The sequence below is a fragment of the Podarcis liolepis genome (assembly GCF_965112155.1).
Source record: "Podarcis liolepis genome assembly, chromosome: 7".
NCBI lineage: Eukaryota > Metazoa > Chordata > Lepidosauria > Squamata > Lacertidae > Podarcis > Podarcis liolepis.
In genome coordinates, this window is record NC_139561.1 from 73,756,718 (window position 1) to 73,998,757 (window position 242,040).

General features: G+C 46.0%; 7 protein-coding genes across 9 annotated transcripts; 3 read left to right on the top strand and 4 right to left on the bottom strand.

Annotated features, from left to right (window-relative positions):
* Positions 1–13,987: 13,987 nt before the first annotated feature.
* Positions 13,988–75,013, top strand: NPHS1 (NPHS1 adhesion molecule, nephrin). Its single transcript, XM_083512287.1, has 30 exons — positions 13,988–14,524; positions 16,661–16,775; positions 18,126–18,329; positions 19,734–19,856; positions 20,911–21,042; positions 23,703–23,784; positions 24,776–24,879; positions 25,968–26,089; positions 27,857–28,028; positions 29,737–29,894; positions 31,358–31,499; positions 31,623–31,747; positions 32,341–32,512; positions 34,161–34,290; positions 35,226–35,398; positions 36,115–36,255; positions 38,749–38,889; positions 40,261–40,382; positions 45,442–45,613; positions 46,542–46,698; positions 52,330–52,481; positions 52,607–52,718; positions 54,448–54,629; positions 56,001–56,057; positions 69,529–69,651; positions 70,447–70,471; positions 71,177–71,267; positions 72,563–72,665; positions 73,101–73,222; positions 74,663–75,013. The coding sequence occupies exons 2-30, from the start codon at positions 16,715–16,717 to the stop codon at positions 74,789–74,791; spliced, it is 3,729 nt and encodes a 1,242-aa protein (XP_083368413.1). The 5' UTR covers positions 13,988–14,524; positions 16,661–16,714; the 3' UTR covers positions 74,792–75,013.
* A 1,070-nt stretch (positions 75,014–76,083) lies between these two features.
* On the bottom strand, positions 76,084–109,092 carry NFKBID (NFKB inhibitor delta; the record flags this gene model as incomplete). The annotated part of the gene is made up of 14 exons (XM_083512613.1): positions 76,084–78,967; positions 79,535–79,699; positions 81,278–81,394; positions 82,234–82,379; positions 82,494–82,545; positions 84,302–84,448; positions 86,767–86,872; positions 87,663–87,874; positions 88,799–89,097; positions 89,395–89,428; positions 91,413–91,516; positions 104,868–104,987; positions 105,982–105,991; positions 109,075–109,092. 14 exons carry the CDS (start codon positions 109,090–109,092, stop codon positions 78,902–78,904), a joined length of 1,596 nt encoding a protein of 531 aa, XP_083368739.1. The 3' UTR covers positions 76,084–78,901.
* A 6,037-nt stretch (positions 109,093–115,129) lies between these two features.
* On the top strand, positions 115,130–133,331 carry HCST (hematopoietic cell signal transducer). 3 transcript variants are annotated; one of them, XR_014528316.1, is made up of 5 exons: positions 115,130–115,366; positions 123,640–123,663; positions 126,330–126,467; positions 129,861–132,884; positions 132,925–133,331. XR_014528316.1 is itself a non-coding variant. In XM_083512424.1 (4 exons), the coding sequence occupies exons 1-4, from the start codon at positions 115,327–115,329 to the stop codon at positions 129,902–129,904; spliced, it is 243 nt and encodes an 80-aa protein (XP_083368550.1). In that variant the 5' UTR covers positions 115,136–115,326; the 3' UTR covers positions 129,905–130,459. The 3 variants fall into 3 exon arrangements, 2 of the variants coding, with proteins under 2 accessions (XP_083368550.1, XP_083368549.1); XM_083512424.1 differs by lacking the exon at positions 132,925–133,331 and having other exon boundaries at positions 115,136–115,366; positions 129,864–130,459; XM_083512423.1 differs by lacking the exon at positions 132,925–133,331 and having other exon boundaries at positions 115,156–115,366; positions 129,861–131,693.
* Positions 133,332–137,475: 4,144 nt separating this feature from the next.
* Positions 137,476–151,527, bottom strand: TYROBP (transmembrane immune signaling adaptor TYROBP). Its single transcript, XM_083512421.1, has 5 exons — positions 151,300–151,527; positions 143,993–144,013; positions 143,390–143,521; positions 139,939–139,976; positions 137,476–138,802 (listed from the first exon to the last, which is right to left on the bottom strand). The coding sequence occupies exons 1-5, from the start codon at positions 151,358–151,360 to the stop codon at positions 138,734–138,736; spliced, it is 321 nt and encodes a 106-aa protein (XP_083368547.1). The 5' UTR covers positions 151,361–151,527; the 3' UTR covers positions 137,476–138,733.
* A 12,337-nt stretch (positions 151,528–163,864) lies between these two features.
* Positions 163,865–187,086, top strand: LOC310710941 (IgGFc-binding protein-like). The gene is made up of 13 exons (XM_083512280.1): positions 163,865–163,928; positions 166,845–168,080; positions 169,904–170,244; positions 175,568–176,141; positions 176,500–177,104; positions 177,513–178,080; positions 178,943–179,529; positions 180,183–180,756; positions 181,169–181,368; positions 181,828–181,969; positions 182,564–182,802; positions 184,678–184,961; positions 186,729–187,086. Exons 1-13 carry the CDS (start codon positions 163,871–163,873, stop codon positions 186,736–186,738), a joined length of 5,418 nt encoding a protein of 1,805 aa, XP_083368406.1. The 5' UTR covers positions 163,865–163,870; the 3' UTR covers positions 186,739–187,086.
* Positions 187,087–189,024: 1,938 nt separating this feature from the next.
* LOC310710945 (IgGFc-binding protein-like) lies at positions 189,025–201,895 on the bottom strand. Its single transcript, XM_083512286.1, has 9 exons — positions 201,238–201,895; positions 199,585–200,174; positions 198,156–198,723; positions 196,842–197,446; positions 195,168–195,741; positions 194,181–194,380; positions 193,064–193,444; positions 191,615–191,903; positions 189,025–190,413 (listed from the first exon to the last, which is right to left on the bottom strand). Exons 1-9 carry the CDS (start codon positions 201,776–201,778, stop codon positions 190,388–190,390), a joined length of 3,774 nt encoding a protein of 1,257 aa, XP_083368412.1. The 5' UTR covers positions 201,779–201,895; the 3' UTR covers positions 189,025–190,387.
* Positions 201,896–202,604: 709 nt separating this feature from the next.
* On the bottom strand, positions 202,605–212,000 carry LOC310711146 (uncharacterized protein; the record flags this gene model as incomplete). The annotated part of the gene is made up of 4 exons (XM_083512614.1): positions 202,605–202,643; positions 203,302–203,541; positions 206,764–208,448; positions 210,818–212,000. 4 exons carry the CDS (start codon positions 211,998–212,000, stop codon positions 202,605–202,607), a joined length of 3,147 nt encoding a protein of 1,048 aa, XP_083368740.1.
* Positions 212,001–242,040: the final 30,040 nt, after the last annotated feature.

Sequence of the window (242,040 nt, forward strand, 5' to 3'; positions counted from 1 at the left end):
TACTTCAGGGTTTGGGAGCCGATTTGTTCGGCAACTAAGCCGTTCGATAACCAAGGTACGACTGTAATCCCCCTTTACTAGACCCTGGTGACAGGAGATAGGTGAGGGGGTCTAGAATCTCCTGAGACAGAAGCTTTCCCTTCTGATCCATGATGTGTGGAGATGAGTCAGTGACGAGGGAAATGAACTCAACACATGCCCAGAGGCTCTCTTGTCTTTGTTACTTTGTAGCTTGATAGTAAAATACACACTTTCCGTGCAAAAGGTCCCAAGTTCCACTTTCTGATTCCTCTAGGCAAGGCTGGAATAGACTCCTGTCTGAAATCTGGGAGAATACCTTCCGTTCAGTGCAGAGTTCTGAGTTAAATGGGAAAGTGGTCTAACGTGGTATAAGGTAGGGATGGGCAAAATTTCAGTTTCAGATTCTTTCAGTTTCTCCTTTTTCCACTCTGAAATGCAGCTCACTACATTTCCGCATCAGTTCCTGATATATATATATATGTATTAAATCCCACATGAAAATTCACCAGCATTTTAGTGCTAATATGAACATTCTTTGCAAAACACTTTCCCCTGATATCATGCATTATTGTACATTATTTTGAAGATGACAATGGTAATAGTGATTTTCACTAATATATGCATTTCTATGCACACTATACCCCAACATATGCATTTTTGCACTCATTACTTGGCTAGAGAACAGCACTGAAAATTTCAGGTAAGTGGACATTTTGCAAGAAGGCTGTGTTTCAATTTGTATAATGTTTCATAAAGTGCAAATTAAGTAGGTTCACCTCTAAATGCAAACTGAATCTAATTACTCCTCCAAGGCAGCTCCTTGTGTTCCCATTCCTTACACACCAGAGCTGAGAAGCTCCCAGAGCTGAATTTTCAAGCTGCAGAGAACGGGCCTTTGTTGAACCCGGGTTCAAATTAAGCCCCGGCTTACTTTGAGAGCAGCTGTTGCCTACTCTGAGCCCAGGCTCTTCTGCTGTCGAGTGCAATCCCTTTGCCCAGCATTACATAATGTTATCTCCAAATGCACCTGAATAGTCTGAATTTCAATGTGTCTGTGGGTGGCTGCGACTGGGGAAACAGTCAGCGGATAAGGAAATTCAACCAAGTTCAAAACCCGCTCATGGATGCGTTCAAAAATCATATTCACTGCCTCTCCCCCATCCTTCAAAAAGAGAGAATACATTAGAAGAGCATTTTGTGAGATTATTTTCTTTTCTTCCTTGTATTTAGGAACCTAGGAAGCTGCCTTATACCAATATATATTGCTCCATCTAACTCAATATTGTCTACACTGAGTGGCAACTGCTCTGCAGGGCAGAGGACTCTCCCAGCCCACCTGGAGATGTCAAGGATTTCACAATGATAGAGTTATTGGCTGAAGAGTTGTCCTTCCATGTGTAATAAAAGGACCTGAGCGTTTCAGAGGCATGCCTTGTGCTGAGGCCCATCTGGGTACGGTACCCAAGCCTTTGGGGGCCAGACGTCAGGCAGGCTCTGGGCTCTGATTCTTGCCATTGACTCTCTGGCTCCCCCTACTGTTGGGCTCCCTGCCTTCCACCCAACCAGTTTCAATGGGCAGCAGGAACCGCTCAACCGCTGGGTTGCTGCTGTGCCACCTGTGGAGCTGAGAGCATTAGCGGCAAACGCACCGTTTCCTCCACGGTGGGGCCAGTCTGGAGGACGGGGACAGCAGGGGAGCTCTCAAAGCTGCAGCAGCCATTCACTGGCTGTGCCCTGGATCCAGGAAGTGTTTAATGCAGATGTTCAGGGAACGCTAATCCCCTGGAATTGACTGAGGATAAAAGGCAACTCACTTTATTGTCCATTACACAAGCCGGGCTCTTTTATCTGAGGAACTATGCAGATGATAGGAGATGCCTTTTAAATTCTTCTGGAGGAGCCAGAGAGAGTTTTGCAGGCTCAAGTAACATCGCCGCATGCAGCACCTGCCCGGAATCCTTCCCAGGAGGATGTGTGGGAGAAGCTGGAGAGCTGTTGCAATTTTAAGATCCCCTCCGGGCTCATATCTTATCTAGGGCTTCAGTGTGGGGAGGCTGGGATGCAGGCTTTGTTTGACTAGAGGGAGAAGCCTCACTTTTATCCAGACATTGATCCCAGCCTGAAGGGAAAATGGTTTGACATATTGTCATTTGCATTAAAATACATATTTTTTAAAAAATGTTTTGTGCAATCAAGGAAATGCAATTGTGAAGCTCAGCAAAGCAAATGCAAATTTACATAAAGTGTGTAACGTATGTGGTCAAAACTCTACCCCTTCATTAATTTCAGTGCAAAGGAAACACCATGCAAATGTGTGTGTGTAGGGTATGTAATCAGTTACATATTATTTTGCGGGCTGAAATCAACAGCAGCAAATATTGATCGTATTTGCTGGATTGATTTCCGTTCTGGGCACGGGGCAAATAAGTGGAAACCTGCGATTGCTGCTCCTGCTTCTGTGTTCATCGGAATTGTCTGAAATCCTTAATTGCAAATGGGCCGTTCAGGTCTGGTTTTTCTGGTGCACACATTTGTCATGTTAGTTTCCTCACAATCCTGCCTCGTATTCTTTGGCCTAGTTCACATGTCATGGTGAGCCGAACTCTCGTTTTCTGGGACCGCGGGTTCATGCTCCTCCACTTTTCTTTACACCCTCACTATGCTGAGCTAGGGACGCGGGTGGCGCTGTGGGTTAAACCACAGAGCCTAGGGCTTGCCATTCAGAAGGTTGGCGGTTTGAATCTCCACAACGGGGTGAGCTCCCATTGCTCTGTCCCAGCTCCTGCCAACCTAGCAGTTCGAAAGCACGTCAAAGTGCAAGTAGATAAATAGGTACCGCTCTGGTGGGAAGGTAAACGGTGTTTCCGTGTGCTGCTCTGGTTCGCCAGAAGCAGCTTAGTCATGCTGGCCACATGACCTGGAAGCTGTACACCGGCTCCCTCGGTCACTAAAGCGAGATGAGCACCGCAACCCCAGAGTCGGTCACAACTAGACCTAATGGTCAGGGGTCCCTTTACCTTTACCTTTATGCAGAGCTAAGCCAAGATGTGAGCTTTGCATGGTGACATCTAAACCCGACTTATGCTTAAGATCTCTCTTCTCCAACCGTGAGCTGCAGCAAAGATTTGTAGCGCTAGCGTTGCAAGCTCTCCAGCATTTTATCGATGAAAATAAGGATGCACGTGGGATTAAGGAGGATGCTGTGGAAGCCCTTTTCCTAGGAATGGATGAAATCTGTCAATTTCAGTTTCACCCAGTTTCTCGTTTTCCCCCATCTTAAGCTCAGTTTGCCCCGTTTCTTTATTATTCTACTATTGCAACTACAGCAGAAAGAAAACAGCTGCATGTACACAGCACATGGGCTTTCCCAAATAATTCTGAGAATGGTAGTTTTTACCCAAAGAACTACAATTCCCTGCACCCTTCACAAGCTACAGTTCCCGGGATTCTGTCGGCATGGGGGAATGTGCTTTGAATGTATAGCGTGTTTGCAGCCAATGGCAGTTCACCTTACCCATAAATCCTAATTTGAACATATATATCGGCAGTCTTTATGACCTAATAGCTTTCCAAATGAGATTAACAGTTATAAGATATATGTTCAGCCACAGAAAGGGCAGTAAGATGCTCAAGCCATTGAGTAACAGAGGAGTTTGTCCCATTCCTGCATATGTTTGGATAGTTGTGGTGTATGAGGGAGATGCTGTTGTTGTGCTGTGCTCCCAGCTGCGGGGTGCTGCTGCTTGCCAGGGCTGGGATGGGGCAGGGGAATGCCCCATACCCTGCCCTCAACTCTGCCCTGTCCCACCCCATCCTTAGGAGTGGCAGTGCCCCTATGCACCCCACTTCGCATGCCCTGGCCGCATTTGCAATTTTCTTTCCAAAGCCTGCATGGAATTCTGTGTGCATTTTCACGTGAATGCCAACAAATCTATAAGAAGAAGAAGAAGAGTTTGGATTTGATATCCCGCCTTTCGCTCCCTTGTAAGGAGTCTCAAAACGGCTAACATTCTCCTTTCCCTTCCTCCCCCACAACAAACACTCTGTGAGGTGAGTGGGGCTGAAAGACTTCAGAGAAGTGTGACTGGCCCAAGGTCACCCAGCAGCTGCATGTGGAGGAGCGGAGATGCGAACCCGGTTCCCCAGATAACGAGACTACCGCTCTTAACCACTACACCATACTGGCTATACACATTTCTACACGATGTTGCTTAGTATTGTAAAAAAATTTATTTGTTGCTGCATTTATAACGCACCATTTCCCGACAGGAGCTCAAGGAAACATACGTGGTTCTCCTTCTTCCACGACAACCCTGCAAGGTAGGTTGGGCTGAGAGGCAGTGACTAGTCCAGGCACAGGCAAACTCGGCCCGCCAGATGTTTTCGGACTACAACTCCCATCATCTCTGACCACTGGCCCTGTTAGCTAGGGATGATGGGAGTTGTAGTCCCAAAACATATGGAGGGCCGAGTTTGCCTGTGCCTGGACTACCCTGAGGTCAACCAGTGAGCTTCATGGCCAAGTGGGGAATTGAACCCTGACCTCCCAGGTCCTATTCTGACCCTCTAACCACTCAGCAATGTAACTTCAAGAGAGGTGGAGATTATGACAACTATAGCAAGGCCTCTGGCTGGTGGGAAGAGACAGCTTGGTGGCAGAGCACTACTACATGTGCAAAGGGTTCAGTCACCAGAATCTCTAGAAAGACCTCTGTCTGAACCCCTGGAGAGATGCTGCCAGCCAGTGTCGACAATATGGAGCTAGATGGAGCAATAGCTTGACTGTCAGCTTCCTATGTTCCTTATTCTTCAACCAACCCCTTCTCCTTTGTATCAGATTCCAGCTAAGGGCCTCCAAACAAGCAGTTCATTATCAACCCTGCTAATTTTGGGGCAATGGGATTGTGTCTGCTTGGGGATGCCATGGTATTTGCCCAGAGCTCAGCTCCTTTCCATAGTCTCATCTTGGCCAAGAGCCCAACCAAAGTCTTGGGTGGGGGGAACCAAGAATGGGCCAGACCAATACCTCCCCCCCCGCTCTGCTTCTTCCATCTAATCTTGGCAGGTGTTCGCCGAACCTTTGCCAAGGAGGTGGGGGTGGGCGAGTGGGTGGATGGTGTCCCCCTAGCTAATCCTGTTATCTCATTAACAAGAGCTCTTTAATTGCCAAATAGCTCCTGAGTTAATTAGAAAAGGAGAAGGGAGGAGGGACTGGGCAGTGTGTGTGTGTAGAAAGAGAGAAGAGAGGCAATGTTGGGTCAACACAGACTCTGGTATTGTTAGTATGAGGAAAACTGTGGAGAGGGAGAGTATATATGGGGCAAGGGGAAGAGAAAGGAGCCAGGCTAATGCAGGGCAAAAAAGAAGGGAAAAACCCAAAACAGTTGGTGAGCAGGCTTCAGAGTTTGGGTACAGGGGTGTGGCCTGTGCAGGAGTGAATCTACTATGAAACAAATGACGTTTAAGCTTTGGGGCCCCTAATCCTGGAAGAGCCCCACATTGCTTTAGTCCACGTTGCTTAAAAATGGGCCTAGTAGACCCCCCAAAATTGGGTCTGGTAGACCTCCCCAAAATTGGGTCTAGTAGACCCAATTTGAGCCGCATGACTCAAGTTGATTAATTTTGGGCTGTATATATTTCAACAACCCCAAAGTCTGAGAATCTGTAGCACAGATGTTGTAAAGATAAAAGTGTCACGGTAAGTTGGCTGCTCTGCTAAAGAGAACGCCAATTCTTTATGTGTTTTGTCTCTGGAAAACGGCATCGCGAGGAAGCTCTCGTAGGATGAAACTGCATATGAATATGTTGCTAGAGAAACCGGAATAAAGTCTATTTTGTTAAATGTGCTTCATGTAATAGGAGATAATCCAGTGCAGGAATTGTAATCAAAATCTGAGATGTAGTAGTTACATTTAAAAAAATAATAATAATGCAGTGATCTGTCGTGGAACAACCCCACTGAAGAAGATAACAGTGGTTGCCCAGATCTTCTTGCTGGTTGTGAAAGGACCCCCATTACAGTTGAAGCTTCAGGGCCCCCATATATAGGTCCACCACTGGGAGTGTGTTTGAAATTCACTGAAAGAGATGAACGCCCCACTTTTGGAGAAGGAGTTAGGATTGATATTGAAGCAGGCACCTATTTCTCCTCAAGTACGGGGAGATGTTTTGCAATGTGGTCCTGGATCCATCCCTAGAACAAACCCCACTTTGAAGTCTTGAAAGAAACAGGCATCAGTGTCTGAGGCTGCGCACACGCCATCCCTTTGAAGCACAGCCAAAGCCCATTTCACCCCTCAAAGAATTCTGGGCCCTGGAGTCCGCCAAGGGCTGCCTGGAATTGTAACTCTGCGATGCTTGAACTACAGAGCCCAGAATTCTTTGAGGGAAAGGATTTGCTCTGACTGTGCTTGGAAGGGGTTGTTTGTAGGCAGCCCTGCTCCGCAGGTAGAAGCAACAACCAACCTGAGCAGAGCTTCTCCGGCTGCAGATGCAGAATGGCACATGCCGCCCCATGATCTCCCGTTCCCCATCTGTGAGCGAGGTGGGATTTTCACACGGTTGGGAGGTTTAAACCGGCAAGGCTTTAAACCCTTCTCTGCCGGCGGATTAGACCCTCAGCTGCTTGCAAGGGCATATGTTGCTCCATTATGCTCATCCGTGCGTGCACGCCGCAGCCGGGGCATGGAGGGCCTGTTGCTACCCTCTGCCGGGTAGAGCTTGGCACAGCGCAACGTGCATGCAAATCTGTCCGGGCGCCCAGTTTCGTGTGTGCGAGGGGAGGGTCCCTCCCTGCGGCTGAGGTTGCTGGAGGAGCAAAGTGTGGCCTGCCGCTCTATCCCCAGTGCGCACCCCCTCCTCCCTGGCAACCGTATGGAAAATGCACTAACTCATCAGATCTGCGCACAGAGCCCATCAAAAGTAGGACATGGATAAACAGCCAGGCTGAGGTCTTTGCGCAAGGGAGGAGGAGGGTTCCCTCAAAGGTTGCTACGTCAAGAGGTTTCAGCCAGCCCAGTCTACTAGGCCATTTCCACGCCATACGCATAATGTGCTATGATACCACTTTAAACAGTTATGGCTTGCTCCGGGAGAATCCTGGGAGCTGTAGTTTGTTACGTTCGTTAGCAGAGCTATAGTTCTCAGGGTTCCCTGTGAAGGAGGACTGGTTGTTTAAACGACTGTGGGAACTGTAGCACTGGGAGGAGAATAGGGGTTTTCCTAACAACTCCCAGCACCCTTAACAAAGTTCCAGTTACAGGTAGGTAGCCGTGTTGGTCTGCCATAGTCAAAATAAAAAAATTCCTTCCAGTAGCACCTTGGTATGAGCTCATACCAAGAACTAACTAAGTTGGTCTTTAAGGTGCTACTGGAAGGAATTTTTTTATTTTCACCCTTAACAAACTACAGCTCCCAGGATTCTTTGAGGGAAACCGAGTCTCTAAAGTGGGATATTAAAAAAGTGGGATATGATGAAAGAAAGAAAGAAAGAAAGAAAGAAAGAAAGAAAGAAAGAAAGAAAGAGGTATCGCCAAAAAAGAAGCCAATATTTATTCGCATCAGATATCCGTATGTTAATTGATATGGATAGAGGCATGTTTAGAAAGTAGTATTATCACTGAAAGGGTGCAGCAAGACTATTGAAAGCATTGGGCAGGGCTGCAGAACCTCAGGCAGTGAGAACGGATGTGGCCCCCCAATGCTTACTTCCTGGCCCTCCAAACTCTCCAGGCCCCTTCTCCTGCCAACCTTGCTTGGTATCCTGAGTATTTTGCTTGGTGGAATGTATCCTTGACCTCTGATAAGGCCTCTTGTTTGGTTTAGGTGAAGGATAGATAAGGAGGGTGAGAATGTGTGGAGAAACTAGCCGCTTGTCCAAAGGTGAAAATTGTATGTGTTGCTCCACTCACTTTTTCATTGGGCTCCACCCACCACTACCATGTGGCCCCCAGAAAGTTGCTCAGAAGGGAAAGTGGCTCCTGGGGTCATCAAGGTTTCCCACCCCTACCTCCCTGCAGCTTATATCTATGGGGGCTTTCTTGGACTACCTTAAGTGACAAAACGGATGTGTGCCTATTTTACAAAGTAAAAACGGACATCCACTTTTGCCCCTGGGCTCACCTGCCACTGGCATCGGTCGTACGAGGGGTGGGTTCGGGTGCCGGCTGGACGATGCTTCGGACAGCAGAAATGTCCTGTGCCAGTCCTGATTCTGTCAATCAAGTCTGACTGGCCATGCGACTCCACTGGTGAGTATGCCAAGATGGACTGTGCTAGGTTTACACAAGGGATTGTCCGAACCAAATCTCAGCCCAGTTCCATGCAGCACGTAAGTGTTGCGGTGCTGGGAAAAATCCTCACCCTCTCACTGGGTTGTTTTGAGGATGAAATGAGATACAAAGAGCTCTGAATCCCATGAAGTGCTGCAGAAATTAATAATCACCCATTAATCCTATAAAGAAACACCTGCTGGGGTATTAGTTCTGTTTCATTACTTATTTGCTGGGAGAGGGCGGGGGCAGGGAGGAAGAGAGAGATGATTTGGATTTTTTTCGGTATAAATTTTCTTTCCTAGTGACAAGAAAGAGCAGTTCCTCCACAGTTCCTGGGTAATGCCTTGCCAAGCTAACTTGTGACCTTTCAAGCACCGTGCAACTCACACCGCAATAAGCCCTCCAGGAGCCCAATAAACTGCTGGTTTTGGATGCCTGCCCAAGGCTGCGAAAACCATGGCAGCGGGAGTCTGCGAGCGCCTGGCAAGGCTACGTTGCGTGGTTCGTGGTCCGTCCTTTACTATGGTGGGGCCAGAAGTTGGGCAGAGCTGCCCAACCATGAGGAAACAGAGGCAGCGTGGCCTAGTGGTCGGAGTGTCCAATGAGGATTGGAGAGACCAACGTTCAGTTTATCCCATGAAGCTCATTGGTTGCAACCATGGACTGGTCACGACCTCTCAGCCGTTGGGCCCTACCTTACAGGGATGTTGTGAGGATAAATGGGGTGAGGGGAGAACCATTAACACGACCTTGAGCTCCTTTGAGAAAAGGTGGGCTGTCACAGAATTGTTAAGAATTGGAAGAGACCGTGAAGGCTGTCTAGATCAACTGGGGACTCAGCTACATTCATCAAAAGGCAGCGTTTTGAATGCGTTATAAACATGCAACACCAGATGGCACTGGAGAGCAAACAAAATTTATTTGCGATTTTCCATAGCGATTTTCGATTTAATTTCTGACTTATTTATAGCATTCTACCCCTGCCCCCATGTGTAGATCCACCCCCTGTTAAATGCAGGGTCTGCAGTGCAAGATGCAACTGAAGCATCCCTGAGATATCGTATCTCCAGAGAAAGCCCGTCACCTCCCGAGACAGTCTGTTCCACAGTTCTTTTTCTTAGGTTCCAACTCTACAATTTTATGAAATGTATAGTGCAGATGGAACCTTTAGCTGAAATCTGCTTCCTTGCATTTTCCACTCATTGGTTCTACATATAGCCCTGGGAGGAACAGAGAACAAGGACATTGGAGGTGGGGCAAAATCATGACCCTACTTCTTGTTCTATGCCAGGAGAGTAGGGAACTTCTTCTTTTTTCCAGACCAAGGGCCATGTTACTCTGGCAACTTTTGTGGGGGCCACATGCCAGTGGTGGTGGTGGTGGTGGGCAGAAGCAAAAGTGAGTGGTGCAACTCATGCAATTTTTACCTTTATCTAGCAGGCTATTTTCTATACACCTCTCTCTGTATTCTCCACCCAGGTAGGAAAAGAGCATTCTGAAACACATTCCAGCCAGGCAAAAACACTCAAGGAGGTCGGGAACCAGGTATGGTCAATGGTGTGGCCTGAGGAGAGTGCGTGGCTGAGGAATTGTTGTAGGCTGGGGAGAGTTCCAGTAACCAAATAGGATGGCTGTGTTTGGCTCCTGGGCCGCAGGCTTCCCACCCCACACTTTATGCCAGAGTTTTTCAACCAGTGTGCCGTGGCCACCCTGGGGTGCCTAGAATGACGGTCTGGGGTGCCGCCGGCAACACTTACCTCTCCCTCTGTTCTTCCCTCCCTCCTCTGATGCCCTCTCGCATCTCTGCCTCCCAAAGGCTTGCACAACTGTCTGTTGCAGCAGCCCCTGCTACAAGCTCCCTAGGTGAACGGTGTCTCTGGTGCTGGCCAGGGGGTGCTTCTCAGGCCCCTGTGGGGCAGCGTGAGGAGGCACCTCTCTCTGGGGCAGGGAGGCAGCTCAGAGACCAGGTGCTCAGAGGACTCCCAAGGAGAGAGGAGAGGAGAGGCGGCTGAGGGAACACTCCACAAGGGAAGGTTCAAAAAGGGGTGAGGGGCTGCCAGCTCTGCAGGAAAGGGGTGACATAACTGGGCTCCTGAGCCCCACAGAAAGAACATAGTTGATCAAGGGAGCCATGGATCCCAAAAGGTTGAAAACCTCTGCTTTATGCCCTAGAGATGACTAATGTGTGGCAAGAGTGTAAGCTTCTGCTCTGTTCTGTGTTGGTCAGGCCATCTCTGCAATACAGTGTCCATTTCTGGGCACCAATTTAAGCAGTGTGCAACTTGGGCTTGCAGTCTGGTACTCTGTGATTCCAAGTAGGCAGCCTATGATTGCATTAGGTTTTTAAGCAGCTGCATCACACAGCTGGCTCATGCTTTTTTCATGAATCAACAAGCTCAAGGTGCAAACCGATGGAGGTGTTTAGCAAGGCAGATAGCAACAAGATCAGTTCTCATTGCTGAGGCCTCCTCCTTAAGTACTGTAATACGAATGGCAACAGACTGGGCTCTTGGTCTAATGGCAAGACCTGTCCTCCTCACCCCCACCCCCAGGAAATTGTGGTCATTGGGGGTGGGGAGCTGGTTTAGCTCTTATCCTTCAAAGGTTCCAGAGCGCAGCTTTTCACTGTCTGCTGTTAATGGATGCTATTCAGTCTTATTTGGGGTGGGAGAAAAATTAAAGCACGTTACTGGAGTCCCTAAGCTGGTGCAGTGGGTCAGTGCACCTGGTTAGTAACCAAAAGGTTGGTGGTTCGAGCCCATCCAGGGATGGCTGGGGGCAGGATTCCAGCATTGCAGGGATTGGACTAGATGACCCTCAGGGTCCCTTCCAACTGTAGAATTCTATGATGTGCCTGTGCAGGAGGAACATAACCTTCTTCCTGTTAGAATTCCTGCTCCATGATTGCAGTCATAGGATTGTCTATCACATGAAGGTATATGTTTTGACTCTACAGAGTGGGAAGTGACGGAGACAGGATGTTTGTGTTACTGTGTTCCGTGAAGTGGGAAATTGTCCTTTGTTCATTCTCTTTGCTGTCTGATGCTAGAGAGAGAGGGAGCCATGTTGCAGTGCTCCATGTGTGTTTATATGTAAATAAAGTAGATCAGTCAAAATGCTGAGTTGCTGAGGTCTGTCATGCATGATGTGCAAGCTCTGCAGATCCCTAAGTGTGCTGGTGTCGGTTGGCATCGGTCGCTGTGATGTTTGGGCTGAAGAAAGCTTTTGAAGGTCCCGAACGAACAGCCAGGAGGGAGAGAACATGCCAGTCGGGAATGTGTCTCTGCCAGGGTCCTATTCGAGTGTAGGCCTCCCTACACACTAGGAAGCCACCAGGGTCATTGCAACAGACCATCCCCTTTCCACTCCTCTTCCCATGATGGACAATTCACTATTCAAGACTGCAGAGCAAGGAATGGCAATAGGGCAGAGATGGGTCTACCATTTGTGCTGATTTTTGCACCCGCCTTGAGTCTTTTTGCCTGGATGGAAGGTGTGTTCTTGAGCTCTGACAATGTATCCTGCATTAAATGCGTGTGTGTGTGTGTGTGTGTGTGTGTGTGTGTGTGTGTCAAAGAGCAATGGTCGCTCTCCCCAAGCCCTGTATCCATGCCCTCTGTTGGAGGACAGGGCTCTTTCTGTTTGCCATTCAGCCTGCCCTGTGCCCCCTAAGCTAGCCTGCTGCCCTCCTGTGTGGTTGAGGATGCTCTTCCGTCTCCACAGTTGAAATAAGAATCACAGAATTGTAGCAAGGGAGGGACCACTAGGGCCATCTCGTCCAACCTCCTGCTATGCAGGAATCTTTTGCCCCACATGGTGCTCAAACCCACAACCCTGAGATTAAGAGTCTCATGTCCTAACGACTGAGCTATCCCAGTAGGATCCAGTAGAATCAGCTGTGAGCCTGATTGACTTCTGTACCTGGAGTTTGGAGGGGAGGAAGACACCATTTTTGCTCTTCTCCTCGGGCAGCAAAATGTACTGAGGCATCCCTGAAGACTTCTATGGAGCTGGATGGCTGGTGTGCTCTGCTAAAGGGTTTTGGAAACAGGGCATATTCCCTTCTGTATGAACCCTTTTTAATGATCAGCAGGCCTAGAGAGAAGAGCGTTTTCAGCTTTTGAAGGAGGATGTCCACATAAAAGCATGCGGCTGCACAACCCCCCTGAAAAGGGCAGCCCCCCCTGATGGTGCATACAAAGCCTCCATGCGGGTCCATAGTCTGTGTGCATTGGCTTTTCCATAAGTTATGCTGAAGCAGGAGCAAGGACAGCCTAGAAAACCCCTGTCTCTGTCCAACTCATGTGCAGAGTTCTCTGACGCCATCAAACTGGCAGAATCCATGCAGCTGGAGGACAAACCAGCTCGCATTCTGCTGAAGACATGCAGAGGAGGGCTGTGGCTCTGCGGTAGTGCATCCACTTCACATGAAGAAGGTCCCAGGTTCAATACCAGGTAGGGATGGGAATGTCCTGTCTTAAAATCCCGGAGGGCTGCTGCCAGTTAGGGTAGACAAAACTGGGCTAGATGGTGTCTGTACAAGGCAGCTCCCTATATTCCCCACCTCTGCTTAGCCAGGCAGGACCAACCCTATCATTGGGCAGAGCGAGGCAATTGCTTCAGGTGGCAGATGCTCGGAGGCAGCAGTATGGCTATTCCTCCAGAGCCACTCTCTTCTTTGGCTGGCCGCTCTTTTGATCTGACTCTGTGTAAGGCAGCTTCCTGTGTGCCTGTGCTGTGACTGAAGGCCACTGAAGGCAGGTGCCAAGAGACCTCTATAAAATATACGTCCCTTCCGCCGAGTGCCAAATCTGCTGTCTCTGAGGACATTTGGCTGAGGGAGCCTGGGATGACAAGCCAAAGGCCAGCGCCTTTACAAGTGGCTCTTGTAGGTCCAATGCGAACGAGAGCGGCAGCAAGGCGCATGCCCCGACATACTAATGTGTTGCGCTGCAGGATGACCTGGTGCCATTGCTCTTCCTGCAATCCGCTCCGATCGCTATTATACCTGAGATTATGCCTGTGCTGCAATGCAGATCGCATACATTGGTCGTGAACTGGCACACACACTGCCTGATAGCACGGAGTGGGGCGTGCAGGCAATCCTTGCCAAGGCGCGCCCAATGCAAATGGGCATTTGTGCGCGCACAGTCTCTGGTCAGTGCAGGTGCTGCCAAGGAAAACAGGACCCTTTGTCCCTGGCAAGGTGTCTGTTGCTAGTGGTGATTTATCAGGGTGAAACGTTTCTGGATGGCAGTCCCCAAATCAGGGTGTCCCTTTTACCTTTGCTTCGGTAACTTTCACAGATGCCGGTGGCTTCCTCTGTCCTTTTGACTTTGACCATGTTTGCAGAACTTGCCTCGTCCCTAAACAGGCTTGCTGTTTCCAGGGGGCTGAGCGCCCTCCTTGTCGCAGAGTGTGTGTGATGCTGCTGCCCTCTGCTGGTAAGAGCTGGCCTGACTTTGGGCGGATTCGAATGTGCCCAGGTATTCACACAGCAAACCCTTGAACTTTTAAAGACCTGTGATCATCACACCTATTCATGTGAAAGTGAGAGAGCATTGCTTTTAGCCACTGCAAGCAGAAGGATAATAACATCCTGGTAAAGGAGCCGAAGATGCTGTTTGGGTAATGCAAGATCTTCATGTGATCAGAAATCACTGCCCCTTTAGTACAGCCCCGACCAACTAGGAAAAATGGCTAATTTAGACTGCAGAGAGGTAATGTATTATCTCCTCCTAAAAGTTCAAAAGACGGGTCACTGTTTGTGGTGTGTATATTCAGCCACTGTTGCCTCTGGAAAATAGGTTAGAAAGAGATTCCCAGCCCCCAATATCAGGGCCCACTGGTATGTAGTGCCATCATTTCCATTTTGTGTTATCGTTTCCCATTTTGCACAAAGTATTCAAGAAGACCAGGAAATTCATTTCACATGCCCTGCTGATTCCCGTTTAAGGCCTCCCCTCCCAGTCAGGATTCTGTGGAGCCCACCCAAATCGTGGAGTCAGCACTGCCACCTCCCAGGCCTCCTCCATGGAGAATGGGGTGGATTCCTTGCCTCTGCTTGTTTTCCTTAGGTGCTTGTAAGCGATGAAGTGGGCAGGTTCCTTAGCAGGCGGCTGTGGAGGAGGGACCGGTGCTGGCATCTCAGCCATCTCACTGACTCGGCAGTCCTACTTCAGGAGAGGCTCAGAAGAGTCAATCTCTGGACACTGGGCACTTAGAGCAAGGTAAGATCATGGTGTGTGTGTGTTTTTTCTGTGTGTGTGTGTGTGTGTGTGTGTGTGAGTGTGAGAGAGAGATCAATGCTTTCATTAATGTCCAGTCTGCAAAAAGTAATAGTTCTGCTCTCTTCTTTGCTGGCCAGGCTGAACCTAGAGTACTGCACCCAGTTCACATTTTAAAAGCATTGAAGTGCTTTAGAGTTTCCAGGGAGGGGAATCAGGATAGTTGCTGGGTATGGAAACCAAATCCTATGACTTGAGGAAGGACCTGGGCATGTTGACTTGCTTAACAGCCGGGGACCAGTTTACTTGCCTTACCCCATATAAACCCACCTGGCTGCTTCAATATAGCAAACTGGACAAGGTTACAGGCATCACTTGACACTCGCTCTGCAGCTGTAAGAAATTTTAGTGTGGCAGTATCTATACTTTGGAAGTCCCTGTCTGTTGACACCAGGCAGGTGCATTCACTCTACTAGTTCATGCTGAAAAACATTTTCGTTTAGGCAAGCCTGTCTAGACATGCAGATGTTGATATGTCTTAATCTTTTATGCTGTTGAGTTTAATTGTTTTTCAAGGTTTCTATTGATAATTTTAATATTTATTGTAACCTCTTAGAGGGTTTCCTACAATCAAGCAGTATATAAATCTTGTTCAGTAAGATAAATAATTGTTTAGCTCGGGGAAGAGAAGATTAAAGGGAGACATGATAGCTGTCTTCTGACTGTTGGATGGGCAGAAGTTGGAACAGATGTTTGCTGATGCTCTGGAGAGGGCAGAAGGAGATCTGACAGCTGGGCATTGCAAAGAAGAAAAAGAAAAGCTTTAATGGTTGTTCAACATTTATATACCACTTTTTTGTAAAAAGGAACCACAGCACCTCTAAAGCTATGAACTAAAATGTCAAAATTCTCAATAAAACCAGTTATTGATACTTTCCCGACAGTGAAAACTAAACGTTTGAGATTTTTAAGTTTGGGGAAAAAGACAACTGATGGGAATAATTTAAAAAAAACCAGGGTCACCAATGGCTGTTGTGGCCCCATCGAGTCCCGTTGCTGAGCAAGCTGGGGCTAGGAGTCTCTAAGGAACACTTGCCTGAGAGCAGAATCCACATATGAAGTCAAACAGCCCTGAGGTCAGGGAATCCAGGTGATCACAGAGTCAAGGGTCCAGATGTAGAGGAAGAAGCAGCAAGGTAGGGCCTGGAACCACATACATTGTTTCCAGCATCTGAGTGCTGCTGAGAGCTCTGTTTAAGAAGGCTGAAGCCAGCTGTTTCTCATCAGTACCCTTCTTCTCCATGTCCTTGAAGGCTGATCAGTTGCAGGTGGAGCCATTCCAGCTTCTCCCCTTCAGGCTGCTGTTCAGCAGGTGAAGCTGACCCCTGGCCCATTGTGTGATGTGGAGAAATGGACGGAGAGAAGTTTCCTCCCCTCTGTCATAATACTAGGATCCAGGGCCATGCACTGAAGCTGAATGCTGGAAGCACTTCTTTACACAATGCACATTTGAGCCATGGAGTCCGCTAACCTCTGATGTAGCTCATTGACTTCAATTAGATAAATTCATGGAGGATGAGGCTGCTAGTCGCGAGGGCTGTATATTACCTCCATTATCATAGGCATTATGCCTCTGGGTACCAGTTGATGGATGGGCATTCCAGAGGCACCTGGGCAGCCACTATGGGAAACAGGGTGCCAAACTAGGTGATCTTTGTTTTGATCCAGCCGGGATCTCTCTATATTTTTAGGACTAGATGCAGTGGTGCTGTTAGGGAAGGACTTTGGGCGCAGAAGACCAGGGCTTTGCTCTGCAGAATGAGCAGGAGGGCACCCAAATGCAGCAAACCCACATTCTGAAGCAAATAAAGCAAGAGTATACATCACTCTCTAAAGAGCCCACCTCTGCTGCTAGACCATTAAGTCCAGAGCCTAAAATTACCTACGTGCATCACTGACTGGATGATCCAGCACAATGATGATCTCCCAGATCCTTATGTTCTTAAAAAGTCTTTTTCTCCTTCATATTTAAGTCTAACGTCATCCACATCCACTCACATGAGGGTAAGGGTGCCAATGGCCGCATCACCATCTCTTACCTTCATCTCTCACAACCATCTCTGTGATGATCACTTGTAGGTTTACAAGACCCCAAGACCCTGATTCTTACTTCCAGAGTGACAGCAGGTAGGAATGGTGTCCTGGGGCCTGGGCATCCTGCTCATCCGTCTCCTCCTCAACCTGATCAACCAAGGTGAGACATACAGAACTTAAGAGGAGCACTGCTGGTCCAGACCAATGATCTGTCTGGTCTGCTGGTCTGTTTTGCCCAGTGGCCAGTCGCATGACTCCAGGAAGGGTCTAAGCAGGCGAGGTGGCATAGGCTGTAACCTGCCTTGTGAGAGGAAATGGAAGAACACCAACCCCTCCTTCCTTTTCACCTCACCATTGCTGCCAAGTGGATATCTTGATTATTCTCTGGCTATCTCCACTAAATAGCCTGCTGGACTTAACTGGTTCAGGCTGTGCCAAACCATTCCTCCTGTACTTTTGACCTTCCTGTGAACTTTTGACCCTCATGTGCAAGTAAGCCTTTAAAGCAAAAAGCAAGCATTTTACAACTTGAGTTTTACAACCTAAAACGCAATATAAAATACCCCAAAGCCCTAATCCTTCACAGTAGGACATGACAGCTTAGAGCTCCTGACAAGCTGGGTCATATAAGGAAGGATGGGGTGCAGTTCCAAAGGGGTATCAATGCTTCTGTTACCCAGATCTTGTGTCCAGATCTTGGGAAGTAATAATTGCACCCGATTGTGAGCTGGACAGGCTGCATCTAGAGTACTGCATCCAGTTCTGGTCACCACATTTTAATAAGGGCATTGAGGAACTTAAGAGAGTCCAGAGGAGGGTGGTTGGGATGGTGATGGGTTTGGAAACCAAGTTCTGTGAAGAATGGTTGAAGGAGCTGGAGATGTTTCACCTGGAGAAAAGAAGATTAGGGCAGGAACAAAGGATGCTGCTTTATACTGAGTTAGACAACTGGTCCAGTGAGTCCAGCATTGTCTACACTGACTGGCAGGGGATTTTCACACAGGGGATGTTTTCAGCCCTTCTTGGAGATGCCAGGGATTGAATGTGGGACCTTCTGTATGTATAGCAGATGCTATACATATATGCTATACATATACCATGACCTGCCACCCTTCCCCAGGAGAAGCATGACAAGTGTATTTAAATATCTGAAGGGCTGTCATGCAGAAGTTCAAGCAGCCTTGGCTAGAACCAATGGATGGAAATTTCAAGGAAATAGATTTCAGCTAAAGATGAGGGGGAATTTCCCAACAGCAAGAGCTGTTTGAGAGTGGAACAGAGGCTGCTGTAGGAGGTGGTGGGCTCTCTTTTGCTTGGAGGTGTTGAGGCACCGACTGGACAGCCACCTGTTTGGAAAGGTGTAGTTGCATTTGAGCTGTTCTCTGATAGCCTCCCTTTTCTTTGCTGAGTTTCAGGGAAGTGGACATTTGCATGTAGTTGGATTGGAGGAAATAGGCAGACTTTGAATGAGCATAGCTGTTGGCCATCATTCATATTGTGGATCTCCTAGGTTGCTGTGCTGAGAACCTTCAACAGGCCTTCCGTGTGGAGCCGGATAACGTCACCGTCCATGAAGGGAAAACAGCTCTGCTAAGGTGTGAGGTGGACAACCTATCTGGCATTGTGCAGTGGGTGAAGGATGGGCTTTTGTTGGGACCCAACCAGGACATCCCTAGGTTTCCACGCTACAGCATGGTGAGAGATCCTAGCCAAGGTGAGAAGTCTCCAGGTTTTTTGTGTGGGGGTCATTGGAACTAGCTTCCACCAAGCTGCCACTTCCAACTAGCTGCCTCTATCAATTAGGGCAGGGCTGGGAAATCTGTGGCCTTCCAGAAGTTGCTAGACTACAACACCCATCATTCCTGGCCATGCTGGCTGGGGCTGATGGGAGCTGGAGTACAACAACAACTAGAGCAGGGGTGCACAACCTGTGGCCTTCCAGATGTTGTTGGACTACACCTCCCATCATCCCTGATCACTGGCTATGTTGGCTGGGGCTGATGGGAGCTGTAGTCCAGAAACTACTGGAGGGTTGCAGGTTGTGCACCCCTGATTTAGAGGGCCACAGATTCCCTGTCCTCCGATGTCTGGTTCTGCTTTGCAACACTGCTTCAGCTCTATTTTTGTGAATAAGGTTTTCAAATAATTTCAAGAAAATTGCCAAGGAAGGAAGGGAAGGGAAAAAGCATGGAGACATCTCCAGTCTCATGATTTGCCAGCAATCATGAGAGCTAGGAACATATTTGTGATTTATATTAGGGAACACAGACCCACGATAGGAGTGATGGGGACATTTGTCAGGTTCTGGGGGAAAGACTGGAACTGACTAAGATGTATGTTGGGAGGAATTGTTGTGAAACCGAAAAAAAAACAACTTCTCACATTAGGTTTGTATGAACGTGCTGATGCTGTATATTCCATTGCTGCTAAGATATATTGCTTCACCCACTGCCATCCTACTGTTTTAATTTTTTTTTTGGGTTGTTGTTTTTTTGGAGAGGATTTAAATGGTTATGATATTGACTTAAGTGTTCTTCCTGGGGAATCCTGTATGATTTTTTTTAGAGGGGAAGCAGTGGCAATTTCTTTATTTAAATAAAACAAAACTGAAATGAAGTCGAAACTTGGTGCTTCTGAAATAACTGATAAATGGCATTTTTAGGACACCAAATCCTGCATTAGGAAGAACAGCATCAGCGTATTAATAGTTATGGAGAAGGTGACACAGTATAGTCATACCTTGGGTTACAGATACTTCAGGTTGCGTTTTTTTCAGGTTACGGACTGCCAAAACTCGGAAGTACTGGAACGGGTTACTTCCGGGTTTCAGCAGTTGCGCATGCGCAGAAGCGCTGAATCTCAACCTGCGCAGGTTGCGAATGCTGCGGGTTGCGAACGTGCATCCCGCACGGATCACATTCACAACCCAAGTGTCCACTGTATAGTGAAATAGCTGGGAGAGGATTGGAGAACCCTCTTGGATGGGTAACAGTGACAGTGCCATGTGTCTGATAACTAGCAAGCCCAAAGCAGGATTGGAGAATGTGTCCCAGAATGAGAATAATTTGAACCAAACATGGGGGAAAATATCATTTCGACTTGCCTTTTGATACTTCAGGCAAGTTTAACCTGCAAATAACAAGGAGCCAACTGGAAGACGATGCCGTGTACGAGTGCCAGGTGGGCCCTTCGGAGAAAAGCAGAGGCATCATCTCTCGCAGTGTGCTGCTCTCTGTGCTGAGTAAGTGCCAGAAGGAATCTGGGAGCTCACGGTCGGCTCCTCTCCTAATCAATTCATTTGCGTTCCCTCTTCCAGAATTGGTTGAGAAACAGCCATGTGACTCTCTGCGGACCACACCCTTTCCCAGAGGCCACACCCTCTTTGGGTTCTTTTGCCTGGCTGGAATGTGCCCTTGTGCTGTGACAATGCCTCTTTCTTCCTTGGGAGAAGGAGGGAGAGATGTGTGGTGCCTGGGCCTGTGTGTGTGTGTGTGTGCCCATAGAAACCTTTGTGTTTCACATGGCTGGAATGAAGCCTATTGGACAAGAGAAGCATCACATCCAATGCTCTGCCCACTTCTGCATCTGAACTGCTATGCAGACCCTGGAAGGTTGATCCCAAGAGAATTTGGCCCCTGAGCTGAAAAGGGTTGCCTGATCTGACTGAATCTGCTTTAACCCTTTGCACACAATGGTTTTAGCTATGAAAGTGCTGTGTGGTGTCAGGGACCGTGTTGAGGAGGGATGCACTGAGGAGGAATGGTGGGAACCCCCCTTCGCCCTGCTCCTGCTCCTGAATCTTCCTAGGAGCAGGAGGATAGTCTAGATCTGGAACAGCGGTTAGCAGAAGGGCATAGTTCAGAAGGCAGAAGTTGGGAAATACTGGATGGGGAACAGCTAGGAGAAGAAACACTGGAAGAGAGAGGGTTAACAGATTCACAGCCTCTGGACAGCCCAAGTTTGAGAAGAGCTCAGAAAGACTCAGAACAGAAAGCACAGAGGGTACAAGCTCAGATTACAACACGTAAGAGTGACATAGATTAATAGGGACGGAGGGAGTGTAAGCCTTAATTGGGAGCACCACCATTCTGGGTTGACGCTTTCTTTTGTCCTTCGCTGTGTTTATTAAAGAAACTAACTGGTAAGAATTCCTTTCGTTTGATCTGCTCATTTAGGGCCACGGGGGCCAATTCCCCGAAGCCTGACATGTGGGGAGGATGCTTCTGGTGGTGGAAGTAGAGTGGAGAAAAGCAACCACATCTCACCCTTCTTCACTTTACTTCTTTTCCTTATAGTTCCCCCCAAGAGGCCGCTCATTAGGGAGTACCCAGCCAACAGCACAGTGACCTGGGTGGCTGGTATGGAATATACGGTGCACTGCCAGGTGGAAGATGCCCGGCCTGCAGCCGAGATCACCTTCCGCAGGGGTGAGGAGGTTGCATGGATCCTAGTTCCTTCCACAAGTTGCGGGATTGTTCTTTGGGAGGGGAGGGGCAGGGGCTGATTTTGTGTCATACACCTTGCCAGTGGTTGCTGGTGCTCTTTGTGACTTGTAGGGCGGGGAGGCTAACCAGTAGGTGTAACCCATGGCAGGCAGAGGCAACTAATTCTAGTATTTGCTCCATCCTTCTCTCCACTGAGTTCTACAAGGGCAACACAAAGATGGAGGCGGTGGCAGTGCCACCCCCTGGACTGAGCAGAAAGAGGAAGGCAGGCAGGTGGGGCTTGGGTGAAGGCAGACAGGTTGGTGGGGTAGTGCCCATTTGCCCTAATGGATCATCCTCCAGTTTCTCTCATTTTCACTGAGCAAAGAGATGTTTCTGGGACAATGGTTCCACTGGCTGGTTCACAGGCCCTCTCTGAGGTCCAGAGAGACCTGTGCCACTTCCACATTTTGTGTCCCCCCCGGCCATAATAACAATAATAAAAATAACACATGAAAACAAAATACGGCACCCACCCAGAAAACATTGATATATAATCTGAATGTTTTATTTATTTAGGAAATGCTTTTCTAGTGTCTCTCTGTGCAAATGCATTCATCATTGATTGAGGAGGAAATCTAGCTTTTGCACAGTTATAATGAGGAATTCTCATGCATGAATAATTCCTTAGTCAACTAGAGATAAAACTATAGAGAAACTTAAATGTAACATTTCTCCGCCTTTCAACATACATTTCATCCAGCACCAGACACCAGCAGCGGTTTGTTTATACAATCAGCTGATCTGAGAAGATACATTCACCATGGTCTAATCTTGTGCTATCGGAACCATAAATATTAATATTGGCGAACATTTTAAAGTCTCTAAAATAACACAATCAGATTTGTCGGGGTGCCATTAAAAGTAGCAGAGCAAATGGCAAGGCGAGTTTTGGCCCATGGAAGTTTGGGTGCAACTCAATTCGTAAAAAGAGAGCTTTGCATTGGATTAAGACAAATAGACTGAGGGACAGTCACATTCCCATACTATCCATGTACCTTTAGCCTATCAGCTTAGTTCTCTATCTACTTGTTGTTTAGACTGATATGTCTTCAGTTGCATCCTGTTTACAGCTTCTTCCTTTTCCCACTGATTCTTGGACCTCAAGAGGAGAGGTCATCTTTTACTATACTCTGAGAGAGTAGATGAGCAAGCATGGATGCCTTGTTTTCTAGACTAGTTAGGTTGTTGTTGTTGCTTGTTTAAGGGGAACATACTAGACATCATAAAATAGAAGGAAATTTCTCTGGATGCTTAGATCCAGTGTTTGGGGCAAGTAATCTTTGGTGAGAGAGCCCCAGCAGAGATTTAAAATCACAAACATGCAGCAAAGTAAAGCGTGGAAATATTGGCTGTTAGACCTTTAAAATACCCCCTTCTAAGTTTCTTCCAAAGCTCCGCTCTTCCCTTAGCATAGAAAGAGACCACACGATTGGTAAGTTAAAAATAGTTTACTTACTCTTCAAAGGTCAGATTCATGTATTTTTTCCATACAGCAGCAAGAAAAGACACGCAGTACAACTTAGTTTCAAAAAGTGGGAAATGCTTCTAAGTTATTTGTATAGAAGCACAAAGATGGCTTGGAACATTCAGCTTAGATATCCTTATTAGAAGGGTTCACATGGTGGAAGAAAAAGAACAAAGTGTTTGGTAACCCTACCTCCCAAAGTGAGGGTGTGTAACCTAGCTAAGCCTGGCAGGACAGCTTACTCTGTGGTCTTAACCCCTTCATGCATCCATTAGAGTTAAGTATGTTGGCTAAATGAGGCTGGTATATACCACATTCTAGAACTAGAAACTTTTCTATCTGAGTTATGTATTTCCTACAATAAACAACTCCCCCTTTCCCTACACGCATCTCTCTCTGTGTAATTGCAACAGGTAAAGTCTACTCTCTAATCAAGACTCACTAGTTAAACGCTGCTCACACTGCATACGAAAGGATTTCATTAGGTAATTGGACCCTCTTATCCCAACAGAAATTCTGTTGCACAAGCTGTCGTTGAAATGTCCTGGAACTGTGCCAGAGCATGGAAGATGGTGATCTGTGCTTAGAACTTAGGAAGCTGCCTTATTCTGATTCAGACCTTTGGTACACGTGGCTCAGTACTGGCCACACTGTCTGGCTGTGGCGTTCTAGGGTTCCCGGCAAGGAGACATTCCCTGTGCAATCTGGAAATAACAGTGATTGAGGCTGGGACCATCTGCCTGCACAGCAGATGCTCTTCAACTGAGCTCTGGCCCCTGTCTCATAATCAGAGCCCTGCTAGATCAGATCTAAGTCCTGCATTGTGTTCTCACAGTTGCCTCTGGGAAGCCCTCAAGCAGTTCCTGAGCAGAATAGCGGCCTTCTCCTGCTAACTGGTTTTCAGAGGTGTGTTTATTAGTGGGGAAGGGAGGTACCATTCTAGGGTCTCACCTTGGGCACCCAGCTAGTTTAGGCCAGTTTTTTCCCTTCCTAGCATGGGGTCCCTTGCTTCATACTGTGCTAGTCTTGGCGGGGTGGGGTGGGGGTATTTTTGAGGGCTACCATGGGGGTATGTGGAAGGTTGACTAGGCCACGGAATTAGCATCCCCCTTACCAATCTTCCCTTTCTCCCCAGGTGACAAGGAAGTGACAGATGTGTCATCCAGCATCCAACCTGGCTCCAACGACAAGCTCTTCAGCACAGAGGCCATGCTGAGGTGCGAAGAGCATGGAAGGAGCTCTATAGCGCTAGCCCCCAGTCGCCTGTATGCAGGGCTGCTCTGGGATGTGGGTGGCGCTCTGGTCTAAACCACTGAGCCTCTTGGGCTTGCCAGTCAGAAGGTCGGCAGTTCGAATCCGCAATGGGGAGAGCTCCCGTTGCTCTGTCCCAGCTCCTGCCAACCTAGCAGTTCAAAAGCACACCAGTGCAAGTAGATAAATAGGTACCACTGTGGCGTCAAAGTAAATAGTGCATCCGTGTGCTCTGGTTTCTGTCACGGTGTTCTGTTGCATCAGAAGCGGTTTAGTCATGCTGGCCACATGACCCAGAAAACTGTCTGTGGACAAGCGCCAGCTCCCTTGGCCTGAAAGCAAGATGAGCGCTGCAACGCTATAGTCACCTTTGACTGGAGTTAACCGTCCAGGGGTCCTTTATCTTTTTTTTAAAGGCTGCTCTACAGTGGAAGTCAAAAGCTGAAGGAATGTGGAGAGGGGTACATGCAGAGTAGGGGCCAAATGAGAGGATAGCTAGGGAAGAATAAATCCTTCCATTGTGGTTTGTCTCAGCTTCTCATTTTTCCAATCTTAAATTCGGTTTGCCACCTTTCCTCATCAGTTTGCAGTTCAAAAAAAATTCTCCTCAGATACACATTTTTGCATGCAAATGTTCTCTAATCAACACATTTTTTGCAAAGCAATTTCCCCTCCAAAAGGGATGCATTTTTTCACGCTGTTTTCACTAACTTATGCATTTTGATGCACACATTTTCCCCTGCTAGGACCATTTTTTAACCCATTCTTTAGCTGGACAACTGTATTGCCAAATTAGGAGAAGTGAGAATTTCGAAGGCAGCTGCAGTTTGGTTTAGTGTATTCCTTTGGAAAGTGCAAATGATGTAGGTTTGTGTGAACCAAACCAGACCACCCCCCACCAAAAACAATTACTAGCTTTGAATCGCTCCTGTGGTCTCCTCCTCTGCTTTCTTCCAGGATCACTCCCCAGAGCTCAGACAACAGGCAACGGCTGACGTGCGCAGCTTCTAACCCAGTTGCCTTAATCCCAGTTGTTGTCAGCTTCACCATGAATATCCTGTGTAAGTCACTCGGAATGCTTCGTCAGACCTTTCCCTTTTCCAGGGCTAAAGGTAACCGTCAGCATAATCGCCACTAAGTGCCCAAGGAAACTGTTATTTCTTTCCTAATAAAAAACAAACAAACACAAAAGGATAAGGAATGAGGAGGTGGAGGAGGAAGCGAGAGATCACCCAGGGCAGTCGCAATAAAAGGCAGAAGAAACAAGAGACGATAACAGAGCAAATGGACAAGGGAAAGTATGAGATAATTAAAGGGTGGGTTGGGTTTTCTTTTTTTAAGGTTCTTTTGAAAACAAGACAAGGTCAGCATGTGATGGAAAAAGCCCATATCCGCTGAGGTCCAATCCACACCACACTTTTAAAGCACACGTCTTCCCCCAAAGAATCCTGGCAACTGTAGTTTACCGTTCACAGAGCTACAATTCTCAGCACCCTTGACAAACTACAATTCCCAGGATTTATTTGTAGGAATACATGTGCTTTAAATGCATTTTAAGATAATGGTGTGGATGTCACCAAAATCTTTAAGGTCTGGTCAACCCAGCCAGGCAAACGCCATCCTCCTAAGTCCTTGTAAACAGCCTGTTTGATTTAGGTGTGTTTAGTTTCCTCTGTGGATCAGCGCTTGTCATTCAAAACAGACCTGCGTCCCAGCTTTTGCCCTATCATTTTGACGATGATAACTCAGTAGCCTTTGACTGATTTAGAGCAAAGGTGCAGAATCTGTGGCCTCTAGATGTTGCTGGACTCCAGCTCCCATCAGTCCCAGCCAGTCTGGCCAGCGGTCAAGCATAATGGTCAATGGGTATGACATCTTTGACCATTCCTGAACAAGGAGAGCTTGGCTACCGTAGTTGATCCACTGGTGACTTCAAGAATGGATTACCGCAATGCATTCTATGCAAGACTTCCCTTGCGCCTGCCCTGGAAACTGCAGTTAGGCCCTAGTCTGACACTCTAACCACTGCACCACACTGCCTCTCCACCCCTATGGAAAGGGAAGGTTGCTGTAGGTAAACAGGAACTGGTGGCCTTAGGGACCTCCTCTCCTTTGAGTTCCAGCCATATCGTTCTTCTCTCTTTGACAGTCCCACCACAGCCACCTGTCATCAAGGGATACGATGGCCCCACAGTAAAAGCCAAGGACAAGATAGAGCTGACCTGTATTTCTTTGAGTGGGAACCCACTGGCTACCCTGCAATGGCTAAAGGTGAGTGGGGGAACTTTGAGGCGCTAGTCTTTTTGTACTGACTTGTTTGATGAGTTGAGTTCCCCTCCCCCCCCCTTGTGCTCTGGGGAGAGGAGAGCTGTTTTCGTGTGTGCACAATTCTTTTCTTTTTTTGTGAGCAGGATGACAAATCATTTGCTATTGGAGAAAGCCCAGATCCTCCCCCCAGGTGTCTGGAGCTTGGGATACTGTACAGCAGACCATGACTCCTGCTCTCCTTAACATTTGGGTGGACATTTCTGTGACTTCCAGGCTGTAAATGCAAAAACGTTCCAGTGAGTGCCACCTGGTGGTAATTATTCTGTTAGCAGCCAGTGAGGGACCTGTAGCCAGATTTTCTGACAGGCTATATGTTATGACCCCACAATTCCCCTTCTGCTACATCAGCAACAGTACAGCCCTTCCTGTCCCATTATCTGGTGTGGAGTTTTAGCTCAGCTTTCTGTTCTCTTTGATCTCTCCCTACATTCCTCAATGCACTCTGTCTGTCTTTTAGCCCTTGGCCTCTTCCACCTTCTCCTTGACTTGCTGCAGCCTCCACCCCCCCCCCAGTCATCTGGCCTTCTTCCATGCCTCTGCCATCCTTGTTCCTGATGGGTCTTTTCTTTCAGCACCCCCGTCTCCCCTCTGTGTTTCTGTTCCCTTTCTCCCTTCTTTATAGCAGTAGCTCAGCATTCTGTGATTTGCCCATCTCTCTCATCAGTTGGAATGTTCATGTATATTCATTGATGACAAAGCAGCTAAGGATTGCTCAATGTATTACAGTTCTCACATGGTTTGAAACAGCCCGCATACAGCAGTTGCTCCACCTGGTGGCTGTTCTACTGGGGAAGAGCCACAGAGCACACGGCGTTCACACAGAAGACCCAAGATTCAATGCTAGCCTTCTACAGGAAAGACCCCTGCCTGAAACTCTGGACTGGCTGCTCCAAGGGGTATAGCTAGATAGACCAGGAGTCTTACAAGCACTAGAAATCAGCTTCCAACATCCCTGAGGTTTTCTAGTGATGGTGCATAGGGGTTTTATGAATGGACATGTTGTCCAATTTGTATAGGGTGTTACAAGGTTTGCTGGGCCCTAGGCTCTATCCTCCTTCTCCTGGCCTCTAAGAGAAGGAAGGAAAGAAGTCTGGGAGCCCAAAACATGTTATTTCCCTGTTGGCTTGATAAAGTTTGCTATTTGTTCAGCCCCTGTGCTCATTGAGCTCCAAAGTCATGGTGCCTTAGGGCCAGCGGATTGTTACTGATTGCCTAACTGCATCTGTCCTCCGCTCCTATCCTGGCATACTACTACTACTAATTTATTTATACCCCACTCATCTGTCTGGGTTTCCCCAGCCACTCTGGGCAGCTCCCAGCAGAATATTCAAAACACGCTAAATAATCAGACATTAAAAACTTCCCTAAACAGGGTTGCCTTCAGATGTCTTCTAAAAGTCAGATAGTTGTCTATTTCCTTGACATCTGATGGGAGAGCATTCCACAGGGCGGGTGCCACTACCGAGAAGGCCCTCTGCCTGGTTCCCTGTAACCTCACTTCTCGCAGTGAGGGAACCGCCAGAAGACCCTCGGAGCTGGACCTCAATGTTTGGACTGAACGATGGGGGTGGAGATGCTCCTTCAGGTATACTGGGCACTGCCAGGCCCCTCCCCTATCTTGTCAACACCGCCCCTTGGTTGGTCAGGTCCCCATCCTTGAGCTTCCAGGCTCTTTCCCCTGGATCTCAGATATGGGCTTGTGCCTTACAGAATGATGAAGTGATTTCCACGAACTGGGAGACAGACGACGCCAGCCAATTGTCCCGGAGCTCCCTCAGCCTCAGCATCACAGCAGAAGACAACATGGCTACAATCAGCTGCCAGGCCTTGAACCAAGTCTTGCCCCTTCCCCTGCAAGCCAGCATCACTCTGCACGTGGTCTGTGAGTGTTGGGATTGTCCCTTCCCAAAACATGCCTGGGTAGTTTGTCATGAAGGTGACTTGTTTTAACCAAGACTTGACTGAATATCCCCCCTTCCTTTCCTGGGACCACTCATCCCCACAGAAGTGTGTGTGTAGGGGGGAAATATTTGGTGACTTGGGGAGGGGACAAGCAAATGCTAATTTGTGGGTGCTGTAGCCATGCTTTCAAGTATGAGGTGTGTTCTTTTTTGCAATACAGTATAATACAATTACAATACAATTGTATAATACAATTGTGTGTTCTTTTTGCAATACCGTAAGTCTTTCCATTACTTCAAGTGACAGTAGATCACTGGTATTCCTGGAATTAAATGCCCCAATGGGAAAAATGCTCCCTCTTGATAGTGTTATTCCCAGAGGAACTTTTTGGAGGGGAAGATTGGTCAAGGAGCAATGTTTCTTTAACTTTTATTTAAAAAAGAAGTAGAAGGAAGACAATATCCTCAGCTAACATATCTTTCAAGGTAATATCACCCCTTGAACGTTCTTAGGAATTCACCCTCTGAAAATTAATCTTGTCTTCAGAAGCATATTTTCTCCTCCCCACCTTTGTGAAACTTGCAAAATTAAATGGGCTCAAATACTTTGACTCAGCACTGGTTCCAAGAAACCATAGTTAAGATTAAGCGCATTTTAGGGTTCAGATGGAAAGGTAAACTGTGGTTGTTTTAAGACAGAAGCGAAACCTCCAATCTCCTCCTTTCCACCAGAAGAGAGGGATGGGGAGTACATGCGCACAAATCTCTCTGTGTCTCCTTCCTGTAACTAGAGCTTTTTGCTATGTTTGAATGCAGACACTATCCTGCACAGGGCTGTCTTAAGCATATGTGGTGCCGGGGTGCAAAGATTTGCCTGGCGCCCACCTCCCAGTTGCCCAGTCCCAGGCGCGTAGGAGGGTGGAGCTGGCCAGCCACCTCAGTGTCTCGCTGGCTCAGTCGCCCCCGAACTTGCGGCACAGCAGAAGAGCCGCTGCAGTGCTCCGACCAATGGGCGGGCTCTTCCCCAGACTCAACTCTCGGGCCCCAGACTCTAGGCCTGGAGCCCCTGAGAGCTGGGTGCCCCGCACCCCTATTGCCTATGGGTAAGATGGCCCTGATTCTGCATACCCACTAAACCAGCAGTTCTCAACCTGTGTGTCCCCAGATGTTGTTGAACTACAACTCCCATCATCCCTAGCTAGCAAGGCCAGAGCTCAGGGATGATGGGAGTTGTAGTCCACCAACATCTGGGGACCCACAGGCTAAGAGAACCGCTGCACTAAACCTTTAAGGCACATTTACCCCTCAAATAATACCGGGCACTGTGGCTTACACTTCACAGAGTTACAATTCCCAGCAAGCCTTGACAAACTACAACACCCAGAATTCTTTGAGATGAAAAATGTGCTTGGGGTGTATATGCAGCCTCAGCTACTAGGTCCATTTTGTAAATAACAACAACAACAACAACCTTGCTTCCCTTCGCAAAAGTCAAGCATGTTGTACTTTCCCAGAGGCACTTGGAACGACAAACAAAACCGCAACCAACTTTCTTCTCCTGGTGAAAGGGAAAGAAGGACACACTGATTTGAAAACAAAAATGGGCACATCTAAGTCTTGCACTGGGTGACTAATATCCTTCTCTCTCTCACCCCCCCCCGCCCCTGGGCTCTACTTTTTGGATGACAGTTCTCCCCGACCAGGTGAATATCATAGGCTCAAGCAGCACCGAGGAAAACAAGGAGGTCTCGCTGTCTTGTTCCACCTCTGCCAGCAACCCACCTGTCTTGCTGCGCTGGTGGCTGGGCTGGAAGGAGCTCAACGCCACAGAGGTCACTGTGTCAGAGGTAGGCAATAGCAGGGACCCATCCTGCTAGGAGGCTGAGTGAGATGGGTCCTATGTGGACGGTAATTAGAGGGCGTCAGTGGGCATTTCACCCTCTCTTGTTCCTGAGCCAAGGATGGGGCAGGAATTTGAAGGCAAACTTGTTTAATCTGCACTTTCTGAAATGATAGATGAACCAAAACACAGCTGCCCTTTGAAATTCGCACTTCTATGAATGTTGCAGTGCACATAATGTGTACAAAAATGTGTACCCTGGAGTCAAACGTGCATCAGAAGGCATGCGTAAGTAAAATAGGAGACAAAAATGCATTCTGTGAGGTGGAAGTGCATTGTAAGAATGTGTGTATTGGGCAAAATTGTATAAAAATACAGTGGTACCTCTGGTTATGTACTTAATTCGTTCCGGAGGTCCGTTCTTAACCTGAAACTGTTCTTAACCTGAAGCACCACTTTAGCTAATGGGACCTCCTGCTGCTGCCGCGCCGCCGGAGCACAATTTCTGTTCTCATCCTGAAGCAAAGTTCTTAACCCGAGGTAATATTTCTGGGTTAGCGGAGTCTGTAACCTGAAGCGTATGTAACCTGAAGCGTATGTAACCCGAGGTACCACTGTATATGCATATTGAGAGAGATTTGCACTAAAATGCTGCTGAGTTTCCATGAGGACTTGTCTTTATTTGTTTTTTGTTTGTTTGTTTTTGGTGCAAAGTGGTATGTGGAAAGGTGAAGAACTGAACTTGAGATTGGGAAAATGAGAATGGAGAAAAACCAAAACTGACAGATTCTCCCTTCCCTACTTTTAGATGTCACCTGCCAACTTTTCCAGACAAACAGGAGATTTTTGAATCCAGGGGGTTATTTGGGGGCACAAAATGGAGGCGAGGCGGTACATTATGGCAGCAGTCCTTTGGGACACTCTCTCTAAGGGTGTCCCAATTTGGAGAGTACTCTCTTTCCAGGGCCTCTTAGCCAATGGGTTCCTGGTGGACAGGCTCCAGCCCATCAGAGCCTGGGTTGGGGTCCACCACTTCCACCGCTGGTCTTCCGAAACCAGTGGATTCCATTGCCTCCATGTCAAGACTTATCTGCTGGTTCGGATCATGACAGGGAGGGCCTGAAGCATGAGTTTAGGGGCCATGAGTGTGGGAAAGTAAGGGCCTCTGAGAAGATTGTACTGTCCCAGATTGTGGGGGAAGTAAGAACATTGTATGATCATTGAGGAAGGTTGTAGATCAGTGGTAGAGCATCTGCCTTTCCTGCAGAAAGTCCCAGGTTCAATCTTTGGTTGGGTTTGGAGTTTCCTCTTCTCTGAAGCCCTGCTGCCAGTCAGTGTAGACAATACCAAGTTAGAGGGACCTGTGGACTTTCAGAGTGCTGGGAAATCAGGGAAACAGCCATTTTGAAACCAGTTGTTTAGATCTGCCTCTTCTCCCTTCTCAAAATGAGAATTGCTATCTTCCTACAGGCAGCTCATGGCGGGATGATCACGGTGTCTAACATCACATACACAGCACGCCGTGAGGACAACGGATTGTCTCTGATCTGTGAGGCCTTCAATGAAGCCATCCTCTACGCCAAGAGTGCTACCGTGACCCTCCGAGTACAGTGTGAGCAGGAGGGATGATTGTGTGTGTGTCATGGCAACGGTTATCATGTGTGACGTGCTTTGAACCCCCCCTTCTAATATCTGTTTCCTCCTTCTCTTCCCCATTCTTGTTTTTGTCCTTCAGATCCACCTCAGAAGATCTGGATTGATGTGCCACCCCCAGAAACATGCTTTCGAGCTGGCACTGTAGTCAAGCTTACCTGCTTTGCCAGCGGCGGACACCCTCTGCCTCGCCTCGAGTGGTACAAGGTGGTCCAGCATTACTGCCTCCAGGGCCAGCCCTACTATTAGGCCGGGGTGGGAAACTTTTTCAGCCTGAGAGCTGCTCCACAAGTCAATGGTGGTGGCTGAGGAGGAGAGGCAAAACTTGGCAGAACAACGAATGCAAATTTTATCTTTGTACCATATGCTTGTTGCTAGACACTCACCCTCATATGCTGTCCTCCTTCTTGGCAACCAAGGGACATGATCAGTGTTCAAGGGCACATCACAGCCAGGCAAAAAAGTTGCGAAGCCAGGACAGTGAGGGGCATGGTCTGGGGTGAGAGGGTGTGGTTGGGGAGGGGCTGTCACCCAGAGAGAGTCTCAAGGACACAGGTAGGAAGGTCTGAAGGCCAAATTTGGCCCCTGGGTCTGAGTTTCCCCTCCATTGCATTAGACAAAGTGAGGTAGATGACAAATGGTAGCTGCTTGGGGCAGTAGAAGTGACCCCATGGCTCTTCCTCCTAAGGACCGTTGGCCAGTCCTGTTAGAGGACAGAGCGATGTGTGCCCAATTGGCCAACCCCCCCAGAGTGGCTGCCTCTCCGCTTACCCCCACTGCAATCTGGATTCTTCCTACAGGGGAGCAAAGTAGTGAGGGACGGGACAACTCCGGGGTCATCGGGGAACATTGTGTCCAAGGAGCTGCTCCTCACCACGACTGCCAGCGACAACATGGCTGCTTACTACTGCAAGGCATTTGGAAGTTCCAGAACCCCAGCGCTCACTGCAGAGACTCGTCTGCATGTCCAGTGTAAGCTTCAACACGCATGTGCACCCTTCCGGCCTTGATCTGAATGGAGGGCATGTTTGCGGGGGGACATGTGACTGAGAAATAAGAGCAAGATGCTCAAGAGAAATGTAACTGTCTGCAGAATCACAGAACTGTAAAATTTTAATGGACCTCAAGGGAGAATTAGTCGAACCCCCTGCAATGTCTGTCAATGTCCACGTGGTTCCCCATCTATCTTCTCCACCCTGGGGCTGGGGCAAGGCAGCGTAGAGGCAAGTCTGGGGCTGTTTGAGTCCACTGGCGGAGCCAATCTGACCACTTCACTAGTGCGGCTGCACAGCCCCAGCCTCGCGGTCACCTGCCCCAGCTGCATCCAGGCAGGCTGCAGTGATGCCAATGTCAGAAAAGTGGCTCCATCCCAGTGGGTGGGACAATACCAGGCCCACCAGGCAGCAGGAGAGACCTGATGGATACGTCCGAGCCCCTTTAAACCCAACCAGTTTCCTTGGAGGGGATGGAGCTTGAGACTGCCACCCAATGATGGAGAGGCTGCTTAAGCTCATTGTTTGCTCCAGACTAAACCATTGATGGGACAATGTTCCAAGCTGGCTGCTCTTAGGTGCCTTGTGTCCATCCTGCCTCTGTATACAGAACCACAGTGAGCTGTCCGTGGTCCTGCCCTCCTCTGAAGCAACCTGGGTGCCTGCTGAACTTCACCAGTATATTGAGCAGGGTGCAAGGGCAATATGCCAAGTTATAGCATCTAGCTTACTATTGTCGACAGTGACGGTCAGCGGTTTCCCAAGGTTTCAGGCATAATAAGTCTGTTTCCAGCCCTATCTAGAGAAACCAAGGGTTAAACCTGGGACCTGTTGCATGCAAAGCCCCTCTCTCACTGAGTGGCAGCTTTCATACAGAGTCTAGTAGAGGGTGCCTGGGAAGCCACCCTGGGCTCCTTTGGGAGGAAGGGTGGGATATAAATAAAATTAAATTGATGACTCAAGCAAGTAAGCATCCTGGGAAGAAGACTGGGCTTTAGAACTCCTGACCTGCTAGCTTTCCAAATGCAAATGATTTACGATATGGGTGAAACCCATAAATATGGGATTTCCCTCTTCTATTATTTTAAAGTGATAGCATCCATAAGCAAGAAATATTCTTTTTGGCTTGTTTGTTTCTGGTGTATTGATAAGCTCGGCCCCAAGAGTTGTGGCACCACAAGTGGAAAGATGGGACCTGAACATAGGAAGCTGCCTTTTACCAAATCACGCCACTGATCCATCCAGCTCAGTATTGTCAACACTGGATTGCTGTGGCTCTCTGGGATTTCCAGAAAAGAGGCTCTCTGAGCCCTATCAGGAGATGCCAGGGATTGAACCCGGGGCCTTCTGCATGTGAGCCAGAGGCTCTGCCACTGAGCCATATCTCCTATCTGTACTTCAATGCAGAATGCCTGAATACAGACTTTATATGGCCTTCCCCAATCCACACCCCCTGCCAATTTCTTCTGAATGACAACTCCCATCATGGTCACTGTGGCCAGGGCTGATGGGAGTTGTAGTTTAAGGCATCTGGAGGGCAGCTGGTTGGGGAAGATTGGCATGGAGGGTAGAGCTAGGAGGTGGCGCCGAGGCCTGAGTCTTGACAGCCAGCCACTTTCTTTCCACAGTCCCACCCCTAAGCGCAAAAATTACAGTGACAGCCAAGGAGGTCAGGCCTGGCCAGTCGGTGACACTTCACTGCAAATCGGGCAGTAGCAACCCTCCCGCCAGCCTAACCTGGCTCAAAGATGGGAAAAGGTAAGAGGATGTCTGACTTCCCCAATGCCCATCCTACTTCAGCTTCACCTGCAGGTCTCTCTATATCTTCAAAGGCCCTTGTCCATTTCTGCCAGGGCTAGTCCAATACATTTTGGAACCTTGGGTAGGATTGTGTCCTTTGACCTCTCACTCTTTGCTGCTCCAGTTTGCTGGAACATCTTAGGGCTCAGCCATGGACAAAGGTGATGTGGACACCCAAGTCTCTCCAGCTTGTTTTCCTGTGTGCATTATTATTATTTCCACTTATACAGAAGTTATTATCCAAAGTTCTCCAAGTGGTTTACAGTAGGTCAGCGTTCTTCAGCCTTGGATCTCTAGATACTGTTGGGTGACAGCTCCCTTCATCCTTAGCCTTTGGCTAAGTTGGCTGTGGATGATGGGAGCTGCAGTCCAACAGCACCAGGGGACCCGGAGTTGAAAAACACTGCAGTAGGTTACATATGAATATAAGCATTGTAAGTAAGGCAGAGGGCCTTCTCGGTAGTGGTGCCTGCCCTGTGGAACACCCCCCCATCAGCTGTCAAGGAAATAAACAACTATCTGATTTTTAGAAGACATCTGAAGGCAGCCCTGTTTAGGGAACTTTTTAATGTCTGATGTTTTATTGTATTTTAAATATTTGTTGGAAGCCGCCCAGAGTGGCTGGGAAAATCCAGCCAGATGGGCGGGGTATAAATAATAAATTATTATAGTATTATTATTATATAAGTACCACAAAAACCATGCTTGGGAGTCACAAGTGGGCAGAGTTGCTGTTGTCCTCAGGTCCTTCTTGGAGGCTTTCCGTAGGCATATTTTTGGCTACTGGGAGAACAAAATTCTGGACTAGATGTGCCAATGGCCTGATCCAGCACAGCTTTTTCTTGTTCCTATAAGTTCTTGATAAGTTATTGTTAGTAGTGTTTCTTCTTCAGGTTGAAGGCAACTAACCCAGAGCAGAAGAAAGCAGTATTTGGAGGGTTTTCCACTTCAGGAAATTTGACTCTAGTGGTGTCATCTGCAGATCATGGGATGAGAGTAGAATGCCATGCATACAGCTCTGTCCTCTCTGAAGGTGTGAATACCTTCTACCAGCTCACTGTCCTATGTAAGTATGAAGTAGGGAGGGGAGGGAGGTTCAGTTCAGTTTTACATTTGAAGGTGAACCTACCTAAAATTAATGCAAAGCTACCTAAGCCACACTTTCCCAAACAATGTGTGAACCGAAAAGCATCCGCCCTTCAAAATGCATGGTTCTCTGAATTTTGCACTGCAGTTCCCCAACCATTTTTGTAATGTGCATAGGCTAGAGTAAAATGTGCATAGAAATGCATGAAAATAACAAAGAAAGATGTATTGTATTAGGGAAAACAGCTTGCAAATAACCTAGCATATTAGGCAAAACTGCAGAAAATATGTATATGGAGAAATGTAAAATAAAATGCTGTTGGATTTTCACAAGGATTTCAAAAACCATTTTGCAAACTGACGGAGAAATGAGGAAAGCAAACTGGAAGGAACAACTAGGAGGAGGGGGCTGTCACTCATGTGTGTCTTCCATGACCACATTGCAGTTCATTGGGCTGAAATCATGGTTGATTTGTTTACAGTCTTAGCATGTGTTGTCCCCAGGGCGGATGTAAGGCAACGTTTACCCAGAGGGTTTCTGTGGAAGCTCTTTGAAATGTAAGCCTGGCTCTTTGAAATGTACCAGCAACAACCTGCCATATGCTCATATTAGACACCTTTGGGCTTCAAGAAGCAGGAGGGAAAGTCACTGGGAAAGTCATCTGAGAATCTCTTCTTCCTCTGCTTTTTGCACAGTTCCCCCAGAGTTCTCCTCTGAGCAACCTCTAGTAGTGCAGACTGTGGAGCACGGAGCTGTCCAGCTGCCCTTGCTGGTGTCGGCCAGCCCTCCAGACATCACCTATCGCTGGACCTTCCTTGGTGAGGTACTCTTGACAGGTGGGTCCAGCATCATTCTTGGAGTGAAGTCCCAAGCTGTTGCTGTTATTTCGTCACCAGTGTGCCCGTCTTTTTGCAGACAAATGAGACTGGTCCTAGCTGCAAGGAGCTTCCAATCAAACGGCCAAATTAGATGGGGCGCTGAACATCTTTGCATTTAATTTGCACTTTTAAAAAAATGCAAATAGCATCCACACAGTGAGTTATGATAATCACCTGGCTTGCAGCAAGTCAGGAGGAATTTCACCATTTCTTCCCTGGCTGCTGTTCTAAGGAAAATTCTCCTTTTGAAGCTATTTGCACCGGAAGGAAAAGACATTTTTTGACTAATACAGGGGTAGGGAACCTGTAGCTCACACATTGTTGCTGCACCACACTTTGCATTATCCCTGGCTATGGGCCATGCTAGCTGGGAGGGAAGGAAGTTGGAGTTGAACAAATATCTGGATGGCTACAGGTTCTCCATTCTGAGTTAATATGCCTCCTAGAATCCTTAGCGGGCTTCATCCTTCTGGTGAAAAAAATGCCTTGCAGTGGAAGGGTAAATTGTGCAATGACAGCTGGGTGGGCCAGTGCCAAGAGCAATAAATCACACAGCATCAGTGAACTTAACTCTTTATTCAAGGAAACAAGGTCTGCCTAGTGAGCACAGCAAGTCATCCCAGTAGGTCTTGCCCCTATGAGACAGTTGTGGAGATTGAAGGTCCCCATCTTCTCACAGTTGCCTAAGTCTCCTCCTCCTCTGAGTCCTTTCTAAGTAATCTGAGATTCTGTCGCTGTGCCTGTCTTCGCTCCTCCCTCTTCATAACTCTTTTGGTTCTGGGAGACCAGGAGGGAGGGGAGCTGGTCACAGCAGCAGGAGGAGACACCCTGGCTTCCTCACCAACCTGACTCATCTCTGCCTCTTGGCCTCCTCTCTTGCCTCTGATTCTGGACTGCTATCTTCCCCAGACTCTCCCTGCTCACTAAACCCTGTTAGCTCTTCAATTTCCAATCATTCCTCCTCCCAGGCTTTGCCCTCTAACCACTCATCATCGTCCCATCACCAACCCCTGGCTCTGAGTCTTCTTCCCTTGGGGGTCCCCCAGTTTCCCTCTCAAAAAAAATGAGAGGCACAAATACAAGATGGGTGACACCTGGCTTGAGAGCAGTACATGTGAAAAGGATCTAGGAGTCTTGGTTGACCACAAACTTGACATGAGCCAACAGTGTGACGCGGCAGCTAAAAAAGCCAATGCAATTCTGGGCTGCATCAATAGGAGCATAGCATCTAGATCAAGGGAAGTAATAGTGCCACTGTATTCTGCTCTGGTCAGACCTCACCTGGAGTACTGTGTCCAGTTCTGGGCACCACAATTCAAGAAGGACACTGACAAACTGGAACGTGTCCAGAGGAGGGCAACCAAAATGGTCAAAGGCCTGGAAACGATGCCTTATGAGGAACGGCTAAGGGAGCTGGGCATGTTTAGCCTGGAGAAGAGGAGGTTAAGGGGTGATATGATAGCCATGTTCAAATATATAAAAGGATGTCACATAGAGGAGGGAGAAAGGTTGTTTTCTGCTGCTCCAGAGAAGCGGACACGGAGCAATGGATGCAAACTACAAGAAAGAAGATTCCACGTAAACATTAGGAAGAACTTCCTGACAGTAAGAGCTGTTCGACAGTGGAATTTGCTGCCAAGGAGTGTGGTGGAGTCTCCTACTTTGGAGGTCTTTAAGCAGAGGCTTGACAACCATATGTCAGGAGTGCTCTGATTGTGTTTCCTGCTTGGCAGGGGGTTGGACTCGATGACCCTTGTGGTCTCTTCCAACTCTATGATTCTATGATTCCTGCCACTCCTCTGCATTCAGCCAGTCCATGACAGCCAGCCTGCTCTCTTTCTCTCTCTGGTCTGTTGCTCGCCTGTTCCTAACCCAGTGAAGACTGGTCCATTAGGCCCAGTTGGGCATTGCCCCACCAAGCTCAGCTGTCCTCGGCTAGCCCCCACTTGCTTACCTCCTTAATTGCAAGGGCTATCAGCTTCCTCTTCCTGAGTCTCAGGGTTGCCTTTGTAGAGCTCAGCTGGGTGGAAGACAGGGACAAAAAAAAAACAGAATTAGTTCACTTTCCCTGTCATTGGTTCTGGCTCCCTGACCTCTGTCCCACCAGGTCCAATAGCCAACAGCCACCACTGTCCTTGGCCCTTGCTGAGAGCCAGTGTGGTGTAGTGGTTAAGAGCGGTAGACTCGTAATCTGGTGAACCAGGTTCGCTTCCCCACTCCTCCATATGCAGTTGCTGGGTGACCTTGGGCTAGTCACACTTCTTTGAAGTCTCTCAGCCCCACTCACCTCACAGAGTGTTTGTTGTGGAGGAGGAAGGGAAAGGAGAATGTTAGCCACTTTGAGACTCCTTCAGGTAGTGATAAAGCAATATATCAAATCCAAACTCTTCTTCTTCTTCTTCTTGTCTGCAATGATTTCCTTAAGATTGGTCGCCTCTCTGTCTTCCTTAGAGGGTTCCCCACGGTATCACCTGCGGGATGGTGGCTCTCTAGAGATCTGGAACCTGACCAGGGCGGATGCTGGCAAGTACACGATCTACTGCGAGAACCCAGAAGGCCACAATGAAACGGCCCTCTTGTTGGATGTGCAGTGTGAGTATCAGGTGGAGAGGGCATACCATGTATTCCGTCACTTGAAGGACGAGGGGCCTCATCTGTGCTTTTCTGTCCTTTGTGATTATAGCTCTGGCATGCTCTCCTCTGCCTTCCTTCTCTTGGTGTCTCAGCACACATCCTCTCGCAGCTGGCCTGGGTTTAGCTTCATGCCTGCTCTTGGGAACCAATGCTACATCACACGCTCTCTTTGTGCGGTGGTGTAACATAGGAATGGGCAAATCCTTCGGTTTCAGTTTCCATCATTTCCCCAATCTGAAGTGCTATTTGTCACATTTCCCGTTACACACACACACACACACACACACACACACACACACACACACGTGTGCATCCCTAAGGCGGTCGGATGGTGCCTTGCTCACCTCCTTCTGGCAACTCCTGAAGCCCAACCAGTGCCAGACATATTGCTCTGCTTTCCTTTGGACCACATCAGCAAAGCTGAGAGGGGTTCTCAACATTTGGGTAGCCCAAGACCTCCATACACCCTGGCCAGGCTTTTGCCCCAGAGAGGTGGTTTGAGTTCACTCCCAGAGGTGTGCTCCATTCTCTCTCTGAACAGCTGGATGCCAACAACGTATACTCTCTCTCTCTCTCTCTCTCTCTCTCTCTCTCCCCCCCCTCTCTCTCCTCTTTATGACATTTGTCAGCATTTTGGAGTTCACTTCTTTTAATATACACATATTTGAATGCCATCTTACCTAATGAACACACCTTTCCCAGCAATTTCCCTTAATATACACTAGTGGCCAAAATTGTGGAAACCTTTTGGAAGAAGTGTATTTCTGAGGTTTGATGGCTCATAACACCACTTTTTTTAAAAAAAGTAATACCATAAAATTGCATATCAATGGAAAGATAATTTAATGAATAATGTAATGCAACAAAGTTTGTTCAGTTATCTGTATTCTATAAAAAGGTATAGCTGAATAACCAGAAAAAGGAAGCACATCTTGCTTAGGCTGATATGCAGTAGGTTTCCTTCATCTGAGTCTAGCCAATGAGTGTGAGTGTTTAGAGAGCCAGTCAGGTGTTTTGAGCAATCAAACTTGGGAAATACACTTTCCCCAAAAGGTTTCCACCAGTTTGGCCACTAATGTAATTCACTTTCGTATGCAATGTTTATGAATTCTCTTTATTTATTATTGTGCATACTTTCCCCTGTTAGACGCTTCCTTGGTTGGGAAACTGCATTGCTAAGTGTGCATTTTGCAGGATAGCTGCTTTGGGGGGAGTAACTATTGTTTCAGGACGTGTGAATTCGGTAGGTTTGCATGAAGATGTGGACCAAATTGAAATTCTTGCCTGTTGATAGCATGCCACATGCCTCCCCCCCCCCCCCGTGAACAGATTCGCCATCCATCCGTAGCATTGGAGACCCAACCTATGTGGACCTGGGGGGCACAGCTGAGATTGAGTGCCAGGTGGATGCCAACCCCACACCTTCAAACATGTTCCAGTGGAGATGGCTGGTAAGTGGCTAGTCTAGACCAGAAGCTGAGGTTAAGGGTGGAAAAAGACTTTCTGTTTGCTTCAAGCTTTTACCCTGTGGCCCTGCTGATGATGCTGGACTACAAATCCCATTATTGCCAACCGTTGGGCATGCTGGCTGGGGCTCATGGGAGTTGGAGTCCAACTATATCTGGAAGGCTGCAGTTTCCTGACCTTTCCAGTCCAAGGGCTGCACTTCCCTTGTGGGTAACCTTATAGGGGCCACACGACAGTCCTAGGTGCACCCAAAGCCAAAACTGGGCGGAGAAATGGATGTGACTCTAATCGACATTCCAGCTATTCAAACAGCTACATCTCTCCATCCTTGATGCAGAGGAGCAAGAGACATGAGTTCAACTGTGTCAACAGTTTGATGACACAGTCCAGACAGGCAAGAGCACTGAAGGCAGGTATGGAGCAGGGCTGGTAAAGGGTGTGGTTTTGTGGCCTAGAGAAAATTCTGAGGACCAGGTGAAGAGGTTCTGGACAGGACTGGCCTACCCATGAGGTGGACTGAAGCAGCTGCCACGGGCGGCAGAGTTCCTCAGGGTGGTGCCTCTGTGGATAATTCCCCTGCCACTGCCAGAGTCACATAGTTAAAGCGGCTTGTGGAGTTTGTGTTGGAGCTCACTAGAAGTCCCTGCCATGCAACCTTGGTAAGTAGAGGGGGATGTGGTGGGGATTGGAGGCGGCACCTTCCTGTTTCGCTTCAGGCGGCAAAACAGGCTGGGCTGTCTCTAAGTCCTCCACCCCTGCTTGTCCTCACTGCCATCCAAAATGCCACAACAGAGGCTGTTACTTGTGAGTAAGAGAGAGAACTCTATTCAGGCTAGGAATGGTACAAACTCATCAGCACACTCAGGGTCCATAAGACATGAATTCAAAGTACACCAGCAACAAAACCTTAAGCTGCTTTATTCTGTCAGCCAATAGCCTCACCAGACTATTTATTTCTGCACTTGGCTGCAATATATACCGAACGCCGATGCAATGTAGAGCATCTTTTACTCTCGATGCCAATAGGTTTGCGGGTTTGTTTGCTCTCCATTTCATTAATGCTTTTAGAAATTGTTTATCGCACTTGCATTCATATTGATTGTATTGCGCAGTTTTTATTATTAGGTTATTTGCTGCTCTGGGTACTTTTAGCAGAAGAGAGGGATATAAATAAACAAATAAATATTGACAGCTCCGTTGCGGCGGTAAAAAAATATGAAACCCACTGCACCATGGTTAGTTTGCTTTTGCAGAGAACCAGACAGTTCTTACCCTGTTAAGCTGATGTGGCTTTGCTCAGCGAGGTGAGCTTTTATAATAATAATAATAATAATAATAATAATAATAATAATTTTTTATTTATACCTCGCCCATCTGGCTGGGTTTCCCCAGCCACTCTGGGCGGCTTCCAAAAGAATATTAAAATACTGTGATACATCAAACATTAAAAGCTTCCCTAAACAGGGCTGCCTTCAGATGTCTTCTAAAAGTCTGGTAGTTGTTGTTCTCTTTGACATCTGGTGGGAGGGCGTTCCACAGGGTGGGTGCCACTACTGAGAAGGCCCTCTGCCTGGTTCCCTGTAGCTTTGCTTCTCGCAATGAGGGAACCGTCAGAAGGCCCTCGGTGCTGGACCTCAGTGTCCGGGTAGAACGATGGAGGTGGAGACGCTCCTTCAGGTATACTTTTCCTCCAAGCTGTTGCCTAACTTAATAGCAAGTAAACCTGGTCTTCTTTCTTCTTTTGCAGATTAGTGAGGAGTGTCTGGCACTGCCAAGGAATATTTAGGAACCCCAAAATACTGTGATTTTAAAATGACTAGTGTAATTTGTAAGCTTAGACCCATCATAGCAAAAAATAATGGGTGAAGTCATGCCAAAGTCACATTTCAGTCCACCATCTTGAATCAGAACGGTGCTAGGCACTCCAAAGTTGGCAAAGACTGCCATCCCCCACCCCAGGAAGCCTCATGTCAAGTTTTGCTACAATAACTTGGAGGTGGGGCAAACCCATGCAACAAAACGGACAAAGTCACACCAGAGTCATGTTTTGTTTTGCCATCTTGATTCAAATGGCTCCCAGAACCCAACTTTCAACATAGACCACTCCCCGCCATCTTGGGAACGCTTGTGCTGAGTTTGATGATGGTATCTTGAAAGGCAGCTGAACATATAGAGAACCAATGGACAACCCCTTTTCCAAAATATATAGTAGATCTATTTATTTATAAACCACTTCACAGCCAAAAGCTCAGTATAATAAGTGGTGTATAATAAGATCAAATGAGATAAAACAAAAGATTGCAGGCTCTATGGACTAAAATAAAATAAATAAAATAAAATAAAATAGTTTCTACAGTATATTTCTACGATTGTGCATGCTTCTTTCCTGGGTGCTGACAGCTGGAAGATGCTTACTTTAATGGAATTATTTTTTTTTTGCCTGCAGCTCCTAGCCTGTTGACACAACCCCATTTCTTAAGTGAGGGGCAAGGATTATTGCCAGTGAAAGTGACAAGTCAGTTTTTGTAGCTAACAGGCAGGAAAGGCTCCAAGGATATGGTGTCGTTTTGTGTGACCTGATATTCTTTTAGAGCAGGGGTAGGTAACCTTTGGCCTTCCAGAAGTTGCTGAATCACAACTCTTATCATACCTGGCCATCGGCCATGTTTGGTGGGCCTGATGGGAATCATAGTCCAGCAACATCTGGAGGGCCAGAGGTTACCCACATTTGCTTTGTAGGACCTTCCTCAACCTGGTGCCCCCCAGATGCTTTGGAGTACAATTAAAATAGTGATAGGGACTGTTGATTTGGTGACCCAGTCAAAGCCAGTGGGTGCCATGCCAAACCCTGTCCAATACACTAGCCCTCATTGGGTCCCCCCCAGTCAAGGTTTGAATTTGCTCAGTGGCGACCCAGAGGAGCAAGGAGTAAAGCTTAACCAGCAAAACCCACAGGTTCAAGATTAGGACTGGAACTAATAGCTCGGTTTATTATTGTACAAAGCTGAACTGTTTTATGAAATGCTCTTCTGAAAGTTTATAGGTCTTACAGAAAATAAAACAAAAGATATAAAATAGAACGTCCAAAAATAAAGCAATTTACATTTGATGAAATGTAAAGCAATTTGATGTCACTTGCATAAATTAATTAACGGTTTAGTACCAGCGTGAGCTAATAAATAGCACCGAGAAAGCAACTGATCTGAGCAAGTTACACAGTCTCCTCCTAATCCCCTCTCCACCTAGTTCTAAAACTATTCCGTAGTATAGTAGATCAATAAATTTCTTAGCTACCAGTCCAAGACAATAGGTCAGACTTCAGCTGGGTGATACACACAAAGGTGCATAGGCGGGAGACAGAAAGAAAGAGGAAGAAATATAAATCATACAACCAACCTTCCCACAATGCCCTCAAAGAACTAACTAATCCCTCCCCCCACATATAGACATTTTTGCATCAATCAGTAATTGGAAATGGGGCTGGACTTTTCCATCAATTTTGCACAATTTCACTACTTGTGTAGGCAGATCGTCATAAGATGTGGAACATGAATGGCCATAATCTACTTGGGAAGGGGGAGAAAAAAGAGTGTAATTGAGATACCTGCTGTATCACTTGTGCTCCATGCAGGGCACATGGGCATATGACAGCTGTCATGGGCTGACTGGGAACCCCCAAGGAAACCCCCAGGGGAAGAAGGTTCAGAGCCAGGGAATTGATGGTGGAATGATGATGAGTGGTCAGAGGGAAAAGAGGAAGCAGACTGGGAGGAGAAGGAGGTGTCAGAAGCTGAAGAGGCAACAGGGTTTAGTGAGTGGGAAGAGGCTGTGGCAGAGAGCAGTCCAGAATGAGGGGCAGAAGTAGAGGGTGGGGAGGGGGGGGGCAAGAGGCAGAGATGAGTCAGGCTAGTGAAGAAGCTGGGGTGTGTGTGTTTCTCCTCCTGCTGTTATCAGCTCCCCTCCCCTTCCCCGTCTCAGGGCGGTTCACAGTATAAAATTGCAATATAAGATGAAGGTGTGCTGGAGAAGGAACCAGGGAAGGAGTCTTAGAGAGTGAGGGGAAGATGGAGACCTTTGGTCCTCGCAACTGCTTCTTTGGGGCAAGACCTACTGGGAAGAGCTGTTGTGACCACTATGCCTGAGCTGTTTTGATGTCTTTGAATAAAGAAATAAGTAAGTCAGAAATTAAATAGTTATAACAAAAGGGGGAAAAAACTGCTATGGAAAACCTCTTAGAATTTTTCTTTGCTCTCTATCACCATCTGGTGTTGCATGTTAATAACACATTCAAATCACTGGGTTTTTGTTTTGTTTTTTTACTAATGTAGCTGAGTCCCAGGTGTTTTATTGTTGACCTGCTCCTGACTCTGGCTCCTGATACCAGCCCTGGCTTGCCAAAAAGCTGCCTTTCATTTTTGCTTTGGCTTCATGGCCATTTGCTGCGACTCTCCACTCAAAGTACCTAAAGCAGCAAAGGTTTGTGCAAAGGTCCAGGCAGCTTACACAAAAATGACGCAGACGGGTGATGGCGTTGTCCACCTTCATCCATTATGGCTGCACCATGGTGTGCATTAACATTTCTATAACGGCTGAGAATACAAGCCTAGATGGGCCCAGATTAACAGGGAGCCTCCCCATTTGTCCCATGAGGCTATTTCAATGAAGGTACATTGACCTGTCCTATACCTAATGTGTATGACATCAGATGGGCAGGTAAAGATGCAGCTGGGCCACAAAGGGTTTGCAGGCCAGCTGTGGGCTGGCCTTTGCAAGCTCTGACAAGAAGCTGATCATTGGGGCTTGCAAAGTGCTGTGCACGGGGCTTTGCAAGCACAGTGTTGGGGCTTGCAAAGCACCTTGCCTTAAAAATATTAAAATTCTTATGAGTATTAAATATTAAAATTCTTATGAGTGATATTGAAGGATAGCAACTAACTAATGTCCAGAATGCAGTCCGGATTTCTGTGGAGAGAGGCTTCAGTTCTCAAGTGTGCTCCAGTCAGCACCAAGAACTGATCCCTCTTATCTTGATATTGTACCCAGAACAATTTGGAGCAGAGCCTGGAAGAGCTGGGGATTGAACTGCTGTCGGACGGGCTGATAGGGCGACTTCGAGTCCAGGAGGCAAAGCGAGCCCATGCCGGACTCTACGAGTGTCAGGCGGACAATGGGATCTCCCCAGCAGCAAGGAGTAGCGCCCGCTTGATTGTTCGATGTAAGTTTCCTACTTAGTATTTCTGCAACCCCAACCTCTGTATTTTGCCCTGCCCCACCTTCCCTGTGTCCGATGTCCACCACTTATTTCATTCCAATTATATAAAGAGTAAGATATAAAGATATTGAGTTGTAGCCAATGCTGGTCTTACTCAGAGTAAACCCACTGAAATTCCTGGACATGACTAACTTGGTTCCGTTCATTTCAATGGGCCTACCCTGAGTAGCTGACTAGAACCCATCAAGATCTATAATACTAGGAGGCTTGCAAACAGTAACAGAGCAACCCAGTGCTCAAAATTATGCAGGCCGGCTGGGCTTTTTACTTATTGAACAAAATGTATAGATTGCTTAATCAAAAAAAAAGCAAAAGCCCCCAAGCAGTTGTCATAAAATGGCGTGAAATATTTATCAAAAATTACAGCTAAAATTAACATTCCTTTTTGTTTTAAAATGAACGTGTGTTATGAAATGACCAAAGATACAGATAAAAGCAACAAAATTTAAATCTGAGCCCATGTAATAAAACTCCACAATACATAGCACTGTGTTCAACTCAGTTCTGCTCACTGAAATGAATGGTTATTTGTGCCCATTACTTTTACAGGGTCTACTCAGACTAACTTGGGATCCAGCCCCTTGAGCTCGCAGAGTAGGTCCACTGGAAATGCCCATTAGTTTCAGTGGGTCTGTGTAGGACTCTCATCGGACACAACTCATAATTCATAATACCCACTGATTTACATGAACTTAGGCAGTAAAATTGAAACAAGAATTAAATACTGTGGTTTTATTGCTTTTGAAGATAGAGCTGAAACTCTGGTGGCCGTTGCAAATATGCTCAGTCTCCTCACAGACCATTCCTTTACGAATGCTGCAAATACTCTCATGATTTCTTCCTTGTTCTACTCCCCTCACTTGTACCCCAGACCCACCAGAGATCATCAAGAGCCCTGGACTGAGGAAAGTGGCGGCTTCAGGAGATGGGAGAAGCCAGGCAGCGCTCCAGTGCCGAGCTCAAGGTGTTCCCACTGTGCACTTTAGCTGGGCCAAGAATGGTGTGTCCCTTGACCTTCAGAGCCCCAGGTGAGAGTTCTCAGGTGAACAGGTAGGTACATGAGCAGGGAACCTGATAACAGGCATGAGAAGGGATAGACAAATCCGTCAATTCTGGTTCTTTCATTTTCTCATTTTTCCAGTCTTAAACTTGGTTCTCCACTTTTCTGTAGCAATTTGCTCCTCCGCCCCTGCTTAAAAAAGGAAAAACAGTGCATGGAAATTCTTTAGCCTTACGGTGCAAATTTCACTTAATAAGTACATTTTTGTATGCAGTATTGACTGTTGTAGACATTTTTGCAAGCAATTTGCAGAGTGGCTGGGGCAGCCCAGCCAGGTACAACAACAACAACAACAGCAGCAGCAGCAGCAGCAACAAAATTCCCCCATATATAATGCCCATTTGCATATCCATACACTTCCCCCAAATATATGCATTTTTGTAAAAACTGTTTGGAGAACTGCGCTGCAAAATCCAGATAAGTGCAAATTTCAAAGCCTGCCTGTGTTTTGGTTCTTGTAGTGTTTCGGAAGGAGCAAATCTGGCTTTAAATGCGAACTGAATTAAATTTCTCCTCCCATCTTTAGCCAGGAGCGGCTCACCCTGTGAGATAGAGCCACAACAATAACCTCCTGAAGAGTTTGGATTTGATATCCCGCCTTTCACTCCCCTTCAGGAGTCTCAAAGCGGCTAACATTCTCCTTTCCCTTCCTCCCCCACAACAAACACTCTGTGAGGTGAGTGGGGCTGAGAGACTTCACAGAGGTGTGACTGGCCCAAGGTCACCCAGCAGCTGCATGTGGAGGAGCGGAGACACGAACCCGGTTTCCCAGATTACGTGACTACCGCTCTTAACCACTACACCACACTACACCACACTGGCTCTCCTGGCGAAAGCGCTGCTGCTGTATGCCAAGAAGGGGCTGTGGTGAGGGCAGCGGCGAGAACACGGCTGCACAGATGCCCCGGTGGGCACATTAGATCGGCTCTGCTGGTGCATCTGCGTGGCCCCAACCTTTCTGCCAATTCCCCCCTCTCCTTCCTGGTACACACCAGCAACGCTGCTGATGGGAGGTTCGTGTGCTGGGTCTGCCCCCACTGGGTGGGCCACTGCTGATATGTGAGGATGCTGTTGCGGTTCATGTCCTGCTCACAGGTTGTTCTGTCATCTGATTGGCCACTGCGAGAACAGGATGCTGGAATAGATGGATCTTTGGCTTGCTGCATCATGTCCTTCCCAATGTCCTTAGTTTGTCTTATAGTGTAAAGGCTATAGCATCATCCCACACTCTCATCCCCTGGTGCCCTCCTAGTTAAGTGCCCCAATAACCCTGGCATCTGCAGGAGCCTAATGTGCAAGTCTTTTGAGATGCATCTGAAATGTCAAATATTGTTTGATTTGAAGGTGTTGCAGGGGCAAGCATCCAGGGACAAGCATCCTTCCGCCAATCCTGGGGAACACTGCCTTGCTTGCAGGGCTGGGTTCACCTTCATCCTGCAGGCCTCTGTTGTCTTCCCCTTCCACTTACTCCAAAGTAAGCTCCTCTGTCCTGACACAGCAGAAGGAATAATAATAATAATAATAATAATAATAATAATAATAATAATAATTTATTTATACCCTGCCCTCCCTGGGCAGGGCCGGGCTCAGGGTGGCTAACGCAAAATATAAATTACAATAAAACGTAATAGAAAAAAACAAAAACAATTAAAATACGGCTTAAAATACAGCTTAAAATGCAGCCTCATTTTAGTGTAGCCCACAAATCAAGACCATAAAGGGAGGAAACATCAGATATTCACCTGAGCCAGCTATCTATGCTGGTCCTATTTGGGCCAGCAAAAAAACCAAGGGAAAATTTATATGCTGTTGATGGCAGGTGTTCTCGAGGTTTTTTGAGCATGTGTATAGGACCCTCACATTGTTTTCAGGGGAGGGTGTGGGATGCTCATGCGACCCGAGTTGTTTTCATCTCAGAAGGGGGGAGGGCAAGGAAAACCTGTGGTCTGCAGGTGTTGTTGGACTCCAACTCCCATCAGCCCCATGCAGTATGGCCAATGGTCAGGAATGATGGGAGCTGCAGTCCAGAGACATCCAAAGGGCTGCACCCCTGCTGTAGGGAAACAGAAGGAGAATAATGGGAGCCGTGGTACTAAAAATGTTCAGTTCAGTTCTGGCTCAGATTCAGTTCTGGCCTGAAGTTTGTTCTGACATGGATGCTGGCCAGTCGAAGCAAATGAAGACCTGGCAAGAGGTCTGGTAGTCACCTGGAACCGGCCCAGTTCTCATTGAATTGGGAAAAGTTTAAAATACCACTAATGTTCCTGTGCTGATTTGCATAGCAGAATGGGGGTGGAGCAGCTTAACGCGTCTAATTTGTTCCAGCTAAATGTCAGCCATAACCCATAAATAGTATGAAGCATGTCTGAAATTAAAAATAACCAGAACACTTATCTGTAAGTTCATGCTTTATATATAAATTGAAAATGAGGTTTTATTTTATTTATTTATTTTTTGAAAAAAAACATTTCAGGCAAATTCCACTCCTAAACCTTGAAGCAATTTTTATCCTGTTTCCTGCTTTAGGCATTTTAAGGGCAAGAGCTATTGTTGGCTACTAACCCAGATGTCTTTGCTCTACCTACACTGCTGGAGGCTGTGTGCTTCCAAATGCCATTTGCTGGATACCTCAGAGTGAGAGAAGGAGGCTGCTATTCTCAGGTCCTACTTTTGGCTTCTCCTGGGCATCTGGCTGGCAACTGTAAAAACAGGAGGCTGGATGAGATGGGGCACTGGCCTGATCCAGAAGGCTATTATTATTATTATTATTATTATTATTATTATTATTATTATTATTTATAAACTGCCCTTTGTCAAAAAAACTACAGGGCAGTTTACAACATAGGTAAAGGGACCCCTGACCATTAGGTCCAGTCGTGACCGATTCTGGGGTTGCGGCGCTCATCTCGCTTTATTGGCCGAAGGAGCTGGCGTACAGCTTCCAGGTTATGTGGCCAGCATGACTAAGCCGCTTCTGGCGAAACCAGAGCAGCGCACGGAAATGCTGTTTACCTTCCCGCCGGAAGCTATTTATCTATTTGCACTTTGACGTGCTTTCGAACTTCTAGGTGGGCAGGAGCAGGGACCGAGCAACGGGCGCTCACCCCATTGCAGGGATTCAAACTGCCGACCTTCTGATTGGCAAGTCCTAGGCTCTGTGGTTTAACCCACAGCGCCACCTGCGTCCCCTAGTTCACAACATAGAACATAACAAATATATATATGTGCAAACATAACATTATACAGTGGACGCTCGGGTTGCGAACGTGATCTGTGCGGGATGCATGTTCGCAACCTGCAGCGTTCGCAACCCACAGTGGCGCGTCTGCACACGCATGGGTTGAGTTTCGGCACTTCTGCACATGCACGAAGTGTGATTTAGCGCTTCTGCGCATGTGTGGCCACCGAAACTCGGAAGTAACCCGTACCGATACTTCCGGGTTTCGGCGGTCCACAATCCGAAAAAGCGCAACCTGAAGCATCCGTAACACGAGGTATGACTGTATCTAAAAAAGGTAAAGGTATAGGACCCCTGGCAGTTAAGTCCAGTCGCACACAACTCTGGGGGTGTGGTGCTCATCTCGCTTTACAGGCCAAGGGAGCCGGTGTTTGTCCGCAGACAGTTTTTCCGGGTCATGTGGCTAGCATGACTGAGCTGCTTCTGGCACAATGGAACACCGAAACCAGATCAGCGCATGGAAACGTTGTTTACCTTCCTGCTGCAGCAGTAGCTATTTATCTGCTTGCACTTTGACGTGCTTTTGAACTGCTAGGTTGGCAGGAGCCGGGACTGAGCAACGGGAGCTCACCCTGTCGTGGCGATTCGAACCGCTGACCTTCCGACTGGCAAGCCCAAGGCTCAGTGGTTTAGACCACAGTGCCACCCGCGTCCCATTAACATTATATCTATAGGATACCAAAAATATCCTCAAACCAGTTATATAAATCGGCTCCACCTCTTTGTGGGGATGCGTTGCGGGTGTGCCACCAAGCCTCCCCCTCAGTGTGGTGGCAGGACAGTGTCCTTCCTTACACTAGGGAGGCCCAGCCATGCCAGGTAGCCAAGGGGCCAATAAGGCGGCTTGGGGGGGCGTGGCTGGGGCCAATTTAAACCACGGCGTGATGCTGAATCGCCCCTTCAGCCTCGCGCCCATTAACATGAACCTGAAATTCTGTGCCCTTGTGTTGTTATTCTCATGGGGGTGGCTTGGGGGCTCTGACATGCAAATGCAATTACAGCGGTACCTCTGGTTGTGAACGGGATCCGTTCCGGAGTCCTGTTTGCAACATGAAAGGAATGCAATCCGCAGTGGCGCGTCTGTGCACACGTGGGCTGCGATTCGCCGCTTCTGCGCATGTGTGTGATGTCATTTTGCGCCTCTGCGGATGCGCAAGTGGCGAAACCCTTTCCGGTACTTCCAGGTCGCCGCGGGACGTAAACTGAAGGAACATAACATGAAGCGGACATAACATGAAGTATGACTGTATAAGTATAAGGAATGGATGCTAAAATACAGATTCTCCTAAGCTAAGTTATTACCTACTCATCTCAGGTACAACTAAATCAGCGCTGTTTTTCTAGAAAAAGAGGTGCCAGAACTCCACCACAAACCCTTCCCTTGTTATAATGACAATGGCGCCCACATGAGAGGTGTCGGAACTGAGCTCCAACTTGGAAAAAAAAGCCCTGACTTTAATACACATCTAACAGTGAAGTCTTAAGAAATAAGGGGGGGGGGGTGGAATCAGCAGTACAGAAGCAGCGCAGAAGGACACACTCTTCTCTCTTTGCAAAAGTAGCTCTTGATCTCCATCCCCGCAGAAAATGAAGTCCTTGTGTTCTTATTGACAGAGTGCTTCATTACATTGCAACTTGCCTTCAGCTTCTGTTTTCAATGGGCGAGATATCATTTGTGTTTTGAACTTGAAGTACAAATCTGAGAAGAGCCCTTGTTGCATCAGCCAACGGCCAACCCCCACCTAGCATCCTGTTCTCACAGTGGCCAAACTGGTGCCTACAGGAAGCCTGCAAGCAGGAACTTAGAGCAACGGCAATGGCCCGCACTTGTGACCCCCAGCAATTGGCACTGAGGGAGCAATGACTATGGAGGGAGAACATAGCCATCGTGGCTGGTAGCCATTGATACCGCTATCCTCTACGAAAGATCTGGAAAGATTGTCAGTCGGTAGGAGACTGCCTAGCTAGCTCAGTTGGTAGAGCATGGGACTCAGGGTTGTGGGTTTGAGCCCCACGCTAGTCTACCTAAACCACTCCAACTCTATGATTTCTTAAAGGGGTAGCTGAGGAATAGTAAAGGGAGCAGTGACCGAAAGCTGGGTGGGTGGGGAACTTCTCCTGGTCACCTGCAAGACTCACAGAAAACTTGGTGGATGAACAGCAGGTTTGGCAACTCCTGGCATTCCAGCTGGCAGAGTGGATGTCTTGTAAGTAGATATCCCTGGAGAGCCTGGGCACTCACTCGTTGTCAAATTCATGCCTGGAGGACTAGATGATCCTTGTGGTCCCTTCTAAGTCTACTATTCTAGGATTCTATTATTCTTTTCTACCTGATCTCTTGCCGTCATTACCTTCTTCCAGGTATACTGCGGCTGCAGAACATGAAGGCTCCCTGCACACCGGCACCTTAACCATTGCCAATGTGAGCGCCATTCTTGACTATGCCACCTTTACCTGCACAGCCAGCAATGAACTGGGCACAGATACCCTTGACATCCAGCTACTTAGTACCAGTAAGGACATATGGGCTGCTAAGATCTAAGCTGTAGGCTTGGCTTGTGTATCAACTGAATATGAGGGGCAAAGACTCACTATCCCTTTTTACAAGTTCTTAAACAGTTCATTTCTTTCTCACCAGGCCGCCCTGACCCACCATCAGGCCTAAAGGTTGTAGGTGTTGCCCACAACTGGCTGGCTTTGGAGTGGAGCCCTGGCTTCGACGGAGGGCTTCAGCAAAGCTTTCGTGTCAGGTAGGAGTCATTTGGCAAAAGCCACAAACATTACTCAAATGGGAATCTTTAAAAATGAAACAGGTCAGTTGTTTAAAACAGGGAGCTATGGGAATCGGTTTGGTGAGGAGATCCCCTGGCTCCCTAACAGTTCCAAAGACTCCCTTGTGGATAAGCTTTGGTAAAAAAAAAATATTAAGCCAAAATGACAGTGTACACCCTTGCACTATTAGATCAAAAGTAAATATATCTTTGTCTGGCTTCAGAAAGATGACAAAGTCGATTCCAGAGCAGCTTCCTTGGGGAAAGCATTCCACAGTAGTGGGGATGCTGCAGAAAATACTCAGTATTGATCCAGAGTAGATTCCAATGTATCGTTAGCAGAGTAACAACTTAAACACGTTGCAGGATTCCCCCAAAATAGACCAGAGGCAATTGTATTTCATCTAGCAGAGCTTTACTGCTACTGAAGGCAAAAGAGCATAATGGTCACAAATCCAATACATTCAGGATTGGCACAGTCCATAAGAAATCCAGTTGCAGTAGACTTAACTTAAACTTACAATAACTTATATAAGACTAAACCCTAACACTATATACAGAACACCACACCAGAAGGAAGAGAGATAGAAAGAGAAAGTGAAGACCCAGGCTCCTTCTGGCCTATTATTGCAGTCAGCATGACCTTGACTGAAAGAGATAACAGAACCAGTGTAAACCAGCTGTACTCAGCTTCCCTGAAGGAATAACCCAAACATCACGAACCTTCTGCTTGTTTCTTTCACACAGAGAAGCTTGAATGAAGTAGAATAGGAAAGACCTCTACACATCAGATCAATACTTTCTGCACCAAGAAATGCAAACTGAGAATTCTCTCATCGCCACCTGTAGTGGTTGGGAGTTACTCGTGCGCAATCCTGCTCCGTTTGAGCATTAGTTTGCCTGGTTAAACCCTCCGGACTGCACAGCCCATCTCAGCGTGGCTGCCCTTAGTCACTCGTAGAATCTGTCTGTGGGCGTTTCTTAAAGCGCTGCCAACATAAGAGTTGTTTGACGCCCAATCGTCTCCGCCTCTCACTGCGCGGGAGTCTCCTGCGCAGGGTGGGCGTGGGCAGCGGGGTGCTTGGGCTCTCCTCACTAACATCCAACGAAGAGTCCTGGAGCCCCTGCACCTCCCTGTCCCGTTGCTCTCCTGGATCCCTGGTGTTTCACTTATTCCCTTCCCCTTCTTCCCAGCTGAGTCTCCCCCTAGCGCTGGGACCTTCTCCTGCAGAATCAGAGACCCTCTCCTTCTCCCGTGCCTCTGATGTCAGTTCCCTGACACCACCCTCCAAACATCTTTTGGAGGGAGCACATAGAGAAGGGCCTTAAATCTCAACCTCAGGATTAGGTAGTTCATATGGTGAAAAAGTGGTCCTTGAGGTCCCAAGCCATGCAAGGCTTCAGAGGTCAAAAACAACCCTTTGAGTTGGGTTTGAGACTGATTGGTAGCCAGGACAAGCAAGCCAGAACTGCACTTGTGTGTTCCTCTATCTGTCTGAAAAGCAAAATAACTTACCTGAGCATGTTTCTTGAACCAAGTACCACATCAGTTTTACGATGGGAAGGAGGGAGGAGGCAGTGACGGCCACCAACTCGGATGGCTTTAAAAGAGGCCTCATCCAGCAGGCTGATTGTATGTTCTTATGGAGATGTTGGACATTAAATGACACTTTCCACTTGTGTCTCTTTTTCGCCCACTTCCATCCAGGTACCACTGGCCAGCAGCTCCCAGCTTTAGGTATGTGGATGTCTTCCCGCCGCAGTCTCCTGCATTTACCTTGATGGGCCTGCGCCCAAACACCATCTACAATGTCTCCGTCAATGCCCGCAATGCCCTTGGTGAAAGTGACTTTGCTGATGGTGGGGCAGGACTGAGTGTCACCACTACAGGTAAGAAGCACCTTGCTGCTTAGCAAGGATGGAGCCAGCGCAAGGGTGTGGCTATTAAAGGTCACATTCAACCACACTTTCACTGCGTGAGTATACTTGTGTGTAGGCACCTCGTTAGAAGCTTTCAACCATTTAGCAGAGTTTCTGGAAGCAGTGGTCAGCAACTGAAGCTACACCTTGAGAAAAAACACTCAGAGACGCCGTAAAACTCAGTCAAGTGATTTATTGCTTGATTGGTCATAAACGCATCACGGTAGCACTGTTTACAATCATTATAGCAACAGCTGTAATGTTTCAGTCCCTCTTTCTCTTTAGCAACGATGTAGGCAGACACAGTCTATCAGCAGCCATGACGCAGCAGCTTGCAGACAGCACTTGTTAGTCAGTCGTCTGCAAAAAGTGAAAATGGAAGTGCTCCTTTTATCGGCACTTCCAGCTGAAGCTGCCCATGCTCTGAACGCCACTCCCACTTTCTCCCTAACAGTGGCCTGCATTTCAAGAAGCAATAGTGTAGTAGTAGACTGTGTAGTAGACTGAGCATTGCATTTGAACCGGATAGATCCAGGTTCAAATCTCTGTCCAGTGATCAATTTCTGACCTTGCGCCAGTTGCTCTCTCAATCTTGCCTGCCTCTTGTGGTTGCGGTGAGGATAATAAAATGGGAAGGGGTGGAGAGGGAGTCAGGTAAACTACTCTGAGTTCCTAAAGGAAAGTAAGGTAAAGGGACTTAGGGCCAGTTGCGATGACTCTGGGGTTACGGTGCTCATCTCGCTTTATTGGCCAAGGGAGCAGGCGTACAGCTTCCGGGTCATGTGGCCAGCATGACTAAGCCGCTTCTGGCAAACCAGAGCAGCGCACGGAAACACCGTTTACCTTCCTGCCGGAGCGGTACCTATTTATCTACTTGCACTTTGACCTGCTTTCGAACTGCTAGGTTGGCAGGAGCAGGGACCGAACAACGGGAGCTCACCCCATCGTGGGGATTCGAACCGCCAACCTTCTGATTAGCAAGTCCTAGGCTCTGTGGTTTAACCCACAGCGCCACCCGCATCCCTAAAGGAAAGTATAAGCATGTAATAAGTGAGAAACAGAGTGGCAAAACGATCCTGGATTAACTGTTATGCTAAGCATGCTGTAGAGCTGGGTCACAACAGAAGAGCGGGTTAGCAGTGATTCAAGTACTGGAAAGTGGCAGATTTCTGTGATTTCGATTCTTTTTTCCTGAAGGTATGGGATTTTGCTTACCCTTCCTGACCCAGCCTATATCATCACATTGATATGACCATCCTTGTATTAGGCAAATTGTGCTGTTCTGATGCTATCAGAATCTGGACACTATGTTCCATCGTGGTTTAATGTGTTCTCTTCTAGGGAGTGAGGAAGAACCAATTGACAGAGAACCCAAAACACCATCTCTACCTGAACCAGGTACAAAAATGTTAACAACTAGTAGAGTTGAAGTCCATGTTGTTGATACAGCCATTTCCTGCTGTGGCCCTCTCTGCCTTGATGCTCTGTTGCAGTCAGGGCTGAATGTATGGATAGATCAGTTGGTTAGAGTTTGCTGCTGGTAATGCCAAGGTTGCAGGTTCAGTCCCCATAAGGGACGGCTGCATCTTCCTGCATTGCAGGGGGTTGGATTGGATGATCCTCAGAGTACCTTCCACCTGTAGTTATCTATTAACAATTGCTGAATTTCTCAAGTCAAAATGTCGGTGTGTGATACAGCAGTCAGTATCCCAACAACCACTGTGTTCCTTAAAACAGCAACAGATGCAAACCTATGTTTCTAGTCTACAGAGATAGGTTTGCCGTACAATGGTAATACAGTGGTACCTCTGGTTACGTACTTAATTCGTTCCGGAGGTCTGTTCTTAACCTGAAACTGTTCTTAACCTGAAGCACCACTTTAGCTAATAGGGCCTCCTGCTGCCACCACGCCGCTGGAGCACAATTTCTGTTCTCATCCTGAAGCAAAGTTCTTAACCCGAGGTACTATTTCTGGGTTAGCAGAGTCTGTAACCTGAAGCGTATGTAACCCGAGGTAGCACTGTACACAGGAATATTTTGGAATGCAGAGGGAGCCTGAGTGAGAGAAGAGCTTAGCAGCTGAAGCCTGAGGCCTGTGATGTCCCCAGTGTTTAGTATAGAAGCAGAACAATAGAAAATTTGCAAAGACACAATGCTGATATTTTTCCAGGTCTTCTCTCTCCCTCTCTCTGCAATTTGGATTTTGCTTTCGGTTTCATTTTGGCACCGAGTACAAACAGCTTTGATTGTCGATTGCATACGGCTTCTGGCACATTTAGTTTATTGCACAATGAATGTGTAAAAGTTTCCATTTGATGTGCACGCTCCGTCAATACGCTCGAGGCGGTGAGCCTGTTGCAGGGATATTGCATTTTCCAGGCACTCTTCAATCTTTTTTACTGGTTGCTTTTGCCAGATAATGGATCAATGGTTGATCAGAGTCTACTGTGCGGGATGTGGAAATGCAAGTATGTTGGCTAGGTTTGCCAGCGTTTTCAGCAGCACCTGCTCCTCTCCCCCCAGGCAGTTTTGGGAACTGTAGACATTAGCAAGTGACAATGCTCCATACTGTGTAAAATGTCCCGTGGCGATTTCTGTAGGTCACACACAGATTAAAAGCACAGAAGCAGGCCACACCAGACTGTATGGTCAGTTGGCAAACCTCCTCGCTGGCACCAGCAGGAAACTTTTTTTAAATAATAAACCAGTCATTAGTCTAGGAATGGATGAATCTGTCAATTTTGGTTTCTCTCAGTTTCTCATTTTTCTGACCCTAAATGTACTTCTCCACCTTTCTGCAGCCATTCGAGATTTTTCTAAAAAATACTGAATTCCACGTGAAAACGTGTAAGGGTTTCAGTGCAGATTTCTCATAGGGTTGCCATATATCCTCTTTTTCCAGGACATGTCCTCTTTTTCCCGGGTGTGTAAATTGAGAGTCATCATAGCAACCCATAGTTAAAAGCAGAAGTCGGCAAATGAGTCCTCTTTTCGGCTCTCCGAAAAACGGCAACCCTAGCAAGCATATTTTTGCATGCGGTTTTAACCAGCCTACACATCTTTGCAAGTGATTTCCCCCAGCACAATGCATTTTGTATGTGCTTTCATGAATATATGCATTTATATGCACACTTTCCTATAATATATCGTTTTGGTATGTAGGCAGTTTCTCACTGAAATGCAAATGAAATCAAAATTCTCTCTCTTCTCCACTTGTATCACTTAGCGCATTATCATACCACTTTGCAAACCAGTGTAGTTTTAATTTCCCTTAAGGAAAAAAAAAGCTTTTCTTTCAAACCTGTGCCCTCTCCCTCTCCTCAGCTGGAGTATATGAGACACTCAGGTTTGGGGGGAAGAGGGGCAGACAGCAGGAAGGCTGCAGTAAAACTATTCCTAGGGCCAGCACATGACAATGGGACAGCTCTGCTTTCTCCCATCCTGCTCTGTTCCTCGGGATACGCTGCCCGAGTAATGTCTCATGGTACAGCCAGCCCTAACAGTTCTGTCCAAATCTGCTGTGCACAGCAAAGGCTATTTGCTGACAGGTAGTGTGGTGTAGTGGTTAAGAGCGGTAGACTCGTAATCTGGTGAACTGGGTTCGCTTCCCCGCTCCTCCACAGGCAGCTGCTGGGTGACCTTGGGCTAGTCACACTTCTTTGAAGTCTCTCAGCCACACTCACCTCACAGAGTGTTTGTTGTGGGGAAGGAAGGGAAAGGAGAATGCTAGCCGCTTTGAGACTGCTAAGGGTAGTGATAAAGCGGGATATCAAATCCAAACTCTTCTTCTATTGTGGGATTAATTTTGACTTTTAAGAATCTGGAAGGAGATTCTAACTCATGGGTGAGGGAGTTTCAAGATTTTGGGGTCCTTTCTCCTGGTAATAATAATAATAATAATAATAATTGTAGCACCCTGCTTGTGGTTAACGCTTAGCTGGAATGAAATATTCAACGCAGCAATAGAGAAATTAAAATAATTATTTATTTGTCAGACAAATAAATGAGAGGCACAGTGGTATATGGTTACCAAGCTCTGGCCTGGCCTCCTGCCATTATGGCCAGCACTTATATTCCCTTAATCCAGCCCCCTTTGCTCCTCCTTGGGCTGCCTCTGTCCAATCAGCCTGGTTGGATTTCCTATTGGCTGATTGCTAGAACCAATCACAAAAAGATACACCCATATCCTCCTGTCCTTATATGGAGGACAAAGAGCTATATATAAATGACAAATAAGTAATAATATATCTTACATGGAATCTTAATTACCAGCTCACCTCTTGCCCTCCTTGCCCTATTGCCTTCTAAAACAAATGGTTAATCTTAAATTTTTATCTTAAACATATGTCAAGGATCTTGAGTTTCACATCAACATTGAAAGATCTACTTCATTTGAAGGTTTCTAAACAAATGTCTGACAGCTATATATCAAAGACTGCTTGGATGGCGTCTTCTTGTCTGGCAAGAGGGCTGGGCTGGTGGCTGACTTAATTTCAAGATAAATACAACTCTTCTAGCATTTGTTAAATCCTTTGCATAATTACATTTAAGCCAATATATTTAAGCTAATATATTTCATACATTATCATAGGTAACCTTTTAAAAGAATAAAGCTTCTCAAAGTAGAAAGGAAGGAACTCAGTAAAAAAACAGTTTTTAAAGAAGGCTCTTTAGTTTACACCTCCCCCTTTCACCCTCCTTTCCAGCCTCAAAATAAAATAGGAAGAAGCTTCTTTTTCCCCAGCCAAGCCAGTTGCCTTTTCTCTCAGTTTAAGAAAGAAACAGTTTTTAGAAGATTTCCTAAAAATGCTCTCTTTTTCTGTCAGCTAGATGCTTCTCCCCATTTGCCTCTGGCCTTAGAAAATACAGCTCAAGGTTTAAGAGAGGCCCATGGTATCATTTTACTATTTGCCCATTCCTAATTATATTTATCTCTGCCTTTGTTATCTTCTGTAACATGTAGGGTCAATGTCCTGCTCTTAGTCTGTATTTTCAGCTTTTACGACTTTGAGAATTGTTTTCTGCTATCAATCAAGGGGGGGGCCCTTGTCTTAGGAGAATGGCCAAGGTTTTCTCTGCCTGGCATGAAACATTTGAAAATCTAAGCCCTCTCTTTAATATACAAGCCCTGATCAAACATTAATAAAATGCAGGCTTATGCCTGATGCCTCATTCCCCCCTTTCAAGCTCAAGGACCTTCGTCCCAAGTGTCCTTGATAGCTTGACCTTCATCATATTCCTGAGGTAAAGCTCTGTATAGGGCCATGATATGAGGTAGAGTTTCATTTGAAACCATCTTGCTAATTGTACTTCTAAAACATGAAATGATACATGGCATCATACATAAAACCATTACCACTACTGTCAAGAAAAACAAGCAAGACAATAATATCCCTTTGAGTCCTGTGACATTAGGTAACCAATTGGTGAGCCATCCCATATCCCATCCTTCCCATGTTTGTACTGGGACATGTGCTATATTCTCCATCTTTGTGGCCAACACACGGATTGCCTCACCATTATCTGAAATGTTAAAGCAACAGGCATTCCCTGTCATGTTCAAGACTCCACATAGGCCTCCCTGCTTGGCAAGTACATAATCCATTCCCATTTTCAGCTGCAAAATGGCGGCTCTACTTTCATCCAACTGTTGTGCAATAAGTCTCAAACTCTGGGCCGTTGCATTGGTTACAAGTTCCACTACTGCTTGCAATCGAATTATTCTGTTTAGATTATAAATAGGATCCCGTGCCCCTTGTATGAGCTCACCAGGATTCCAGGAGGCAGGATCATAATAGGCTATAATGCGCTCTGGTGGCCAATCATCAGTACCGCTCCAACTTTGGGTACTTCCTCCTGCTATATGAGAAATATCAGCGTTTCTTCGTGTACGCTTGGCCAAATTAGTAGGCATAATCCACATTGGTGGTAATACCCATCCCAGGAAACAAGTCCCACTCCATTTGGAGGGGAGTTTCTTGTATGCCCATTCTCCACATATCCACCACAACCATCGGGTCTGAGGTTTTTGGTACGTGGAGTACAGAAGGCGAAATATCAGAAGAGGTAGAGAGTTCACAGTGCAGTATGTTAGATTGCCTTTTTCTGTCACAGTTATGTTCCATACCACTTTCCATGCATGAATAAAAGGAGGTGCACAGGGCAAGGCATTCCGAGTTCGATAGGTAGTATCGTGTGCCCAGGTATTCTTAATATTATCCCAAGTATAGTGACAATGAGAAGAGCCTATCATGGTAGAATCAGCTGCATCTGATGATTTATGTACACAGAATTCCCCTTGTACAGGTATAACTCGTAATGGTTTAGTTGAGTTCCATCCGTTGAAATTCTGTAATTCTGTTTGGTGTGGTATTTCGCTTACCATACCAATGGCATCTAATGGTATCGGTAATAAGGGCATACCTCCCTCTGAATCATCTGGCCCAAGAGAGCAAACAAGGCAATTGGTCCTATTTGCAACATTGGCTACCATTTCAGCTAAACCTACCCACATATTGTGGTCATGGCGGAATCCATATTTAGTCAATTTGGCCAGATTCAAGGACCCTTCCCCTTCCCAAGGGATCAGGATTAATAATAGAATCATGTTGATGTCTAGCATATGCATTCCTTCCACAAAAGATTACCTTATTGTGATAGCAAATAAATATTAGTCCCAATATAATTCCCCCAGTGACAGGAATGGGGAACCACCAAGACCAAAACATATATCCCGAGGATCCCCAATGAGTAATATCTCTGATAATTGTTCCACAAAGGGGGGGGGCAGTCAATTAATTGTATAAGAGAATCTTTCCTTTCACAATCGCTGGTTCAGATGCTCCTCAAGCTTCAGGCGTGCGCAGGTCAGCCAGCTTCCAGGTTGTGGCTGCAGCAGGCCGGTCGTCTAATGTTGCCCGTGACCTAGCCCGTTCCCGGTAGGGCTAGATACAGGGGTTTTTGGAGAGAGTCAGTTTAAGAGGATTAGAGGGGTCACCTTTGCACGTCCAACTGCCTTCGGACTTCTTCAAACGAGAGTGATGAATCCAGGGGGTCACCTCAGCTACCTTCACCGCTGTTGGAGTAGAGAGCAAGACGGTGTAAGGTCCACGCCACTTAGGTGCAAGTGGATCACGTTTCCACTCTTTCACCCATACGCTATCGCCAGCCTGGAACTGATGAATCGGCTCGGCAATGCTGCACGGCGTGCGCTCGAGGACCCACCTGTTAAGAGAAACAAAAACACGGGAGAGAGATTGCACTTGTCCCTGTGTCACATGGTCTCCTATTTGTTTAAGATCAGCTGGAATATCCTGAACAAAGGAGGGCGGTCTCCCATACAGGAGCTCAAAAGGTGACAACTTAAGTCTTTTTGTGGGTGCACACCGAACACGAAACAGTGTTATGGGTAACACATCTACCCATCCCAATCCCGTTTCCTGGGTTAATTTTGCCAATTGGGTTTTCAGAGTCCGATTCATTCTTTCAGTTTTCCCTGAACTCTGAGGCCTATAGGCTGCATGCAGTCTCCATTTCACTTGTAGGACTCGACATACTTCTTGTACTACTTGATCAATGAACGCTGGCCCATTATCACTTCCAATGCATCTAGGTAATCCAAACCTCGGGATCAATTCAGTGAGGAGTCTCTTAGTTACCTCTCGTGCCTTTTCAGTTCGGGTGGGAAAAGCTTCAACCCATCCGGTAAGAGTATCTACAAACACAAGGAGATACTTGAATCCCTTAGAAGGGACCAGCTCTGTGAAGTCCACAATTAGGCTTTCCATGGGGACATATCCCACATGTTGGATTCCAGGAGGTTGTACCGGTCCCTGCCTGGGATTGTTTTTAGCACAAAGAACACATTTCTGTGAAATGCAAGTTGCTAATTGTGATAGGTTAATAATATACAACTTCCGACTGAGACTCTCTCTGGTTGCAGTACCGCCAAGGTGAGTAGATTCATGATAATTTCTTACAATTGTGCCTGCTAGATGATGAGGTACATAAATCCTATTGTCCGGCAGGATCATCCAACCGTCCTTCACAACTGCTCCTTCCTGTTCAGCCCACTTCCTCTCTTCTGGGGTATAGTGAGGTTTAACTTCTTCTGGAACTACCTCTGGTATGAGGGCTGCTATAAATCCTCCCACAGGCTTTTGGGCTGCCTCTCGGGCTGCTTTGTCAGCAGCATGATTTCCTCTGGTTATTGGATCCCTTCCTCGTCCATGACCTTTGCAGTGCATTACAGCAATCTGTTCTGGAGCCCATACTGCTTCTAACAGGATTTCTACTTCAGGTCCATATTTCAAGGCCTTCCCGTGGGCTCCTATTAGACCTCTTTCTTTCCATAGAGCACCATGTGCATGCAGGGTTAAGAAGGCATATTTAGAATCAGTATAGATGTTTGCCTTACATCCGGCTGCCAATTGCAGAGCTCTAGTTAAACCTATAAGTTCAGCTTTTTGTGCTGAGGTGCCAGCAGGCAAAGCTTCAGCTTCCACAACTTCCTCATTGGTGACCACAGCATATCCTGCTCGTCTGGCACCTTCATGCAGGTAACTGCTACCATCAGTATAATATACAACATCTGGATTTTTCAATGGTTCATCTTTCAGATCGGGTCTACTGGAATAAACTTCATCCATTATTTGGAGACAATCATGTGATTCTTCATCATCTACCTCTGGTAGGGGCAGCAAAGTCGCTGGATTGAGCATATTCACTACTCGTAGATGAATCCTGGGATTTTCACACAATAGGCCTTGGTACCTAGCCATCCTTGGGTTCGTTAGCCAATAACTACCCTTATATTCCATGAGTGTCAAAACAGCATGAGGTACATTCACATACATCGTCTGGCCGAAGGTAAATTTATCAGCTTCTTTGACAAGGCTTGCAGTGGCCGCTACTGCCCTTAGGCATGGAGGCCATCCTTTTGCTACTGAGTCCAATTGTTTTGACAAATAAGCTACTGGACGGTTCCAACTTCCTAATCTCTGGGTCAGGACTGCCGCTGCAATCCCATTCTGTTCATGTACATACAGCTGAAAGGGTTTTTCCGAATTAGGCAGTCCAAGGGCTGGGGCCTCCATAAGTCGTTGTTTGATAACTAAAAAGGCTTGTTGCTGCTCAGGTCCCCATACGAATGGGTCCTTTTCTGCACCTCGAGTGCTCTTATGTAAGGGCTTGGCCAGACTGCTGAAATCAGGTATCCATAGTCTACAAAACCCTGCTGTTCCCAGGAATCCTCTGAGTTGTTTCCTTGTGGTAGGTTCCTTGATAAGGCAAATAGCTTCTTTCCTCTCTGGCCTCAATGCTCGTTGTTGGTGTGAGATGTCAAAGCCCAAATATTTGACCTTTTCTAAACATAACTGTGCCTTTTTCTGGGAAACTCGGTAGCCAGCTTCCCAGAGCAAGTGGAGCAGTTCCTCTGTACCTTCTTTACAGGTCTCAAAATCCTTTGCTGCTAGTATAAGGTCATCTACATATTGCAGAACCACCTTTTCTCCAGGTATTGAGGGGTAACTTGTTAGATCCTTCGCCAAGGCAGTGCCAAATAAAGTTGGGGAATTTTTGAATCCCTGGGGCAATCTTGTCCAGGTTAGCTGGCCTTTTGTTCCTGTCAAAGGGTCTTCCCACTGGAAGGCAAATATAGGTTGGCTCTGTGGTGCCAGCCGGCAACAGAAGAATGCATCTTTCAAGTCCAATACAGTAAAAAATGTTGCTTCTGGTGGGATCAAACTCAGCAGGGTGTATGGGTTTGGTACATTTGGGTGCAAGGTCTCGATAGCCTGGTTTACGAGCCTCAAGTCCTGCACTGGCCTGTATTCATCTGTCCCAGGTTTTCGAACAGGCAAAAGGGGTGTGTTCCATTCTGATTGGCAGGGCTTAAGCAGACCATATTTTAATAGGCGGTCCAAATGTTTCTGGATGCCCTCTGCTGCTCGCCGGGGTAAAGGATATTGCTTTACAGATACAGGGGTAGCCATAGGTTTTAAGGTTACTACAATTGGAGCTATATTCTTGGCCATTCCTGGTGGGCTATTTTCGGCCCATACTCCTGGTGGCACCTGTAGAGTTCGGAGGAGCTTGTTTAACTCTGTATCCAATGTGGGTTGGACTTGCAGGGCTGACATTAGGCGCCATGATTGTTCCTTAGGTACTGAGAGGGAAATTATTCCTGCTGCCTTTGATGGCAGTTTCATTTCTGGACCTCGAGGAGTGAAGGTGATTTGGGCCTGCAATTTGGACAGCATATCTCTACCTAAGAGAGGTATTGGACACTCAGGTATATACAAAAACTGATGGGTTAAACGATGTCCCCCAATCTGGCATTCCAAAGGTTGGAGGAAAGACCTCTTAGCTGACTGACCAGTGGCACTTTTAATGACTACACTTTTGGATGCCTTTTTCTGCAATAGTTCTGGGAGTACTGAGTATTCAGCCCCAGTATCAATCATAAAGTCTATTAAATGGCTTCCTAATTGAATCGTGACCGTGGGCTCCTGGAAGCCTAACTTTATGGAGTCCGGTCTTTCCTAGTCTTGGGTAAAATCCTCCTCTGCCAGTCCAATGAAATTGTCTCTACTCTGTCCTTGTCCAGGTCTCTGATATCTTCCATCTCGGATCATTCCCCGTCCCCGTCCCTGGTTTCTTGGGCCGGAGCCTGGGCCTGGGCCTGGGCGTACTTCTTCCAACCTCAGGGGTTCAGGACACTCCCGCTTCCAATGACCCTCCTTCTTGCAATTCGCACATTGATTCCTTCCCAGTGGTGGATTCCTTCCCCGCCCTCTTCCTCCATTTAAGGGGCGGTAGTCTTGCTTCACTGCTGTGGCCAGCATTACCATCTTTTCCTTCTGCCACTTCTTCTTCTCTTGTTTCTCAGCCTCATCCCTATTCCGATAAACTCGGCGTGCAATGGCCATAATTTGGCTCATCAGCATCCCTTCCCATCCTTCTGATTTCTGAATTTTCTTACGAATGTCAGAAGCGCACTGGGCCACAAATGTAGCAGTAATCATTCTGCTGTTTTCAGGGGCTTCAGGGTCAAAAGGAGTCCATATACGATAGGCTTCTTGCAGCCTCTCTAAAAAGTCTCCTGGACTCTCATTTGGTTTCTGTTCTACTTCTGAGACTTTAGACATATTAGTGGGCTTCTGGCATGCCCTGCGGATACCTTGCACAAGCGTCTGGCGATAGGTGGTAAGCCTGGCCAGGTGAATTGCATTGTTTGGATCCCAATTAGGATCTTCCAAGGGAAAGTTGTCTTGGAGATGATGGTCAACATTAAAAATATTTCCCACTCTGGCCTGCTCACGCAAATATATCTGTGCCTTTTCAATTATGTCTCTCCTTTCCTCAGTGGTGAACAGAGTATTCAGGAGCTGGCGGCAATCTGTCCAAGTAGGACTATGAGTATTTATTATTGAAGTCACCAAGTCCATCATAGCCTGAGGTTTTTCTGCGAAAGATGGGGTGTGTGTTTACCAATTCATCAGATCCGTAGTTGTGAATGGAATGTACTGGAGGGTTGAAGTTCGAGGTGGCCGTGGTCCGAGTTGCCCGTTAACCAGCACAGGCTCCTCAAGGGCATCAAATACTCTTCTGAGAGGGGCTACTACGTGATCTTTCTCTTCGCTTTGCTCTAGGGGCCTCAAATCATAGGGGATGGTATTTGTCCCAAGGCGTTCTTTTAGCAGCCTTATACGCCTGGCTGTATTGCTTGCTGACCGATTAAGGTCTCCCTGTAACTTCTGTAATAATTCTCTAGGATTTGGATGTACAGGAGTTTGGGGTAGGCAATCAGTTGTTTCACTAAAAGAGACTGTAGATGGAGTTCTACTGGGACTCACAGATGGAATAACCACTTCTGCTTGGGCTTTATTATAGGACTCCAATGCCTCCTGAAGATATTTATCATAATCTATCAAGGAATCAAGTTCTGTGACTCCAGCCCCATTATTCATTCCACTTTCTTGCCTTGGGGTTACAACTGGTGGAGTGTTTGGATTAGGCTCCCTTCGATGTGGAGCATAGGGTGGAGGTGGAAGCAGCTCTTCCTCTGGTCCCTCAAAAATGGGTTTGAGTTTATTTGGCAAGATTCCTTTCCTAGCTTCGGCTTTTACAGCCAATAATTTGCATCGTTGGACTTTGCATTCCCTTATCCATGGAGGATTTTTATTTAATGTGCTCAGCCAGGAATCTATATATGAAAATTGTTCTGGGCACCCTCCAGTTTCTTTGGCGATGTTAGACCAAAGTTTGCTTACTAAATTTATATCAAAGGTTCCTTGAGATGGCCATTCAGTATTTTGCTTCGGCCACTCTAATTCACATAACGTTCTCAGGCGCTCTGGCGTCATTTTGACTCCATACGCCCCTGAGAAGGCTTTCTTAAAATTATTTAACATACATTCAAGAGGTGTATTTTCCCCTTTTGAACCCCCAACTCCCATTGTATGGCCCTGTGAAGTATCCACTCAGTCACTCACACACACGCTTCGTGGGTTTCCTTGCCCAGATGGAGTCGCCTCACTGGGAACCGAAGTACTACCCACTCCACACTCAGGTCAGCTACAGATTGCTCTGTACTTTCTCACACATACAATGCGCTAGATACTTCACCACACACTACCTCCCAACTTTCCCTTTTCCCCCACCAGACCACCATCTGATGTATCCAACCACCTAGCGTACTCAGTTCCCACTTACTGAGACGCAGAAGTTTGATCAAGACTTCTCTTCCTCCCAATTAATTGGAGGGCCAAAAATCCCTTTGTGCACTTACCCTTGGTTGGTTCCGTTTCCCCCCGGTCCGTCGCCGCCAGTGAGCAGGGTATCAGACAGACGAGACTTCTGCGTTCCCCCTGGAAAAATTTTTCCCAGTGCGCGCTGGGTAAGCAGTTTAGAGATCCTCTCTCTTGTACCCTGCCCAATAGGGCGAAGGGGCTGCGTTCCAGCAGACCACTTATCCGAGTCACAGGCGCACCATAAAATGTAGCACCCTGCTTGTGGTTAACGCTTAGCTGGAATGAAATATTCAACGCAGCAATAGAGAAATTAAAATAATTATTTATTTGTCAGACAAATAAATGAGAGGCACAGTGGTATATGGTTACCAAGCTCTGGCCTGGCCTCCTGCCATTATGGCCAGCACTTATATTCCCTTAATCCAGCCCCCTTTGCTCCTCCTTGGGCTGCCTCTGTCCAATCAGCCTGGTTGGATTTCCTATTGGCTGATTGCTAGAACCAATCACAAAAAGATACACCCATATCCTCCTGTCCTTATATGGAGGACAAAGAGCTATATATAAATGACAAATAAGTAATAATATATCTTACATGGAATCTTAATTACCAGCTCACCTCTTGCCCTCCTTGCCCTATTGCCTTCTAAAACAAATGGTTAATCTTAAATTTTTATCTTAAACATATGTCAAGGATCTTGAGTTTCACATCAACATTGAAAGATCTACTTCATTTGAAGGTTTCTAAACAAATGTCTGACAGCTATATATCAAAGACTGCTTGGATGGCGTCTTCTTGTCTGGCAAGAGGGCTGGGCTGGTGGCTGACTTAATTTCAAGATAAATACAACTCTTCTAGCATTTGTTAAATCCTTTGCATAATTACATTTAAGCCAATATATTTAAGCTAATATATTTCATACATTATCATAGGTAACCTTTTAAAAGAATAAAGCTTCTCAAAGTAGAAAGGAAGGAACTCAGTAAAAAAACAGTTTTTAAAGAAGGCTCTTTAGTTTACACCTCCCCCTTTCACCCTCCTTTCCAGCCTCAAAATAAAATAGGAAGAAGCTTCTTTTTCCCCAGCCAAGCCAGTTGCCTTTTCTCTCAGTTTAAGAAAGAAACAGTTTTTAGAAGATTTCCTAAAAATGCTCTCTTTTTCTGTCAGCTAGATGCTTCTCCCCATTTGCCTCTGGCCTTAGAAAATACAGCGCAAGGTTTAAGAGAGGCCCATGGTATCATTTTACTATTTGCCCATTCCTAATTATATTTATCTCTGCCTTTGTTATCTTCTGTAACATGTAGGGTCAATGTCCTGCTCTTAGTCTGTATTTTCAGCTTTTACGACTTTGAGAATTGTTTTCTGCTATCAATCAAGGGGGGGCCCCTTGTCTTAGGAGAATGGCCAAGGTTTTCTCTGCCTGGCATGAAACATTTGAAAATCTAAGCCCTCTCTTTAATATACAAGCCCTGATCAAACATTAATAAAATGCAGGCTTATGCCTGATGCCTCATAATAATAATAATAATAATAATAATAATTTATTTATACCCCGCCCATCTGGCTGGGTTTCCCCAGCCACTCTGGGCGGCTTCCAACAAAACACTAAAATACAATAGCCTAGTAAACATTAAAAGCTTCCATAAACAGGGCTGCCTTTAGATGTTCTTTAAAAGTTTGGTAGTTATTTTCCTCTTTGACATCCGGTGGGAGGGCGTTCCACAGGGCGGGTGCCACTACCGAGAAGGCCCTCGGCCTGGTTCCCTGTAACTTGGCTTCTTGCAGCGAGGGAACCGCCAGAAGGCCCTCAGCACTGGACCTCAGTGTCCTGGCAGAACGATGGAGGTGGAGTAAAACGATGGAGGTGGTTGCAGTAAAAGGAGGACTGCATGTTTAGGGAAGCTTTTAATGTTTAATAGGTTATTGTATTTTGGTGTTCTGTTGGAAGCCGCCCAGAGTGGCTGGGGAAACCCAGCCAGATGGGCAGGGTATAAATAATACATTATTATTATCATCATCATCATCATCATCATCATCATCATCATCATCATCATGGTGGTGGCGAGGGAGCTGCTTTCCTCTGTGCCCTCACCTTTTAAACTTTTTCCTTCTTCCCCAGTGAGCCCTTTGCTGCCTCTTCCTCTTGTTGGGCTCCTCAGCACCTTAGGGGTTCTTCTGATAGTTTCCAACTTGTCCTTCCTGGGCTGTTTACTCTGCCGGCGACAGGTCCGAACTCTCAAAGGTAAGCAAACCCATAGCTCACTACTAAGGAATGGGGCATGGGGAGATTCACACTGTCTGCTCTGCATAAGAGCCCTGGAAACACTGGGCACTGAAGGTAAATTCAGAATCATTGGATGGCTCTCCAGTTCTAATAACATGAAAAAGGTTTTTGCTCCCTATCCACATTTTTCATGCCATTGCATAATTTTATAGACCTCTATCATGTCCCACCAGCAAGGAGTGAATCTGTCCACTTCAGGTTCTCCCCATTTCTCATTTTCCCAGTCTTCTGTTCAGCTTTCCCTATTTTCACATCAGCTTGTGATGTCACTTTAAAGCCCAAATGATAATTCGTCAGCATTTTCGTGTGAATTTATATTAATAGACACCTGTGTTTACGGACCTTGTTCCTGAGATATACATTTTTTGCAAAGGAATTTCCCTTAAAATAATCTATTATTTTCATGGATATATGCATTGTGCACACACTTTGCATCAGTACATGCATTTTTGTACCCATGTCCTGCGTGGTGTATTGCAAAATCCAGTGAATGGTGAATGTCAAAGAATGACTGCATTTTGCTTTGGGATTATTTCAGAAAGTGTGACTTACTTGGGATGCACATTGAATCCAGTTTCCCTCATCCATTTCCCTTATGTGCATTTTCTCTAAACTCACCCCCTTCCCCTTAATGTTGTAACTTTTTCGGACTGGGGAGCTGCTCCTTCCACAGTGTTGGACTCCATTGACTCCCCCCACCCACCCACCGCTGTCTTTGTATGACCCTTCTTTTGTTTCTCTCTCTCCTTGCAGTTGATGGAACCCAAGAAGAAGTCAAGTAAGTATTAACAGGGCAGGAGGGAAGGAGGCCATGGGGGGGGGGAGTGCCCACCACTTCCCCCAGAATTATCTTTTGCACATGTAGCAACAGTGAGACTAGGAGACGCTGCTTAGAACCATCAAGTTGGAAGGGGATGTGGAAGTCATCTAGCCTAACCCCATTAAATTCAGGCTCTGCAATGCAGGATGCAACCAGAGCATCCCTGACTGGTGGCGGTCAACCCTCTGCTTTAAATGCCTCCACCACCTTTAGAGTCAGTCTCCACCATCGAACAGCTCTTCAGGTGAAACCTTTCACAGCAGCATGTCTGGAGGGACAATGCACTGACCAATTTTCTTTCCTGGTTATGTGGCTGTTAAAGGCCCAGGAGATCTCCCTCCCCCCCAAAAAAAAAACTTTTAGGGGAAATCAACTGCTTTGACCACTAGACACCAGTGCCATAGCCTGAAAAGGCTTATAGGGCACTGAGTGGTAGCTAGCGGCTCAATAGGACTCGGAGGATTGAAGGCGGTGAAACCACTGGTAGGTGGATCCAGAGCCAATGAGAGTTGGAGGTGGAGCTAATAAGAGGAAGAGCCACCCTCTGATTGGTTGTAAGTAAGACGGGCAGGCAGGGGCTGACTGAAGGCAGACTGAGATTACTGGGGCATTCCCCATTCACCCTAGTTGACCACCCTCCCCAGAATGTTGTTGCTATTTCAGGGGAAAGGTGAGATTTGGGAACAACTACGCAGTGAGCAAGTGGCTGAAACTCGGCACACGGCCAGCCCAGCTGGAGGAGCACAGCTCTGAGGTAAGCACATCTCTCTGGGGCCTGGGAATTGTGGGTACAACATCCAGGTAGCATGTAGGACCAGAAAAGAACCCAGCCAGGTCTAGACTTGTGCCTTCAGCAATATCTTCCTTGGCTGAGATTAGTAGGTGATATTTTTCATGATACAGAGAATATAGACTGCCTGTTGTGGTCTGCAGATGGTCTGGAGATGCATGGGTGCAGAAGCTGGTACAAAAGGCAGCAACCATGGCAACAAGAGTCCAGGAATACAACAACCACAAAGAAAAATAAATCCATTGGGGTGGGGGTGGGGAACAGCTCTATCCTTTGTTCCCAGAGCTTCTTTTTAAGTTTGCTGTTTTTCCCCCCAAGGGAGGCAAACATGACATTGAAACAAAGGCAACCGGTTCTGCTCACTGGTAACACCCATTCAACATCAAGGCTTCAGCCCCCGAAAAAGTAAACATTGCAGTGTTGCGCAACAAGGTTGTGTTCGATGTTAGTCCTACTCGGAGGACACCCATTGAAATTAATGGACATGAGTAATGTAGGCCCATTCATTTCAATGGTTCCACCCTTAGTTGGGTACAATTCACAGTCAGTTTTACAGGGACTTCAGAATTCTGCATCAGTCAATTCAATTTCTGTAATAGTGATAATTTACACCAGACAGTGAAGTTTAGCGCAAATTGTGGGAGGCAATTAAATGTATGAATCTTTGTTACCCACTTGTGTGGGTAAATTTAAAATATTTTACTTACAGATTCAAAGGTCTGTTACCATGTTCCATGCAGCGGCAAGGAGGACACAGGCAAAATACTGTAGGGTAGAAAATGCAGCAAGATAGTTTCATACTAAAGAGAGTCATCTCCCAATAGACCAGCCTTCGCCAACCAGGTGCCCTCCAGATGTTTTAGACTACAACTCCCATCAACCCAAGCCAGCATGGCAGTGCTGGCTGGGGCTGATGGGAGTTGCAGTCCCAAAACATCTAGAGAGTATCAGGTTGGCCAAGGCTGTTGTAGACCACGGTTTCCAGGCTCTCCACCATCAGGGTCAACCTTCATAGGAGTGCGAGAAATTTGATGTTGCTTTTTAAAAAAATATCACAGTAGACCTTCTTAGGATTTTGAGCTGCTCTGATAGATTCCTAGTGAAAAACTGCCTAGTACCTGATAAGTCCCCTGTGTGAAAGTTAGATGGCTGGAAGCCACCAAAGTAGGGACAATGGATGGGGTCAATGGACCTGATATAGGCAGTAGATATAGTCCTTTTTCCTGGGAATAGAGCTGGTTGGTTTGCTATCTCTGCAGGGCAGCTCTCCCAAGACAACATCGACCGGCTCTGAGGCTACTGCAAGGGGCTGGTCCCAGCCAGGCCGCCACACTGACAGTGAGATGGATGCTAGTGTCACAGGTGGGTGGGTGCTGACATGTTATTTCTCCTCTGCCCACTTTTTCCTCTAGGCCATAGTACCATAATCTGAATTCACAGCAAATCCCAAATATCAGTGCTCTGTTTCAGCACTAGGGTGACATTCCCATCTGGGCAACTTTCCGTGGGTCATGTGTCAGTGGTGGGAGAAGCAGCACATTTAGTTTCTGCCTTTGTACATTAGGCTACACTCTCTCTCGCTGTCTTCATCCAAACAAGCAAGAGGAACCATCAGAGTTCAAGGATACATTCCAACCAGGCAAAATGCTCAGGGGGAGAAGCTGGACCCCTGAGAGGTGGGGCCTGGGGAGAATTCCAAGGGCAGAGAGTGGCCCCATCCTTGCTCTTGAGGAACAATCTCAGGTCCCTGAAGGCAGGCTTCCTTCATCACGGCAGACCCCAATATTGCACCCACAGGGCTTGGTTCTCCAGGTCAGCACGAGTACGAGGAAGTGAGGCTGCCCCGGCAGTATGAAGAAATGAAGCCTCTGTATGAGAGATGGTACCCTCAGGAGGAACCGTGGATTTATGAATATGCTGTGAGTACCTGGGGAAGAGGCTTAACAGTGGGGGAAGAGTCACAATGGACTCTCCTTCTGAAACAAGTCCACAGGACTTGTCCTCTCTTGTATGTTTCATTGTGAGTCATGGATCCCCTTGTTTCCTCCATCTTCCTCATTTAAAAACAGACACCCAAAAGGAACTCAGAGAGTGTCCCATCTTAGCCCCATAGTGTATAACATACAGGAAGATAGGAAGATGCTTTGTACTGAGTTAGACCATTGGTCCATGTAGCTCAGTGTTGTCTACACTGACTGGCAGTAGCTCACCAGGGTTTCAAGCAGGAGATTCTCCCAGCCCTATCTGGAAATGCCAGGGATTAAATTTGGGACCTTTCTACCAGCAACCAGATTTTCCAATGACGAGAGGAAGTAGACTGGCAGCTGCTGGACTGGTAGAAAAAAAGGACCCCACAAACTTTTTTTCAGATTGAAAAACAAGTTCTGGAACATAGAAAGCTGCCTTATACTGAGTCAGGTCAGTACTGCCTACTCTGACAGGCAGTGATTCATCTCAGGCAGAGGTCTCTCCCACCACCCCAGGTCCTTTTAGCTGGGATACCAAGGTGGAGCCTGGGACCTTCTGCACATAGAACGTGCCCTCTGCCTCTGAGCTATAGCCCTGCCTCCTTAGGAAGCTGCTTCAGGCAGAGTCAGACCAATGGTCCATCAGCTCAGTATGGTCAGTGCAAGGAATGGGGAGCCTGTGGCCTTCTTGAGGTTGTTGAACTACAGCTCCCATCATCCCTGATAATTGACCGTGCCAGCTTGGGCTGATGGGTGTTGCAGTCCAACAGCATCTGGAGGGTCACAAGTTCCCCATTCTTGGTCTACACTGACAGTCAGCCCCTCTCGAGGCTTTCAAGCAGGAGTCTTGCCACATCTTGGCTGGGATTAGAATCCTAGAACTGTAGAGCTGGAAGGGACCATGAGGGTCATCTAGTCCAACCCCCTGCAATGCAGGATTCATTCACCCAATGCGGGGCTCAAACCCACAGCCCTGACATTAAGAGCCTCACACTCTACCGACTGAGCTAACCACTGGGATATTTTACCTGCTATATTTTTCTGTTTTAGGATTGAACACACAAAGCAGATGAGATGCCCAACCACCAAGCTGTGCCCTTTCTCATGAAAGGACTGGGGGCTGGGGCTTTGGCCTTGATAGATGAGGCCAGAATCCATTTAGCCCAGCTCTTGTTTGTCAACCTGGGCCAACCAGATGCAGGGCATGTAGGCAATGGCCTTCTGCTGTTTGGCCTGCATGGCTGGTGTTCAGAGGTAGAGTGCTTCCACACATGGCTGCTCCATTTAGTTACAGCGGTGGTGAGTCACCGACACCTCTGGCCTCCACCCATTGTCTCCTGCAGTTGGGAAATGGTAGGGAACCTCAGCAGGTCTTTCTTCCCTTTTGTCTAGGGTGCTTATCAGCGAAGCAGAAGATCAGTGGATGACTATGCGGAAGTGACACAGGTCTACGACCCTGTGGCCGATTTTCTGCCCCTGGATGGGGAGCTGCCTTTTGAGCAACAAGGGGAGCTGGTCTGAGCAAAAGCTGCAGCAAGGTTGCTTCTGATCCGTCACCCAGGATTCGAATCCGTACTCAGCCATGAAGCTTTGCTGGGTGACGCCTTGGGCCAGGCACCGTCTCTCAGCCTAACCTACCTCGCAGGGTTGTTGTGAGGATAAAATGAGGGGGGGGGATAAAGAACCATGCACACCCACCGTGAACTCCTTGGAGGAAAGGTTGCAATAAATAAATCTACCATATATTTTTGAAAGTGATTTGTTTGCTCGCTATGAATTTGGACACCTTGGAAGACACCGCAACCCAATTTCAGATGATGGCTCTGAGATTGAAGAGCAGCTTTCTGTCTACGTTTGGATACAATCAGGTGCCATTTTGAATCAAGATGGTGGACTGAAAAGAGGCGCTGACTTGCGCCCAATATGGAGGGGCCCCAGCATGTGTTGTGTGTGTGTGTGAGAGAGACTGTTGCATTGTCTAGAGGAGGCCACTGCCCCCATACCTGGCCTGAGGAGAGAAGGTGCTGATCCACATGTGCCTCCATCTCCCCTACTGCTCCTTGGCTACCACCGCCACTTCCTCAGGGACATGCCACCTTCCTTTTCTTCCCCTGGACCTTCCCCTTCTGGCAGCCATGAGGGGGAATGCAGGCGGCAGCAGCACCACCTCAGCTCTACTCAGCCTCCCCACATCCCAGAGGTACATTTCAGGAGCAGAAGGCCCCACAGCCCTGACTGCTGCTCTCCAGCGGCAGTGGCTTCCTGCCTGACACAGCCCGTGCCTTGCTAGCAGCCCAAGATGCTCCCTCCACAGACCCTTAGCTTGGCTCCTGGCATTCTTCATTCACGGAGAGCTGCCTCTTCCTCTTCCTCCCTGTGTTTGGCCTCCTCCACCCCCTGAACCTTGAGGGGACCCGGTCCCCTGCCAACAAATATTGAGGGGGCCAAAGACACCTCAGCCCCATAGAGTTGGTGCGCCTGGGACCGACCCATTCAAACCTGCCCTCAGCCACTGATTTCAAAGCTACACTGCGCTTTTGCTTTCTCTGGTTTCCCGAGAAGCACCAGGTACACGGCTGGTAGCAAAATGAACAAATTATCTGGGGCTTGGCTGCATGGCATGAAGTCGCTTCTGATAGCAGACCTCAACCCTTCCCTCTCTTGTGTTTCTATTCCCTCTTTTCCTTGGTCATGGGGCTGAGTGGTCCAAGAATGCTGGCAGTGAGACAAAAGCGGAAGCAGGCAGGCGCTGATGGGTTCACAGGTTCTGCACCGGGGCCGGAGTGTAGGCAGTGTGAGACGGAGACAGCGGAAAAGATTAAAAAGTGTGCTTCTTTATTGCCACAATTAGCTTGCTTCTGTTCCAATAACATATGGTTCATCATAAACCCTGGCATGTCCTCGCCTCCATTTAAATATTCCATTAGCACAAGCTTGGAGTGTTTATCAAGCTGAACACAGAGGAGGGCATGTGAAAGGTTGCCAGACAGAGAGAGAGAGAGATGGGAAAAGGGAGGGATAAACACAAGATTATAGGATGTTGCCTTCTACTGAGTCAGACCACTGAGTCTATCCAGCTCAGTATTGTCTGCATTGACTGGCAGCAGCTCTGCAGGGTTTCAGGGTGAATTTTTTTCAGCCCTCCAGGGAGATGGACTCTAGGACCTTCTGCATGCAAAGCAGATGTCCTACCACTTTGGGAAGGGTTCCCTCCATAGCTGTCAAGCGTCCCTTATTTGGCGGGACAGTCCCTTATCCCAGGGCCATGTCCTGCTGCTGTCCCTTATTGATGATGTCCCTTAAATAAGCTACTGAAGGTAATGGGGCCCTTTCTATGTCCTGCTGTCCTTTGTCAACAACAAATTGTTGCTGTTTTTGTGTGTTGAATATATGCTATATGGTAATTTAGAGGACCTAATAGGTATCTAAAGCCATTTGCACGCAACAAAATATGTATTTTATCAAAGTAATTGTTGATCCCTTATTTTGGCTGCTGGTCCCTTATTTTCAAATCTGTAAGTTGACAGCTATGGTTCCCTCCTAGTTAGTGAGCAGGAATAATTCTTGCAGCAGCTGAATCTGCAGCAGTATTTTGCGGCAGAAGAAGCTGCAACTGCCAGAATTCTTCCTTTCTTCACAACAGTTAAGAAATCCCAGGGAGACCGGATTGGGTGTCTGGCAATTTCAGATGGGCAGATCTACTCGTTTTGGTTTCTCTTCCCTCCCCTCCCCCATCTGAAGGTCAGTTCTTTGCATTTCTGCATTAGTTTGCAGTTCATTCACATTTGAAGGTGGCGAATTAGGTTGGTTTGCCTTTAAATGCAAACAGGATCTGATTTCTCCCTACCCAGCAACGGGAAAAGAAGAGAAAGTCAAACCCCTCAAAGAACTGTGGAGAGCAGGAATTGGTGGGACAGCATGGCTTAATAAGGCGAGACCGCCAAGAAACGGGATGGGTGGGGAGGATAGGAAATGAAAGGGGAGGTGTGTTAATTTCCCCACTTTGTGGGGATACAAGCTGATGCATTCATGGAGAGAGAGAGAGAGAGAGAGAGAGAGAGAGAGAGAGAGAGAGAGAGAGAAAGAAAGACTGCTTCCTTGGCGATGAGTCAGAGATAAGAGTGTGAGCTACACAGAGCTCTCTCAATTAAGCCAGGGACCTGGCTACAGGTTTCTGCACACAGATGCTGTGAGCGGGTGCGTCACAGGCCGGAGCCTAAATCAAGAAAAAACACGCAGTGTTTATCCCCGCAGCTTAGAACACGGAAGGCCCCCACCTTGCCTGAGGGCCTCCAAACCGATTCCAAGCGTCAGAGGGGCAGCACTGAAAAAGTGTGCATATTGTCATTTGCCTCAGGTTATTGTGAGGCGTAATTAAGTCGGCTGCCAACTTCATCTCCTGAGAGGGCACCTCTAACTTCTTAAAAGGGCAGTTCTCTACCACAATGTTGTTTCGAGGCTGGCTTCAGCCTTGCAGCTCCTGCCTCAACACAGGGACTCCTGGGAACTGTCATTTGGGCGAAGGAGCTGAGGCACCTCTTAAAAGACCTCTCACTGGAAGTACAGTTCCAAGGCTTCCCCGGTTGCGGAGAGAGAAGGAACAACAATTAAGCCGGTTAATTTTGTAGAGAAATACCCGGAGGCGGGGGCAAGACACCCGTAGCCCTCCAGACGTTGCTGAACTTCAAGTCCCATCATCCCTGATCTCTGGCCAGGCTGGACTCCACTCATGGGAGTGGTGGTTCAACAACATCTGGGTACCACAAGGTAGCCGCCCGTGTCCTAAGATTTGCACAGAAGGGATAATTTCGGCAGCTGTGGCTTGGAAGATCACTCCCATGCCACAGTTGCGAGAAGCTCCAACCAGTGGAATCTCCTACCCCCCTTCTGTGCAATTCTTTGAATTAAAAAGTCACAGGAACTCTCTTAGGTTTTAAGACGTAGCATCAATAAGTGGATCACACCAGAGATGGCCTAAACAGCAACTCAGTTTCACCAAAGTAATTCCTCCGGCAAAGGCCAGCCCTGTGCTACTATACGATCCAAATTTTGCCAAAAACCAATATGGTTCAATTACAACGATCCATTTCACAGAAATGATACTTGCGGCAGCTAAGAGGATAGAGAGGGGCGGACCTGGCAGCTGCCTCCCCCTCCCTTGCATGCAAGGATACCAAACAGGAGCACTTAGAACTCCAGTGGGAGAAGCAGCTGGTTGACAGAATTCGCACTCGGAGCCTGAACTGTTTCATTGCTGATGAGGGTGAGCCCAGTGGTGCTGGGTGGTGGTGGAAGAGTACCTTTGTTCCCTGCCCGCTCACTAGCCTGGGGCTGAAAGGATGCAGTGACAGTGGGGAAGGCAAAGCCCTCCACACTGCCAGCATTGCAGTGGGAGATAATCTGACACCACTGGGGATAGACTATTGGCCGGCATCAGCAAGGAAAGTCAGGCACACAACCCTCCCTATCCAATAAGTTAGTTAAATACAGGCAGCACAAGGCAAAGTTTCCTTGTCACATAAGATAAAACAGCATAAACAACAACGCCCCCCAAATTGACACTCCTTCACTTCCTGGGCGTCTGAAAAAGAGACGGTGTTCTGCCGAGGAGTGTGGCTTGACAGGAGGTCTTCATGGGCAAGGGGGGAGATGAGCTGGTCCAGGGCCCAAACGGCGGCTCCTAAGCAACAGGCGTAGCTGCAGAGGGAAGGAGATAACAATCATTCAAAGATGAAGCATAGCTATTCCTTCTTGGGCTCTTCCCTGTCCTGATGCAGCTAGGGATGAACAGATCTGCCCATTTCGGTTTCTCCCAGCTTCTCATCCTTCCAGTCTTCAGTTCTCCACTTTTTTGCATCACTCTACTGGTTTATTTTATTTATTTATTTTTTTGCAACAAGTGCACTTGAAAATCCATCAGCTTCTTAGTGTGCCTTTCTCCCAACGCAGACATTTCTGTAGGCGATTTTCATTCAGCATACACATTTCCCCCCAAGCAATTTCCCCTAATGTCATGCATTTTTTTGTGGGGTACGTTAGTTCCTCTAAGCACACAATTTTTTATGCCCCCTTTTGCTTAACATATGCATTTTTGAGCAGGTGGGAGAACTCCACCGCAGAATTCGGAGAAGCGCGAATTTCTCAGGACAGCTGCATTTTGAGCTGCGTGTTGCAAATTTGGTAGGTCCTGATGAAAATGCAGAGTGAACTAAATTTAGCTCCCCCTGCCCACTGCCACCAACCATAGACCCGCCCCCAGCTGACCTGTTCTGTTGCTGGGCCTGGTGCCAAGAGGTGGACTGGTTGTTCGTTCTCCAGGTTCCGCGCACTGGGATCAGCCCAGTGATGCAGGAGGAGGTGCACAATCTGCTCCTGAAAGGGGTGTCCATGCAGACCAGCGGCCATGTGCAAGGCGGTGTTCCCGTGGGCCTGAGGACAGAGATTTCCCCTCCAAGTTAGCCTGCACAATATCCATTTATTGCAGATTTATTAACCCAAACTTACTGAAGCAGTGTGCAATAAAATAAGACAAAATGCAAAAAGACTGCAAACTCAGCGATGCTAAAAGCAGTAAAGCAGTTTCTACCATTGTGCAACTATTGGTTTTTTTTCACATAAGCAACTGCATCACACTTTGGGAAAGACTTCTTAAAGAAAAAAAATGTCTTCAATAGCCCCCTAATTGCTAAAAGGCTAGGTGTTTGCCAGAGTTCGGCTGATAACTGATTCCAGGTGGCTGGAGCTGCAACACTAAAATCCTGGTCTCTAGGGCACACCCAGCTCATCTCTGGGGCATGTGGGTACTCTCAGCAGTACCCCATCTAGGGAGTACAATTGCTGGACATGGATGTGTGGGTCAAGGCCATAGCTGTCAACTTTTCCCTTTTATTGCGAGGAATCCTATTCGGATTAAGGGAATTTCCCTTAAAAAAAGGGAAACGTTGACAGCTTATGGTCAAGGCAGTTCCTCAGGTCCATTGCAACTCTTTCCAAAGTTCCAGAAAATGCTGACGGACATGTCAGAGAATTCTGACGAAGAAAGAAATGGAATCAGAAATTGGCGATGTTCATTTCTTCATCCCATGGCCAGAAGGGAACTCAGTCCAGTGAATACAATGGGCATTTGCTGTTTCCTGTTACTTTCAGTCCACAAATGACATGTAATTGATTACATTAACCCCCCATCAGTTGAATTGTGTTTACTTTGTGTCCTGCAGTGCCATGCTTTGATTTCCGAACATTTTGGAAGTCGAATAGACTTCCGGAACAGATTCCATTCGACTTCCAAGGTACGACTGTACAGGGCAGAACAGAAAACGATGGCTTCTTACATCCCTGAAGAACAGGATACCTCAGCAGCACACTTGTTTAACATGCCATTTCTCCCTCTGCCCTTTTAGCTGAGCCTCTGTGCTACTCAGGATCAGTCCTGGGGAAGCTGGAGCAGCCTTTGGGCCACGGCAGCTGCCAATCACCTCCCCAATATTCCTCTTCACTTTTCAAGGGAAGCATCCATTGGCATCAATGGCATAGAATTGTAGAGTTGGAAGGGACCACCAGAGTCATCTAGTCTAACCCTCTGCAATGCAGGAATCTTTTTGCCCAACGTGGGGTTCGAACCCATCACCCTGAGATGAAGAGTCGCACGCTAACCCTCGCAATGCAAAGAGCAGCGTTGGAGAGATCATCATGGGAGAGAGGGAGGAACAAAAAATATAACTTTCCCTCTCCCTTTCCTAAGGTCCCAAAGCTGCAACTGACATAGACAAAAACCTGCATGCCAGCTGCTACGGCCCAAATGAACCCACGTGACATGTGATTCTCAGAGCTGGGCCCTCTGCTGCAAGGTGCTGATCAGGCTTGATCTGCTCTCCGAGGGCCACCAGTTCTACCCACCCGTCTGCCTTTCATGATACAAAACAACAACAACACCATAATGGAAAAACTCCTTTCTATCCCCAACCTTGGGCAACAGTGCCCCCTAGCAGAGAAAACCCAGAAGCACACCTTCATATTGACAAAGTTCTGGAGTTCTCCTTCAGGCAGCTGGAGTAGGAACTGGATCAAAGGCAGGTTTGCAGCTTGGACGGCCAAATGCAGAATGGTTTTGCTGCTCTTCAGTTCCTAGAAAAGGGAGGAAACTGTCAGGAGGCCAGATGCAATCTCCAGGATGGGCTGGCCGAGCTTTCTTGGCTAATCACAAAAGAGAGTCTTATCTTTGAACCGTTCTGGGTGGGAGAACATCTGCTTTGCATGCAGACGATCCCAGGTTCAATCCCTGGCACCTCCAGGTAGGACTGGGGGAGAAATTCTAGAGAGCAGCTGCCTGCCAGTGTAGACAATATTGAGTTAGATAAACAAACAGTCTGACTCAGGGTAAGGCACTTTGCCAGTCCTGTTTAGAAGTGCTTCCATACTGTTAGTATGTCACGATGTCAGTGGGAGAGCTTCAAGTGTACACGAGAAATCTAGATTTATGCAATTAAAGTGAATTAAAGCATTGTCTTGCCCTGGTGAAACAAATCCACATTTTTATAAGACTTTTTGCAGTTAGGAAAGTGATGAGGAAAGTCACCGAAAAGGGTGAGAGGAACAAATGGGAAAACACTAGCAGATTAATAATGCTAATTGTTAAATAAATCAGAAGGAATTTCCAGTGAAGACAGGTCGCAGTCTAATCTCCTTGTAAGCTTTGTGCAAACAAATCAGGGTGAATGCTCAATAAACAGGCCATCTGGAGGATCACAGAGCACCCTAAGCGGTATACATTGCATGGTCACATTCTTCCCCACCATGGCAAGATCTATTTTTCTATTTTAATTATGGCAACAATAGCCAAATTCTGCAAATGCTTTGCTATGTCTCCTTCTTTTGCTCTCTTTTTGGTTGATGCAGAAGTGGCCACCTTGGTCTCCTGGCCTGGGGAGAAGGAACCCCTCCTCAGAGCCCACCCACCCACCTACCTGGCTCTTGTAGTTGGCCCCGAGCTCAAGGAGCAAGCGAATACAGAGCAGGAAGTTCTGGAGCTGCTGCTGAGACAACGGATCCATGCTTTGGGACTGGAAGGCGGCATTGTGAGCTATGACAGCACAATGCAAGGGGGTCAGACCTACAGTGCAGAAAGGGATGTCAAAGACTCCACACATTAGCAGTGTGCAAAATAATATGCAATCTCAACTTGAAAATGTTTCTGGGGAGACACAGCACTCTCCGATCCTCTTACCTTCGAAATTTCTGGCATCGACATTGACTGGGATACCAGTCACCATGACGGCCTGGGAAAGAATCCAGAAGAGATCGTCATTCTGACATGTGCTTAGAACAGATTAAATCCCAACCTAACGAAAGCTCAGCAAGTAGATGTTGGCCCTGGACCGAGTGGCTCTAATGCCTAGCTCCTTCAACAGTATTTGTTGGAAAAGCAGAGAAAAAGGGCAGGAGGATGACTATAAATATATACAGTGGTACCTCGGGTTAAGAACTTAATTCGTTCCGGAGGTCCGTTCTTAACCTGAAACTGTTTTCAACCTGAAGCACCACTTTAGTTAATGGGGCCTTCTGCTGCCGCCGGAGCACGATTTCTGTTCTCATCCTGAAGCAAAGTTCTTAACCCGAGGTACTATTTCTGGGTTAGCGGAGTCTGTAACCTGAAGCGTATGTAACCTGAAGCATATGCAACCCAAGTTACCACTGTAGACCTTTTCCCTGCTGTAGTGACTATTGCATCACAGCCTGTTTCATTTTATTTTAAAGGCATTGTAAGCTGCCTCAAGAACATCAGTTGGTAGGCAGGCTATAAATACTCCAAAACGAATACCGTATTTTTCGCTCTATAACACGCACCCGACCATAACACGCACGTAGTTTTTAGAGGAGGAAAATCCGTAGGCATGCCACCCGTAGGCATTCCCTCCATAACACGCACAGACATTTCCCCTTACTTTTTAGGAGGAAAAAAGTGAGTGTTATGGTGCAAAAAATACGGTAAATAGTATTTTATCAGATACCCATTGCCCATGCATGGAGAGCCACCCATTGTCCATGCATGGAGATCAAGGGAAAGCATTGGCCTGCTGTATGTGCTATCGTGCTGCTAACATTTGCAGGAGTATAAAAAGGAAGAAAAGCCAGAAACGCTGCTGCAATTTGAACTCTGCAATGAGGCACCGTGAGGCCCAGCTCCCGCCAACCCCAACTGTTGGCCCCACTTGCTCATGGGAGTTGGAGTTGGTGGTGGCTGGGTGCTATAGTGGAGAGCCAGTGTGGTGTAGTGGTTAAGAGCGGTAGACTCATAAACTGGTGAACCGGATTCGCTTCCCCGCTCCTCCACATGCAGCTGCTGGGTGACCTTGGGCCAGTCACACCTCTGAAGTCTCTCAGCCCCACTCACCTCACAGAGTATTTGTTGTGGGGGAGGAAGGGAAAGGAGAATGTTAGCCGCTTTGAGACTCCTTCGGGTAGTGATAAAGCAGGATATCAAATCCAAACTCTTCTTCTTCTGAAGGAATGGCCCGGCTGCTGCCCTTGAGCTTTTGCCACCTGAGGCAATTGCCTCACTTTGCCTGATGATAGGGCTGGCGTTGCTAGCAGCGATGGGGCCATAGACAGCTGCCTTGTACTGAATCAGGCCATTAATATTGCCTGCAGTGACTGCCAGAGGCTCTCCAAGATTCCAGGCAGGGAATATTTCGGGCAGCACGGGGCCCCGAGCCACTGTGTCACTCCCAGGAGAGACGTGTGGCTCGGATGTGCTGCAGGCCATGCCCCGTGGTAAGTGCCGCCCCATGGTGTGCTATTTTGTCACCCCCCTCAAGGATGACACCCGGGGCGGACCGCACCTCCCGCACCCCACTTCCTACACCCTGATTTCCTAGCCCTACGGGGAGATGCCTGGGATTGAACCAGAGACCTTCTGTATGCAAGGCAGGTGCCCTACCACTGAGCTATGCCTTTCCCCTGTATCGCTCCAGGTATTGTTGGGTAGCGACTCCCATCATTCTTAAATGTTGGCTATGCAATAGGGACACTCACCTCAATGACACTGGGCAGCCCATAGGTGGCGCCAAGGTGCAGCACAGTCTGCCCCTTCTGGTCTGCAGCGTTGACATCCGCTCCCAGCACGATCAGGTCCTTCACGATCCCAGGCTGATTTGCTGCAGCCGCCACTAGCAGCGGAGTCTGGGCACACAGAGAGGAATAGCAGTGAGTGGCTGTGGCTGGGAGTGGCAGAGCTCAGCCTTGCCAGGCGCCTGGTTCTAGGCAGCTATCTAGGGCAGCAGTTGATAGGCGACAGGCAGCAGTTGACAGAAGGGAACATTCGCTACTTCAATGCATATACACCAGGCATGCAAAGCCTGTTTCAGCCTGAGGTCTGCATTTCCTTTTGGGCAACCTTCTGAGGGCCACATGCCAACGGTGGGAGGGGCCATAGGCAAAAGTGGGTGGAGCAATGAATGCAAATATCACCTTTGTAGCATAGGCTAAGTTTCTGCACACCCATCACCCATCCCAACAAGCAAGAGGCATTAGTGGACTGCAAGGTGTTACAGGGGAGCTGGACAGGAGGCACATTTAGTGAAGAGCAGAGAGATAATCATCATCATCATCATTTATTTATTTATTTATTTATTTATTTATTTATTTATTTATACATACCCCGCCCATCTGGCTGGGTTTCCCCAGCCACTCTGGGCGGCTCCCAGCAGAATATTAAAAACACGATAAAACATCAAACATTAAAAACTTCCCTAAACAGGGCTACCTTCAGATGTCTTGGCTTCTCACAGGGAGGGACACTGAGGTCCAGCACCGAGGGCCTTCTGGCAGTTCCCTCACTGCAAGAAGTGAAGCCACAGGGAACCTGGCAGAGGGCCTTCTCAGTAGTGGTGCCTGCCCTGTGGAATGCCCTCCCATCAGATATCAAGGAAATAAACTACTCTCTGACTTTTAAAAGACTTTTAGAAACTTCCCTAAACAGGCCTGCCTTCAGATGTCTTCTAAATGTGAGATAGTTGTTTCTTTCTTTGACATTTATTTACTTTTTATCCCTTTATTTTATAAATTGCCTGATGGGTTTTACAATAGCTGTCACAGCAGGATGCAATATGGAATAACAGAGAATATAAATTGAATTTCTATACATGTATGAGCAATAAATGAAGTACATATACTGTTAGAATGGCAGAGTAAGTGCATTTGAAAACACACACAAGAAAAGAAATCAGAATAATCAGTGAAAGTCAGAACAAATAGGTTGCCTGGATACCTGTAGGAAAGAATAGAGTGATATTCATCTAAGATACTCATAGCAGACCCTCTGAAATGAATGGACATAACTCCATGGACTGGCGTTTGATTGACCTTGGATATATTCTATAGCAAATACATAGCTTATGAAATAAATTCTAAATGCTATAGGGCTGTCGCCAATGCTAGTCCTACTTAGAGTTGACCCATTCAAATTAATGCGTTAAGCCTATCTTTAGAACCATTAATTTCAGATGAGTATGCTGGATTCAGATGATAAGCAAGGGGATTATGACTAAACATTAGGAAGAACTTTCTGATGGTAAGTGGGACGGTCTCCCTTGGGAGGTGATGGACTCTCCTTCCTTGGGGGTTTTAAGACAGAAGTTGGGTGGCCATATGTCAGCTGTTTTTCCTGTATTGCAGGGGGTTGGACTAGATACCTCTCTGAGTCCCTCCCAACCCTACTGTTATGTACTAAGCTTGGATCCTAGAACAATAGGCAGGTTGGATCCTAGAATGCAACAACTGATTGGCTTGCAGGAGAAGACCAATCAGGCTCCTGGAGGAAGTTAATCAGCCTATTAGTCTGGTAGGATTGTAGAATGCAACAACTGATTGGCCTGCAGGAGAAGACCAATCAGGCTCCAGGAGGAAGTTAATCAGCCTATTAGGCTGGTAGGATCATAGAATGCAGCAACTGATTGGCCTGCAGGAGAAGACCAATCAGGCTCCAGGAGGGAAGCAGAATCAGCCAGTCAGACAGGACTCATCGTGCAAATAATGTACAGTCATACCTCGGGTTACAGACGCTTCAGGTTGCGCGATTTCGGGTTATGCACTGCGCCGAACCCGGAAGTACCGGAATGGGTTACTTCTGAGTTTCTGCGCTTGCACATGTGCAGAAGCGCTAAATCGCGATTTGCGCATGCACAGAAGTGCCGAATCACAAACCGCGTGTGCGCAGATGCGGCGCTGTGGGTTGCGAATGTGCTTCCCGCATGGATCACGTTCGCAACCCGAGCATCCACTGTATATAAAAGCCTAAGGTTTGGGGGGAAATCCAATCACCATTTTACAAGCTGCAATAAAGAGCATGAAATCACTGCAGGACTCCGAGTATATTTCACCTACAATTCTATGATTCTATGCATAGGACTTAGTTGGAGACAGCCCTACGAGACAGCTGGAGAAAGATATTCATGTGTCTCCTCCATGCAAGGAGAATTAAGCCCAGGCCTCATCCTCACCTTCCCCCTGTGCTCTTTGACATCAAGCTGGCCACACTCCCGGAATACCTCAGCAGTAGCATATGCCAATGGTCGGTGTCCTTTGGCCACATATAGATGCAGAAACCTGAAGAGGAGAGGGGCATGGAATGGTTTAAGAACTTGGCGATCGGCAGACAAGACTCTTCTCCCCTGGCAATGCCGTGAGAGAACCGCCTGACATAGTGGCTAGAGTCTCGGACTAGGACTAAGGAGACCCCGGTTCTGATCCCTGCTCAGCCATTGATTTCACACGGGCCAATGGTTCTTCCTCTTTCTCAGAATTAGCCTGCCTCATAGGGTTGTTGGCAGGATAAAAGCTGGGGACAGAACCACGTGTAGAAAGGTGGCATCTAAATGTCAAATAAATGTAATAAACACACAATATAACAATCTGTACGTGTATAAGAACCAAATTTTGAAACAATGACTATAAACAGAAATAAGAGTACATTTCACCACAGTGGGGAAGACTGTGCTGAGGCATACCTGCTTAGAGTCCCTAAGTTGTTCATGGGCAATTTCCCTACTCTCCCTTCTTAGGGTTCTTCATCTGTATTTGTCCAACTAGGGTCATAGCCGCATGTGCTCATACATTTAGAGCACATGCCTTCCCCCAAAGAATCATGGGAACTGTAGTCTACAGCTGCATTTCCCGGTACCCATATCAAACTACAACTCCCATGATTCTTTGGGGGAAAACAATTTTTTTAAATGAATGTGACCCTGGGCCAGACAGAGGACTATCTGCTAGAAAATAGGACACACAGCCACCTTACTTCAAAGGGGACAAAGTGAGCACCCGAATGGGATGGTATTCAAAGCGATTTCCTGGGAGGAGGGAGAACCAGTGCCCTTACCACCGGCAACAGACTTACGTGTCTCCATCCTCATCTTGATGTAGCAGAAGAGGCAGTTCTGTGTTCCGGATCTCCGCCCGAGCTTGGGCCAGTTCCCCTGGATCCACCTCCAGGGATGAGGCCGGGAAATTCTCCTCAGGAAGAAGGCAGGGGTTGTTCAGTTCTTGCTGCAGGCAGACACCCCCAGGAGCGGGGAAGAGATCCAAAGGCCCGGTTTCAGAGACCGCCGTCTGTGTGGAAGAAACCATGGTAAAGAAGCAATGCAATATTACCAAATTTCCCCCCAGATATACGTCAGGGTTGCCAGTGTGGGCACATATATGTTCACAGAGGCATTTCCAGGGTCCCCTCCTCCCACCAAAATTAGGCTTGGGAACAGCTTCTGACTCTGAACCTCCCTGGGGCAAGCAATCCACAAACGGGGAATGGAGATACATTCCCAAGGATTTCCTTGGAACAGGAAAACTGCTGTTTAAAAAACAGATTAAGATGATAGCATGAGCCCCTTCCTTGTCTCCAGTTTGTTTTTTGTTTCCCCCCAATAATTTTTATTAATTTCCCCCATATATCTTAAACACAATACAGCTTAACAATATTATTCTCCTTTCAATCTATATCTTATCCAAATTAACTTCCCTCCACCCCTCTTCTGGCTTCTCTACATTGTTCTTACTTAAGCGTGATTACTATATATACATTCTATAATTGTCTATAATTCCTTAATAAATTTTTCTATTATACTTTAGACATACAGTGTTACCTCGGGTTACATACTCTTCAGGTTACATACGCTTCAGGTTACAGACTCAGCTAACCCAGAAATAGTGCTTCAGGTTAAGAACTTTGCTTCAGGATAAGAACAGAAATCATGCTCCGGCGGCGTGGTGGCAGCAGGAGGCCCCATTAGCTAAAGTGGTGCTTCAGGTTAAGAACAGTTTCAGATTAAGAACGGACCTCTGGAACGAATTAAGTACTTAACCCGAGGTACCACTGTACATTCCTTATTATATTACAGCATTACATATTGTGGTCTCACCAAACGTTTACAATAAATGTTATGAGTTTTATTTCAGTCCTGTGAGTGTCTTTATTTATGTACTGTCTCCAGTTTGAGCCACTCCTCACCCACCCACATCCCATAATTCCACATTCACCTCATAATCCACCGCTGACGCCATCTTGGAACCGTACACTGCCTCGGTGGTACTAGGTCCTGCAGGCCCATAAACACTGGCATCCAAAGAAGTAAAGGGGTTGATGATGCCATACTGGGGCCCTGGAGGTGGAAGGAGGTAGTTCTTGGTGGGGTCCACTGGCTGGTAGTGGCAGTCGGCAGGGAAGGCCGCTTGGCTTGAGGTGTCTGGCTGCCAGGTGGGAAAGGCCGCGACCGGGTACTCGGGAGCAGCTGTCTGTCCTGGAGTAGGTCCTCTTCCCTCAGCTGCTCTGGGGGGCTCTAGAAAGAGGGACTCAGATGAGCAAAGAATACAGAAGCAGAAGAAAAGCCCTGCTGGATCAAGCCAGTGGTCTCTCTAGTCCACCATCCTGTTCTTACTGGGGCCAACCAGATGCCCATGGGAAGCCCGAAAGCAGGACCCGAGCTCAAGAACAACTCTCCCTTCCTGTGGTTTCCAGCAACTGGGACGCAGAAGCATATTGCCTCTCCCAGTGCAGACAGAACGTTAGTAGCCATTTCAGGCGCACCGGCTCTATGGGGGAAGAAAAGCATCCCCGTGTGTCCATATCTACTCACCTGTTCGGCTGGATTCGAAAACTCCTGGGGGTACCTGCAGAGGAAGAGTAAAAAAAGAGGATCAGTAATGAGCCTGGTAAAGGTAATAAAGCAGTTGTGTCTGGACCAGTGTGGTGTAGTGGTTAAGAGCAGTGGTCTCGTAATCTGGTGAACCGGGTTCGCTTCCCTGCTCCTCCACATGCAGCTGCTGGGTGGCCTTGGGCTAGTCACACTTCTTGAAATCTCTCAGCCTCACTCACCTCACAGAGTGTTTGTTGTGGGAGTGGAAGGGAAAGGAGATTGTTAGCCGCTTTGAGGCTCCTTAGGGTAGTGATAAAACGGGATATCAAATACAAATCCAAACATGCTATGGTCGCCAACCTAGACTAGGCTGCCCCTTAATCTGACCCCAAATGTTCATTTGCATGGTCCCCAATTCATAACGTAGGAAGAAGCCACCTTCTGCTGAGTCAGAACAATGGTCCATCTACCCTCATGGACGATGGACCAATGTTCTGACTCAGCAGAAGGTAACTTCTTCCTATGTTATGAATTGAGGATCACGTGAATGAACATTTGGGGTACGTTCTACCCTATGTGTTGGACCTGTAAAAGTGTTGGAAAAAAATGTTTAAAAGTACTTTTCAAAAACAAACAGACCAGAGTCCTTTTTGTTGGGGATAATTCAGATGGAAATTCCCAGATGTCAAAAAAGGTTATTTATGTATGCCACTACTGTGGCCTGTGTTTTGTTAGCCCCCAAATGGAAAACGAGCGAAGTCCCAGCTAAAGAAAAATGGCAACTTAAACTGATAGAACATATAGAATAAGAGAACAAGAAGAACATATGTTTAAAGAAAATTGGAAAATGTTTATTGAATATATGGGGGGAAATTGTGTATGTTTGAAAACGTGGGCAGCATTAAGATTAATTCAACAGTGTAAATAAGTTTTGGTGGATGTAATAATAATGGAATACTGAATGGTTTAGTTTATATAAAATATGGGGGGATTTATGCTATGCAAAATGAACCATGGAAAGAGAAGAGGGAAAGTCATTGATATTTTAAGGTTGTTTAAATTAATATTCTAAAATGTAAAACAGAAAATTTAATAAAAATTATTGGGGGGGGAGAACATTGGTCCATCTGCCTCTCCACTGACTGGCAGTTGCTCTCCAGGGTTTCAGGCAGGATCTTTCCCCAGCCTAACCTGGAAATGCTGGGGATTTTATTTGGGATTGAACCCTGGGCCTTCTGCATGCAAGACAGATGCTCTAACACAAGGCTACAGCCCTCGTCTCAAAGAATGCAAAGCAGGTGCAGCTAGCCTAGGTGATGGACCCTAACTTAGAAGGCTGAGACAAATTCATTGGATGAGAAGGCTGTCAATAGGTACCAGTCATGATGGCCACATGAAACCTCTTGTTAGAATTCCTGCTCCGTGGTTGCAGTCATGGGATTGTTGTCTATCACATGACAGTGTATGTTTTAACTCCACAAAGTGGGAAGTGACGGAGACTGGATGTTTGCGTTACTGTGTTCTGTGAAGTGGGACTATTGTCCTTTGTCTTTTTCTCTTTGCAGTCTGATGCTAGAGAGAGAGGGAGCCATGTTGCAGTGCTCTGTATGTGTTTATATGTAAATAAAGTAGGTTAGCCAAAATGCTGAGTTGCTGAGGTCTGTCACACGAACTGCAAAGACTCTGCGGATCCCTAAGGGTGCTGATGTCTGTTGGCATCGGTTGCTATGATGTTTGGGCTGAAGAAAGCTTTTGAAGCTCCCGAACGATTGACCAGGAGGGAGAGAACATGCCAGTTGGGCATGTGTCTCTGCCAGGGTCCTACTCAAGTGCAGGACAAGCTCCTGACACCTCTATGCTCAGAAGCAACAGCCACTGAATGCTTGCTGTGGGGAGCAATAGCAGCAGGAGAGGGCTGCTGCCTTGCTGTCCTGCTTGGCAGTTTCCTGGAGACATCTAGCTGGAAGGGGCTGCTTGAAGCAAGGAACAATCACAACTGGTTTCAGTGGATGACTCACCTGGGGTCCAGTGCTGTGGCCAAGGACCATCTGCTGTTGCCTTTTTTGTTCCAGTAATTCCCGCACAGTCTGGGGTGCTAAACTGCTGCGTGGAACTTTGCAACCTGAAAGCAGAGAGAGCAAATGGGGTTGTCAGGATTGAGAGGAAGGACAGCTCTAGCCTGGGATCAGATCATTTCCTAAAAGCATGCAAGCATCCCACCTTCAGAGTGTCTATTTCAGGGCTAGGCAACCTAAGGCCCGGGGACCAGATGCAGCCCAATCGCCTTCTCAATCTGGCCTGCGGATGGTCTGGGAATCAGTGTGTTTTTACATGAGTAGAATGTGTCCTTTTATTTAAAATGCATCTCTGGGTTATTTGTGGGGCATAGGAATTCGTTCACCCCCCAAAAAATATAGTCCAGCCCACCACATGGTCTGAGGCATGGTGGACCAGCCCCCAGCTGAAAAAGGTTGCTGACCCCTGGACTATTTCATCAGTGAGGAAGCTACAGCCTAGTTAGCCCCACCAGGCCTGACCATTTGGCCCATGGGGCCATTTTTGCCATGCCATACTGACGTACCCCACTAGGGCATGTTGAAATTTCAAAAAATGAAGGGTGCTAAAACATTGTAACATGACTTGGGAATTCAAAATATATTTTGGTTAAATTAATATAATTTAGTTTTGCTTGGTAAGTAAAAGGTGTGTAAAATTGCATAGAAATCATTAAAAATGATTTGCCAAGTTAGATTACATTCCTATTATTCTTATTGTTAAGGATTACCTGACATTTTCAGAAAACAAAATTGATATTTTTTTTTTTGCTTTCCCGAAAGCCTCATGTGCTTCTTTGTCAAACATAGACTTTCAAGCTAAATGTTGTCCAGTCACAAAAAAGAATAACAGCTCTGAATTTCTCACACCCCAAAACCTATTTGTAAGACCCATCACTGAAGAAATTTGGAAAAAATTAAGTTTCAGCAGCTAAAATGCACTCCCTACTACACCACTCTTGATATAACATATGATATCAGTCAGGTGTAGGGGAGGTAAAGCTGCAAATTCCTACTGAAAATGGGGTTTGAAGGCCCTGCCAATCACCTGAATGTTGGCTCTTTCAAAACCCTGTGCATTTGCCAGGCAGAGGATGTCAGGTGATTGACAGGTAGGTGACCACACCTGTCAAAGTTGGCCTGACTGGGGATGAGGAAGCCAAGAATCTGATCTACTAATCCAATCCATTTTCCCATCCCTGGTCTACTTGAAAACAGACCCACAGCAAAGCTTCCCTGCTTGCAGAAAGCTAACCTGTCAAGCAAAGGATAAGCATCTTCCTTGTGATGCAACAACTTCCCTGCACAAAGTCTAAAAGGAAAGTTAAATGGCATACGTACACCAGAATTGTTTATAGTCTGCACCTAGCAAAACTGCACCCAGCTAGCACAAACCTTGCACTGGGAAAAGCTGATATCTGCACTTCGTGCAGAAAAGATGGTGAACATTTTCAGACCAGCACATCTTGAGTTATTTTGCCACTTTCTGCTTCCACTGCATATTGCAGGGCAAAGTAGTTCTACCCTGCAACTAACAGAAATCCTATTTTGGACCTAGTGCTAATTACTGCATTTTCACATTGCAACTGCAGAATTCTCACACTGCTCTGATTCCACTGTTTCAGCATGTCAGGGGCAGAGATGTGTGAACAATATGTCAATGCCTATTTCTCTCCACTTCTCACTTTTCCAATCTGAAGTTCACTTTTCCACATTTCTATATTGGCCTGCATTTTTTTTTAATCTCATGAAAATTCAGCAGCCTTTCAGTGTGAATTTTTCCAACAAATAAAATTTCAGTATCTAATTTTGCCTACTACACACATTTCTTGCAAGCCAGTTTCCCTTAATATAATACATTTGTATATGTTATTTCACCAATTTATGCATTTTTACATGCACTTTACCACAGTATATGCTTTTTGTACATACCGTATTTTTCCATGTATAAGACAATGTTCTTTGCTAAAAAAATAGACAAAAATCAGGGGTTCAGGCTCTGGTGCAGGTGGCCTGGGCTTGGGTTTGGGTTTAGGCTCTGGCCAAATTTCTTAATTTTGGGCTCCAAAAAATAGGGGTTGTCTTATACATGGGGGCGTCTTATACACAGAAAAATATGCTATTACTTGGCTGGAGAACAGCATTGCAAAATTCGGAGAAGTGTGGATTTTGAAAGACAGCGGTGCTTCGATTTGCATATTGCTTCGGAAAGTGTGAATTAGGCAGGTTCTCCTTTAAATTTGAACTGAATCAAATTTCTCCCCCTTCCCTAGTCAGAGGTTGGGAACCTGTGGCCCTCCAGATAATATAAGACTACAATTCCCACAATCCTTTGCTCACAGGGGAAGCCATGACTTTTTAAAGTGGTAGCCTAGTGCTTTGAATGCATGGTGGGAATGTGGTCTTGAGACTGGTCTGGCTTCCTCATCCATTCTGTTGGAAATTGTAGCTGTGTGAGGGGAATAGGGGTTTTCCAGTACTCTTAATGAACTACGGCTCCCAGAATTCTTTGGGGGAAGTCATGATTTGTTTTTTGGATGAGACAATGATGGCTGTCCAATGAGCATTCATTCTGATTTGTTTGCGGGGAGGTTAGATGACATTACATCAACATAAGTGTTATCTCACACCTCCCAGGGCATTTCCCCATCACTTTCCTTTCTGTTTTTTTATATATATAAAACCCTGATCTTTTGGGGAAGCAGTTTTCTTGCACAATTCAACTACAATTGCACAACCTGAAATTGCTAGTACGTGCTTGAATCCCATTCAAGAATAGCAACATTCCGGAAGTGCCCTTGAAATATTTGCTTTATTCATCAACGTGAAGATGCAGAGTACATCAAAGCAAAAGCAGACATTCCTATGAAGCAGATCCTTCAAAGACTGTCCGTTTCAGCTTTCCAGAAATTCTTGCATGTGGTGTCTCTGTCTGTCTGTCACCTATACACATGGCCATTGTCCTTACCAACCAGCCAGCTCCCCTATCTCACATGCATAGCTGCCTCATCAGTGGGGCACCACCTCCTCCAAACTCCGGTTTCTCATTCCAAAATGGAGAGAGGTTTCTAGCTACCTGGAGACCATGTCATACTGCCCATTGAAAAAAAGACCAGCAAACCATTCTGGGCTGTTACCAGCAATCTAACAAAGGAACAGCGGATCTGCAGTGCCAGTAACAATATATTCCAGACCCAAGCCTTGACAGCAAATTAATCTTTCCTCCAGGCAACCTGTATATTCAACATTCACCCTCATTCCGCTAGCACAAAACTTGCAGTGCGGCTAGAATGCTGGGTCTTTTTTGAGCATTTGCTCTGACTTGTTTATGGGATGGACAACGAGTATTTATCATGCATTCATCTTGATTTGTTTCTGGGGTCTTCAGACGTCTTCCTGTTACTCATTACTTCACCTCACACTTTTCAGTGCATGTTCTCCTCCCTTCCCAAAGTGCAAAATATATGTTGTTGTTGTTTTTAAAAAACCAGATTAATGCACTAGGACATTTGTAATTACAAACTCCCCACCCCCTGACCACTTGATAATCGCTGAGGGTCTTAGTGGACCATTTCTGCCCATTGTAGCAATTTCAGAGTGCTGTGTGATTTTTAATTGCATTTCTATTGTTTCTTTTCTTTTGTATGTACTGTATTTGACTGCATTACAATCTGAATTCCACTGAATTCAAAATACAACGCTGTAAAATGCGACATAGGGAACGGTGAAGCAATTAAAAACCATAGAGCGATAAGGAAGCAATAAAAAGGTAATTAAGGATCAATATAAGAAATAAAAGAAGCAATAAAAATACAGTTAAAAATCAAGGCGGATCTTTAATGGGGAAACATGAATGAAGTCCGCAGAGCTCAGATTGAGAAGCTCTGTGCTCGGGCGACAGAGCGATTTGATCCAATTTTTTATTACAGAGACCTAAAGTTCCAGTACATGCTCGGGTTCCTCCTGCAAAATAGTGACAGTCTCAGAAGGCCCCTCTTAAATTCCTGAGCGCTCCTGTGACATGATTCAGAGTTTGCCCTGCCTGCTACTGGGACAAGGCTGCTGGCAGAAAATAACAGCTCTGTGCTGCTCATGAATCCTGCTTTGACCCAACCTCGGCCTTTCATCTCCGTCACTTGTGGTTTCCCTTCTCGACGCACAAGGGATATTTTCCAGAGCAGGTGATGCTCAAACACAGATATTGTGGCCACCCCCCACCTCCCCAGTCCCTTGTTAAAAGCCTTCTGAGAGCAATGTGAGGAGGAGGGGAACGGCAGGCAGCATGCCAGCTCAAAGGCATGTGCTGTGGTTGTTGTCCTGGCTGCCGGTGTAAAAAACAAGGCAACTTGCAGCGCCGTCGCTTCCGTTGACGGAAGGCATGACACTGTGAAGGAAATGATGTGAAAGAAAAACTCAGCCGGCAAGGGCTGCTGGTCAGAGATCTATTCCTCCACTCGACTACATTTCCTTTCTGGATCCTGTGACATGAACCTGCAAGGTTCAGGGTGAGTCCCCTGGTGCAGATGCAAGTGTGTAAGTCAAAGGAGTGCCCTCCTCTTATTGCTGGACTCCAGCCCCCATCAGCTCAGCCATGGCCAAGGACGATGGGAACTATAGTCTTCAGGGTGGTGTAGTGGTTGGAGCATTGGACTAGAGATAACACTTAATGCTGGGCAGAGGAAACAGACTGCCTTTGTAATTTTATTATAGAGAGCGTACAGAGGAGAACAGTGCAAGGCAGGCATTGGGAAATTTGAATCAGGGGCGCAGGCAGTGTTTCGGCACTTCAAATCCCTGTGGGCGGAAGAAGTTACTGTTCTGATCTTTCCCATGCTGCAGCGCCACCTTTGTAATGGTCAGAGCAGGTACTGCAGATCCAGGATTCCGTCCCTAGTTTGAACAGTATGTCTTGCCCATGTCCAATTTGGATTCTCTCTGTTTCTCAATTTTCCAACCTAAAGTTCATTTCTCCACATTTCCACATCAGTTTGTGTGATTCTTTTTTTTTTTAAGGGTTCAGGAAAATTCATCAGTATTTTAGTGCAAATTTCCTCTAATATGCACGTCTGTATGCAATTTTTGCCTAGGATAAGCATTTCCCCCCCAATCTCCCCTAATTAATGCTTTTTTTCTATGTTATTATCACAAATACATGCATTTTTAAAATACAAACTTTACCTTAGTATATGTATTCATGTACACATGACTTGGCTGGAGAACTACATTGTTGGTACAAAGAAAAATATAGGTATAAAAGGAGAAATTCTGGATGCCAAGATCCAAGGCCGGGGCAAGTACTCTGCAATGAGAGAACCCCAGCAGAGATTTAAACATAATAAAATATGCAATAAAGTAAACCATGGAAATATGGGCTTAGGCCCTTAAAATATGTCCCTGCGAGTTCCAAAACTTCCCTCTAACCCCACACATCTGGTAAGTTTAAAATGGTTTACTTACAAACTCTCCAAAGGCCGTATTCATGTGCTGTTCCATACCATACAACATTCAGGAAAAGTTGCACAGGCAGTAAAACGTAGTTTAGTTCCAAAATGGCAAAAGTTTGTAGATTATTGGTATGGAACACAAGAATGACTTGTGAAAGCCATTCACCTAAGCTGGAGCAACCCGCTTAGCCTCTTCACACACGAGATCACCAGGTAGACTGAGAGGAGGTACAATAGTCTCGATTACCTATATCCTCCCAAGGTAAGGGAAGTGAACACAGCTAAGGACAGCTGGCAAGACAGCTTACTCTATGGTATTAACCCCTTTATGCATTAAATAGACTTAAGCATGTTGGTTAAATGAGGCAGGTTATCCCCCATACGTTGCTAAATTTGGGGAAGTTCAAATTTAGAAAGGATGTCTGGGTTTCAATACTCTTATTGTTTTGGAAAGTGAAAATTTGAGAAGTTCACCTTTAAATGTTTACCTAATTGAGTTTTCTCTGCAACACTACTTTCATGCTTGACTTGAGGATGACAACAATTAGTCCATTCCCGGATATACCTTTTGCCTTTCCTAGAGCTCCACTTCAATTCTCTCTTGGAACTTAGCCAAGGCCTGCTAGCAAGCTTTGGTGGTTTAGATAAATAGTAGAAGCAGAGCACTAGATTTGGGAGAGGGAGGTTTGTGATGGAATTTCCTCTTTTGCTACAGCACTTCAAGTTGCCATCATTCTTGGGAGGCAGTAAAATGCGGCCCCTCCTGCACACAACCCCATCTGAAAACTGTATCTTGGCCCAGACTGGGGATCCATGCCATGTCCCCAAATACCCCTTCCCTTTCAGCTATCCTACCCACTCACAGGAAACATTCAGGCTGGAGAAGAGTCCTACTAGGCTTTTCTTGGTCTTTATAGAAGTATTATCTTGCCAATGTTTTGAATTTTTAAAAAATCTGGTGGACCAATATGGCAGCAAATATTCCATAAACCAGGAGTGGAAAATCTCCAGCCTGGGGAACAAATGTGGCCCTCAAAGCCCTATTATTTGGCCCTTGGAATTTCCCCCAGGCCACACCCCCTTTCCAGCCACACCTTTTACTTGCCTGGCTTTGAGCCATTGAATGAATTTTGCCAGGCTGGAATGAGTCCCTGAACTCTGATCATGCCTCTTGCTTCCTGGATGGAGGACAGAGAGAGTTGTGCACCTAATGCACAAAGGTACCTTTTGCTTTAATTGCTCTGCCCAGTTTTGCCCCTGGCTCTGCTCACCTCTATAATGTGGCCCCTGGAAAGTTGCCCAGCAGGGAATGTGGCCCTTGGGCTGGAAAAGAATCCCCACCTCTGACATTGTTCAAAAGAGGAGATCCATCCACCTACAGTCTAATGTGATCTAGACTGCTTTGCCACCTCCTCATTGGGTTGCCTGCCTCATTCAAGGGGTAAATAAATCAGCGGAAAGGAATTGAAAGTGGTATACACAGAGATGTGAGAGCCAGATTAAATGCCCTCCAATAATTCGCCATTGTAAATCATGACTGGGGGAGGGAGAGTAATCTCTCTATCTTTATACTGGAACTGGGAGCCATCAGAGGAAACTAGAGGGACAGTGTTGGTGGACTATAGCTCCCATCATCCCTGACTATTGGGTGAGCTAGCTAGGGATGATGAGAGTTGTAGTCCATCCCAGCAACATCTGGGGAACCAAGGTTGACTAGCCTGACATATCTGTGCTCTTAAGTACAGGGTTGTTAAAACACAAACCAGCAGTCTGGGCCTTCCAGTCCAGACTAGGAGTTTAGCATGGTAGTAGAAGGCTTTAACCCCCTGCCCTCGGCTATGGTCTTGATCTCTTTCAGGCTCCCTGCTGTGGCTGCAGAATGCATAGGAAAGAGAAAAAAACCACATTTCTCTCACTTACTCCAAAGGAATTTGCTGCCTTCCCCTTGTCTCTACCCACCGCTGTATGGATGGAGAATGTAGGGCTCCTGATTTGGATTGGGGCCATAGCAGAGCACAGGTATGAAGCTAATGTATGACCCGGTTTGACCCCAATTAGCAGACTGTTAATCCAGAGTAGATGCTAGGAAGCGTTCCCAACAGTGCAGCTGTCAAAATTATATCATTAAATAATCTTAATATTATTGATTAGCCCATTCGAGTGGCCCTCATCCTACTCTAGGTGCCCCCACCCCAGAAGTAGTTAAGAAGGTCCTTCCTTGGCAACTTCTTCTACAAAAGCAGCCTCTAGAGGAGGCTGATCACTGCTATCATTGGCTAATCACTGTTGATGGAGACCTATCCCTCTTGAGATCGCTCAATTCTTTTCGAAAACCATCTCAGCTAGTAACCATCAAGCGGCAGTGCCAAAGCTATGGAATAATCTCCCTGGAGACCTTCGCTTGCTTCTATTTTCGTGCCAACTTAAAACACGGAAGGTCACCTCCTGACTGCCTGAATTTTGCGGGAGGGATTGACGTGCATGCTGGAAATGTAGGTCTGCATAATTCAAGTGGGTTTAAGCACTCTGTCACCTTGGCAGAACAAATCCACTTTTAAAAAAGAGAGAAAGCGAGAGAGAGGACTTTTTGCAGTTAGGAAAGTGATGGGGAAAGTGTATTGCAAAGTGTGGGAAGAATGATCAACGGGAATTCATTTAACCATCACGAAAGCAAATAAGGATGAATGCTCATTGCTTTATCACCTCCCCACCAATGAATCAGAACCCATACACAATAAAGACCAGATGTAAGCTACCCAGTGCGCAAGCTTTGCACAAGCAAATGGATATGAATGCTGATTCAATAAATCAGCTGGAGGAGCCCTTATTTGAAATAGATTTTAATATCCGTTAGCTGAATGAACTTTATGTTGTTTGCAAACTGCTAGCAAAAGCAGCTGTTGCAGACACAGTGTTTGCCTTGCCTTGTATCATCAAGGCTACCCATGCAGGAAATGCCAGTCTTTCTCTAGTCTTAAATTGTTGAACAAGAGGTCAATATAACAGATATAGCATATTTTATTACGGTGGGAAACCTGTGCCCCTCTGCATGCTGGTATGTCTTATAGGTGTGGATGAATCTGTTGATTTTGGTTTTCTCAGTTTCTCCTTTTTCCAATCTCACGTTCAGTTCTACAGCAATTTGTGATTTATTGGGAAAATTGATACGCATTTTAGTGCAAATTCCCCCTAATAAGCACACATTTCCATGCAGTTTTTGACTAATATACAGATTCTTGCAAGCATTCTCCCCTATTCTAATGCATATTTGTATATATTTTAAACTAATATATACATGTTTATGTACACTTCCCCCAATATACGCACATTTGTAAACATTGGTTGGTTGGAGAACTCCATTGCAAAATTCAGAGAAATGCGAATTTCAGAAGATAGCTGTGTTTCAGTTCTTGAACTGTACACCAAGTGTGAACTAGGGAGATTCTCATTAGATAGAGTATCATTAATTAGTTGATTTTGCTTCTGTATTAATGAGAATCTACCTATCTCCCCTTTGTCTAGCACTGTAATGGTTAGTGTGTTAGATTTGGACATGGGGACGAGGGGTAAAAGCCTTACTCAGCCAGCAAACTCCCTGGGTGACCTTACTTCAGTCACTATGTCACAGCCTAGTGGAGCAAGGGTGGGGGGAAGAGCTATTTTTTCAAGTCTTAGTTCCTTGGAGTAAAGGTGGCATAAATATTTAAATGTGCTGTAAATCCAGGTGTATATCCAGCCTTCAGCCTCAGCCAGCATAGCCAGGGATGATGGAAACTAGGTAACAATTGTGAATTTTGACTGCTGTTTTGTGGGGGAGGAAATCTCTGCAGGAAGAAAACCAGCCCATCAAGGACAATGGGTTCTACCCAGTTTTCTTCCCTCCCACATTACTTTTCTAACCTACAGGGCATCTGTGAAACAACAGATTCCCTTGGATAGCTCAGTTGACAGAGCACGAGACTGTTAATCTCAGGCTTATGGGTTCGAGCCCCACGTTGAGCAAAGGATTCCTGAATTGCAGGGGGTTGGAATAGATGACCCTCGTGGTCCCTTCCAACTCTACAATTCTTTGAACGATGGTGTTGCAATCGGCACAGAGGGACCACCTGTGGTTTGAGAGAAGAACTTCCACCCACTTGGTGTGGGCAGAGGAGTCAAAACCCCAGAGACCCAGACTTAACCCTGAGAGCACAAGGGGCTTTCATGGGGAAGCCGGAGGACATGGGGATTCCGAGTCTCTGGTTAACCAGCAGACTGGCAGACATCTGGGCCTGGCTCTGAGCCCAGTGCTTTCTTTTTTTTCTGGCCAAGGGACTACCATTGCCCCCCTGCCCCCGGTGGCAGGAAAGAGACAAAGTGTTCTGCTGTGTGTGGCCATGTGTGATCAGCCCCCGCACTCGGCAAAGAGGCCGCGTGCAGAATGGAATCCCCAGCGACGCGTCACTGGGAAACCCCAGGTTGTTTCCTGTCTTCTTGGAAGCGGCCAGATGGCTCGATCTCTTGAGATGGTGTGTGAGAGAGAGAGAGGGGGGGAGAGATCTGGGGGAAGCCACCCATCTCAAGGGGCTGACTCTGCCCAGGTCCCTTCTGAAACAAGAGGAGCAGGAACCCCGGCGTCCTGTCTCTTTTGTCCCCCCACCAATCAATGGAACATCAACGGCCCACGCTTGCATCCTTTGCTGATACAGCTCTCTTCCTGTGCCTGCCGACAGCTGTGCTGCAAATACACAAGCGGTCCAGGGGGTGGGGAAATCTGTGGGTCTTTAGATATTGCCGGACTCCATCAACCCACCACTGACGGCCATCCTGGCTGAGCCGAGGGCATCCCGAGACTAACAACATCCAGGGTCCTTACTGCAGCATCGCTCCTTGTGTGTGTTAGTTGCCAAGTTGCCCAAAAAGCAGGACACTCAAACACAACAGCCCAATCTGTTCTTACGCCTTTGGCAACACTTTGCTGGATGGCAGGTGGCAGAGCCTGAAGCCTTTCACAACACAGTAGCTCCTGAATACCTGCACACATCAAGCTGCTCGTTAAAGGTACGGCAGCAGCTTTTTCAACTTGCGATTGGAGCAGGAGGGAGGTAGAGGGTCCTTAATGAAATAAATATACTAGGTTCACACCCAGGGTTGTATCCAATACTCAGAGGAGATCCACTGAAATTAATGGGAATGATTAATTCCCATTAAGTTAAGTTCATTAACTTAACTGGGTGTAATCGGAGTAGAAATCAGCTTGTGGCAAACCCCAGACACTTACCGACTATAGCCAAAATGTACCCCCCCCAAAAAAATAATCTTTTTTAAAAGCATAGTGAGGGGGCACCAGGAAAGGCCAGCCTCCCCCCGACTACAGTGTTACCTTGGTTCTCGATCTTAATCTGATCTGGGAGTCCGTTTGACTCCTGAAACTATTAGAAAACCAAGGCGCAGCTTCCAATTAGCTGCAGGAGTTTCCTGCACTCAAGCGGAAGCAGCGTCAGACGTTCGGCTTCTGAAAAACATTTGCATACCGGAACACTTACTTCCGGGTTTGTGGTGTTTGGGAGCTGATTTGTTCGGGAGTCAAGCCGTTCGAGTACCAAGGTACCACAGTGCTTCTAATTTTAGCACTGAAAGCCATGAGTCAGAATGATGCAATTCATGTTGCATAATGTGGCTTGCGCAAAGAGGCTCCTTCTCTTACGCCGGACTGGGCTCCCCACGGGGCTGGTGCCACTTGAAATTGTGTACGGCAGGTAGACACACCTGTCTGGCAAATGCAGTTGCGTTCTGATCTGCTAGTTTTAGGAGCCCAAGCACAAATGCCCTCCCGCAGTAGGCCTGTTTGTTTATTTATGAAACAGTACCCTGGCATGGAGGGACATGGGTGGCGCTGTGGGTTAAAACACAGAGCCTAGGATTTGCCGTTTCAGAAGGTCAGTGGTTCGAATCCCCACGACAGGGTGAGCTCCCGTTGCTCGGTCCCTGCTCCTGCCAACCTAGCAGTTTGAAATCACGTCAAAGTGCAAGTAGATAATTGGTACCGGTCCGGCGGGAAGGTAAACGGCGTTTCCGTGTGCTGCTCTGGTTCGCCAGAAGCGGCTTAGTCATGCTGGCCACATGACCCGGAAGCTGTATGCCGGCTCCCTTGGCCAATAAAGCGAGATGAGCGCTGCAACCCCAGAGTCAGCCACGACTGTACCTAACTGTCAGGGGTCCCTTTACCTTTACCTTTACCCTCGCATGGTGACATGTGAGAGCGTAGATCAGTCTCCTGATCTAACTATAAATGTGTCATTTTAGAGCAGTGATTTCCCAAAGTCAAGCTGCTCCTTTGGGGACAAAGGACACTGGGTCACCTCCACACTGTATACAGTGGTACCTCGGGTTACATACGCTTCAGGTTACAGACTCCGCTAAACCAGAAATAGTGCTTCAGGTTAAGAACTTTGCTTCAGGATGAGAACAGAAATCGTGTTCCGGCAGCGCAGCAGCAGCAGGAGGCCCCATTAACTAAAGTGGTGCTTCAGGTTAAGAACCGTTTCAGGTTAAGAACGGACCTCCGGAACGAATTAAGTACTTAACCCGAGGTACCACTGTATTTCAAGTACACAACTCCCTCCTCCAAAGAATCATGGGAATTGTAGTTTCTGAAGGGTGCAGGGGATTTTAGCTCTCTGGGGAATAAACAACAGATCCAATGATTCTTTTTTTTGGGGGGGGGTGGAGTCATGTGCTTTGAATGTATGGTGTGGATGTGACCCATAACAGACACGGCTGCAAAGGAGGGGGACATTAGAGTGTCTGCATGTCAGTGAATCACCACTGCATGTCCCTTCATGCAGTGAGGAACCAGATTGACAGGACCAGGCAATCACTGTTTAGAGACCACCAGAGTGTGTGGCGCCCTAGCTGAGTCACATGAAAACGTGACGGGTGGAAAGTAGATGGCACCTCTGAAGAACACCATCGCTTTTGTTTCCTAGCTCTTGTTACTTCGAACAGCGACTTCACCCTCCAGCAGAGTAGGCCTGCGACCTCAAATGCTCTTACCGGGGACTGGAACCTCTGAATAAGCATTTCTTAGGGTGGCTGAGTCAGTTTCCCACGTCCCTTTATTTCCATGCCATGTATACCCCCCATTGCATCTCTAATTGCAAAATGTAGCCATACCCTTAGCATGCCAAGAGGGCAACTCCAGCACAGCATGGACTGTACTGCACTGAGCTCAAGGCAGTATAGGTCTAATCGAAAAGCCCACAATGATCTTCTCTTGGAGAGAGAGTCCACTTCTAATTGTTAAATGTTACAGTATACCAAATCCACCTTTTAAGAAGGCTTGCCAGTGAGGATTGCTAATCTTTCCTTTCTGGCAGGGCTTCTGTGCTGGCACTCTCTTCCCCACCCCCCCAAATGTTTATTTATGGATTTCTGAGTGCAAGTATTGCAGGTAAGTAATAGTGCTGATACAAATATTTAGGTGCATCCAGTAGTCCTAACACGTCAGGAGCAAAAATAATAAGCTTGAAATAGCCACGCTCAGGACCACACATAGGGAAGGCAAAAATGTTTACGGCTGTGTTTTTAGTAGAAAAACAAGGTCTATCCCAGAGCTGGAGAAAAGCTTATGCCATATTTAGCTTCTGTTTATTTGCATTGACATAATCCCATGGACAGATGCCAGATTGCCAGATTACCATTGGTTTAGCTCTTCTTTTAGCAAGTTTTTACGGTGAAAGCCGGCTTCTGTGCTCTTTAACATCGGCAAAAGCAGGCAGAAATTCAACGAATGAAACTTTTTAGCCCATCCTAAGGAAAAGTGTCACCTGTTGAATTGCCTGCCTTGCAGCTGTTAATAAGAAGCCTTGTCTGGAAAAAAGCTGAAGCAATTATTTTACATCTAAAGGGGACTGCTTACACCCCAGAACAGTCAACAAACCGATTACACCCTCCCCAAAAAAACCCAAGGCTTCTTTAGGAATCTGCCACTTACCTTTCTGTAGTCTCAGACCCATCTCCAGCCCTTGTGGGGCACCAGACCCTTTCCCTTCCTCCGCCACCTTCCTCTGCTGCTTCTGACACAAGGCAGCCGTCTCACAAAGGAACTTTTGAGCTCATGAAGAGGAAGCAAAGCTTCAGTTTATACTAGCGAGAGGAAGTGGTTGCACAGCCCCTTTCAAGAGAAGCACGCCTCCTTCCCACCTGTCTAGAAATAACACACTTTTTAAAAAGGGGAGCATGCAGTGTGGCCACAGAGCCAGAAATATTGTGGAGGGAAGGCTGAAGGCAAAAAAAAAATTCAAGAGAGAATGCTGTGTTTTGTGAGGGAGGTTCTGAATCTTCACTTTGTTTTTATTCATTCTGGTTTCATAGAATTTTATTTAGATATATATATATATGCACACAATATTTCATTTTAATATTTGTTAAGTGGAACAATACAGTGGTACCTCGCAAGACGAATGCCTCGCAAGACAAAAAAACTCGCTAGAAGAAAGGGTTGTTGTTTTTTTTTGAGCTGCTTCGCAAGACGATTTTCCCTATGGGCTTGCTTCGCAAGACGAAAACGTCTTGCAAGTTTGTTTCCTTTTTCTTAACACCGTTAATATAGTTGCAACTTGACTTCGAGGAGCAACTCATAGAACACGGTGTGGTAGCCTTTTTTGAGGTTTTTAAAGACTTTGGTGATTTTTGAAGCTTTTCCAAAACTTTCCAGACACCGTGCTTTGCAAGATGAAAAAAATCGCAAGACGACAAAACTCACGGAACGAATTAATTTTGTCTTGCGAGGCACCACTGTACTTCCTTTACGATATGATACAATAATCTTTGTGTGTTTAAACTGTGTTTAAAACCAAAATCGCATTTGGATAGAAACTGTTTCTCAGGCGGCTAGTCCTAGTCTTTATAACCCTGTACCTTCTTCCAGAAGCTGAAAGAGATCATTTCCGGGGTTTGCACTATCCTGCACTATCTCTGCAGCTTTCTTATGACACCTGGAAGCATAGATTTGATCCAAGGCTGGTCCACTGGAGGGAAAATTACCCTATGCCACTGCCTCCAACATTGATGGTTCCCCCGCTACTGCCGCCCTCCCTCCCACCTACCTGCCACCTCCTGAGAAAAAAAGGCCAAAAAGGAGGTCTGGAGGCAGTGGCAGAGTCACTGTCATCATCATTGGAGGAGGAGGAAGAGGAGGCAGGGGTGTTAGCAGAGAAGTTGGCAGCGAAAGAGAAGGAGGAAAATGCAGGAGATGGCAAGTGGCATGCTCCTTGCAGGCTCAATCTGTTGCCTCTCCCAGCTGTCCCAAATTTGCCACCCAAGGCAATAGCCTCACCAAGCCTCCTGGGCAAGTCAGCTCTGCTATTATTATTATTAATTAATTAATTAATTATTATTATTATTAAAAAAGGGGAATGCTGTGATTTGCCCAGAGAGCCTCCTCTGCCGATCTTAACACTTGAGAAGGTCTGTGGAGAAGGAGGCAGTCTTTCAGATACCTGGGGTCAAAGATGTTTAGAGCTTTAAAGATCAATTGGGGCACCTTGAACCGGGCCCAGTTTGGAGGTTATCTACCAGAGGATGGAGCAGCCAAGTCATAGAATCATAGAATCATATAATCATAGAGTTGGAAGAGAGCACAAGGGCCATCGAGTCCAACCCCCTGCCAAGCAGGAAACACCATCAGAGCACTCCTGACATATGGTTGTCAAGCCTCTGCTTAAAGACCTCCAAGGAAGGAGACTCCACCACACTCCTTGGCAGCAAATTCCACTGTCGAACAGCTCTTACTGTCAGGAAGTTCTTCCTAATGTTTAGGTCATCTTTGTCCAAATCAATACATGACTGCCAGAACCCAAAAACAAGTAGCTTAATATGTTTACGGTTTAGTTATGGCTGACATTCCATGCACGCTTAAAATGGAAGTCAGCCCCATGGGAAAGCAACAAGATGCATTTCCAAGTATGCAAGGATAGTGTGGCATTGCACTGTTACTGTATTAAATTTTATTGTAAGCAAGTCTATTCCAGGCCTTTCCTTTCCATATAGCTCATTCTAATAGGCCGCAGAACAGTTCCATCCCTCAGAACATTCAAGATTGCCCCTTGTACAATTCCTTCTTCCAAACAGATTCTGACAGTTTATCCATAGCTGCCAGTTCAATACATTTCAGGGACCAGTCCTGCCCATCCATTTCCCAGCCCAAACAATTTCTGCAGCTGTTCTTAAGATAGAAACTGAAAGTATTTGTCTTTTATCAACAGGATCAGCAATATTGCGGGCCCTGTTACAAAAGCCAATTATATCTGGAACACATTGCAGGGTTTTTCTCCGATAATTTGTTACAGACAGACATTTTCACTGCACGTGTGTATTGCTGTGTGTAGTCTGCCTGGCATTTCCGATACTTAAAGTTGTCAGCTCTGTAAATTCTTTTCCATCTTGCTGGCATTAGATACCATTTCAATAGCAGCTGATACCATGTTATTTTAATTGATAAAGATAAGTTATCTACTTGGTTCCACACTTCATTCCAGAATGGCTCTCTGATATTCCTTCCTGGTTCTCTTTCCCATCTCAGTCCACAGACTATTTCACTCTCTTGTATCCATCAAGACCTAATAGTTTCTTGAAACAGATCCCTTTGTATCAGCTTTGATACTCTTCTTCCATGCTGTCTTCAGCCTGGGGGACAACCTGGGCCGCAGCAACTCCATTAAGAAAACCATCATTTGACAATATTGATGCCAGGATGGTAGCAACCTCCCTGGACTTAAAGATATTTCATGTCTTGTTAATAGACATCCATCTGGAATAAACTCACCACAGCACAACATCCCATTTCTCAACCAATCCGAGAAATCCGATTTCTCCTAATAAAGCTGCAATGCCAAATCACCATGTCATGGATGAAATGTAAGAACTCAGTTTTGTTTCATACTTATCCCTCTTTTTTAATAATTTCTAAGGAACTATGGGGTTTTTCACCCTCCCTGATCCTCCCCTCCATCCTTCCTTTATACCCACATTAGTTTTGCTGGAGGGGAAAATCTATAAATAGCTATCTTACTGATGCAGGTCTTCCTCTTTCTTCTGGGAAATCCGTAACTTCAGCTGTAATAGCTGTGCTGCTTCGCAATATCTAGCTAGAATCAGGACTGCGAGCCCTCCTTTCCGTTTTGATGTATGCATGCTGTTACTATCTGCTGTAGGATTCTTATCTTGCCAAATAAAATTCTCAAGACTTTTCTCCCAGCTTTTCAGCTCTCTCGAGACAACCAGCAGGGCTAATGTAATAAACAAAAATAAAAAAATCTCTGTAATATTCTCATCTTTATTGCATTAATCCTGCACTAACCAAGATAACTGCAGCTTACTCTGCCTATCTATATCAGACTTCGCCGCCTATCCCAGAGGATCATAATTGATCTTCCCAATTTTATTGACATCATCTACCAGCTTAACCCCAAGGCACTTTACTGCTTTTTTGGTAACTAACTCATATGGTTGCGTGATCTGTAGTTTATCCTGTGCATCAAGGTTGATTGCAATAACCTCTGTTTTGTTTTTCTTCTCATCACACTCAGAAACAGCCCCAAAAGCTTCTATAACATTAAAATCACAACACTGCAATAGTATTGGGTTTTCCCGAGATGACATTATATCCCCCACAGGCAACGCTATATTAATTTGACAGTTTCTTAATCCAGTGCAGTGGAACCTTGTTTCTCGAACGGCTTAGTTGACAAACAAATCAGCTCTCAAACGCCGTAAGTCAGAGGTCAGCAAACTTTTTCATCAGGGGGCCGGTCCACTGTCCCTCAGACCTTGGGGGGGGGATTATATTTTGAAAAATAATAATGAACAAATTCCTATGCCCCACAATTAACCCAGAGATGCATTTTAAATAAAAGCACACATTCTAATGTAAAAGCGCACTGATTCCTGGACCATCTATAGGCCAGATTTAGTAGGCGATAGGGCTGGATCCAGCCCCCGGGCCTTAGTTTGCCTACCCATGGCATAAGTGTTCTGGTTTCCGAACATTTTTCGGAAGCTGAGCGTCAGACACGGCTTCCCGCTTGAGTGCAGGAAGCTCCTGCAACCAATCGGAAGCTGCACCTTGGTTTTCGAACGGTTTCGGGAGTCAAACGGACTTCTGGAACAGATTAAGTTCAAGAACCAAGGTTCCACTGTACCCTGTGTCTCTGGTTCATGTCTACGAGGCTACAGGCTCTATTGCTCATGTAAACAGCAGCAGTGACACTGGACAGCCTTTTCTTGCATAACCTCCAACATTCCTCAAATGAAAATAGGGACATTTATCACTCAGTCTCCCCACTGGCCCTCCACAAGCCCCTCCCCGCAGAACTGGGAACTGTAGTTTATTAAGGTTGCTGAGAGTTTTCAGGGTACCCTGTATTCCCCTCACGGAGCTGAAGTTTTCAGAGTTACCTGGGAGGAGGGATTGACTGTAAACCCACTCCGAGAACGGCAGCTCTGTGAGGGGGGGGGTCACGTAACAACTCTCAGCACACTTAACAAACTACAGTTCCCAGGATCCTTGGGCGGGGGGAAGCCATGGCTGCTTAATGTGGTAGGATGCTGCTTTAAGTGCATAGTGCAGATGGAGTATTTTATAGGTGTCACATTCAGGACCCAGGTATGTTCTTCTTTGTTTAAAATAATAAAAAAATTCTAAAGGCAAATTTCTAGGACTGATGGAGAATTGGAAAATGCTCTCAGCAGCTTGAAATCAACAGAAAATAAATAGATTAAAAATTTGTAATGAGGCAAGTGGTGCTCCACAGTGTCACCTTGTGGATATTTGTGTGAATTTCCTGCATAATCACAGTGAATATGGAGGAACAGCCCCAGAGAACATGCCACCTGCCGTATAACATTTGACTTGGAAAAAGTTGTGGCTCACTGGTAGAGCCCTGGAAAGCTCAATTGGCAGCGTTTCCAGGGGGTGCTGGAGTGCTGCTGCCAGTCAGTGTACACAATACGATGGGCCAATGGGTCTGACTCATTATAAGGCCTCCACCTGTAACGACAGCTCACCAAGCCTGACCACAGAACCTCTACTCTGTTCCACTGAACTTTCTAAGAAATGTATTCAAATTCACAAACAGCTCTCCTCCTTTCCTGAGAAACCGGTGGACTATGTGAACACTGGCACAAACGGCTTCTCAAAACTCTCAGCCCTGTTGGTCAGCGGGAATTTCACAGAATTTCACAGAATCGAGAGCCAGTGTGGTGTAGTGGTTAAGAGCGGTAGTCTTGTAATCTGGGGAACCGGGTTCGCGTCTCCGCTCCTCCACATGCAGCTGCTGGATGACCTTGGGCTAGTCACACTTCTTTGAAGTCTCTCAGCCCCACTCACCTCACAGAGTGTTTGTTGTGGGGGAGGAAGGGAAAGGAGAATGTTAGCCGCTTTGAGACTCCTTAAAGGGAGTGAAAGGCGGGATATCAAATCCAAACTCTTCTTCTTCTTATTCGGGGCAGGGAGATAAATTCCCCCAACAGCTCAGTCAGGGGCTAGGCTCGCTGTTAGCAGTTGTGACAACAAGGCTTCTTTTCCCTCAGCCCTTTTGCCACTGGCAGCAGCAGCAGGTCTGTAGACACCCAGGCTTACTTTCTGGCGTCCATTTGCAGTATCCTGGGCTGAGCATCATTCCAGGGAGTGTGTGTGTGTGTGAGAGAGAGAGAGAGAGAGAAAGAGAGAGAGAGAGAATGTGGTGCTGGGAATGCTGGCTGTTCTCAGTATATTCCTGTGAAAGTGCCCTTGGTCTAGGGAGTTGAAGTAAAAATCCCCTAGGCAGATGTGTACAGAGAAATTCCAGCTCCGTCCAGTGCCTTTCTCGAACACTTATTTATGATTGTTTATTAAATTTACAGCCCACCCCTTCCTCCCAAAGAGGGCCGGGGGCAGCAAACACACAAACGATAAAAACGTCTCAACGCAATTCCGACTGGAGAAGATCTCTGCCCAAGCAACCCATCTCTTGAATATGGTCAATGACTACTGTTCCACAAAAAAAAAAGGAACTTTGCACAGATATACAGAACAGTACCAAACGAAACAAGATAGAGAAACGCAAAGGCAGAATTGCTAATAACTGTATCGCAATGCAAAATGCCAGGCGTATAGAACAAAATTCTAAGTTTGTAAAACGAGTCCCTGGCCCAAGTTTCACATGCAGCAGCAAAATATTTAGCCACAGTCTCTGCTTAGAAGGCCATACCCTCCAAAACTTTTCAGATGAAAGTTGGGATATTTTCATCTGAGGAATGCAAGGTATTTTTGGTTCGGGAAAAAGCAGGATGGGTGGGGGGTACATGTGCACCCACTCTGTACATGCCCAAAGGTGCTACTGCCACCCCTTCATCACCTCACATGTTACTGGGTGGGACCATAGACCTCTCCCCGATCCCGCAAGCTGCTGAAGACTCACCCACCACCCCTGCTGTTTCCAATCTGCACCGCGGCCCTTTAAGCCTCTCTCTCAGTCTCTCTGCCTACGGCTCCCAGTGGCACCTTGGTGAATAACATCAGACCGCACCACCAAGCTTGGAGCCGGCTGCCATGTTTTGAGGGGCAGAGAGGCAGGATGGGTGAGGATCAGATCCAAACCACCTACTTTGGAGAGTCAGGCCCCATGTGGCTTCCGTGATTTCACTTGCTGCGAGTGCAGTGCTGTGAGGGAGGGAAACAAAGCCTTGAAATCAGGATGCCTGGTTTCAAGTCAGAAGCTGTGAGGGCAAAACTGGGGCAGTTAAGGCGCATGAAAGGCTTGTTGGAAGAGGAAGGCCCTGAAAAGAAGTGGGGAAAGGTGCTGTTTCACCCAGGACCTGCTTTCAGGCTTCCAGTTGACCTCTGGTTGGCCAGTATGAGAACCAGATGAGAACCAGAGAACCTTATCCACAGAGGTCTTCTTATATTGTGTCCAGTGGCTGGGGTTGATAGGCGTTGTAGTCCAGCAAGATCTTAAGGACCTCAGATTTCCCCATCTCTGTTCTCAAGTTGCCTATAAACCCATGATGCTGACAACTGCTTTGTTAAATGTTCCTGTATTTTCTAATTGTTAGACACAAACAGTGGGATTTTGAGTGGGGTAGCCACATTAGTCTGTTGTACCAAAAATAACCATCTTGTGACATCTTAAAGATTAACAAATGTATTATGGGACAGTTTGTTTGTTTATATTTCCAGAAGATAGAATGATGCACCAATTATTTTATACTGTTTTGGAGGGTTAATATGTCTCTGAGAAAGGCACTGAAGGCACAAGGAGAAGGGGACGACAGAGGAGGAGATGGTTGGACAGTGTTCTCAAAGCTACCAGCATGAGTTTGATCAAACTGTGGGAGGCAGTGGAAGACAGGAGTGCCTGCCATGCTCTGGTCCATTGGGTCATGAAGAGTTGGACATGACTAAACAACAACAAACAATGCCTCTGAGATATGACATGGCACCGTTCTCTCTTAACAGAGTTCTTTCCTGACTTAGGCCTGACCTACACATGCAGCAGTATGACAAACAATAATTTCAAGGTTATAGGCAGGTGCCCGGGGGTACAGTACTTTCTACCACTTGCCCCCTTCATCAGAATCACCTCATTCTCCTGAAGGACAGTCCAGGTTTGAGAAGCACCTTCTCCCAGGCTTACTTGCTGTCCCAACTGTCCATGCCCACCATTTTTATGGCCTTGGTTGCGCCACACTAGAAAGCCCCACTCTAGTCTACACCACATGAACTGCCTTGGACAGACTGATTTGCCCTCACTTTAAAAAGCTGCATTTTATAGAAGCAGTAATTATAGCATGCATTGAAAACAAGGGGAAGTGATGCGTCACTGGGCGATGTGAACAGGAAATGGGAACAGCGAGGGGCTGTGGGTGACTCTGGTGGTCTCTCACCTCATTACTCAGAGAAGGGGGAGGAAATGGAGGGGTAGGATGCAGCCATAAACAACTGAAGGGCTTTGCAGTTCCTCACATTTGGGAAGGTGGAGGAGGAACGATGACAGAAACAGAAACCCAGCACTCATCTCTTGACTCGTCAAACTCCTGAAAGTTTAGGGTCTCTGAACTGGTGGAGGGCAGCAAGCTGATTCATGTCGGGTTTTCCTAAACTGAAAATAAGTTTCAGCAATGTTCTCCTCTACAGCTCAGATGGGGTACCATCTATTGGGAATTTCTCCTCGACAAGCCCTTGTTGGAATGAACAGAAGGGAATTGAGGTGGGAAACCCCTGGCAGACAGTGTCAGAGGCTAAACACCCTTCCACAATCCACTTACAAAAGCCAAGTTGAGCAGTGTTAAGAACATAAGAGCCCTGATAGATCAGGCCAAAAAGATGTACAGTCCATCATTCTGTTGCCACAGTAGTGAACCAGATGCTTCTGGGAAGCCTACAGCACTCACTCCAGTTGTGTGTGAGCACACAAGGAGCAGAGCTCAGGGGAGTGGGAGGCCAGCCAACCATGAGAGTCTTGGAGGTATACTTGCCTGAGGCAGAGTCAATATCCAGAGTCAGGTTGGGCAAACAGCAGTCCCAGCATGGTCGGACAGTCCAGAGGTCAAAGAATCCAATGATCAAGTTGAACAGGGAACCAAACACCCACCCACCCCACTCACACACAAAAACAAAGATCAAGGTCAGGAATGACAAGCGGTGCTTCCAGCATCTGACTGAGGCTGGAAGCTCTGCTTAAGAATATAAATAAATAATAATAATATATTTCCCCAGCCACTGTGGGTGGCTGCAACAGATTAAAAACAGAATAAAACATCACATATTAAAAACAGGGCTGCTTTCAGATGTCTTTTAAAAGTCAGAGAGTTGTTTATTTCCTTGACATCTGATGGGAGGGCGTTCCACAGGGCGGGCGCCACCATCGAGAAGGCCCTCTGCCTGGTTCACTGTAACCTCACATCTCACAGTGAGGGAACTGCCAGAAGGCCCTTGGAACTGGACCTCGGTGTCTGGGCAGAATGATGGGGGTGGAGATGCAACTTCAGGTATACTGGGCCGAGGCTGAAGTCAGCTGGTTCTCATCAGCACCTTCTCCTTTGAGTCCTTGAAGGCTGATTGGCTGCAGGTGGAGACCCTCTGCCTTCTCCCCCTTCAGGCTGCTGTTCAGCAGGCGAAGCTGGCCCATTATATTGTGGTTCCAGAAACTCATACTCCAAAGTGTACTCCCTTCCTACTGGAGGTAGCACCCAGTTATCACGACTTGTCTTGATAGGCTTCACTGCAAATATAAAAGGTAAGAAATAACAACCCCATTCTGGAACTGATTTTAACAAAGAGCGTTTCATAGACTAAATAGAGAGAATCTCAGCTCATCATTGGCAACAGGACAGCAATGCTCTCTGGATCTAGAAGGGCAGTAGGTTAGCTGAGGGGGCACCAATTTAAGCCGTTTTAAAAAGGGGATTAGATAAAACCACAGATAAGGCTATCAAGGTCATGATGGCTTTGTACTGCCTACAGTACAGATGGGAAACCTCCGGCCAATGGACCTAATTACTGATGGCTGTTATGCATGATTTTGCATGGACACTGTTTGTGTGGGCAAAAGCTGGTTGCCTGACATCATTGTGACAGCCAGTGATTGACAGTTGGGCAACCTTGTCAAACATGGCCCCCAGAGGGTGGGAGAGATAATGAAACAATTAATTAAACAATTGATGGCCTTTTAAACTGGGGAGGGGGCACTTATTGTTTTTGTTTGTTATCATGATATATATATTTGTTTTTTTATGTTGTAAACTGCCCTGTGATCTTCAGATGAAGAATGGTTTAGAAATTTAATAAATAATTTTTTTTAATGTATATAAAAAACCACCTCTCGCCACCAATGAGCAATATATTTTACATTTTGACAGTAGGAGAAACAAGAGAAGAGCAAGACTTAATTCACAATTTTGGTATATGTGTCTGCTGGAGACGGGCAGAGAATGCATGTTTGTTTGTTAGTTTGAAGAAATATTATTTACAGATAGGGGTGCCAACTGACCAGGAAAAAAAGCTCCTCTTGAGTCCCTCATCACCGCGAAACCTGCAGAAATCAGCAGGCAAACCTCTTTTACAGAGCAGCATGCAGATCCAGCTGCTGCTGCGAAAGACAGAGCCACAGAGTTCAGCTGGAAAGTTGGCAACCCAGTTTGCGGCACTCTCCTTTCATCTGCCGCATTCAGCCACCCCGGAGCCAGCTGAAGACAGAGACTTGTGGCTTTGGGGAAGTCAGTGGGATGCAGCAACACAGATGGCAGGGATTGCCTGCTCTTTGGCTTCGTGGAACTCAGGTCTCATGATTCTCCATGGGCCATCCCACATCCTGCTCAAGCATCAGAGGATGAGGCAACCCATTTTTTACCCTTTTTAAAAAAAAGAACCTCATATCTGGTTGTGCAGTCCGGAGACCAGTCTCAGAAAGACCATGTGGGGCTTCACAGTTTGCATTTTCTCCCTGCTTGCTGGTGAGTGTCTTTGGAAATATTTTTTTTTAATGGTTGGAGTTTGTACATATGTGCTTCCAGGCTCCCTGTAGCTCTATTGAGTAGGCAAACTAAGGCCCGGGGCCCAATTGCCTTCTAAATCTGGCTTGCGGACGGTCCGGGAATCAGCGTGTTTTTACATGAGTAGAATGTGCCCTTTTATTTAAAATGCATCTCTGGGTTATTTGTGGGGCCTGTCTGGTGTATTTACATGAGTAGAATGTGTGTTTTTATTTAAAATGCGTCTCTGGGTTATTTGTGGGGCATAGGAATTTGTTCATTTCCCCCCCTTTAAAATATAGTCCGTCCACCCCTGCAAGGTCTGAGGGACAGTGGACTGGCCCCCTGCTGAAAATGTTTGCTGACCCCTGCTCTAGAAGCTTGGCTAAAATAGTCCCTTCATCTGGTTTGATGCTTGTTGGAGACTCAGCTCATGAACGTCACTCTCTCTATACAGTGGTACCTCGGGTTACATACGCTTCAGGTTACATATGATTCAGGTTACAGACTCCTCTAACCCAGAAATAATACCTCGGGTTAAGAACTTTGCTTCTGGATGAGAACAGAAATCGTGCTCCGGCAGCATGGTAGCATCAGGAGGCCCCGTTAGCTAAAGTGGTGCTTCAGGTTGAGAGCAGTTTCAGGTTAAGAACGGACCTCCGGAACTACTTAACCTGAGGTACCACTGTACTGCCTTGAACAGGTAGGGCCATAGCTCAGTGGCTCAGTACATACTTAGGGAGCAATCCAAACCCAATATACCTTGGGGTGAGTGAAGTTTGGAAAGTGGAGATCTCCAGCTGGGCTAAGCCAGGGCTATGCTAGCCAAAGTCCTGCATCCTAACTCAGCTAGAGATTCACTGGTTTAAGTCCTCCATCCTGGCTCAGCCTTCTTCAACCAAAGAAGGGGTAAATCTAAAAGAAAGACAAAGGGGTGTGGCCAAAGAGGACAAGGGGAGGCTTATCTTTATTCCAAACTTGGTTCAGATTGTTCACCTGTAAAGCTCTGATATTGTGATGGACATTGAAAAAAACATGTTCCGCATCCCTTTTCCCCCCTCTGATTACTTTCCTTGTTGTGTTGTTCGGAAGCTTAAAAATAAAAATTACTAAAAAGAAGCACCTGAAATATCTTGAAAAAAACTTCTCTGCCTGAGACCATGGAGAGCACCTGTAAGTCAGAGTAGGCAGTATAGGGGTTAAATGAACTAACTCAGTATAAGGTAGCCATGTGTGATGCGGCTGATGGCTTTGCCCACTGTTTACTTCTTGTGCTCCAACAAGATATTTGGCGGATTGTTTTTAATGATAATTGATTCTGAAAAAAATATGATCATTCATTAATTGGTGCTAGAACCTATTTGTTTATTTCATAAAATTTATACACCGCACGATAGTTGCTAGGTTCATAGCAGGGGCAATCAGAATAAGGAATCTGACGGCAGATTCAGGACTTTAAATTGTGCTCTTATATCAAATTTCCTTTTCTGTGTATACTGTAATGTTTTACTGTTGCTATGGCCATTGGCTAATGCGAATAAAGTTTTATCTGTCTATCATCTCAAAATGGTTTCCAAAAGATGAAACAGTAAAATCAAGAAAAAATGGCAGCCCTACCTTAAAACATACGGAAGTTGGAATACTAAAACAGATTGAAATGACCTTGACTTTCTGAGCATCAGGGTAGGCTTGTCTCAACAGGAATGGTTTTAGTAGGTGTTGAAAATAGTACAGCGAAGGCACCTGCTTAATCTCAAGAGGCAGGGAGTTCCAATGTCTAGGTGCTGCCATACTTTTTAGCAATGTGGAACGGGTATTATGGGGCGCCTATAACAGTGCCAATTCGAGTTAATACATAGAGAGGAAGGGCACCCTGACACAGAATCATACTATCGTCGAGTTGGAAGGGACCACCAGGATCATCTAGTCCAATCCCCTGCAATGCAGGAATCTTCCACCCAACATGGGGCTTGAACCCATGTCCCTGAGATTAAGCGTCTCATGCTCTACTGACTGAACCATCCCTCAGGGCTATAACCAAACTCTTTGTGTGGGATTCGGCTAGCTGTCTTCTAGTGGTTTGAAAGTTCATTAGCTTACATCTCAGCTCAGCCCTTTACTCATGAGGTGACCTTAACCAAGCTGCTTCTATCAGCTTCAGCCTCTCCCCTGCCACTCCCAAGTACAGTGGTACCTTGGGTTAAGTACTTAATTCGTTCCGGAGGTCCGTTCTTAACCTGAAACTGTTTTTAACCTGAAGCACCACTTTAGCTAATGGGGCCTCCTGCTGCCACCGCACAATTTCTGTTCTCATCCTGAAGCAAAGTTCTTAACCTGAAGCACTATTTCTGGGTTAGCGGAGTCTGTAACCTGAAGCGTATGTAACCTGAAGTGTATGTAACCTGAGGCAACTTTACACTAGTGTTATCAGGATTAAGGAAATATCATATAAACATACACATTTAAAGCACCCCCTGTCCCCGGTCCAAAGAATCCTGGGAACTGTAGTTTTTTTAAGGCTGCTAGGGATTGCTGCTTGGTGAGGGGCAAACTACCGTTCCCAGGATTCTTTAGGCAGGGAGTGTGTTTTAAATGGGATTTAAATGTGTGGTGTGTATGGAGCCATAGTTTAAGAGGGATCTTGTTTCAGCAAGGGCTTGTCCTTATGTAGCTGAAACAGTGCCAGCTATGTCAAAGAGGGAGGTAGCTTCTTCAGGGGAATCCCAAGGTTTGCAGAAGTACAAAAAAAGAGAGAAACCGTAAGAGGAACCTTCCTCCCCACCCCCTACTGAGGACTGAGCATTCTCCGTGGCTGTTCTAGAGAAGTGGGGAACCAATGGAAAGCTAGTGCAATGGGAGAATGGAACGGACTACTTGGAAAAAGGCCAGGGTACCAGCCATGAAAAAGGAGCTCCTCACGCTGCAACATTTTGTTGCAGTTCCCGCTTAGTCTTTGTCACACAGTATGCCTTGTGGATGAGTGGGGATCCCAACCCCAGTCTCCTCAGCCTAAAGCCAACACCCAAATTGCTACTGTCTTGAGACCGTGCATGCAAACAGCTTTGAACACCCATGCAACGTGCATAAAGTCATGTTGCTGTTATGGGTGGCGATGGTGATGTCATGTGCCTTCGGCTTTGTGCTGATTTAGCTGTGCAAAGCTGAGGTTAAGCTAAGGGGGTTGTGGGTCTGTCTTACGTGGGGGGAGAGGGTCCCCTTCTCAAAGCTGTTCTTTGCCGAGTGTGACGGGGGGTTTGCCCATGTGTCGGAGGAACTGAAACTGCTAGCGGAGTCTGTATTCGTGTGTGTCCGGTGGGAGGAAAGGGGGTGGGAATGCAAGATGGTGTGGCAAGAGGAAGTCGCAGCAGCTGACAGGAAAACTATATGCACTGTAACCACCGCTCTTTCAGCCTTCACACAGTCTAGTGTCCCAGATAACCTCTCCCTTTCCTTCAATGCATCTAGTCCCCAGAATTCACAGCTTGCCCTCATCCCACAAAATAAATAGAGGCTAGGAACCTCAAGCTCAGGGGCCAAGTGCAGCACTCTGGGCCTCTTTACCTGAGCCTCAGGAGTCTCCACAGGTGAGACCTCTTCTCCAGGCCCCATCCTCTCTGCCTAGGTTGTCCCCCTCACTCGTCCTGTTCTATGATCTTGTCAAAGACCCAGAATTGTGGTGATGCTTCTCACTTGGTGGCCTGCATGGACCCCTACCATGGATAGCTCAGTTGGTTGGAGCATGGTACTGATAATGTGGGAATGTTCAGGGCAGCAGGAGAGGATATATTGTTTATCAATATCCTTCTGAACTTGCGTTACCAAGTTCCTTTACTCAGCAGAGTTTACATTCCCCTTCTAACACACAGCAGATAGCTGGTTGCAGGCTTGTGTAAGCCTCTCACTATCATACAGATCAGTATTGAATTGTATGTTCCTGGTAAGTTCCCTTTTATCCCTCTTAAAAAGAATAAAGGCACGGCAATCTTATTTAAAGTCAGTAAAAGTTGTTTACTCACATCAGTTCACAGTTGGATCCCTGAAGGCAGACTTTGTTACAAATATGCACATGTGGATCTACCCCATATGGGGGGTTAATCCCAGTGCTTCTGCTAGCTGGGAAGCTAGCATTTCTAGCTGGTCCAACGACAAAGAAAGTGAAAAAGAGAGTGGCAGCATACATTTTGTTACCTGGGCAGGTAAGGTAACGCCCACCTCTAGTCACATGCAAAAGGAAGGAAGGAGGAAACAGGAAGTTCCGACTGGCTGAACCAAACATCCCCTTGCATGCCCACTCTAGGAAAAGAAGGAATGTTGTATTTGACTGCTCCCAGTGGGATGCAGTGATGTCAACGTTGCAGGTTTGGTCCCTGACAGCTGCATATTCCTGCATTTCAGAGGGTTGGACTAGCTGGTCCTCAGGGTTCCTTCCAACTCTATGATTCTATGAAACATATATCCGTTACTCTGAGTATATTTTTGCCTTTGGCCTTGCCAGCCAATGATATGCGGACCCCAGAAGGATGCCCAAGAGGGAATGCAGGCCTCAATCTGAAAGTGCTTCCCCATCATTGCATAGAAATTAACTACTTGCAACTGCACCCTGCTTTTCCTTCAGGGAAGCGATGCATGAGGTTACTACCCATTTTGTTTTCAACAGAGCCTTAGCGAGAATGACTGGCTGTAGGGCAGGCATGGAGCTTCATGGCTGAATGGGGATGTGAATCCAGGTCTCTTTCAAAGGGATGGGGAGAAATTTGATTCAGTTCACATTTAAAGCCAACTTTGTCACATTTGCACTTTCAGAAACAATGGGGGAACTGAAACACAGCCACCCTTTGAAATTTGCGCTTCTCTGAATTTTGCAATGCCATTCTCCAACCAAATCATCTTTGCAAAATGCATTGATGAGGAGAAAGTGTGCCCCCAAATGAATATATATTTGAAAATTATATATATATATATATATATATATATATATATATATATATATATATATATATTGCTTTGCAAAAATATGTACATGTGTCAAAACTGCATAAAATGGGGTAATTTTGCAATAAAATGATATATAAATAGAGATACAAATCACTGCAGAAATGTGAAGAACCAACATTAAGATTAGAAAAATGAGAAACTGAGAGACCCAAAATGACAGATCCTTCCATCCTTGTTTCATCCCAATGTACCACACCACGCTGGGTATACCCAAAATAAAGCCAACCTTGTTTATTTTCATGACAGTTCATTCAAATTGCTTATTGTGAAAGTCACACATTTTTCCTTTGAATATATACAAGTATTCAAATTGTCTTACATTCTCTCCGCGAACCTTCTTGCAACAGTCTTCTAAGGTAGGCCAGGAATTATTATTAACCCTTTCCCCGCTTCCCCTCAAATACTGATGTTGATGGAAAGTAGCGTTCTGAAAACCATCTAGCAAACTCAAGTTTTAAACTGGCAAAAACAACATAGGGTAATACCCAACGTTAGTCACACTCGAAAGCAAACCCATTTAAATCAGTAGACTCTGATAACTTGTCCATTAGTTACAGTGGGTCTACTCTGCGTATGATAGAACCAGTCCCCAGGCAATCTTGTGACACCTTAACAACAAACATTTAAATTTTGATACAAACTTTCAAGCTATTATGAACCTGTTAGTTTCTAAACTGCCACGAGACTTCATGTTATTTTTGCTGCAGCAACCTATTTCACTACTGTTTTGGAAGGTCTGCGTCTAGGCGTTCCTGATTTCGCACTTACAGACAGTGCTATCCTATGAGTCACACGTAGGTCTGCGTAAACACCATATATTTAAAACACATGCCCCCCTCCTCCAAATTCTGGGAACTCTAGTTTGTTAAGAGTGCTGGGAATTGCAGCTCTGTGAGGGACAAGCTATACAGTTCCCAGGATGATTTGGAGGAGATTGTGTGCTTTAAAATGTGTTTAAAATGCATGGTATGTACACAGCTTGGACCCTATTAAATTCAGGCTGAATCCCAAATTAATGTGCTGTGTATAGGATCTGAGCATCAGTCTCTTAGCTACTACACAGAGACTCGTCTCTGTATCAAATCTCCCCATAGGCAGAGCCTGTTCCATTAACCAGTAATATAGGGCGGTATATAAATAATAATAATAATAATAATAATAATAATAATAATAATAATAATAATAATAATAATGGACTCAGCTACATTAGTCAAAAAACAGTGATTTGATTTCATTATAAACACACAACACCAGATGGCACCAGAGAGCACAAAACATTTCTATAGCTTTTTAACATAGGTTTTCCTCCTTTTCATTATAACAATTTAATTTCTGACTTATTTATAGCGTCCCCCCCCTGTGTGTACTTCCACCCTTGGTTGCCACCATTTTGTTTTATTCTATTTTTAAATGGCCTTTACAAGTGACACTCCTTTGCACAAACATGATGCTCATATATATCTTTTTAACAACAGACTGTGAGCCAGCCTCCCCTCTCTCTTCCTCAGAGGTGATTGGTGCCTATCCATCTAGGCACATATCATCCTCTTAAAAGGAGAATTTACCCTAAGAATGGTAAAAGTGATGATCAGAGTGCCCTTCAATAAAAGTTCTCAGGGTGGTGTATGGCAGGGTCAAAATGGGATCACACAAGTAATTCTTGGATTATATAAGTGTTGATAACATTTACATCCTACTGCCTTGTCCAAAAAGCTCAGGGCAGTATAATTGGCTTCTTCCCCCATCTCACTGTTCTATACTATGTTGGGTCGAAAAATGCGACAGTAGTTGCGAGTCAGGAAGCCACTCCCTTCTTACGAGAAGCAAGTCTGCAGTGCACAGAGAACCCCTTCAGGCGCAGCTGGCCCTGTTGTTACCAAGAGGGAGGCAGCTGCCTCAGGCAGCAAATGTGGAGGGCGCGGAGCAGGAGCGAGGGGCTGAAGGCCAGCTCTGTGGGTGCCACGTGGCCTTCGCCCGTGCCCTGTAAACTAGTCTGGCTCCGGCATTGGGGAAAGATTCAACAGCCATTCTGGGCAACTGAAATGGGGGGGGGAGTGGGGGCAGCTATTTTATTTGACACAGGCAGCAAAATGCATTTTGTGAGTCTCCCACCCCTCTCTCTCTGCCATCCACGCAAGCAAAAGGCCCTGTCAGAGTTCAAGGACACGTTCCAGCCAGGCAAAAACATCGAAAGCAGGGCCAGCAAAGAGGAGTTCCAACACTAAAATTCAGGGACCTCCAATGAAGCTGAAGGTTGGAGGAAGATTCAGGGCAGTACAAGAAAGTATTTCTTCATACAGTGCCTAGTTGAACTCGGGAACTCACTCTAGTGGTGGCCACCAACTTGGATGACTTTAAAACAGGATTATGGAGTAGAAGGCTATCGGTCAGAAGCAGTAAAGGCTCTGAATACCAGCTCCTGGGAACCACAGGAGGAGAGCGTCTCCACCCGCATCGTTCTGCCCAGATGCTGAGGTCCAGCGCCGAGGGCCTTCTGGCGGTTCCCTCACTGCGAGAACCCAAGTTACAGGGGACCAGGCAGAGGGCCTTCTTGGTAGTGGCACCTGCCCTGTGGAATGCCCTTCCACCAGATGTCAAAGAGAAGAACAACTATCAGACTTTCAGAGGACATCTGAAGGCAGCCCTCTTTAGAAGAAGAAGAAGAGTTGGATTTGATATCCCGCCTTTCACTCCCCTTCAGGAGTCTCAAAGCGGCTAACATTCTCCTTTCCCTTCCTCCCCCACAACAAACACTCTGTGAGGTGAGTGGGGCTGAGAGACTTCAAAGAAGTGTGACTGGCCCAAGGTCACCCAGCAGCTGCATGTGGAGGAGCGGAGACTCGAACCCGGTTCACCAGATTACGAGACTACCGTTAAACAGACCACTGTATTTTAATACTTTGTTGGAAACCGCCCAGAGTGGCTGGGGAGGCCTGGCCAGATGGGTGGGGTATAAATAAATAAATTATGATGATGATGATGATGATGTTTGGGTCTTGCTTGCAGTGGCTGACCACTTTGAGAACAAGATTTGGGACTAGATGTGATGTTGAGCTGATCCAGTAGGCTCTTCTTTTGCTTTTGGGCATGGCTGGGAGTGGTGCATGGCCTTGGGAGAGTCCCGAGGGCCTAACAGAGGGGCTTGGAGGCCACATGTAGTTCCCCGCCCCTGGCAGATGGAAAGAAGGCTTGCCTTGTGAGAAGGGATTGTTATACCTCTGGAGTGACAGTGTTGTTTTCTTTCCCTCTATCCTTTTCAGCAAGCGCCGCCACTGGGACAACAGGTAAGAGATTTCAGCAGATCGTCACGGGGTCCGGAAGGACGGCTTTGTTTTCTACGAGTGATTCACACATATGGAAACAGCTATGCAGCCAAGCGTGTGAGAAACAACAAGTGCACTTGGGCCTTCGAAACCACTGGGTTTCCCCACCCCAAACTCAACCTGTACCCCTGGGGAATTGGCCTTTGAGTCAATGCTTTCGAGCTGGGAAGGTTCACCCGACTTTGCCTTTGAGCAAAGACCGAGGAGCTCTTCGTCAGGTGCCACACCAAAGCAAGACTCACTGGGTTTCCCCTCTCCCTCTAGGCACCAGCTCCTTCTTGTGATACAGTAGTCTGATTAAGGCATCCGCGTTCTTAAAATCTGGGGGAAGTACGAGGGAGGCTGCCCACCCAGAAGAGAACTCCCCTTCATGGGCACATGTTAGTCTAAATGCATCCCGTTGAGTACTGTCAGAGGTTAGGGAGGGAGCCACAGTCTGACATCTGTATTTATGCACGGCTATGCAAAGGAAATGGGACGTGGGTGGCGCTGTGGGTTAAATCACAGAGCCTAGGACTTGCCGATCAGAAGGTCAGCGGTTCGAATCCCCGCGATGGGGTGAGCTCCCGTTGCTCGGTCCCTGCTCCTGCCAACCTAGCAGTTTGAAAGTGTGTCAAAGTTCAAGTAGATAAATAGGTACCGCTCTGGCGGGAAGGTAAATGGTGTTTCCGTGCACTGCTCTGGTTCAGCAGAAGCGGCTTAGTCATGCTAGCCACATGACCCGGAAGCTGTACGCCGGCTCCCTTGACCAGAAAAGCAAGGTGAGCACTGCAACCCCAGAGACGGTCACGACTGGACCTAATGGTCAGTGGTCCCTTTACCTTTACCTTAATGCAAAGGAAGCTGCCTTATACCAAATCAAACCATTACTCCTTCTAGTTGAGTACCATCAACACTGACTGATAGCGGCTCCCTGTGGTTTTAGACAGGTGGTCTCCCCCAGTCCTACCTGGAGATGGCAGGGTTTGAACCTGGGACCTTCTGCATGCAAAGCAGATGCTCTACAACTGAGCTATATGGGGTATATGTGTGTGTGTCCAGATGAACAGTGGATAGATCATTAGCAGGTGTAAAGAAGTTTTATTTCAGCAGGTGTTACTTTTTCCTCCGGCACCCACATACCAATCTTTTCGGTATTGTTGCTTTGCTGAAATTTCCCTTTACAAGACAGAGGACAACTCTGACGTGAAATTACTTGCCGCTTTCCTAATAATTCTTTGGGGCTGAGCAAAAAAGACTCCACCCCAATTTTGCACCCTGTTTGCAGGTGGTGAAATTGGGGTCGAGGCATTTTGTTGAATTTTGTTGTTTTTGGTTGTGGAAGGATTCAAGAACAATTTCTTGTGAGGGTTCACCATTCATACCTGTGGCAGGCAGTTTAATTTCCTTCTTGTTCTCTCGGTTTTGTTATCCCTCCACCACAGGTTACAGCAGCGGCAACAGCAGTTTAGGGCAGTCTGGCAGCCATTTTGTGGCCTGCCCCTCACAATACCCTCACCGAATTTTGTTTGGGGGCATTGTGTGGGACAGGGGCCTCCACTATAAAAATGGCGAAGCAAATGTTTGACAAAGTGACCTCTTCTTACAAGGGGGCAGGGGGCTAAAGGGGAAAAATTTAGGTGAAATTTGAATTAAAACTCTTGTGAAAATGCTTGGTCTAGGTCTCCTTCCTCATGAGGTCCACTCATAGCCTCTGATACAGGCTTCCTCAACCTTGGCCCTCCAGATGTTTTGAGACTACAATTCCCATCATCCCTGACCACTGGTCCTGCTAGCTAGGGATCATGGGAGTTGTAGGCCAAAAACACCTGGAGGGCCGAGGTTGAGGAAGCCTGTTCTGATGCCATGTAACCTGGAGATCATGAATAGGGGAGGGCTATTGTATTCACATTTGCGAGTGGGAAAGGGTTATGCTTTTCGATTGAGATTGGACTGGTCACTGTAAGAAGAGATTGCTAGGCTAATTGGGCTTTTGGCCTGATCCGAATCAGAATCATGGAACTGTAGTGAAGGGACCACAAGGGTAATCTAGTCCAACCCCCTGCAATGCAGGAATCTTTTGCCCAGTGTGAGTCTTGAACCCATGACCTTGAGATTAAGAGTCTCATGCTCTACCAACTGAGCTGCCCATCTAATGAGTCCCATCAGATCTTAGGGCTTATCCACACTTATTTTTTGTGCCACACTTTCCAGGCACAGCTCTGCATTTTAAAGCTCTGTGTCTGAGCGTTCTCCCCGCCCCCCCCCATTCTGGAGTCCTCCCCACAAAAACTCGCTCTTTAAAACTGAAGCACAACAAACGCCAATTCAGGTTTTCTGCAGATTACTGTTCGCTCCGATTCAGCAGTAAAGAGAGGGATTTTGCGGGGAAAGCTATGGAGGGAAAAGAATAAAATATAGAGTGCTCAGACACGGAGCTTTAAAGCACAGACTGTGCCTGGAAAGCATGGAAGGAGGGTAATTGTGCATAAACCTGATTCTCAAAAAGAGGAACAACTTGACGACAAATGGTGACGCAGTGCCCTCTGGTAGTGATCTGGGGGCACTGCATTCTGCTGCTGCCTTGACTCGAATGGGAGAAGAGAAGCTGATAGCGTCCATGACTGGTTCTTTCTTCTCACATCCAGGGCATTATGAAGACTGCTACCACATCACCACAGGCATCATGATTGCCATTGTGGCCGGAGATGTTGCTCTCACCTTGCTCTTCCTCATCCCTGTCTATTACTGCATACGTCCAAAGGGCAGCAAAAACAGTGACTCTGGTAAGTGAGGCACACTCAAGTTGGTCTCCTGCGAGAAGCAAGACAAGTGAAACGGTGGGATCCGTTCTGGAGAACTGTGCCAGTTTGAAGGAATGGCTCTTTGGAAGAAGGGACGGAGAAGGGTGGTGCGGTGGGGGCAGACCGCCCCAGGTGTCCTCGTTGAGTGGGGTGGCATTTGGCGCACTGCCAGTGACTCCCGAGCCTACTCCAAGCCACTGGGGGAAGGGGGGAGCTGAGCTGTTTTGCCGGCGGCATTCCCCCCTTCCCCCTTCGTTTTGACATCTTGGGGAATGCTTGGGAGTTGTGGGCAGCCGGTGTGCCGAATGTCCGCCATTGGCGTCTCGCTTCACCCCCGGCTGCAGGGCATGTGCACCACTCCGTACACCCGAGCGGCTATCCTGCACCTGGGTGGGCACCCTCCGCATCCCACCCCCCTCAGGGGTGTGCCCTGCCCCTCTCAGGAGTGCACCCTGCCCCCCTTGGGAGCGCGGGCATATGCTCTGCTCTGCCACTGTTTGGAAGAAGGGCAGATTCATAGCTCTTAGCGTCCCACAGGTGGTTTCTGAAGCCTGTTTTACGGTAGAGTAATTTTTATTGATTGACCTCCCACTTTTCGGCCAAGGAGTTCAAGGTTAGCAGACTTAGCACCTCCTCTTTCATTTCTGCCTCACAATAACTCTGTGAAATAGGTTAGGCTGAGAGATCATGACTACACTAAGGTCGGCCACTGAGTTCCATGGCTAAGTGGGAATTTAAACCTTGGTCTCCCAGGTCCTAGTCCTTTGCTCTAACCTCTAAACCCTGCTGGCTTTCATAAAAGGTCTGATTGAAAGTGCTAATAATTAACACACACTCCCCCCAAAATGGGTAGGATAGATACAGGGCAGAAGTTATTCTCATTTTTTCTTTTATTTATACATTTTAAGTTTATACATTTCACTAATTTTACAATCATTTTGACATTTCAAAACTTGACTTCCTTCCCCCTTTTTCTGTGGCTCCTTAAATTTGTTTTTAATATCTTCGGCATATCCAAATTAACTTAATTTACTCATTTATTTGTCTTCTTTAAATATATACTCTTATCAAACTGCAGGTTATTACAATAATCCTGTCCATGTTTTTATCTGTTTATAATTTATCTGTAAATAAACCATTTCCATTCTTTTGTTAAAAAAAAGGGTTATCTTGATTTTTTATGCTTCCGGTAAGTTTCGCCACTTCTGCATATTCCATAAGTTTTTGTATTCATTCTTCCTTTGCTGGGACTTCTGCTTCTTTTCATTTTGGGGCAAGTAACATTCTTGTTGCTATAGTAGCATACATCAATAAGTTTCTATACATTTTAGGTAGTTCTGTCCCTATAATTCCCAAAAGAAAACCTTCTGGGTTGTTGTTTTTTACAAAGTTTATTTTAAACATCCTTTTCATTTCATTATATATCATTTCCCAGTAAGCTCCAGGGCAGAAGTTATGAGAGATGCAGGGCTGCCACTGAAAGCTGCAACCCTGCACTCTCCCTGGTAAGGCCTAGTGGGGCTGGCATAGGACAATTTGTTGCCTGAGGCAAAGGACGAAATGGTCCCCTGCTTCCGTATACAGTGGTACCTTGGGTTAAGAACTTAATTCATTCTGGAGGTCTGTTCTTAACCTGAAACTCTTTTTAACCTGAAGCACCACTTTAGCACTGCTGGAACACGATTTCTGTTCTCATCCTGAAGCAAAGTTCTTAAGCCAAGGTACTATTTCTGGGTTAGCAGAGTCTGTAACCTGAAGCGTCTGTAACCTGAAGCATCTGTAACCCGAGGTACCACTGTACAGAAGCCCTGCAAGATCTTGCCGGAACCCAGAAGCTGCAGCTGTGCGACCCTGGTTAGCAAGGCTTGGGTGGGGGTGGCAATGATGGCGGGTGGCATGTGTAGGGCAGCACCCTTCTATTTTGCCTCAGGTGGCGAAATGGAATGGGCCACCCCTCTCTGCTGCTTTCCTGGATAGGGATGGAACGATGCAGCACAAGACAGAGGTGGGTTCCCTGGTGAGAGTGCAGGATCCATTGGCAGTAGTGGTTTGATGTTGTTTAGTCGTGTCCGACTCTTCGTCACCCCGTGCACCAGAGCACACCAGGCACTCCTGTCTTCCACTGCCTCCCGCAGTTTGGTCAGACTCATGTTTGTATCTTTGAGAACACTGTCCAGCCATCTCGCCTTCTGTCGTCCCCTTCTCCTTGTGCCCTTCATCTTTCCCAGCATCAGGGTCTTTTCCAGGCAGTGGTGTTTTACCTTTCCGGTTTACCTCCCCAGGTAAGCAGCAGCAATGCCATTGTAGGGAGGGTTGCTCCTTTTTTTATATAACATTTTATTAATTTCCCAAAAATAACAAAGATAAAACAATAACAATATCATATCGAAACAAAGCAAAACAAATTGACTTCCCCCTAGTCTCTTCCTTGGTTCCATTGTTTATCAACATACTGCATGTCCATTGTAAAGTTATAAACCATTGAATTACTTATTGTCCATTCAAAATTACCATATTTTTCACTCTATAAGATGCACCAGACCACAAGACACACCTAGTTTTTGGAGGAGGAAAACAAGAAAAAAATTATTCTGAATCTCAGAAGCCAGAACAGCAAGTGGTATCGCTGCACAGTGAAAGCAGCAATCCCTCTCGCTTTTCTGGCTTCTGGGATAGCTACGTAGCCTGCATTTGCTCCATAAGACACACACACATTTCCCCTTACTTTTTAGGAGGGAAAAAGTGAGTCTTATAGAGCGAAAAATACGGCAAATTACAAGTAGTTTTAAAACACTGCTAATGTATTAACCTGAGTACATTGCTTCTGAATATATGCAACAAACTCCTTCCATTCTTCCTTAAATTCGTTATTGTCTCTTCCTCTGAGTTTCATTGTCATTTTTGCCATTAATTTAACTTGCCAATCTTCTTTAACTGGGACACCTTCTTCTTTCCAATGTTGTGCTAATAATATTCATGCGGCCATAGTTGCATACATAAATAGATACTTTAGTGATCTTACTCAATCCACTACTGTAATACCTAGTAGGAAAGGTTCTGGGTTGTTGTTTTTTTAAACAAAAGTTATTTTAAACATCTTCTTCATTTCATTATAATTCATTTCCCAATAATTCTTCACAATTTTGCAATCCCACCACATATGAAAAATTGTCCCTTCTCTTGTTTACATTTCCAACACTTACTTTCTTTCTTTTTGTACATTTTTGCTAATTTGAATGAAGTTAGATGCCATCTATACATCATTTTCAGGGAGGGTAGCTCCTTGGCTGTGCCCGCTATGCAAACCATTGAACCCTCTGTGCAAACTTAGCCCCCATATCCGGCCTAATTGTGAATCTTTCCATCTTTCTCCAGGAGAAATGCACAGTTATGTGAACGTGATTGGAATGAATAAATGACACTCCTTCCCATTTGGATCTCACCACAAGTATCCAGCAGACATGACCAAAATCAGCAACTCTACAATACATTTGCCGGTGGGGGGAGGTCCGCTTTGTGTTGGGTGGGCTGAAACCTGACATTTTGGGTGTGCGAGGGCTTTGGTGTTGTGTCTCTTAATGGGCAGAATTTAGCTCCATCTGTTGATGTGCATTTTATTGTGAATTTCCACTGATACAGTGATTTTTTGTATATTTTTTATCACTAGCAAAAGCCTTTTTATCCAAGCTTCATATATGTGTTTTTGTACATACTGAGCTGTCTTCAACTAAACATCACTCAGAGGAGACCTGTTAAAATTAATAGGCCTAAGTTAGCCATTGTCATTTATTTCAGTTGGGCCTCTTTAAGTAAAAGTTAGTTGAAAACAACCCATAATGTGGCTGGAGCTTTGTATTGCAAAGAAGTGTGAATTTCGAAAAATGGCTGCATTTCAGTTTGTGTATTGTTTCATAAAGCGTAAATATAATAATTGAATCATAGAATTGTAGAGTTGGAAGGGGCCACAAGGATCCTCTAGTTAGCCCAATGTGGGGCTCGAACGCACAACCCTGAGATTAAGAGTCTCCTGCTCTACCACCGTATTTACTGGCACTGACATAATAGGTTGAGGTGAGGGAAGAAATGATGGAATCAGTCACTGATGGAACCCAACCCAACCTGCTAATTAAAAAGGAAAAAAATCCTTGCTGCTTTTACAATTAAAGAATTGCTAGTTAACATACAATAGAACCAGTAAACGTGGCCTAAAGGAGATGATTTCTAGACCTTGTAATATAATGGCTGGTTTTGTGTGAAATGTAAACTGACTTGATACCTGCTCCCCTATCCCATGTACAAATGCAACTAACTGGAAGCTGTCTGCCTGGAGGCCGGGCAAATCCCTGTTAGCGCTCGGATATGGATTCTGAAGCTCCATTATTGGTTAAAACTTATCTTTTACCCTGTTGGGTTGGCACCCTTAACCCTACTGGATTCCTACCAATCCAAATGGAAAGTTACACTGCATGAAAAGCTAAGAGGCTTGGGGTTTCCCCCACAGGCTCTGATAGCTATAGGTTATGAGGAAGCCAAAGCAATTATCCGCCAACGAATTTGGGATGTGGAACTGCAATGCCACATGAGCCAGATGAATAAACACCCAGCAATAAAAGATAATGGGAGAGGATTTACCCCAGCAAATTATTTGTCAAAATTACAAATAGCTAAATACAGATGGTCATTTACCCTCGCTAGATTCAACGTGCTGCCATCTGCCTTACTGCAGGGCAGATTTGAGGGTAAACCATGCGCAGAACGAGTCTGCCCCTGCTGCTTGATGGAGGTAGAAACTGTCTCTCATGCCTTGTTATGCTGCCATTTCTACGGGGATATAAGCTCGGTATTTATTACCCCTGCTATGCAAAAATCTCCAAATGAATCTGAACTTCAATGTCTAAAACCCCTGGTAGAGGACAAGGATCCTGAGATCACGTTAAGGGTAGCCAAATTCTGTGTGATTGCCATAAAACATAGGGAACAAGCTATGTTATCATAATGATTAAGGCCTTAAATGATAATTTTAGGTTATATTTTAGTGACTAAGTTTTAATTTATATATATTTTTAGCTGTTGCTGTATCTGTATTGCCCCTGTTACAACTAATTGGAAATTCAAATGTATCCCTATTGTGTTTTATGACTTGCTTGATATTGTATGTGAGCTGGAATTGGTCTGTGGCCAAAATAATAAATTCATCCATTCAACTAACTGATTGAGTCATAAAGCTGACTTCTGCAACTTCTAGCAGAAACATGTTCTAAAATTCCTTGGATTGAGACTGTTATTTTGGTACCAAAAAATGCTTCTGTGTGTTTGAAATATAAGGGCACAAGGGGAGTCCAGGTGGATCAGAACAAAAGGGCCATCTAATTCAGCATCCTGCATCCTGTAGGGACAGGGCCGACCCGATACATTTTGCTGCCTGAAGTGAAGGGCAAGTTGACACCCTCCTGTACCATCTGCAGAAGCTCACTTGACTAGCAGTTAAATTTTCAACACTGGAAATAGGACATCTTCCACTGTATCTGAGGACAGCGGGTTACACAGGCACACACCTCCCAGCACCTTGCCACCCCTTCCTGCCTCTCAGCATTTGCCGCCTGAGGCAGTCATTTCCCTCTGCCTAATGGTAGGGCTGGCACATGGATTGGCCTGCCCTGCTTGAAAAAATAATTCATGAACAATGTGCTATTCCATCTGAAGCCTCAAGATGGTGGTACTGCATACATCTGCTATGATGATTCGCATTCAGCTTATCTTCCCTTCCTGCATCAGGCTTGCAGTTTGTGGAACTGCATTCTCTTCCACAAGGTCACCTTTGGGGGCGAAGTTAGCAGTCAGACCTCTCTGCAATGCTGTGGGATGTTTATATTCAGCATAAGTGATCCAAAGATAAAAACGAGCATGACAAGTTTCTCTGTCTCGCTGCGATGAAGGGTTTTCAGAGGCCCATCTTTTTAGCAAAAGGATAGCGATGAGATCTTAGGATACAACATTTAATTGCATCCAGTCTTTGATATACTAAACTGTGTGAAAAAGTCCATAAGAAGGAAGCACAGAGAATTTGTAGCTTATATAGTAACAGCAGCCAGAATAGCACATGCAAAAAAAATAAAAATAAAATGAAGGCAGATGGGTATACAGTGGTACCCTGGTTTGCAACCACATTGGATTACAACCATTTTGGATTACAACCATGTCAAACCCAGAAGTGTGTGTCCCTTTTTTTGGATTACAACCCATTTTTTTTTATTACAACCCATTTTTTGGGGGGAGGCCCCATTGGCAAAAGTGCGCCTTGGGTTACAACCTGTTTTGGTTTACAACCGGACCTCCAGAAGGATTATGGCTGTAAACCAAGGTACCACTGCACCTTCTACCAAAGAATGGTATGAGAAAGTCTGGGAATGGCAAAAACAACCCTGAGGTAAAAAAAAAGGGCAACAGAAGCAAGATACTGTCTGGAGGGAAGTTGAGACATTTGTATTCAGTGTAACAGGTTTAGGAAGGACATACAGTGGTACCTTGGGTTAAAAACTTAATTCGTTCTGGAGGTCCAGTCTTAACCTGAAACTGTTCTTAACCTGAGGTACTACTTTAGCTAATGGGGCCTCCTGCTGCCGCCGAGCAATTTCTGTTCTCATCCTGAAGCAAAGTTCTTAACCCGAGGTACTATTTCTGGGCTAGCGGAGTCTGTAACCTGAAGCATATGTAACCTGAAGTCCCTGTAACCCGAGGTACTAGTGTACTGAATATAGGTTATAGATTCACACTGTTTTGAATATAAGTACCAGTGGTAGCTTCATTTCTGATTTGCAATATAATGCATGCTTGATGCTGCCTCTAGTTCTTTTTCTTGTCATTTATTCCTCTTTATAGTTATCATAAAATTTAAAAAATAATGACAACAGGAGTCCAAAGCAGTGCCTGAAAATACTGCTTGATGGAAATACACAAACACGGCTTCACAAAGACATCTTTGGTTATGCAAAGCCAATGTGCCATGTCCCTGTTGGATGTGCTGGTCTAGGTTCTGGCAACCGCAGGAGAGCAGTCTTGTGTTCAGGTGCTGCTTTGGGGCTTCTCATAAGGAATCTGGATGGCTGCTGTGAGAGCAAGATGCTGGACTAAAAGGGCCACTGGCCTAATCTAGCAAGCTCTTCTTACGTTTGTATGCTTTTTTGCATTTTGGGGGAATGGAGGGTGGCTGCAGCTTTGCCAAGCCCTTTGCTTTCCAGGACGAGCACTCCTGGCCTTTTGCCCTAGTGAGAAAGTTGGGGAGGGGGAGAGAAAGAAAGGGATGCCTGACTCTGCCAGTACCCATCCACAATCAGTAAGCTTAGTGGGAGCAAGCGGGTGGTCATGATGAATGCACGGTTGTGGTCCTCGTTGCACAATGGGAGCACTGCTCAGTGGCAAAGCACCGGCTCTGGATGAAAGAGGATCTCAGTTCAATCCCTGGCAAATCCAGTTAAAAAGAATCAAAGGGTCAAAGAAGCTTCTGCGATCACAGGTAGGTATGGACAGAGGCATCATTTTTGGTTCTCCAGGTTTTTGCTTTTCCCAATCTTAAATCAATTCTCCACATTTCTGCAGTAATTTGCAGGGTTTTAAAGAAATCATCATGCATATTTGTAATCATTCTGATGTGATTTTCTCCCAATAAACACATTTTCATTTGGAGTTTTGACATAACAATTGCAAGCAATTTTCTTCAATAAAATGCATCTTGGCATGCAATTTTCACCAAAATATGCATTCATATGCACATTTCACATTTTTTTACCTGTTGTCCAATTGGAGAACTGCATTGCAAAATTCAGTGCTGCACAAATTTCAGAGAATACCTATTTCAGTTCACGTATTTGTTTGAAGCATCCAAATTGGGTAATTTCTCGTTAAAATTCAGCAAACAAAACTGAATTTTAACTCCATGCCTACTGTGGCCCTCCAGAGGTTGTTGGACTCCCCACTCCCATCAGCCCCAGTCACAAGGGGCAATGGTCAAGGATGATGGGAGTTGTAGTCCAGCCACATCTGGAAGGCAGCACCTTACAGCTGCAGTAGTGGGTGGACTGGACTGCTGAGTTTGATCAGTGGTCACTTGGTGTGACAGAGAGAAACTTTAAAAGGAGCTGAGAGAGAGAGAGACAGGAAGGTCAGATGGTTTGAGTGAGTCACATCATGTGCTTCTTGCTGGGCTGTGGCTTCAGCCAGGCAACAGGGACTGTCATGCTGATTACCCCATGTTCTCAGACAACACAGGAAATATGGTAATACTCTAGCTACAGCACACCACACAGCTAGAATGGAGCTTGTCATTAGAGCAGCAAGGAGGCATCAGAAAACCAGGCCTGGCCAGTCACAGCTGTTCTTGGTTGCACCAGCAGAGGATACTGAAGCTTGGATACCCATGGTCACTCACTAAGTAAGGTTCCCATCTCCAGAGCCATATATGTGTGAAAGATTAAACATAGGGATAAGGGTGTGCACACAAGCTCTGCCCCCGATGTTCTCAATGGACTGTTAGTCACATGAAGATATGAAGAGACTTTTCTATTCATAGGCATATATGGCCTAGGCGAAGCTTTGGCCCTCCAGATGTTGCTGAATGACAACTTCCATCAACCCTAATTATTGCCCATGCTGGTTGTGGCTGATGTGAGTTGGAGACCAATATCATCTAGAGGGCCACAAGTTCCCCAAATCTGACCCGGGACTGGGTTACTTTACCCTACAGCCCAGCTAAAAGAATGAACCTGCCTGAGATGGGCATCAGGGGCCTAACATTTGCAAGGATTTGCTGTCCCCCCAGGAAATCTAAATTGCCCCATTTCTCCCTATTTTTAGGAGAGATCTGAAGATGCTTGTGTTCCAGAAGGACCTTAGCTTTATGCTGGTTTCTTTGATTTCTGTACCGAAGTGTGTGTGTGTGTGTGTGTGTGTGTGTGTGTGTGTGTGTGTATTCAATTTGCTTTTCACCATGGATTGCTTTAGGTTTCATTTTATTGTTGCTCTTATGTATATATTGGGCAGGGCTTGCTAAATTTGGGGGTCAAACGATTAAAACAAACAAACAGGTCCAAATGAAATGAAATGTTTGAGTCACTGCTGGCGTTGGAGAAAAGGAGACGCCGTTAACCTATCTGGGGTATCTGGGGTGCGTTGATAGGGGAAGACATGCTATGTTACAAGTTCAAAATATGTCCTTTGTTTGTGGAGCTAGGAGCAGGTTGAGTGAGTGGCAAGGATGCTGTTCTTAAAAGGGCCATAGCTCAGTGGTAGAGCAGCTAATTTGCCCGCAGCAAGTCCTAGGTTCCAATCTCCAACATCTACAGATATGGCTTGGCATGAAAACCTTATCATGGAACCCTGGAGAGCTGCTGTCAATCATTCTTGTCAATACTAATCTGACTGATAGTCTGACTCAGTACAAGGCAGCTTCCTGTGTTAAAAGCGCCCTGCCCAAGCAGCAGCAGCTACTCACTTTTTGCCGTTGCCCACCATCCTGCCCACCCAACATAATTCTTTAGGTTCAGCCTTAGCCCAACTGCTGATTCCTCCAAATCGAAGAGCAGGATCCTCTCTGTAGGAAGGAATGAAAAACCTCTTTCCCCACCCCCTCCACAGCAACAAGGCTGTCTGTGGTCTCACACTGCTTGCTCCTCCCGCTGAGAAAGATCAGATTAGAAGCAAACACAGCATGCAGTGAATGGTTACCCAACTCTTACTTTGCAGCCTGTTTCAAAAACAGAATAGTTAGCCCACACTAGATCTAACAGACTGGATGATTTTGCATCTTACATTCTGATTTCTCAGCCTTGCCCTGTCACCCCTTTTCATACATCAACTCTGACGGTAACAATGTTATAGATCAGGGCTTTGATTGCTTTTCTGCGCTTTCCCCCCACTGCTGAACGTCTGAAGCGTTTGGAATCTGAATGATCATAACTTAGCAGATCTAGACCAGGAGTAGTCAACCTTCTTATACCTACCACCCACTAATGCATCTTTCTTGATGGTCAAATTTCCTTACCGCCCACCAGTGCTAGATGGAAGGAGGATTCAGCTTGTGCCACAGAACCCCCTACCACCAACCTAGAATCCTGAAATGCCCACTAGTGGGTGGTAGGGACCAGATTGACAACCCCTCATCTAGACTAAATCATTCAATCGGTTTCATAGCAGCTTTACCATCAAAGCATCCCCACATAGGTGTTTGGCAGCACACACTGGTGAGGCTGCTTAGAATTCTGTATCCATTCCCTTTAGAGAATCACAGAGTCGTGAAGGACAGTTGGAGAGGTCCAGAGGGCTACATTTGTCCCCTGGGCCCCATTCCCCCCACCCCACTTCTTAGGGACAAAAAGAACAGAAGCAATGTGTCATGTCCTATGAGTGCCTGGAAATAATTTCTCAATGGCCCTGGTGGATGGGGATTACTAACAGGAAAATCTAGAGCAGGACTGACAAAGAAGTAAAGTGATCAAATAGGGGTGGCTCTCTTTAATAAAAAAACAAACAAAAAAACCCCCTCCTGCCCAACCCTTATTGGGTTATATATTTCAGTCCCGGAGTGCTCCCCCACTGTAGTTAAGGAGTCTCTTGCTTCTTTCACTGTAAATCGGACAAAAGTATCAGTTTACAGCAGGGGTAGTCGGAATTCAGGTTTATGAGACAGACTCTTTTTTGTGTGTGCTCCAACTCCCCAGGTCCATCAGTGTGGGCCAGGAACAAAATAAAAATAAAAATATCTGGTGGTGGAGCCAGATGTACAATGGGGGTCTTAGGACTGGGGAACATGCTGTTAGACTATTTATTTTGGGTACTACAACTCTCATCATTCCTGGCCATTGGCCATGCTGGCCGAGGCTGATGGGAACTGGAGTCCATCACCAGCCAGAGAGCTTCAGGTTCCCTATCCCTGTCTTATGGCTATTGAGAAGATAGGAATTGTGACATATTTGTAGAACAACAACACAAAAGCATGTTTGATTTGTTTAATTATTTATTGGAATAATTACACTGCATTTATTACAATATATATTTGGCGTATTTGATATAGGCACCCCCCCCCATTTGCACTGGGGTTACCTAGCGGGCCCCCACACTCACTAAGCAAAATCGTGTAAATTGGGGAACGCCCTCTAAAATGCTTCCGAATGTCCATTTCCCCCTGCTCTCCGGCTCTTTCTCCATTGCGCTGTGGGGCTGGCTGGAGAATGCACAGGAAAACGGCAGCTGCTGCAGTGCTACCCCACACATCAGCTGCTAGGTGGTTTGCAAATTATTTTTTATAAGTCCTCGTGAAAATACATCAGCATCATAGTGCACATTTCTTTGAATAGATTTTTTTTTTTTTTGGGTATGCAATTTTGCCTAAGATGCCCACTTTTGCAAAGCTAGTATCATGCATGCTTGTGCGTCATTTTCACAAATATATGCATTTATATGGACGGCTTCCTCATATATATGGATTATTGGCTGGAGAACTGCATTGCCAAATTTGGGGAACTGCAAATTTCAAAGGAGGGCTTTGCTTTCGTTCATGCATGGTTTCTGAAATTAGCTAAGTTGGCCCTTAAATGTCAGCCGAAATGGATTTCTCCTCTAGTCTTATGCATGACACAGCATTACCTGGGATTTGGCCACCAGCCAGAGTTTCTATGCTTGAAGAAGGGGGTCCTGGTTGAAGAAAGGTGGGCTCACATGTCCCAATCCCCTCCCACCAAGAGCTCTGCATTGTGTCTCAACTCATAGCAGTTCCGACCATGTTGCAATTGATGCATGTGGGTGGGTGGGTGGGGACGGGACAGAACACGCTCCACAAAAATAGAGCAGACGATCTCTGTGGAGGAAGTTCTATATTGAGAAGAAGCAAATGAAAGTTCACAGTTAGAAAGCTTTCCTTAAAGTACAACTTCTGAGTAGGCCTGCTGAAGAGGAGAAACTGAACAGCAATCTTGTACAGTGGTACCTCAGGTTAAGTACTTAATTCATTCCGGAGGCCCGTACTTAACCTGAAACTGTTCTTAACCTGAAGCACCACTTTAGCCAATGGGGCCTCCCACTGCTGCCACACCACCGGAACACGATTTCTGTTCTCATCCTGAAGCAAAGTTCTTAACCTGAAGCACTATTTCTGGGTTAGCGGAGTCTTTAACCTGAAGCGTATGTAACCTGAAGCGTATGTAACCCGAGGTACTACTGTACGTAGAAGCTCAAAAGAGCAGCACAGAGAAGGAAGACTATTTGTAGGTTCCAGGGCCGGGATTTTTGAGGTCACTGTAAATATCCACCCCACGGACTTGGAGCTCCTGTAAGGTAAAAAAGAAGCAGAGTGTCAAGGCATATCTTCATTATTTGGCTGGCTGAATAGTCATTTCTTCTCCTTTGTCAGCAGTGCAGCAGCCGGGACAGGGGTGTCTATTATAGGGGGTGGAAGGGGCTTTGGTCCTCTGTCTGAATGAATCTTCTTTTTGATAATTTGCTACTAAGAATGGAGAGTAAGGGGACTTGACTTTACAGTGGGCAGGAGACCTGGCCACCGTCTGCACACCCTATGGGATACATAAAGGTAAAGGTAAAGGTACCCCTGCCCGTACTGGCCAGTCTTGCCAGACTCTAGGGTTGTGCGCTCATCTCACTCTATAGGCCGGGAGCCAGCGCTGTCCGCAGACACTTCCGGGTCATGTGGCCAGCGTGACAAGCTGCATCTGGCGAGCCAGCGCAGCACACGGAGCGCCGTTTACCTTCCCGCTGGTAAGCGGTCCCTATTTATCTACTTGCACCCGGAGGTGCTTTCGAACTGCTAGGTTGGCAGGCGCTGGGACCGAACGACGGGAGCGCACCCCGCCGTGGGGATTTGAACCGCCGACCATGCGATCGGCAAGTCCTAGGCGCTGAGGTTTTACCCACAGCGCCACCTGCGTCCCCTAAATGTATGGGATACATACATACATATAAATTAGTACATGGAAATTTTATACCTGACTGTGACTTCCCTTCTGGACATGCATTTCCTCATTTTTTGGGCAACGAATTGGAGGCAACCCTGACCGCTATGTGCATATGCATGCTCCGTTTTGATTTTCTGCCCTGGCACTATAATTTATTAATTAAATAAATTTCATAAAGTCTATATACTGCTGGACGGCAAAAACAAAACAAAACAAAAACCTCAAAATGGTTTACAAAAAATAGCAAAATTATCAATAAAAATGTTTTTTTTTTAAAGCTATTGAAAATAGGGAAAAAATTATAAACAGCAATAAACTAAAAACAGATTAACACGCACACCAGTATTCAACCTATCAGGGTATAATGCCATGGTTTGGTTTCCCATTGTGGCAATGATTCAGGGCTCATCGTCATGGCAACCGCTTGGCTCATCACAACAGGCCTGCTCAGTAGGCCTCAGGGTCGAAGTAAGGAATCACATGGTCATACTCACCTCATATGGGGACTCATGCGGAGGGTTCTTTAGGTCTCCTAAGAAGAAGAAAAATAAGTGTTTGCATGTGGGAGAGAAACAGTTCTGTTTATTATTCCATCTGTGTAGATCAGGTGCTGCTAACCCGTCACCCTCTGTATGTTTTGGATGAAATAGCTGGAGGATGACAGGCTGACATAGATGCTATTTTTCAAGCATAAACGAGACTCTGGTATTTGAGAGTTATATCAACATTTGTCAGCTACGTGCCTGAGGGCTTATCCACACTTCCTTTTGTTCTGCTGCTTCCCGCCCCCCCCCCCCGGGAAAACCGCTCTTTAGCGCTCAATCAGAGCAAACTCCAATTGGGTATTCTGCATAATGCTGTTTGTTCTGATTTAAAGCTAAAGAGTAGGTTTTCCCTGGGAAAGGAGCCAGGCTTTCTAGCCGTGGGACAAGCAGAACTGTGAACGAGCCCTTAGTGTGAGCCATTCCTCTCAGATATTTGCCCAGCACACCCCCTAAGGCGAAACAAGATACAGTATTGAAAGATTCACTGGAAGGGCCATTTTTTTAAAAAAAGTTGCTAAGGGGGATCACCTCAACTTTCATCAGATATGCAAGTGGTCCTGAGGTAAATAACCTCTTCCCTTCATGGAAGGCTAGGCACCTCTCCCCTCTCATGAATGCTAGGCACCTTATAATGAAAACCCCTAGTTCACCCAGTGGGGGGATTTTCGTTGAGACTATGGTGAGAGAGAAAGCATGACTTCAGTGGCCGCTCCCTTCTGCTCCTCCGCCTTCCATGAAGGGAAGAAGGGGTGAGGCAGCCTCTTGCCGGTGGCAGCGCTAGGAGGAGGCAGAGAAGGAGCCATGTGACCACAGTGTCTGCCTCCTCCCGATGTCCTGACGTTAGGTGCGCAACGTTGGGATGTTGCACATGTGTGATGCAGTGGCATAGCGTGGGTTGTCAGCACCCGGGGCAAGTAATTTGCGCCCCCTAACCCGTGGATTTGCGCCCCCTAACCTGTGGATTTGCGCCCGGTGCGCCCGGCCTCCCCTGCACCCCCCACGCTACGCCACTGGTGTGATGTCACAAATGAAATCACCCTCACAAGCCGGTGCCTCTGAACTAGCATGACAATATCCTAGCTAAAACTTGCTTCAGTGTCCTACAAATACCTGGTCAAGAATAACTAGGATCGCTCTGAAGTTTCTAACCCTCCCCTGCCAGAGTCATGTTCCTCAAAGGCAAATAGAGAGGCAAAAAAGCCTGAGCAGGTGGTTGCTGAGGTTACGTTGTCCTCCCTGCTCAAGGGAGGAAGGGTGTAATGCTGGTTAAAGTTTGTGGTTAAAAGGGTTCAGTTAAAACCTCCGGCTGCAAGCTGAGAAGGCCAAATTAGAAGCTAGGCAGAGTTCTGCAAGTCTTTTCCTTGGCTTTATAAAAGGAAACCGACACTTTTACATGTCACAGCCAGCTAAGCCCTTCTCCAGGATGCTCCATTCCATCCTCCCTTTTCCATTCCCCCCCGTTCCAATTAACACGTAACATCCTGTGGCTACTGAGCGTGCTCAGTCTGCATTAGTCTGTTTCCTCTTCCATTGCAATTTATTGTCTGCTTGTTTACTTGCTTGTGTCTGCAAACCTCTGGTTCTCACAAACTCGCTGTGGTCCTGTTTTGACTCCAGCCACAGAGGTGCTCTTGGGGAGCACGACTCCAGCAGTCACTTCAAGCACAGAGTTTCTGGGGCACCGGAGCAGCTCTGCCACTATTACTCCAATGGAAGATGAGAGGCGGGGAAGGGCACTGGATTTTGGCATTACACGGAGCACCACTGAAATATGAGACACCAAGTTCTGCCACTCACCACGTCCATTTGCTCTTAAAGGGAGTTATGGAAAGTAAGCTCAGGAACTGCAAACAGTGGCACAGTTGGAAGGGATTGGTTAGTCCTTTCTTAGCCTGCCATTTGCCTGCTTAGAAAAAGAGAATCACCTTCCCAAACTGCTTTCCCATATCTGTGAGGGAAATATACTTTTTCCACTTGTAGAGAGAAAATAGTTTCTTTGCATCTGTTTATTTCTGTGTTTCCAGCAGAGAGGCACGCAAATTAGCACAAAGGAGAAGTTGGGGAGACAATTTCACTCCACAATCTTTTTTGCAGGTAAGGAGGAGAAATCATTCAACAGTTTCTTGGGAGTGGGTTCATGATTAGCAGTGACATTTGCACAATTCCTTCCTTCCTTCCTTCCTTCCTTCCTTCCTTCCTTCCTTCCTTCCTTCCTTCCTTCCATGACATCAGCAGTAGTAATTATGCTGGCAGCCAGCTTTGCATCCTCCCCAACACATCCTTCTCAATGCCCAAGACCTAATGTCACTCCATGGCATTGTGGGGGACATGAGAATGGTGACTACCACCAAAAAAACCTTCGAATATTTGGAGAAAATTCTGCAAAGTGGCCTCCTTTTTCTTAGGGGGTAGGGTGAGAAAAAGAAGAATCTCAGAGATTTTCTCAATCCTCACAGTATTTTGCAGTTCTCAACCCCAGTATTTCTGCTCAGCTCTAGTTTCTAGTCTTGTACCCATATCCAATCAAGATACACTGAACTTGTATGGCTAGGTGGCTGGGACTCTGCTTTTGGCATAAGCTGTACAGATTTTCCATATATAGGTTCTACACCCAAGTTATGCTAAACTGCAGAGTAGACGAGCAGGGTCAGCAGGAACAATCCCCCACTCCCCGTGCGCATTCAGTGAACACCCATGCAGCAGGTTTATAGGCTTCTTGCCTTGTTCACATCTATGCATGTAGTGTTAACCTCCACCGTTTTTTCAGAAGGGGAACGATCAACCAAGCTCAGGGAACAATAATTGTTAAGTGCAATTCTTTAATTGACATAGAAATGGAAAATGCCTGTATGTGTATTGCTAAGGGTTTTAACAATAGGAAATTCTATTTGAGTATGCTAAAACAAAGTTTTGAGCTTCTAGATGGGCTAAATGTTGATGTTCGCTGCTCTTTCACATGAGTGTTTAACCTTAGATCATGTGATTAAGGTATTTGGTTGCAAATTTGCCATTTTGAAGGGAGTTGCCTTTGGTCTTCTGTTCCCGGACACAGTAGGAAAAAGATGTGAAAATGAGTCTCTCTGGAAGATAATACAGCTCCAGGCTAACAGAGACTGTAAGGAGAGAAATACATTTGATTCTAGGTTTGTTTAGAGTTATTATATTTCTAAGAAGATGCTGAGCCTATGCTTGGACAAGTATATGTCTTAGGGAACTATCTCGATGCATTATTGATTTTTTTTTTTTACCTGTTTTGAATAAGTTCTGGTTAGTAAAGCTTTGAATAATACTTATGGGTGTGGACAATTTTTATTTGAAAATGAGTCATTTTTTATGCATCCATTTGCTTCAAGCTGCACAATATTAATATCTGCAATAAGAATGGCTTTTCTCTCCTTACCAGCTGATTGGCGTTGATGGATGCAGGCAGCCACATAGTATACAGCCAATGCAATGAGCAAAGTCAGCAGCAGATCTCCCAGCACCACGCCGGCAATGGTGCCTGGGTTGAGCTGGTAGCAGCTGCCACAGTCTGGGGAGAAACAGCAGTGGAATCGTGAGACACACAGAACAGCAGCCACTAGGGTTTAACCCCCCCCCCAAACTTCTCGACTGGGGACATTGTGAAAGGCAGGATTTAATATTATGAGAAAAAATATTAAAACTCTGGAGGGCTGCAGCTTCCCTGTCCCCACAATTGGGCAACTGTCAGCACTTGTAGGATACAACCACCTGACAAGGCTGGGTGTCTCGATAGTGAGAGACTGAAAGTAGAAACTGAAGTGTTTCACAAGGGGCTGTGAGTGGTGCAAGAATCTGGAGGAACCACAGCCAAGGAATTGAAACCTCAAAGAACAGGTGCCCCCTTGCTATATCACTGCTAGGAACTGAACAGCCTAAATAAAAGTTTCTTTATCACAGGCTCCCATATTCTGCTTGCATCATTTATTTAAAACAGTAGCAGCAGTAAATAATATGAAAGAAGGTGTGAAAAGGTTCTTACCTCTCTGGGCTTGGACAGCTCCTACGAAAAGAAAAGGAAGAAAAGAGAGAGGTTTGAGAAAAGAGAGGTTTGGCATGTTTCCCCAGGGCATTCCCACCACCATCTTGAGTCCCATCTGCACTGTATATTTAAAGCCAGTATCATGCCACTTTATAAACAGTTATGGCTTCCCCCAAAGAATCCTGGGAAATCTAGTTTAAGGCTACTGAGAATTATTAGGTGACCCCACAAAATTTGTATTAGAGATGCATCAGTTAAACTGTTTGGAAGCTTTCTTCTTCAAAAATTACAAGCATGAGTTGCAAATAAATAAATAAATAAATAAATAAATAAATAAATAGTGGAAAAGCTGGAATAAGCAAAATTATAGTACTATTGAAAAATGTTTTAGATTACAGGGTCTAATAAAAACCACTATATATACATTCAGTACTTTTTGTGATGGGGTTCACCTGCCCTGAGCAGCAGAAAATTTTGTTCTGGTGCCTGTGATGTGAGTAATGGCACTACATTTTTGACCAAGGGAGGGGAAGCATTGGATACATCTCACATCTGCTGCCTTGCCCCCGCAGTTGAGGGGGTCCTGGGCCATGCAAAGTCAGAATAATGATTGCTTTGCTCATGATCAGTTTCTGTACCCAGAGAATTACTGACAGGCAAAGCAACACTCCACCTCCAGGTGACTAATCTAGGAAGCTGGAATCAAACGGAAGCAGAGATGTGAACTAGACCGCAATGCTGAGGCTTCTTTGAAATTAATCTTTTCCTGTTGATTGGTAAGGGCTCGAAAGCATATCAAAGAACAATCAGATGCTTGACTGGCAGGTGATGAAAAAGGGTCCAGAATAAAAAGTCCACCTCATGGTAGGGAAATCAACACCCATCTCTAAGCCTCCTGCAGTCAGCTGGTGCTGTTGAATCCATCTGGTGGAAACTGAGGGTGAAAACTGCATGTTATGTATAGTTCCGCAATTCTTTTTTGGGATAGGCTCTTATTTTTTTTAACCAATGCAGCTGCTGATGTTGCCATTTGAAGTAGAAAACCAGCAGGGGTTCCTTAATTCTCTCACTTCACATAATTTTTCTACCAAAAATTGCCCCTCCAAGGTGTTTTCGTCTTCTTTGGAGAACTTTCCCCAGGGGCAGGAAAAACAGGGGGGAGGGGGATAATTGCATAAGGGGAAAGGGTCCAGAAGCCCCGTTCCCCTATTCTGGCCTTCCACTTCTAACTGCAGCTTCATCAACTTCCTTGAGCTAAAAAAAGAAAAAGGTCTCCAAAAGCAATCACCAAACTATCTAGAGACGAGACAGGGAACTTTTAATTGGCTCCCAATTCAGCCAAGTATAAAGAGATCAGTCTTCTAAGCTGTTCCAGTTTTCTTCTTTCTTTCTTTCAGACTTCACAACCCTATGGATCATAAACGTACAAATAACAGGAAAGGCCATAATCTCAGTTACCTTTCTAAGAGTCCTGTGCGTCTTTCTCCCCATGAGTTTGTGCAAGTATGAGTGTGCATGTGCACGCGTGAATGCATATTAATGTGCCTGTAGATCAGCATTGGGGGGCATGTACATGTGTTTGTGCGTGTGTTAATATGTGTGAGAGTGTGGTTGGCTCCAGCCACATCTGCCGGCATAACCATGTGCCTTAATGTATCTGTGGATGAACATGTCCCTTCCATCTCTTCAAGTCTGTCTATAAACAGGATAACTATCTGAAAGTTACGTTTCACCCTTACTAGTTCTGCCTTATCTATTCTCGCTGGTAGCACTTTCCGAGGTCTCAGGTGGATCTCCTCTTTAGCCTTTCGAGATTCTTTGGCTAGGCTGCAGACTTAAAACCTGATGGATTCACTTGGTACATGCCCATGTTGAAACTGCCTGTACATCTCTCCTCTGAACGGCAGCCCCAACAGTAAAACAAGCCAATTCCTAATCCAGGGGTGGGGAACCTGGATATTGCTGGACTCCCATTCCCATCACCCTCAGTCAACACGGTCGACTGTCAGGGGTGATGGGAGCTGCAGTCCAGAAACATCTCCCCAGGTCCCCAGATTCCCCACCCTGACTTAATTCATAGGACCAGTGTTGCAACTAGGCAGTTGTAGACTTTGAACTTAACAGTCAAGCACATTACCTTACTTACTTGGAAATGTGATAAGACAGCCCTGCTGCTTTCCCCCTTCCAACTCATTCTGTAGAGTGGGACCCTTGACATCCTGCCCTAAGACCACTGACCTATAGATTAGGTCAGGCTCCTGATTTTGAGCCCCACAGCAGTCAGCGTCCCTGAATCACAAGTATCGTTGTGTGTCCTATAGGTGGGATGATCTGTGCATGAGAGTTCACATATCATAGGGGAGGGGAAACTTTCTCAACCTAAGGGCCACATTTCCTTCTTGGCAACCTTCCAGGAGCCACATGCCCTGAGTGGGCAGGGCCAGAGGGGAAAAATGGGTGGAGCAACCAACATTAATTTTACTTTAATACAGTATGCTAATTTCTACATGGATGAACATATGTCTCTCTATCCTTCATCTAGATTTGCCAGGGGCATTGTCAAAGTTGAAAGACACATTCCATCCAGGTGAAAACAACCACGGAGGGCACATTGTGGCATGCTGACTGGCATGCTGACCATTTAACAACAGCATCAGCAACAACAACATCAGAGTCTCTTCTCCCACTGTCTGGTAACTTGTAAACAGAGGGGGAGCAGGGAGGAGAGTGGCGTAGTGAGCAGTATGGGGCATTGGTGAGGGGATGCCCAGCATGGATGCAGCACTAATCCACATGGATTATGCATGTTTTTATGCATCTCAAAGAAAGTTTAGGTCCCTCTCATCACTTTTCTTACATATTGCCTAGGGAGCCCTTGCAGAGTAAGGCACCAATGTTTTATGTATTGATTTATGCAATGCTCAGGGTGTCTAGGGAGTAAGGCTGCAATTCTAGGCGATGGGATGAGGAATCTGTAGCCCTCCAGAAGTTATTGGACTCCAGCTCTCATCCTCCCCGGTCTTTAGTCATGCTGGTGGAGGCTAATGGGAGTCGTAGTCCAACACCTGGAGGGCTACAGGTTCACCACTTGGTCTACAGCTCCCCCGCTCCCCTGGTAAGATCATTAAATCCAGAGTGAAAAATCACTGAGCAACAGATGAGAATGGTGAGAATGAATGCTAGAACATGTAGCTCTGTAGTCGAACTGATTGATGGTGCACTGAGGACAGACAAAAGGAAGCCTTCTTCAGGGGACACTTATTGGATTGAGGCACTGGAGCTGGGAGAGTGGGTTTTAAGCCTTTTCTCCACGCCATTCCCCTGATCTAATTTGCTCCTGCCACACAGAGGAAGCTGCTTTATAGTGAGCCTGATAAGTTGGCTTATCTAGTTTAGAATTTTCTGTTACACAGATGGGCAATGGAGCACCAAGGTTTCAGATGGAGGTCTTTCCGAGCCCCACCTGGTGATGCCAGTGATTGAACTTGGGACCTTCTGAAAGCAAAGCAGGTGTCCTATTAGCTGAGTGACAAAGCTTCCCCAAGGCAGCTGAAAATATTGCTACAGCAGCAGAAGAAAGACAGGCATAGTAGAAGAACTTGTCTTTTTCCCCTCTTTGGTTCCCCAGCTTGGGTGATAATGAAATTTAGACATGAGAAATGGTGGGGAGAGGTGTGTTAAACAAGCTCTCCTTCACCACAAATGCACTGATCGTGCAAGCTACCAGAAAGTGGTTTTAAAATGGTTGGAGGGGAAACCAGTTTGGGGGAATCTGCTCACAGATCTCACAAGGCATGTTTGTTTTGGCCCTGAATGGCTTGTCACTTTCAGGAGATGGGCCCTTCAGAAGAGAGATAACACCACAAGATCAGCCTGGGCTCATGACAACGGTGACACTTAAAAACAAAACCATTATCTTCAGGAAGGACTACTGTATCTGACAGGAAGAGTTGTTCGACAGTGGAACACACTTGCAAGAGAAGTGGTGGACTCCCCTCCCTTGGAGGATTTTAAGCAGAGGTTGGAATGGCCACCTGTCATGTATGAGATTCCTGCATTGCAGAGGTTTGTACTAGATGACCCTCAGGGTGCCTTCCAGCTCTAGAATTCTGTGATTCTGTCTAAGGCTGTCGACTATCAGGTGCTGCAGAGAAACACAGATCTGTTTCAGATAATTCCAGAGACATCTGGCTGGTCACTGCTGGAGACAGAATACTGGGTATCATGGAATGATGCAGCACAATCCAACCTATGTTTACTTTAAAGTCTGCTTCACCGCTTTAAGTGGGGCTTACTCCCAGGACCCATAGCTTGCTCACCTTAGACTGATCCAGCAAGGCAAGAGGCTTGTTCACACATTACACTGAACACAGCTACAAGCTGGTCTGACACATATAAAAGCATTTGGGTGAAATCATTTACACTTGTTGACTTGTACCGCTCAAATCTTCTGCACACAAGTGTATAGGCTCTGCACTCACTGAACATTACAAGTAAAAAACTGTACACTTCTGGTATGGGGTAGAGTGGTACGCTAATTGTATTTGGGTTGACCTTAGATTTGGCCGGATTGGGTTGATGCAATCCCAGATTGCCCTGAGTTGGATAGGGTCAACCCTGAGCAATTGGGGGCTTTGTAAATGTGAGGACATTCTGGCAGCAGTGAGAGCAAGGAGAAGGAGATGTGCAGGAAGCCTGTGTTATCTCCTCCTCCCATAGCTCCCCACTGCATGTGGGTGGAAGGGGGGTGAAGAAGAAGAGGCATTGCTTTGTCTCCCTCCTTCCTGACCACATGGCTGTGCAAGGCCCTCAATAGATTTTCTTCTGAGATCCACTCAGTCCCTGATCATCCTGGGTCAGATCAGGGCCATTCCAAAGCTCCAGATCAGGCCTCAGATTTAATCTGGTGTGTGTGTGAGAGAGAGCGCAGCCCTGTTGAAGGCACCTAATATCTTACGTAGGATTGGTGCCATCCTCTGGCATTGATGGCCACAACACCCAGCTGGTACTGCTGGAATGCTTCTATCAAAGTCAGGGAAAGATCATTTCTAGAGTTCCCTCCTCTCTCACAAGATGGAAAGGGATAGAAAGAGAGATAGCAGACAAAGGCTGCAGTCCTAACCTGCCTACTCCTACCCCAGTGTGGGGTTAGGATAGAGTACAGGTGCTTCTCCACTCAAACTAACAAGATATGTGTCCTATGGTGAGTTTTTTTTTGTATTGGAAGGGAAGGTGTGGGGAGGTCTGGCTGCTTTAGAAACTGTCATACTGATGTAAGCATTTTAAAATTTTAAGTGTGCAAGCATGTGTGCGCATACACACATGTCAGTTCTCCTTTCTCTGTATTACCGGAAATGGGTGTTCAAGAGTTACACACACCAGCTAATGACTCATATACACCATGCTTGCTGGACCTGACTTGGTCTGCTTCTAACAAACAGATGTCATATCTTTATTTTCTAATAGTACCTGAGTACAGAACAGCAGTTTTATTGCCTGGTTTTACCCACCAATATCCTAGACAGGACTAGGATAGATGGTGTCCTTGCCCCCATTTGGAGTTTGAAACAGTGCCTTGTGCATTTTGCCTCTGTAGATGTTACCAAGGGGATAGAGAACATTTAATTTATTCCCTTATGATGCAGTTTCCTAGTCAATCCTTAGGGACCCCCTTTTTTTGAGTCTCCAAGCAGGTCTAACATATTCATAAGAGGCAGATTTAGGGGAGCACAACCAGTTTGCCTGCACTGGGAGCTGAGAGGGTGTTGCAGGAGGACCACCAATGGAAGGTGAGAGGTTGGGAAGGGCACTGGCTCAAACCGGGCGCTGCTGAAATGTTAAAGCTGCATCCACACCAGCTGAAGGAGAACTATGCTTAAGCGAAACCTTCCTGCAAGAACAGAATGTTTGAAAGCCTCAGCCCTGTTGAAAGTAAGAGGTAGTGGCCACAGATGGACTAATTTTCCCACCCTGGGCGAATGAAGGGGAAAACAGAAACTCTCACAGAAGAACATAACCACCACTGCCCTCCAGATGTTATCTGACTACAACTCCCATCGTCCCAACCATTGTCCATACTGCCTGGGGCTGATGGGTGTTGGGAGTCCAAAAATACCTGGAGATTGCCATGTTGGCTGCCCCTGGGTTAGAGGCTGGCTGCTCAGCTTCCTGCACTGCCAGCCCCAAAACATTCTCCAATCTACAGCACCGAGACTCAGGCTGCATACACGAAATATATACGCACATTGGAATCACACCTTTTCCCTCAAAGAATTCTGGGCACTGCAGTTTGCCCCTCACAGAATTACAAATCCCAGCAACCCTTAACAAACTACAGTTCCCAGAATTCTTTGAGAGTGGAAATGTGCTTTGAATGTGATTTAAAAGGATAGTGTCTATGTCACCTCAGACCTGGCGATGCAATGTATTTAAGGTTACTGCTCAGGTTGGGCTCCTGCCCTGTTCACCCTCTTCCCACAATCACTTTTCTCTCTGCTAAGGGAGAAGATAAGCCAAGCCGCTGGCACCCTGGAGAGTCCTTGTGGGCCCTCTCTTTGAGCATAGTAACAAGGCATGCAATTAAGCTGATGTTTTAAAATGGCAGTTTTTAAACTGAACACAGGAACATAGGAAACTGCCTTATACAGAATCATCTAGCTCAGTTTTGTTGACGGACACTGGAAGCTTAAGGCAAGCTTACTTCCCAGCCCAGCCTTCAGATGCTGAGGATTGAAACTGGGGTATTCTGAATACAAAGCAAATGCTAAAATGTTGAGCTAGGATCCTTCCCCAAGATAAAATGAGAACAAGTACGAAGCTGATTGAGCAACACGGGGAGGTAGAAAAAGAGAAAGAATGGCTGAAACAATTACACAGTCATATTGTTCACGTATGTGACAGTTGCCCCTAAATTTAGGGGAAGAAAATATCCTAGTGAGATTATGGGCACGGGAAGCTGCTAGAAACCGAGAGAAGGCAACAAGTGATGGTCCGATAGAACTACCTGTGAGTTTGTGCGGGGTGTGTGTGGAAGAGGGGAAGATTCAAGTCTAGCTTGTTGTGTTAGTTTGGGACGGACACAACAACCTTTGGGCAAAGGTTGGAGGTGTACTTTAGGGCAATTTGTCCCAAGCTCTGACAAGAAAAACTGTGTAGCCCAAGACAATGCAGAGATGTCGCATTTGTTGAGAGTTGTTTGTTTGGTCAAGGGCTGGTCGTAGCCAAGGAAGAAGAGTCACAGTAGGCAGAGGAGGAATCAGGAAGTTCAGAGGAGGCTGAAGAGATGGGAAGTATTTGATCCAACTCACCCAGCTGTGCCCAAGCCAAGCCCAGAAGAACATGGAGGACAGGGAATCCTGGATGGCCCATGGCGAAACCTCCTAAATTGGGGATTAATCTGACGCTGACGTTTCCCTGGCTGAGGATGATCCGATTCTGGGTTCCCAAGGGTGCGGAAGCCAAACCCCCAGAGACAGCAGTGGTTGTCTCTGGCTGAAGAGCAAGGAAGGAGAACTTGAGATTGCTTCAAGCAGGAAACCTCAGAAAAGGGGAAGGGAGATGTCAGAGGGGCGGGAGTCAGATTGTGGGCCGTGATCTACAATCTAGTCCACAATCAGAATGGAGGGGAAAGAGACCAAAGGACGAGATGTCGCTGCTCACCCACCTCACCAATTCCATCAACTTAAATGGACTTGAAGATGCCTCGGAAACTTCAGCTAGTCCAAAACACATCAGCCAGATTCCTGGCTGGGCTTCTCTGTAGAACTTGTGTAACTCCTGTTTTAAAGCAGCTATGTTGGTTGCCAGTTTGTTTCCAGGCCCAATTCAAGGTGTTCGTATTAGTGTTTGAAGTTCTAAAGCAACCCAGGCCCCAAATATATGAAATACTGTTTCTTTCCTTTCTGGTGTTAAGATCAGCAGAGGTCTTCTTTATAGTTCGGCTGAGGGACTCACCTGCTGCTGAGCGCCTGAAGGGCCTTGCCTGCCTCCTTCCATCTGGGCAGAGAGGGCTCTGTTTTTGTTTTTTAAATTGCTTTTATTTTTTATCTATGCTATTTTAAATTGTAATTGATATTAATGCTATATTCTTAAGGTAAAGGTAAAGGGACCCCTGACCATTAGGTCCAGTTGTGACTGACTCTGGGGTTGCGGCGCTCATCTCGCTTTATTGGCCGAGGGAGCCGGCGTACAGCTTCTGGGTCATGTGGCCCCCATGACTAAGCCGCTTCTGGTGAACCAGAGCAGCGCATGGAAACACCGTATACCTTCCCACCGGAGCAGTACCTGTTTATCTACTTGCACTCTGATGTGCTTTTGAACTGCTAGGTGGGCAGGAGCAGGGACCGAGCAACGGGAGCTCACCCCGTCGCGGGGATTTGAACCTTCTGATCAGCAAGTCCTAGGCTCTGTGGTTTAACCCATAGCACCACCTGCGTCCCTATAGCTGTATTCTTAGTTTTAGATTTTATGATTTATGTGGAAATTGTTTTCCATTTGGTTGTTCACTTTTTGATGTGTTTTATTTATTGCTTATGACTTTTGTTCCGTTGGTAATCATGTAAATCTTGTCATGTTGGAAGCCACCTTGAGCATTGTTTTAACTATGGAAAGGCGGCATACAAATAAAATTATGATAATGATGATGATGATGTCCTCAGAGGTTTGGGGGTGGTGGCCTGAGACAGGCCATTCTCTTTGGCACCTCCTAGGTTACAAATTCCCTCCCCACAGAATTGTATCTGGCACCATTGCATGCTGAAGATGCAACTCTTTCCTTTGCCCTTTGACACCTGAGATATGTGAGGACCCACCAATATCTTTTGGCTGTAATTTAACTGTTTTTAATATTGACTTTTCAATGGCTGTGAGTCCCACCCAGGAACCTGATAGCAAAGGGTGGGTAGTAAATCGAAACAACAACAGCAACTGAATTTTAACACCGATGGGATGTTTTCTACCACACCAGAGAGCAGCAGGCTAGCTAGGTGGTAGAGCACAGGCCATGTGGCACACACAAGACTGTCCCCAATATCTTGCTGTCACTCTGGGGGGCCCACCAACTATTGCCTGATGTCAGTGAGAGTTTAATCCCATGTAAATGAGTCAAAAATTGCTGCCTAATTGTTTTGCTAATGTATAACTATTATCCGTCTTTATTAATGCATTTAGAATTTTGTTAAGACAATTGCTGTGCTTGCTGCTTGTTAAATCCATTGTGTCTGTTTCAAGCAGGGGTGTGGACCTGTGGCCCTCCAAATGTTGTCGCACTCCAACTCCCATCAGGCCCAGCCAGCATGATCAATGGTCAGGGATGAAGGGAGTTGGAGTCCACCAACATCTGAAGGGCCACAGGTTCTCACCCCTTATTTAAACCATGTAGAAAGGACATGCTGTTTCTTCCTGGTGTAATCCTGGCTCACATGTAGCCCTTGAGTGGTGTCCTTCGCGTTATTTCCAAAGAAGAGTTTAAAGAATTGTACCGACAAAAAAGGGAGCATTGGACACTTTGTGTAACTATACACCCTAGTCCAGTGATGGCCAAACTTGGCCCTCCAGCTGTTTTGGGACTACAACTCCCATCATCCCTAGCTGACAGGAACAGTGGTCACTGCCCTAGTCCTTTCAAAATGTTATTTTTTTCGTATGCTCTTTATCTTTCCTATTATGAGCTAATTTCATTTGAATTATGACACACCTGTTCTAATGGTACTCTTAAGTCAAATGTCACATGGCCTTCATTTGGTTTTTTGATTTTTTCCCCTGTTCTGGATATATTTGACATCCAACACATTTACAAAAAGCACATATTTATTTATTTATTTATTTATTTATTTAGTAGCATTGGGACTGCCTTTTGCTACCAGGGATGAGCTTCCACTAAAGAAACTAACCAGCCAACGAAAACTGGATTAAAATGTTCCACTAGAGGTTTCTTGCAGAACATTTTAATCCAGTTTTTGTTGGCTGGTTAGTTTTGTAATTGTGATGCATTATCTTGTATAGTTTTTGTTTAAAACTGGAACTAATTTTGAAGGAAGATTCACAAGGCCTGTTTCCTAACTCAAATGCCCTTGCCACAATTCAAATGTATTTATTCTCCTCAATCAAGGCACTTCTAGACGGTCATTATTTTCAGGTGGGATACAATCTCTGGCAAATTCAGGCTGCACAATAATTGTTGGTTGGGAGGTGTTGTGCAACAAACCCACTTCCCCAAACGATTGAATTTTTATGTGATAATGAGAGTGGGGGAAGGACGAGATGCGAGATGAGTGGAAATTGTGAGATAACACTCGCTTGGAAGCAACTGCCACCTAAATTCCCTGCAAACAAATGAGAAATAATACTCATTAAATAGACAAATCAGGATGAATCTTCAGTAAACTGGGCATCTGGAAACACCCTCAGTTTTTTCCTCATCATTATCAGGGATTGATTAATAATTTTTGAGATTTAAGTGTTTTTTTTAAAATAATAATAATAAAAGTTGCAAAATTTAGCAAGTTAATATGTCACAACCTTCCTCTTAAATTCCTCAACAAGAGTTAACATTTTCATTCATTAATATCCCTCAGAATGTAAATATCAGAAGCCAAAATGTTAAACTTGTAGTCAGATTTAAATTCTGCAATGTCGTAATGGGGACCTTAACTGTTTTATTGGTCTTCCAACTGTAGGTGGCACTGTGTCCGAACTGTGCCAGTCAGCAAAGCTGCTATTCTAGACAGATCTTAGCAATAAAGCTGTTCAGTAATGCCTGCATTTTGGCCTGGCCTTTTCTCAGAAATAACTTGACATGGTATCAGACGTCTAAGCCTGATACCAGGGATGGGGGACCTTTTTTTCCAGCTCAAGGGCCACATTATCTTCTAAGCAACCTTCCAGGGGCCACATGCCATGGTGTTTAGGCCCAGAAGTAAAAGTGGGTGGAACAAAAATGTTAAGTGTCTCACACATCCCTATCTGTTATCCATTCAGGCGACAAAGGCAATATTCCAGCTGCGAATGGAGTGTTACAAAGCAGGGCCCATGAGGGGCTTGGCCTGAAGAGAATATTGTGATTGCAGAGGGGGGTGGCCTGGGGAGAGTCCTGAGGGCCTGATTGAAAGCTCTGGAGGGCCACATTGAGAGCCCTGAGGGCTAGATAGAGAAGTCTGCACGGCCACATTGACCTCCCCACTCTGAGCCTGCCATCCCTACCTTAAACCTTTTATAAGAAGAAGAAGAAGAAGAGAAGAGTTTGGATTTGATATCCTGCCTTTCACTCCCCTTCAGGAGTCTCAAAGCGGCTAACATTCTCCTTTCCCTTCCTCCCCCACAACAAACACTCTGTGAGGTGAGTGGGGCTGAGAGACTTCAGAGAAGTGTGACTGGCCCAAGGTCACCCAGCAGCTGCATGTGGAGGAGCGGAGACGCGAACCCGGTTCCCCAGATTATGAGACTACTGCTCTTAACCACTACACCACACTGGCTCTCTTATAAGTTGCTTGTCATGGCGTAGTGGACAGACTGGAAGGAAATATTTCGTCATTTCTGCACAGTGACAAAGCTCCACAAGGAAGGGAAGTTTCCCCATCATGCCATGTGGAAAGGAAGCTTCACATCCTCCACCCTTGCCGTTAATGTGAGAGATAGATGAGGTACAGTGGTACCTCGGGTTACATACACTTCAGGTTACAGACTCCCCTAACCCAGAAATAGTACCTCGGGTTAAGAACTTTGCTTCAGGATGAGAACAGAAATCATGCTCCGGCGGCGCGGCAGCAGCGGGAAGCCCCATTAGCTACAGTGGTGCTTCAGGTTAAGAACAGTTTCAGGTTAAGAACGGACCTCCGGAACGAATTAAGTACTTAACCTGAGGTACCACTGCACCTTATTTTAAGGAATGTAAAGGGAAAAAAATCCGGGGTGAGAGACTACTCAACAGCCCAGCTCATCGGGGTGCAAGTCCCCCACAGGTCTATGCAATCAGTAAAAGAAGGAAGTTCCATCCAAGTAATTTGGAGCAAAACAGCAGTCAGTAGACCATGATCTTTAGTGTTGCGCAACAGGTCCCCACAGGAGTAAGAAGCCTGAGCATTGGGCGACATCCTCTTTTAAAACTTCCCTCTTTCCCCCAGAATAGACTTTGAGCAGCATCATTGATACATCATCACTACATCACTAGGATGTCACAAATGGGGAGGGGTATGCACGGGTTACACAAGTTCAACATTAGGTCACTTTATCAGACACCTTTCCCAACACCTCTTAAGTACCCATCACTGAAAGAACAATAAAACTCTTTACATATCCTTGCCTTGAGATGGGCTTTCAGAACACCTGACTTGCTAAACTGCCTCTGTGGATATCTATTGCTGCCCCCTTGGTCACTCCCTGGGTGGGGCGCCAAGTATGTGCTTTCAAGGTTGGGGAATTATGGCGGGATGCCCTGTTCCTGCTGACTACGTGACTTCCTGCTTCTTGGTTCATGAAGGGAGTTGGAGCCCCAATTCACCTTTCTTTAAGGGTTAAAATGGCGTTGGAATGAGGAGAGTCGGTTAAAGTATGGATTTTCTACGAATTTATAAAGCTCTGTATTTTCCCTGACCTGTCAAGTCGAAAGGATACATTTAGGCATAATATTTGTAACCTTGTAAATATGTGCCCCCCATCATTTCTATAACAGGAATAATGATAATAATGTTATTACAGTGGACACTCGGGTTGCGAACGTGATCCGTGCGGGAGGCACATTCGCAACACTCAGCATCCGCAACCCTCAGCGCCGCGTCTGCGTGGGTTGTGATTTGGTGCTTCTGCACATGTGCAAAGTGCAATTTAGGGCTTCTGCACATGTCCAAGCGCCGAAACCCGGAGGTAACCCGTTCCAGTACTTCCGGGTTTTGGCGCATCTGTAACCTGAAAAAGCGCAACCTGAAGCATCTGTAACCCGAGGTATGACTGTACTTCAGGGTCAAATTCAGGGTGGCTTCTGAATTTGTAACAAGAATTGCCCTGATTTTTTTAAAAAAAATATAGTTCCTTCCCATAGCAAGGCTGCCACCTTCCTTGCCACCATCCCCACCACCGCTGGCATGCAGTGACAGCGTGCTCAATTTGCACCACCTCCCAGAAGCAGTTTGCACCACCTCCCAGACGTAAATGCAAATGGAAGCTGGTGATCTCGTTTGCATTCTTGGAGAGGACTGGTGGACAGGCTGCCACTGCAACGTTCAGGAAGAGGAGAAGGGTGGTGGTGGTGGCAGTTGGCCCCCGTCATGATTCAGCCCCACAAAGCCATCCCCTCACTCTGCTGCTTCTGCCTCGAATCCAGTCTCTAGGAATGGGACAAGATAAATACACTAGCAAGATGGTGACTCCACACTGAGTACAGCCAAGTGCGCTGCAGAGCTCTTTGCCCTGTGCGGAGCAAACATGCATGCAGAGCTTACACCGAGGATGTTTGTGTGACACTTCTCGGCTTCCCTGCTTTCCTTCTCCCTTGCTAAACCGTCAGGGAGATTGATTAGCTGGCCAAACCAGTCCTTGTTTGGAAGCCAACCATTTCAAACAAGGAAAGGGGTTTCTGCTTAACAACAGGCAGCGATAAAAGACTTAAGGGCATCTCAGCTGGAACCATGCAAAATTACTTGCACACTATAACAATGGCTGATGCGGGTGGCGCTGTGGTCTAAACCACAGAGCCTAGGGCTTGCCGATCGGAAGGTTGGCAGTTTGAATCCCTGCGATGGGGTGAGCTCCCATTGCTCGGTCCCTGCTCCTGCCCACTTAGCAGTTCGAACGCACGTCAAGTGCAAGTAGATAAATAGGTACAGCTCCAGCGGGAAGGTAAACAGCATTTCTGTGCGCTGCTCTGGTTCACCAGAAGCGGCTTAGTCATGCTGGCCACATGACCCGGAAGCTGTCTGTGGACAAACGCCGGCTCCCTCAGCCTATAGAACGAGATGAGTGCGTAACCCCAGAGTCGTCCGCGACTGCACCGAATGTTCAGGGGTACCTTTACCTTTATAACAATGGCTGCTTCTTGAAATGTGTTGCTGTCAAATGTTCGGCTGGGTTTTCCAGCTACTGGACCTCTGCTGCTTTCCAGAGGCATGACTGGCTGTTCTTGGAAACTGATTACAGTGGTACCTCGCAAGACGAATGCCTCGCAAGACAAAAAACTCACAAGACGATAGGGTTTTTTGTTTTTTGAGCTGCTTCGCAAGACGATTTTCCCTATGGGCTTGCTTTGCAAGACGGAAACGTCTTGCAAGTTTGTTTCCTTTTTCTTAACACCCGTTAATACAGTTGCGACTTGACTTCGAGGAGCAACTCATAGAACGCGGTGTGGTAGCCTTTTTTGAGGTTTTTAAAGACTTTGGTGATTTTTGAAGCTTTTCCAAAACTTTCCCGACACCGTGCTTCGCAAGACGAAAAAAATCGCAAGACGACAAAACTCGCGGAACGAATTAATTTCGTCTTGCGAGGCACCACTGTACTGCTGGACTGGATAGAGCTATGCTCTGGTGTAGCAAGGTTGTTGTTGTTCTTTTACTTTCACGGTGAGCATGAGGCCAGTGGAAGGCGGGATCATGCCAACGAAGAACTGAGCTAAACAAGTTTCAACAAGTTGGAGCTGTCATGAGATGCCGCAGTGTGTGTCAAATTACTAATCCGTTGGCAGCTTTTGATTGAACTTCTGTGAGTAAAATAGGAAAATTTGATAAAACTCAAAGTAAGTCAGACAACCTTAGGCAAGTGCACATTTAAAGAATTTAATCAGGGAATGCAATGGGAGGATCGGAGGTCAAGTTAAACTGAATTACAAAACGATATATAAAGCAAGTATCAATTAAGGAATGAAAGATTGTATACTTTTATTTTTGTGTGTGTTTTAACATCAACTGATTGTCTTTCTTATGTTATGCAGTTTTCTTTTATAATTTTTTATTAAGATTTTTCAACAAATTTTAACATATTCCGAAATTCAAATTGCATTTTACATTTTCAATTAATGCCCCCCCCCCCGTGACTTCCCCCAACTTCCCTTTCTGGTTTATAATATATTTATTTTTTCTGTTCATAATTTTGTATACCTTATATACTAAAACTAAAATTATATTCTTAATCTATTCTTGACCTTTCTACCTCATATTTGTGTTTTCTATTTACATTTGTCAAAGTTGACCCACTGACATGTAAACTTATAGAATATTGCTTGGCCCAATCACAGTTTATTGCTTTTCTGTCAAAGTATGTTTAACGAGGGTGATATTCTGATGTAGCTCTCATACTTCCTTGTTTGCTTAGCTGCTCATCCTTGAGCTCTGACAATGATCTCAAGCGATAAAATTATTTAAAGGCTTCTTCAAATAGTTTTAAATAATGAGATTTTGCCCTTGAAGCTGTCATGTTAGATGGCCACACCCACATTTCTTCTGTGTGGGTATGTATGGGTTGGAAAGCTGTGATTGGCTCTCTGTGTTTCTTACAGGCTCCAGTCAGGGCAGAAGAACCCAAGATCTAATAACATGCTCAGAGCTGTCTCCAGGAACTGCACGTAGCTTGCATTCATAGGATGTCAGTGGGGCCAGATTACATCTTCTCTTGCAATCTGCCTTTAATTGGTTTCAGAAGCAAAATGCAATGGATGTGTGCGTCCTCTCAGCCCTGTACTTAGAAACAAGGGTACAGGGGACTAAAATAGGTGTGTTGTCTTGCTCCCTTTCATCAGAGGCTGAGTAATCCTGAGCCAGTTGCAGAATTTTATTAAATTCAGCGGACTTGTTTCACTGCAAAAGTTGCCATATTTCAAAAAGTAAAAACCAGGACACCCTGAAAGTTATGGAGACCCCAACATTGTTGAGCTTCTTTTTTTTAGGAAAACACTGAAATTGTTGAGCTTTTCTTTGGAAAACCCCAAAGGAGGGCATAGGAGAGGCTCAGTGGTTGCAGCTGTCAAAGGATCTTGGGTATCTTTGTACAGTACAGTGGTACTGCAGGTTAAGTACTTAATTCGTTCCAGAGGTCCGTATTTAACCTGAAACTGTTCTTAACCTCAAGCACCACTTTAGCTAATGGGGCCTCCTGCTGCTGCTGCACCGCCAGAGCACAATTTCTGTTCTCATCCTGAAGCAAAGTACTTAACCCAAGGTAATTTTTCTGGGTTAGTGGAGTCTGTAACCTGAAGCGTATGTAACCTGAAGCATATGTAACCTGAGGTACAACTGCAGATGGCAACGTATTGTACCACTGTACAATGAATTGAAGAAATTGTTCCATCTAACATTTGTTAAGAAACCTGAAGCATTTCTGTTAGGGATTGTAGGAAAAGTCTTGCCAAGGAAGGTGAAAAATATCTTTATGTATGCGACAACGGTGGCGAGAGTCCTAATAGCACAAGGATGGAAGAATGAGGGTACCACAACTATAGAACTATGGCAAGAGGAACTGATGGACTATGCAGAATTGGCAAAACTGACACATAAACTACGGGAAAAGGATAACTGTGACTTTTAAGATGAATGGGAACCTTTTACAAAGTACTTAAAGAAGCAACAAAGTGAACTGGACTCCTTGGTAGGCTTTCAATAAACACTCACAACCTTTTTTTTGACAATTATCAGTCAGATAAATTAAGGATTTATACAATTTTGTAACATGCAGAGAATAGCATCTGTAAAGAAACCAGAGATTGGAGCTGAGGGAAGTCAGGGGCGGAGGGGAGGGTGGGTCGTCTTATGGGAGGGGGAAATGGGGGGGGGAATTAAAGATGATATGTTTTAAGATAATATGTTTTGTTCAAATTCCTAATAAAAAATATTTTTTTAAAAAACCATTGTATGTGGAAATATTAGATTCCACTGGGACCCTGTAACTAGAATTCTGTACCCCACTAGGAATGTTATATTTTATGGATGAATGTTAAAGGATCCAGTTGAACCTGTCTTTCTTTCCAGCCATGAGGAAATGCAAATAACACACTTCTGGGATGAGGATAAAGGGAGCCTATATATGGGGATGAAAATAACTCAATTGTGGGATGCACAGCACCATTCTGCAGGTGAGTATATGCTAAATGATGGTCATGCCCTGCATTTCTGGATGATTTGAGGATGACCATTTTAGACAACATGGCAAGGCTGGCAGTAGACGTTTCCATGTTTGATATTGGAATTAGAAGAAACTGGGAACATCACGACATTTAGTGGGTTTAGATTCTGGACTAATCTAGGGCCAGAGAATCTCTCGCTCTTCAGATGTTGTTGGGCTCTAATATGGTTTGTCCTCATGAATGATAGGAGTTGTACTCCAGCCGTAATTGAGTTCAGCTGGGGAATTCAGCATAAATTGAACTCCGGTAGGATCTTGTAGAATCGGAGAATGTTTAAAATTTGGCTGGATCATGTTCATTGGTTTTAGCTGCCACCTTGAAAATTTCATCTAAGAATAAAGGGTTTTAGCCTATACAGTGGTACCTCGGGTTACATACGCTTCAGGTTACATACGCTTCAGGTTACAGACTCCGCTAACCCAGAAATAGTGCTTCAGGTTAAGAACTTTGCTTCAGGATGAGAACAGAAATTGTGCTCCAGCGGTGCGGCAGCAGCAGGAGGCCCCATTAGCTAAAGTGGTGGTTCAGGTGAAGAACAGTTTCAGGTTAAGAACGGACCTCCGGAATGAATTAAGTACTTAACCCGAGGCACCACTGTACATAGGATCCAGTTTGTAGGGGCTGAGGTCCCTTCACACCCCCATTAAATATTTGAGGGGGGGGCAGGGGCTTGCCATTCAAATGGCGTGCATGTGCCATGTCTTGTGATCGATTATGTGAGGCAGGGCTTACCGCCCCCCCCCCCCAATATTTTATCCAGGTTGGCACCCCTGAGCCTATAGAAGCAAATGCAACAACATAGCTTTATTGGTCTTTTAAGGAGCTACAGAGTTTCTTACTGTTCTCCTTAACTTCCTTTGTCCTTCAGCACAGCCCCATCCTATTTTAGACGAAGCTAAACACCCATCTAGCCCAACAACCTGTTGTCTCATGGGTCCCAGCAGATGCCTATGGGAAACCTGCAGGGAGGACCTGTGTGCAACGGTACTCTCCCCACTTGTGCTCCCCAGGAACTGGTCTCCAGAAGCATATGGCTCATGCTGGCCATGGATGGACTTAACCTTCATGAAGGACACCCTTAGTCTTTAGTCGGGGAAGTCGGCTCTTGCTTAAGGGGATTGGGGAGGCACAATCTAGCCACCACTATAATGGACACCTTTAATTGCTCGCATGGGAGGCAGGGAGGGCCGCCATCTTGGATGGCTTTAAAAGGGGATTAGCCAAATCTACTACATTGTGGCTACTACCCACAATGGTGATGTCAAAGAGAGTGTAGTTTTTAATTCCAGTTGTGGAGAAACACAGGTGGGCAGAGTGCTTGTGTACTCATATCCAGCTTGCCCGTTTCTCTCAGGCACCTGTTCAGCTACTGTGAGAACAGGATTCTGGACTAGACGGGCCACTGGCCTGATCCAGCAGGCTCTTCTTGGGTTCTTAAGTTAGTCTTCAGGGAGCCTCAGGAGTGTTTTGTTCCTACGTGCCAAGATGGAGAGACTCTTTGGAGATAAGTTTACAGTAACTTCTGGGAGGTGACAGCAGTGTGACACACCCATGGAACATGGGTAGGCAAACTAAGGCCCAGGGGCCAGATCCGGCCCAATCGCCTTCTAAATCTGGCCTGTGGACAGTCTGGGAATCATGAGTAGAATGTGTCCTTTTATTTATGATGCATCTCTGGGTTATTTGTGGGGCATAGGAATTCATTCATTTTTTTTCCTTTCCAAAGTATAGTTCGCCCCCCCCCCCCAAGGTCTGTGGGAAAGTGGACCAGCCCCCTGCTGAAAAGGTTTGCTGACCCCTGGCCTGGAACAATAATAAACTAGCTATGTTTAGTGGTGGCTGATGCCTATTGTGATTGGATCGGCAAAGGCAGGGAGGCTAACAGGCGAAGGCAAAAATATTGACAGACGGAACTGATTGCTGCTAGATTTGTCCCCATCTCCTTCCCTGTGGAGTTCTAGAAGGGGAAACCAAGACTAAGAAGGAGGATACTGAGAGCCAGTGTGGTGTAGTGGTTAAGAGCGGTAGACTCGTAATCTGGTGAACCGGGTTCGCGTCTCCGCTCCTCCACATGCAGCTGCTGGGTGACCTTGGGCCAGTCACACTTCTTTGAAGTCTCTCAGCCCCACTCACCTCACAGAGTGTTTGTTGTGGGGGAGGAAGGGAAAGGAGATTGTTAGCCGCTTTGAGACTCCTTAAAGGGAGTGAAAGGCGGGATATCAAATCCAAACTCTTCTTCTTCTGCTGCTTGCAAATATGAAGGCAGGCAGGCAGGGCCTGGCTGAGGACAGTGCCCCATAAGCTCTAGTCTCCATACCCCATTAACTTACCCCATATATACCCACTCAACCACTTCAATCGGCAGAATTCTCACTTTTACAGGTGCCGCGTAATACTCACACCACATCTGTAAGAACTTGATTGTTTACTGTGGCAGCACTGAAACGTTGGAACTCCTTGCCTATTGATATCAGGCAGACTCCTTCACCGTATTCTTTTGGGTGCCTACTGAAGATACTATTATTTAGGAACGCCTGTCCAGTTTGTATGAGTTTTAATTTGTTTTAGGCTATTTTATTGTAGTCTTAACTTTCTGTATGTCTTAAATCATGGTTGTATTTTTTAAAAAAGTAATAATTCTGTTGCTTTATATTTTATCTTTTCTGTAAACGCCTTTGAGGTCTTTTTCTACAATCAAGTGGTATATATATATATCTGGTGAAATAATACAAAAATAAATAATATCCAAACACGATTTCTCTCTCTTTCCTTGTCCAGCCATGGGGAGGACAAGCTTCTTCCTCATCTGCCTTTGGGCCTGGAGCTCAGCATTCTGGGGTGAGTATTAATGAGAATGGAGGCAATGGCTTCGAACTGAAGAAAACAGGTGGGAGAACAATATGCTTTTGTAATTAGAAGGCAAATAATATTTCTCTCTCTCTCCCAATGGCCCGACAGGCACCTGGGAGCTTCCAAGAGCTCAACTGAGAAAAGAAAATGGGGTGATGGAGGTATAGGGAAAACAGGGAGGCTGCTCAGTTTTCTAGCAGATAAATGTGAGTCAGGGGCATAGCAGAGAGGGCTTACTGGGGTGAGCATCCCAGGAACATTTTTCTTGGGAGTGTGCTGCTTATGCCACCCTCCCTGAGCCAGCCCTCCGCCATGGAGCTGGCTTGGGAGGGCGGTGGGAGGAGGACATGACAGCCATGCACCCTTCGATCCCAGGCCCTCACAGGTGAGTCTGGGATCAAAGGGTGCACGGCATCCTTCTCACGCCACCTTCCCTGAGATCCCAGCCTCGCAAAGCGCTGCAGGGCCAGGTGCACTTTGCAAAGCTGGGGTCATTCCAGCCTTGCAAAGTAGCTCGGGGCTGGTGTTGCTGTGGCTCAGGCTGGGCTAGTGCATGGCAGCTCTGTTTGCCCGTCACACTCTGCCCCCCGAAATGTGTGCCCCCCAGTCACTGGTGGAGGAAGGTGAGGGTGGGTGGCGGGCACCGTCCCGGGTGCCATCCCTGGGGGAGGGTGACAAAATCCTCCGGGCGGATTGGTGGAGCGGCGCTCCCCTCCTGCCACTGCCGTGATCGTGGTGGCGGGTTTGCGGCAGCAGTGCTGTGCACGGATCGCAGCAGCAGTGCCACGCGTGGACAGCAGCAGTGGTGCCATGCGCAGTTTGCGGAGGTGGGATCGTGGCGGCGCCCTCGTGGGCAGATCGCCCAGCCCCTACTGCTCCGGATGCCGTAGCCAGTAGCTATGCCCCTGCCCCGAATGATATGAAAACACACTCCATCACTGACGTGAGTATCTGGTAGAAGAGGAGAACTTGGTTGCAGAGGAAATGTTTGCTGGAATGTTTCAGGAGGAAAGAGGAAGGCTGTGGTTTAATGATAAAACATTTGCAGAAGATCCCAGGTTCACTACCTACAATCTTCAGTTAGGGGTTTGACAGAACCCTCTTTCTTTCTTTCTTTCTTTCTTTCTTTCTTTCTTTCTTTCTTTCATTTTCTTTACGAAACAGATGCTTTTTTAAAAAAGAAAAACCTGAAGAAAAGAAGAAAAAGCGAAAAAAGAAAATAGTATACCGCAATTACAATTGTTAACAGTTAAAAATGACCATTTTTAACCTACTGCCTTTTGTATAAATGACTTCCAAATTTCAGTATACTTGTCGTTGCAGAGTCTATGTCTATAAGCAACCCATTCATAAATGGGAAGTGAAGTCAGGTCTTCAATCCATTGAATAAATGGAGCTTTATATTTATCTTTCCAATGCAGCATTATCGGTCTTTTGGCCATAGAGAATCCATTTACGCTGTCTGGTTGTCAAATTCCCTACAGTAGGCACACAGTTCAAAAGAATATTATCTTTTGAAAATTCTAGCTTTTTCCACAGTCATATTTATATAATCCATGACTTCCCCCCAAAACTTACCAAGTATAGGACATTATAAAAACATATGTTATAAAGAAGCATTACACTTATTACAGCTCCAACAAAATGATGTCTTAGACAATCCTTTTCTATACAAATGTAGTGGAGTCCGATAACTTCTAAATATTATTTTCTGTTGTATAAGTTGTAACATAAGGTCCCCTGACACCCTTGCTATATATTTTAAAAAAAATAATCTTTAAACACTCCAGTTATCTAGGAAACATAGAAATTCCCAGTGCTTTCTCTCTGTTTTTGCTAATAATAATAATAATAAATTTTTATTTATACCCCGCCCTCCCTGGCTCGGGGCAGCTAACACCAATAAAATCACAGTAAAACCCCAATTTAAAATACAGGTTAAAATGCAATTTAAAATGCAGTCTCATTTTAAAGTAGCTGATAAATCAAGACCATAAGGGGAGGGAAACATAAGGGTCAGACCGAGTCCAAACCAAAGGTCAGGCGGAACAGCTCTGTCTTGCAGGCCCTGCGGAAAGATGTCAAGTCCCGCAAGGCCCTAGTCTCTTGTGACAGAGAGCTGGGGCCAGTGCTGACCCTGGCCCTAGTTGAAACCAATCTAACCTCCTTGAGACTCAGGACCTCCAAAGTGTTGCTATTTGTGGACCTTAAGGTCCTCCACGGGACATACCAGGAGAGGCAGTCCCATAGGTACATGGGTCCTAGGCTGCATAGGGCTTTAAAGGTCAAAACCAGCACCTTAAACCTAGGTGGAAAAAAGGTGCTGGAACTCACTCAGTAGACCAACCCCAGAGCCAAATGAGGATCTCTTTGGGTACTGGGGAGAGTCTCCTTGCTAGCCAGAGACTTGTTGAGGCTCCTCAGCTGTGGCATGGGGAGCCTTCTGTGCCTCAGCTGAGCAGCTTACTGAAGCCCCATGCTCCTCTGGCTCATGTCTCTATGTGTGTTAGCAGGCGTAGAAACTGGCCTACTGTGGAAGGGTAAGATTTACATTTGCTGCTCTGCCCACATTTGCCTCTGGCTCAGCCCAGCCTGCCCTGGGGCCCTCAGAAAGTTGCCTAGAATGAAATGTGGCTCTTACAAATCCTTAGAAATGAACACATGAGAAATTGATGTGGACCAGAGCCATCCATTTCTACCTCAGTGGGAGAACACAGCCCTTGTCCTGGCTAGATGAAGACCTGGACGAGAGCATTCATTTTAGGGGGCAAGGGAATACACTGAGAGGTTGATATTGCAAACAGAAGGCTGGAGGAGACTGAGATCATTCTAACTCAGCATGTCTAACCTCACAATATCCTTTACCACCCTCTTCTTCACTCTCTTTTCTGCCTGCCCTTATAGTTACCTGCCTCGGTAGGAGCTTTGGGACACATTTTGCCACCTCCTTTATGCAGAATTATGACCAGCAAGGCAAGCTTGAAGTGCAGATCATCGCTTACTCTGACTCGACCACCGTGACAGTCTCTGTCCCTTGTGAAGGCTGCCCGCAGGAAAAGAACTTTAAAAGAAGGCTCACTGTCAATAAGGGGAAGATGGTGCAAGTTGAGCTCCCAAATTTTGCGGAAATCATCGGCAGCAAAGTTTTCTCTAGCGTTGTCCGGATCCAGTCCGACAAAGATGTGTCGGTGGTATCCTTGAGCTCCAAGCCTTACAGCACAGAAACTGCTCTGCTCTACCCTGTGAGCAGTTTAGGGACTGAGCATTATGTTGTGGGTCCTGCCATAGGCCCTACAGAATATTTACAAGAGTTTGCTGTCTTAACCACCCAGGGACCTAATGTGGTCGTTATCCACCTGACGAGCCCAGTGACCTTCAATGGGCAAACATACACCGCAGGAAGTAAACTGAGAGTGACACTAAATGCTTTCACTGGAGTCCAGTTGCAAGGAAAAGGTGATCTTTCCGGCACTAGGATTGTTTCTCAGCTACCAGTAGCTGTCCTGTCCGGCCATGTCTGTTCATGGAGGTACACTAAATGCAACCATGTCTTTGAGCAGCTCCTGCCCGTGTCCAATTGGGGGAAGACGTTTGTGGCCCCTCCTATACCTTGGCAGACCAAAACTGACACCCTTTATGTCTCAGCATCCCAAGCCACCATCCTGAACTACCAGATGGGTACATCAAAGCAGACGAAAAGCCTGGGACGTGGGCAGATCCAGAAGATTCAGATCTCACCCCAAACCCCAATCTACCTCTCGGCCGATGTTCCGGTACAGGTGTTCCTCTATAGTAATGGTGGGAGCACCCGGTCTTTTAGCTACGACACCTTCTTGATAGGGATTCCAGACATTGAAAGTTACAGCCTCTCATACAATGTGAATGGGCAAGTCGGCTTTCAGAACTCTATTCTTTTGGTGGTGAAGAGTTTGGAGACTGGTGGTCTCACGGTGAATGAGAATCTTCTGAGCGGAGTGAAGTGGAGACCCGTTCCTGGCTCAGAGTACTCTTGGGGGAGATATGACCTGCCAGATATACTTGTGCCCTACATAGTGGCAAACCCCCTGTCCCATTTTTGCGTCATCAGTGTGGGCATTGCAAATGCGAATGGCTATGGGTCGTGTGGTGCCGGCAGAGACCGTAAGTAGAAGGTTCCAAAGCTTATCCATGTGTTTGATGTCTTTTTATCCTGCTTTTAAGACAAGGAATAATAATAAAATACATGAGGGCTCTGACACCCATTAGACAAAGAAAGGGAAGCAGAGGGAAAAGTTAGAAAGGGCAGACTGGTTCTTCAAGGTAAGAGCAAGGTAAGGAGTTACAAGAGAGTGCTTATATCCAGTTCAGACCAGGCACATCTTCCCTTGCTAGCAGTGGCAGCCAGAGTCCATTGGGACTGGTGGAGACAGAAGGCAGAGAGGCCAATAGTAGGTGGAGTTGAATCAATAACAGGTGGGGCAAGCTAACTCGAGGTTAGTCCCCATCCTTCTCGCTTTTGAGTTATACGAATGCTACACTGAGAGTAAGGAGGAAGGTGACACTCAGAGCCATCCTCTGGACTAGATGCAATTAGGAATGGAGGCACATGGAAGCTGGCTGAGGGCAGACTCAGGTTGGCGGGGCAATGACCCTTGTGCCCCACTAGGTCAGCCTCCACTCTAGTGTTCTTTCTTCAATAGCAGTTGAAGGCTCTTGTTCCTTCGGCCAATGGTTGGGGTTAGGGTGTCTTTCTGTTCCATTCTGCAGTTCCAGGACCACAGATAGGTAGAGCTGAGCACAGTGGTACCTTGGTTGTCGAATGGCTTGACTCCTGAACACATTGTCTCCTGAATGCCGCAAACCTGGAAGTAGGCGTTCCAGTCTGCAAACGTTTTTTGGAAGTCAATCATCTGACGCGGCTTCTGTGGCTTCCGATTGAGTGCAGGAAGCTCCTGCAGCCAGTCGGAAGCCACGCCTTGGTTTTCGAACAGTTCCGGGAGTCAAACGGACTCCCAGAATGGATTAAGTTCGACAACCAAGGTGCTACTGTATGCTTTAAGGTAGGGAGGGGGGAAGCAAGCACCCGTTGCTTCTTTGGCTGATTGATGGGGCCAGCTTGGTCTTCCCCCTGCCTTGACTTTCTTTCTGGCATGCAGGGGCTACAGCCTCTCAGTAGCCTCAGGACCCTTCTGTTACCAATTTCCAGAAGACAACTCAAAAAGCTTGTACCCTATGTAGGGATTCATGCTGCAGAGAGTGGGAGGACATTCAGAAGTGGGTAGCATCCCCCTCAGCACTGAAATGGCTACACATACAGCTGTGGAACCCCTGCTGCCAGTGCCAGGTTCATGGGGGAGGGCAATTCACTTGGGCTTCTAATCTCAGTCAATGCCCCCTTTCAGAGTAAGAGGGAAAAGAAATGTCTTCTGTTTAAATCAGGGATGAGGAATCTGTGTCCCACCAGGTGTCAAGGGGCTCCAGTTCCCTTCATGCCTGACCATTGGCCTTGCTTGTTATGGTTGATGGGACTTTGAGTCCAAAACCATAGAGAGGGCCAAAGGTTCCCCATTCCTAGTATAAATAACGCCTAGTCTCACTAAGAAGGAGCAGCACTAGGGGGCAATGTGGTGCAGGTATCAGTCATTGATTGTAGACCTATAGTAAGATTTAAGAGATTTGACCCCATTTGCTTGCAATAATTTTTATTCTCCTCATTTATTTTAAAAATAATGCTCATAATTTTGAAAGCAACTGAGTTTAGGGATAGTAGATGAAGCAATGTGCAATACGGCATCCAAGTTAAAAAGTTTCCATTGTTGCAATAATATTAATCAGCATGATTAATTTAATAGTTTCAAGATCTGAAAAAGTGTTTGAAACTAAAAATATGAAGGTTTGCTAAATCTTCAAAGTGGTAGCAAACTTTGTGTGAATTCTAATTGGTTCAGAGTGCTGGCAAATAACTTCCTCCCTCCTGTCCTTAGCTGAACCAGAACTCACCTGTAGCAATGTGCTGTGCCGTAGAGGCATGGTGTGCAAGATGATAAATGGTCTACCGCAATGTGTGCCATCCTCTAATGCTACCTGCTGGGCAATGGGTGACCCGCACTACAACACTTTTGACGGACGCAAGTATGACTTCCAAGGCACTTGCACCTACACTTTTGTCAAGACACGTGCTGAAACCTTTGGACTTCCATCTTTCCATATCTTTGCCAAGAATGAAAACCGGGGGAACAAAGCAGTGTCTTATGTGACCGTGGTGACAACTGAGGTTTATGGGTATACCATCACCATGACCAGATCAGAAATTGGTTTTGTACAGGTGAGTGATGATCGATTCAGAGTTGATTCAGAAGGCAAGGTCAATGCCACTTTCGAGTCCATGATGGCCATGTGAGCTGATGGTTACTGCACATGTTCAAGTTGTAAAACAAAAGACTGGTGAAATTTTTTCATTTTTTTAAATAAGATATTTATTAAGATTTTCAAAGTATTACAAAATAAAAAATAAAAAAGAAAAAATACAAAAAAAAAGTTAAAATCAACTCCATCTTTCCATTACTTATTTTTCATTAGCTTATTTCCCGGACCTCCTCACGCCTCTCTTTTGTGTATTCCAATTCGATTTGTTGGTTCAGCAAATTCCTACCCTCTAAAAATATCTGTCTGCCACTTCTTGAAACAGTCCATCTTGTCCACAATTTGCAATGTTTGAAACAAAAACAACATTCTAGGCAATACATTCATTTTTATCGCAGCAATACGGCCTAGCAGTGAAAGCTTCAAATTTGACAAAATTTCTAAGTCTTTTTTCACTTCCGTCCAACATTTTTCATAATTGTCTTTAAATAAGTTCCCATTTTTGGCTGTCATATTAATCCCCAGGTATTTCACTTTCTTAACCACTATCAAGCCTGTCTCATTCTGAAACCTCTCTCTCTCAATCGGTGTTAAATTTTTCTCTAAAACCTTGGTTTTTTACTTATTCAGTTTAAATCTTGCCACCGGATAAATTCTTGAATTAATTCTAAAACCCTTTTAGTACTAGATTCTGGCTCCTGTAGCGTCAATACTAAGTCATCTGCGAATGCTCTTAATTTGTACTGTTTAGCTCCGACCTGTATACCTTTAACCCGCTGGTCCCTTCTAATCATGTTCAGCAAAACCTCCAGGACCGATATAAAAAGCAATGGGGAAATTGGGCAACCTTGTCTTGTCCCTTTTTCTATCTTAAATTCTTCCGTCACCACATTATTTACAATTAGTTTAGCCTTTTGTTCCGAATAAATTTCACTTATACCGTTTTCAAAACCTTGGCCTACCCCCATCCCCTATAGGTTCTTCTTCATAAAACTCCAAGAGATATTATCAAAAGCTTTCTCCGCGTCCACAAATATCAAAACTGCTTTAGTATTTATGTTCACTTCTAGTTTTTCCAGAATATCAATTATATTCCTCAAATTGTCAGACAAGTGTCTTCCCGGGAGAAAGCCCGCTTGGTCTTTATGAATCTCTTCCATCAACACTTTTTTCAATCTCTTGGCCAAAATGTCTGCAAAAATTTTGTAATCCACATTAAGTAATGATATGGGCTGAGTCTTTTCAGTCTCTGTTTTCGGTATAAGTGTAATGTACGGCTCTTTCCAGGACTCTGGTGCCCTTTCCCCTTCCAATATTTCATTGCAGACTTCCTTTAAAGGCTGTATTAACCACTCTTTCAAGGATCTATAATATCTAGAAGTCAGCCCCCCATCCGGTCCTGGAGATTTGCCCAATTGCATGTTTTGGATGGCACCTTCTACTTCCTGTTCAGTTATTTTATAATTCAACATTAATTTACTTTTTACTTTCTTGAGAGATTTTTTGTAATCCATTTATCTTCAGAAATCGGTCTATGTCCATTTCTTTCTGTGGCCCTTGTGTGTATAGTTGTTTAGAATACCTCTGGAAACAGTTTCTAATCTCAGTTGGGTTGTGTATGTTCTTTCCTTCCACTTCTAAATTTGTGATAGTATTTAATTTTTGTCTTTCTTTCATTTGCCAGGCCAGCAATTTCCCACATTTATTAGCTGATTCAAATGTTTTTTGTCTCATTTGTTTAATTTTCCATTCTATTTCCTGATTCACCATTTCCATATATTGTACTTGGTATAACTTTATTTCTCTCAAAATCTCCTGCGACTTTGGTTTTGCTCTCAATTTCTTCTCACTTTCTTTTATTTTCCCCAAAATTTTATCTTTCTTCTCATTTTGGCTTCTCTTCTTTATTACATTCTGTTGTATCAGGAACCCTCTCATGACAGCTTTGCTTGTGTCCCAGATTACTCTTTTTTCCACATTGGTGCTCATATTTATCCCAAAATAATCTCTCAAGGTTTTGGGGGCCTTCTTAAGCACTTCTTCATCTCTAAATGTGTCATTCATCCTCCATCTAAGGGAGCCAGTTGGTGTTAGTTTCATTTCCATCTTAACAGCGTTATGGTCGGAGCAGGTTTTTGGGCGGATTTCCACTTTTCTTGTCTTTGGTGCCATTCCTCTAGTTACCCATACTTGGTCAATTCTAGTCCATGTCATCTTGGCTTCAGAAAAGAAAGTTCCCTCTCTTCCCAAGGGATTCTTTGTTCTCCAAATATCGACTAAGTCCAAGTTGTCTGTCATCTCAAAAAATGTTTTCGGTAGTCTACCATCCTTGGTGACTACCTGTCTTTGTGCCTTATCCATATTTGTAGATACTACTCTATCCATGTCCCCCATCAAGATCAGATTATAGTCCAAATAGTCCATTAAGGTCTCATGCAACTTTTTAAAGAATTCAGATTTCCCCTCATTCGGTGCATAAATTCCTACTATCAAAAATTTCTCTCCTTGAACTTGAATTTCAGTTGCCACAAATCTTCCTTGATCGTCTTTAAAAATAAATTTCAGTGATAGTCTCTCCTTTGCATAAATCACAACTCTTTTTTTAACTTTATCAGATGAAATAAACTCCTGTCCCAATCTCTTGTTAATCAATACTTTCCTGTGTAGCCTTATCACGTGTGTTTCCTGTAAGCAAATCAAGTCCAACCTTTTTTAGTAAATGAAAAACACTTTTTCTCTTCCGAGGAGAATTGAGACCATTACAATTCCAACTTAACAGTTGCAGAGCCATGATGGGGTTACTTCGCTTTACCTCCAACTGCGCCAATTGTTTGTTCTTGTTCTGTCGGTGGTGTCACTTTCTCTGGACCATGCAATCCAAAAGATAAGTTTGCTATATCTAGTATTCCTTTTTCCAGTGCTTTGGCTCTTCTCCGGATTCCGCTTCTTTCTGTAGATCTTCTCCGTGGTCCTTCAAAAACCTATCTTTGTCATTGACTAATCTTATTTTTATCTTTCTTCCTTTATATTTAAAGGACAGGCCTTGAGGGAATTCCCACCTAAAGATGATTCTATTAATTCTCAACAGGGTAACCAGATCTCCATAGTTAAGCCTTAAGTCCAAAAGATGTTTTGGGATGTCCTTAAATATCTCCACACTTGAGTCGTAAATTTCTAAAGTCTTTTGGTAATGCAGATTCAAGATTTTGTCTCTCTCCTCTTTTGTTCGAAGGGTAATCAAACAGTCTCTCACCTTGTTCTTCCTTCCTCCTCCTCCAAGTCTAAATGCACTCACTATCTTAAATTCTTCCTTCCCCAAATCCTGTTGCCAAAAATCTGCAAACTCCTGCGTAAGAAATTCAGTCAAGTTATCTTTCTCAAGTTCTGGTACAGCCCTGATTCTTAAATTTCTTTGTTTCTCCTTCAATTCAATCATAGACAGTGTCAAACCGTGGTCCTCGAGTTGCCTATAAATCGGTGGTATCTTCTCTTGAGTGGCAGTTGCTATATCTTTTGCTTCTTCGGCTGTCTTTCGGGTCAAAGCAGATTCCTGTAACAATTTTTCAATAGACTCTGTGTTGGTATTCACCTTCTGTCCCAAATTATTAATGCTTGTAGTGTTTTGGTCAATTTTAACTGATGCTTCAGCTACTTGTTTATTTGTTTCAGCTACTTGTTTAGTTAAATTTTCCAAAGATTCATTAATTTTCCCTAGTGCCTGAGCCAAAACATCTTCGGATGACATTACTTTTAATTTAACTTGTGGAGGTGCAGCCCCTGGTAATCCAGATGGTCCAGAAGGGCCAGATGTTGAAGCTCTTCGCTGCGACGCAGTATCTGTCTGATAAGGTCTGCCAGACCTAGTAGTTTTTTCCTGAGTCAATTCTAACTTTCCTCTTCCATCTGCCATAACACTCTCATGGGAGTCCAAGGTCGATCCCACGGCTAGAATTTGTTTTGGAATGGAAAATTCCCTAGCCCAGTTGTTATTGTAGCAATGTCAAACCTCCTCTAGGGGGACACAGTAGCAGCCAAAGCTTGCAACTTTAAGAAAAGAAAATAGTCTTTATAAGTCCCCCAATTCACAGGGAAACAACAGTTTCAGTTGCACTTAATCAGTTACTTTAAGCAGTTACTTTAAAGCCAGGAGAAGTCCAGAAACACAGTATCTCTCTTGCAGAGTTAGCTGTCAAAAGTCCTGTGCTTACCGATAGTGCTTTTCACAGAGCGGCATTCCTTGTCTCAGGGCAGTCCGTTCCCAGGCTCTAAGCGGTGGATTTTAGCTTAATTCCCCTCTTTTTTTGCAGATAAATACAGTTCGAACCTTTCCCCCCTCCTCTCCTGCAATCCGGAGGGGAGATCACTTTCCTGATGTTAAGATTTAAGTCTTTTTTCAAACGTCTTTCAGAGTTTCCGCTTACAGTCTCTTTGCTTTGATCTGTTTACAAGAAAGGAAGGCGGACTTCCTGTTTATAACTTCCCGCTTCGGTGCCGAATTAAGTTATTTTACCCTTTAAATCCAATTTAATCCTACTCATGGGTAGTTATATTCGAAGTCAGATTGTCCCAGGAAAAAGTCAGCACTCTCCGATAACGGCTGTGCGGCTTCACTCCGCAGAAGAAGCAGTCGACTCTCAGCACCGCGCCACTCACCCCGTCTCGCTCCGGAGCCCTTAAACGGGTCCCTTCGCTGTTTGGGGGGGCGCAAAAGGTGCCCGCCGAGTCCCCACGTTCACAGGCTTCACCCGCCTGTGATTTTTGAAGGGTCCCCGCTTCGCCACAGCGGTCAGACCCGATCCCACGGAGCTGGTCCCTCAGAAGCTTAGAGGGAATCTGCCATTACCGATGACGCCAACCCTGAAGTCCTCACTTGACTGGTGACATTTTTAGGCCCTGCCATCTTGACTTTTGAGACATCTTTACATATAAGCCACCAGCAAATTTGTACCTGGCATTGCTAGGGAAGCAGAAGAAACCAAAGGATCAGTGCAGCTTCTAAAGGTTCCTTCCATGATTCAAAATGCCAGCCACTCATATGCAAAGAAAGAGGAAAACCTGCTCATGGATCTCAGGAACAAACATGTCCAATTTGGTTCAAATCCATGCAGTTTTTTAAGGTTCATGGCATCCAGATGGTGTCCAATCGTATCAAAAAACGGCCAAAAGTTGTAGCCCAATAGATGGAGAAGCAGGCTTAGCTTAGCTTAGTTTAGTTTAGCATCTGCTGCTACACATGAGCAAATGGTGATTTTACTCTCTCGTGTCTTTCTTCCTCTGTAATACAGGTCAATGGTATCCGGGCACACTTGCCCATTTATCTGAAGGATGGGAACTTGCAAATTTTGCAGGTTGGCACTTCTGTGATACTTTCCACGGACTTCCAGCTGAAGGTATCTTACGATTGGAGACACCATCTCCGTGTCACCATCAGCAGTGCTTATCAGGAGGCTGTCGGTGGCTTATGTGGGAATTATAACGAGAATCCCAGCGATGACTTCGAAACCCCTGCAGGCACCACAGCCCCTAACATCCCGGCCTTTGGTGAAAGCTGGGAGGTGACGACTATTGGCAGCCTTTGCTGGCATGATTGCAATGGGCCATGTAAGCCTTGCAAATCCGATCAGGCCCAGAAGTATGAGTCAGAGGCCTACTGTGGTCTGCTAACCAAGGTTTCCAATGGCCCCTTTGCTTCTTGCCATGCCAAGGTGCCCCCCACAATCTACTTTACAAACTGTGTGTTTGACGTCTGCTCCACCGAAGGCAACAAACAGTCCTTGTGTGATGCCCTGGCAGCCTATGCCAATGCCTGCCAGAGCAAGGGAACCCAAATTGGTGACTGGAGAAGGGACTCTGGATGCTGTGAGTATGCAAAGCAAGGAAAAGAAGGGGATGAACTAACTGAAGGGGGCCTTGTTTCAGATGGGAGTCTTAAAGGTGAGCGGTCTCCTAAATAACAAGCCACCATTCCCAGGATTCTCTGGGGGAAATCATAATTCTTAAAGTGGTCTAAAAATGCTATGAATGCATAGTGGGGATGTGATCCAATATAAATGCACAGTAGTGCACTCAGTGTAGGAACTGGGTGGCAGGGCAGAAGACCAGGCTCTCATTCTCAAGATTTGTATTCAGAACCCACCTGCTGTGTTAGTCCATGTTGCCAGTAGGGTCAACATAACATCACCACTGTGACCCACCCAACCCCTTCTCTTCCCTACAGACCTGGACTGCCCTCCGAACAGCCAGTACCAAACCTGCGGAACAGCCTGCCCAGCCACCTGTATGGATGACCAAATTCAAGGCCCAAAGCTCTGCCCAGCTGTGTGTGTCGAAGGCTGCCAGTGCCTTGAGGGTTTTGTGCTGAGCCAAGGATCATGCATCCCCAAGAGCAGCTGCGGTTGTCTGTACGAAGGGCGCCCCTATGCCCCCAATGAGGCTTTCTGGGCGGATGACATGTGCCAGAAGCGTTGTGTGTGCAACCCGACCAGGAGGGTGGTGGAGTGTGCAGCTAGTGCTTGCAAACCAACGAAACGGTGCCAAGTGGTCAAAGGCGTGCGGGGATGCTATCCGACTGGGAACAGCACCTGTTCTGCATCTGGGGATCCCCACTACTTGAGCTTTGACAAAAAGAGATTTGATTTCCAAGGGCCCTGTGCCTATGTGCTTGCTGAGGTTTTCAACAGACCCCTGGAACTGGAAGGGTTCAGTGTCTATGTTCAGAATGAATACCGGAGAAATACTGCTGTGACCTGGACCCGGAGTGTTCAAGTCAACGTCTATGATGTTGAGATTATAGTCAGCAGGCAACATTCTGGCAAAGTCTTGGTAAGTCTGGCTAACAGTGGGATATCATTATGGTTATGATTAGTCCCCTCTGTTGCCATTTGCAGAGGACTGTTGTGTTGTGGCCACTGTCCGCTGGCTGACAGCCAACGAAAACTAATTCTGACCACATCCTCCTCCCTATTAAGTTGTGGAAGGACTACACTGGGGCATATACCAGTGGGAGTTTGGCTTTCCAACCAGGCAAGAGCACTCAAGGGGGGTGCAAATCGGGGGCTGGGTGTGTGAACGCAGAAAGGTCAAAGGTGTCAGATAGAGACTTGCATGGCCACACTAGATCCCTGGACTGGAGTTTGCCACACCTCCTGTTGAGATTATGGGGGTGGGAAACAAGAGCTCCAAATATCCTTTTCATTTTTTCAACAGCAGCATCTTCTCCTGTCTTCCTAGGTCGAAGGCTTGCTCACCTTCCTTCCCTATAGTGCAGCTGGAGGAAGAATCAAGTTATATAGGAGGGGCCGGGATGCTGTGATTGAGACTTACTTTGGCCTCGTGGTGACCTTTAACTGGGACAGCAAGGTGTCAGTCACGGTGCCCAACACCTATGCCAACATCCTGCGTGGCCTGTGTGGAAACTTCAACGGGAACCCTGAAGATGATGCCCTTGTGCCTGGGAGCATTCTCATTCCCGATAGGCCAGTATTTGGCGGCAGTGGAATTGAGAACATTGACCCAAGATGCAAGGAGATAGTGGACCCCAAATGTCCAGGGATGGAAGAATTAGCTGCCCAGCAGCGTGCAGCAGGCCAGGAATGTGGGCTTATTGTGGCCAAGGATGGGCCCTTCCGGGAGTGCCACGACCAGGTTGACGAAGAGGGCGCCTTCCAAGATTGCATTTATGACTATTGTTTCTACAAGGGACGCTATGCCTTCATGTGTGCGGCCATCGCCAGCTATGCTGCAGACTGCCGAGCTGTTGGGGTCACCATATACCCCTGGAGGTCTGCAACCTTCTGCCGTGAGTGCTCCATTGTTTGAAGCAGTTCCTGCTAGGAAGGTCAAGTTCATTTCCAGCAGGGTCTAGGAGCAGATAATGAGAGGAGAGATCAGTGCAGATAAAAGAACAGTTTAGAAACAGGGGAGAAGGAATGAGAGAAGAAAGAGGTAACTCTCCAAGCCCACCAGACAGACTTTCATCATCTCCCTTCTATGTTTCCCTTTTAACAAAGAAATCACTCTCAAACTGTCTATATAAACGCACACACTCACATGTTTAGTCAAATATATGTCTTGCGCAGGCTACAGGGCTTTAGACAGATCCAGGCAACCATCCTTTAAAGTTGCAAAAGTTCATAGTCCAATTCAAAATACAGTGTGCTCTCAGCTGGAAAAGTGTGACAGGAAGAAGATTCCACTTTCGATTGTTCCCCCTCCTGCCAGAAAAGGTGAGAGAATATGATATCATGCCATCCCCTGTTTGTGACTCTAGCAACCATGACCTGTGATGTGGCTGCACATCGATCCTCTCTTAGCAGTGATGGCAGGATTTGTAGGGAGCAAGGCAGGGAGCTCAAGAGTAGTTGGAGCCAGAAACAATGAGAAACAGAGACAACAAATTATAGTTTTCTCCCCATCCTCCTTGCAGGGTTTTACGGGGCAACACAAAGACTTAGGGGAAGGAAGCTGGCAGTTATTGCCACCCACTGCACTGGTTGAAAGTAAGAAAGCACTCAGGTGGGGCTGGGTAAAGCCAGGCCGAGTTTGGTGGGGCAGGTCCATATTGTCCTGAATGGACCAGCCTCTACTGCTTTGTAGATGCAAGATTTGCACGAGACCACTAAAGCATAACATTGGCTAACCTCTCTGTTTTGCACTTGCAGCCCTACCCTGTCCGCTCAACAGTCACTATGAACATTGCGCCAAGGGCTGTGACCAGACCTGCAGCAGCCTGCATGTCCTGCCTCGATGCCCAGAGAAGTGCGAGGAGGGCTGTGTGTGCAATGAGGGCTTTGTCAGGAGCTCTGACACTTGCGTCCCTATGTCTGAGTGTGGCTGCTTCTACAAGGGACGCTATTATCCAGCCTTGGAAGATTTCTATCCAACTTGCGAAGAACGTTGCAGGTGCCAGGCTGGTGGAAATGTGGTGTGTGTTACCGCTCCCTGCACCCCCAATGAAGAATGCAAAACGGTGGAAGGGTACCGCAAGTGCCACGCAGTTGGAAATGCCACCTGCTCGGTGGTTGGTGACCTCTATCTGTCCTTCGATGGCCGAATCATTAACTTCCAGGGTACCTGCACCTACGTCTTAACCAAGCTGCAGAAGCCAACCCAGAGCTTGAAACCCTTAGTTGTTATTGTCAAGAATGAGCGTTGGGGCAATGGGGAGATCACACTTCCTACGAGGGTCTATGTGGAGGTCCTTGACAAGCAGCTTGTTTTGCTGAGGAACAACTGGGGAGTAGTGCTGGTGAGTCTCTTCATGCTGCTGAATCGACAAGCTTGGTGGGGTGGGCGTTCATCTCCTACTCACTCTGTAACCAGGATCAGGCCACCCGCTAATCATCCTGAGATATTTGCCTATGGGTTAGAAGATTGTTTTGGAGATGATTTGCTCACCATCCTTCTTTTAGGGCCAGAGTAGAAGCAGTAGTTTTCACACACATAACTACTGTGTGAATGGTTCTAAGAAGTCAATTGCAGGTTTGGTAGCCTAATCCAAGTTTGTACCCTACTGGGTGAGTTTGTGCAGTAGGGAGGCCTAACACATCATCATCATCATCACCATCACCCCCACACACTGCTAAACTTTCAAATCTGAATCATCCTATCCCTGTGTTTGCTCCTTGCATTGGAAAAGAGATCCCATTTGAGTGAATGGAAGCTTTCCTTACGTAGCCCAACAGAAATAGCAGCTGCAGATCACGCATCTTGTTTTGGGACTATGACAAAGCGCACAAACGTTAAAGACCCTATCTCTCTCACCGAGGTCCATTCCATATGAGCTTGCAATATATTTTTAAGCTGCCAGCTGCTAATTGTGTGAATGGCATCTTGGCTAGATTGGCCCTTATTCTGCATAGCACACCCTACTCAGTAGGCCAATCCCCTTTATTTCTCCAGGTGGATGGAGTATTTCAACGCCTCCCTGTGAATCTTTTGTCTGGGCAACTTAGAATCTTTCAGCACGGGCTCAGTATCACAATAGACTCCACCTTTGGCTTTGCACTGACCTACGACCTGTATTCCCACGTGAGGGTCACTATTCCCAGCATCTACCAGGACTACATAGGCGGCTTGTGTGGGAACTACAATGGAGACCAGAGTGACGATCTCCAGCTCCCTGATGGCACCGTGGTCACTGATGTGAATGAATTTGGTGCCGCCTGGAAAATTCCAGTCCTGGGCGTATCCTGCTCGGATGGGTGTGGTGCAGAGGGCTGCTTAGTTTGTGCGGAGGAGAAGAAAGAAGCTTTCAAACAGCCCAGCTCCTGTGGGCTCCTCACTACATCCAATGGTCCATTCAGTGCGTGCCATGCCATAGTGAACCCCGAGCCATATCTGGACAACTGCATCAATGACCTGTGTGTAGGAGGTGGTGACCAACAGATCCTGTGCCAGAGCCTCCAGAGCTACATGAAAGCCTGCCAGGAGGCCAGGATCACTATTGAGCCTTGGAGAAGTGTAACCTTCTGCCGTGAGTACCAAGAGAACCTTGATTCTGCTTTCCCTTCTTTCCAGTGGTGGTTGGTACCCACTGAGACAGGCAAGGCACAAGGCAAGGAGAAAGTGGTGCCTGAGGCAATGAAGGGCAGAGCCATTGCCGACTTGTTGTAAGTAAAAAGGTGTTGTAAGCAAGCAAGGACCACTTGGGGGCTGACTGAGGTTGTTGGGCTAGCATCTCATCATCTCTAACGCATCAACCTCCATTGCTTCCTTCCACTTATCGAAGGGGTAAATCTCATTGATCCTGTGACCTGGTCTTTTTGTTGACTAGCATTGCTCTGGCCAGCATCACATATGCCCATCCAAAGCAGGCAGGTTGAATTCTGCTGCTTCTGCTATATGCGGGACCCCCCGATTAACCCTCTGTGTCCCTTTTCTTGCAGCCGTGACTTGCCCTGCCAACAGTTATTATACCACTTGTTCCAACATCTGTGAAACCAACTGTGCTGGACTGACTGACCACATTCGATGCCCGGAATACTGTGTCGAGGGCTGCCAGTGTGATCCTGGCTTCTTCTTTGATGGCCTGAAATGCATCTCCTTGGATGAGTGTGGCTGCTTTGAGCGTGGCAGATATTTCCCGGTATGTGGAGAGGGAGGCAGTGGTGGTGATGGGGATAGTATTTGATTTCCTATACACAACCCTTTTTGTCAGCCATCTCTGGTTAAACTATGGAATTCACTCCCACAAGAGGCAGTGGTGGCCACTAACTTGAATGGTTGTGAAAGAGGATTAGACATATTTCCAGAACAGAAAGCTATTCATGGCTATTAGTCACCATGGCTAGCTTCTATCTCTGCTGCTGGAGCAAGAATGTTGTTGTACTCAGATTCGGCTTGCAGGCTTCCTATAGGGCTTCTTGTTGGCCACCATGGGAACAGAATTCTGGTCTTGATGCCCAGTGGCCAGATCAAGTCCAGCTCGTCTTAAGTTTTCAGTGATGGTTTCCTTTACTATGAAAATCTTTCTTTTCCAAGTGGTCCCAGGCTATGTTCTCTGACCCTTTCCCCCTGTATACCAGTGTTATCTCTTGATCCCTAGCCTAATGAACCCGTGGTGCTTAATGACTGCAAGGAGAAATGTATCTGCACTGCAGTTGGAGGGTTCAGGTGTGAGGCCATCACTTGCCAAGGAGAAGAAACTTGTGAGGTGATCGATGGCATCATGCGATGCAACAGGATAGGTAACTTTTGATGATTGCTTGTTCTTGTGAACAGAGGGGTAAACACTGTTGGATTCTCTATATTTTCTTGGGTTCCTTATTGACAGGGCATTATAGATTCAGCCCTCCATTGGTGCCAATGGGAACTTCCTTTGAAATTTTTAAAAAAGCACTTTTCAAGGTCGTTCTGTCCCCAGCAACTCCAGGTCAACCGCAAAATGTCTCTTGCCTGAAATCTTGGAATGCCACTGCCAGTGAGCATAGACAACATATTGCTAGATGGACCAATGGCTCTGACTATTGCAGTTTCCAATGTTTCTAAGTAGGGAGTCACAGTTCACAGTGCCACAATAAACGGTTATTTACAAAATAGAAAAGGCTTCAAGGGGAGCAACAAAGATTATAAAAGGTCTTATCTAGAAAGTCTAAAAGAACTGGTTATGTTGAATCTAGTAAGGAGAAGACTAAGGAGGAAGCAGATCTCTTAAACTACTAGTTCCAAATCTTCCACATAGAAGAGGGCAATGTCCTGGTTTCATCCTGCCCCAGAAGGCTTAGGCTTTTGAAATTCCATACACTTCAGGTTGTATATTTTCAAACTTATCTTCCCAACAGAGTCCCGCTGCTCCCTGATTCCTGGAGCTCAGCTATCCACCTTTGATGGCCTTTCTGGGAAAGTCCCTGCTCCTGGCACCTTTCAACTGACTTCCCTTTGTGACTTCAACTCTGATTATTGGTTCCGTGTGATTGTGGAAGTTTCGTCATGTCCACCCAATGGAGTAGTCACTGCCAACTTGCTCTATTTCTTCTACAAGGGTCTATTTATTACTGTGAATAGACAGAAGGAAGCCTGGGTAAGTAGAAAGCTGAACAAGAAAGGGAGAAGTTTTACTTACGTATCAAAATATTTATTTATACAATATATATTTTATTATCCCCTACTTTGCCATGACTTTGGGTCAGTCACTGTATTATAAACATCATCACCACAACCACTTTAGTTGTATGCCGCTTTCCCTCTCTCTCTCTCTCTCTCTCTCTCTCTCTCTCTCACACACACACACACACACACACACACACACAATCATGCTCATACTGGCTTATGAGAACACAACATCATAAAATCAACAATTGCGATAATAATTTCATATTAACAGCCAGAATAAAGAAGCAACGTAAGGTAAATGTAATGGCAAATAAAACCCCTCACCAACATTTTCATAGTATCAATGTTGCAACATTACTCCTCCTAGCAGTAGCAAAAATGACAAGGATGTTTGAACAGTTTCACCTTGGTCCTGGATGTTTTAGCCTAGGCTTGCCATACGTCTGGAAAATTATGGTCATGCCAGCAAATTGGACACCTAAAATGGTGTCCAGGGGGAATTTTTTGAATTTTAAGAGATGTCAGGAATTTCCCGGACATATGGCAACCCGGTTTTTGTTTTGTTTTCTGCCCCCCCCCCCCCGGATCTCTTGAATTGAAATGCTCCACATCTGTCAGGAAAGGAATTCTGAGCAGGGAGGGTTTTGTTTTTGTGTGTGCATTAAGCATTCTCTCTCTCTGAGGCTAGCTCAGCATGAGACTCTTAATCTCAGGGTTGTGGGTTTGAGTCCCATGTGTTGGGTGAAAGATTCCTGCATTGCAGGGGGTTGGACGAGATGATCCTAAGGGTCCCTTCCAACTCTGCAAATCTAAATCTAAAATCTCTCCCTTTGTGAAGGAGTCCATAACAGCCCAGCTTTGCAGAACTGAAATATGCCATCCAGGGCCTAGCCAGAAAGAGGAAGCTTCCTTAAAAAAATCAATAACAAAACCAAAGTTCAACAACTATGGTGGTTTCCTAAAAATGAAATTTTACTTTTTGAAATATGGCAAGCCTATTTTAGCCACTACTACTATGTCAGCTACAATTATCCAAGGATAAAATAAATCTGATCAAATGCCTAGGCCTCAGCTTCCCCAAAGAATCACTGCCCCTTTGGTATCACCATTCAGGCACCAGTTCATCTCATGATGTCAGTCACATTCACTCTTCTGCAGTAGCTTCTAACAAGGCTTCCAAAAATACAGGGTGGGGTAGCTAACCTACCGCACAGGGTTTATGAGGATAAAATGAGGGGTCTGGGGTGGAGAATCATGTACAACACCATACGGTTCTTGGAGAAATGGTAGGATATAAATGTAATCAAACATGGGGCCCTTAACAGAGCTGTTCTAGGTGCCCTTGGAAAATGAAAGATGCTGTCCCAGGGCCCTCCTTGTCTGGGTTTCCATCTGGGCATTCCCTTGATCTGAAATGGAATTTCCATCACCATGTGGGTAAGAAACAAAAACAAAACATGGCTGCCACTACAAAAATCATGGTATTCATGGAGACCAGCGGCATTCGCCTAACCACTCCGTGTGGTGGTGCAGGGTCTAGCCCCCAAGGTTGCTCTCAGTCATCAACAAATCAGTATACTCTGCAGGAATGAGGAACTTATGACCCTTCATATGTTAATGGACTCCAGCTCCCATCATCCCAAAACCATGGCCAATGATAAAAGATGATGGGAGTTGTAGTCCCACAACCTCTGGTTGGCCACATGTACCCCAACCCCAATCTTCCAGATTAAACCAGTTAAACCTTATAGCTCTAGTTTGATGCCAAACACTTGGAAGAGAACCCTGTTTCATTGTATGCTTCTCTTTTCTCTGTCCTGTTTAACTGTTTTGTGTGTTTCAGGTGAATGGGCTGCCAGTTCAGATCCCATCCAAAATCACAGAGTCAATAATACTTAATCTGTCTGGTGAAGTCATCACCCTGAGTTCGCCTCAAGTTGAAATAAACCTGAACCTAGCTGGAGGGGTGCAGGTGACTGCTAGTCCAGATTTGAAAGGACAAGTGTGTGGGGCGTGTGGAAACTTCAACAATGATCAGACGGATGACCTAATTGGCCCAAATGAAGTGAAAGTAATTGATGTTCCTGGGTTGTTGACATCTTGGACAGCTAGAGATTTCACCCCCTGGTAAGTTAGCTTTTAAATGCTCCTCCTTGTGGATGACTGAATGGAGGCCATCAAAAAGAGCTACACTGACAATTGCAAAAGCATGTTGGTGATATGGTGCCCCATAAGAGGTTCCAAATCTCCCTTTCTCTCTCTCTTCCCCTCCCCACATTTCACCACCAAGATGATCCAATTCAAAAGTTTGGCTGTAACACAGCAATCCAGATTTTTTGCTGCCACCACCAAGAACTTGGCAGCTTTCTACTTGGCTCCACTGGTGGGGAAGGCAATAGCAGGCCCTCTAGTGGAGTAAAGAATGTGTTGGATTCTATCTAAACCACTAAACCACAAAACTAACAAAATTAGAGTGATGAAAAATTGGAATCTGGTCTGACAGACTATTTTATTAAAACTGGATGAGATCCAGCCAATTGGATCTTCAGAAATGCCCTGGAATTCTACAGTCCCTTGCAAGTGATGGGATTCAAATATATATGTGGAGTTCCCAACTGGAATGGTTTACCCATTCATTTCAGTGGAAGCAACTCTTCTCTGTTCTCATGGGTATTGGTGGGTAGTATTGACATGAATGGGAAAACCTGTATGAAATGAAGAGCGCACCAGGTGAGGCAAGCCATATGGGCTTCTTTCATAAATGTTCTGTGCTTTTCTGTCAGCAAACTTAGATACACACCCACCCACCAACATTCACCCCTAACAAGCCCCACAAGGCAATTAACAAGAAGAAAATGATATACAATAACAAAGTTAAAATAAAACATTCATTACTAAGAACAGCAGAAAAAAATTAAATTGGTTGACTTTGAAGGGTGTCCAAAAATTCTCCTTAAATAACCATAAAATGACTTAGAAAAGGGAAAATAAACCACCGTGAAGAACCACTGTGATATGACTTCTTAATTAGTATCTTATCAAATTGTGCCATGGTTAGATTTCTCGAGCACTTGAATCAACTCCTTTTGTGTGTGTCGCCCAATATGCATCTTGCAAATTATTTTACTGTGCAACATGTTCCAATTATTCATCAATGTGCAAAACAAGGTTTCAGGCAACAAGGCTTGTGGTGGGCTTGGGCCAAGTTCCTCTAGCAAACGTCTCTGACAGGAGCAGTTGGGCCTAGCCGCCCTTTTGATTTGGAGAAGGGAAGTAGCTCAGTGGTAGAGCATCTACTTTGCATGCAGAAGGTTTCATGTTCAATTCCTGGTGCCTTCAGGCAGGACTGGGGAAAACTCCTATCTGAACCCCTGCTGTCACTCATGGTGCATACAATTGAGCTAGATGGACCAATGGTCTGACTCGGAAAAAGGCAACTTCATATGTTCTCATGATGCTGCAGAGAAACACTATACTCATGTGCGTTCTGGAAATTAAAAAGTAGCTAGATCCAGGCACATGGCAGTGCTCAGAATCCTGGCCAGAAAGTAAGTAAGAAAGAAAGAACACCAAGGGAACACAGGGCTTCCCCTGCTGCCTTAGATGGGAGCAAACTCAGCAATTATTACATTAGGAGCTTCACTGAATTTACTGAAGTAGAGGCTTGTTTGGTCTAGCAATGCCACCAGGTGGGACTTGAGGCTGGAAGTCTATAGCTCCACTCAGTATGGTGGACTGGACGGATCCCAAACAGAAAAGGTGACATTTCAAAGGACCTAAAAAAGAGATGTTCCATAAGACCATTGAGTCTTTATTTTGCCTAACTGCACCACGGTTCAGTCCATTTTATGTTCTAACTGCTACTTTCTCTCACTTTCTCTTTTCCCTTCTCAGTGTGGCGTGAGAGAAGATTCACTTGGTAAACTGAAAGTTCCAGACTGAAGCTACTGAATTGTAGTAAGGGGAAACTGGTGTTTGGGTGACTGGTGAAATGATGAATTTAATCCTATAATTTGGGTATTCCCTGGCAAAATCTCATTAGAATGACTTTGTTCAGTAAATCTATTTCTTCAGATCTTTTAATTAAAGGTATGTGAGAGGGAACAGATTATGCCTAATAAAGACATCTGACTTAATTTTGTCTTAATCTCTCTTGAGTCTAAATATGTAACAATGACTTGGCCGGGTACATGGGGGGAGGTTTCCCTCAGCACTGTTCCTGGGAAAGTTTTGAAAGAAGGCTAGGCATAGCCAGTGGCGTAGCGTGGGGGGTGCAGGGGGGGCCGGCCGCAACATCTGGGGGTTAGGGGCGCAAATCCACGGGTTAGGGGGCACAAATTACTTGCCTTGCCCCGGGTGCTGACAACCCACGCTACGCCACTGGGCATAGCTTTCTGTATTTTGATCCCCTCACTGAAAGTTAAAAAATACTCCTCAGGTCGCAATTAATTAATTGATGTATGCAAGCACTGTTTGCAAGCAGGCCCCAGGGTGGACTACAACAATTTAAAATTCAGAATTAAAAACAGTTAAAACTGATTACCATCACAGGAATATGGTGAGTCCTGAAAGCACACATCTCTTGTGTCAAAGGCTAGATTAAAGAGGTGCTTCAATTTATGTTTTTATTTAAACATTGCATTATCAGGGGGCCTTACAATAAACACAGTCAACTGTACAATAAAATCAAACGGCAAACATGTGAATAGATTGAAGCAGCTGGTCCCCGAAACCAATACAAAGAGTTTTACGGCACAGGCAAGAATAAATTAAAAGTGTTTGGAAAATGGAACCAGGCCAGCCTGTCTGAGGAGAATGTTTCAGTCAGGACATTGCTGTTGAACAGGCCCTTCAATACACCACCCATGACAGTCTCCTCAGGTTGACTAGCAGTTAAACTAACTGAGGAATGAGATGAGTTTTCCAGAACAGGGCAGTAGATTGTGCCATGAATAATTCAGTTCACGCACTGCACATATTAGCTGAAATGCACCTGCAATGGTTGAAGGTAGTTTGCTTTCTGAAGCAAAGGACAAGATGGCACCCCCCCACCCCACTTACCCATTTCATGTTCCAGACTGGCAGTCGAATCTTAACCTCAGCGTTGGTGGCAGGATAATTTTCCTCACTGCCCCTGAGGCAGCAGGCCAGATTATGAGATACCATGTGGATACTGAGGGGAATTATTGGGGATTCAGGAAAGGTGGCTGTTGCTGCTGCCCTCCCTGCTTAGCTTCCACCTAATTGTAGGGCCATCCCCACTCTGAGGTAAAATTTCTGAGGTAAATAAAAACAACAAAAAGCTATGTAAAGGAAGAACCTCAAATATTACTTTGTGCTTGTGATGATATATTGCACCCTTAGAACCTCTTGCATATGTCACCTAGCGGTGTTAGTTGTATGGAATCTGCTTATTCAAAACATGTGTCGCATTTGCCTCTGAGAAGTTGGAGAGCAATAACCTCCATTTTGTGTATCAGATGCAAGCTGTCTGTCACGAAACAGTCCCTAGGCTCTGCTGCCTGGAGTTCTGAGGAAGCTTTGTCGTTTTATTCTGCCTGAACTCACCACCATTAGCAATATTCCTTTCTTATCTTGTCCCCAGTTTTCCCCCTGCCACAGCTGACAATAAAAATGTGATACTGTGACCAGAGGGCCTCCGTTTTCCCCTGTACCTTAGTCCACCTAGTTTCGTTTGCTGTGGAGCCACCTGAACGGGCGTGTTGTGGGCACAGAAGAGATAATGTCCCGCTCATTTCAGTTTGTATGAACATGTTGTTTGGAAGAGTGTAATGCAGCACAAAACCCAAAGTAACATAAAACCCTAAGAAAATTTATTTTTATTTAACAAAGTTTTTATACACTGCTTGATTGTAGTAGAACCTCTAAGCAATTTACAAGAAATATTGAAATTATCAATAAAACCATTTGAAAACAACAAAAACAGTTAAAGATAATTAAAATATATAGTAAAAAAGATTAAAACATGTCAACATATTTTTGTCTGGATAGTCTTGTGAAGGGGCCTGCCTGTTTTCAATAGGCAGAGAATAAGTGTAGTCCTTGCCACACTAAAAGGTCAATTTCGGATAAGGGTGGGACGAGTAATATGCAGCATCTGTAACAGTGCAAGTTCCAGTGGTCAAATGGGCATATATGGGGTAAGGTGATCTTGCAAATAAACTAGTCTCAAGCCATTAAGGGTTTTACATACCACTAGCAACCTTGAACTTGGCCCAGTAACAAATTGGCAACCACTAAAGATCTCTGAGCAGAGGTTTTATATGCTGACAGGGTCTCACTCAGGATCTAGAGTGGTCACTTCATGATGGGAGTTGTACTACAAAACATTTAGAGGGCACCAGGTTGACAAAGGCTGGTCTACAGCCTACAGGTCTGAGCTCCATCTAGGTGACATGGGCAAATTGTGGAAGGGCAGCGCTGGCACAAAGCCTGAGGCTTTAAGTGTTGATCAAGATTGGAGGAAGGAGAAAAATGAAAGAGTTGGAGGCAGTATTAGCAACCACCCACCATTTGAATGGTTGTCATGTTTTACATACTGACCATGAGGAACATCATCACCAAAATATGATCATAAGGTCAATTTTTGCCTCTTTCTTCACCCCCAGTCCTGTGGGAGTCTTCTTATGAGGCGATTTATTCGCTTATTTAACACATTTTTTCTATTGCTTTTCTATTTCCAAAACAGCTTACAGAAACAATGAATTGGGGTTATTTACTCCCTCTCACTAAATACTTTTCCAAACATGACTACCAGTTCTTGTCTAGCAATCCTACTTGTTGCACATACACTCCAAACCAGGAAAACCTGGGCAGTTGCTGATGGACTACGTCCTTGTGGAAGTAATAGCACTGACTCAAATGCCAGCTACAACCATCGAGGCCTGGTGGTACTCTCAGTACTTCTTTGACCAGCACTGTAGCCCAGGCAGCTGTGTAAAATCATTATTTTGCCAAAAAGCTGTCAAGATGGACTCACACAAATGCAAGACCTTTACCAAAAGCTTTTTATTGATTTGTCTGTTAGATTCAACTCGATCTGGGTCAAGACATTGCTGTGAAACGCCCATTGCCATGCCCCAAAGACAGCTGTAGCCTTGAACCAAGAAAGACTTTGCTGTGTACCTGGGGAGCAGCTATCACATATCAGATTGGAATGTGTTGTACTGTTTGGCAGAGGGACCCCTCTATGTATGCTATGTGACACTTTGAGTCAAATGTGAATAAGCTAGTGAAACAAACTGAAAACATCAAACAATGCAAATTCAAGGAAGCAGAGGCTAGCTAGTGACCGAACTTATGTACAATATCTGTGGGGCTGAAGCTCAGCATTTCTGAGCTGGTGAACCCAATCTGCTTTGCTGCAGGGAAGCACATTTATTTAACAGCAAGAGGTGTTCCATTGTGCTTGGGAGACCAGCTGCCTGTCCTATCCCTGGGATTCAGCCAGGGAGAAGCTGTTTCTGTCACGATACCAGTCCAGATATTGCCTCAGAGGGGTTGGCATCCAAAAGTGATCTCGATTCTAGGTTTCAGTAGGAGTGGATTTTAAAACGAGCTAAAAATATAAGGGAATAACAGAGCATTCAGCGCCTTGTATATCAAACAACAGTATTCCAAATCCCTTGCGGGAGTATACCCATACTTGGACATGCATCATGGTGGGCAATTCCAAACTGTGTATAGGCGTTATTCTTAACAGGAGACACTAAAGAGCCATTGCTAAGGATGAATAAATCTGTCGAGGCTTGCCCACACTTCTACTCGTGTCATAAAATTGCTGTTTTTGAGCTATTTTAAGGGGAAATCGGGGAAATCAGCACTGCCAACATGGGCTGCCATACGTCTGGAATTTCCCGAACATTTAGTTGCTTTCTGCCTGGACACTGCTGATGAATGCAGTATTCTGGATATGTCTGGGAAATTCTGGACATATGGTGACCCTATTTCTAGGCATGGGTCAGAGTAGGTTTCCCCTTGGCCCGTTCCTGCAGACAAAACATTCTTTCTACCACAGAGCTACGATAGTGAAGAAGCACTTTTATATCATTCTTCCCCAATCTGGTGCCCTCCAGATTCTTTGGACAACAACTCTAGGCAGCCCCAGCCAGGATGACCAATGGTCAGGCTGTAGTCCAATCCACTTGGAGAGCACCAGGATGGAAAAGTCTGCTGGCTTTCAAGCAGTGCCATGGAAATCTTCGTTTAGACTGAGTCTTGCTTCTAGGGGAAAACATATTGTGGAGAGGGGGAAGAAAGGAAGGATGTGAAGAGAAGAAAGCAAGAAAAGAGTTAAAAGGAAGCAAAGATGAAATAATGGAAGAAAGAAAAGAAGAGGAAAGAAGAGCAGAAATCATAGATAGAGAAAGGGAAATAAGTTTACCTTAACACCCTCAAGCATGAGCTACAATTTGACACCCCCCCCTCAATGGCAATGTGTTTACAGTTGAGGCCCAGTCTTCCATGATCAATAGGCCCCAATAAACTGTTCGTTCTTCTCCTTCTTCCTCCATGCTTGGGTCATGGGGTGCAACCTTGAGATGCTCAACAGAGCAGCATAAATAGCATAAGTAGAAACCTACTTTCTTAAACAACCAGTATCCAGTTGCCATCATTTATGTCCCAGTTGCTTTTTTTTGGGGGGGGGGGAGATTGCACCCTTGCCCATTGACTTAAGCAGTGGGGATCATTAAATAGATTAGTGAAATAAGACATGCAAGCATTGGGGAAAAATTGATTAAGTTTCTGTCCTTACATACCATTTTGCATAGCTGTCGTGACTCGCCAGTGGCTAATGACCTCTGTAATGGTGTGCGCTACTCTACCGTTGGGTAACCGCAAGTCATCTGCACCATTCCCATTGAAGTTTCCACAGGCTCCGAATACTTTGTTGGCCAGTTCACCACTGATGGCCACTGTCAGGTCTCCTCTGGTGCTATAGAGAACCCGCACACCGGATCTGTGTGCCACTGTCACCAAGTCCTGAGCCAGGCTTATCGATACTTCCTTTGAGGGCTGGACTGGAAGATGCACTGGGTGCCCATTAACCTATAACATGTAAACCAGCTGGTCATTTAGAACTACTACAGATGATAAAGACAAAACAAGGAGGACAACAATATAACTTTAGAAGATGTGTGGTTGCTGGAGAGATATAACTTCTGCTAAACTCACTGTTCTTCTCCATGATATGACCATGACCTACCCCTTAAGCCTCTGCATTGGATCCTGCAAGCTGCATCAATTTCAAGTTTTTGTCACAAAACTTCTAAAGCTCATGGCCTTAGACTACCACCCCTCCCTCCATTTTCTGTATCATACATCTAGCACATTTGCTAAGGAACCTTTCCAGAAATGTATGTGAATACACACATACCCATATATTTTGAAACTCTTATCAAAATTCCTTTCATTTTCCTTTGAATTTGTATAGAAGTTTCTCTTGAGAGGACCTTCGAATTCAACTTGAGTTTCAACTACGCCATTGCCTATGACTCAGAAGTGTACCTATTCGCTCGTTCACTCTTTCTGTGACACACACACACTGAATTATGTCACTAGCCCCTAAGAAAACTACTGATAGTCTTATATATCCCTGGGCATTTTGTTTGAGCAAAACTACCCTTAAATTTGCTGATTCAGTGGCAATTCTTAAAATCTTTTTTCTTTCTCTGATCTCTGTGCCCCTCCAATTCTGTGCTCTACATTTTTCAATGCATTCACCTCTCCAGAGTTTTCATATAAAGCTTTCCTATATCAGACTAGTCTCATCCAACCTGCATCTCTATTGCCAACTGACTGTGTGGTGAGTGCTGAATGTGTAATGTGTGTATTTATGTGGGTGGGTATGGTGCATGCATGTGTGAAAGTGTAGAGTGGCTCCACCCCTTGTCAGTTATTGCTTTTCCTGCTATTGGCTTTGACCCTGCCCACTTCTGGCATGAATCCTATGGAAGGCTGGCCAAAGAGAATTAAGCCCACCCTTATAGAGTGTCTATTGCAACTGTACACGCTAATTTAATGCTCATTAGTTACAGCATTCCAGGATGGATAAATAAAAAGGATGACAAGTTAGTGGGAAGAGTGGGAGGTGAGATGGCGGTGTGTTGATTGGCAAGAAAGCTTATGTGGAAATAAGAAGTGGATACTGAAAGGTATAATGGCTGATAGAATATGAGTTCTGTCAGCTTCCATTCTTTACTTCTTACCGTGACTGAGCTGTCCTGCTTCACCAGCACAATAAGCTTGTGGAAATAGATTGTGACAGTGACCACAAGGGGTGTGGGGCATGCAGGACATTTCTGCAGCTGAATCACCACCCGGAACCAAGATGTAGACTTGGCGTTGATGAGCGCGGAGATCTCATAGGACCCTACAGGGGGAACCTTTCCGGAGACCCCGTCGTAAGTTGTGAAGATGTGCCCCTGGGAAATGGTGCAATGGCCCTCTTGCCGGATACAAGTCCACTTGGCATTACTCAGGACACAGGTTTGTCCAGCTGCACATGGTAGCGGTGTGCACACGACCCGACCTTGACGGTGGCAGGTACACTGCTCCCTGCAGTTGGCTGTGATCACCTTCACTCCAACCTGCCAATAAAAACACAGTGTTGAAAGCAGGTGACTCTTGCATTTTGCCATGTTTGAAATCATAAAACGTATGGTGAGTTTATGTGGTATCTTCCATATGTTATCATCACAGTTCTGCTGACCCAACTGCAAATTTGTGTGTGTGTTTGACACAGAAAAAAAAAATACTTTCATCACATCATTGAGTAAAAATAGAAAAAAATAGTTGGTGCCTCCTAATTTCCAGTGGGAGCATATTCCAAAACATGAATGCCACCACACTGAAAGATCTGCCTAACAAACTTCAGGGGCGTGTGACACCCACAGCTTCTGGAACCTACACCACTCCCATTTCTGCCTCTACAACATTATTTCTTCCCGTTGCTCCATAAACATCCCAGCTAGCCTTCTGCTTCCTGTTGGAGCAAAACGCTTCTTCAGGTGTTATTTCCCCTTGGTGCAGAAGAATTCTTAACAAGAACAATCTGTGAGTGTGCAGCTGTGGTTATGCCTCTGTTTGTAAGTGTGCATGTTAAAGTTCTTCTTCTCCTTCTCTCTCTCTCTCTCTCTCTCTCTCTCTCTCTCTCTCTCTCTCTCACACACACACACACACACACACTAGCATCTCTTCCTGATCTTTGTAGAGAAACTACAGCCCAACTGAACAAAATGCCTTTAAATTCAAGCATTCCAGTTTAGCCAGCTTGTGTATTGGGATAACATGTTCTTGTTCTTTCAGAAAGTGCTTGTCACTTGCCTTAAACCATGTGCCCTGGTGAAAGCACCGGCATTGACTAATAGGCACACAATGATACCCAGCCATAAAGTAACCCTTTTTGCACTGGCAGCCTTCGGCACAGTTGCTAGAGCACTTGGTGATGCTGACTGCTTCTCTGCAACCTCTGGGGCAAGCTCTGACACAGATATCGTAGTGACTGTTGACTGGGCACTTCATAGCTGCAAGAAAGATTGGGGAAAATTAAGTTACTATATGAAAGGGGCAGATGAGTGTGGATTAGGAACACAGGAAGCTAGGATACTGAGTCAGTTCAGACCATTTTGTCCATTTAGCTCAGTACTGTCTGCACCATGGATAAGAAATCACCATCCCACATGCCAAACTTGGCCAATCAAGAGTACAAATTTGAACTAGACTCAGCTGCCTCACACCTGACAACATATGGGGGCCAGATGGAGAATAGGAATTGGTAAATCTCACAGTTTTGTTTATTCCCAGTTCCTTGCTTTTCCCATCTTAAGTTCAGGTCTCCACCTTTCCATGTCAGTTTGCTTTTTTTAAAGTCATTGGGAAAACTCAACAACATTTCAATGTGATTTCTCCCCTGCCAATATGCACAATTTTGTATGCAGTTTTGCCTAACATGCACATTTTTGCAAAGTGATTTTCCCTAATATAAAGCATCTTTGTGAATTATTTCCCCCTAATATATGAACTTTTATGCACTTTACTCTAGTATATGCACTTTTGTACACTGGGTTGCAGCACTGCATTTGGAAAATTACCATTGTTTTGCAAAGTACGAATTGGGATGTTACATGCTGCCGCTTCCATCACCAAGCCCAGACTATGAGCAGACAAGTTGGTAATACCTGTTCTTGGATGTATAGTTGAGATTGTTAATAGATACTAGTGTGCACAGATCAAGAAGGATGCTGGCAGGGGTTATGAAAGTGGGGTTAGGTGCCCGTGGCCTTAGAAAGCTAATTCTATAGGAGGACTTACGGCAGAATGCTGCTGTCCTCCAAGGCTTGATCTTGACGCCTGCAGCTTGACAGGCAGTGACGTAGGCATGGATAGCCCTACAGAGGATAACAGTGTTCCCTCTTGCTTTGCAGAGGTCATGCACGCAATTGTTGTAGAAGTCTGCAGGGTTGATGGTGGAAAAGCAGGCACTGAAAGGTCCATATGGGGCTTGAAGTATGCCACATTGACTGCTGTGTACATAGCTGGCCTTCCGGCTCTCTCTGCATGCACCACATACTGAAGCGGCACAATCATCTGCGCAGACAGCCGTGGGGACGTCCACTCTCCAAGCAGCTGCAAAGACTTGGACGCTTGAGGCTGGGTGGCCAGTGGGCAGGAAGAGGTCATCATTGGATCTGCCATTATAATTACCACATAGGCCACAGGTCTGGCCCTGATAGGATTCAGGTACTCTGACAACAAGATGGTAGAGCTGGTCAAAAGAGACGAATAAGCCAAAGTCTGTCCGAATCACAATGTTGTCACCATGGTAGTACGCCCACATACCATCACTTACCAACCGGAAAGGTAAGTAGGTGGTTGCACCGTTGACCTGTGGCAGTGGAAAGTTAGTGAGAATCAGGCAGGCAGACAGTTTAAGACAATGGCCACTCCTCTGATGTGTCCAAACCAACATCTGATGTAGTTTCACCTTTTGCCCTTGTTTACTGGTCTGTTTTCTACGTATGTTCCTTATACATGAAAACCTAGCATTAGCACATAGCATCCCTGAACACTAGGCTCTCCAGATTGCAAGCAGGGCCCATCACTGTACTGACACCTGCCCTGGACCCCTTGTGCTGGATGGCTTGGAGCCACCATTTTAGATTCCCTGTAATGTCAAAGCAGAAAATTAAAAAAGGTGTTGCCAAGCTGCCCAAACACCAGGGCTGTCTTAAGCATATGTGGCGCCGGCGTGCAAAGATCCACCCAGCACCCCCCCCCCGGTTGCCCAGTCCCAGGTGCGCAGGAGGGCAATGCTGGCCGGCCACCCAGCGTTTTGCTGGCTTGGTCGCCCGCAGCAGAAGAGCCCACCGCAGCACTCTGACTGGCGGGTGGGCTCTTCGCCACACTCTCGGCTGGTGCCCCAAGAGCCCAGCGCCCAGGTGCCCCGCACCCCTAGCACCTATGGGTAATATGGCCTTGTCAAACACTAATTATAATGCTGCTGCTGCTGCCAGCTTTGGCCACAGGGACTCACTAATGAAGTAGGGGGCCCACCTGTAGAGACTTTCCCAAGGCCTCCCCCAAACCTAGATCTAGCCTTGCTAATATGACCATTGTATATTGATTGTTGCCCACCAGCCACACATCAGTTCTACTGTGCTCATCTTGAACATAGGAAGCTGTCTTATATTGAATCAGACCATTGGTTCATCTAGCTCAGTATTGTCTACACTGACTGGCAGGAACCTTCCAGGGTTTCTCAGGGGTTTCTGCCAGCCCCAGATGTTGGGGATTGAACCTGGAACCTTTTTCATACAAGGCAGATTCTCTGCACTGAGCTACAGCCCATCCGCTGACTCCATCATTACCCATAGCTATAGCATTACACAACCTCATTGCTGCAACCATTCACCCTATATATTCAACACCTCATGTCTTTTGACCAAGCAACCATGTTCCATTGCTCTCCGTTTCACAAAGGCTTACCAGGACAATGCCTCTCTTTTCCCGCAAGATGGAGATGGTGTTTTGATAAGCTGTGACTGACACGACCTTCGTCACAGAGACCTTGCCCCTGGACCGCCTCTCATTCTCCACGTTGACAGAGAAGGGCTGAAGGGAGGTCTTCTGCGTGCAGCTCCTAGCCAGGGTGTAGGTGCAATTGCTCTGGAGGTCAAATGTGGTGCCATCAAAGGTGAGATAGTGTGGGTCACCAGCCACATGACAAGAGCCACTCCTCTTGGGGGCAAGTGAGTGGCATTTCTGGACACCTTCCACCACACGACATTCCTCATTAGGACCACAGGAGGAACGGTGGCAGTCCATGATGCCACCTACTTGGCATACACATCGCTCCTTGCAGAATCCGTTGAGATAGAAAGAGTCACCCGCCTTGTAGTAGAAGCCTTGGTGGACACAGCCACACTGGGAGATGGGAACACACTGGTCGCCACTCAGAACATAACCTTCATTGCATTCGCATCCCTCGTGGCATCTAGTAGTGCACGCTACTGGGTTAAAGAGGCTGAGACAAGTCACTGGGCAATTGCTGGTGCAGACTTTATAGCGGCTGTTTGCGCTGCATTTAGGTGCTGGAGAGAGACAGGAAGACATTATTGACCTGGTGGAACCCCACTTAGTCTGGCGTCTTCTCCTAATCCCCCCAACCTAAAATGTAAGTGTAGGAAGAGATACTAATTTCAGACATTTCCAAATCTTGTTTCTAACAGGGAGATCTCCTGATCCTGACTCTAGGAATAAGTGCATAAGCTGAATCAGATCAAAATGTCCATCCAATTCAACATCCTATTTTCCACAAAGCCCAACCAGATTCTTCTGAGAAGTCCACAAGCAGAGGATGAAGAAACTGGTTTTCCCATCAGGCTCTCCAGAAACTGCTACCCAGATTTATATGAACTCTGAAACCTGGAGGTCGCCTATAGCTATCATGACTATAGCTATCATTGATGATGAACATAACATATTACAATGTATTTATATACCACTTTTCATTCCACAGATAGTTGTCAAATCCCCACTGTGTGTATGCAAGTGGCAACCACCGCAATCTAGCAACAAGTTCCATATATTGTGAACATATTCCCCTTATTTGTCCTGAATCACCTACCAATCAGTGTGGACGACCTCAAGTTCTAAGTACTGAGAAAGGGAAAAACTTTCTATCCACTTTCTCCATCAAATAAAATAATTTTGAAAATTGGCCTGGGAGTTTATGTACTCATCATTCCTTGGCAGGAACTGGGGGTTCACTTTCTGCAAGGTTATTGACCATGAACTTACTACAGAAACTGGCAGACCTCCACTCATAGACCCTGGTGCCATATGCTTGGCAAGCTGCGGCATAGGAGGAGATGATGTGACAGACGGCATTTTTATTGGTCTTGTTGGAGCAAAAGTCAAAGACACAGTCTTTGAAATATGATTGAGGTGGCACCTTGCTGTGGCACTCCCTGAAAGGGCCACGCATGTCCAGCAGGAGGCCACACTCCTTGCTCGTCTTTTGTGAGTGTTCAATGTTCACAAGGTCTGCACAGGCCTCCTTCTCCTTCTCAATGCACCCTGGGATGTCCCGAACTTTCCAGCTTCGGCCAAAGTCCCCTGGGTTAGTTGTCAGAACTTGGCTGTGTTGCAGAGTCATGTCATCATCTGCCCGCCCATTGAAATTGCCACACAAGCCACACACGTCACCCCTGTAGGCTCCTGGCACCGTGAGACGGATATTGTTAGTCCCATCAAATGCAACAGTTAAACCAAAATCAGTCGTGATCACAATATCCCAGCCGTGGCGGTAGAGGGCAACTTTGTTGTATTCAATGTTGTAGGGCAGGTGGACCAACAATCCATTCAACTGGAAAAGGTAGGTGAGGCAGGGAGAAAGAAAGAGAGAAAAGAATTTAGAGATGTTGTATAAAGCAGATGTGGGACAATACATGCTTTTCAGGGAAAAGGTCTTGCCTTCACTCAAATGGACCAGGTAGCAGTAGATGATGGGAAAGATTCTGCCTGCCAATCACTGTCTCAGAGCCACTGCCAGTCTAAGTAAACAGTAATGTGCTAGATAAACTTTCCCCAACTGGATGCTGTCCAGATGTTTTGGGCTATAACACTCATCAGTCCTAACCACCACAGCAAATAAATGAACACATAGTTGGACCACCTGTAGGTATTCAACTTGCAAGTCAAGATATTTGGGAACAAAAGAACACAAGAACAGCCCTGTTGGATGAGGACAATGGTCCATCTGGTTCATTATTCTAGTTCCCAGATGCCCCTGGGAAGCCTACAGGCAGGATACAAGTGCAACAGGGCTACTCTTCTCACTTGCACTTCCAAGCAACTGGTATTCAGAGGCATTCTGTCTCTAAGAGTGGAGGCAGAACATAGTCATCATGACTGGTAACCATTGATAGGTTTGTTCATGTATGCTACCTTGGATTCCATTACGGAAGAAAGTGTGGATATAAAAGAAAGGAAACAAAGAAGCAAATACATAAATGAAAATGGCGAGTTGTGCCTAGCCCTAGGAGAAGATACTATGGAGACAGAAGAACTTTGAAAGCTCCACATCAATACATAATTGTGAATAAACCATCCTGTTTGGGTTGCTTGCTCCTTTCATACTGAATAATCAACCTCAGAAATAAGAAGTGATTGATAAATCCAAGAAATTGCATGAGTTCTAGCAGAAGGGCAGAAGAAGTGCACTCACCAAGACTTTACTATGGCTGACTGTGATTGTAAAACCATAGACTTTGATCTCAATGGCTTTGGTGGCAGGATAATCCTTGTGTCCCTTCCTTTCATGCCGAACCAGGACTTGAAACTGGGTCAGGTTTGCTCTCTTGTGGCAGATTTCAACCAGGCGATAAACACAGGTCCCGTAGAAGTCATAGCGTAACCCATCAAAGGTGATGTAATGCAACTGTCCCACAGCAGTGCAGGTCCCATAGTAGGTGGGGTAGCACTTTCTCATGCCATTGACAACATGGCACCCTTCCATCTCCCTGCAACGGGACTCATGGCAGATCACTTTTTTATCTTGCGCCCTGCACAAGCAATGCTGATGGCACTGCTGGTCACCCCAGAACTGCTCATTGGGCGCATAGAGACGACCATGGTAGGCGCAGCCGCACCGGTTTTTGGGAATACACTTGCCACTATCCAGCACGTAGCCAGCCTTGCATTGGCAGGTCTCCACGCAGGGCAGGTGACACTGCTTTGGAGCATCAGGGTTGGTGCAGGTGGCAGGACATGCTGAGCCACAGGGCATGTATTGACTGTAGTCAGGGCAAGACATGGCTGCAGAAAGGAAAGCAGAGGTGAGCACATCCACTGTTCTTACATAAAGCCCTATCTTTGCTTGATAGCAACATTTCATCTAATACATTGAGGTTCTAAATCAGGGTTCTCCTATCAGCTGGCAAGGCCAATGGCTAGGGATCGTGGGAGCTGTAGTTCAAGAACATCTGAAGGGACATAGGTTTCCCATCCTTGCTGTAAGCTTATCTATCAAACTAAAGTAGCCATTCCCCCCCCACAGGGTGGTTCAGGATTATTGAACTGTGGGAGAGCCTTTTAGCTAAATAGCAGGGTCAAATCTTTTTATTTTATTTTATGATAGTGTATTCCTGAATACACTTACTTAATATATGCCCATATATGTGCACAGTATTTCAGTATTTCAGTTATGAAACACATTCCCTTCTGGAACCACAGGTTGCATTACTGCAATGGGTCTATGCAGGGCTGAATTTGAGGTTAGTCTGGAAGCTTTAGCAAGTGCAAACTGTGGCAGTTCAATTGCTCACTTGGGCAGGATATTACCACCATGTTATGATGCAGCTGAAAGAATTGCACCGGCTGCCAATTAATACTGGGCTAAGTTCAAGGACTAGCTTACTTAGACGATCATCTCGTCCCTTATATACCCAACTGATCACAGCACTCTCCAGGAGAGCGTTTCCTGCAGACATCATCTTATCAGGAGGACTATTCTGTCCAATATAGTAATTAGTCCTTTAGTGTCATAGCACCTACCCTTGGGAACTCCCTCCTATTAAATATTAAACAGGCACCACCTCTGTTATCTTTTGGTTCCTAGTGAACATCTGTCTCTTTGCACAAGCCTTTTAAGCAGAGATCATTCCCAGTCTGCATCTGTGTTGGAAACTTACTTATATATTTTAGATGTTTTAATGACTTTATATTTTGTGCCTTTGCTTCCCTAGACTCCTTTGGGAGGAAGGGCAGGATATGTATTTCACACATAAATAATAAATACTACAATACAACCCTCATCTAGGTGCCCATAATTGCATAAGTAGCTCGATCCCTCTCTCCATGAATGCTCTGCAGTACTCACGGCAGCCGGCATGTTTTCTCCAGGCAGATATCACTGCCCCTTCTCTTTGGCAGGCATCAGCGTAAGTCTTCAGTGCTCGGCATAATATCTGCTTGTAGCCCTCAAAGGCACACAAATCAATCACACAGTCGTTCAAATAGGGCTTGGGGTCAATCAAGGCATGGCAATGTCGGAATGGGCCACCTCTGTGCTTAGTAAGCAGGCCGCAATAAGTCTCCGCTCTGTATCTGGTCGCCATCTCTGGAGAACAGCGCCAGCATTTGCCATGGCAGCCATGACTGCATTGGCTATCACCATCTTCCACCTTCCAGCTCCTGCCAAACTCCACAGGATCGGTGGCAAAGCCTCCCAAAGATGTCATAAAGTCATCATTGGGGTCCCCGTTGTAGTTGCCACAGAGGCCGCAGATATGGCTCCGAAAGGCTGGAGTGACCTTCACCACTAGGTAATAGTTCCAGTCATAGTAAACTTTCAGACCAAATGATGTTTCCACAACCAGCTGGCCTCCCCTGTGGTATAAGGAGAGCTTCCCATCATGCATGCTTATGGGCAGGCGGGAGCGTACTTGGTTGACCTGGAAGCGGCAAAGGCAGATAAAAGAATGTTTTTCTTTAGTCAAGATTATATACACATACTCTGCAAATTACCGTAATTGAAGTGACACAGCAGCATTCCCTCACCCGATGCCCTCCAGCTTTTTGGGACTCCAATTCCCATCTGCCCCAGCCAGTGTGGCCAATGGCAAGTGATGATGGGTGCTGGAGTCCCAACAACATCTGGAGGAATCCAGGTTAGCAAAGGCTGTGATGAAGCAAAACGCCAACATTTCTAGTGAGGTCAAACTTCTCTTTCAGGAAGTTTCTATTTAAAGAAGCAACTTTAGTTGTGATGCTGACTAATAAGGTAGAATCATTTGTGATCACGTGACTTCCAGGTGACGTGAAACAAGATTTTTAAAAGAAAGTCCCTTGCATATCTCCAGGTTCAAAAAAGGATCAAGAAGACTTTGTAGCTGGAGACTTGCTGCCAGTCAAAACGGGCAATACTAGGCCAGGTGGGAAAATAATCTGACTTTTCATAAGGCAGCTTCTTATGTTTCTGTGGCTCAGTCAGAACACGTTTACTTAAAAACAACAACACCGAGAAAGGAGTAGCTCTGCATGAATCTGTCAGCTTCTCTTTTTTCTAGGCTTAAGTTCACGTTGCTGCACTTCTGCTTCACTTTGCAATTCGTTTCTTTTAAAAATAATGTTCTCACAAAGTTGTCAACATTTCATTGTGCACTTCTCCAAATCTGCACATTTTTGCAAGCAAGTTTTTCTAACAATTCATTTCACCGCTATTGGTGTTTTTATGCATGCTTTCCCCTAATGCCACATTTTCGGCCCTTTTTTTCGGTTGCAGAACTGCAATGCAAAATTCAGAGAATTGCAAATTTTGAAAGTGAGCTGCTTGAGTTTGCATATCATTTCAGAAAATGTGAACTTGGTAGGCTTGCATTAAAATATAAACAGAGCCATATTTATTCCTGATCCCTACGGATCCTTATACTTGGAATAGTCAAGTACTTTTGTGGGGAAGCACCCCGAGATGACAAATGCAAATTTGGAAAATCAGGGAGTGTCTGAAAAACTGTGAGAATGGCACAGTAAAAAAGGATGGTTTCAGATAAGTGGATTCTGACAAAGGTAGATAGGAGACAAAATCTCCACCACCTTCAAATGCATCAATTAAAAGAAAAAAGGTGTAGGAAACTGCTGGCCCTGCAGAGGCTGCTGAACCAATCTCTCTCTCTCTCTCTCTCTCTCTCTCTCTCTCTCTCTCTCTCTCTCTCTCTCTCGTAACCTACCCTGGAATGCTATAGTGAAGGACAGGTGTGTGAGAGAAATAAAATAAATAAGCAAACTGTAGCCCTCCAGTTGTTATTGGACTTCAGCTCCCATCAGCCCCAGCCAGCATGGCCAACAGTCTGAAATGAGTGGAAGTCCAGCAACAACTATAGATTCCCAACCCCTGGCGCCACTTCCTCAGTTTTAATAAAACCACACAGAGATGGGCTCTTACTCTGACAAGGCCATATTCGTACTTGACCATGGTGATGTTGGAGCCATAGACAGAGATGGTGACCTGGCTGACGAAAGAGAACCGGGAGTTCTTCTGGCTCTTGGTGTAGATATGGAAGAAAGGTAGAGCCGAAGTGGGTTGGCAGGTCTTAACCACAGTGTAAGTGCAGGTACCTTGGAAATCGTAGCTGCGTCCGTCAAAGGTGTGGTAGTGGGGTTGTCCAGAGGCCCAGCAGATTGACTGGGCGGGCGAAACAGACACACACTTGGGGACCCCATTCACAACTTTACAGGTTGTCCCTCTCTTGCAGTGAATTGTGCGGCATGCTTGTGCTGCTACTGGCACACATTTGGGCCGTCCATTTATAACTTGACATACAGTTCCCCTTTGGCAATGGGTACTATGGCAGGAGCTCGGCAGAGGGACGCACTGGGGCCAGGCATTCACAATCTGACAGACAGTCCCCACACTGCAGCGGAATTTGTCACAGGAAGGTGGGTTGTGCACACATTGGGGGAATCCATTAACAAGCCGACACACAGTCCCCACTTGACAATGTACAGAAGCGCAAGAAGGTGCTGCTGCTGGAACACATGTTGGCCGGCCATGTGCAATCTGGCACACCATTCCCTGTGTACAGTGAGTTTTGTTACAGGAAGACAGAATGGGTACACAAGTTGGCAAGCCACTGATGACCTCACAAACAGTCCCTCTTTGACAATGTGCTCTGTCGCAGGATGGTGGGACAGCAACACATCTGGGCCAGTAGTCCACAATTTTACAAACTGTCCCATCTTGGCACCGGAAGTGGTCACAGGAAGGAGGGCTCGGAACACATTGGGGCCAACCGGAAATCATGTGACACACTGTCCCTGCACTGCAACTGAATTTTGCACAGGAAAGTGGGCTGGGAACACATTGGGGCCCACCAAAAACCTTTTGACATACAGTCCCGATGTTGCAGCTGACATTTCCACAGGAGGGTGGGATGGGAACGCATGTGGGCCAACCAGAAACAATTTGACACACAGTCCCTGCACTGCAGCTAAATTGGTCACAGGAGGGTGAGATTGTAACACATCTGGGCCAACCATAAGCCATTTGACACACAGTCCCTGCACTGCAGCTGACATTTCCACAAAATTGTGAACTGGAATGGGGAACGCATGTGGGCCAACCACTACTGATCTCACATACAGTCCCTTCTTTGCAATGGAACTTGTCACAGGAAGGCGAGATGGAAATACACCTTGGAAGCCCTTCATATATCTCACACACAGTCCCTGCATGACAGCTGATTTTTTCACAAGCAGGTGGGATCATACGGGCAACACATTTGGGCCAACCACTGCTGATTTCACAAACTGTCCCTTCTTTGCAATGAAAATTGTCACAGGAAGGCGAGACGGAAATACATCTTGGATGCCCTTCGTATATCTCACACTTGGTCCCTGCACTGCAACTGAATTTTTCACAGGAAGCTGGGTTGGAATGGGGAACGCATGTGGGCCATCCACTACTGATCTCACATACAGTCCCTTCTTTGCAATGGAACTTGTCACAGGAAGGCGAGATGGAAATACATCTTGGATGCCCTTCATATATCTCACACTTGGTCCCTGCACTGCAGCTGATTTTTTCACAAGAGGACAAGCTGGGACGGGGAACACATTTGGGCCAACCACTACTGATCTCACAAACTGTCCCTTCTTTGCAATGAAACTTGTCACAGGAAGGCGAGACGGAAATACATCTTGGATGCCCTTCATATATCTCACACTTGGTCCCTGCACTGCAGCTGAATTTTTCACAAGAGGACAAGCTGGGACGGGGAACACATTTGGGCCAACCACTACTGATCTCACAAACTGTCCCTTCTTTGCAATGAAACTTGTCACAGGAAGGCGATACGGAAATACATCTTGGATGCCCTTCGTATATCTCACACTTGGTCCCTGCACTGCAGCTGACTTTTTCACAGGATGACAAGCTGGAATGGGGAACACATTTGGGCCAACCACTACTGATCTCACAAACTGTCCCTTCTTTGCAATGAAACTTGTCACAGGAAGGCGAGACGGAAATACATCTTGGATGCCCTTCGTATATCTCACACTTGGTCCCTGCACTGCAGCTGATTTTTTCACAAGAGGACAAGCTGGAACGTGGAACACATTTGGGCCAACCACTACTGATTTCACATACAGTCCCTTCTTTGCAATGAAGCTTGTCACAGGAAGGCGAGACGGAAATACATCTTGGATGCCCTTCATATATCTCACACTTGGTCCCTGCACTGCAGCTGATTTTTTCACAAGAGGACAAGCTGGAACGTGGAACACATTTGGGCCAACCACTACTTATTTCACATACAGTCCCTTCTTTGCAATGAAACTTGTCACAGGAAGGCGAGATGGAAATACATCTTGGATGCCCTTCATATATCTCACACTTGGTCCCTGCACTGCAGCTGATTTTTTCACAAGAGGACAAGCTGGAATGTGGAACACATTTGGGCCAACCACTACTGATTTCACAAACTGTCCCTTCTTTGCAGTGGAACTTGTCACAGGAAGGTGAGACGGAAATACATCTTGGATGCCCTTCATATATCTCACACTTGGTCCCTGCACTGCAGCTGATTTTTTCACAAGAGGACAAGCTGGAACGTGGAACACATTTGGGCCAACCACTACTGATTTCACATACAGTCCCTTCTTTGCAATGAAACTTGTCACAGGAAGGCGAGACGGAAATACATCTTGGATGCCCTTCATATATCTCACACTTGGTCCCTGCACTGCAGCTGATTTTTTCACAAGAGGACAAGCTGGAACGTGGAACACATTTGGGCCAACCACTACTTATTTCACATACAGTCCCTTCTTTGCAATGAAACTTGTCACAGGAAGGCGAGACGGAAATACATCTTGGATGCCCTTCATATATCTCACACTTGGTCCCTGCACTGCAGCTGATTTTTTCACAGGAAGCTGGGTTGGAATGGGGAACGCATGTGGGCCAACCACTACTGATTTCACAAACTGTCCCTTCTTTGCAATGGAACTTGTCACAGGAAGGTGAGACGGAAATACATCTTGGATGCCCTTCATATATCTGACACTTAGTCCCTGCACTGCAGCTGATTTTTTCACAAGAGGACAAGCTGGAACGTGGAACACATTTGGGCCAACCACTACTGATTTCACAAACTGTCCCTTCTTTGCAATGGAACTTGTCACAGGAAGGTGAGACGGAAATACATCTTGGATGCCCTTCGTATATCTCACACTTAGTCCCTGCACTGCAGCTGATTTTTTCACAAGAGGACAAGCTGGAATGTGGAACACATTTGGGCCAACCACTACTGATTTCACAAACTGTCCCTTCTTTGCAATGGAACTTGTCACAGGAAGGCGAGACGGAAATACACCTTGGATGCCCTTCGTATATCTCACACACAGTTCCTGTACTGCAGGTGAATTTTTCACACGAGTTTGTAATGGGAATGCAGGTGGGCCAGTCATCAACTAATTTACAAAGTGTTCCTTCTTTGCACTGGATTTTGTCACAAGAGGCTGGGATTGGAACACACATTGGCCAACCATCTATAATTTCACAAGTAGTCCCATCCCTGCAGCCGAGTTTGTCACAGGTGGGTGGGATAGGCACACACTGAGGCCAACCATCAACCATTTTACAAGTTGTCCCCTGACTGCAATGGATTTTGTCACAGGACGGTTGGATTGCTGTGCACTGGGGCCAACCTTGGATGATTTTACAAACGGTCCCTTGTCTACAGTAGACGTTTTCACAGGAGTGAGGGGCTGGAACACATTCTGGCCATCCGTTAACTGTTTTACAGATGGTTCCCACTTTACATTGCAACTTGTCGCAGGTGGGAGGGATGGGAATGCATTTGGGCCTTCCATCAATGAATTTGCAAACAGTCCCCTCTGCACATTTTGTTTTCTGACATGAAGATGGCAACGGCACACACGTGGGCCAGTTATGCACTATTTCACATACAGTTCCTTGTCTGCATTCATATCTGTCACAGGAAAGCGGGATGGGTATGCATGTTGGCTTGTCATCAACCATTTCACACACGGCCTCTTCTGTGCAAACAAAGGACGCACACGACGTTGGTTTATCTGGGATGCACGTCGGCCAGCCATTGACAATATCACACACTGTTCCCGTTTTGCATTCAGTATTCTCACAGGAGTGCGGCAGGGGCACGCAGCTGGGCCACCCGTTCACCATTTCGCAGACATTTCCCACTGCGCACTGGATTTTGTCACAGGATATGACGGTGGGCACACACTTGGGCATACCATCGGTGATCTCACAGATTGTTCCTTCTTTGCAGTGAATGGTGCCACAGGAAGGTGCAACGGGCACGCAGGCGGGAATCCCATTAGCTATCTTACATACTGTCCCCTGCTTGCAGTGAACTTTGTTACAGGACGGTAGGACGGGTACACACCTGGGCAAGTTGTTCACAGTCTTGCATTCAGTGCCAGCCACACAATTTAAATTGGCACAGGATGGCCCTGGGACACACTTAGGCCAACCATCCACAATATTACACATAGTCCCTTGCTCGCAGACGGTATGCAGGCAGGATGGCGGCAATCGGACACACGTCGGGTAGCCATCGATCACCTCACACATGGCCCCTTTATCACAAAGAAGGACACCGCATGATGCTGTTACTGGGACACATTTAGGCTGACCATGGACAACCTCGCATTCAGTCCCAACTTCACATTGGACTTTGTGGCAGGAAGGCTGGTGGGGCACACACTGGGGCCAGCCATTGATGAGGCTGCACACTGTTCCCGGCTTGCATTGAGTATTCTCACAGGATGCTGGTGCTGGGATACATTTAGGGAAGCCACCAGCTAGGTCACATATTGACCCTTCTTGGCACTGGACTTGATGACAAGATGGTGGGTGAGGGACACACCTGGCATGGCCCTCTACTATCTTGCACACTGTCCCCTCTTGGCATTGGATGGTATTGCAGGTCTGAGGTTCTGGGACGCATTGTGGCTGATTGTGCGTAATGCTGCATACGTATCCCTTTCCACAACTCGTTCCACTGCAGGGGATGGGATGAGGGCTCAGTGGAGGCAGGGCTGCTAGAAAACACAAAGAATCACTGAGGGTAAATGGAAGAGCTATCAGTACAGAAATATCTTGGAAGGCCCAGAAAGACATGAAAGAGAAAAGGAAATAATAGGCTATGAAATAACGCCCTGTTCCACAGAATCTCAAAGCCTGTCCCCCACCACCAACCATTTCTGTACATCATGGGTGAGGAACCTGGTGAGGAACCTGTGGCCTTCCAGATGTTGTTGGGCATCAGCTCCCATCAGCCCAAGCCAAGCATGACTGATGGAAAGGGATCATGGGAGTGCAGGTTTCTTCATATAGCACTGTCCTCCCTTCTTTCCTCCCATATCAACCTACCTGTGCACTCAGATAATAAGAGAAGGCTCTTTGTGTTCAGCCCTAAGGAGAAGTAGGTCATGTAAGTACAAAAGCACATAGAAACATAGCAAGCGGCCTCCTACAAAGCCAGACCATTGGCCCAACCAGCTCAGCATTGTCCACACTGACTGGATGTGGCTCTGCAAAAGTTTCAGATAGGGAGTCTTTCCCAGCCTTACCAGGAGAAACCAAGGATTGAGCCTGGGACCTTCTGCATGCAAAGCAGTTCTTCAAGCACTTCCTCTTTGCCTTACACTTTTGGTGCCCCTCACTCCCTTGCTAGCTGGCTGATCAGCTGGAACTGTTGCTTGCAGAAGGTGGTCAGTTCTAGACCCTTTGCAGGTTGTGTCTATGTTGCAGGCTCAGTCCTTGGCACCTCTGTTTACAAGAGTCAGGTAACAGGAGTTGGGTAGGGCCCTGCAGCTCTGCTGCCAAGGAAAGCAGATTGTTCTGGACTAGGTGAGCAAATGGTCTGTCATGTCATAAGATCACTTCTGTTTTCCTTTTTTGCCAAATTGCGTGATGTACTTGTGCTCTTCAACCTTGGGTCCCCAGCTGTTGTTGAACTACAACTGCCATCATCCAAAGCTGGCTAGGGATGATGGGATATGGGATACAGCAATATCTGGACACCCAAGATGGGAGAACACAATGCTGGATGACACTATTCTCAGACTTCCATAATTCCCTTACTAAAGCAGCCTAAATGTTCCATAGTAGCAGTTTAATCCTTTGATCGCTCACTTGTCAGAGAGAATCGAGAAAATGGAATTGCCAATCTATTGCATTCCAGTGCTTTCTGAGTTCCCCATCCACCTTTTTCAGACCTGATTTGCATCAATTTTTAAAATTAAAAATGCAACAGAGTGCACAGGTAATGTTACTGAAGTTTTTCAGGGCTAATGCCCTTTTAATTAGAAATTTCCTTCTTGGATCTTATGCTTCCTGCTCAGTAGGAACATGGCATTATAGATTTATTTTATTTTGAAAATTTCTAGACTGCTTGATGTGTGTGTGTGTGTGTGTGTGTGTGTGTGTGTGTGTTTAGGCTGTGCACAGTATTCAGTGGAAGTGAACATGTAATTAAAATCATTAATCAAATCATTAGTACATTTAACATTGAATTTCTTAGCTCCTGTTCTCTCAAGGGAGGCAAACTTTGCTCATTGGTTTGCTCTCATTCTTTTTCTTTTCTTTTCTTTTCTATAAACTGCAATTTATAAAAAAGAAAGAAGTGAGGAAATGAAGAATCAAAGCCACTCTGATTAGAACAGGAACTAATTAATTAAGAAGCTTTTAAGAGGCAATTCCTCTCTAATACTACAGTTGGTAGGAGCCACACAGAGGGAACTTCTTCATAAAATTGTAGGGATTATTACTGAATGAGGCCTCTGAATAAACATTATTGTAGGATCTTGGCCTTGCTGGTGAGCAGGGTCCCCCCCCCCCAGCCAGAACTCATTAGAACTCAGCTCCGGCACCTTTCAGGTGGGTGCCATTGCCATTCTAAGAGCATGAGGGAGGCGTTCATGGTGAATTCTGGCACCTCTTTTTCTAGAAAAATAGCATTGCTGGTGGGCTTTGCTAAATTTAGTAACAGCATTAAATACTGCGTGGAATGACCATTTTAATCCCTCTTCCAGCAGATTGGGTACAAGCAATGCCGTAGCAGTGCTAAATGGCTCTAGTGCAGAAGCAAACTTTGCCTTAATTGTGCTCAGACTGAAAAAGACACAATAGCTCCTGCACCAGAGACTGGACACTGGTGGTCTTCCAATAGTTGCTGAACTACAACTCTTGCCATCCCTGTTCATTGGCCATGTAGTTGAGAGTTGGAGTCCAACAACATATGGAAGGCCACAGCTTCCTTACCTCTGGGATATGGTGATATAGGTTAAGAAGAAGAAATAGATATGGCAGCTGGAGATGACTTTGAGATCTTGGATACATCAGGGGAACTCTGGATGTGCAGCATGTAACAGGAAGGATGGAAAGGAGGAAGGAAGGCAGGACTTACAATGGATGGCAAAGGCCACAGAGCCATAGCTATTGTGTGGGGCGACCCCAATACTCAGAAGGCTGAAGGTAGACTTGGGGTGTTCTACAAAGTGCATTGCCTGGTGCCCACTGAAGATGAACTCAGTCCAGGAGTAGGAAGTGCCTGGTATGACCCGCCAGTGTGCATAATGCAGTGGTTGTTTGTCTAAGGTAATGCTCTGGCACGTTCTGCTCTCTGCGACAATGAGTCCCAGGTTGTGGAAGCCTTCCTGACCCAGGATGCCGTAGGATTTGGAGTAGTCAGACATTGCAGGGACACCAGAGAGGAAGGGGTCATAGGGAACACCCTCTTTGACCCCTCCTGTGGCGTAGAACAGCACTTGGACCCCCACATTGGAAGAGATGTACAGGGGCTTTTGGCCTCTCACTTCAACTGCAATCACCTGCCCATCTTGCAAATGGTGCTTGGCATAATGGCTGCCAGAACGGACTTGGAGGTGTGTTGTCTGGCAAGCAGCCACATAGGCCACATCGTAATTGGTCTGGAAGGGCAGTGGGGCTACCAAGAATTCTTTGCCCCATTTCCGGGTGGACAGCAGCTGCTCAGAAACATGCTGGCAATTGTCATGTGCCCAAATGCAACTGTGGCCAGACAAGACTACAACCGGCTTGTGAGAGACCACTTTGGTGCCAGAAAGGTCCTGGTGGCTTTGGATCTGGACAGCTTGGTAAGCTTCAAGGGAGATAACGAGCTTGCTTCCTGGCCCATAAGTCACCCCATGGAAAGTCACTTGGCCGGTGACATAGATGAAGACTTGAGTAGGGTCCTGGCTGGATACCACGGAGAACTCCTGGAACCCTTTGGAAGGCTCTCCAGAAGGTGTCACCACATAGTGAGTATTCCCAAGTAAATACCTGGGGTAGACAACTGTGGTGGCAACTGAGTTGAGTTTGGAGCTAAGTGAGAGGACCGTGACATCATGGGAGGCCCTGACGATGACGGCAGAGTGGAATTTGTTGCTTCCAACCATTTCGACGTTACTTGGCAACTGTACTGGCACGGTCTCACCACGCTTGACAGCAAAGTCCCTCAGGAACTTGGTCTTGTAGACGGCAACAGTGACAGAGGTGCCGTCTTTTAGGCCAGTGACGAAGAGTTTGAAACTGCCATCCTCAAAGCTTTTCTGCAACCCGTTCTGCATGAAGGCTGTTATGAAGTGCTTCCCTTGGGTTCGCCCAGAAACTCTACCTAAAGAGATGAGAGAGGGATGCATTTGTTGAAATAATTGAAAATCAAAATGGCTCTCAAGGCAGTATTCTGCCTCTGAAGGCAAAATCAAGCTGAAGGTTTATATATCCCAGCCTACTGTTCTCACAGTGGCAAACCTGATGCCTATGGGAAGACAGCGAGCTGTACTGTTTTCAGGGGCTGCTAAACCATTTTTATTCTAGCAAGCCTATCCAGGTATGTAACTGCAACATTTGTAATAATTACTGGTTTTATTTTTTACATTATTATTATTATTGTTATTATTATTATTATTATTATTATTTAGACTTACTAGTCACTTGTTACCTAAAGAGCTCAAAGTGACGTGCAAGACTTTTTTTAGACTTTTTTTTTGTAAACAAGTTACAGGTCTTTTGTTCTAGCAAGAGGTATATCAATTTTGTTAAATAAAAAATAGTGAGTGCAACATAGATTGCAGGTTGCACATGGGCCCCAAAGCACTTTAATCTATAGTTTTCTGTTCAAACTGTGAGACGTCTAATATATATATAAATAAAGTTAGGTTTCTAGCCTTCATGGTCACAGCTGTGTGGAGACTTCAATATCCCACCCTGAAAAGGTTTCCCACTCCTGTCTTCTAATGCAACTAATTTAAATTGATTGAGCTGTTCTGAAAATGTTTCAGTATTATTTATTTATTGGAATCTATGGTGAAGTTTTATTAATGTTCAAATTAATTGCTCCAATTTTTTATCTGTGCATACTGCTGCTGACTTACAATGTAGGATGTTCTTGTTTTAAATATATAGGACACGGGTGGCGCTCTGGTCTAAACCACTGAGCCTAGGGCTTGCTGATTGGAAGGTCGGTGGTTCAAATCCCTGTGACAGGGTGAGCTCCCGTTGCTCGGTCCCAGCTCCTGCCAACCTAGCAGTTCGAACGCATGTCAAAGTGCAAGTAGATAAATAGGTACCGTTCCGGCGCGAAGGTAAACGGCGTTTCCGTGCACTGCTCTGGCTTCGCCAGAAGCGGCTTAGTCATGCTGGCCACATGACCCAGAAAAACTGTCTGCAGACAAACGTCGGCTTCCTCGGCCAGTAAAGCGAGATGAGCGCCACAAACCCAGAGTCGTTCGTGACTGGACTTAACTGTCGGGGGCCTTTACCTTTTCTAAGCCTTCTAAGGGCTACATCTTAAGAGGCAGCCAATGAACAATAAACAAATAAACAAACAAACAAACAAATGATTTGTGATGGCAGAATGGCTTTTCTCACAGCTACATAACTTATGTAATTACATAAATTATGTGAGCTATGTTGTTGTTACGTTATTCCACCCCATTCCTTTCAATGCAAAGGAAATGCATTGCAAATGAGGAAAAAACACATAATGAAATACTTATCATTGCAGACTGAACGTAACAACAGAAAATACCAATCGTATTTGTTGGATTGATTTTTGTTCTGAAGATGAGACCAATAAGTTATAAGCAATTTTTACTTCCGTCTCTCTTTTTGTGAAAACTGTTAGACATTCCTACCCATCCCTGGCATGTGGCCTCCAGGAAGTTGCCTAGACGGGAATGTGGCTGTTATGTACTAAGCTTGGATCCTAGAACAACAGACAGGTAGGATCGTAGAATGCAACAACTGATTGGCCTGCAGGAGAAGACCAATCAGGCTCCAGGAGGGAAGCAGAATCAGCCAATCAGATGGGACTCATTGTGTAAATAATGTATATAAAAGCCTGAGGTTTGGGGGGAAATTCAATCACTGTTTTACAAGCTGCAATAAAGAGCATGAAATCACTGCAGGACTCTGAGTATATTTCAGCGGCTCTTGGTCTGAAAAGGGTTCCTCACTTCTGACAGAAGTCCTCTGTTATTCTGGGTTAATGCCCTCCACATTCACCACACAAAATTTTATAGCTATGATTATACTTACCACAAAGAAGAGCTATCCAGGCCCATAGAAGCAACATTTTGAACATACTTCAGCCTGGAATGTAAAAATATAAAACATCTATTGGAATTCTGGAATAAGCTGTATTCAGCACTAACACTGGGTTATTCTTGGTTTCATACCCTCCAACATTTCTCCAATGAAAATAGGGATGTCCCATTTCATAATGATAATTTTACTATTTATACCCCACACATCTTACTGGGTAGCCCCAGCCACTCTGGGCAGCATCCAACATATATAAAAACATAATAAAACATTAAACATTTTTTTTTAAACCCTTCCTTATACAGGATTGCTTTCTGATGGCTCAGGGGTCGGATAACTCCATACCGTCCAACATTTCTCCAGTGAAAATAGGGACATCCTAAGGAAAAGTGGAGCATTCTGGGATCAAATCAGAAACTGGGACGGCTTCTCTAAATCAGGGATGTCCCTGGAAAATAGGGAAACTTGGAGGGTCTGCGGTTTTTCCACATGAGGGAGCAGTTTTGATAATGTTTGCACCACTGAGGCACAAATTACACCAGTAAGGCTCACTGACCATAATGGGGCTTACTTCTGAGTAAACACAAACTGTATCAGTAAAATCCTGTGTATGTTTATTCAGAAGTGGTCCCGATGTGTTCCGTGAGACTCAGACCCTCCAGGTATTTTCCTCGTCATCCTTGTTTCTGATTTCATCCCAGAATGTCCCACTTTTCCTCAGGACGTCCCTACTTTCATCAAAGAAATGTTGGAGGGTATGGTACGGTGTCTCTATTTCATCAGAGAAATGTTGGGAGGGAATAGAGTTATGCAACCCCCAAGCCATGTGAAGGTGGCCCTGCATAGGGAGGTTTTTTAAAAAAATAATAATAATTGTCAAACGTTTTATTATGTTTTTATAGATGTTGGAAGCCACCCAGAGTGGCTGGGGCAGCACAGGCAGATGGGCGGGGTATAAAGAGGAAAATTCTTATTCTTATTTTTATTATGTATAGTGGTACCTCGGGTTACAGACGCTTCAGGTTACAGACGCTTCAGGTTACAGACTCTGCTAACCCAGAAATAGTACCTTGGGTTAAGAACTTTGCTTCAGGATGAGAACAGATATTGTGCAGCAGCGGTACAGCAGCAGCAGGAGCCCCATTAGCTAAAGTGGAACCTCAGGTTAAGAACAGTTTCAGGTTAAGAACGGACCTCCAGAATGAATTAAGTTCTTAACCCGAGGTACCACTGTAATAGGACATCACTATTTTCTTTGGAGAAATATTGGAGGATATGTAGGACTTCCTGCCTAGTAAGAGTGTTTGGGATTGCAGCCTAATACCTTACCTTTTCTGAGATGAGAACAGATACAGAAAAGAAGCTTCCTTGGGCTGTGTATGGACAATCATTTCCTTATAGAAACAGAACACTCCCTGCCCCTTTACACTACTCTGGCACCGACCCAGAACTATGATTAACAGCTTCATATATGTGCATATTTCGAGTGAAGAACGGGAGTTAAAACTGCTAATTGAAGTGACCTCTGTGAAGTGGAGCGACGGGCTGGATTTAACAGGAAAATATATCAAGAAGAAGACACATCAAAGGGTCGGTATGTCGGAACGGGATGGAATGGGGGGGGGAACTTTTCTTTTTTTATCTTATGTGATTACCTAACAATCCCCCCCCCCGAAGAATCGTTGCAACTACTGATTATAAGCGGGATGATTAAGAACTGTGTGGAAATGAATTACTAATCAAAAACATGGTTTGTGGAATATCTGGAAAGGAATGAAAGGCCTTTGGAATGACACAGTTATAAAAAGAGACTCACTAGGAAGCAGGCCTGGTTGCAGGATTTATGATTGAGGGGGAGGAGAGCATGGCTTTGTTATTATATTGGACTGTGTTGACCTGGCAGAACCCCCTAAGAAGGCAGAGAAGAGAGTGACAGGCCTGCGAGGATTAATGGGCAGACTTTAAGAATGTTTTGTACGGAAATGTTGAAATGGCATCTGTCTGTTTGAATATGGCTCTTGGAGGAATGGAAAATCCACACAGGATATAACGTTTGTTTTTAACCCGCTTGTGGAGACTATCAGAGGTCACAAAGAAAGGAATATATGATAACAACAAGAAGATGAGGAAAACAATAAAGAGAAGATTGGACAGAACTGTGGATATTAAAGCAGCAGCAAGAGAGATGTTTGGATCCCTTTCTGAGCTTGAAGCATGGGTACCCCCAACAAAAATTTAAAAATTTGGCTCTGTAATTTGGAATTAATGTGATTTGATTGGTTTGTTAATAAAAATTATATATTTTTTAAAAAACACAGCTTCATATATGTGCAAACATAAATTGGGGGGAAGAGGGTTGCTGTAGGGGGAAATAGCCTGTCCATTGTTCCCAATTGTAGCATACCCTCCAACATTTTTCTGATGAAAATAGGGACGTCTTAAAGAAAAGGGGGATCAAATAAGAAACTAGGATGGCTTCTGTAAATCCAAGACAATCTCTAGAAAATAGGGATACAGTGGTACCTCGGGTTACAGGCACTTCAGGTTACAGACGCTTCAGGCTACAGACTCCGCTAACCCAGAAATAGTACCTTGGCTTAAGAACTTTGCTTCAGGATGAGAACAGAAATCACATGGCAGTGGTGCGGCGGCAGCGGGAGGCCCCATTAGCTAAAGTGGTACCTCAGGTTAAGGACAGTTTCAGGTTAAGAACAGACCTCCATAACAAATTAAGTTCTTAACCCAAGTTACCGCTGTACTTGGAAGTTCTGTTGTAGTACTTGTGTGGGCCAGGCACCCCTTCCCCCACGTCCAGAAAGAACAGACAGAACAACATCACTTGGGGTCAAATCAGGCTAAAACTTTATCGATTCCAGATGTAAAGGTTTGGCATAGGCAATGGGTATAACAATTGCATCTCCAGCCCACCATCCCGAGCCACATCGATCTGATTCAGAGAGATTTGAGAGGCATCCAAGCTAAAGCAGCTTCCCTTTGATTCACTCCAAACAATCTAGATCATCCTGGAGCCTCACAAACCATTCAGAGTTTCAGAGGCAATGGGAGAGGCAAACCGTGTGCCAGCAAAAGTGACAATGTTTCTCCTTAAACTTTCCATATAAGGAAAAAAAGAACTAGGGTGGGACACATACAGAGGGAGAGAGATTAGTGGTGTACTTTTGTGACTGACAGCTTTGGCTTCCAACTGGAGAATAGTTTTATCAGGGGCTCTCCTTTTTACTTTCGATCACAGGGCAAAGGGATGCCAGCTGCTGCCTGTTCAGCAGGGGACTACAGCTGGCAACTCCCCAAGTAGGCATTTGAAGTTCCACCAAGTCCGAACAACCTAGGTCAATCCAACCAAGCATGTTTCCCCCGGCTGCTTGGTAGAGCAGAGGGTAAGGCATCCCTTCTTGCTAAAGGCAGTGGAGGACCTGGGCATCTCAAATTCCAGCAGTGCTCTGTGCGACACCAAATTCACCCCCCTCCCCACCTCTTCCATTCAACATCACAGTTGCAGCATCCCCTGTCGAGCCACTGAGGCTCCATTCCCAGTGTGACCAAACTGGTTGGGCTCTCCTAAAGTTGCTTCTGCCAATGGTAATGCCTTCATAGCAGCTTAGAGTAACTGTGCCACCAACTCAATGCATGCATAAAACCCCAGATTCAATCCTAGCAACCTATTGTGTCAGGCCATTGGATCAGCTAGCTCTGTAATGTCTACACTGACTGACTGTATCTGAAGAAGTGTGCATGCACACGAAAGCTCATACCAAGAACTTAGTTGGTCTTTAAGGTGCTACTGGAAGGAATTTTTTATTTTGACTGACTGACAAAGGCTCTCCAGACAGAGGTCTTTCCCAGTCCTACCTAGAGATGCTAGGATTGGCCCTGGGGCAATCTACATACAAAGCAGATGTCCTACTAGTGAGCCACAACCCTTCTCCAAGTAGCGCTGAGAATGGCTGGGACTCTGGAGAGCCACTGTCAGTCAGTGTCGGAAGTACAGAGGTAGGTGGACCAGTTTGTTCTGCCTTGGTATAGGGCAGCTTCCTATGTTCCGAATAAGCAACTAGGGAAGCGTAACTGGTGAGGGAAAGAACTGGCCATGCCACCTTTCTCCTGCAGCATAATGGAAAACCCAGTGGTGAGCTAGGCTGCCTGCTTTGAACCAAAGAGTGAGAAGGTCACATCCTGTTTTACTGAAAGAATATACCGTATTTTTCACTCCATAAGACACACTTTTTTTCCTCCTAAAAAGTAAGGGGAAATGTCTGTGTGTCTTATGGAGCAAATGTGTGGTCCCTGGAGCCAAATTGCCCGGGGGAGAAAAGCAGATCATGCCTTTTCTTTTTTGAAAGAGGGAAGTGGGTGTTGAAACAAAGCCGCTGATCGTTTGCTGATTGGGGAGAGAGATAAGGGATGCTAGAGATAAAGGAGGCTGCCTGGGAGGGGGGAGATAAAGACAGCAAAGTTGCAAAGGGGGGAAATAGGAAGACTAAAGCAATAACGAGAGAAATTTGAAGAAAAGGAGGAGCAAAAAAGTGCTCCAGCTAAGGTAAAGACACTAAGGCAAACAAGAGGGAAGAGAGTGTTGAAAGGAAACAGCTGATCGGTGGGATCGGGAGAGAGATAAGGGACGCTAGCGGAGGCTGCCTGGGAAGGGGGATGTAAAAGCCCATGGATCCTCAGGATTTTTACATTGGGTCACCCCAAATTCACCATCAGATCATATAGCATGTCCATGGCTACAACCTGCACCAAAAAAATCACACGTCCACTGTTTCCTGGGGCTGCAATGATGCAAAAACGTTGTTACAAAGCACGGATCCACATAGATTCTCAGGATTTTTTGCATTGGGTCACCCCAAATTCACCGTCAGATCACATGTCTGTGGCCACAGCATGAACCACAAAAACCATACATCCACTGTTTCATTCAGATTTTTTTTTCTTGTTTTCCTCCTCTAAAAACTAGGTGCGTCTTATGGTCAGGTGTGTCTTATGGACTGAAAAATACGGTAGGTGAAGGGGTACTTTGAGGGACTTTCAAGAAGACAAGTAGGGTTTTAGGGTTGCAACAAACACACCAGGGTTGGTGTTCAGCACCGTCGCATGGGGAAAAGTACAGCCGTACCTTGGATCCCGAACGTCGCAAACCCGGAAGTGAGTGTTCCGGTTTGCGAATGTTCTTTGGAACCCGAACTTCCAGTGTGGCTTCTGCGGCTTCCAATTGAGTGCAGGAAGCTCCTGCAGCCAATTGGAATTCACGCCTTGGTTGTCGAATGTTTTTAGAAGTCGAACGGACTTCCGGAACGGATTCTGTTCAACAACCAAGGTACGATCATACTGCAAATTTCTCACTGAAGAGGGACAGAGAATCCCTTTTAAAAACACCCCACATTTCAAAGGTTCAGAATGTAAGATGTCCACAAGAATCCATCTCATATTTTCTCAAAAGGGTGTTAATCACCCATTCCATCAAGGATGAAACACTTTAAAGTTTCTTTCTGTCGTGCAGGTTATTGACTTAATGGTACCTCTATGGTGTATGTATACAAACTGGCCACCAAACCAAAGCAATGAGGGAGCAATTTTTTTTGGCTCCTCCAAATCGTCCTGTGCCCATCCTTCTGAAATTTGGTAGATTTCTTACCTAGGGGCACCGCTATGACATATGCCTCTTTCATGCAAATTGGTCACAAAACAATGATTAAGCGAACTAAACAAAGATTAAGTGAATAGTGTATTTTTAAACCACACTGAAACTATAAAGGCTGCCCTTGCAGGAAAAATACAGCAGAACATCTCCTGAAATTCCATCTAGTTCGGCCACTAAATAGAAAAGTTATAGATGGTCCCTATTTTTTTTAAAAAAGAAAGCTAAATGCATTGTTTCAGCAGCTTTAATATCTGCAATTTTACTGCATGCAGTTGTTATCTATTTATAATTCTATTGTGAAATTGCTCTGTGATGCTTCTTAGGAAGCAATTCATAAATGAAATAAATATTAATATTAAAATGTACTTTTAACGAAACTGTACCATAAGGTTTGGAAAAGTTTGTGGTCTGATTGGTAGCTGCACTACAACCTGCATATAATCTTGGAACTAGTGAATTAGATTGGCTTGCTTTAAAATGTGAACCAAATGTATTTTTCCTCCATCCCCGCCACTCCCCCCCCCCGCCACTTATAAGATCTGTTCCTTCCTACCTTGGTTGACTTAGTCTTCCCAGTCTTGGTTTACCTCATTCCTAGCTCCTGGCTGAGATCCTGGTCTCAAAATCTTGGTTTTCTAGCCTCTGTGATCCAGATTCTAGCCAATAGGGTGAAGGGACACTCCTTTTTGACACCCTTCAGCACTATTCTAATTGTCGCTTGCCTATTGGATGCCTGAGAGCAAGAAAGGCGGGATCTTTCTTTTGCACAGTTCCCTTGGGAACCAAAGATGAAATGGTACCGGTAATTCCAACAGCTGCCATGTGGGGGCAGCCCTGTGCCCATAGCATGTGGGGTTCCTCATCTTTCAATTCCTCATAGTCTCAGATCTGTTGGGGGGGGGGGGTTGCTTGTCCCTAACAACAAATTTAAGATGTAACAGAGAAAGGGGGGAAATGTCAAATACAACTGTCCTCATTTTCATAATGTTCCCCCCGCAGCCCACAAACTCACAGATAATGGCAAGAAATAGTGCCACCAAAGTGTTGTTTGGCCCTGACATATGTGTGGGGTGTGTTGAAGGCTACAAAAGGGCTTTCATTGAACTTCTATCCCATAAGAAATAGAATTGTAGAGTTGTAGGAATATGCAGCTGTGTTTGGCATTATCAGCACCATGCTCTAACCCATGGGTAGGCAAACTAAGGCCCGGGGGCCGGATCAGGACCAATCGCCTTCTAAATCCAGCCTGCGGACAGCCTGGGAATCAGCGTGTTTTTACATGAGTAGAATGTGTGCTTTTATTTAAATGCATCTCTGGGCTATTTGTGGGGCATAGGAATTCGTTCTCCCCCCCCAAAAAAAATAGTCTGGCCCCCCCACAAGGTCTGAGGAACAGTGGACCGGCCCCCTGCTGGAAAGGTTTGCTGACCCCTGCTCTAACCATTTAAGCTACACTGACACCAGGAAGAGCAAAGAAAGACCATCAGTTCTAGCACAATGCATGTTGCGATACAAACTACAATATTTCCAGAGTTTTGTGTATATTGAGAAGCGAGCAAGCAAGTCTCTGTCTTGAGATCAGTCTTGCATTCTTGAACCACCAGCCATGAACAAGTTAATAATAAAAAAATCGAGAGCATAATGGGCCACACAGGTGAGCGTTAGGGGTGAGTGAGTTTCCAGTTTTTATTTCCCCATTCATAAAGTTCAGTTCAACATTTCTCGGCGTCAGTTTGCAATTTTCAGCAAAAGATCCTGGTGAAAGGTTATCAGCTTTTCCTAACAGAACACACTTCTTTTCAGTGTGTGCATTTGAATACACACTTTCCCTGAATGTGAATTTTTTTGTACACAACTGTATCACAAGGTTTGGAGAAGTTAGAATTTCAAAGAATAGCTCTGTTCTGGTTGGCATATTGTTTCAGGAAGTGCAAATAAGGTAGGTTCACCTAAAAAAATTAACCAAACTGAATTTCTCCTCCACTCATACTGGGTGTGTGTGTGTGTGTGTGTGTGTGTGTGTGTGTGTGTGTGTAAAACAGAAAGCTGCAAATCCTGTTGTCCACAACACAATATAGCCTTTGAACTCCCTGAGCGGGCGCCACTTAGTCTGGGTCTTGAAAGGACTTGGCGTATTTAAACATGTTTGCTTCAGACTCTGATTTCTTCCAAAGCAGGCAAATGTTTCTTTGCTTCTTTATCTGCCCAGCTAATATCGTACATGCCAGAATAAATGGATGCGAAGGATTATTCTGCTGGGGGGTATTCAGATGCTCAGTTACTCATCATGTACAGTAGGACGGAGAAACTGCGGCCCTCCAGCTGTTGATGGACTCCACCTCTGTTCAACAACATCTGGAGGACCACGGCTCTATTCCTGATGAACAGGAAAGAATACATTCCCCATCATTTCCAAGCTCAATCAAGTTCCTGAAGGAAGGCAAGAATATCTCACAAATCTCTGGAAAAGGACCACTAGACAGAGCAATTTTGTTAGGGTTGGCACCCAATTAATTAGTCAAATGAGTTTCAATTTATTCATCTGTACAAATATGCATATGTGTAAAACAGTACCTGTGATGAAAACAAAGCATTGATTTTGGGATATTTAGCTGATGCATGCACATTTCATAGAAGTACTCATCTTAGAAGAGGCAACAGTAGCACAGACAAGGCAGGACTTTTCGACAAATGCCCAAATGCCCTATCTCATCATTCCTCTGAAAATGAACAGAAGGGCTCTCAAACTCAGCCGGTTTACCAAATTTTAAAATAATACAACATCTAAAAAGGGGAGCTCATGCAAGACCATCAAGTCCAGAGTCTAAAATGATCTTCTACTGAGAGGCATTCCTTCCTTTCTAAGATGGGAGGTGGAATGCCTCTTCTAATACAGTGACCATCCCCTTCATTTATAATAATAATAATAATAAGCAACTTTTTTGAACTACCAGTTTTGCTTCCTGATTAATCAGGAGCACCTTTTTAACTGAGCAAAGTTGTTGCTATTTAATGAAATACGTAATTTTTAAAGTATTTAAATTGTCACAACAGTGGTTAAATATTTAATTGTCAAAACAAATAAAACAAACACTGTTTTGAAATGCCTTGAAATGTTTGGAAATAACAAAGGTAAGCTGGAAAAAAAAGCTTTTAATTAGGAGGCTGAGCTGAATGTTCAGTAATAAGCTTTTGTTTGTTGTTGTTGTTTTTAGGACAAAAAGAGGGCCTTGTCACGCAACTAAAATGTCCCCCAAACAACTTCCCCAGTGCTTACCTGTCCATTCACTGTTGCTCACTGCTCAGATTGGCAGACTTCTTTTCATGGAAACAGTACCATTTTCAGGTATCTAGGGAGATTTGTCTGCAATGATCTCATTGAAGGCGAGTTAAGCTAGTGCAGAGTAAGGGAACTGCATTCACTCCGAATTTAACTCCGTTTGCCACCAGTGACATCATCATGTGAGGTCAAAGTTGCTCATGAAATGTGTCATTCCCTTCATTTTCATTCAGCCCTATAACCAACTAATATAACTGATTCACCAACTAAACATTGCAGCCATACAAGTTGTATAAGAGGCAAATTTATTCCCAATTGTAGCTTTAATTTTTTTTATCTCAGCAGGAGTTAAAGCGTGGCCAGACCAAGAGAGCTGGATATTGTAGCTTCTTATCTCCTCAAAGCACAAGGAGAGCAGCATTTGATTAGCATGAAAAGCTCGTGATTTCAAAGCCATGTTTGGTATTTAGGCGGTCACAGTGTCACAAGTCCTGGTTTGTCCTTTTCACGGTTGAATCTGCAGTGTGTTTTCATGAGGCCTTCTCGAAATTGACCCCCCACCCACTACTTTATTGAATGAACATCTTATGTGGAATATAAGCCAGAGACTATGAATGCCACTTGAGTATTTTGTCTCCTTGTGGCAAATACAAGTTTCATTGGGTCTTGTGCCCAATGAAAGATAGGAGACCGACCCAAGAGGCATTGTTTATTTGTCCCTCTGTGACCAGAGTTGCGAGCCACGCTCTGCCATTATGCTGTGGGTCAAACCAAGATCATGTCAATGCCCAATTATGCCTTTTCTTTCCTTAACTGCTCAAGAAATTAAAAGCAAAGACACGGTCACTGTGGAGTCACTGTGCTGAGATTTATGGCTGGGGTGTCTGTTTGATCTCAATCCCAGCCTGGGAGGAGTGTGTGAGCTGACTGTACTATATCTCTGCAGAGCGGCAAAGGTGCCCTTAGCCCGCTGTTAAGTGAGAGGGGGAACAAATGAAGAATCACACAGGGGCCCCAACAAGTCCCCCAGACCCTCCAAGTGTCCCTATTTTCCAGGGACAGTCCCGGATCTATAGAAGCCACCCCGGTTTCTGATTTCATCACAGAATGTCCTGTTTTTCTTTAGGATGTCTCTATTTTCATCAGAGAAATATTGGAGGGAATGGGCTACTCCCCCCCCCAAATGCATTTTGAAAACATGATGATTAAAATATTACTTTGTGAACAAAATCTGGGGCCTGAATTATGTAAATGCCTCGGGAATCTGTCCCACGAAGCCATTCCAAATACAGTGGACTCTCGGGTTGCGAACATGATCCGTGTGGGATGCACGTCCGCAACCTGCAGCAGCGCGTCTGCTCACGCGCAGGTTGTAATTTGGCGCTTCTGCGCATGCACGACCGCCAAAACCCGGAAGTAACCCGTTCCAGTACTTCCAGGTTTCAGCAGTCCATAACCTGAAAAAATGCAACTTGAAGCGTCTGTAACCTGAGGTACGACTGTAAAGGGTGCTATCGCTAAAAAGGCCTTTGGAATCAAACCCACAAGAATTCTACTGAAAATGGGATGAACCCTGATAGAAATCAAGCTTCAGAAGGCTGTTGAATGACAACATGCCTGACCTTGGGCCACGCTGGCTGGGGTTGCATGTTCTCCATCTCTGATTTGACAGGTGTGGCTCAAGACTGGACTTTGTAGGCAAAGCCAAGGCAAAGCTAAGCACTTTTCTGCACTGAATTTCGGCAGGGCTTCATTCTCCTTCACTCCACAGCTTCCTTTGGGGATGGACCGATAGAGTTGCAGAGCACATGTCTCTCATGGATGTTTAATCCCTGGTAGTAGGTGGTAGCAGTGGCGTAGCGTGGGGGGTGCAGGGGGGCCGGCCGCATCGGGCGCAACATCTGGGGGTTAGGGTTAGGGGGTGCAAATCCACAGGTTAGGGGGCGCAAATCCATGGGTTAGGGGGCGCAAATTACTTGCCTTGCCCCGGGTGCTAACAACCCACGCTACGCCACTGGGTGGTAGGAGACACCTCTGACTGAGACCCTGAAGAGGTGCTGCCAATGAGAGCAGATGCCAATAAGCAAGAAAGACACTTAGACTGACCTGGCATAAGCATCATCATCAACAACATCATCATCATACCCCACCCATCTGACTGGGCTTCCAAAAACTTTCCAATACAGGGCTGCCTTGAGAAGTCTTCTAAAGGTTACTTATATCCTTGACATCTGATGGGAGGGAATTTCACAGGGTGGGCACCACTACCGAGAAGGCCTTCTGCTTGGTTCCCTGTAACCTCACTTTTCGCAGTGCTGGACCTCAGTGTCTGGGCTGAATGATGGAGTGGAGACTGGGGACCATGAGCAGGGGTATGCTGTTGGGCTCATGCCCCCAGAGGCACCTGGGTGGCCACTGTGGGAAACTGGTTGCTGGGCTGGGATCACATCCACAGCATACATTTAAAGCACTCTTATAACAATTTAACAGCCATGGCTTCTTCCAAAGAATTGTGGGATCTGCAGAAGAGTTTGGATTTGATATCCCGCTTTATCACTACCCGAAGGAGTCTCAAAGCAGCTAACAATCTCCTTTCCCTTCCTCCCCCACAACAAACACTCTGTGAGGTGAGTGGGGCTGAGAGACTTCAGAGAAGTGTGACTGGCCCAAGGTCACCCAGCAGCTGCCTGTGGAGGAGCGGGGAAGCGAACCCGGTTCACCAGATTACGAGTCCACCGCTCTTAACCACTACACCACACTGGCTCTCTTGTTAAGCCTTGTTAAGCATGTTGAACAGGCATTGACAAACTCCGGCCCTCCAGATGTTTTGGGACTACAATTCCCATCACCCCTAGCTAACAGGAACAGTGGTCAGGGATGATGGGAACTGTAGTCTCAAAACATCTGGAGGGCTTGAGCTTGCCTATGCCTGCTCTTGAGAGCTGTTAGGAGACCTCTCTCACAGAGCTCCAATGACCAGCATGCTTAACAAATTCCTCTCCTTCCTTGGAGGTTTTTAAGCAGAGGTTGGATGGCCACCTGTCATGGATGCTTTAGCTGAGATTCCTGCATCGCAAGGGGTTGGACTAGAGGACCCTTGGGTCCCTTTCCAACTCTGCAATTCCACGATTCTATGAAATTACAGTTCCAAAGATTCTTGCAGGGTAACCATGATTGCTAAAGAGCACTTTGAATGTTTGGTATGATTGAGACCTGGATGGACTTCTGGTCTGATGCAGCGTAACCTTTCTATGATCTTATTCCTAGCTTCTGTATCAGGAGGACATCCTGCTAGTGAGCCTCCTTGGATGACTCCTAAGATTAAAATACCAAAGGAGTAAGGCACTTGGGCACTGTGGGAAATAGGATACATTGAACTATGACCTAGGCAGACAACTGACTTGATCTGGCAGGGCTGTTTTTTATCTTAAGCCACCCTGCTAAGTTGCTTTGTGAGGACCTTCCAGCTGCATTAAAAATGGCGATTGGAAATTGGAAACTGGAACTCTTCAGTGACTAAAGTTGTTTTTTTTTAAAAAAAAAAAGACCTTGAGGCACTTATGAGTTATGTATTGCATCAAGAACAAAAGCTATTAAGCTTGTGATCTGCACAGCGGCTCCTGGAAGGCTCAATTATTGTGAGCACGAGAGCACGGGGACCTCAGTTATGGAAAGAGGATTTGCAGCCCTACACAAGAAGGCCAGGTGACAATGGGAGCCATGGCTAATTGCAGCCTGAAGGACCACAGTGACCCCTCCAGTGTCAACATCCCTTCAGACAACCTTAGTAAAGCAGGAGTATAAAACAATGCCCCTTTGCTTGTTAAAACTTCTCTTCAAAGGATGAGATGTGTCCCGACTGGTTACAGTTTCAGGATGTGCCTTTAATCAAGTTGCATAACGGCTGAGATATACTTCTGGTCCCTCCAGACATCCCTTTTGTTGTGAAGTCATGATTATTTGCACTCATGATGGTATCAAGGTGGTTATAAACAATCCCGCTTTCAATACTCCTTGCCTGCAAAGGTTTTGGGGTGGGCATATTGCTTTGTATCCAACTGCTGCATATCCTACAACTTCTTGCTGAAATCCTATAGATTTTTGTGCCATAGACCAGGGGTCAGCAACCCGTGGCTCCGGAGCCACATGTGGCTCTTTTACACCTTTGCCGCGGCTCCGGGGTGGATACTAGTGAGGGGAGGAGGCGCATTGTGCACCCCGACACTCCCCAATGTGGTGGGCGCTGTACTGGCTGTGACGTCGCATGGGGGCGGTGCGTGCGTTAGTCACGCACCATCCTGACGTCACCTTCCCGCCCGCCCGCTACATTGTAAGGGGCATGTACGCTGGTCACTGTTTTGAAGGGGAGTGAAGAACACACACACACACACAAAAAGGTAACTTGTTAATTTAACGTTTATTTCTATGAGGAAGAGTAATTCTGAGGGGTCAAACAAAGAAATAATAAAAAGTGACAAAAATTTATTTTTATAATGACGAATTTTGCAGCTCCCAGTTTTTTTTTCTTCGGAAACGGGTCCAAGTGGCTCTTTTTGTCTTAAAGGTTGCAGACCCCTGCCATAGACATTCCAAATTATTATTATTTCTCCCAGTTTAGCCGTGTTGCAGTGCAAGGCTGCCCCTCCAGATGACAATGGGGAACAATTGCAGGACAACTAATAAAGTAGAACTCCATGTGTCCAGTCCAGCGTAAATCTACCACAAATGCACTAGCAATGCTTCAGTTACATGTTGCACAATACACCCCTTACAAAACATGAGTCTGGAGGGGGCCCTTATTTTTTGTGCGGAAAAGAGGGCAAAAAGGTTAACAAGCAACTGTTGCTTGGGAAAAGGTCATCGGTGACCATCTTAATCTCTTTCCCAGCTACATCATTTTGTGGTGAGGATAATGACAGCACAGAAACAATTTCTCCACTGGTTCTTTCTGCCCTTCCTTGCTGTTTGCCTTCTTATCTTAGGGGTGCCAACTGACTTTGGGGACGAACCCTGTCTAGCTTGCTCTTGTGCAATTCCTTAGCAGCAATTCAGTCTGCAGAAACTGGCAGGAAGGTGACACTTGGCCATAAGCATGATCACTGGCCAACGTCTGCAGACCAAGCTGGTTGAAAGGCACAGCGATAAGGCGGATAGTGGTGGGAGGTAGGGAGAGGAAAGAGAGTTGGGGAAATATTGTTTAAAAAGGTGTAGTTGTAGGTATCTCAGTGTATTCAAATCTGAATTGTCAAATTGTGTTATTATTGCTATTATGGTTTTTGTTGTATGTGTCTTTTGCGGTTGATGTTTGTATCGAAAAAATGATTATTATTATTATTAATAATAATAATAATAATAATAATAATAATAATAATAATTTATTTGTACCCCGCCCATCTGGCTGTGTTTCCCCAGTCACTCTGGGTGGCTTCCAACAGAGATTAAAAATACATGTCACACATTAAATGTCACACATTAAAAACTTCCCTGAAGGGCTGCCTTCAGATGTCTTCTAAATTTCAGGTAGTTGTTTATCTCTTTGACATCTGATAGGAAGGTGTTCCACAGGGTGGATGCCACTACTGAGAAGGCCCTCTGCCTGCTTCCCTGTAACTTTGCTTCTCGCAATGAGGGAACCGCCAGAAGGCCCTCGGCACTGGACCTCAGCGTCCGGGCAGAATGATGGGGGTGGAGACACTCCTTCAGGTATACTGGGCCGAGGCCATTTAGGGCTTCAAAGGTCAAAATCAACACTTTGAATTGTGCTCGGAAACATACTGGGAGCAAATGTAGGTCTTTTAAGACTGGTGTTATATGGTCTCAGCAGCCACTCCCAGTCACCAGTCTAGCTGCCGCATTCTGGATTAGTTGTAGTTTCCGGGTCACCTTCAAAGTTAGCCCTACGTACAGCGCATTGCAGTAATCCAAGCGAGAGATAACCAGAGCATGCACCACTCTGGCAAGATAGTCCGTGGGCAGGTAGGGTCCCAGCCTGCGTACCAGATGGAGCTGATAAACAGCTGCCCTGGACACAGAATTGACCTGCGCCTCCATGGACAGCTGTGAGTCCAAAAATGACTCCTTTTTTTTAAAAAAAAGGCACAGTAAAGAAATGTGGCAACCCTATCTGGTCTTCTCAGCACCCTCTTGTCCCGGGGAAGGGTCGTAGCTCAGTGGTACAGCATGCATATATTTGTAAATAAACCATATATCCTAAAGACACTACAGTCTCCACTGGGCCTCACTCCAAAGGAAATATGAACCCTGGGTAAGTGCTTGGAATTACTGGAATCTTGCACTACTTGGAGACTGGGATGGCATGCAAGAATACTTTTTTTTTTTTTTTTGCAAAGCATACAGTGGTACCTGGGGTTACAGATACTTCAGATTACACGTTTTCAGGATGCGCACCGCGCCAAACCCGGAAGTACCAGAACAGGTTACACCCAGGTTTTGGTGCTTGCACATGTGCAGAACTGCTAAATCGTGCTTTGCGCATGCAGAGAAGTGCCGAATCGCGACCTGCGTGCACACATGCACAGACGTGGCGCTGCGGGTTGCAAACATGCCTCCTGCACGGATCACATTCGCAACCCGAGGTTCCATTGTATTCCGCTCCATCAGTATTTATGTTTGCCCTAGTACATGCATCATTGTATATTTTCACAAATATCTGCATTTTTTTAATACACACTTTACATTGTAGGGCACATTACTAAGCTGCAAAATTCAGAAAAGTGTGAAATTTGAAGGGTAACTGTTCTGGTTCGCATATTGTTTTGGAAAGTGTGGATTAGGTAAATTGCGCCATTAGATGTGAACTGAATTTAATTGGTCCTTCATCCCTATGACCTGTGGACTTCCTTCCTGGTCCAGCTCCCTGTTTCATGATGGAAACCCAGAGCTACAGCATCCCCAAGAGGTGGCTGTCCGGACTCTGCATCAAGACCTCCAGGCTACATAGGAGCTCCACTATGGGTACAGTTTTTTTTTTGGGGGGGGGGAGTCTTAACCTCATGAAAGAAATCTAGCCCACAGGGGAAGCCTTGGGAAATCAACCATGCAGCTTTCACCCATGCCTGGAAAATGACTGGAAGTGCCAACATACAAATCTTCCAGCAGAGGGCATCATTGAACTATAATAACAGGGAAATCACCTGCATTTTTTAAAAAAACAACAACGGTGACAGTAAATCTCCATTGTTGGAACAGTTTGGAATTGCAGATTACAGGCAGAACTAAATGCTAAGGGAGAGGGATACACAGGGGTCTTTCTGTAGGTGGAGCTATTTCTGCCCCAGTCATAAATCAAGTAGATAAAGACATTTGTCTGCTCTATTTCTGGCATTTTTACCCAATTCTTCTTCCAAGGAGTGTGAGGTGGTGCATACACACTCACACACCCAATTGACATCTCTCCATCCTCATTCCAGGAGAGTGTGGCTTAGGGCAGTGTTTCCCAACCGGTGTTCCGCGGCACACTACTGTGCCGTGAGACATTGGCTGGTGTGCCGTGGGAGGGAGGCGGGCGAGTCGGGCGGTGAGAGGCGGCGGCGGCGAGGATCCGCGTCGAGCCGGGGGCGGCTCCGCGGTGGTGGTGCCGAGCGGCGGGGCAGCGCGTGCAAAAGGGAGGAGCGCGAGACAGCGGAGGAGGAGGAGGCCGGCATGTCCGGGCAGCAGCAGCAACAACAGCAGCAGCAACTCCCGGCGACGGCTCCTCAAGCCCCGCCGCCGCCCCCTCCTCCGCCCGCTATCGCCGCCACCAGCACAACAGCCGCCGCCGCCTCAGTTGCCGCCGTCCCTCAGTCCCTCGCTCTGCTGCCTCCTCCCACCCCCAAAGCTTGGAGGTTCCCCGGCAAGGGGGAGGGGAAAAACTTTCACTTTCGTGCGTCCCTCCCGGCGTGACGCTGCGCGCTGACGTCACGGGGCGGGGCTTTAATGGTGGTGTGCCGCGAGATTTTTTTTCAGTAAACAGGTGTGCCGTTGCCCAAAAAAGTTTGGGAAACACTGGCTTAGGGGGAACCCGCAGGAGCAAATAGAGAGGCCTGGGGAGCTGCCTTTGGCCCTCAGCTTTCCTGTCTCAATCCTAATTTTGGTGGTAGCACCTCAGTTGCACAATATTCTCCCCAAGTGCAATCCTCTAGGTGTGCACATTAACATATTTTGGTACCATAAGATGACCTTTATATTCTTCCAGGCCTTTCATCGGAACCATGTTTGGTCTTCATGTGTTGTTTTCAGCACAATTTATGATGCTTTGCTCTCTTTTCTGTGAATGCTATATTGATCTAAAATGTTTTTGACGTGGTAACGGTTGGAATGTTGTGTGGACCACTCAGCCTTTCACAACTCTGCACGTGAACTCGTACTCTTTTTCAGTCACTTTGGGGGCATCTCGCCCATCGATGGATATACAATGGTACCTCTGGTTGTGAATGGGATCTGTTCCGGAGGCCCATTCGCAACATGAAAAGCCCGCAACCTGAAGCGCCGTATCTGTGCAGGTGCGTAGCATGATTTGGAGCTTGTGCGCATACGCAAAGTGTGATTTAGTGCTACTGCGCATGCGCGAGCAGTGAAACCCGGAAGTAACCCTTTCTGGTACTTCCGGGTCACCGTGGGACGCAATCTGAAAAAACGTAACCAGAAGCAAACGTAACATGAGGTATGACTGTACTTGTTTGCACATTCAGTTCTGAGCTAGGTGAACCAGATGGTCGGACTGAGCATAAGTCATCTTCCTGCATTCCTAGGAGAAAAACATTTGCTCTGCATGCACAAGCAGCCTCCATTGCATGTTAGTTTGTAGCATAAATGTCCAGTGTTGTTCTATGCCCATGTAATAAACAAAGAACACCTCCTGAGCTGCCCTCCTGGGGCAGAGGGAATACTTTGATGGAAATATGTTCAATTTACTCGTAGGAGCATGGATTAACACAAGAACTAGGGTTATTAGAGAACTAGGCAATATTAGTCTTTGACTGGAATTTAATCGCTCACTTTTCAGAGATCCTTTTATTCTGTAGTTTGTGGCTCGCAGCCAAAGCTTTCAATAGGGAATTTACATTGCTTGCAAATCGCTGTGTAAGTTTACATTACCAGACGACAGCATTAAATAGAAACCTCTCTGTGTTAGCTTAAGGTGTTAAACAAATAAAACACCTGCCTGCCTACTCACGTATGTGGAGATTTCCACCGAAGCCTGGAGAAATACATCTCAAGGCTCCCAGACCCAATGACCAAACCAAATGATTCCTTTCTTCCCTCTTGGAAGCAGGGAGGGTAGCTGTTGCAATTTTCTCACAGACTTGCCTGAAAAATTAAATAAATCAGATCGAACATCAAGAAATAACACCCATTAACCATAGCAGAAGTAGAAACTGCTACGAAATGTTGCAGTGTGGCATGTTCATGTTTACTGTGCCGGTCATTCATTCATGCCCTCCTCCACAAGAGCACCTGCTTTCCATGCAGAAGGTCCCATATTCACCCTCCAGCATCTCCAGGTGGGGTTGGGAATATCCCCTGCCTGAAATCTCGAAAAGCTGCTGCCTGTCATTCTAGACAACACTGACCTAGATGGACCAGTCTGTCATATTCCATGATCACTGAGCACACTCCATGTTGAGTTGTTTCCTGAGAGTTCTCTTCCCTCTGCCTGCCCCATTTAGGGTTTTTGCCTCCTAAAGATTTCTGATACAGTGGTACCAAGGATTACAGATGCTTCAGGTTACAGACACTTCAGGTTACAGACTCCGCTAACCCAGAAATAGTACCTCGGGTTAAGAACAGTACTTCAGGATGAGAACAGAAATCATGCTCCGGTGGTGCAGTGGCAGCAGGAGGCCCCATTAACTAAAGTGGTGCTTCAGGTTAAGAACAGTTTCAGGTTAAGAATGGACCTCCAGAACGAATTAAGTTCTTAACCCGAGGTACCACTGTACTTCTGCATGTGAGGGTTTTTTATTTGTTTGTTTTAATACCATTTGAAGTTGTGTGTGTTACCCCCTCCCTTCCAAAAACCAGGCTGGGTTCCCCACAAGTCAGATGATACCTGCCTCTTTTGTAGTGATGGGAAAGTTGTGCCCCTCTCTCCAATGTTGTTGGACTCCAATTACATCATCCCCAGCCTGTGTCTGGCCAACAGTTAGGATGATGGGAGTTGTAGTCTAAGAAAATCTGGAAGGTCACAGGCTCCCCATCGCTATTCTCTGTCCTTATTCAGGAGTGGCAGAGATTTTAGAATAGGGTCTCTAGCTGTAGCATTATGAATTCTGCTTCTGGCACAAATATTCATTGTCCTGCCTGTACTCTGTTCATTGGTTACGTGGGATTTTCTTAGCTTTATTTGTCTGCCAGCCTTGGAGATTACCATTAATACCATTTTGTCATCCCTTTCAATAATAGCTGAACAATTATTTACTCCGTATCTGGTGCACATTTTTCACATCAGCAAAGAGAGGTGGAGTGGATAGGAAATTGTTTAAGCACACACATACCTTGAATTGTTTGAATAATCCCTGCAATCAGACTTTTCAGATGCAGCGTGGACATTATTCCAGTTGCCAGGGTGATGGTGGTGTTCATTTTGCCCTGGTTTCTATACTTCATTCCCTAGAATAAAGACAGTCTAAATTCTTTTCTGGCTACTGGCTTCATTCATTAATTAAAAACCCTGACACTTGGGAGCAGGTTAGTTTCCCACAAAATGATCGGAGAGGACAGTGCTTAAACATTATGCCTCTTATGCTTTTAGAGTACAGCTACCATCAACCTCATAGGGGACAAGGGTGGCACTGTGGTCTAAACCACTGAGCCTTGGGCTTGCCGATCGGAAGGTCGATGGTTCAAATCCCTGCGGCCGGGTGAGCTCCCATTGCTCGGTCCCAGCTCCTGCCCACCTAGCAGTTCGAAAGCATGTCAGTGCAAGTAGATAAATAGGTACCGCTCTGGCAGGAAGGTAAACAGCATTTCCGTGCCCTGCTCTGGTTTAACCAGAAGAGGCTTAGTCATGCTGGCCACATGACCCGGAAAAACTGTCTGTGGACAAACGTTAGCTCCCTCGGCCAGTAAAGCAAGATGAGCGCCGCAACCCCAGAGTCAGTCACGACTGGACTTAACTGTCAGGGTCCTTTAACTATACCTTTACCATCAACCCCAGGTGGAATGGCCAATGGACAGGAATGATGGGAGTTGTAATCCAACAACACCTGGAGGGCTACCATTTGAGTCCCCCACTCCTGATATTCTGTTTTAGGGATGGAAGAGAAATTCAGTTTTCATTCAAAGGTGAATCTACCTAATTGGTACTTTCTGGAACAATTTTTTAAAAAGCAAAGCACAATCCTTCAAAATTCACAGTTCTCTGAATTTCTCAAAGAAGTTCTCCAGCCAAGTACTGTGCACAAAACCCCCAACAGACACTCAGTTAAAGTGCCAATAAAAATACAGATAACAGCAAAAATTACATAGAAAAATGCATTCTTCCAGGGGAAACTGTTTTACAAAAACATAAATAAATGCATATTGAGCATAATTGCAATCACATGTGAAAATTGGGAGAAATTTGCACTAAAGCAATTTTCATGTGGACTTTTTTTTAAAAAGGAAAATTCAAATATAGAATTGTGGAGAATGAAATTTAAGACTAGAAAACTGGAAAACTGGCATATTCAGTCATCTCAACTCAGTTTCCAATATGTGCCTCAGCTTCTGGGAAGCTCCTGGCTTATTCCTCAGCCTCATGCCAAGAGTAGAAGCTACCATCCTTCTCTGTTTTGTTCGTCTTTAAAAGACCAGGCCCTTGACACACTCCAGCTCTGTTCCTCATAATGAGGGAGAAGAGAAAGCGAAGGAGGCACACAGAGCTGTTCATCCATTCTGTGTTGCTTTTTCCTGAACGGCTGGGCTTCAGTGAAGTCTTTTTTCGAACGCCAGCTTTGCCTCATGAGGGAATGAGAAGAGGGATCTGCTTTCTCATGAGAACAAGAAGAGAGAGCTGCCATTCCCCTCCATATACTGCTGCAGTCGGGTTCCAGAAGTTTCCAGCAAAGGAGAAACCCCAGCCTGTTTATTCTGGATGTAAACCTGTGGAGGCTCAGAACCCCTCACTCACTTGTCAGCAGCCATCTTAGACACCCTCACAAAAGGCTCCGCCTCCTCCTCACACGCTATTAGGAGGGCCCTCTCGTACCTTCTGCTGCATGTCACCCCAATCCCTGAATAGTGAGAGATTTCAAGGGTTCCAGGCGCTTGCCCATGGTTCATGTTTCCTTTGGAAATGGAGACTGTGGTGTCTTTAGGATAGATGGTTTATTTACACATATATACAACCAGAGCCTATGATGGAGGGGCTCACAGCAATAATCAAATATTGCTCTTTCTCTCTGTCTTCTCCCAGCTTGCTCCATTACATCTGGCCCAAAGCACTGCAACTCAGCTCTAAACTCTGGCTTCATACTTCAAATTATTCACAAGCAGGGCCCCCACCCATTTGCTTGCTTATTTAATTAATTTATGCACCACACCTTTGGCATGATGATTAGACTCCATTTTGCTGCTGGGTTTAGGCATAATAATCTGTCTAAATAGGTATGATTAATTTTTTTTGCTTTTTGTGGGCTTGAAACCCCCACAAAACTCCATACATATGATTGTGCTTTGTCTTTTGCAAACACCAGGCTCTCATGTCTCATTTTGGGAACCTTCAAAGACAGATCATGGTAGAGGATTCTTATGTTTAAAAGTGGGGGAATGGGCTGCTGCTTCCATGTGCTTCCATGGCCTTAGAGTCATAGAATTGTAGAGTTGGAAGGGACCACAAGCGTCATCTAGTCTAGCCCCCTGCAATGGAGGAATCTTTTGTCCAACATGGGACTCGAACTCACATCCTTGAGATTATGGGTCTCATGTTCTATTGACTACCAAGGCCTTGGAACTTGACAGCTGTCAAATGCTCTCTGCATTTTGGCCAGCAACAAGCAGAACTGGAGGACAGTTATAGTTTCCACTTCATTTTTTAAAGGAAACCTCCAGAGTGCTAATTCCCCTTTCTCTGGAAATAGTTATTAAAAGCTGCCTGTCAGCAAAAAGGATCCAAGTACGACAAGTTTTCTCATCCAGATGAGATAGTAAGCAAAGGCCAAAAATCATTTGCTCTCTGCCCTATCATTTCCCAGGAACCTCCGCTGATTAACTGCTCTCCCGGGGCGTCAAGAACACCTGCAGCACAACGCAGTTGATTAATGTATTTGCTTGATAAAAAGTGGAATAAAGAATGAGAATTGCCAGCAGTTCCCTTGCTAAGGTCCAGCCCACCTCACCCAGAACTCATGTCTTCTGATGCCAGTGGCATAGGATGCATGGCTAAAGTAACATGGTGATGACAGAAAGGCTCTTTGCACATGCTCAGACACTGCAAAAAAATTAAAATGATGGCTACATGGCGTTGATCAGCAGTGGCTACAGTAAGAAGAACTCTGCCTGCTAAATATGCCAAAGGCCTGAAGACCATGGGTCTATTTGTTCAAACCAAGGATGGAAACCTGGAGCTTTCTAGTTGCATGGTGAGTTCCCGCCTCCCCCCTTGGAAATAAAGACACAAGACACCAGTATTTTAGGTTAATGGGCAAAATAGGCCACAACTTTATTGATTACAGGAATTGAGCGGTATTGGCTTAGGCATTGGCACTATCGACTAACCGGCTTCAGCCTGATTGCTTGAAGACTGGCAAGGGTTAACCGCCAGTAGGGGGAGTCCTGCTGATGCACATCAACTAGGAGCTCCCCCGGGGTCCTTTACCAGACTACCCTTCAATTTGGGGGAAGGTGATGGCGCTTCCTCCCCCCTTCATCTGCATAACAATACCCCTACCAATGCCTAACCGCTAATGCCGAGGAAGTTGTGATGATTTGCTATGAGGTAGGCGAAAAACCAAATGGCTGGTGCCAATTTGCCAATTTGCCAAGTGGAAAAAATTACTACCAGGCCCCTTGACGGTGACCGACCAAAGTCCATAACAATGTCAGAGAGCCAACCTAACGGGTGGGAGGGGTGGGAAAACCTAACCAGCTCTAGCGCGGCAAGAGGGAAATCCTCAGCCGTGCTGGCCCTAAATAGGGTGGGCCATGCCTCCCGGGCCAGACAATCGGCTGGCCCAGGATATGACACAACCGAGGATTCCCCAGTCTCGCGGGGGCTGTGAGTCAGCCCCTGTGCACGTGGGGAGGGTGTGAAGCCCGCAACCCCTCCTCCTCCCTAGCTCGGAAGTGGCTATATCATTGGACTCCAATTCTTCCCCAGCCAGCGTGACAATGAACAGGGATGATGGGAACTGTAATCCAACCACATCTTCCCTTCTTGTGTGACACCTTTTCTCAGGGTTATGGCTCTGCCATCACCTGTTTTTTTGTTTTTTGTTTTTTTATGGCATCTCTCTCAGCCAATCTCCTGAGGAAGCTGGAGCGACTTATTTTTTAGCCCTTGTGAAATCCATCGATCAAACCCCACATTTACTACTTTCAGAAATTATGGGGAGAACCTGGCACCCAGGAATTTTATGGGATCTTTTTACCCCTTGCAAAACCATAACAGAACATGGCAGGACAAGGCAGGGGAGATTGTAGCAAAACCTAATGTTTTTGGCAATGGATCACTCTTTTGAATTATAGTAAATGATGTGACCTCTTCATGGATCACTGCCTTGTCATGGCGAAGGGGCTTGAATAGAGAAGCTATGAGCCACTCAAGGGCCCCCAGGGCCACCCAAGACAGACAGGTCATAGTGGAGAGTTTTGAGTAAACGTGATTCACCTGGAGCAGGAACCGGCAAGCCACTCCAGTATCCCTGCCAAGAAAATTCCATGGACAAAAACAACAGGCATATAAAAGTTATGACGCTGGAAGATGAACCCCTCAGGTTGGAAGGCATCCAACATGCTACTGAGGAAGAGCAGGGGACAAGTACAAGTAGATTCAGAGCTGATGAAGCGGCTGGGCCAAAGCCAAAGGTCGCTCAGTTGCGGATGTTCCAGGAAGTGAAAGGAAAGTCCAATGCTATAAAGAAAAAAATTGCATAGGGGACAACAGAGGACGAGATGGTTGGACAGTGTTCTCGAAGCTACTAACATGAGTTTGACCAAACTGTGGGAGGCAGTGGAAGACAGGAGTGCCTGGCGTGCTCTGGTCCATGGGGTCATGAAGAGTTGGACACAACTAAATGACTAAATGACAACAAAAATGATGCGAGGTAGTCTGTGGCCTCAGGATAAAACTTCAGGGATGGCAGGCAGGGACTGGTAGGGTGAGCTGGGGTCAGTGATGATATGGTTGGTGAGTAAAATGAGACATGAAAGTATTATACAAATGGGAAGGCAAAACAAAATAACTAAGGAAGACAATAGGTAGGACAAAGGTATAAAAGATCCTTTAACAATGTGAACAACACAACACACACATCCCAATTCTTTTTTATCAAAAAATAACAATAACAATAACAATAACAAACAAAAAAAATCCCAGAACATTTTAGCTATCAAAAGACACCAAGAATGTGTGGTCCTTTCAAGTTGAGTGGAGCAATCAGTCTTTAGAGGAGGAGGAGAAAGATTGCAGGAAGGTGTGAATCCTGGGGGAAGTGTAAGGTGAGAACGTTGTTTTTCCCAGAACAATGACAACACAAGACACTGGGTGCAGAGAAATACCACCTATGGGGTTGGCAGCCAAGAATTAATGATTAACATTAGTCAAACTTAAGTTGCACTTTCAGTCATGAAAGGAGTTTTGGGGACGAATAAGGTCACGGTCCATTGCAGTAATTTCACAATAAACTAGTTGGGGTTTGGTTGTAAGGTATTTGGCAAACTGACTGATTTAGCAAGTCAATTTTGCAGAAGGTGATTTCGAAAGCCAACGAAATCTAAAATTTCAAGAGCTCAATTCCTACAGCCATCAGCCCTAGCAAAGCCTGGCCAATGGCCAAGGGTGAAACGAGTTCAAAAAGTGAAATTCCGGACACAAAAGTTGCTGAGCTTTTTTCTTACTGCTTCCAACTGCAAGCTTGTAAAGGGCTTGTAATTCTGCAACATCTTGAGGGTACCAGCTTGATGGACGGCTAAACCACAGCTTTGGCCTTCAGGGGCAGCAACGTGGGGGATCCTCGCTCAACACAACTAGAAATGTGGCTGAGATGAGTTGGACCTGCTTCCCATTCTCAGACTCTGAGCTCCATCCCTTTCTGGTATCACCTGGCTGGGCAGAGGTGGGGAAAAAGCAAAAATCACTGGCATCTATTCTTCAGCCCCACCCCACCCCACCTGAGGTTTGTATGAATTTAAAGGAACCGCCCAAATCCCTGGCTGCTGGTCTTTAATCTCTTCCAGATAAATTGCAGTTTCTTCATAAAACGGCAGTTTTCTGAAATCATTACCACATCCTGGATGAATTCTTTTTAAACCTGCCTCATCTGCTTTGGCTATTCCCTAAAATGGTATCAAACATTTAAAAGAGAAAAAAAAGAAACAACAATTGCAGAGGCTCTGTGCTGAAATAAGTAGTTTCTCATTAAAATGGAAATGCTATTTTAAGCGCAATGACCTAGGGTTAACCCTGGTATTGGAAATCCTATTAGACTGCCAAAATCCCTATTAGTTCATTTCAATTTTCCTGGCTCTTAATGGACAAAGGACTCGGATCCGGATCTGGTTTTCTGCTAAAAACTTTACAGAATTGTAGAGCTGTAGAGTTGGAAGGGACACCAAGGGTCATCTAGCCTAACCCCCTGCTAGCCAGTAATATCCTTCATATCCATGGGATGCACAGACAAAGCAAGGAGCACTGGTGCAGCAGGTGCAGGACATGGCTAGGCGAGTGGAGGCACTGATCCACCAGCTGACATGCCCCCTGCATTCCTGTTATAAATGAGTGGGGCAAATGGGGCTTAAGCACAGAGGCAGCTTTGGATTGAGCAAGCAAATGAAAACCCACATGGTGGTTGGGGTTGAGTTCATGCCGACACTGGCATTTCCATGCCCCAGGCCATGCCGCCTTAGAATCGGACTGGGCATCCGTCATCTCCTCAGTGGGCAGAGGCCAATGCCATACCCTCCAACATTTCTGTGATGAAAACAGGGATGTCCCATTCCACAATGATAATTTTACTCTTTATACCCCACGCATCCGACTGGGTTGCCCCAGACATTCTGGGTAGCTTCCAACATATATAAAAGCATAATAAAACATTAAACTTTAAGAAACAAACAGAACCCCCCCTTCCCTATACTGGATTGCCTACAGTTGGCTCTGAGGTCGGATAACTCCATAACCTCCAACATCTCTCCAATGAAAATAGGGACATCCTAAGGAAAATTGGGACATTCCGGGATCAAATCAGAAACTAGGGTGGCTTCTCTAAATCAGGAACCACCCTGGAAAATAGGGGCACTTGGAGGGTCTGTGATGCAGATGAAGGCTCTGGCAGAGGACAAGCCGGACTGGCGAACAGCTACAGCTCTCTTGCTTAATTAAAAACAGGAGCAGAAATTACAGCTTAGCCCAAGTTGCCTAAGGATGTGTTGTTGTAGTCCGACACGGCCACAGTGAGTCAGGGTGGCCTCTTGACTTCAGCACAGACTCCTCCACTGGCCATGCTGGCTGCTGGTGCTTGTCCGTGGTTGTAGCTCATAGCAGATGAGCCAGAGGGCAGGGTTTTGGAAGAAGACCAGAAGGAAACAAGATCCATTTTCTGGTTATACAAGCCCAGGCCTCAGTTGTCGCTGGATTCCAGAGGGGCTGGTCGATTTAGGATACACACCCAATGCCTATGCTGAAGCCTGCTAACATCTATAATCAAAGTTGTGACCTGTTGAAATCCTGTCTAGTTGCCCTGTGGCTATGGCATCTTTATCATGCCTTCACCCAGGGGCGTAGCTAGCTGTTCCGGAACCTGGACCAGCGGGGGCAGGGTGATCTGCCCACGGGTGTGCTGCGGTGATCCGCCCAGGGGGGCGCCATGGTGATCTGCCCACAGAGTCTGCCTGGTGGACGCAAGCCCCACACTGCCATTTCGGGCAGAGTGGGGCCCCGAGCCACCGTGTCACTCCCTTATTATCACTATTTGTGTGTGTGTGTGTGTGTGTGTGTGTGTGTTTGTGCAGGTGTGTGTTTTGAATGGAATGTTTGGGAGGAAATAAGACAGTAAATAACAAATAACAAACAAAATATTGATGTATGTAATTTTTATTTCTCGATTATATTTTGTGGTAGTATGGTTGTAATGCTTTTTGTAACATTAAATCATTCAATAAAAATTATTTTTTTAAAAAGAGAGAGAGAGAGAGACGCGTGGCTTGGGGCACTGCAGGCCAGGCCCCGCGGTAAGTGCCGCCCCCTGGGGTGTGCCATTTTGTCACCCCCTCAGGGATGACACCCAGGGCAGACCACCACCCCCCACCCAAACACATTCCTACGGCCCTACATTCACCCCACTGCATGTGGCTCCCCTATACTCAGACCCACAGGTAGAGACTGCCTTTCATAAATAGGGACACGTACTGGGGAGGGAGAGGGAAAATAATTTGGATTTCACTTATTGATTTGAACAAAACATCCAACTCTTGGCTGTGGGTCTCTGGTCTAATAATTCATTTCATCAGGCCTTTACAATGAATACCACAATTTCTGCAAATTGGACCACAATGTCTAAAGTTTCAACACCTTATTCCAAAGAAATGAACAGTCCCTAAAACTGCACCAGGCCCCTGGGGCATGAGGACATAGGAAGGTGCCTTATACCAAATAAAACCATTTCTCCATCTGGCTCGCTATTGTCTGCACTGACTAGCAACAGTTCTCCACAGTTTCAGTCAGTGGATGCTCCCAATCTCACCTGGAGTTGCTGAAGATTGAACCTGAGACCATCTGCATTCTGCCATGGGCCTTCCTCATATAGTCCGGTATTGCAATAGTTAGGTTGTGAAATGAGTAACTGCTCTGAAAAGAACACAATGCACTGGAGTTGACACTTGATGGGCAAGCTACCTTTTGACTTGATTTGGAATCTGATTAGCCAATTGCAAGTATCACTGCAGAATGCTCAGAATAAGGCCAGGTATCTCCCCCACATCA

What these genes read in the sequence shown, in the direction of transcription:
- NPHS1 (XM_083512287.1), top strand. Translation starts at nt 16,715, where the DNA reads ATGGTGTCCTGGGGCCTGGGCATCCTGCTCATCCGTCTCCTCCTCAAC. An exon ending in CATCACTCTGCACGTGGTCT is followed by an intron (nt 28,029 to 29,736) that starts GTGAGTGTTGGG and finishes TTTGGATGACAG; the next exon opens with TTCTCCCCGACCAGGTGAAT. An exon ending in CAGAGGTCACTGTGTCAGAG is followed by an intron (nt 29,895 to 31,357) that starts GTAGGCAATAGC and finishes ATCTTCCTACAG; the next exon opens with GCAGCTCATGGCGGGATGAT.
- HCST (XM_083512423.1), top strand. Translation starts at nt 115,327, where the DNA reads ATGTGGGGCTTCACAGTTTGCATTTTCTCCCTGCTTGCTG. An exon ending in CGCCGCCACTGGGACAACAG is followed by an intron (nt 123,664 to 126,329) that starts GTAAGAGATTTC and finishes TCTCACATCCAG; the next exon opens with GGCATTATGAAGACTGCTAC. An exon ending in CAGCAAAAACAGTGACTCTG is followed by an intron (nt 126,468 to 129,860) that starts GTAAGTGAGGCA and finishes ATCTTTCTCCAG; the next exon opens with GAGAAATGCACAGTTATGTG.
- TYROBP (XM_083512421.1), bottom strand. Translation starts at nt 151,360, where the DNA reads ATGGGCCATCCAGGATTCCCTGTCCTCCATGTTCTTCTGGGCTTGGCT. An exon ending in AGCTGTCCAAGCCCAGAGAG is followed by an intron (nt 143,522 to 143,992) that starts GTAAGAACCTTT and finishes GTTTCTCCCCAG; the next exon opens with ACTGTGGCAGCTGCTACCAG. An exon ending in CGCATGAGTCCCCATATGAG is followed by an intron (nt 138,803 to 139,938) that starts GTGAGTATGACC and finishes TTTACCTTACAG; the next exon opens with GAGCTCCAAGTCCGTGGGGT.
- LOC310710941 (XM_083512280.1), top strand. Translation starts at nt 163,871, where the DNA reads ATGGGGAGGACAAGCTTCTTCCTCATCTGCCTTTGGGCCTGGAGCTCA. An exon ending in AGCGTGGCAGATATTTCCCG is followed by an intron (nt 181,369 to 181,827) that starts GTATGTGGAGAG and finishes CTTGATCCCTAG; the next exon opens with CCTAATGAACCCGTGGTGCT. An exon ending in CATGCGATGCAACAGGATAG is followed by an intron (nt 181,970 to 182,563) that starts GTAACTTTTGAT and finishes TCTTCCCAACAG; the next exon opens with AGTCCCGCTGCTCCCTGATT.
- LOC310710945 (XM_083512286.1), bottom strand. Translation starts at nt 201,778, where the DNA reads ATGCATGATGGGAAGCTCTCCTTATACCACAGGGGAGGCCAGCTGGTT. An exon ending in GAGAAAACATGCCGGCTGCC is followed by an intron (nt 200,175 to 201,237) that starts GTGAGTACTGCA and finishes TCCTTTCTGCAG; the next exon opens with CCATGTCTTGCCCTGACTAC. An exon ending in AGCAGGACAGCTCAGTCACG is followed by an intron (nt 191,904 to 193,063) that starts GTAAGAAGTAAA and finishes TACATGTTATAG; the next exon opens with GTTAATGGGCACCCAGTGCA.